This window comes from Pogona vitticeps, chromosome 6 (genome assembly GCF_051106095.1).
Source record: "Pogona vitticeps strain Pit_001003342236 chromosome 6, PviZW2.1, whole genome shotgun sequence".
Classification (NCBI taxonomy): domain Eukaryota; kingdom Metazoa; phylum Chordata; class Lepidosauria; order Squamata; family Agamidae; genus Pogona; species Pogona vitticeps.
In genome coordinates this window covers 105240443-105524343 of record NC_135788.1, presented here as the reverse complement: position 1 = coordinate 105524343, position 283901 = coordinate 105240443, and the positions used below count along the sequence as shown (strand labels likewise).

The window sequence follows — 283901 nt, the reverse complement described above, 5'->3', positions numbered from 1 at the left end:
ATACAGACACCTGAACCTATCAGGTTGGTACTGACTGACACACAGTAGTACCCTGTCTGACACACAGACTCCCACTCAAGCTTCTTCTCTCAGCTCTTCTCCAGCTTCTCCTAACTTCTCCACACACGCTCCACATATATATACAGTACAGCCCCTCCTCCTGATGTCCCGCCTTCTACTCCCCATAGGATGGAACTTTCCCTCCAAACCCATGACAGACAGGTAACATCAGTGCTGTATGTAACAGATGCAACCTAAAGTGGGTTCTGATTATGGAAATGTTGTCATTGGATCCCCGAAACATGTTATTCAAAAGGCCGGGCTGGTGCCTCAAATGGCAGCAGCTGCTGTCAACTGAGGAGAGGAAGCAGGGGCAGTATAGCTGAGGTAAATTATATACATACTCTCTGACTGCCATGCTTCGCTTTACTAGCACGCCACTGGCATGTACAATGGAAGAACATCACTGTTACTGTACCAAAGTTCAGTGCTTGAATTTTGTGCATGGGATAGAGATGGGCACCACAGGTCCTTCACCTAAAGCACTGGTTCTTAACCTTGGGTTACTCATGAGTTTTGGACTGCAATTCCCAGAAGCCTTCACCACCAACTGTGCTGGCTGGGTTTTCTGGGAGTTGCAGTTCAAAAACATCCGAGTAACAAAGGTTAAGAACCACTGACCTAAAGCACCAGAGCCATCTTGAGGCGAGGGCTGTGAGGAGAATGCTTTAACCTGCTGAGGCAACCTGCAGCTGCCTGCCTGGAAAGTATCTGCTCTATCATCGAATTCTGGCTCCTGGTGAAACAGTTGCACTGTTCAAAAAACAATATCACATTCTTATAATTTTGGTTTCAAATATAAAACAGGCAAGGAAACTGTGGGTGCATGGGGAATGTGAGTGGGCACCGAAGTTGAAGAGGCCATTGAATGGAGAAAAGCTGAATGTAAAAAAGAACACTAACGTTGAGCTTGCCATCTGGTGACAGATGTAATAATTGCAACACACAGTCTCTCTCGCTCTCATAGTGGTTTAATAAACAAACATTTCTATCCTTCTCTAATAGGAAAGAAAGAGGTCTTAGTGATTATAGAGGGGTAACAAGGATATTATAATCACCTATGATTCCCAGTGGTTGCCCAGTGTGGTGTAGTGGATAGAGTAACAGACTAGGATTATGGAGAACAGGGTTTGGATCCCCACTTGGGGAGTAGAATTAAACCAATTTAATGATGCACCCAAACAGTTTTAGAATTAATACATGATAATAAAGAGGGACTAGATATTTTCAAATATTTTCAGCCAGAATCAAAAATGTTGAAAACACGAATTGTTTATACTGTATATGTAGGCGAAGACTTCTAATCTACCATGTTACTATAAATGTTACCACAATCTATAATTCTGTGACTACCTGATCTCTTGATTCTGTCTTGTTGTTTTTTTTCATTAGCCTCAAGACTATTACCCTGGAACCTCTTGGTACTCACATTCCTGTCCCACATAGATGGAATGTTTTCCTGTTGGCCTGCCAACTACATCTCTATTGCTTTCACAAAATCCACTGAATATTCAACAGAAATGTGTGTGTGTGTGTGTGTGTGTGTGTGTGTGTGTGTGTGTGAGAGAGAGAGAGAGAGAGAGAGAGAGAGAGAGAGAGAGAGAGTGTTTTGGAAACTCAATTCCCTGTATTCTCACAGTAAGGTGATATTATTATTCATATCTGTGATGATACCAGTAAGACAAGATCCATGTTGACTGTTGAGTTATTGTATGCATTCTCAGTATTCAAGAGAGAAGGAAAGGAACAATATGTGAATCAATTAGCCACACTTACCATTGATGTCCCTTATATTGGTCACCCATTGAAGGCAGGATATGACCTCTGGTCCCATCAGATCCAACTCACAGCTGGAGATGGGGACAAAGTGCCAAAATGGCCCTTTGTCTTGGTTCATGAGTTGTCAAATAGGAAACAAAGGTATTAGTGGTTATAGAGGGGGGACAAGGATATTATAATCACTATGATACCCAGTGGATGCCCAATGTGGTATAGTGGACAGAGTAACAGACTAGAAGTATGGAAAACAGGGTCTGGATCCCCACTTGACCGTGGAAGCTCACTGGGGGAGTAGAACTGGTAGAACCACTTCTTAAAATATCTCACTTACCTTGAAAGTCCTATTAGGGTTGCTATAAGTTGGTTCCAACTTGAACACACACACAGAGTCAAAACAAAAAGAGTAAGGGAAACAAAGACTTCATGACTATTTGCTTCAGAAGGTGCTGTTGACATAAAATACAAACACATCTGAAGGAAGGAAGAACTAGTTAATGTTTATTGAACGGAATGGGGCTGGGGAACCCTCAGCAATATCCTAATAGAATCCAAGGGATGTGAGACAGGTATTGGAAGTGCAAGACAACAGTTTTATAAATCCAGTTGATATGGTGCTGCCACTTTTATAACCAAATTGAGTTGAGTTCAATTTATATACAAGTTTGATGAACCAAGAATTGCCCCCCAGTGGCCAGATGAACCACAAATCAATTTGTCACTTTGTTGGGTCATTTTTAAAGACAATCCATGGGGCTATCTAAGAGGGGGGGGAAGCTCTAGCCCCCACAGCCTGCCCCCACCCCCCTTCCTACAGCCACTTACCTTCCCAGCTGCCTTCTCCTGCTCCGTGGTACCTTCTGTGGAAACAGAAACTAGACTGATGGAACTGTGGTTTCAGTTCCAGCAGCCTAGTTTTTGCAAGGAGCACCAGGGAGGGCTTCCCTTTCAGCAAGTCTCACTGAGGTGATTCCCCCCCCCCACTGTCTTTGCATAGACAGCAGGGGAGGGGGATCACTTCAGTCTTCTGTGCCCCAGCGGACATAAAAAGACAAGGGAAGTGGGATCAAAGCATTTCCCCCCACCCCCACTATCTTTGTATAGACAGCAGGGGTAGGGGATCACTTACATCAGGTTTTCCCCATCTTCCTGTGCCCAGGTAGGCATAGAAAGAGAAGGGATTCGTGATGGTTCATGGTTCATCACTATTCGTGAATCACAAACGATAAACTTTCACAAACTTTCCAAACTCACAAAGAATCTTCAGCTGTCTCTTTTCCCCACCCTGCCCAATTTTGGTGAATATAAGTTTTGGGATGACCGAATTATAGATCCCAGAAAGCAGGTGGCCAAAGAAAGTGCTCTTTAGCAGCTTCCTAAAGCCAGTGTCCAGTCTCTGTCATACCAGGATGGTACTGTGCTTGATGGAGTCCTGCCTTTGCTTAGCTTGTCGAAACTTAGCCCAGTTTTCAGGCTGAAAGGCTGAATTCTCAATATATGTCCAGTCTGAACTCTTTCCATCTTGATATACATGTCTAGGTTGGAAGCCAGTTCCTGGTTTTGCTCAGAATGACTATTTCACAACACCCACGTGTGAAGTGCCCATAATTATTTTAAAAACATACTGAAGATAAATTTGACTTTTTCCAATACAAATGTTTATTTTTTATTTCGTTTTCAAGCTATCTTACTATAAGGTAATCCTTACAAAGAATCAACCCAGAGACTGAAGATTTTCAAAAAATCAGCCAAAGACTTTCAAAGACTCAAGCACATGAAACATAGCAATAAAACTTCTACACCTTTCAATAACCAATATGGTCAAGGTAGTCCACAAAAGAGTCAGATGGAAATATGGAACAAAATAATTCCACTGAAGAAAACTTGTGACAAGTACATCGTGTACTCTATAGCTGTAGCAAAATATCAAAGGAATCATATCACAAGCCTTCATGACATTACAAATATGTAAAGAAAGGAACAATATCAAAAAAGTTAATAATATCATAGCCTAGATGGCTTCTTTGACAATGAGGAAGAACGCAAGAGTAGCGGCAAAGGCCTTCCAGAACACAGCAGAGGGACGCTGTGGGAATTGCAGGCATTGTCAGGTGGAAATGAGACAGCTAGCACAGCCCCTCTCTCCATCTGGGGCAAGGAATCTCCTGGGCTAGGCTGGCTCTGGCTTTTCCCAGATGATCCCCCTACTCCCTTACTTAGATCTGAAAGTTTACATTTTTTAAAAAATCTAAAGTACATTTCTCCATATCCTGGTTAGTGTTTCTCAGACTGCAATCCGATGTCTTTTCACATCTGTGGCCTTTATTGTTATTTAGTCGTTGTGTCCAACTCTTCGTGACCCCATGGACCAGAGCACGGCAGGCCCTCCTGTCTTCCACTGCCTCCCAGAGTTGGGTCAAATTCATGTTGGTCACTTCGATGACCCTGTACAACCATCTCATTCTCTGTCATCCTCTTCTCCTCTTGCCTTCACAATTTCCCAACATCAGGGGCTTTTCCAAGGAGTCTTCTCTTCTCATGAGATGGCCAAAGTATTGGAGCCCCAGCTTCAGGATCTGTCCTTCCAGTGAGCACTCAGGGTTGATTTCCTTCAGAATGGACAGGTTTGTTCTCCTTGCAGTCCAGGGTACTCTCAAGAGTCTCCTCCAGTACCACAATTCAAAAGCATGAATTCTTTGTCGTTCAGCTTTCTTTAGGGTCCAACTCTCACTTCCGTACATCACTACAGGAAAAACCATAGCTTTGACTATTCAGACTTTAGTTGGGAAGGTGATGTCTCTGCTTTTTCAGATGCTGTCGAGATTTGTCATCATTCTCCTCCCAAGATGCAGGCGTCTTTTAATTTTGTGGCTGCTGTCCCCATCTTCAGTGATTATGGCGCCCAAGAAAGTAAAACACCAGCCTAACTTCAACACAGCATAGAGAGGATCTTGTATGTTCCCATCAGATTCCACCTCTTCCTCCACTGCTCCCACAGGCAGCTGGAGCTCAGTCTCCAGACCCAGTCTCTCATCCTGGCCACCCAAGTCTTCCTCAAGGCATGGATAACTGATGCCCCTGGGAGAATTTATGCCTCTGAGCCCTGGAATCCCCCAATTCAGGAACGTCAAGGGGACACCTCTTTGACTGGCACCCCACATTCCAGACGGCCCCCTCCCCCCGTGTGGCCCCTCCCTCCCTCTCACACCTGCTGAACTGTCTCCGGCTCTGGTTGTGGCAGGGAGGGGCAGGAAGGCCTCCCCCTCTACCTCCCTGCCCCTCATCCTCAGGCACATGCAAGGCTGCTATGGCAGCTACATTTCCCAGGGTCCCCAGAGCCACCTTGAGCTCCAAGATGGGGGAGACTGGGAAAGGTAGGGGATCAGGTGTTGCTGAGCTTCCTCATTGCCCTGTTCAGACTGTGTCGCACCCCAGGATGGGAAAGGAGAGGGAATCTCCCAACTGAAAGGGGACTCTCCCCAATTCTAGTGCTGAGGTGAGACTCGGACCACGGCAGGAAAAGCAAGGCAAGGGTCTTGTCCGAAGACTCTTTATCTTTTTGTGCTGTCCTGTGAGGGAATGTTCTTGTTGAAAGAACAAAACATTAGTAGAAACAGGTTTAAATAAGACCTGAGAAAGCATCCCGCCATCAATAGAATGTTGCTAAGGGAAGACAAGGCTTGTCTTGGTTCATTGTAGAATTTCTTCCTTAAGGTGGACACAGAGCGGTCCATGGTAGCTGTACTATGGGTTCCATGCCTACATCCACCAACGGTGAGCCAAAAAGCAGAAAAGAAGCATGAGGCATTTTGGAGAACCAAGGTGGGAGAAGGGTTGTGGACACTTTGTGCCGGTAGAGAATGCCAGGAGCGTTTGTTGATGCCTAACCCCCTCAGCCTTTACCACAGACAATCCCCCAGTAAGAACCCAAAGTGAAGCACAGATCTAAGAGGCAACAGACGTTAAAAACAGAATGGAAGAGAAGCAACTAAACTCAGAAAGAAGCCAAGGGTCTTGCCTGAAGACTCTTTATCTTTTTGTGCTGTCCTGTGAGAGAATGTTCTTGTTGAGAGTACAAAACAGTAATAGAAACAGATTTAAATAAGAACCGAGAAAGCATCTCACCGTCAAGAGAATGTCGCTGAGTGAAGACAAGGCTTGTTCATTGTGGACTTTCTTCCTTAAGGTGGACACCGAGTGGACACAGAGCGGTCCATGGTAGCCGCACTATGGATTCCACACCTCCATCCACCAATGGCATGCCAAAAAGCAGAAATGAAGCAAGAGACATTTTGGAGAATCAAGGAGGGGGAAGGGTTGTGGACACAGAATGCCAGGAGCATTTGTTGATGTCTAATCCCCTTAGCCTTTCCCACAGACAATCCCCCAGTAAGAACCCAAAGAGAAGCACAGATCCAAGAGGCAACAGAGTTTAAAAACAGAATGGAAGAAGAGCAACTAACTCAGAAGTAGTAATGAAAGGATCAGGCCCACTGTATCCTACGATCATAGGAATGAGAAGGATTAAAAGAAGTGCGAGAAAGGATTGAAAGATTTGACAGCTGTCCACCATGAGACACATCCTGCAAAGTGTAAGTCACATACCCATGGGAAAAAAAAAACAGATTGGTGGGCAGTTTTGCTCTACTCCCAAGTGGAGTCCTGGAAATACAGCACCCCCCTTCTTGAGATGATCAGAGGCAGAATTGTTGTAGGGTACAAAGATCTCAAAGGATCTGAGCAACTCTAAGTAAATGAGAGGAGTCCCTGACACGGGAAGCTCAGGGACCATTTAGAAGAGAAACACACAGAGCAAGCAAGCCAAAATGCCAGTCACTTCTCTCTCTCTCTCTCTCTCTCTCTCTCTCTCTCTCTCTCTCTCTCTCTCATTGCCACGTACAGAAGGCAAAGGAAGAAATCAGATGTGGGCTCCAGAGTTTTGAACATCCTGTTAGGTCATTAGGTTGTGTCAGGGCTTGAGTTATGTGGCATTAAACACCAAGTTCACAGAAGTTCACTGTTCTCCTGCAGGATCTGAGCAGGACAGGGTTCCCCGTGAGATTAAAGAGAAAGTAGATCCCAAACCTCTCTCTGCTACTGTTCTTTGACAAATCTTTGACTGTTGACCAAGTCGAGAAAAGAAAATGACTGTAATGGAAGATATGGAACCCTTCACACAGCCCATAAATCATCTGCCACAAATGAGCTTCAGAAGAAGGTATTTCAGGAGATCAGAATAACTTTGATCACAAGGATCAGACCCAGGTCAAATCTAACGAGTCAAAGAAATGACATTCATAGGCTTGGCACAGGAACAAAAAATGTCCAGGTTATTGCCAAGCCCACCCTCATTATTTTTTTTGTGTGAAGAAGATATTCAGCAACATGGATGCATTGCACCAGTTGGTAACACAAAGCTCTGGACATTGTGCAGGTAGGGAAACATATGCAACATTTTATCACTGGACCAGATCTAATCCATGAGAATGGATCATAACTGCTTGACCCCTGGGAAAAAAACCCTGGTCTCATGGACTGCAGGGCACCTTCAATTCTACCGAGGCCCTCAAACCAGGTCCTTCACCACAAAGCAGATGGAGACACTCAGCAAAGGAGAAAAGTCAAGAAGAGGAGGACACAATGACCACCACAACCCTGGTGCTCCATTCCATGAGAGAAAGCTTGGAAACAGGTTTTCTGGACTGGACGCTTCAATTTAGTGCAAAGGAGTCTGCATTTTGCCCTTTCTGGGCAGCTGCCCTGAAATATGATTCATCGGGCAAAAGCAGCCTTTCAGAGAAGCAAAATCTTTCCCTTCGGGAATAGAAGACAGGATGATCAGTTCTGAGCAGAACCCTCACGAGGCATGGAAAAATCCTCATAAAGATTGGAAGAGAATTTTTGGGGTGAAGAAATGTGAGCTAAGTTCCTTACTTGAAGAATCAAACATAAGGAGCTTCTGGAGGAAGAGGGAAAGTCCACGACTGTACAAGAGAAATGGAAGAGTGATTGCGCCTGCCCAGTGGTGAGATCCTGTGGTCAAGGAGGCCTTATGACCCTGCAGGGTCAGCCCAGAACAGGAGGAGACTGGCATCATCCCTTTCCTGCCCCCTGCACACCAGGGAGATCTTCACTTCAGCCTCACCCCAACACAGAAGGAAAACATGCCCATCCTTTTCCCATCCAAGATCTAATCAGAATATAAAGGGACTGTCATCATCATCAACGCTCCTATTCTGTCTTGGGTTCTTTCCCCCCACGATTCTCCACCACAGAATGCAATTTATTTTGGACAAGCTCTGGAGGGAAAACCTTACTCTCCTCCCCTCCTTCACCCCCCCCCCCCGGAGCTTCTGGCTGCAGCAACAGTGATGGCAAGGAGGAAGGGAGGATTAGATCCTGCTCTATCTTCTGCCACTCCAGCCTCATCACCCTCCTCCTTTCCTACATTAGGGAGCCTGCAAAAACACCTCCTCTTCTAGTTATAGATAGGATTTTGCACCTGCCATCAGACCCTGGTTTCTCCTCCCTCTCTGGCCTCCCAACCCTCTTCCGTGCCCTTCCTCCTTGGCCATAGCAGCGTTTCAAGTGAAAGGGACAGTAAAGACCTGCCGAACCTCCTGCTTCCCTGGCTTGGGAGCAGGCTTGTGGTGCGCTCGTACCTGGCGCCCGTCTCGTCCTCCGAGCCAGAGGGCAGTTAGGAGGGCAGTGGGCTGCTCCTCCCTCCCACTCACACCCACTTACCCGACTTAGGCTGTGCTATGCAGCTGACGGTGCCGAGGTGCCAAGCTTTCTCATGGCTTGGCTCAAATCACAACGATGGTGCATCGTAATCTTCGCCTCAAATATGAGGAAGCTTTACGACCCCCCCCAGAGTTCTTTCCTGGCTGGGATACCCATCCGAACCCTGGAAGAACTCAACTCCCCGGTCCCCTCTCTTGAGTCTCCAAGGCTCCCCCCTCCTCCCTCTGTTCCCCCCTTCACTTCTCCCAGACCCCCTCTGAGCCCCCCTCCCTTCCATCTGGCAGCCCTCTTCTGGTCCACCTTATTTGGGGCAAACACTTGGAGACTCAAGGAAGGGCTGCGGGAGGCCTCTCACAGTTTGGTGCTCCCACTAGGGGACAACGCAATCCAATCGGAGTCCAATTTGCTTGGAAAAGGCCAAGCCGTGGGCTTTGATTCAGCCCAAATGAGGATAAATTGGGGGGGGGGGAGAGGCACACATCACCAGATGGCAGAAAAGGAAGGAAGGACAATAGCTTCCCTCCCTCCCTTCCTCTCTCCCACTCCTCCTCCACTCCTTCCCCATCTCCCCTTCCTCTCTTTTCTCCTTCTTTTCCTCTTCTGCCCCTCTGACCTTGCCAAGGCTACCCAAAGAGCATTGGAAGAGCCAGAAGGAAATGGAGGAGGAGAAGGAAGAGAGACAGAGAGAAGGGGAGCCCAAAAAACTGGGGGGCGAGGAGGGGGAGTGGGAAAGAACCCTCCTTCCTGCTCTGCCATTGCCTCTGGCACTCTCACGGGAGCCCAGCAGCTACAGCCATCAGGTGAGGGTGTCTGGGGGTCCACAGGTGGGGGGACGGGATGGGGCTCACAGGGGTGGGATATGGGGGCTGGGGGAGGGCTCAGAGAGATCTGCCAATCTGGATCATTGCATCCCCAGGACATTTAACTCTTGGTTTTCCAATTAGAGGAAGGGGTTCGGTTCCAGGTATTGATAAGGATTGGGGCCCTGGGAGCCACAGCACGTCAGACTCCTGGGAAGGGAGGGATCTGCTGAGAGGGAACAGGGGCAGAGTGAGAGCAGAGATGGCTACAGAGAGGCAAATAATAGTTCATGCAAAATGGTTCCTGATGTTCATTTCCATCTTTCTGGCAAGTCCAATGTGGTTTGTGTTCAGGAGGGCTCACGACATTCTTCAGAGACCTATTTGGGGGTGAGGGGTACAGAAAAGCAAATTTGTGAAAGATATCTATACTTTCTTAGTACATATGTAGGTATAAGTACTGCAGTCACAGAGTTTTTTTTAAAAAAAGAAAAGAAAAGGGGTTAAGTTGCTTTGGGAATAAGACCTCTGTATTCAAATGGAAGGTAAAGTTTGGAATGCCTTATGCTGATTAGTTCTGCAGAAATCAGGGTCATGGAACATTAGGAAATGCAATGTGAAAATAGATAGCTCTTTCTGTTATGGATTACTAAATGGTATTTGTGGAATATATTTATCTTTTTTAAAAAAAATCTGTGCATTTTATGTGTTATCATGTCTTATGTAACCTATAGCGACCCAAATAGATTTTTCAAGGTACAGTATGTGAGATCTTGAAGGAGGGGCTTCACCAGTGCCACACCTTCAGGACGTTTCTGTGGTCACTCAGGGATTTGAACCTGGTCTCTCAAGTCCTAGTTTTGACTCTGGACATTATGCCTGCTTCTTACACGCTCATCACCTTTCAGAAACTAGCATGGCTGCACATTCGTTTTTTACAGCAGGCTCCTCACTTCAGTTCTTAGTGTGGGCTTCTTCACACTATCCATGGATTGTTCAAATTGCCACACAGCCATGGATTTTGTGGATTGTCCTCATGAAAGGTATGTGTGAGAGACAGAATCTCCTCTCCTACACAGCTCCTTGCAAAAACGACCAATTTTAAAAAAGAGCGAAGGCTCTGAACAAATTATTCAGCCACTTAGAAAAGGATGTGAGAATGAAATTAACATCCCAACTGCTTCTATACCCTGGAGTGAAGAGGTCCTCTCCCAAATAAAGCTGTGCTTGAACATTTTGCAGGAATGGCTTCACTCAATCTACAATCCACACCCTCCTCACCTTTCAGAAACTAACATGGCTGCACATTAATTGTAGAAAGTAGGTTCCTTGCGGAGGTTCTCTGGACAGTTTTCTTCACATTGTCCCTGGCTGGTTCAAATTGCCACACAACCTTTGATATTGTTGATTGTCCTTCTTTCTTGGCTGAGGAAACATATACTGTCTATCATCTTGTTCCTCCTATGTGGATAATAATATTTCTCAGTGTTTATGCATTGAAGAAGTCTTTCAAATCATCCCCTTTCCCACCTGTGTTAAATCAAGGTGCGTAGTATGCAGGACAGGCCACATGATGTGGACACTTGAGGCAGAACATCCTACACATCCCTCCCTCTTTCGATGCCAAGGTATCACATAAAACAATTTATTGTCCCTGCTTGACACCTGAATTAGCTTTCTTTCTCTGCTTCGTAGCATGACTGCCCCGGACTCGTGAATCAGGAACAAACTAAGAAAAAGTTTACTTCTACAGCAAAAGATGGAAAGAGAGCATAAACTAAAAGTCACCTGAATGACTGACTCCTCATTCAAGAACTTGAGCTCTCTTGTTGTCTGGCATTCCTCATGACCATCTATTTGCAATCAGATAAACATTAAAGATGTTTTTTTTCTTTCTTTCTTTCTTAGGCACAGTCATCTAGTTACTCAATCTCATTGGCTGAGCTTCCATTTCTCAGGATTCCCAGATGGGATGGCCACTGGCCATCCTGACCCAAGTTGGAGTTGTGGTCCAAAAAAGCTCTGAGGGAAATGTGTTCTCTGAAGCACACAAAATAGGCAGGAAAGTACTAGGAAAACCTTCTCTATAAATCCTTCTAATGGCTCCCCACTCTTAAAAGAGCAATTTTATTGTCCTTTTATGGCAAGGCATTTCCAGCTTCTGGTGACCCTGATAGGATTTGTGAAGTACCTAGAAGGTTTTGGAGGCTAAGGAGGGATTTGAACCCAGGTCTCCTGAGCCATAGTCCAATGCTTTATCTGCTATACCACATTGGCCCTGAAAAAATTAATTCAACTCCCCCCCCCCATCCAACCTTTTCCTTTCTCTGTCATGAAGATCCATGCCGACCATGTTAAGGCTCAGCCTGACTGTTAACTGTCATTTGGTTTGCAGAGAATCAGATCCTCTCCAGATCATTCCTCATTCTGACATCAGAGAATTCTGTTTCTGTTTGGCCTGGGTTGTATCCATGGCAACTGTAGGAACCCATCAATCCTTGTGATTACAGAACCATCAATAATGAACCTTCAGCAAAGCAAAGGGTTGGTCTTGTAATGGACCTGAAGAACAGTCTATACTGACCTATGCCTAGGGTGACAGGGGATTCTGGGAGCTGTAGTCCAAAATGGAAACAATTACCAAGCTCTGCTTGGAATGTTTTTATGAGCCATCACATTGCCTTTGACTTAGGACCACGTTATGGATGAGTGACTTCCAACATGGTACAAGCTGTCCAGAGCAAACTGTCCTCTAGCACCACCCTGGGGTGGTATATAGGTCAGAAATACACACAAGGTATCCTGTTGTTAACATACATCCTTTGGTGTTGCTGGTTGTCCTTATGAAATGTTGGTCTGCAGAAGCACATTGTTAATCATCAGATGTTTGGGGGAAGCTCTGTTGGATTAAAAAGACTTTTGAATACAAATAAATGATATGATTGTTGTTTGTGTCATGCAGAGAATATCCTCTCCAATACAACTCTTTCCAACAATGACCAATGTGGAAAAAGAACGAAAGGTTAAACAAGAATATTTAACTCTTAAAAGAAGAGGAGATGCAAACAAAATCCATACCCCAACAACCTCTGTACTCTGAAATGAAGAAGAATCATCCCAAATAAAACTGTTCTTGAATATTTGTAGGAATGTTTTCAGGACAGGGTGCTTGAATATTATATGGTTTCTCCCATGGATGTGGCTTGTTGCTTTTTCCTGACAGTTAAGAAGACATCACATTTCTTTACCTTTTGGTTCTGCCCCCTCTTCTTTCTTGGCCATGGTAACATGTGCCATATATAGCCTTGTTCCTTCATCAAATATCTGAGTAATAATATATGTTAGTGTTTATGTATTGAAGGAGTCTTTCAAACCATCCGCTTTCTGACTTGTATTAAGGTAAAGTGTGGAGAATGCAGGGCTGGCCATGTTATTTTGACATCTGAGGCAGAAAAAAACCACCCACCCACCTCTCTCTGGGATCCTAAATTTAACACAAAAATAATGGTTTTGTCTTTGCCTGACCCAGACCTGTGAACAGAGAAGAAAAGAAGGAAGACATTAGTCCTCTAGAAAAGGGTGGAAGGTCCTCTCAATGACTGCCCCCTACTTGTTCAAGAGGCTCTTACGGTCTCCTGATATCCCACATTCATCCTGACTCAAGAATTTTAGAGCTCTCTCCCAAAAGGAAACCTCTTTGCAAGCTCTGGGGAAAAAGCTATCTTTGAAGAACATCCCTGTTTTGAAATGTCAGCCATTTCCCTTACAAGACAGACAACCGCTACCAACACTTTTTCTACAAATCTTTCTAAAATCTTTTCCCATCCAGGAAAGGGTAATGTCATTGTCATGGGCTACCCTAAGGGACCCTCAAAGATTAATACAGACCCTCCTTCTTCTTTACCAGTCATTACAAAGAGTCATCCTGACCAAATGAAGGCTCAGCCTGACTATTAACTGTCACTTTGTTGGAAGAAAAACAGAAGCTCTCCAGGCAGTGACCTCATTCTGACAACAGAGAGTTCTCTTTCTGTTTGGCCTGGGCTGTTCCCATGGCAACTGTCGGAACCCATCAATCTCTGTCATCAGGAAACCATCGATCTAAATCTTCAACAAATCAGAGTGTTGGTCTCATAAAAGATGTAAAGAAGGATCTGTTGTGATACGTAGCTATGGTGACTGAGGGGATTCTGGGATTCCCAAAGAAGAGGGACATTTCCAAATGGTGGTATACCTGTGTTGCAAGACATGCCATCTTTCAGTAACAAATATAGTCAAAGGCAGAGGTCCCCAATCCCCAGTCCGCAGCCCGTGCCGGTCAATGGCCTGAGCCCGACCGGGCCATGGAGAGAGGCCTCCCCCCACCCCTGTGTGCACTCCCCTCCACAGCCTGTTTGTGCCTGCATGCAAGTGCACGCACCTGCATGAGCACTGCACCACCCTTAGTACATGCACACAAGTGCACCCGCACTAGTGCCGCACCACCCTTCATGCATGTGCACAAGTGTACACGTGCCCACACAAGCTCTGTGCCACCGTTCACCCATGCCCAGTAGCGTGCAAACATGCCTTCACACATGCGCACAAGCGCATGAGGCTGCCCCGCCTTCCCCAACCGGTCCGTGGGGCTAAAAGGTTTGGGGACCACTACCCTAAAGGATTCCCTTTAGGTAGGATTTAGCAAGCCACTCAAAGGGAAAAATTCTCTTTGCTTATGCCCCTGAATAACAGCTGATCCATGGGGGGCATAAGCAGATAGGGACAGACGAAGGGACAAGCATAAAAGGGTTATATTCATTGCTTCATATTCGTCATGGTCTCTGGACCTCAAGAATACGAAGCAATGGATCTCTGATGAATCATCAATATTAGTTAAATATTGTGATTCTTTTTATATCCGTTCCCATGTCTACTCACAGCCTTTCCTTCTTCACCTTGCTCCCTCACTCCCCGCTCTCACCTGCATGCAGCACATCAACTTGGAAAAGAACAAATCCTATGCTCATAAGGAAGAACTCCCCCCCTCCAGCCCATTTGCTATATGTGGACAAGATGAGTGAGAGATGGAAGAAGTGTGACTCACATGTGTACCCAGACAATTGGGTCCACACATATCAATTCCTTGTGTCTAGCTAACTCCAGACGTTTGAGATTCGAGTTACAGTCCATCTTAAAGAAGCATCTGTGTTATCAAAAAACAAACCTTGATTCTAATATTTTTTAAATCTTGTGCAGCCATTAGTTTGACTGGAATGACATGTTGCAAAAACAGGACTCACTTCATCAGACATGGCCAAATGTGAGTAAAGTTATCAAAAAATAAGTTGTATCAATGATTGGTATGGCGTATATTATCAGCTAAGAGAAAATGAATAACAACTATGTTTTCTTCTTCAATTCCCCATAGAATTTCAGGATTTCAGTCAGTGATTCACCTTCCCATTCATTATCTGAAGGACTGTCATTAATTTTGCTGCTTATTACAAACTAGGAGTGCTTCCAATATCCACTGACTCAACTACTGTGACAAGGAATGATGGCATAAAGAGACTTTTCAGTAATCACAACTGGAACTTGGAATTAGAAATTAACAGCAGTCAAAGGAAGCACCTCTAGGACTTTTAAGAAATTATTTTTTTTAGAGACTGGAGGAATATCAGTAGCTTGAGCACTATTATTGTGCACTGAAATACAGAAATGTCTGTGTTGAGAAACGTTTGTACACAAGATGATGATATTGCTTCTCTTTCTGCAGGCACTGCTCCCCCAGATGGTATGTGAGATGGAATGTGTTAAATGCAAAATCAGGAGTCCTCACCCTCCATGTCATCAGTATCACCAGAGAGGGGACCTCATCATTGGTGGAATAGTTTCTCACTTCTACATCGTCTCTCGTTCAGTGAATTTCACTGAAGAACCTCTGCCAATGAGGTCTGGCCATCTTGGGTAAGGAGTCATTCCTTCTAATCTTGCATTTTCATTTCTTCTTTAGAAGATAGACTAAATCTAGTGGTTTCAGCTTTAGAAGATGTTTTAAATAGGTCTGCATCTGTAAACTATTAATACAGGTAATGAGCAATGAGATTTCTGAGATCTGGAGTCAAAAGGTTAAGCAATTCTCTCTTCTTAAGTTAACATAACAGCAGCCACAGTAATCCATATGGTGGACTGGACTGATACTTCTGCCTAAAATGACTTTCAGGTACCTGATTGGATAGCTAACACACACTCTTGGACCTCCTACCCAAGAGTAGAAGATTGCTTGTGCATGTTCCATCATGCATGTTCCATCGTAAGGGCTGGAAAAGGATTGAATCCTTTGAAGTGAAATATATAACCAAATAGGGAAATTTCATCTAAGGAAGGCATGGAACTGAAATTCGGTTCCTCAGTGGGAATCTCCTTACCTTGAATGAGCAAAATTTCTGTTATGAATTCCTTTTCCAGTGCTGTGCCACATATTATCTGTCCCTAATTATTACATGCCATCTTATGTTTTCCTCTCTGTCCACCTTCTCTTTCTTCTAATTATGTGTGTGTTCTGATTAAGGTAGCATATGCTTAAACTGCATGTGAGTTGCACTGGTGTAGCACCCTTCACACCAGATTACTTTTGAAGAGTCCTTACATAGTCTACAAAATAGGGCTACTATCCCAGGGATCAGGCTCTACCTAGTTTCCAATTAATTTTGGAGCACTGTTTAAAAGGTTGATCATTATCTCTCAAGTCCTAAATGCATTGACATTAAATGCTAACTAATGGCCTGCTGGAGGACATTCTTTGTGCCCACCTATGGAAAAAAGTGGGCACCTGTGACATGTGTCGGTCACTTTATTCTACCTCTTCCCCAATATATGATGCTTGTGGTGTAGTTTTATGATAATACAGCTATTTAGATTGCATTTTAATAAATGGAGTACTCCATCCCATTTAACTTAATGAAACCTATTTCTGAATAGTCCTACATGACTCGGATTTTAGTAGCAAGGATGATAGACAAAGTATCTTAGATTAAGGCTAAATACATGAAGTTGGATATTGAAATTAATAATAAAGTTGATGGGAGAAAGCAGTATGGATCATTTCATAAGTGAAGGACCTTCTTCTGACAGAGAGTGGAATTCTCATTCTGGTGGGGTGACTAATAATCATCAACACATCCTGGCCTTGGCATTTGCTGTAAAGGAGGTCAATGAAAACCCTCATCTTTTACCTAATCTCACCTTGGGCTTCCACATCTACGACAGCTACTTTGATGCCAAGCAGACTTACTATTCCACATTGTTACTTACATCCACACTGGAGGCGTTTGTTCCAAATTATATATGTACCATGGAGGAAAACCTGATAGCAGTTGTTGGCGGACCGGACTCCGAAACCTCTCTGCATATAGCACCTATTTTGGACATCTACAAGATCCCACAGGTGGCTTATTTGTCTCTGTATGTGTGAAATATGGCCCTTTTTAATTTGATTCTTTTCCATCTAAGTGAAATGGGCTCATTAAGGAGATAGATTCTGCTCTTCAGAGGTCAGCAAAAGAAGAAAAAAACTCTAATTCCTGTGACCTCTTTGTTTGGTTTGATGGGAGTTATTCCCCACAACCTCTAGAGGGCACAATGTTGGGATAAGGATATTATAGGCTATGGTTAGAAGACCTGCAGTTAGAAAAATAGCAGATGTTACTTGAATGAGGAAAAATGGGTCAAATGGAGAAAGAGACAAAGTAGTTATATGATCCATATGTTCAAAGTTAGGACATTCTACATCAAGCAATACCTGTTGTTTTTTAATTGCCTGCTGAATTATGGGTGTTGGTGTTTCAGTAAGATATCACTCAACCAAGAATTTGGAGTGGAAAGCTGAAGAGCATGTATGTGTGGAGGTTTGAAAAAGGAGGGGTAAAGATAAGAAAGTGTGAGATTTTTGTTCACTTTATGTCCCCCCCCCCCCCCAACATTTACAAATGCCTTTATAAGTTCTATAGAAAGCCCTTGTGATTCATAAATTCTGAACCTGGGTGAAAGTGAAGTTGATATGTTGGTTCACTGGAGAAATTTCAGGAAAGCTTAGTTCAAGGGAGGGAAACTTCCGGCCTATGTGACTAAACCAGTAGTTACCACATGTTCTGGATCAAAACTCCCAGACGTTTTGACTACTAACTGTGCTGGCCAGGATTTCTGGGAGTTTTAGTTCAAGAACATTTGGTGAGCCATGTTTATGAACCAGTGGTCTAAACTCTAAACCATCAAATTTGTCCTTTGAATCTAGAACTGCTCTGTTAAGAGATTCTCCTACAGCTTTTTAGTGGTATTCTGTGTCACCTCTTTCTAGAAATCTACATTTATCGCCAGTCACCTTGGCAATAATGAGTGCATGGTTCCTGTACCATTCATGCATCGAACGGAGAAATTCAGAGAATGCGGCTGTGAAAAATTGGTTTGCTTCCACCTGTCACTCATTTCAGGGAATAGAGACATCGTTCTTTCTACTATCCATAAGTGACAAGTTTACATGAAGGAGCCCCCTCCATGCATGGTAAACTTGTGTGTCTCTCCACACAAAGATGGTTCATAAGGACTTGGGGCCAGAATTCCAGAAGCAATTAATGTGAGCCATACCATGAACTGCTAGATAGCTCAGTGATTTAGGTATCTGGCTGCAGAGCCAGTGATTGGGTGTTTGACTCCTTATTGTGTTTCCTTGACAGGCGCTGGGCTGGGTAATCTATAGTGTCCATTCCAGCTCTGTAGTAGATGATAATAATAATGATTATAAGTGGTAAATAAATGTTCATTTTTTTCTTCCTCTCCTTAACATACTTGCCTTAGCTCGTATATGCCTCTGCTCCTTTAATGGATGATAAAATTCCAGGCCTTCCCTTCTACAAAACATTTCCCAAGGAAGCCCTTCTGTATGGGGCGACTCTTTCTTTGCTTCTGCATTTTAGATGGACTTGGATTGGGGTTCTCATTATAGATTCTGACGGTGGAGAAAGATTTTCCCAAAATGTCCTTCCATCGTGGTCTGAACATGGGATCTGCATTGCTGTCGTACAGAGGGTCCCCACGTTTGGTTTTAAGCACAACTTTGATGTCTGGTTAAAACGTTATGTAATAATTTATGAAAAAATCATGAGCAGCAATGCCAATGTGTGGCTGGTCTATGGAGAATCTTATGCCATGACACACTGGAAACTGTTGTCGTGTATATCTGAATTAAAGGCTGTAACACAAGCATTGAAAGGTAAAGTGTGGATAATGACAGCTGAAATTGTGTTCGCTTCTTTCGAATGTCAAAGTACCCAGGAGAGAGAGTTAATCCATGGTGCACTGTCTTTCACAATCCATCCCAGCCACCTTCCAGGATTATATCAATATGTAACAAGCCAAACGCCTTCAAGCATAACTGAGAATGGCTTCATCAGGGACTTCCGGCAAGAGGCATTTCGCTGCGTGTTCCATAATAAAGATGTGGGAGGGAATATTTGCACAGGACAAGAAACGCTTGAGAGTCTTTCTGGAGCTTATCTTGAAAGCAGTATGTCTGGCTACAGCTACTACACCTACCGCGCTGTGTATGCTGTGGTGCATGCCTTAAATGCCATGGCACAGTCAAGACAGAAGCATAACCTGATGGTGGATAGAAAAAGGCTTCAATCTCCTTATCAACTAGCTTGGCAGGTAACGTACTTAATCCAACTTCTCCATCATAAATTCATTCACCTATATTATCCATTCAGGGCTACAAACTACCCAGTATTCTGGAGCCCTCCAGTTTTTTCAAATGTGGAAGTAAGGAGCCATGCAGAGAGAGATAGGTGAGGTGAAAGAGATAGAAATCATGGGGGGGGGCAACTGCAAAGTGTGGGTGTTGCATGAGAGAGAGAAAGACACACACAAAGAGAACAGAGGCATAGAAAGAGAAGGGGACACACATACGTTTTTTGCGGGGGAGAGCAGCTGAGAGTGGATGGAGCTGTAGAAAGATAGGCAGGGAGCAACAGAGAAAAAAATGAGTCTGGGTAAGAGTGAGGAGTAACTGATAGAGAAAAAGACCTTCTCTTGAATATTTTATGGCTACAAGAATGCAAAGCAATCCTTTACCTCAATTTCTTTTTTGCCTTTTCAGTTGAACTGGGTTTGTGTTCAAGAGGCAATTTAGCCTTCAGTTCTTCACCTTTGAACTCAACAGTAAGGATCGTTACAGTAAATAGGATTCACTTCTGGACAAGGTTATATTATGACTATAACCCTAGTACAAGAATACTTGAGACTGAACTCATTTAGACTTCCTTCAGAATATACTGGCAGGTTATCCAGAAGCATTATCTTCTTCGGTTGATAACACATGAGTGTCAAATACAGTTGCACTGCAATTTTGTGCTGGTCTATTCAGGAAGAAGTCCTATGGAATTCGGTAGGGTTCATTGGCAGGTGTATATGGTACTGTTGCTCTAACTTCTAATCAATTCATCCATTGCAAAACTGAGTGTATTGTGTGTTAAACTTCTGTTTTAAATGCCAGGAAAATCAATATTGAAAAAAATCCTCTAGTTTATGAAGCTGGGACATTGTTTGCATGCCCAAGAAATGGTGCAACATTACCTCTCAAAATGGTGTCTGCATAGCCAGCATGGAAAAGGGTGCCAAATATTTGGTAGCATAAATATTTGGAAAACTTGTTGACAAACAGTTATGACCATTGCTTTGTTTGAGTGAGATGTGGTTAAAGATGAGATGAAAAAAGGAATCAGGTTCTGAGATTTTCCTTGATTAGCATATGTCTGTGAATAGCAGTGAGTGCAGGGGGGCAGGTTCTTAGAGATCATCTTGACAGCTGCCACTGATGTCATCAACATTGCTATGTAATGCTTGGCAGCATTTTTCCTGCAGGCAAAATAGGCACAAGACTGCAATGCTGGACCTCTTCCTGGTGTTTTGAATCATGGATACAGAAGCAATCCCCACATTCATGAAGCAGAATTTTTTTGAAGGATGAAACACTGTTTTAAAGGTGATTTTGCTATGCATATCCCCCTCTCTCATGCTTGTGCTTCTCCTTCTTTGTACTTGGAAGAAAAACTTTAAATTTGTAGCTGCTGAAATATTTTGTCTTTGCCAATGCTTACCAGTTTTTAATCCAGGCAGCTTTCCTCCAATCTGGATTTAGCTGGACAAAACTAACATATTTTCCAACCTAGCTCAACTGCAATCACACAAATAATATCATACTACATGTAAACAGAAAACATTCACATGTTTATGCTGTAGGGGGGTGTTACATACAGCACTGATGTTACCTGTCTGTCATGGGTTTGGAGGGAAAGTTCCATCCTATGGGGAGTGGAAGGCGGGACATCAGGAGGAGGGGCTGTACTGTATAAATATGTGATGCCTGTGTGCTGAGAGGGAGATACTGAGAGACACTGGGTTGTGACGAAGCAGCAGCTGGGAAGAAGGAGCTGTTGTGGGAGTCTGTGTGTCAGACAGGGTACTACTGTGTGTCAGAGTACCAACCTGATAGGTTCAGGTGTCTGTTGGTTAGCCAGAACTGATAGGTTCAGGGTCTGTGCTTTAAGTTAAGGGTTCTGTGTGAACCAAACTGTATGCATGTATGAGTGAAAGTAAGCCACGTTACTTTATCTTATTTACCTGATTGTTTATTTTTCCCTGTGTGTATTTAAAATAAACCTTATTCTTTTTATTGTTTAAAAATCCATCCCTGGTCTGTGTGACTTCTTACAGGGAATGGTTGGTGGCAGCTTAGTGTAACTGTGTGACATATCCCAGTAGGTCTGGGTTTGTCACATTGATTGGTGTCCAGCGTGTGGGATACGACTGGTCCAGTTGTCCAGCGGTCCAGCAAAGCCTTGGCAAGTGTGCCCAGAGCAAGGGGGGTCTAGTCAGGGACAGTCTGAGGCGCGTAGGTAATCTTCTAGGTGTACCTCACGGGGAGGTGCGCTAGTAGAAGAACGTGCCAACTGGGGAGACTTAGATTAAGGTGCTCTGAGGTAGCCTGGTTTTGGCGGGAAAAAGCTGAGGCAAAACTGCGTAGTAACAGCGAGCTAGCTTGCCAGCTGAGAGGCCCAGCAGAGGGGGGTAGGCTCTGACTCGATACTGTTGCAAGTAGTGCTGAAGAACAGCAGCAATCTCTATAGGAAAGCTGGTTCTGAGGCAAGAAGGAAAAAAGTGGTCGTTTTATTCTGAGGCTTGACTTTTTAAAGTAGCCTGTTCTGAGGGGGGATTATGCCCTTGACTCGAAGCCAAGTGGCAGACATGAGTGAAGTGAAAGACCCCCAGATTGACCAAGGTTCTGAGGATGAATTTGGCTCAGTGCAAGGTGACAGCACAGGAGAGCAGGACCCAGAACTCAGAAAAATACTCCTAGCCCAACAGCATGAACTGAGGGTGAGGGAAATGGAGGAAAGAATAGAGAGAGAAAGAAGGGAGGAAAGGGAAAGACAAATTGAAATGGAGCAAAGGGAAAGGGAGAAACAGCGGCAATTTGAAATAGAGAGATTGGAAAGAGAAGAAAGATTAGAGAGAGAGAAAATTGCTCTGGAAAAAGAAAGGATGGCGTATGAGTTAAGAAAACTGGAAATGATGAACCAGAACAATAATAACAATAGGGATTCTGAGGGAGGCCAATTATCTAAAGCTGACCTGAAGAAATTCCCTGTGTACCACAAGGGAGATTGTCCTGAGGTGTTCTTTTCCCTAGTGGAAAGAGCGTTTGTGGACTTCTCAGTGAGGGAAACTGAGAAGATGACCATCATGCGATCTTTAATCAGTGGTAGCCTGGCTGAGGTCTATGCCGAGATGCCTGAGGAACTGATGAAAGATTTTGCAGAGTTTAAGAAACTGGTGTTTGCCAGACATGGGATAAATGCAGAGCAGCTGAGACAAAGATTCAGGTCCCTCACCAAGAAGCCAGAGCAGACTTTTACCCAAGTGGGGGCCCAATTGGTGAGGCTGCTTGAGAAATGGCTATCGCAGGAGGGGACAGAGACCTATGAGCAGCTTAAAGATTTGATAGCGCTGGAACAGTTCTATTCAGTCCTGCATGGGGAATTGAAATTCCAGGTGAGGGAAAGGAAACCGAAATCTGTGGCAGAAGCCGCGGAGGTCGCAGATTTTATTTCCCAAATAAGAAAGCCCTTGGGTGAGGGGAAATCTGTAGGTAAACCCAAAGAAACCTACAGCAAGTACTCTCAGGGACCAGGGAAAAGCCAGCAAGGGGGAGGGGCCCATGGTGAAGGGAAGCCCTCAGACATGAAATTAAGACCTCAGATTTTGGAGGGAAAACCAAAACAAGATGAGAGAGAATCAAAATACACCAGAAAATGCTATTTCTGTCAGGGAAAGGGTCATCTAATCTCAGAGTGTGAGAAATTAAAGCAGCTAAAAGGAATGGTGCCTCAGGAGTCTAGTGGGACCAAGCCAAAAGCTGTGTTCTGTGTCCAGAAAGAGCAAGGCTCAGGGTCACTGAGGGAGCCTGTTGCCATGGCTACTCAGTCTGGAACAGCTACCTCTGCTGATCAGGCTGAGGAAAATGGTCCTCTTGTGGAGGTAAAGCGCTGCTTGCTGGTAAAAACAGATTCTCAGTTGTTTGAGGCAGCAGGGGTGGACGTAGGAATACTTGACCGTCAGTATAGGGGGCTGCGGGACACTTGTTCCCAGGTAACCCTGTGCCATCCAGATATTATTCCTAGGGAGTTTATAATCCCAAATGAGAGCATGAAGGTGGCAGGGATTGAGGGGCAGGTAATCTCTCTGCCAGTAGCAGAGGTACCTGTCAACTTTCAAGGCTGGAGGGGAGATTGGCGGCTAGCGATTTCATCGACTCTGCCAGCAGCCGTGCTCGTGGGAAATGACCTGGCTGAACATGTGAAACGGGTGCTAGTGATTACACGCTCACAAGCCACCACAGGGACAGTTCAGGGGGGTAATGATGAGCCAGAGACGGAAGCAGAGGGGAGTTCAGAAGCTGTGGTGGAAACCTTAACCACAGACAGCAGATTTGGACAGGAGCAAAAGGCAGACGCCACTCTCCAAAAGTGTTTTGAACAGGTGACTGACGCCCAGCTAACACCTGAAACCCCAGTGAGATTTCTGGAGGAAAAGGGGATTTTATATAGAGAAACCCTGAGGAATATCTCAAAAGGGGGAGATGGGATCAGAAGTCAGCTGGTGGTACCTGAAAAGTATCGCCCCATGATCTTACAAAGGGGGCACTCTGACATGTTTGCTGCACACTTAGGAGTGAACAAAACACAGCAGAGAATCACACAGAATTTCTACTGGCCTGACATAGGGAAGCAGATCAGGGAGTTCTGTAAACAATGTGATGTGTGTCAAAGGCAGGGGAATAACCGCGACAGGACCAAAGCAAAGTTGTGCCCTTTGCCTGTGATTGACACTCCGTTCAAATGCATAGGGGTGGATATTGTGGGACCTTTGCCCAAGGCCACAAAGAGGGGGAACAGGTTCATTCTAACAATAGTGGACCATGCCACAAGGTATCCTGAAGCCATACCCTTGACTAACATTGAAACTAACACAGTGGCCGATGCTTTGGTGGGGTATATGTCCAGGATGGGATTTGCCTCAGAGATAATCACAGATTTGGGAGCATCGTTCACATCTAAGCTCATGAAACGCTTATGGCAAATCTGTGGAATTAAGCACAAGGAAACCACTGCCTATCATCCGGAAAGTAATGGGTTAACTGAGAAGTTCAATGGGACTCTGATGCGCATGATTAGGGCTTACTTGGCAGAGAATCCAAACAATTGGGACCAGAAGCTGCAATCCCTTTTGTTTGCTTATCGATCAGTGCCACAAGCCAGTACCGGGTTCAGTCCATTTGAACTTTTATTTGGGAGAAGGGTGAAAGGGCCCCTTGATTTGATCAAACAAAATTGGGAGCAGATCACCCAGGATGACCCACAAGACGTTGTGACTTACATAGACACCTTGATGAATGACCTAAGGAGAAATCTAGAGCTGGCAGCAGAAAACCTGCAAGCTCAGAAGGTCAGACAGAAAACATGGTATGACCACAAAGCTAGAGAGAGGCACTTTGACCCAGGGGAGGAAGTGCTTTGGCTTAGGCCCTGCAGAGAGAATAAACTGCAGCTCAAATGGGCAGGACCATATAGGGTCATTTCCAAGATGTCAGACCTGAACTACCTAATAGAGCAGGAGGAGAACCAAGCAAGGAGGGTGGTTCATGTGAATGCCCTAAAACCCTACTACAGAGGGGAACAGAGGGTTTTATTCGCGATAAAAGCAGCTGAGAGTGAGGAAGCTGAATCACCCTTCTGGGAGGGTAGAGGGGAAGTAAAATACAACCCAGAGGAGGTAAAGATCAGTCCTGCACTCACCCAAGACCAGCAGCAAGAACTAAAAATGCTGCTTAGTAAATATCAACAGGTGTTTTCCAACAAGCCGGGGATAGTGAAGGGAGTGATGCATCGGATCCACACAGGGGATGCACCCCCGCAGGCAGTATCCCCATACCGAGTAACGGGACCCTATAGGGACAAGGTGCGGAAGGAGCTGGACGAGATGCTGAGGGAGAACATAATCGTCCCCTCTTCTAGTCCTTGGTCCTCTCCGATAGTCCTCGTGGACAAGCCTGATGGGAGCATTAGGTTTTGTGTCGATTACAGGAAATTAAACCGTGTAACCACTCCTGATGCCTACCCAATGCCCAGGCTAGACAACCTGATTGAAACCATAGGGGGTTGTCGGTTCATCTCATCATTGGACCTGGTAAAGGGATATTGGCAATTAAGAATTGATCCCAGGGATCAAGAAAAGACTGCCTTTTGCAGCCCTTTTGGTCTCTATGAGTTTCGAGTCCTGAGCTTTGGTCTCAGAAATGCACCAGCCACATTCCAAAGGCTGATGGACCAGACCTTGGCAGGGCTCAGTGACTTTACAGTGGCCTACATTGACGACATAGGGATCTTCAGTAATACCTGGGAAGATCACCTGATACACCTGGAGTTAGTGCTGCAGAGGTTAAGTGCAGCAGGGCTAACAGTAAAGGCCAGCAAGTGTCAGCTGGGTAGCCCAGAAATAAAATACTTGGGTCACATGGTAGGGGGAGGAGTGATAAAACCCCTAGAGGCCAAAATAGAAGCAGTTCGTGATTGGCCTAGACCCAACACCAAGAAAAAAGTCAAATCATTTCTTGGGTTGGTGGGCTACTACAGAAAGTTCATCCCGAGGTTTAGCGAGATTGCGGCTCCGCTGACCGATCTGACGAGGAAGAAGGCTGATGACCGCATCCCGTGGACCAGCGACTGTGAGGCGGCGTTCCAGAGGTTGAAGGAGGCGTTAATCAACTATCCTGTCCTGTGTGCTCCAGACTTCGACCGGGAGTTCATCATCTACACCGATGCGTCTAACAGCGGGGTAGGAGCAGTTCTGTGCCAGGAGGATGAGAATGGTGACCAGCATCCAGTGTCCTACCTGAGTAGGAAACTTCAAAAAGGACTATGACTTTGAAGTGAAGGTGGTCAGAGGGTCAGTGAACTGTGTTGCTGACGCCTTATCAAGAAGACCTGAAGATTGAAGACGGCGAAAGAACATGGACTATGTGTATATAATGAGAACAAAAAGTTAAAATGTACCTGGTTTTTTGAACATGGTTTGTATGAATAAAGGTAAATTGATGTAATGTATATGGTAAATGTTTAAATGCCTAATTGCTATGGTTGACTTAGAATGTAAGTATGAGTAAGTATAGTATGGTATGTATAACTGTTGTTGTGTGTTTTATACAGGTTGTTTTTTGGTGAAAAGCACGTTAGCTTTCCCCCTACAAAACAACTTATAAAGAGGGGAGGTGTTACATACAGCACTGATGTTACCTGTCTGTCATGGGTTTGGAGGGAAAGTTCCATCCTATGGGGAGTGGAAGGCGGGACATCAGGAGGAGGGGCTGTACTGTATAAATATGTGATGCCTGTGTGCTGAGAGGGAGATACTGAGAGACACTGGGTTGTGACGAAGCAGCAGCTGGGAAGAAGGAGCTGTTGTGGGAGTCTGTGTGTCAGACAGGGTACTACTGTGTGTCAGAGTACCAACCTGATAGGTTCAGGTGTCTGTTGGTTAGCCAGAACTGATAGGTTCAGGGTCTGTGCTTTAAGTTAAGGGTTCTGTGTGAACCAAACTGTATGCATGTATGAGTGAAAGTAAGCCACGTTACTTTATCTTATTTACCTGATTGTTTATTTTTCCCTGTGTGTATTTAAAATAAACCTTATTCTTTTTATTGTTTAAAAATCCATCCCTGGTCTGTGTGACTTCTTACAGGGAATGGTTGGTGGCAGCTTAGTGTAACTGTGTGACATATCCCAGTAGGTCTGTCAATGTGACAAACCCAGACCTACTGGGATCTGCCACACTTTCACTAAGCTGCCACCAACCATTCCCTATAAGAAGTCACACAGACCAGGGATGGATTTTCAAACAATAAAAGAATAAGGTTTATTTACATACAACACACAGGGATAATAAAATGATTAGGTGAATAAAATAAAGTAACGTGGCTTAATCTCACTCATACAAGCATACAGTTTGGTTCACACAGAACCCTTAACTTGAAGCACAGACCCTGAACCTATCAGTTCTGGCTAACCAACAGACACCTGAACCTATCAGGTTGGTACTCTGACACACAGAAGTACCCTGTCTGACACACAGACTCCCACAACAGCTCCTTCTTCCCAGCTGCTGCTTCGTCACAACCCAGTGTCTCTCAGCATCTCTCAGTATCTCCTAAACTCTTCACACACACTCCACATATTTATACAGTACAGCCCCTCCTCCTGATGTCCCGCCTTCCACTCCCCATAGGATGGAACTTTCCCTCCAAACCCATGACAGACAGGTAACATCAGTGCTGTATGTAACACCTCCCCTCTTTATAAGTTGTTTTGTGGGGGGAGGTGTTTTGAATCATGGATACAGAAGCAATCCCCACATTCATGAAGCAGAATTTTTTTGAAGGATGAAACACTGTTTTAAAGGTGATTTTGCTATGCATATCCCCCTCTCTCATGCTTGTGCTTCTCCTTCTTTGTACTTGGAAGAAAAACTTTAAATTTGTAGCTGCTGAAATATTTTGTCTTTGCCAATGCTTACCAGTTTTTAATCCAGGCAGCTTTCCTCCAATCTGGATTTAGCTGGACAAAACTAACATATTTTCCAACCTAGCTCAACTGCAATCACACAAATAATATCATACTACATGTAAACAGAAAACATTCACATGTTTATGCTGTAGGGGGGAAATTCATAATTTAGTTGAATTGAAAATGTAGATCTAACCATAGCAAAAACCATAACATGGGTAGGTAAAGAAACTGGTATAAGCAAATCTGAAAGAGTCAACAGGCTGCTTTCCAAATGTCATGTTTCTTAATCTTGTCTTGACTGTTCCAATCTAGCTCCATCCATTTCTGAGAGGTGTATCATTTAATAACAGTGCTGGGGAGAAGATTTCCTTTGACAACAATGGGGAGTTAGTCGCCAGATTTGATGTCATCAATTGGATTGCCTCCTCAAACCAGTCCTTGTCTAGAGTGAAAGTTGGGTGGATAGATCCTCAGGCTCCCCCAGAACAAGCACTCACCATCAATGAAAAAGACATAACATGGCATAGATGGTTTAACCAGGTATGATCTCAGTGAGGCAAATTTCTGATGTCTCCCATCTCTGAAGCATGTTGATACTAGTGCCCTGTCAATGCTACATCCAGTTTTCCTGTCAGAAGAAGAAAAAAAATTCAGAGAGCTATGTGAAAACCTTGTTGTGATCTGGGTCAGTGCGCTTTAATATTGTACTAATAGTTCCAGTCAGTCTGGGTATTTTAAATTGATTTACCTGGATGCATTTTAATACATCTTGATCCTCCTGGGCTACTTAAAATTTGACACTTATTTGAATTATACTAGATTATGATAATCAGGCAGTTGTAAGCCTTGTTATGCAGTGCGACTTTACATGGCAATACATACAAAAGCAAATATGAATGGCTCTACATTTTATATGATAAAAATATTACAACTTTATATACATTTTTGCTACCTGTTTGTGTTTTCATATTCATGGTGTTATGTTTTGAAAGCTGACAAGGGTGATCAGCACCAGAATCCCTGCATCCTGGGGCTACTAAAGGCTTCTCTGTGGCAGAAAGGAGGTGTAAGAATTCTTAGACGCACAAATAGGGAAAAATGAAATTAATTTAAATCAATTATTTCTGATGCTCCAGTCCAGTACACGTTGGTGGACCTGCACCAAGAGGACCTTGCTCAATTTATAATGTTATAGCAGAGTACCATATTAATCAACTGAATATGGACTCTAAAATAGCTCTTTTTCTTCTTCCTGTGATGTGGAAAGTTACTACAGCTCTCAGAATCACCCTGATACTCTACCTCTGGGATTTTAGTAAAAGTAACAGTACAAAAGTAACTTTCCCCAAAATTAATAGTAATTACACGGTACCAAAGCAGAACCATAGTTTTTGACTGTTCTGAAAGATTCCACCTTGTGGGTTCACTCTAGGTGTTATGAAACCAACTCTGACCTTTTTACCTCATGCCTCTTCTTGTTATCTCTGGTGATCACCCACTGATAGTTATTGACAACAGCTGAGAAGTGCTACCTAAAGTTTTAAGCATCTCTGGAACTTTTTAAAAAAAGCATTGTGTAGCCATAGAATGAAGGCTTTCTCAGGTAAATTAAAACCAAATGAAATGTCATAGAACTGTAAAAAAAAACTTATTCTGCACTAGTATGATCATCTCCATCTATCTATGCATTAGACTCGGCCTGTTTCTGTATGTACGGAGAGCTGTCCCCCTGGTTCCAGCAAGAAAGTGAAGGAGGGGGAGCCATTTTGCTGCCATGACTGCATCCCATGTCCAAATGGGAAGATTTCAGACCAAAAGGGTGAGAAGAAATATACAGTGTCAATAGATCCTACATAACAATAATAGAATCCTAGAAGACCAGGACTGGAACAGACCACAGTGATCCTTGAGTATAGCCCCCCACCACCAGAGCAGGCAATCTCCACCTACAACATCCTTGGCAGGAGGTCATCCATCCTCTGTGTAAACACCACCCTCAGAGGTGGTAGAATTCACTGTTATAGCTCTTAATGTTAAAAACTTTTCCTTTAATTTAAATCCAGTACTTCAGATCCTACCCTCTGGAGTTTTAGAAAACAAGCTTGCTGCCTCCCAGTCTCCTGTTTTGTAGGCAAAACATACACAAAAATCCCCTGAACCCTTCCTTGTAGATCTTGGCTTCTAAAGTTTTAATTACCCCAGTTGCTCTCCTCTGGGCATGTGCCATCTTCTCAATATTGGTCATGAATATAAAATCTGACACGCATAAGCCTTATTTCTTCACTGTGTGAAACACAGACTAGAGAGATTTCTGATACTTAGGATGGTGAAGAAGTGAATAAAAAGAAAGATTCATGTTTCATTTGCATTCATAGCAGAGGTATATTTAAAAAGTCACAATATCTAAATGAAGAGAAGAGTAACAGAATGTGGCTGGTGCTCAATATGGTTTAGGCATCTGGCTGCGGATCCAGAGATTGGGTTGGAAGTTTGATTCCCCACTGTGACTCCTTGACAGGGGCTGGACTTGATGATCTATAGGGTCCCTTCCAGTTCTGCAGTTCTGAGGTTATTATTAGAAACTGCTGGATAGTTCAGTGGTCTGTAGCTTAGACATAAGTTATGCTACTCAAAAAGCATATAATAATCACCAGCTGAAATCCTGTTGCTTAGTGTAGTTAGTTACAACTAGAGTAGACCCACTGGATCAGTGTAATTCTTCTGTAAGTTTCAATGGGCCTATTCTAGTTGCAGCTTACTATGCTAAGAAATAGTATTTCAGCCAGATACTATTAGTCACAAGTCTGTATACTATGTTCAGTATCAGAAGAGATATGCCATATGCTTGCAATTCATGGACTCAGCGGGCAGGTGCATTATCCAAAAATGTTGGGGCAGGGGGATGACTCAAGTCAGGAATTTACTGACTAAGGTATCTTGGAATACTAGTTGTTAGGAACCATAACAATATTATGGGTCATGACACTCTCAGAAGACTCTAGTACAGATGTCTGCTTGGCCATTGTTAACAAATAATACTGGACTCTCTTCCTCACCCTTTTTTTGTGTATGTAACTGTCTCAACATCTTCCTCAGACATGAATGACTGTGTTACCTGTGTAGATGGAAAATATCCAAACAAAAACAAGGATTCATGCATTCCCAAGGATACCAATTTCCTGTTTTATGGAGAACCTTTGGGGATCAGTTTAGCTTCTATTGCTCTTTCCTTTTCTTTGATCACAGCTATGGTGCTGGGAACATACCTGAAGCACCACAACACACCCATTGTCAAAGCTAACAATCAGGACCTCACCTACATTCTCCTTGTTGCTCTCCTGCTGTGCTTTCTCTGTGTATTGCTCTTCATCGGCCAACCTCAGAAAGTGACATGTCTCCTCCGACAGACTATTTTTGGCATCGTCTTCTCTGTGTCTGTTTCCTGTGTGCTGGCAAAGACCATTACAGTGGTTGTGGCTTTCATGGCCACCAAACCAGGATCCAAGATGAGGACGTGGGTGGGGAAAAGACTGTCTACCGCCATTGTGATTTCTTGTTCCCTTATTCAAGCAGGCATCTGCACTGTGTGGTTGGCAACTTCTCCCCCATTTCCAGATGTTGACGTGCACTCAATGATACAAGAAATCATACTAGAATGTAATGAGGGTTCAGTGGCTCTGTTTTACTGTGTCTTGGGCTATATGGGTTTCTTGGCCATTGTCAGCTGTTCTGTGGCTTTCTTTGCTAGGAATCTGCCAGACAGTTTCAATGAAGCCAAGTACATTGCTATGAGCATGTTGCTCTTTTGCAGTGTTTGGCTGTTCTTTGTTCCAGCATACTTGAGCACCAAAGGGAAATACATGGTAGCTGTGGAAATCTTTGCTATCTTAGCCTCAAGTGCTGGGTTGCTGGGCTGCATCTTCTTTCCAAAAGTTTTCATTATTTTGTTTAGGCCTCACCTGAACAAGAGGGAACAGCTAAGAAGGAAAACACACTGAAGCATTTTCTTTTGTCCTTTGTGTTTCTTTCACTAACTTTAATTCCTCCTTTGTCTGAATCTAGTCTGGCTTTCCATATGATATGGTTTGTATACAAATTATACCCAAAAAAGGAGTTACAATTCATCCTTTTCTGACACCTTTGCTAATAAGAAACTATTGTGTCTCTTCAGAATGGTAGCTTCTTGTCCACAATACAAGTTGTGCATCTGGACAATTTAATGTACAGCACACCCATTTCTTTCAGAACAACCCATAATTTCTCATGATCTACAAAGGGTTTTGCCATAGTCTATAAAGCACAGATTGATCTTCTGAAATTCTTTGTTCCCCCCAGTCCCGGAATAAAGATGTGAGACAGTGATATGGATTAAATATGGGCCACACTTTATTAAATCAAATCACATCAATCTATATTTTCAAACATTATCAAAAGAGGGAGCCTGCTGTAGCGGAAACAGGAGAAGGCGGGGGTATCCCAATACCCCCTGATCCGCCATTGGGTGAGTCCCTGGCCCCAGGTTCCAGTGGTCTTAAAGACAGCAGGAACCCGACTGGCCACTAATAAACACCCCAGACCTCAAGACATCTTTAATTGATGACTGTTGGTCAGGAAGTGGCCCAGTGCATCTTCCCTGCACCGGCCCTGTAATCGCACGATCCACAGATCCGGGAGGTCGGATGTGCTGTTGGCTTACCTGAATTACAAACGGGACACACCGAGACTACCTGTTTTTCTGCACTACCTGCCAGTGTGACCAAATCAACCACCAAAAATGCCAACAACCCTTCTCTAGTGTGGGATAGGCGAAAAATCCCCACATCCAAAAGCCGATCAGGATGAAGGTCAAAAATTCCTATCTGGCCCCTAAAAGGTGACCATAAAAATCACACTAGAAATAGGGAGGGCGGGTGGGTGCCCGAACAGGAAAGAGGGTGATCAAGTGGGAGTGCTTGCTTAAATAACCACACTTCCTTACCCAAACTAGTCACGTGACCCGGGAGAGTCTCGCACCATCCAGGACGGTGGGGCAAACACCAGCTATGCTGTTCCAGGGCGGCAAACTGTCTGTCCAGCAGCTGAGACCTTGGTGTGGTCCACTAGCCAGCAGATGATCTTGAGTGCCTCTTACTTTTCATAATTCAGTTTGAACACCAGGCATTTCTTGCTCCACATAAGGTAAAAGCCTTTGTTGCAACATCTTGAACATCATTTTGCTTGTATGGGAACTTAAAATAAAGATCCTAAAGTCACTGCACTCCTTGGCATCTCCTTTCTTGTGGATTGGACTGCATATTGAATGTTTCCAGTTTGTTGGCTGTTGTTTTCCACATTTGTTGGCTTAGTGTTTGGATTTTGGCAGAAAACACACATGTTTACTACTTCAAATATAAATGAAAAGGCTATAGAAACCCAAAGGATCCAAAACATATTTCAGAGGAGCACTTCAGAGGAATGCTGTCCTCTGAAGATGCCGGTCACAGAGACTGGCGAAACATTAGGAAGAACAACCTTCAGAACAGAGCCAAAGAGCCTGAAAGACCCACAACAACCGCCAAAACATATTCTTTCTGACAATGGCACTATATTCTTTCATCTTTGGTCTAGCTTAAGCCACTTTCTATCTGCACTGAGAGATACCCTTCTGGTTTGAGCAAAAAAATTAAAGAAGGGGAACCATTTTGCTGATATGATTGCATCCCTTGTCCAGAAGGGAAGATTCTTGATCGGAAGGATAAGAAACAAAAGCCCTTTTCTGTGGAACTAGGTCAAAGGCTAGATTCAAGATGGGAACATGGACTATGGCATGAATGGCCTGACCACCTGGGCAAGTGTTAGATTTTAATACATTGAGCATGAAGAGGCTCTTGCGCATGCATTTGACTGAACACACTAATTGAGCTTCTGTGATCTAGATATTGCAGAAGAGACACTTCCAGTTGGAAACCTTTACCAAGGCCTCTCTAGATGTTCATGATGAATGTGTTCTTATGCCACTCTCAGGGAGGTAGATGTTGTTTATATATGTCCTCTCATCCCCATCACAAATGTAACCTTTTCCCTGTCCACTCAAATATCTGAATCATCTACTCATTAGGATATTTTTAAATGTCAGTAATAGGAAGTCTTCTCTATCTTCTGTACTTATCCTTGACTTTCAAAGGACCCAGGAAAATGTATTCATCAATTGTGAAAGGATTTGTGTGTGTGTGTATGTGTGTGAATTTTTACACATATACATGCACTAGTGTGAGTCTGTGTGCACCTGGATGTTTTCTTGACTCACCAAATGAGCAAATATGACTTCTTCATTGGCTATATTTCATCTGCTGTCAATATTAAAACTCTAATTGTTCCCCCTTCTTTTGTCTTCAAATGATTCATGGAGGTTAAAAGAGGAAAAGTGAAGTGTGGTCACGTATTATTTTGAGACATATGTAGCTCCTCTGACTCAGAAACTTTCTGTAATCTTTTCTTTTTCAGACATGAATGAGTGTTATATGTGTAGATGAAAAGTATCCAGACAAAAACAAGGAGTTCTGTATTTCCAAGAACACCACTTTTTTGTCATTTGGGGAATTTTGGGAACCTTTTTAACATATTCTGCAGTTTTCTTTTCTTTGATCACAGTTCTGGTTTTAGGAACATTCCTGAAACATCACAACACTCCGATCATCAAGGCGAACAACTGGAACCTCACCTTTACCCTTCTGATTTCTCTCTTGCTCTGCTTTCTTTGTGCACCGCTATTCATTGGCCAGCCTCGGACAATGACGTGAATCCTCCGACAAACTGCTTTTGCTGTTGTGTTCTCTGCGGCTCTTTCATGTGTGCTGGCAAAAACCATCACAGTGTCCGTGGCTTTCATGGCCACGAAGCCAAGATCCAAGATGAGGAAGTGGGTGGGAAAAAAGACTGGCCAACTCCATTGTGATTTCTTGTTCTCTTATCCAAGCAGGCAATTTGCAGTGGGTGGTGAGCAACCTCTCCTCCATTTCCACATGCTGACATGTACTCAATGTCTCATGAAATTGCACTGGAATGCAATGAGGAATCTTTGACTCTGTTTTATTGTACCATGGGCTATTTGAGTCTCCTGGCCCTTGTCAGTTTCTCCATGACTTTCTTTGCCAGAAAGCTACCAGATAGTTTTAATGAAGCCAAATTCATTACATTCAGCATCTTGGTCTTTTGCAGTATCTGGTTATCTTTCGTTCCTGCCTACTTGCGCACTAAAGGCAAATACACAGTAGCTGTGGAAATCTTTTCTATCCTAGCCTCAAGTGCTGGCTTGCTAGGATTCATCTTTTATCCAAAATGCTATATTCTTTAACTGAAGCCTGAGCTCAACAGTAGAAAACAACTCATCAAAAGAATTAAAGACTGAGTCTATGCCCTTTTTAATCTTCTGCAGTCTAGAGATGTTTTCGCATACCCTTAACACATGTTCCTATGAGGAGCTTCTCTTGAGTGGCTGCTCAATATCACCCTTAGCAGTTCACACTCGCATATAGATATGATATATGAATTGCTGATGACATGGTTTAGATCAGAAAAAAGACACTGTCCACAAGTGTTTCTACTTAAAACGATCCATCATTCCTCTTTAAAAGCTGTTGCTCACCTTTTTGAGCCAACATTCTTTTTGGCATGCTCATTGTTTAGACCCTCTAGCAGCCTCAGATTCAAACTGCCATTGTGGCTGCAGGTTCTGAGGGAGAGTGGAGAGAAAGGGAGAGTGCAAGAAGAGAAGCAGGAAGGAGGGAAGGGAGAAACTGGAATGGCGCTGTTAGAGGGAGAGAGAAGTGATGTAAGAAATTAATAATTTCACTTCCCCAGACTCTCCACAGATGAAGCGCTTAATTCACAGTTGATTGGGCTACAAGGGGTAATTTGTTGTTTGGATAGGAACAGTGTGCCAAATGGTATATCCCCCCACACACCTCTACAGACCCTTTGTCGCTCAATCCACCTCACACCCAAAATAGCAGTCTGGAAAGCCCTTATTCAGTGTACTCTATGTGGCTGCCAATTCCTAAAGTTAGGAGCACTTGATTTTGCCACCCGATTAAGCACATCAGATGTTAAGTTGCTTATAGAAAGCTTTTTCCTCTGAGGAAAGTCTTAAACTGCACAAGAAAAGAGGGGCAGTCTCATGGACTCTTCATATGATTCTGGTGTTCTACAATTTTGTAAACATAAATGATTGTTGGTACTAGAGCCCTTGATCTGAGATGCTCAAAGAGAATAGTACTTAAAATGAATAATTCTGCAATGATGGTGAATTGGCTAGAAGCACACAATTCTTAGCCAGAATGGGGATTAAATATAGAGTGAGTCACCATTTCTTAGTGCTTGCTTGATTACTGCAGCCAAGATCAACAACGTGTTAGCAATACACCATTTTTTAGATTTATTTTCCTTTGACCTCAGTATGGCAGTTTCTGTGCAAAAAATAAATAAATAAATCTAGGCTTGCTTGAAATAAGATGTTTGGTGTTTCTGAGATCTCTGGGAACTATTCCCATCTTATGTGATTGAGAGTCATGTATGAACCAGACGTGTCTTTGTTCTCTGCTGGCTATGATCCTTAAGGTTGCATATACCACACTTTTCCCCCATGGGACCATAAAAGTAGATAATAAAAATTTAATTGACCACATTTATGGTTATGGTATATATTCTTTTCTTCTTTAGTTAAAGGGAGGAATACCCAGTAGATGAACTTATCATTCAACTTGACTGTGCCAGTTCAAGAACCAGCAGGCGCTACAGTAGCTTTAGCATAACTCGCTTATCCAGTGATAGCAGATACCAGCAGCTCAATACAGCATCTGAAGTTGGTTACACAAACAAACCAACCCCAACGGGATCATGAGAAAAGTACACAATGGAAATAGAAAAGGCAGCTGCTAACACAGCCTTCCTCAATATGCATCCTCCAGAGGTGTTACTGAATGATTGACATTAGGTGCAGCCAGAATGGTCAATAGTTTCATCAAATAAGTGGAAATGAAAAAGTTCTACTCAGATGTCACAAGTTTTGTTGTTGCAACTCCATAGGGAATCTCCATGTTTCAACTGGTAGTTAAGTTTCCCCTTCATTATTAAAAGAACTGTAATTAATTTTGCTAGATGTGTTAAAAAAAAAGATGCGCAATAAGCCCTAGCAAAACAAATCCAAGAATTTGTGAAAGATAGCATAAACAGAAATAAAGCAAGAGCTAGGAATGGAAGCAACCGTATAGCCTCCCAAAGCTTCCATTTTCAGTTCCTGTGCTGAAGCATATCAGCAGAATAAAGGATATTTGTTGTAGATGTTAATAAAGAATTGATTTGTAGAGGAAATATTTGTACCCAGGATGAGGGCTTTGCTGCTATTTCTGTTGACTTTACTTCCTTGTACAGAAGGCAGCTCTCAAGCTGCCAGCTGTAGCATCAGGGCTCCTCACCTTCCACTTCACAAATATCACCAAAGAGGAGATGTCATGCTTGGTGGAATTGTTTCTCAAAGTTTCATCATTCCCTCTTCAATGACCTTCACCAAAGAACTACAGCCCATGATTCCCGAAGAGATTATGTAAGCTGCCAGTCAACCTAACCTTCCATGTTCATTTCTTCTTCAGATATTGGATAAATTAATCCTAATGGTTCCATCTTAAGATGAATTGCTTTAAGGATCTAAGTTTTTAAAACTGAAATCTGATAAAGTTAGGAAACAAAAAGACAGGTGTAAGATGTGAGTAAAGTAATTGTTTGTTTTCAGGTTAACTAAAGAGAGACCCAGGGGCATCAATTTTTGTACAAGCATCAAAGCAATGATAGTCTGTCGAGTCAATGGAGCACGTGTTTTTCTGCTGCCCGCATAATGCAGTAGCACAAAATCAGATTATTACCCCTTTGATTGAAAACATCCCTGACTGATCAAAGAACACTAGACTTAAGAATCTTCCCTCAGACAGGGATAGTAAGATATCATACAAGGCAGCTGGGTTCTGTCTGGCGAGTCTCATGTTTGAGAAATTTCCTCATACAGTACTTGACTCTGGTATTGGTATGGTGGGTTTTGAATGGCTTGTATACTTGTTTGTTTTATTTCCAAGTTTGATGTTTTTACATATTGCAGAGAGTGTGTGGATCTGGGTTGTTCACTTCTCTGTATGATGGGTCTGAGGACTGTAAAAGAAAGAATTGATTGATGGTCTGTGTTAAAACGAAGAGCTAAACCCTGCATAGATTTTTCTCTACCTCCTTTGAGGGGCATTTCAAAGCATAAAAGAAATCATACCTTTATTTTTAAACAGCAGAGAAAAAAGACTAAATTTGCTTCCCTGCAGTGCACTAAGAGAGAGGATATCTAAGATGTCTGCAAAGTTTATTCACTGACAGAAATATTCAAACAAATTAATTATTCAGTTCGTACTCTGAAGAATCAGCACATGTGAGTTGTCTAGACAGGATCAGACTACATGCTGTCTTAGGAAGTGTTGTGCAAATATTGTAATAAACAACACTAGCATGTTGGATGCAGACCATCCCATGAGAAAGGTATTTGCACATACTTTTTCACTCAAGAATTGTTCAAGGTGACCGTGCCTAACTAAAACTGAAAGTAAACTTTCCATGAGTACATGCCCTCCATTTGTCAAAGAGGAGGTTTGTTTATACACACAGAAGCTGGCATAAGAGCAAAATGAATTTCTTCACCAATTCTGTTTAAAAAACCCCACAAATAACCCTTGTCTGAAATCACCCTTAAAGAGAGTGAAATTATAAAGAGAGGGAAAAGCACATTCACTTGAGCGTTCTGGAGCCATTATTTGCCATTTTTTTGGGGGGGGTGATTTTTTCCTATTTAAGGAGAGACTTGTCTCCTTTGGATCTTGAGAAGCGGTGAAATGAAAAATGTAACTGATGAATGGGAAGAAAATAGTAATGATCATTCCCCCCAACTGTAAGACAATCTTCTGACACAACTCTCGTTCCAGGATGGTGACTAATAATTACCAGCACATCCTGGTTTTGGCATTTGCTGTAAAGGAGATCAATGGAAACCCTCTTCTTTTACCCAATCTCACGTTGGGCTTCCACATCTATGACAGCTATTTCAATGCTAGGTCAACCTATTGTGCTACAGTGCTCCTCACATCCACTTTGGAGAGATTTGCACCCAACTACCTATGTGATCACGAGAAGAATCTGATAGCAGTCATTGGGGGACTAGACGCTGCAACTTCCTTTCATGTGGCAACCATTTTGGATATCTACAAGATTGCACAGGTAGGGCTTGAGTGTGTTTCTGTTTGGTTTGAATATGGGACTTCGGCAAGTTTTTTATGATTCTAGGAGGATTTTGGGTCACGGGAATTAACCATGGCTTAGATTGCTAGGATTGATGAGAGTAGTTGTGTACAACATTTAGATGGCTCCAGGCAGTTGTAAAATCTGGTTGACAATAAGATGATGCAAAGAAATTAGGTGATGTATAAATGAGGAAGAATAAGATCTGTGGAAGATTTAAATCATGAGAGCATGTGTAGAGAGATGTTTCCAAATGAATGAATGAAGCAATTCTTTTTCCTCTCCTCCCCAACCTTCTTAGCTCATATATGGCCCTGCGCCAGTGATGAATGATAAAACCCCAGGGCTTTTCTTCTACCAGATGATGCCGAAGGAATCCCTTCAAAATGCAGCGATGCTTTCTTTGCTCCTGCATTTCAGATGGACATGGATTGGGGTCCTTGTTATGGATACTGACAATGGGGAAAGATTTCTGCAAATGGCGCTTTCCTTGTTTTTCCAGAGTGGTGTCTGTGTCAGCAACATTGAAAAAATCCCCATGCATGTTGGAAAAGATTTGGAAAACTGGATAATCAAGAATGCAAAACTATATGATGTAGTCATGGACAGCACAGCCAATGTATGGTTGGTGTATGGGGAATCTTACACCCTGGCGTTTCTGAGAGGGTTCTCATATGTATCAGAAATTAGGGATGCAATACGGAAACCTAAAGGCAAAGTGTGGATATTGACAGCCCAGATGGAGCTGGCTTCAGTACTCTACCAAAACACTTGGAATATGGAAATAATTCACGGAATTCTCTCTTTCACAATGCACTCCCATCACCTGCCAGGTTTTCATGCATTTATTGGGAGCCACACCCCTTCCAGTTCAAGAGAAGATGGCTTTATCAGAGATTTCTGGCAACATGCTTTCAGCTGTGTATTCCCTAATCTAGTTACAGGTGAGGTCGAAGGGAAGGTTTGCACTGGGGAAGAGAGACTTGACAACTTTCTTGGGCTATTTCTTGAAACGAGAGTGACTGGCCACAGCTACAGCATCTACAATGCTGTTTATGCTGTGGCCCATGCACTGCATGCTATGTCCCTGTCAAGACTCAAACATCATGTAACGGTAAATGATGAGAGCCTCAAGACTCCTGATGAAATGCTGTGGCAGGTAGTATAATTAATTCACTCCTCCAATTTTATTTTCTGTTTCTGTTTCAGATTGCTCCACATATTGGTCATAATAACCCAAGCCACCTTCCAGTTTGGCAAAGTATTTCAAGTACTGTACACACAGTTGTCTAGATGCAGCCTAAACATCATAGGGTAGAGTAGGAGTGTCCTATGTCATGACAATATACTTCTATAGAATGAAAGATACATTACCCTTGTAGAAGGTACATAACATAGATGTATTGACTATAATCAATTAAACTGCCTAGATTCTTTACAGATCTTCTGTTATCATGGACTCTTGAATCCTAAGCTTGACACTTTGATCTTGTCTATCTTCATTCTAGAACTTTTACATTTTTGCCTGCTGGTATCTTACAGATTTCGACCCAGTAATTTTGCTTGGCAAGGTGTCCTGAACTTTTGACTGTCTAGTTACACAGAACAGATATGATTCCTGGCTGTGCCCACTTTTGTCAAACTCACACCTTACAGTTAAATTGTAAGGCAGAATGAATGGATATTCACAATGGAGAAGAGAATGATTATTTTAGTATAAGAAAAGTTGGGGCATTAGGCACAGATAATTTGTAGGATTAAATCTGAAAGAGTCAACTTTTTCTGCATCTTTTGCCTTTTCCATGTCAATTAGCTTCACCCTTTCCTGAGAAGAGTGTCATTCAATAACAGTGCTGGGGAGCAGGTTTCCTTTGATGAGAATGGGGAATTAGTAGCTGGACTTGATGTGACCAACTGGATCTTTTACTCAAACCAGTCCTTTTCTAGAACTAAAGTTGGGTGGATTGACTCCCAGGCTCCACTGGATCAATTGCTCACCATTCATGAGGAAGCCATACAATGGCACAGATGGTTTAACCAGGTAAGATCTTCCAGTTCTGAATTATCACCATTTCTCCAATATGATGCATAAACTTAGTCATTAGAAGGAATGGTCAGTCTGCAGAAGACATTGATTTTGTAGTATTGCGCAGTTTTGTAACACATTCTGCATTAGATCTGAATTACACACACAGAAGGGATGTAGCTTCCTTGGCTTCATTTCCCCCTCCTTCCTTCCACCAATGTCACAGCCTAAACAACATTAGATTCAAAAGCCTACACTGTAATATTATCTTTCAACTTTGCTTTAGGTCCAACCACTGTCCGTATGCACTGAGAGTTGTCCTCCTGGTTCAAGCAAAAAAGTGAAAGAAGGGGAGCAATTTTGCTGTTATGATTGTATCCCTTGTTCAGAAGGGACGATTTCAGAGCAGAAGGGTAAGAGATAAAAGCCCTTTTCAGTGTGATGAAGTCTAAATTCATGATGAGAGCATGTTGCTTTGTTTCAGTAGGTTTGTATGTTTTTGCTTATGTTTTTATGTATAATTATTTAATTTAAAAGATATAGCCAACCTATGATCTTAGGAGATAGTCTTTACTGCAAAATTGCATTGGGACATACTCTCCTCAGTCATGAGCTACCTATGATGATATAGAGCAGTGGTTCCCAACCTTTGGTTCCTAGATGTTCTTGGATTAAAACTCCTAGAAGTCCTCACCACTAGTTGTGCTGGCCAGTATTTCTGTAGTCCAAAAACATCTGGGGACACAAGATTGGGAAGCACTGATAAACAATACCATTTGCTAGGAAGCATGAGCAGAACAGTGTTATTACAGTCTCCTGCTTTTCAGCTTCTTGGAACTTCTGATCTAATTAAGAATTGTAAACAAATAATACTGAACTAGCCCTTCTTTTCTGCTGATGCATTTCTTTTTCCTTCTTGTTCAGATATGATTGACTGTTATGCATGTGTGGATGGAAAATATCCAGGCAGAAACAAGGATTTATGCATTCCCAAGGATGTTCATTTCTTATTTTATGGAGTACCTTTGGGTATCACTTTATCCTGTTTTGCTCTTTCCTTTTCTTTGATCACAGCTATGGTTCTAGGAATGTTCCTGAAGCACCACAACACTCCCATTGTTAAAGCCAACAACAGAGGCCTTACCTACACTCTCCTTGTCTCTCTTATGCTCTCCTTTCTTTGTGTATTGCTCTTCATTGGCCAACCTCAGAAAGTGACATGTCTCCTCCAACAGACTACTTTTGGCATCATCTTCTCTGTGGCTGTTTCCTGTGTGTTGGCAAAGACCATCACAGTTATTGTGGTTTTCATGGCCACCAAACCAGGATCCAAGATGAGGAAGTGGGTGGGGAAAAGACTGTCTACCACCATTGTGACTTCTTGCTCCCTTATTCAAGCAGGCATCTGTACTGTGTGGTTGGCAACTTCTCCCCCATTTCCAGATGCTGACATGCACTCAATGATACAAGAAATCATACTAGAATGTAATGAGGGTTCTGTGTCTATGTTTTACTCTGTCTTGGGCTACATGGGTTTCTTAGCCATTGTCAGCTTCATTGCAGCTTTCTTTGCTAGGAATCTGCCAGACGCCTTCAATGAAGCCAAGTTCATCACTTTCAGCATGTTGGTCTTTTGCAGTGTTTGGCTCTCCTTCATTCCAGCGTACTTGAGCACCAAAGGGAAATACATGGTAGCTGTGGAAATCCTTGCTATTTTGGCCTCCAGTGCTGGGTTGCTGGGCTGCATCTTCTTCCCAAAATGTTACATCATTCTATTAAGGCCTCACTTGAACAAGAGGGAACAACTAACAAGAATAAAGTAACTGAAGAATATTCTTGTGACCTTGGTTTTAGGCTAGACACATGTATGAATTATTTTTTTACAAAGTAGCTGCCCATTTTCAGACTTTCTGAATTTTTTTTACATACTTCTTAGTTCTTTATCTCATTCTGAACTCTGAATATTTCTTAGCCATTTCACAGTCCTGATGTCTAATTTATTGACTTCAATGCTGACATTTTAATTCCATAATTTGTAGAATTATTTCTAAAGAAAAGACAATCCATTATGTTACAAGTAATAAATACAAAGCTTAACATTGTAAACTGTCATCTTGTTATATAATTTAACTGTTGACCAATTGCTATTCCCCACATTTCTCAAAATCACATTTACACCACTCCCCGTCTCATCTTAAAGAAATATCGACCAACAATCTAAATGCTCCAAATTGTTTTTCAAACTGCGTCTCTCGAGATTTATTTTATTGGCATATTTTAATAAAGGCTTCCAGTTTTCAGTGAATTGACTGTGCCTTATTTCTCCTCTATACAGTCTAACTGTATTAGTCATTTTTTTGATCGACATTGTATGCCATATTTTATTCATAAATGCTTGTAATGAGAGATCTTGAGCGTTTTTCCCATTTCTAGCAATCTCAGATCTTGCAGTGCCTATAAGATTTGCAACTAACTCTTTATTTTCAAGTTTCTCATTTCCCCCTGTAAATAATGAAAATAACAATAGTGTTTCATTCATATCTATTTTTTGATTGGTCAGCGTCTCTATCCATCTGATTACCTCATGCCAGAATGCTTCTATTTTGGGGCAAGAAATCCACATATGTTCAAAAGTTTAGTTTGTCCACAGTTCCTCCAGTATTTATGTGATGTATATTTATTAATTCTATGCAACCTTGTAGGATATAAATGCCACCAATGCACTACCTTCAGATGGGGCTTGCTCTGCTGTTATAGTTTTTTTTATTTTTTCCCCCTGCCCCAGCGCATTCCAATGGGGCTTGCTGTGTAGTTTTGTCTGTTTTCTTCAATTTCAGATCCCCTCTCCCAGTCCAGCAACTTACATCTAACTATATAGACTTAAGTGCAGATCAGATTGGACCACCTTCCATTGAGTGAGTCAATGCTGGCCACAAAAATCAAATCTGTTGGGCTTTGAACAAGCAATTATTTTATTTATGATGCTGCTGTATTTCACATATATCATTGCTGAAACAAACAAACAAACAAAAATTACAACCATTTTTGTTTTCCAGTCTATTTCAATGGGTAGCTGACAATCCAAATTTTCAAATTATTTTGGATCTAGGGCACAAAATCCAGTTTTATGGGACCTGAGTCATCTTATCCCAAACTGAGACCCATCTTAAAGCTCTGAATGGGTCCCCAAATTCATTTGCTGAAGTCTAAAATAAATCCCACAAAGATTCTTTCTCTTCAGGCTTGATGCTTCATGTTGTGAGCAAAGCAAAGACCTTGTCACACGTTAGGTGCATTCAGCTCCTGAAGGACAGAATAGGATTTAGGAGTCCAGGAAATGAGGAGGAGAGAAGCAGGAATAACATGAAGAAGAGCTGGAGAATCCTTCTTCTTCCAGTACATTTGGCTACAGTCCTGATCAGGTATGTCCACTCCTGGGTGTCTAGATTCACAACTATAACTGTGTGCGGAAGGTCAAGCCACTGCCTGCCAATGATCGGGCACAGATGTCATCCAGCCGCTCACTTTGAGCCATTGTGAAGTGCTCTTTCCAATTTCCTACCGTGCCTGCAGATGAGGGAAACATTCCAGGAATAAAAACCTAATAATCTTAAGGTCTAGCATTTAGATTATTCTTGTTCCAAACTGATAAATTAACAAGATTAACAAAAACGCGCCCTGATCAATTGAGCAACAATTACACATATCCTGGCAGAGAGCACGGCAGAAATCAGAAACGTTATGTGGATGCTGGAAGTTGTAGTACTGAAGTAAAGTCTCTGGAGCAAGCACTATATTAAAAGAGCAATTTTTTTACTTTTAAAGTGGCCCCGGATTTTCCTGGAAGATGGTTTGAAAACTGTAACTCCAACCCAAATGATTCAGGTAGGAATCCCTCCTCTGACTTAGGTTCACCACTGTGCCTTTGGCAACTATTACCCCAATCTGTTTCTGCTGCTCTCTGCTCTAGAACTGTAAAAAGGGATTTGGGGAACTTCTCAATGCTGGGTTTCTGGAAGTCCCAATTCAAAGGCTCATGGAAGTATTCAATTTTCTTTTCTTAACATTTGTTTCCAGCAAGAAATAAAAATGGCATAAGTGGTAGTGGGAGGATAAAAACTGGAGAGCTGTGAATGGGTTATTATATCTCGAGAGATACATTCCTTGTAAAAATATGTGAAGAAGCCAGGGGTGATGTATGATAAACATTCAATTCTTTAAACCTCTGGGTTATGAATGTGGGATATTGTGCTTCTGCACTCACAATTCAAAAATCCAGGAAACGACCCAATATTGCTACACAATGTCATGGCCATGTTGCCAGCAGGAAAAGGGATGTTAAGCTTTACATAGCAAAGAGCAGCCTGAATGTTGACAATATCAATGGCAGCAGTCAAGCTGATCTACAGGATACCTGTTGTGCTCACTAACATTCACAGGGTGACACCATGCAAAGGAAAATCCCAGAAGCTCACTCCTTTTTTAAAAACCAATTAACCATTTCTCACCCAAACACAAGCAATTGTCGGGACAGTTATTCAACAAGTACAAATGGTTCAAAATTTGTTGTTGATCCAAGGTCCAGTTTCATAGTTATTTTTTGTTTGAGGCATCCCTATTTTTTTGAGTTGACTTATGGAATGCTGAATCCTGTTGTCAGCACAATATATTGGTGCCCTCCCAGTCACCAATAACATTCTCCAGTTTTTGACAATTTTTAGACAACATTGGGCTACAGTACCCATATGTTAGTTGCAGGTTCACCATACCTTTTCTCATGAAAGATGACACAGATGTGTCCATGAGGGTATCAGGCAGGGTGCTGTAATTAGCCATTGGGTTTGCTTTCATGCTCTCAAACGATGTGTGCTGCACAATCCGGTTCAGAACTGATTCTGAGAGCTCTATGCCCAAGAACTTGGCTACTTTTCGGATTTCTCGGGCTAGGTCCTAAGGGTGAAGACAAGGCAATAGATCAGATCTTATCATTTATTATTTTCCCAGCCCCATCGCACATTTGGATGGGGCTGGCTGTGTGTGTGTGTGGGGGGGGTTGAATTATTTTTCTGCTTCATTGCCTTCTGATGGGGCTTGGAGTGTTGTGGGTTTTTTTGTGATTATTTTTTTCAGCGGAAACAGATTAATAGGATTTCAGTGGATTCCTATGGGAAATGGTGCTTCGACTTACAACCATTTCGAGTTACGCCCATCTTCTGGAATAGATTTATGGTCATAAGTCGAGGCACCACTGTATCATAGAAATCCTCTCCCTACAAGTTATGACAAATACAACACCTTAGTCTTTCAAGTTGCCACAAGACTCTCTCTTGTTCTTGCTGCAACATCGTAACACAGTGCCCCTGAAAACCTTTTAAGGTATTCCATCATTCTCTCTCTTTCTCTCCCTTTCATGGAAGGGAAGTCCCAACTCAATGAGACAGGACTGCTCTCTCATTCACGTAACCACATCTTCCCATAGTTTGCTTCTCCGTGTCCTCTATAAAAATTATTTTGAGGGAACCATACCCCCATTAACTTTTGTTTTCTTTCACTGCTGTGGTCTACACTGTAGTACTGAATACAGCTCCCAATCACATGAAAACATTACTCTAGTTTACAGCATCCAGAATCTTCCAGACAGCAAAGTCATACTTTGCTAGTTGAGGGATTCTGGAAGCTATAGTCTAAAAAGTAACTTTTCCAAAGTTTTTCTTTTCATAAATTCAGGTACATCAGCTTTCTGTGCAAAGTTATATTGTTATATGCCATCAAGTTATATGCCATTACACTAATAGGTCTTTCAAGGTAAGTAAGAGATTTAAAGAGTGGTTTTACCAGTTCCACAACGCAATCAGCTTCTATGGCTGAGCAGGGATTCAAACCAAGGCCTCCATCACTCTATCCATTACACCACACTTGGTATCCCTGACTTAGACAGAAAATCCTATAAATGTAGCAGGGTGTATATTTGTGTAAACAAGTGAAAAGTCCAATCCATATTCCCAAGACAGTAAAGGCAGAGGTAGTTCTTTGAAAAGGTTATCATTTCCTTATCAGTATCTGAAACCTCTTTCTAGAAATCTAAGATTCACAGTAAGAATAAGTTTAATAAGTTTCTATCTTTCTTGTTTTTTCTATTCCCTCCTTTCTTCATTGATAAGATTTCAGAAGCTCGTGGAAGGTAAAATTGAACTTAATTTAATGCATAATATCAGGTGCATTTATAAAACACAGAATATCTAGATCTTGGAAATTATACCTTTTGGGCTGCAGTTCCCAAAATCCTTCAGGCAGTAAATCCAATTCTTCAATAAAGCTCTGGTTAATGGAATATGGGATATTGTGCTTCTGTATCTACAGTTCTAAACACTAGCAAGTGGGGCCAACATTGCCAGCAGGAAGAAGGATGCCAAGCTTTACATACCAAAGGGCAGTCTGAAAGTTGGCAACACCAGTGGCAGCAGTCAAGATGGTCTACAGAATACTCTTTTCTGCTTACTACTACAGTGGTGCCTCACTTCGCGATGTTAATCCGTTCCAGGAAAAATGTTGCTAAGTGATTTAATCACTAAGCGATTTTAAAAAGCCCATAGAAACGCATTAAAACGTGTTTAATGCGTTCCTATGGGCTTAAAAACTGACCTTATGCGAAGATCCTCCATAGGGGCAGCCATTTTCGGTGCCTCTAAAGCGAGGCAAAACAGCGGGCAGCCGTTTTGTTTTTCCGGCGGCCATTTTTGAACCTCCGATCAGCTGTGCAAAAAGGGTTGCTTTGCCATGATCTCTTCCCCGTGATCATTGCAACGCGATTTTTCCCCATAGGGGCCATCGCTAAGCGATCGCTGTGGCGATGGCCAAAACCCCATCACTAAGCGATTTCATCACTCAACGGAGCAATCGCTAAGCGAGGCACCACTGTATTCACAAAGTGAAATCAAGCAGGGGGAAATCCCAGAAGTTAATTAACCACTACTCACTCAAATACAAAGCACTTGTCATGGCTGTTTTTCGATAAATATGAATGAAGCCTCTGCAGCCTGGATTCTTTTCAAATAAAAGAAAGCAGATGGGGCTTCAAGATAAGCAAGACTGGTCTTTTCAATTTTTCTGAGCTACTTTAAATTTGGGGATATTTAGGGTCACCAATGTCTGAACAAGAGGGTAAAACTGTTTTCCTTTAAAAAATGACTTGAAAACCCATTGCTAAAACTTTCCCAAAGTTGGCCCACAGCAAGAGCAGACTATCAGCCACACATATGCCAAACTCAGTGCTGATCGGAAGTCCAGTTTCAAAGTGATAATTTTTGTTTGTGCTGCCTCCATTTTTGGGACTGCCTCATAGAATGCTGATGTGCTCTGCTGCACAACAACATATTTAACAGTCACTTACCTCTTTCATGTCTTCATAGAAGAGATAGAGAACCGGGTGATGGTCTTTTGCCTCCCACCACCCACGAACATGTTCAAACCAAGAGCCCCAGGCAACTGCAAAGGCAGGTAAAGAGCAAGAGTGACTTCCCGTTTCATACTCCACCTTCTTCTATCCCCTGAAAGATGTCTGGAAGTTTCCAGAGTCATTAAGTGAAGCATTCATGACTTTCACTGTGTTAATGCCCAGTCCCAATCATAATCTCGTCAGAAGCATCCCCTCAAAAACCTGAGGATTGAACCCACTCTCTCTGACCCCACTCTCTTTGAGTAGAATAAAATAAATGAAATATATATATTTAAAATTAAATATGACCTATTGTCTCAATTCTTGCTTTTCTTCTCTAGTGTCTTCCACTCACCCTTCCCAGCAATGAAATTCTCTAGGAACTCTTCCCAGCTTCCACATTCTGGCATCATCTTGTCCATTTTATGGAAATAGAAATAGGAGACAACATTGTCCTTGGCATTCCTGGCCACATAAATGATCTACAGAAATAGAGATGAAGAAAACATGAAAAGGAATCCTCTCTAAGCCTTGTGCTTGTCACCACCCTGCTGTTCAAGGTTCTCCTCCACCATTTAGATTATTTCCTTATATCTTGTTTCTTCTTATTTGTTTTTTTGACCATTTCTGTTTGGGCGCTCTGTTCTGGTTTGGTTGGTTTCTTTGTTTTATAATTTCACACATGCCAGAGTATATAATGTAGCCATTGCAAACAGCTACCAGGACGGATCCTTGAATCAAATTAAGTTCACATTTGAAACAGGTTCAGGGGCACTCTTTCCTTTTGCCTTTCTACATTCCAGGCTTGAGCCAGCAATATCAGAAGAGGTCCTGCATCAAAACCTGGATTCAGAATGAGTCCTGTCCTCCCATCAAACATGTCCCTGTTTTTCTGACCTTGGATTTCTGTTCCCAAAAGGAAGGTGGCAGGAGATGGGCGGGAAGATGAGATTTGAGGGTTCGTGGAGAGGGCATTGCGTCTGCCTCTTCATAACCTGAAACGGAGGAGGCCAACACTGAGCTTCATGCTGAGGGCAGAATTGGATGAGATGCCAAGCTTTGCAACAAGAAAGTGATAACACTTTGTCACACCAGAGATGTAAGTTTTTTTCCCCCAAAACACTTTCACGTCTGCACCACCAACATGCAAATAAATCAATGTCCTTTGCCTCTAAAGGAAATTCTCCTTCTAATGGAAAGACTGGTATCTCATCTGTTTATGCCTCAAGAGAAGCATTCACACTCTGCCATGATCTTCCAGAAAGAGTGTCTCCACCTCACCTGAAGGCAGGGGTTTGGGAAGGCAGAGTTCAATGAAGGGCATGCGTTCATAGATGGGACCCCGTGCACATTTCTGTGCATCTCCTCCGTGCTGGATCATGTCCACAATTTCCTGCATCCAAGTGGTCCCTGTTGTGGGTGGGGGTGAGGAGGGTGTAGAGAGAAGAAACATGGAGATCCTGTAATTCAGCCAATGGGACTTACTCCATTCCCGCTCCTCTATTGCTATTAGCACGCATGCCACCCTCATTTCTCCTCTAAGTCCATTTACCTGCTTTGGGGTAAGTGCAAATAAGAAGGTCATCAGGACGAGCTTTAAAGTCCCACACCATATCCCACTGCTCTGCAGTATCCTCAAGCAAAGGAACTCCCTGAACATCTACTAGCTCTAAGTGCTTGATGTATTTTGGATCCAAAGTTTCCCATGGGTGTTGGGTATTCATTGTCTGGTGGGATAAAAAAAAACATTGGTAGAAGATTATGGCTTTACCTTCTAACCCAGAACCAGCTAATGATCCTGCTTTATCCCCTCTGGTACCAGAATAACAGGACACCCTTGCTCACCTACCTGTTCTTCAATCTCTGTGCAGAGTAATCTGATGGTCCTTTCCTTCCTCTAGTGAGATATCTGCCTCTCCCCCACCCCCACTTCATGGAGTTAGTTTATGAACTTTGGGCGTGCTTGTGAAACAGCAAGGGGCGTACCTGCTTGGTTGATCATTCTCTCCAGCTGCAAATGGGCCCTTAGCCAGAACGTTGCCCTGAATTGAACTCATGTTGTTTCCCATGCTTAACCCTGAGTTGAGATGAGTGTTTGTGTGTGTGTGTGTGTGTCACCCTTTGGCTCTGTGGGCAAGGAAGAAAAAAGTCAGAGGGGGGAAGGTGGCCACTGCACTCACTTAGCACAGGCCACCAGTGCTAACTCAGACAAATCAAATCTTGCTGCAAGTCTGTCTCTTAAGGCAGGGCTGATCTATCCTCCTTTCCACCTCCACCTCTGGACTCTTTCCTTTGTGGTAATAATGACTTGGTCATCCTTCATGTCCTCTTCTTTGGTGATCTTTGCCCTCCTTCTTGACCGTGCAGCCATAGCCACCCGAGCCACTACCAGCAGTCATTGGATGCTGGCAATCTTTGCCTCCCTGACTGGAGATCTGCCACTTTGTGGGGCATGGCAAGAAATTGCTCCACCTTCTGCCTCAAAGCTGCGACTACTCTGCCATATTTCCTGTGGTGCCCCCTGCTGGCACTAGAACAACAGGACATACCTGCCCACCTACCAGCTCTTTATGCCCCACTCATGTCCTTTCCTTCCTCGGGCTCCTCTTTCACTTGCTTCCTGGGGTTACTGCATGTCCCATGAGTCTGTTTGGAGAGATCAAGGGATATGCTTCTCCAACTAATCATTCTCTCCTGTTGCAGCTGGGCCCTTATCCACAACATTTCCCTGAGGTCATTTCATGTGGTCCCCTATGGGTCTGACTGGAATTAACCCAGGTGACTCTTGCCTGAGACAGGTTGCCCCTTTCCTACCATGCTGCGGGTTAAACCGCAGAAGCCTCTGTGCTGTAATGTCTGTAGATCTTCAGCTGTAAGATCGAATCCACGCGACGGAGTGAGCGCCCATCGCTTGTCCCAACTCCTGCCAACCTAGCCGTTCAAAAGCATGCAAATGAGAGTAGATAAACAGGGGCCACCTCGGTGGGAAGGCAACAGCGTTCCGTGTCTAAATCGCACTGGCCATGTGACCACGGAAGATTGTCTTCGGACAAACGCTGGCTCGATGCCTTGGAAACGGGGATGAGCACCGCCCCCTAGAGTCGAACACGACTGGACAAAAATGGTCAAGGGGAACCTTTACCTTTACCTTACTGTGCAAAAAAAAGTTTTTGTTGATTAAGAAAAAGGTTAAGACCTTTTTGTGATAATAAAGTTCAGCTGCAAAGCAGATTATAGCTGAGTCACAATGGTTCAAAGATTATAAACGTCCCCAGAATAAAAAAGAGTGACATATAAAAGTAGTAGTAAAACTCTTGTCGTACTCTTGCCTTGCCTCAAATTCCATTTTTTTTTAAAGCAATTGAGAAGATGGTGTCTTCCTTTTGTAACCAGTTCAGGTTTTTTTTTTGGTGGGTTTTTTCCCCTTTTTCTTTGCACCCTATTCCCAAAACCTTTACGGAGGAAGCTAGGAAACACATGGTAACAGGGTGCAAAGAGCTCCTATGAAACCTGGAAGCTCCACTTGTCAGCCAGTCCCTGATCGAAGTAGGTACTCACATAAGCTTCCATCTTCTGAGTAGGCTGACCTGGAGCTAACTACAGCTGACACTCTTCATGACAGTTCCATCTAGCTCATCATCCCCTTCGCTCCTGTAGCCATGAGGAATATTGAGGTAGGGCAAGAAGCTACAGTGAACCCATGTGGAAATGAGAGTCCATAGTCTCCTCAGGATCATCAGGGATGTGGGTATTTGGAGTCGCTGCTCACCCTGTCCATCTTCCAGAGAAACCCCAAGTTCCAGGAAAAAGGCTGAAACCCCCCCCCCCCATGTGCTAAGATCAAGTGCAAAAAAAACCCCTAAACCATTTGATGAGCTAAAACTCAGACCATTCCTAGCCAAACATTTTCCCCACATATATATGAAGTCTGGATGATGGGAATTGCCATCCAACACATGGAATGGGTACCAGATCACAGACACTACTCAGGCTTTTATGTCATAACTATTGCAGTGCTGAATAGCTGTGTGCCTCTGCCTGAGATTTTAGGAAGATTGTCACTCTAGTCCCAAGCTGTTTATGCTGCCATACACAAAATCCTCCCCTGGCTTTTTCTGACAGCCTTTACTTCTTTTACAACACAATCTGATGCATGCCAACCTGGTTCTGAGCCAATATTCTTACTGAGTGCCAGATAAGAGTGTACAATACTTTTACTGCTGTTGAGGGAAAAGGTTGCCAGGTTCAAAGAGCAAACTGTAGGTACAAACTCTGTCCGGTAAGAGAGGAAAGGCAGTTTCTTGATACTTGAAGGGAATTCTTCATTTGATATTGCAAGGCCCAAGACTAACCAGATGTGAAATGGTGTATTCATTCTGTCCAAGCTCAGAGGTACTCTCTAGTTTCATTACATTGTTGAATGTTTCAGGTAGTTTGAACTGAACATTAACACAGAATAAGCCTCACTGTTCCATCGGCCTGAGCTTCAGGAGTCATGGCTTCACGTTTTTAGTCCCTGAAAGAAGAAGAGCAGGAGCTAAGCTGAGAGATGGGCTTTCAGCAGTGACATTGCCACATGGAGAGCACATTGCTTCTAGTAGTTCCAAGCCTGAGATACCAGTGGAAGCGTGTAGGGCAGGGTCAAACTAAACTTTAAGGAGATCTACCTGGATCACTCGAGCGAGTCAGGAAGTGAGGCTGAGGGGCCTGACGCCGAGAGAGGCCCAGAAGGAAAAGACACGAAACCGGGCCTTCTCGGCGGTGGCCCCTCGTCTTTGGAACAACCGCCCTCTGGAGATTCATGCGGCCCCTACGCTGGGCGCCTTTAAAAGTCAATTAAAAACATGGCTGTATATTCAGGCCTTCCCTCCAGCTAATATCTGATCTTTTTTCATCTTTATTTTATTTATTTTATTTGGCCTTTGTATTGCATTTGTTATTTTATGATTTTTGTAATATTCTGTGTTATTTAATTGTTTTGTGTGAAGTTGGAAGCTGCCCACAGTGGTCTTGCAGATCAGATGGGCGGGGTATAAATCAAATGAATGAATGAATGAATGAATGAATGAATGAATGAATGAATGAATGAATAAATAAATAAATAAATAAATAAATAAATAAATAAATAAATAAATAAATAAATGGGTGCTGTAAGTTAAGACCATGAGTCAACCTGTCACCTGCTGCAAGTGCTGGGGCAGCTAACTGCATTTTGCCACCTGCCTGGCCTCTAAAATTCCCATCTCACCTCAGAATATGAGTAGACCAGAAGGGGTGGAGCGATGTCAGCGAGAGCAGAGAAATCCCCAGTGCTCTGGGAACCTCTGTGTAAACTCTGAGTCAGCAGACCCCCCCCCCACAGTGGAACGGGAAAAAAGTTCTATAGGAGAGTGGGCTTGCAACGAAGAAGAGCTGGAAAAACTCTGAATTCAGACAGAAACTCTGTCTTGGTGAGAGCTTCCTTTCTCAATGCATCTGGCTCGGGAGATGCCATGTATGGTGAATTAGCCGCCTAACTTTGCCAAGGTGGCTAGTGTGAAGAAGATTTTGGCCTATATCTAGGCTCTCCTTCTTTCAGGGATGTGGTGGCGCTGCGGGCTAAACCGCAGAAGCCCGTGCTGCAGGGTCAGAAGACCAAACAGTCGTAAGATCGAATCCACACGACGGAGTGAGCTCCCGTTGCTTTGTCCCAGCTCCCGCCAACCTAGCGGTTCGAAAGCATGCAAATGCAAGTAGATAAATAGGGACCACCTTGGTGGGAAGGTAACAGCATTCTGTGTCTAAGTCGCACTGGCCATGTGACCACGAAAGATTGTCTTCGGATGAAATGCTGGCTCTATGGCTTGGAAATGGGGATGAGCACCGCCCCCTAGAGCCGAACACGACTGGACAAAAATTGTCAAGGGGAACCTTTACCTTTACCTATGATTTAGAACATAGTTTCTAAGCTTGTAGTTCATACTTAATCTTTGTAAGCGTAGCCATAATTACACCTTAAGCCTTTTCTCCCTGCTTTATGTTAGGCAGCTATCTCTCAGAATACGCAATAGACATGGGTCTTTCTATTTCTTGCACTGCAATCCCAGGCCTCGGTTTGCCTATGAAGAAAGAGGAAATGGATGGGAGTGGCCAGGCTCCAGAGTTGCTGCATGGAATTATAGAACTATTAGTCTTTATATAATAAGATCTATAAAGAAGTCTTTTAAAATATTTTACTACTACAGTGAGCTTATATTTCTTGGCTACAACCCCCCCAAAAAATATGTCTGGGGAAATATAAAAACAGAAAAGCCCTATTCCTAGTATGTAATCAATACCATCTAAGTAATCTATGCAATACATGTGTCACTTATTCTGAGTTATTAGTACATATGTATGGATGTGTGTTTAAAAAATAATGGCCAAAATGGATCTATTTGTGGGCAGGTCCAAACCTTGTTCCCCTCCCCGCAAATCCTGCAGCCTCTACAATCCATCTCTTCAGGACAGGTTGAAAGGCAAATCCTCAATTTTTTATTTTTTTTTTAGTAATTGGAAAAATGTTTAGTGCAAGTTAGTGACTCAAAATATTCTTCCAGCACATACATAATGGCAAATACATAAACAAGCCCACAGTACACATTAACATCTGTGTTAAAAGTAACAGCATGTTACATGTTTTCATCATCTGATTCATCCTCTTCTTTCAGAGATTCTTTAGCATCTTTCTCGGCTCCTTCCTTAATGTCCTTTGGGACCATTTTGTGTTTTCCTTTTGTTATTTCTTCAACCCAGCTGAGTTCCGGTTCAAGAGCTTTATCTTTTACTTCATCATGGTCTATGTAGATTATGGTTGTTGTGGGTTTTTCGGGCTTCTTGGCTGTGTTCTGAAGGTGGTTTTTCCTAACGTTTCGCCAGTCTCTGTGGCCAGCATCTTCAGAGGACAGTTTGCTATCCTCTGAAGATGCCGGCCACAGAGACTGGCGAAACATTAGGAAAAACCACCTTCAGAACACGGCCAAGAAGCCCGAAAAACCCATAACAACCATTAGATCTCAGCCATGAAAGCCTTCGCGAATACATATGTAGATTATCTTTAAAGTCATGTCTTTCATCTGGAGCTTTTCAATCTCATTCTTTGCTGCCTGCCGTGCTTTACCAATAGCACATCCCCAGTAACCATAGGAAGCTCCTGATGGGTCAATTGTGTATAGCTGTGCACCATCATCATCATCATATGAGCCCAACATGAAGCTGCAGCCAAAAGATCTGCCAGCACTATATAGCGTATAGGCATGTACGTACATTGCCACTCCATCTGCAAGTTGTTTCAAGGGAATGTTATAACCATATTTGGATCTAAAATTTGAAGCTTCTTCCCTTGCTATGTCAGCTAAAGACTGGGCATCAGCCAGAAGTCCTGCTACTGGCATTCTAACATGTTCTATCAACATTAAAAAGACACTTATTCAATCCTTCTTCATAGAGTTTGGATAAAACAAGTTTCTCTACTCCAAAGACTACACCATCTTTACACCGTATTCCAATTGCTGTACTGCTATTCTCAACAGCTTTCATAGCATACTCTACTTGAAATACTCTGCCAGGAGAAGGCGACGGAGAATGGGAGGGCTGGTGAGTATACGGGAAGGTGCTTTGCTCTCAGGTCTCCTTCGCCATGAGTTCAAATACTCAAATATGAAGGACAAGGACTAGAAGCTTTTGCTTCAGTTTGTTTTTCTAACTAAGGCTAGTTACAGCTAATTGACAGGGTGCTGGGGCACATCTCAACTTTGCTGTCAGGAGCATGAGCAAGCCTGAAAGTGAGATCAGCTCCAATCAATTATCCACAATTTTGTGAATTTTATGCAAACACTAAAATGGTTGGGGCTAACGATTTCTTGCTGGAATCAAACATGTCTTACATTTCTGCCTTCCATTTCTTGATGTGTCACATTCCTTTCTGTTCCAGCTATTTGGGGGGGGGGGAGTTTTTGTAACAAGTAAACATGTTTTCTTCAACAGTTCCATGAGTTTGATTCCCCAATGTGCCTCCTGGACATGGGCTGGAATCAATGATCCATAGGGTCCCTTCCAGCTCTGCAGTTCTAAGATTATTATTATTATACTATAACCTCTGTGGAATCACAGTTGCCAGTTGCGTCACTTAAAGGATTCAGCGAAGAATAACATACGTATTCCCATTAACATTCAGAGATAAGACTAGGAAATTGGAGTACATATACCTACTGCAATGCTAATACTTGTCATCAGTGTCCTGAGTGCAAGACTTTAAGATTGTCAGGAGGCTTTCTGACCGTTTTTACCTCAGGTCAGTAATCAAAGTGAGATGAGAGACAGTGCCAGGTGAACCTATAAGCAAAGAAGCTTTGCACTTTTCATCAGGATGCTATATTCAGGGGTCTTGATTTTGGTTCTAATTCCTCCCATAAAAAGCAAGGCTCACGTTGTTAAATGCAAGGCCTGGTATCCACACCCTCCACTACATGAATATCATCAGTCCGGAGACATCCTCATTGGCGGCATTTCTTCTGTTGGTGAATTCCTCTCACTGGCACCAGAGTTTACTGAAGAACCTCCTCCACTGTTACGGGAAGGTTTTGTGTAAGGAATTTCATGTTCTTCTTCTTCCGTTCCATATACTTTGGAAATCAAACCAGGTTCAAAATAACAGCTTCTTGTAAACAATGTTTATCCACATCCTGATTTGATCATATTACGGACCTGAATATAATTACTTTGAAAAACATAATGTAATCTAATTCCTTCAAAAAGTAACTCCTCAAATAGCAGGAACTTAAGCAAGAATATAGGCTTTATGTTGGTGGGTTGATGGGCAGAATATCTGCGAGCTAAGATATATGTTCTTGTTCCTGATGAAACCTGTTATCACAATATATCTGTGAAGATTCTTAGTTATCGTAAGTTTTTTCTGGTCACCTTCCCTCAGGCGTTTCCTCCCTCTTGTATAACAAGTTCGTTATCCTTTTGAAACGTTGGCCATTCAATAAAACACAGATGTGTCTCATTGGCAGAGGTTTTCAACTTTTGAGACTTACCACCTCTATCTTTATTTGTTTCTCACTCAAGAGAGTTGATTCCTGTATCTCTTGATTACATGTTCTTCCTCACACTGGTTTAACCAAACATTTTTTCACCCCAAAGTTATGGATAAATTGTTTTTATGTTGAGTAGGAAGACTATAGGAATTACTTTATTACCTCATGTATATGCAAAGCAGAAGAGTTTCCCATGACCAGCTGGAGAATGTACACATCATGAGAAAAATGCTGGAACAGGAGAGGGTGGTGGTTAAATAAGTTGTTTTCATTTTCTGTTAAGGCAATAGATAGTGTTTCGAAATGTGGGTCTCCTTCAACTAAAAAGTAGTTTCAGAAAGACTCTGGTGTGTCTGTGCACAAATGTAGGTTAATAAATGGATAAGATAGGGTCTGCAGTATGTTTGCAACACCTTTCTACTTCTTTGATGTGACTGTACCTCTCTTTCTAGGGCACTTGTGATGAATTACCAGCACATTTTGGCCTTGCTCTTTGCAGTACGTGAGATTAATGAAGACCCTCAGCTCCTACCCAACACTACTTTAGGCTTCCACATCTATAGCAGTGATTACAGTGAAAAATTGATCTATCAGTCCACAATGTTTTTAATGTACACATTTGAGAGATTTTTCCCAAACTACAAGTGTGGCGTGCGAAACACATTGGCTGCTGTAATAGGAGGGCTGGATTCAATTATTTCCTTTGATATGGCAAACATCTTGGATCTCTATAAGGTAGCCCAGGTAGGAAATGCATATCCAGCATGCTTTCTTAACCCTTCTTCGATAATCCTGTTACCCTTCCAGTTTGGATAACTGGAAAGGAAAGTGAATGTCTTTGATGCAACCATAGGTATACTTATACACTTCCTTATATTTATTCCATTAATTTCTCCGCTATATTCAGTGATAAGATTCCTAGCAAATGTTGTTTTAATATAAACGCTTCTCACTAAAGTTTGTGTCTGCAGATTTGAAATGAGAATTACATCAGAAAATGTGGGGGGAAATGCTGCATCAGTGTTCCAATTCCAATGTAAAACAGGGACTTTGTTAGTGTAAGAAAGTAGAACTAAGAGTAAGTAAGTGTAAAAGCATAAGTATACCTATTTCAAATTAAAACCATATATTTAAAGAAGGGATGTTATGTATTGTATAAAAAGGATATTTGGGGGATTGATATATAATTATGCCATTTCCCTATTTAGCAATACTAGTCTACTGACCGGCTCAAGTAAGAGAGAGAGAGAGAGAGAGAGAGAGAGAGAGAGAGAGAGAGAGAGAGAGAGAGAGAGAGAGAGAGAGAGAGAGAGAGTGTGTGTGTGTGTGTGTGTGTGTGTGTGTGTGTGTGTGAAAGAATTGTTGTGCATTATTGCTTTGACTATGTTTTTGGTCTTGGTCTTATTTAGCATTTTTAGAGTGGCATTTGCTTGACCCTTTTTGTATTGGTATACATTGTTTTTAGCTTTAAATAATGTATTTTAATGTTGTAAGCTGCCTTGTGTCATTTTTTTGAAGGAGAAAGGCAGGGTAAAATAGGAAGGAAGGAAGGAAAGAAGGAAGAAATGAAATGAAATGCAGGCTAAATAATGTTCTCCACTATCCCAATAAATACTCTGCTGTTTCCCTCCCTCAATTCCTCCCTATGTCTTTTCAGCTGACATATAGTCCTGCTGAAACGATGAAGGATAAAACCCCAGGCCTTCCCTTCTACCAGATGGTCCCTTCTGAAGCCCTTCAGAATGAAGGTCTCCTCTCTTTACTTCTGCACTTTGGGTGGACCTGGATTGGGCTTGTTGTAATGGGCACTGAAAACGGAGAAAGATTTGTGCAAACTGTGGTTCCAATGTTTTATGAGAAAGGTGTCTGCTTTGACTTCATCAAAAGAATCCCTACACCAGATTTTGCTGGTAACTTCCCTGACCTCCTGGAAGAAGGGCAGAAAATCTATGATAAAATTATGGGAAGCACAGCCACAGTAATATTGGCCTATGGAGAATCTTACTCCTTCGCAACTTTCAGATATTTGTCCTATGTATCTGATACAGATGTGACAAAGAAATCAAAGGGGAAAGTGTGGATAATTACAGCCCAAGTGGAACTCAGTTCATACGTCTTCCAAAGAGATTGGGATGAAGAAATATTCCATGGCGCTCTCGCTTTCAGGTTTCACTCCAGTCATTTATCAGGATTCCAACAGTTTATTCAAGACAGAAACCCTTTCAGCGCTACGGGAGATGGTTTTATCAAGGATTTCTGGCAACAGGCCTTTGCTTGTTCCTTTCTAGACACTGATCTGGGTGAGGAGGAGAGTCATCTGTGCACAGGGGAAGAGAAACTGGAAGATCTTCCTATCCCGTACTTTGACATGAGCATGACTGGCCACAGTTATAGTATCTACAATGCTGTTCATGCTGTTGCACATGCTTTGCACGCCATGTCCTCCTCTAAATTGCAACAGAGAGCATTTTTTAATGGAGAGAAGCTGAAACATAGGACTCATCCCTTTCTGCAGGTATTGTTCTAAAGCTTGTATTAATCAAATACTAGGTCTTAAAATGATTTCTAAGGCACATATTCTAAATGATCACCACAGACTCTTCCTTTTAAGATAGGTAAGTTATTTTTCCCAACATTCTGAACCAAAGTCATCAGGAATGAATTAAGTCTCTTTGGGTTTTCTATTTATTTGCTTCTCCCCCTCCCCGAACCATAGAGAAGTGTTTGCCTTTGTGGTAAAATCTCCTCACATCTGTGAAATTTATCCTAGTAAACATGAGTCTTCACTCGCCTGAACTCTCTTTAACCTCAGTTCATTACTATTATTAAAGTTCAGTGTGAGAAATCCATCTTCAAGCCCTGTGCACTCATTTTCTTTCAGTAAAGAAGGAAAAAAATGAAGAGGCTGGCATCATGTTTTAGTTATTTTCTAATGGGGGAATTTGACTGGATACTGCTTTAACAGTGGGATTTGGACAGAAGAATCCCCAAATATCCACGATTATTGAAACCTATGGGTGAAACTAGAAGGCCAATTTATCCCAAGCTGAACACTCCCATTTTGAGGTCTTGTATGTAATTTGAGGTGATCCTTGCATGTGGATCCTTGCTTCAGTGCATTTTGGGAGAGAAAATCACACTGAGTCTCAAGTTTAGCTCTATTTGACCCTTTCTCCTTTTAAACAGAAAAAAAAGGAAAGGAAAAAAATTCTAATTGGCAGAATAATTAATTGACTTGCTGATCAGCCAATTCAGCCCTGACTTGCAAGAGCTTTAAAAAAAAGTCTTTGCAAATCTGGGTGGTTAGACCAAGCTACCTTTACAGGCTGAAAAAGGGTTGATTGAAAAATGAATACTTCCTTCTGTGTCTCTGATGAACCCTCCATCTTCCTTTATCACTATTTTTGCTTAAATGGTTTCCCTATAGAACTAGGACAGAAAGCCTTTTTAAAAGGAAGGAAGGAAACAAGGAGACTTGAACAACAAGAAAGGAGTCAAAGCTATTTTGTGAGTTGCTGAAGAGAATTAACTGAGGAAAACATGGCTACCCCGAAGTGACTTCACAGGGAATCCTTTGTTATTTTTCTTGCTGTATACCCACACCCACTGTGGGACACTTTGACAAAGAATTTCCATGCCCTGTGAAAATCCTTGCATTTAGGCAAGAAAAAAAAAGAGTTTCTTCTTTTTTTGCCACAGCATCCATAACAAATTATACAAATGTCTCTGAAAAACTAGTGTTCTTTCACTCCGAGGTGCAAAGCATGTACACACATAACATGCACAAAACTTGCTGTTGATAACCAAAAGAACATGTGGGATGCAAATAAGCTCTCTTGCATGTCTAATCCCTCAAGTTCATGCAAGATACAAAAAAGGATCATGCATAAATCTTAAAACCCTCATTTTCCACATCTTCCTCCATTCTTCATCATTTATTCTTTTTCCTAAGTTTTGTTGCCATACTAACTTCAATCCTTCTTTCTCACTCTCTTCGTCTTCTAATTCAAGCAGGAATCTATACATTTTACTCACTGCTCCCTTTACTGAATCAGTCATCTGAATATCTATATATGATAATAGAAATTGTTCATGCTTCGTATATTCTCTACTTTTATGATATTTCTTTACCCATTCATTAGTCCATCTTTCTAATTGCAAATAGTGCAACCGGGAAATATTCTTATTCTGAAGGATTTGTTTCATTTGATCTTTCGATCTCATTTTATACAACCAGTCTTTTAATCTAATCACTCTTTTCTTTCAACAATTCCACATAAGCTTTCATATTGACAGGAAAATTCTCTGTTTCAGCTACTAGTCCTAATGGAGAATTAAATGGACATAAATTCTTTCTGTATTTATACCAGATGTTTAACACTGTCTTTAAAATGGGTTATTAATTTCACTTATTTTATATTTCTTGACTGTACCAAATAAATATTTTTCATATCTACCTCTAACTCTGATGATTCCATTTCCCACCAAATTAACCTTTCTGGGTTATATATAATTTCCCCAATAAAACTAAACTGATTAGCCAGATAATTTTTTATGTTTTGTACAGCTATACCACCTTTTTGTTGTTGTTTTATACCAATATTTTTTATTTATTCTGGCTCTCTTCCCTTCATTACAGTATTTATTAATCATTCCTTGCTAAAATTTAAAATCATCCTCTGTCAGCTGTATTGGTAACATTCTAAATAAAAGAATAATTGTTGGCAAAATTTTCATTTTTATCAGTGCAATCCTTCCAAACCAAGAAAGTTTTAAATTAGTATATTCCTGTAATCTATTTTTAAGTTCTTCTTTTAGTTTATTATAATTATGTTCCTTTATCTTTTGAGTATCTTTTACCAAATCTATACCTAAATATTTAACTGTTTTACATATCTTAAAATCATATTTATCAGCAAACCTTTCTTGTTCTATTTTATTATGATTAAACAACATTATTTCAGATTTTTGCCAATTTACACGTAATCCAGTTATTTTTCCAAATTTTTCCAAATTAATTTTAATTCTATCTATACTTTCCAATGAGTTTTTCACTGTCAATAGGGAATCATCAGCAGATAAATTAATCTTTATTATTTTCACCCATACCTTCAATCAAATCCTCATTCCTTATTGCATTTGCAAACATTTCAATAATCAAACAAAACAGAACTGGAGAAAGAGGGCAGCCTTGTCTAGTGCCTCGGCCTAGAGATATCTGTTCTGTCATCCCATCATTAACAATTACTGCCGAACTATTCTCCACATATAATTGATCTATTACCCCTCTAAATTTCTTTCCAAACCCCCAACCCTTTAAAAGAATCTTTAATGTTGGCCATTCTACACAATCAAATGCCAGCATCCATTGCAGTACAGCCTCCAGGCAGCGCTGAAGGGATGGAACGGCATCCACTGTGGCTGGAGAAAAGGAGATGTAGAGCTGGGTGTCAAAATGCAGTATGTGGTCCTAAGTTGCATGATGCCCAATGTTCATGCCCTGTCTATGCATCCCCACTAATCATTATTGTTTTCACCCATTTCTCTTTAGCTCCATCCCTTTCTCAGAGGTGTATCATTTAACAACAGTGTTGGAGACAAGATTTCTTTTGACCAGCATGGGAAGTTAGTTTCTGGGTATGATATTATCAATATGGTGACCCTGAGGAAGCCCAATGTAAAAGTGGGAAGTGTGGATCCTCATGCACCTCTTGACCAAAGATTCACCATCAATGGAACTGCCCTCATATGGAATAGCTGGTTCAATGAGGTGAGCTTCAAACACTGCTACTTTGGGCAATCTTGGATCCCTCACAAAGCCCTGAGTCCCACTCAATACATATCAAACTAATTAAACCAGGAATGTTTATATCAGGTTGTTTCAGGGATGCCCTCTTTGCAATCTTTAGTTTGAACTCACCTAATCTGTACCTGATGGTCCAGACCAGTAGTTTCCAGCCTTGAGTAGCCTAGGTATTCTTGAACTGCAATTCCCAGAAGCCTTCACCATCAGCTGTGCTGACTGGAGTTGTGGGATTTGCAGTCCAGGAACACCTGTGTTACCCAAAGTTGGGAACTACAGGTCTAGACTATCAGAAATATCTCTAAGAAAGAATAAGGAATATGCTATTTTAAAAAGTGTGATGTTTATATACCACCCCGTAGCACTCTCTGGGTGGTTTACTAGTTAATTATGCAGGCTACACATTGCTCCCTTCCCTAGCAAGCTGGATACTCATTTTACCAACCTCGGAAGGATAGAAGGCTGAGTCAACCTTGATCTGGCTACTTCGGATTGAACCCAAGGTCGTGAGCACAGTTTTGGCTGCAGTACAGCAGTTTAACCACTGTGCCACAAGGTTCTATAAAAAGAAATAGTAGCACCAAGAAAATTTAGTTACATCCCAGCTAGATTAATCTAACATGTTGTATGGGAGGCTTCCTTTGGAAAGTGTTCAGAAACTGTGTCTGAAATTCTGCAGCTAGTTTGTTAACTGGGACTGGTTACAGGGAGCACATAACCCCCCTGTTATAGCAGCTCCACCAACTGCTGATCCATTTCTGGGCACAATCCAAAGGGCTGGTTTTAACCTATATGGCTTCGGTTCAAGCTAGTTTAAAGACCACATCTCCCTCTATGAGCTTGCCTGAGTATTAAGGTAATTGGGGAGACCCTTCTCTCACTCCAAACACCCTCACAGATGTATCTAGGCGGGACACAAGAGAGGGCCTTATCTGTTGCTGCTCTGGAACTCCCCCCAATGGGAGGCCAGGCTGGCTCTATTCTTCCTTCCTTCCACAAGTAGGTAAAGGCTTTTCTCTTCAGACAAGCTTTCCCACAGAGACTGGCTGTCTACAAGAGGTTTTAAAAGGGGGTGCTTATTTTTTTTTTGTTGCTCTAAAAATCTTTTTATACTGTTTTTATGCAGCATCTTAATCTAATGTATATTTAATTCTTTTTAAATACCTGTACATCTTACTGTGTAAGCCACTTTGGGACTTTTTAAAGAAGAAAGGTTGGCTAAATATATAAGAAAGAAAGAAAGAAAGAAAGAAAGAAAGAAAGAAAGAAAGAAAGAAAGAAAGAAAGAAAGAAAGAAAGAAAGAAAGAAAGAAAGAAAGAGACAAGCAAGCAATTATACCAGTCAAACCACTTAAACACCACTCTCAGTGTTGTAGATAAATTAGTTTGCGATATCACTGCCTCTTTGCCCATTCTGTTCCTGTTCTAACCCCATGTAATGGATGCAACGTACATTGTTAGGAGCCCCGTTCATCAGATTCTTCAGTAGTTCTAGTGGAGAAAAGGTTCTACCAGTCTCATAAATCAGATTCTGCTAGTGTAGAATGTAGGAAAGGGCATCAGCTGGAGGACCTTGGTTATGATCTTCTACTGCTTGGGAAGAGATCTTATAGTTTTAGGTCAGACTGGGAAGGGTCAACCATCATTTGGTTGATGTTAAAAATATATATGCTAGAATTGACATCCATATGCTGTATAAAACCTAGACTTAATATTGAAGGACAACGATAGGAATCCATACAGAAATGAATCATCCATCTAAGATGGTTGATTTGATACTCTTTTATTTATCAGACACAGCCCCTTTCTTTATGCACAGAGAGATGTCACCCAGGTTCTAGCAAGCAAGTAAAGGAGGGGAAGCCATTTTGCTGCTACAATTGCATCACTTGCCCAGATGGGAAGATTTCTGATCAGGCAGGTAAGACCTATACGGTAGCCATGTTTTAAACAAACTGAGTCAGAAGATCAAAAACAAAAGCATGACACATCAGGAAAACAGTTTCAGGGTTTAGAAAACAACATCACATTTTAGTGTGAATCAGTCATGTAGGAAATGCTAATGAAGAAAGCTTCTGGTACAAAACTAATCACACACACACACACACACACAAACACACACACACAGAGAGAGAGAGAGAGAGAGACCATTTTTCACTTTCACATTATGTCTTGACTTTTGAAATTTATTAAGATTCTTAAAATGTGATTGAAACCAAAATCCAATGAACACATGAGCCATCATCTATATTATTACTATTTATCTTGATTATTGTTTCCTGTATGAAATTTTATTTGGGCCATTCCTTCATGCTTCTTTGGATGGATTGAGGATGTAATTTCCATGTAGATTGTCTTTCATTTCTCCCATTGTAGGGACAAGTGCTCAACAGATGATGAAAAAAAAAAACAGATAAGAATAAAAACACAAGTCATAGTGTTAAAAAGCAATTAGATGTACAAAATGAGTGATCGAATGGATGGAATGTTGGACTAGGTTTGAGGAGGCTTGAGTTCAAATTCTCATTTTTCCCTTGGTGGTGGCTATAGTTAACTAGTAATTAAACTCCTCAGAGATCTTGAACTCTCTGTGAGGATCACCTTAAATTGGAAGGAACTTGATGGCACATAGGGCAACTCAGGATGCAATTAGATGGAGAAATAGTTTACATTTTAGACTGCTTGTGACATAGGTCAGTGCAGATACCCTGCAGTAGCACAACAAACGTACAACAGTACCCCAGCCCAACCCTGTGGTGTGTCCAAGCTGGACTTCTTTGGATAGACTAGAGTGATTCCTGGATGGACAGAAGTGTTATTTTAGGGAGATTGCTCCTGGCAGAGGGACCCTTGCCAGTTTGTTCAGATGCCATGCTTTATCTCGGTGTAATCAAACCCATAAACATATAAGCCAACATCCGGCTTTGCTTACAACATTGGTTAACAGTAGGTTTCTTGTACTGAAAAGATGCACTCTCGGGTCCTTAGCAACCAACAGGGGCACACTGCCCCACTCATTTCCTCCACAGGCATCCATCAAGACAACCATAGCCATTTCTGCTCCATCAACAGGTCTGAAAATACAAAAGAGAAGCAGATGATAGATTTCATCCAGGAAGGCCACTATAGACTCTAGAACCTTGCCCCCAAGAATGGCATTTGGCAGATGAGCTGATAACTGTGCCATACAGTGGCGTTTGGCAGTTCAGTAAAAGTCTGGCCACGGCCTCTTTTTAATCTACAACTTTGTTGTAGGGACTCCTCACTCCTTTTATCCACTTAATCACTCAAGTCCTGGTACCTTTGATGAACCAGGAAAGACAAATATTGAGTACACATTTTGTGGCTCTAACATCTCCAATGATCCTGAACAAATACTCGTATTATGCAGATTAAAACAGATCTCTTATCAGTGAAAATCAAAGAGGCATATGTTTTACCCAAGTGACATGAAGAAACTAGAGCACCTATACCATTACAGCAACTTTTTCTGCAATGCTGCATATAAACTCTTCACAGAGACTTGTTTAGTGGGTTGTATCCTGTTCTTGTGGGTGCATTATAATAGGCATTTCACTACAGGAAATGGTTTCACTGGATAAGTTATAGTAAGGTATATTCCATGAGTATGCGAGTGAAAATATACTCCTTTTTTTCCCTCCAGACCTGAATGACTGTAACAGCTGCCCAGATGAAAAGTACCCAAGCACGAAACGAGATTCCTGTATTCCAAAGGAGATACATTTTTTGTCTTATGAGGAACCTTTGAGTGTTGGTTTAGCCTGTTTCTCTCTTTCCTTTTCTTTGATCACAGTGCTGGTGTTGAGAACATTTATACAGCACCACAACACTCCCATTGTCAAAGCCAACAACCGGAGCCTCTCCTACACTCTTCTCTTCTCCCTCCTCCTCTGCTTCCTTTCTGCACTGCTATTCATTGGGCAGCCTCGGAAAACGGTCTGTCTCCTCCGACAAACTGCTTTTGGCATCGTCTTCTCCGTGGCTATCTCTTGTGTGTTGGCCAAAACCATCACCGTAGTTCTGGCCTTTGCAGCCACGAAACCAGGATCCCAAGTGAGGAAATGGATGGGGAAACATGTAGCCAATTCTATTGTTTCTTTCTCTTCCTTTATTCAAATAAGCATTTGCACGGTGTGGGTGACAACATCTCCTCCCTTCTCGGATGTTGATATGCACTCCCTACCAGGAGTAATTGTCCTGGAATGTAATGAGGGGTCTGTTCTAATGTTCTACACTGTGCTGGGTTATATGGGCTTCCTGGCCATTGTCAGTTTCACTGTCGCCTTCTTTGCCAGGAAGTTACCAGACAGTTTCAACGAAGCCAAATTCATCACTTTCAGCATGTTGGTGTTTTGTAGTGTTTGGCTATCCTTTGTGCCAGCTTACATAAGCACCAAAGGGAAATCCGTGGTGGTTGTGGAGATCTTCTCTATCTTAGCTTCCAGCGCCGGTCTACTGGTTTGCATTTTTTCTCCCAAATGTTACCTTATTCTTTTGAGGCCTGAGCTGAACAACAAGGAGCAGTTAATAAGAAGAAGGTTTGATGAAAAGACCTTTACAGTCTCCACCTCACTTGTACTTTTCTAAACCCAACAGCAAATCCCTCTGTGTTTGTGTATGTGTGGGGATAATGTCCCAAAGTTCAGTGTATGCCAGTGTTTTCAGAACTAGTTCGGAAGACCCTCTGTTGATACTGAGATCCAAATCCAGGGATATAGGCAGGGTCCTAACTATTTTCTTTTAGACTTGTGTGGCAAAGTCTCCAGTTTGAATTGTGAAGAGTGTTTCTTCATTTTATGACCTTCACAGCACCGATATTTTTGGTTGCTTCTCTGAAATTTCTTTTGGAATGTTGGGTTCCGCAAATGAAACTAATAAAACTATTATAGAAAACATCTCTGATTTCATTGGTCTCGTCACTCATTCAGTAAATTATATTATCAGCATTGTTTTAGCACTGTAGAGCTGGAAGGTACCGTGTGGAGCACCGAGCCGGCTGTGTCTTCTCATTAACAATTTAGCAGCTACATTGTGAAAAAACTGTTTGGATCAATGATATGATCCACTGGAGAAAAATGCATATAATGCATAGATGGTTTTATTAATGACATTAGAGGTAAATAAATCTCTAACACTTAGCACTAGTACGAGGCTGGAGAAGAGGCATGGTGCAGCAGAAGGAACAGCAGGCTTTAATATTTTGTGCTTTAGATTTAGAGATTCAGAATGAACTGTGCTTTGACACCCAGCCATTGCCACTGTGGAGATTCTCCTGATAGCACTGAAGGAAGGTCCCTATCTGTATTTGGGATGCTGGCATGAATACCTTTTTGGTACTTTGTGTTCCATCATGTGAAATGCAAGACTCACATAGTTAATTATAGGATCGAGCATCTGTACTATCTTCCACAGAAATCTTATCAAACAAAATACTTCAGTATTGGTGGCATTTCTCCTTATGATATCTTCATTTTAGGAGCTATTGAGCTCACTAAAGAACTTCTTCACCACCATCGGTAGAACTAAATAATTACACTATTAATTACGTATTATGTTTGCTCATAATAACATAATCTGTTGGTTTGATTGATTGATTGATTGATTGATTGATTGATTGATTGATTGATTGATTGATTGATTGATTGATTGATTGATTGATTGATTGATTTGATTTGATTTGATTTGATTTGTATCCCGCCCATCTGGTCTAGTCGACCACTCTGAGCAGTTTTGTTAAATATTTCAGTTCCACATACTGTGATAAGGAAATAGTCAGTCCTTAAACTCTGGGCTCTGAAGACAGACTTCTGGCTCATGCTACAAATGAAACGGTTCATAAAATGAACAGAATGATAGTGGTTGGTTACCCTTTGTGGCAGCTTACACAGCACCAAAGGGCAATTTGTGGTAGCTGTGGAATTCTTCTCTATCTTAGCTTCCAGTGGCGGTTTATTGTTTTGTATTTTTTTCTCCAAAATGTTACCTTATTCTTTTAAGGAATGAGCTGAAATCAGTGAATGTATCTGTGACAAACCCAGACCTACTGGGATATGCCACACGTTAACTAAGCTGCCACCAACCATTCCCTATAAGAAGTCACACAGACCAGGGATGGATTTTCAACAAATAAAAGAATAAGGTTTATTTAAATACAACACACAGGGAAAATAAAATGATCAGGTGAATAAGATATAGTAACGTGGCTTAGTCTCATTCATACATGCACACAGTTTGGTTCACACAGAACACTTAACTTGAAGCACAGACCCTGAACCTATCAGTTCTGGCTAACCAACAGACACCTGAACCTATCAGGTTGGTACTGACTGACACACAGACTCCCACACCAGCTTCTTCTTCCCAGCTGCTGCTTCTTCTCCTCCAGCGTCTAAACTTCTCCACACACGCTTCACATATATATACAGTACAGCCCCTCCTCTTGATGACCCGCCTTCCACTCCCCATAGGATGGAACTTTCCCTCCAAACCCATGACAGACAGGTAACATCAGTGCTGTATGTAACAGTATCAACTAACTTTAAGCACCTGTCTCTCAGTGTGACACTTCTCATAGGGAAAGACACAAGACAAAGAGCCAACTCAATGAAAGCAGGTTTTACTGCTGTCCTTTTCAGATTTCTCAGATTATTATACTGAATTCTGATCTGAATAATCTTAACTTCCCTAGTGGGTTTTTTTTTGGGGGGGGGGTCAGAGTTTTTCCTACAACCTCACATGCTGCCTATAGTTTGTTTGACTGGAAGGGTCTTTTCTCAGCTGAGATGATTGGCTATCTATTTAGCACTAATCAGTGTTCCTCCCAGGCTTTGAATTCAAAGAGAGCCCTTTCTCTCTGCTATGTGTTTCTTTTCCCTGTCTTTCCTTAGTTGGTTGCTAGAATGAATGTAGTAAATACAGTGGGGTCTTGACTTACGAATGGCCCGAGTTACGAACATTTTGACTTACGAACCGCTCTCATAGGAAAATATTGACTTGACTTACGTACTTAGATTTGAGTTACGAACTGAAAAAAACCCAGTGGGAGGCAAGGAAAGTGCAAAATTTGAACTTTCAGTTAACTGTTGGCCAGTGAAAAGGGTGCCTGTCTGCTTCCTCACTCCTCCCAGCATTTAGAGAGTGGATTGGGAGATAGTCTTCAGGCTGCCTGGTACTGTACTGCCTGGACTGTATTTTCCCTGCCTTCCCTGAACCTTTCTTGACCTAAGAAAAAAAAGAAACAAAATATCCCCCTCTAGTGGTCGAAGGCGGAATAGCAGCTTCCCATTAGTTTCTATGGACGGAAAAGAGCAGATACAGATCAAATGGTTTTCAATGCATTCCTATGGGAAATGCAGATTTGACCTGAGAACTTTTTGACTTGAGAACCACCTCCCAATATGGTTTAAGTTCTCAAGTCAAGACCCCACTGTATAGCAACATATTCAAATCTGTAACTTCAAGCAACTGGAAAAAAATAAAACATGTTTTTATTATTTCTCCTGTCTCAGAATGATTTATTGAGGAAACATTATTTAAAGAGAAAGGGGTGGACTCAGGGAAACTTATAGCTATTCTCTTCTGTGCATCTCTGTTCTGTTCAGCAAAAAATGAATTTTGCTCTACAAGGTGGGCATACAGCTCTTAAGTACCTAGCCTTGTGGAGTTCTGGCTCTCTGGAAGCCTTGCCATCTCTGGAGAGACTGGGTTGTTGGGAGATGCAAGTGCCAAGCTGGTTTCATAGTCTTCATCACAACCCACTCACCTTTGTTCACCTACCCCAGGGAAGATGAGATAGTAGGTATTCACAGGAGAAGGCAAGGAATGAAGTACTCAGTCATCACTAATATATCTTCCATCACAGTCTAATGTATGAGTGCTCGATTAGGGTTTCGGAAACCTTAGTTCAAATTTTCAGTTGGGTCATAGCTCAGTCACACAGTCTTCCATCTTGAAATACATTGCAAGGGTATTGTGAAGAAACAGCATGGAAGAGGAGAGTTGTGTGCAGCACTGTAAGCTCATGGAGGAAAAGTGAGATATAAATGTAGCGAACAAACAAATCACAAGTACCAATTTCAATCTAACTAAGAATTCAGTTTACAATGGTAAACTGAGTAACATACATTTTCTGGGCTATCTATACAGTAGGAGTGTGGTATCTTCAGGATCAGTACTTACGGTTTCACTTATCTGCTGTCTGGAAAAATTAAATTAAAAATCTCTGAAATATGTGCTTCCAAGTTGTATTACCAAAATTAGCAACTAGAGACTATACTATATGTAGTGATGTATATACTTACGAACTTAACCTGTTCTGGAAGATGGTTGTAACTCGAAAAGGCCATAAGTTGAAGCACCATTTCCCATTGAAATGCATTTAAATGCAATTAATCCGTTCTGGCCGAAGAAAATAATCACAAAAAACACAGTGCAAGACCGATTGGAAACACAATTAATCCAATCTGGCCAAAGGGGGGGGGGGAGAAAGAAAAACGAACCAAGCATGCAAGACCCATCTGAAATGGGGGGGAACCAAAAAACAAGCAACCCCTCAAGACCCATCAGAAATGAGGAAAAAAAACTCCAAAAAGCAAGCAAATGCCTCAAGACCCATCAGAAATGGGGAAAATGAACCTCCAAAAAGTAAGGGACCCCCCCAGGACCCATCAGAAAAGGGGGGGACTGCAAAAACAAAAAAACTCCCCAAGACCCATCAGAAATGGGAAAAAACAAACCAACCCCCAAAGACCCATCACAGCACAGAAACATAACCTCCCGGGCCCAAAACCATACTGCAAAACTCACTCAAAACAACTTTTTAAAAGCAGAAAGCAGCACCTTACCTTACTAGGCAGTCCGGAGCCTCCTCTGATCGCACTTACTCTAACCACTGGGGCAAAAGATCTACAAAGAAGCAGCCTCTTCACTTACCAATGGTTAGCAATTTGAATTCCCCACCTTTTTCTCCTGTCTTCTTCTGTTTGTGACTGGAAGCTCTGGCTGCAAGTTGAAGCAAAATTTTGCAGCCGGAGCTGGTCATAACTCAAAATGGTCATATGTAGGGACGTTCGTAAGTCGAGGCACCACTGTATAGGTTTTTTATGGTGCTTTAGTGTAATCAATTTTAGGAAAGAAAAAGGATAGTGTTATGGGTTCTCCTGCATTTTTTGTTTCTTTCTTTTAGATTCAAGATAATTTCAAAATTCATCTAAACATGCATATACACAGGAATCTGGTATACAAGTCCAATACACATTATTCATACTTTTCTGCACAGTTATAGTAAACATAAGTGAACATCAGAACAAATTTGTCCAGAGTATGGACACAATGGCTGAAACCCAATTGCTTAGCGTAATAAGTCACAATTAGTATTGGTCCATTGAATCAGTGGGGATTTTGTGAATTGGCTCATCCATAGTTTTGTTGATTTAATAGTCTGCTCTAGTTGCAACTGTCTATACTAGGCAATAGAACTTCAGCCAATAACTTTGGTGTTTAACCTTATAATTGGGGCGAGAGCAAAAGTAGATGTAGCCCCAAATAGGGATAGATTTTACCAGCTGAGACATTGATAACATTCTGTGTAATTGGAAGGTCAGGCCTAACAATAGTTAACCAAAGTTTTAATAAGATTAAAGGATTTAAAGGACATACATAGGCATCCTTCAGTATCGATAGACTATGGTAGTGTGCTCTGTATGGAGGAATGGTGTCTAGTGTTTTGACACTGTATGCGAAGCTGGAGTGTCCTCTCCAGAGCACGAAGCCTGGGTAAAATAATATGGAGGATAGGCTGTTACCCAAGCAGCAAATCCCCCCTCTCCACATCGCTGAAATAGTCCAATGGAAAGTCAACAGCCAATACAACTGGTTCCAGCGATGTCACAGGAGTTGACAGAACGGCACAAACTCCCTCTGGGACTCCGACTCCAGATTTTGTCTTGAAGTTAATTCCTGAAGCCTTTTCCATCACTGGATATAGCCACAAGGCAGTGGAGGTTTGAAATTGGAGTTTTCCTTCTCCTAGATGGGCTGCCTTCCAAGGCTGACGAGCCCCACCTACATAACATGGACACATTACCATCTAGCTGGTTCCCGTCTCACCATAGTTTTGTAGAAGGTTTTTTAAGAGTATGTGTTATGCACCTATAAAAGATGGGCACAAACCTCAGTTTGGATGTTTATGCCAGTTTGTATACGTGGCACCATAGGTGCAACACATTCCCCCTCATTTTTATGACTGGATCCCCCCAATTGACAGCTCCCCACATGCTCCTCTCCTCTTCTTTGGCTGTTCCACTCTCTGGCAGGAGCACAATCTTCCCTGCTGATTACCCACTCAGACAAGGAGGCAGGACAGGCAAACCTGTGCTCCTGCCAGGTACTGGTCAAACAGCTGAAGAGGAGAAGAAGAGGAGTGTGCTGTGACTGGTGGGTGGGTCATTGGCCAGAGAGGCAAGTAAAGGGAACACACAGCACAAACTTCCAGACCAAGGTTCATACCCATCTCTAACCCCTATGAATTGATGATCCCTACATAATTTTATCAGTAAAGGTCTTAGGAATGAATGTCTGTGAGTCAGGACAAAATGCTGAAGATTTCTTTTGCCCAAACTAGTCTCTTTCTGCCTATCTAGGTAACTAAAAAAGGAAATGTCACTGAAAAACATGTTATCTTCTGTAATTCCACAAAGAATTATCACACAATATTTGGAAGAATCACTTCTCTTTTAATTAGCAAAGGAGGTGGAATCACCAAATCCCATGTGGACGTGGATCACAATTAATGTCAAAGTTTGTGAAAGATGGCATATATATATATCCTCTAGTCATGCACGTGGGGCCTGGGGGAGTAGGTGCAAGTGGGATTCTATCAGCCAGATCAGTTTAGAGTCTGTGGCTCTTTACATATGGACAAACCAACTGAGCGTTCAGCTGAGGCCATTGTAATCCTGAAGACTCTCGTGCTTGTGTTGTAGACAGAAAAGAAGCAAAGAGTGAAGATTTGTACTCATAATAATGTTGTCTCTGCTTGTGCTCTTACTACTGTTCCCACCCATGGCATGTAAGGCTAATATTGCTCCATGCAGTATCCACAGTCCGCACCCTCCACTTCACAAGTATCATCAGTCTGGGAACCTCGTCCTGGGTGGCGTTGTTTCTCTGAATTTCATCAACTCCAATTCAACAGCCTTCACCAAAAAACCTCCACCAGCCCTGTTTGATGACATTAGGTAAGGAGTGTTTGCTTTTCCCTTTTGAGTTGATCAGCATTACAAGGCTGTAGCTGCATAAACATACTGTATCGTAGGGCTATGGAATATGTTACTATTCTTAAGAGAACAATTTAAATGAATGAAATAAATGCGATTTCACATGAATAAGGCAACATCAAGAGTGTTTTAGGAACGTTGTTGCTTACAGTCTTGATGTGGTGATGTTTTTGATGTTGGGTTCCTTACAATAGCTGAAGAGGGAGGCCACCCAGAAATGGTACATGGCTTTTAGTATTATGGTCTTGGTCTTTCATAGATTCTTAAGAGATTCTCTTCACAAAGACCTGGTCTTGCACCAGTAGAAATAGGTTGTTCACATGGATCAGCAGAACAGCTTGCATTTTGGGTCTATCCTTGGGTACATGGCTAGTGAGGCTAATACACTGAGTTACTGGACTTCAAAATGTGAGAATCTTGTGCAAAGAAAGAATGTTCCTGTTATTGGCAGGTGGAAGTGGAAGACCACAGGAGAATGGATTTTAACTTTTCTTTCATTTACCAACTCCAACTTCACATCCTAAATTTCTCTGTGCTTTATTACATTAGATATATCACATCACTCAATTGATGTTTGAATTATGACTTCTAGTATTTATCTAGTTGTCCCTTGGCTTGAAATAGAAAATGCTTTATTTCATCAGATTTAAACTTGCTGAATCCCAGCAACCTTCATGTATTTCCAATTTTTAATATGGAAATAGATTATTCTCTTCTTCCCACTTAATTTTACAGTCTAAAAAATTTCCACGGAACATATCTTCATAAGTTATTTGGTGGTTTCTGTACAATAAAAAATATTTTCAGTATGAATGTTCCTGCAAGTAGAAAATGTAATGTCAGAATACATGACCCCATGTCCTACTCTAAGTAAACACATTATAATTACATTATCTTGTATTTGATGAAAACCCATGCTCTGGTTGGTTGTCTAATCTTTTTCATATACTCTTTTATGTTAATGATTATCTGAATAATCAAATTTACCAAAATGTAGTATTTTGTTCAGCTAATGACGAGTATTCTCTGCTTCTCACTTAATTTTACTGTCAAATAAATTTCCATTGAACATATCTTCATAAATTATTTGGTGTTATATAGGTGTTCTGTAGAGTAAAAAAAATCAGTATGAATGTGTCTGGAATTAGAATATTACTGTAATGATAATAATCTTACTTAAAGCAAATATATTATTAATGAACTGTCTTATATTTGATTGTAATCCATGATCTAGCTGGCTATTTAATCTTTTCTTAAAAACTTTCTTAGGCTATGGAGTATCTCAACAAAAAAATTATTCCGTTGATGAAGATTTTTTTTAACATGATGGAAACAGAATGTTTTCAAGGCTGGAATATTGAAGGATTATGTCATGTGTATTTACATTGCATTAATATTTTAACCCCTTCTGACACTGCATATAACTCTTGTCCTAGTATGGTGCCTAAGAATTACCAGCACATCTTGGCCATGGCATTTGCAGTAAAGGAGATCAATGAAAACCCTCAGCTCTTACCCAATGTCACCTTGGGCTTCCATATTTATGACAACTATTTTGATGCCAAGAGGACTTATCATGCCACAATGCTTCTTCTATCTACCTTCAAAAGATTTGTTCCTAATTATATTTGTGACACACAGAATCACCTGATAGCAGTTATTGGAGGACTGGACTCTCAAATTTCCCTTTACTTGGCAACTGTCTTGGATATCTATAAGGTTCCACAAGTATGTATGTATGTGGGTGGGTGGCTACTTGACTGTTTCTTACCTCTTCCAGATTTTGATTTTGTGATTCGGGGAACAAAATGGATGAATGTGAAGTAATTAAATGCAAAGCATTTTCTTAGACCCAGAACAAACTGAAGTGTAGTACTAGAAGTGCCTACCCAGAGTTATTTTGATATGTGGGGCTTTCTTGGAAATAAATTGTAAAGAGTTCTACAGGCTAACTGTAGCTGAAGTGCAATCTCAGTGTTTGGTGTGTATGATCCATAGAGTAGCCAAAGTCCTGTCACCCAGCTGTGCTGGCATAATCACAAATAATGATTGGAAATGAATTGCCTCAAGCTACAAAATCACTGTAGATGTTTTCTGTTGCCTACTGAGCTGTGTGACTCAGGGTGCAACTGATAACGTGTATCATAATTTCTTAACATGTGACAATTCACCTCCAAACATTATGTCATTTGCATAGTTGCACAATAGGATTCGGGCTAGTATCACATGATTTCTGTTCATGTGTGTGTTTCAAGTTTGGACTGTGTTGGAGGAAGTTAAGAATTCATGTAAATGTGTATGGTGATTTCTTAATTTGTAGCAATTTACCTGCACCCGTGATGTGATGTGTCAACTTACCTGCAGCCACATGAAAGGATTTTCACTAGCATCACATACTTTTGTGGATTTTTCCCAATACTATCTTCGACTGTGTTGGGGAAAATTTCAGTTATGACTCCATGCCAAAAGTCATCTTCTCTTTTGCTTATAATTTCATTTGCACATGAAATAGTCAATTTATTAATTAATTCCATGCATTTGGTGAAAAGGAGAAATATTTATTTATTTGTTTATTTATTTATTTGTTTATTTATTTATTTATTTATTTATTTATTTATTTATTTATTTATTTATTTATTCATCCATCCATCCATCCATCCATCCATTCATTCATTCATTCATTCATTCATTCATTCAATTTATATGCCGCCCACACTACCCAGAGGTCTCTGGGCGGCTTACAATAATTAAAAGTCAATACAGTAAAAGATAAAATAATTAAAATACAATTAAAATACAATTAAAATTGCCATCAGACCCATCAGACCTACAGTCAGATTCCAAATTAGCAAGCCACCAACCTTCTTGAGCGTCTTCTCCCAGCGTTTTCTAGAGCCTTATGGAACTTGTTGACATAAATGTCATAGCAGGGAGAGGAGAAATGCCCTCCAGCATTGGCTTCTGAAAACTAGATGCTAGAACAAATTGGTTGTAGTATGGTCCGAACTAGAACAAATGGGCCATAGTAGCACCTAAATCTATTGACAACAGTTTGTCAGAGTGTGTGGCACAGTCTATCACACTGTATAGTGCTGAAAGATTTGGGACAATTTGCAGAACTTCACTTTTTTGCCATGTTTGGCAAAGTTTGAGAGGAAAGAAGTGCCATTCTTTAAATAAAATTTAAAGATAGATTGAAATAGATTGAGAAGATCTGTCATGAAAGAGCACCTTTTTTTACAGAGGATGAAAAATTGCTCTGACTTTTATGGCCCTGAATGATGCCACTTAGCTGGTGCTTTCTGACAAGGTCATGGGTAGGGCTGGTGATGTTGCATGTACTGCTACATGCAACATCACGAAAATCGTTGTCTTATGAAAAAATTGTTCCACGAAAATCGTTGTCGTATGAAAAAATTGTCTTGTGAGGTTCCCTATGGGAACCTCGCAATATAAATGAAATTTATTCATCTTGCGAAGGATGGGGCTAAAAAAAAGTCTTGCGAAGCATGGTCATAGAAAAAACCATCTTGCGAAGCACCATAGGGATCACGAAAACCAATCGTCTTGCGGTTTTTTTGCCCCATGAGGCAATCGTCTTGCAAGTCACCACTGTATTTCAGAATGCATGAAAGAGATATAAAAATACTCTTACTACTCTAGTTTTGCTTTTCTTGTTGTTGCTGCTGATGTCAGTAGGTTCTCCTTGTTTTCCTTTTCCTCATTTAGTTAATGTATAGTCCTGCTCCAGTGATGCCTGATAAGGCCCCAGGCCTTCCTTTTTACCAAATTGTTCCTAGACAAGAGCTGGAAAATGAGGGGATTCTTTCTTTGCTTCTGCACTTCAGGTGGACATGGATTGGAACTGTGGTTATGGATACAGAGACTGGAGAAAGAATTGTGCAGAGTGTGCTCCCAAAGTTTTCTCAGAGGGGTGTCTGCTTTGCCTTCATAGAAAGAATCCCCAAGATAACATTTACCACTGAAATCACGGGCTTATTAGAACAAGGACCAAAGATAATTGACAAAGTGATGGGCAGCACAGCTAATGTAATAGTGGCCTATGGAGAATTGTATTCCTTTGTCTATTTTAGATGCCTTTCATATTTACCTGCCACAAAGACACTTAAAGGAAAAGTGTGGATATCAACTGCTCAGGTGGAGCTTACGTCCATTATCAGTCAAATGACTTGGGACACAGAAATATTCCATGGCGCTATAAGTTTCACAATCCATACAGCCGATCTATCAGGATTTGAACAATTTCTTAACAGCAGGGACCCCGTGAGCCCCCAAGAGGACGGTTTTCTTAGGGACTTTTGGCACCAGACCTTCTGCTGCATCCCCCCCAAAAGTTTTGCTGGCACTGTGGATGGGGAAGTTTGCATAGGAAAAGAGAAGTTGACCAGTCTTCCCGCCTTTCTTTTTGAAATGAAAGTGAATGGGCACAGCTACAGCATCTACAACGCCGTCTATGCTGTGGCCCATGCTTTACAAGCCGTACACATCTCTAGGCTCAAACACAGGACAAAAGTGTTCAGGGAAGGACTGATGCCTCAGAATCAACCATTTTGGCAGGTAATGGACCAGACAGCCTTATGTGAAACTACCGCAGTTAATTTGTCTCATCCATGTTTCCCCAAAATTCTTTCAACAATCATGATTTCACTTTCATTCCTCTGCCTACCACCTAGAAATGATAGACTAATCTATCTGTCAAACAGCTTGCCTTTAATGCATTTGCTGTAAGCATGCTGGAGACTGTGTTATAACATTTTGGAGGAAATGCTGTATAGTTCAGTGATTTAGTTCTCTGGCTGCAGAGCCAGAGGGTTGTGAGTTCAGTTCTGCACTGTGCTTCTTGACTAGGGCTGGACTGGATGATTTGATCGGGGGGCCCTCACTACTCTAGTCCACGCGCTCGTAATCTCGAGACTGGACCATTGTAACGCACTCTACGTGGGGCTGCCTTTGAGGCTGACGCGGAAACTCCAGATGGTCCAGAATGCGGCAGCCAGGCTCCTTAGTGGGGTGAGAAAACACCAACATATCTCCCCCACTCTGGCTGCTTTGCACTGGTTGCCCGTCCGTTTCCGCATTGACTTCAAAGTATTAATGATTACATATAAAGCCCTAAACGGTTTGGGACCTCAATATTTGGCAGATCGCCTCTTCCCACCCAGATCTACCCGAGTCACCCGACATAGCCAGCAGGGACGGCTGAGGGGACTGACGCCGAGGGAGGCCCGGAAGGAGAAAACAAGAAACCGGGCCTTCTCGGCAGTTGCCCCTCAGCTGTGGAACACACTTCCCACTGAAATTCGGCTGGCACCCTCGCTGGGTGTGTTCAAAAACCAACTAAAAACATGGTTATTCAGACAGGCCTTCCCCCCAGTCACCTAAGTTCTTCCCCCCCTTTTTTTCTGATTCTTAATGTTGCCATCTTGGATAATATTAATTATCATAATTGCATCATGTTATTTATTTTTCTACATTGTTTTAATGTGTTTTAATTTTTGTAAGCCGCCCCGAGTAGACGTTGTCTAGAGGGGCGGGGTAGAAATTGAATAAAATAAATAAATAAATAAATAAATTTATAGGTTCCCTTCCAACTCTGCAGTTCCAAGATTATTATTGTAATATATGATGTCTCTACTTAGTAACTGTGGGCCATCAACCGTCCCCCATTCCAAAAGGACTTGCTATTCTTCAAACTGACATTATAACTTTGCTGCTGAAGGCTCTCAGCATAGCCCCTTCTAAGCGACTGTCTTTTCTTTATCAACCAAGCTTCATCATGCTCTGGGAAAGGTCTCATTTAACAATAGTGCTGGAGATGACGTTTCTTTTGATCAGAATGGGAAATCTACTGCTGGGCTTGACCTTATCAACTGGATAAGTTTCGCAAATGTGTCTAAAGTGAAAATTGGAAAGCTAGATCCAAGGCTCCCTTCAGGACAAAGATTCTCCCTCCGAGAGGATGCAATCACATGGCACAGCTGGTTTAATCAGGTAAAAAGCAATGCTCATCAATTTGGGAAATGTTTGGTTCCTTCCTGAGTATACACCAAGGTTGCTGTTGATACACAAATTTTTTTTCATGCATTTGCTGCACAAATACAAACCACGAAACATTGCAAGTTTAAGCAAAATTAATTAATTATATGCACGTATTAATCTTAGTCCTCCAGTGCTGGAAAGGACCCTATGGATCATCAAGTCCAGTCCTTGTCAAGCAGGCACAGACTTACAGTATTCTCATTGTTTTATTCATTTATTGATTAGACCCAACCTCGTTCTGTATGCACTGAAAGTTGCTATCCTGGTTCGAGCAAGAAAATGCAGGAGGGGAAGCCATTTTGCTGCTATGATTGTCTCCCTTGTCCAGAAGGGAAGATTTCTGACCAAGAGGGTAAGAAATATCTTGTTGCTCCTACTGTTGTTTTTGTGGGCTTTCAATTTATGGTTGATCTAATAAGCAATCATGATAGTTTTGTTTGTTTGTTTGCCCTGTGACATCTCTTCAGGTATACTAGATATTCAAGGAATGGTTTATTGTATTGCAGTGAATACAGTACTAATTCCAGTGCATTTCTAAACCCCAGCAAAGATTTGTACCCACATCTCCTGAGTCCATGTTTTCTGTTTATACTCTAAGGAATATACCGTATTTTTCCATGTATAAGATGATACTTCTATCTAAAATCTTTGGATAAAAAATTGAGGCTCATCTTATACACGGAGGTAAGGGGGAAGGGATCAAAGCACTGCATGATCACACCCCTTTGATCCTTCAGCTTTTTCATCACTGCATTACCCCTCCATCACTGCATTACCCCTCCATTCGGGGCTTAGGAAATGGAGGGGTAAAGCAGTGATGAAAGGGCTGCATGATCACAGCCCTTTGATCATGCAGCCCGTTCATGGTTGCTTTACCCCTCCATTTCCTAAGCCCTGAATGGAGGGGTAAAGCAGTGATAAAATTTTCTTATTTGGGGAGGGAAAAGTGGGGATCATCTTATACATTGGGTCATCTTATACATGGAAAAATATGGTACTTTATCATTTAATAACATCACATTGTCTATACTAGGGCATTCTGTTGGATTTAACCAAGCCCAGGACTGAAACCAGAATTTTGTTTGCAATTTGAGCCCTGGAGACATGCAAGCCTAAATCCTGCAGGTAGTTTCTGAATGTGTGGAATTTACATTTGTTGACTAATCATTTAGTGTGTTTACCCTAGTTGAGAATACCTTTTGAGTTCAGGTGACATGTGAATTCTTATTGAGAAAAACTCTAGAAAACAAATTTATGAGCCAATCATTTTTCAAAGGTATAGCCATAGAGAAAAAACAAGGAGAAATGTCCATAGTATTTTGAAGCCATAAAGACTACAAAACAATTGATAGTCATTTGTTTATCCATGCATATTCAGCTTGATGAGTAAGAAGTGTACTGAACGTCCTGATCTTAGCTGCATTTTTTTCAAATGAATTCCTGTTAGTTTTTATGATTTTGCTATCTTGATTCTCCAAAGACCTTAACTTCCCAATTTCTGTTACTCCAAATACATTTCACATAGTTTATGTTTATTTCTGCAGCTGATGGCTCCCTGATTTTTTTCCTTTTTCATTACATTACAGTAGTTACATTCTATAAACTAAATACCAGACAAGGTAAGTCACGTTTTAACTCAGATCTGGCTGTGTAAAGGTTATTTTCATTTTGCTTATTTTTACTGTTTTAATGGCCCAGGTTTCAAACTTGAATTTGAATTGTTTTATCACAACTTCAGCTGAAAGCTTAGTAGAAACACAAGTGAAAATTAGTAAACAGTTTGGCTGCTGTCCCATTGTTTAAACACAGAGTGGAACAGAAACTGTGTTAACCTCCCTCTCATCTCTAGCAAGCTCTCCGGCTGGAATGCTGGGTGGGAAGGTGATGCACACAATTTCTTTTCTCACCTGAAGTTAAGCAAAAAAAAAAAAAAAAAAAAAAGCTAGTCTTTGTCTCTGTGACAGGACAATTTACAAAAGATTGCTAGTATTAAGACATTGTTCTGACACAATAATAACATAAGGCATTGTTTTCCAGATATGCCTGACTGTTACAGCTGTACAGACAAAACCTATCCAAACAGAAAACATGACCTTTGCTTAGCCAAAGATGTGACCTTCATGTCTTATGAAGAGCCTTTGGGGATCAGCCTAGGTTTGGTTGCTCTTTCCTTTTCGTTAATCACAGTTCTGGCCCTTGGAACATTTATAAAGCATCACAACACTGCTATTGTCAAAGCCAACAACTGCAGCCTGTCCTACACCCTCCTTGTCTCCCTTCTGCTCTGCTTCCTTTCTGCGTTTCTGTTCATCGGACGACCACATCAAGTAACCTGTCTCCTCCAGCAAATTGCCTTTGGCATCACTTTCTCAGTGGCTGTTTCCTGTGTGTTGTCAAAACCATCACTGTGGTGCTGGCTTTCATGGCCACCAAGCCAGGATCAAGGCTGAGGAAGTGGATGGGGAAGAGAGTGGCTTACTCCACTGTACTTTTCTGCTCCCTTATTCAAGTGGGCATCTGCTCTGTGTGGCTGGCAAGTCATCCTCCATTTCCAGATGCTGATCTGCATACAGTGCCTGGAAAAATTGTCTTAGAATGTAATGAGGGATCTGTGGCAATGTTCTACTGTGCCTTGGGCTACCTGGGTCTCCTGGCCATTATAAGTTTCACTGTGGCTTTCCTTGCAAGGAAGTTACCAGATAATTTCAATGAAGCAAAATTTATCACTTTCAGCATGTTGGTCTTCTGTGTTGTTTGGTTATCTTTTATTCCTTCCTACCTGAGTACTAAAGGGAGATACATGGTAGCTGTGGAGGTCTTCTCCATCTTGGCCTCCAGCGCTGGCTTACTTTTCTGCATCTTTTTTCCTAAGTGTTACATTATTGTACTGAGGCCTCAGTTGAACAAAAGGGAACAATTGATTAGAACAATGAATTGAAAAATGTTTCTGTGCAGATTTCTGTAACTTTCAATCCAAAGATATACATGTATTTATCCATGTACAATGTGTACATGACTCCCTCTTACCAACTTTGTGATATACAGTGGTGCCCCGCTCGATAATTACCTCGTTAGACAAAGAAATCGCTTAATGATGAAGTTTTCAAAACAATGTTTGAATAGGGTTTTTTTGCTTTGCGATGATCGGTTCCCTGCTTCGGGAACCAGTTCTTCGCATTATGATGATCAAAAACAGCTTATCGTTGGGTTTCAAAATGGCCGTCGTGTGTACAAAATGGCTCCCCGCTGTGTTTAGGAAGGCTTTTTCGCAAGACAGCGAGTTGAAAATAGCTGCCCTTTGGAGGATCTTCGCTGGACTGTGAGTTATTCAGCACATTGGAACGCACTGAACGGGTTTTCAATGCATTTCAATGGGGTTTTTTATTTCGCTTGACGAGGATATCGCTTAACAGCGATTTTGCTGCAACGGATTATTGTTGTCAAGCAAGGCACCACTGTATAATCTCAATGTTCCCCATGTTTTCCCACTGAAAAGAACAACCACCACCCAATAAAGTGAGACATTTAAAGGACATTGTCAATTCCTTCCCTTATGACCATGCTATCACTTTTCAGGCATGTGTCCTGAGTGCACTCTTTTTTTTAGTGGGGGAGGGTGTCTCTGTATATGATGTCCCCTGGTGCAGTGGTTAGACCACAGTGCTGCAGTCAGTCCTCGGCTCATGGCCTGAGTTTGATCCCAACAGATTGACTCAGTCTTCCATTCTTCCAAGATCAGCAAAAGGAGTAGCTGAATTGCTGGGGGGCAAAGTTGTTGTTAGTATATTGCAGGAAATGTAGCTTTGCTGCCCATTGGGCTATATATACAGAGAATCCTCAATAAACTGCAATTCCAACAATGACCTAAGCATCCCAAGAAGCACTGGGGCAGGACATAGGCCCCAGGCAGTCTACTGTCCTACTCAGCTGGACAGCCCGGCAGTGGTGGTGGAGGAGGCCTGGAGCAAGTAATATAAGTGCTGTGGCCCATGAAGGGGGGGCATGGGGTGGGGAAACTCAGGAAGGGGGGGGCTTTCTGTGTAGATGAGCTCACCTTCATTTAGAGATGGGCCTGAACCAAACAAATTGTGGGACTGTTCATTTTTTTTAAATGTGGCAGTCTGTGCCCACCTCTAACTGAAGAACAAAAATGAGCAATTTATGATGCCAAGGCAATAAAGGGTGGGACTGGGAGCAAATAGTTCTGACTTCCAAAGAATGGGATTCATTATGGGACTATTGGGAAACTGTTATCTGGAACAGCCTTCAGTCATCAGAGGGCTGAGAATGGCGAGAGGCCTGCTGCTGCTGACTTTTCCACGTATCCAGAGTCCATGAGGCATCCAGTTCTCTCTGACTGATGAAGGGCCCATCAGTATCAACCAAAATCAACACAAATTTCACTGAAGGTAAAAAGGTTTTCTTTGAAGAATGTCACTGGACCATACTGTAGTAGAGCTGACCTATGGAATATAGTCATTTCATAAATAATGTATTAAGTTTCAAAGAGAATAAGAATATTGAAGAATGTTCCTCAAACCAATATCTTGTTTCAGTAGTACACATGTAGCTACTGTATCTGGAAGAGACAATGTGAATGACGAGTATGTTGCACTGTTGTGCTGAAGTTTGGCTTAAATAATAGGGATCTATTAAGAGAAAAATCAACTTGAAAGTAAGGATTTTGCTTTTTAAGTTTAACTAAAAAGTCATCTTTAGATTAATAAGGCAGTTTGGATGAGACTCCTCTGACAGACAACATGGCTTGTTGGGAATAAAAGAAGCTTCCTTATATTGAGCTAAATCTATTCAGCCCATTCCTGACTGCTATTTTGTATAGTAAGAGTCCCCCAAGATCTCCCAGGCCAATTTTTTTCCTAAAGGAGGTCACTCGCTTGAAACTTCAAGAGCTGAGGAGGGTGGCTGGGGACAGGACATTTTGGAGATTGCTCATTCATAGGGTCAGCATGAGTTGTAAGCGACTTGAATGCACATAACAAAAATTGCATATTGTTTCAGTCTAATGTGAAGAAGAAAATGTTTGTAAAACTGGGATAAAACATTGTATACAAATAAATACAATTTTCCTTAGACGAGGGATGGGAAATGTCTTGGAGTAGGGCTGTATTGCCTCCCCATATTGATCAAGTCACATTCTGTGCTAGTAAACTCTGCTGAATTTATTGTACTTTAGTATTGATTAAAGAAGTGGAACAATGTGGTTGCAAAGCCAGCTGGACTTTACCTCATTATACCTGAAGTTACCAATCTGACTGCCGTATCCTTGAAATCTGGTGACATGGTGAGAAATTCAGGGTGAGGGTGTAGCCCGAGGGCTTCATCTGAGGTGCAGAACATATACCCAATGCACTTTGATACATTTATGCCCTAAGGTTTACTCTTTGTTTTCTGGGGAGAAAAAAACAAACCTACAAAAAAGGGATTTTCATAACGTCTTCCTGGCTCAATATTTTGGCTTTCCGTCACTTCCAAGTCCTGCTAGGTAGCATTTCATGCCAACTTTCCAATTTTTAACTGCTGAATTAAACAAAAGTTAAAACTTTTATTCAGGAATTCCACAGGGAACCCAGATATTATAATCCATTACTTTCCATAACAAGCTTCACGAGAGCTGTAATTAATTCTAGTGCCTGTCAAAATTCCTTGTGGAGTTTCACTTGCAATTGAGAAAAAATAATAATAGCAAAGGCTGTTGGAGATGTTATAAACAATAGTATTTAGAGGCAAAGAAAAAGAAGGAATACAGGTGCTGTCACCAATCTGTCATCTACTCCTTTTCATTTTATGCTTCGGGATTCAGGCTTATCATCAGATGGAAAGGCTACATAGCTCAAGCAAATGAAATGAAAGAGATCCTACCAACAGTTATGTAGATTTGCACAGGGTCATCTGAATTGGTGGAGAAGATTTTTGGGTCTACTCATTATGATCGTATTAGTAGTGCTGCTGATGTTGTTATTTTTTCCTTACATAATAGACAGCAGTCCCTTTGGTAAATGCAAGATATTTTTTCCACCTATTCCATTTCACAAGTATCATCAGTCAGGAGACCTGCTTATCGGTGGCATTGTTTCTCAGGCTTTCATTCTCTACAGGTCATTAAACTTCAGCAAAAAACCCACAATAGAAGTTGAAGACATTGTGTAAGCATCATGTATTGAACGTGGTTTTCATCTATAAAGAGAGCTGCATCCTCAGAGCAAAAGGCTTAAAATACTTTTAAATCTAAAGGCATTTTTCTTACCTTTATAAATTTTTTGTCTCCATACTTTTCCCATTTTCTCTAGTCATTTCTATGTTGCACTGATTTTCTGTGATTAATTTGGCTTAGATTGTTTGCACTTCCCTCCATACTTTGCTATTTCTCCATGAAACTCTTTTAATTGTATAGTTTATAGGTTGGATCCAGGATCTGCCTTATGTAGATAGAAATGTGCCATTTTCAGGGAACTAGAGAGGCTGCCGTCCATGCAGAGAGGGTTATAAGAAATAGAGGTACACCAGCCCACTCATATTTTCCCAATTGTATTTAATGTTGATGATGAAGTTGTTGATATTGAAGCTATCATGCTGAGACCTGAGACAGCTAAAGTTCCAGAGCTTTTAGATTTTAGGTGCTGTAACCATCTTTCTGTCCCTCTGTTGTTTTTTTCTTTGTGTGCATCTCTCTAATTTTTATTGCTTTAAATGATTTACTGTTTCTCTTTTATCTCTGTTTCTAGTTATTAAATTCCTTTAAAGCTCACGCTGGTTACTTTTAGTGTTGTGCTACAGAGGAATGGGAGGTTTCTTGGAAATCACTCAATGCTACTGTCATGAGGGCATATGAGTTCTTTAAATGGCACTTCAAAAGGTTGCCACATCATTTAAGAAAGCGCAACCAGAAAGCGCATTGTTTTGACATTGAGCACAGTTGTTATCTTTGTATAGACTGCATCTAGGCTCAAGTGCTTCCGTAGAGATAGTACATAAATACTGTTTCAGCCACCATAATAATGGTTGTGACTTCTACTGCGATAACAAGACACAACAAAACTAATGTACCCATTATATCTCATTGTAGTTTTTTGTCTAAGAATTACCAGCACATTGTGGCCATGGCATTTGCTGTAAAAAAGATAAATGAAAACACTCAAATCCTGTCTAACATCACCTTCGGCTTCCGCATCTATGACAGTTATTTCTATGCACAGAGGACGTACAATGTCACAATGCTTCTTACTTCCACCATGGAGAATTTTGTCCCCAACTACAACTGTGACACTAAGAATAATCTCATGGCAGTGATTGGGGGGCTAGACTCTGAAACCTCCCTTCAGATGGCGACAATTTTGGCTGTTTACAAGATTCCACAGGTGCGTAGGAGTGCATGGAAATTATATACTTGATTCATGCTTATTTTGTGCTTTCAGCATGAATGCAGCTTTTTAAAAGTTCTTAGTGATATGAATGTTGCAGGGGAACTGCATTTCCTAACAGTGCTTCCCCTTAATTTTTCTAGCTGGCAAATACAGCTGGTCCTTTTTCAGAACTTTGGTTGGTACACTGTTCAATATTTTTTGTATGTACGCACAATGCTACTGTGGTGAATGGATGCTTGCACACAAACAGGCACACAAGCTGCACCTTGTCAGAGTCCCACAGCAGCTTCTGCAGTTGGACCCCTGCACATATCAACATTGAGCAAGATACTGGCCCCTGTATCACAACAATGTCATACAGACACAGAAACTGGTATTGCTGAGTAACAGGGATCTTCATTGGCCTATTTTTTTTGTTTGGTTGTTTCACAATTGTAACAAAACTATATTTTAAGGACACACTGATAGCCACAATGTGGCAGATGGGGGAAAGGAGTGCTTAGAAAACAGTGGCTCATAAAATGTTCTTGATGTCTAAGCCAGCAGATTGTGGCCCAGGCTGGTAACAAATAAACACACAAACACATAGGCACTGGAATTAAAACAAGGCACAACTTTATCATTAACAGCTGCCCATAGTACTGGCACTAGCGTGGAGGACAGGTCAACATCAGTCAGCCTTTCTGCTAACTGATGTGAAGCAAAGTAACCAGATATTATGGGGTTCTCTCTCTCTCTCTCTCTCTCTCTCTCTCTCTCTCTCTCTCTCTCTCTCTCTCACACACACACACACACACACACACACACACACACACACACACACACACACACACACACACAGAGAGAGAGGGTAGTGGGCCGCCAATATGAAATCAAATCTTATGCATATGCATAAAGACTTGGGGAAATAATATACAGTACTAGCAAGAAGTCATGCTCTTCTTTTAATAGAAAGTTAACAGGAGATTTGAACCTGTTGCCCTAAAATATGTTGGGTGAAAAATGTGGTAAGGGCAATGCTACAACATCAAAGGATTAAAGATAAACATTAATAGAATGAACTTTGGCTTGAACCCCCATTTAATATGAATCCAGTAACAGTGGTAGGGTGGCAAATCAGAATTAAACAGACCTGGATCCAAATTGTCCCTTGGCTGCGGAAAATCATTGGGCTGGCAATTTTAAACCAATCCTTGAAATATGACAAAGCTTCAGCACCCAATAAGGTTGCTATAAGTTGCAATGAAACAATGCATAAAACAATAACAGTTTCACCTACACAGTTAAGTATGCAGAAGAGTGAAAATTTACATACAGAAGCATGAAAACTTCTGAAAACGCTTATATATGTGGGATTTTTGTTTGCAAAGATGAATGGTATTTAGTGATATCTTCTTTCTCCACATGACATTTTCAGCTTATATATGGCTCTACTCCAATGATAACTGACAAATCCCCAGGATTTTCTCCCTATAAGATGTTTCCTCAGGAAAACCTTCAGTATAAAGGGATTCTCTCCTTGCTCCTGCATTACAGATGGACATGGATTGGCATCCTTATTATGGATACTGAGAGTGGAGAAAGATTTATACAAGCTACATTTCCAGCATTTTCCATGCACAGAGTCTGTGTGGCATTCATAGAGAGGATTCCTATGCTAAGAAATGATGCAGAAATGTCTGACAACTTAAAAGTTGTGGGAAGAATGCGTTATAAAATAATGGACAGCAAAGCCAATGTGTTGGTGGTATATGGAGAATCATATTCTTTTGAATGCGTGACATGGTTATCATATATATCAGAAGGAGAACGTATCTCAGATAAACCACTAGGAAAGGTGTTCATAATGGCAGCTCAAGTCGAATTCTCTTCATTTTCCTTTCAAAAGGCTAAGGATGCAGAAATGTTCCATGGGGCTCTATCCTTTACGATCCACTCCAAAGATCCGCCAGGGTTTTCGTCATTTATTGAAAGTAGAAAACCTCCCAACATAAAAGGAGATGGTTTTCTCAGGGACTTCTGGCAGCACGCCTTTGGATGTGTTTTCCCAGATATAGATGATGGAGAGATGAATGGGAATGTTTGTACAGGTGAGGAAGAGCTGGAAAACCTTCCCAAGTCTGTCTTTGAGATAAGCATGAGTGGTTATAGTTACAACATATACAATTCTGTCTATGCTGTGGCTCTTGCTTTAGATGCAATGTTGTCTTCTAGACTCAAGCATGGGGAGAAAGCCAGTGGAAGTGGATTGAACCTCCAGAATAAACAGCAATGGAAGGTAAATAGATTTGATGTTTTTAAGTGGCATCATATAAGTGATATTATCATTGCAGTAAGCTGTCTTCCATTGCCCACATCAAAGCTTCTTAGCTTCCTTCCTCTTCCCATTAAATAGGAATTGAACTTTTGTTGTTTTCCTCAATGTATTTTTCCTCCAATTTCTTTATATATCTATGCTCAACTGAATATTCTTTGTTGTTTTTGGTATACAGTATAGTAACATTATGCATTGGCCAGAATGCTCCTAATGTCCATGTAAAATTGTGAATACCTTGCGAGAGCTAAATGGAGTTAATTGATGATGTACAGAGGCACATCTAGGTTGCATAAATGGCTGTACACCCAAGACATGCCCCGGCATCTTGGTAGTAGTAGTTGTTATTTAGTCATTAAGTTGTGTCTGACTCTTCGTGACCCCATGGACCAGAGCACGCCAGGCCCTCCTGTCTTTCACTGCCTCCCGAAGTTGTGTCAAATTCATGTTGGTTGCTTTGATGACACTGTCCAACCATTTCATCCTCTGTTATCCCCATCTCCTCTTGTCTTCATTCTTTCCCAACATCAGGGTCTTTTCCAGGAGATTTCTCAGCTTCATGATCTGTCCTTTCAGTGAGCACTCAGGGTTAATTTTTTTTAGAATGGATGAGTTTGATCTCCTTGCAGTCCAGGGGACTCTCAAGAATCTCCTCCAGCACCACAATTCAAAAGTATCAATTATTTGATGGTCAGTCTTTATGGTCCAGCTCTCACTTCCATACATCACTACTGAAAAAACCATAGCTGTGACTATGCAGACCTTTGTCGGCAAGGTGATGTTTCTGCTTTTTAAGATGCTGTCGAGGTTTGTCATTGCTTTCCTCCCAAGAAGCAGGCGTCTTTTAATGTTGTGGCTGCTGTCATCATCATGGAGCCCAAGAAAGTCAAATCTGTCACTGCTTCCATGTCTTCCCCTTCTACTTGCCAGGAGGTGATGGGACCAGTGGCCATAATCTCAGTTTTTTTTATGTTGAGCTTCAAATCATTTTTGGCACTCTCCTCTTTCACCCTTATTAAGAGGTTCTTTAATTCCTCCTCACTTGCTGCCATGAAAGGTGATATGGCAAAAACAGGATATTAGCTTTATGAGCATCAACTGCGTTGTCGAAGGACTCCAGCTTGTTGTATTATGCCCCAAGGTGATATCTTATACACCTTGACTGACCTTACATTTTGATTTTACATTTAGCTACATAACTTCTTGAGAAGTATATCATTTAACAATAGTGTTGGGGACAAGATTTCCTTTGATGAGGAAGGGCAGCTAATAGCTGGATTTGATGTTCTCCACTGGATCATTTCCTCCAACCAATCACTTCATGGGGTAAAAGTTGGGAGAATGGATCCTGAAGCTCCTCCAGGTGAAGCATTCTCTATTGATGAAGATGCCGTAACAAGGCACAGCTGGTTTAAGCAGGTATGTGTCAATAGTAAGTCTTCTAATGTTGTATATTGACAGGCAAGGCTGATTTCTATTAGACCTTCATCACCCAATAAAAACTACTAGGGATGTTGGCACATGTTCGGGGCTGAGTCCCATGTCCAAGTCTTTGGTCCCAAGCGCTGAGTCCCAAGGCCCAAGTCTGAATCCCTATTAAAAACAAGTTCCCTCCCCCCCAGAAAAAAAGGGAGGAGTGGATGGGTTCCAGGTCACAAGTCAAGTCTGAATCATTGGGGGGGGGGGGAATAAAAAACAAAACCCACAAAAAAACACAACTGAGTCAAGTCTGAGTCAAATTGCCACTGAAATTTGCCTTGACAGTGAGTTGTGACTCGAGTTTCCATTCCTGAAAACTACTGTTGCATGTATTATTGAAAACTATTTTGTATGGAGTGTGGTGGTCAGAGTGTTGAACCAGGCCAGGAGACACTGGGCTTCATGACCCTGCTGAGCCGTCACTCTCACTGGATGAGTTTGTAGGACAGCATACGCATAATCCCTCTGCTTAGCCTTTTGCCCCCTAGAGATATGGAAGAGATGGAATGAGAGGAGGGAGTTGTGTTCTTTTGAGGAGAAGGTTATATGTGAATTGCCCAGAGAGTGCATGCATTATGAGGTGATACAGAAGCTGAGATAATAAATAAAATAAACCTAATTAAATGAAACTGACAGCGATCTGACACAGCATGTTTACAGGGCTTATATTTACAGTAGTAATGGGGGCACACAAGATGAATCTGGTAGTAATATTCTCTGCTATACTAAGGTGCCACTACAAGGTAGCTCTCTCTCATGTATTCACTAACCTAGCTTCTCTTAGTGGCGAGGTCTGCCATGGGATGAAAATTTCAGTTTCAGATCCATGATCTCTAGAGCATATGATAGACACAAATGTCTGACCATGACCCTTTTTTAAAAAAACTTGCTGCATAATTCGTCATCACCGTTTAGTCATTTAGTCGTGTCCGACTCTTTGTGACCCCATGGACCAGAGCACGCCAGGCCCTTCTATCTTCCACTGCCTCCCGGAGTTGTGTCAAATTCATGTTGGTGGCTTCGATGACACTGTCCAACCATCTCGTTCTCTGTCTGCATAATTACTTGGCCATAATTCAAAATTGACTTGATGGCACACTATTATTATTTTTGGGGCATAATTATTTGAAATAAATTGTTCCCAACATTAACACTTTCCTTTTCTTTTTTTGGATTAGACCCCACCATCTTCTGTATGTAGTGACAGTTGTTACCCTGGTTTTAGCAAGAAAATAAAGGAAGGGGAACCTTTTTGCTGCTATGATTGCATCCCATGTCCAGAAGGAACTATTTCAAATCAGACAGGTAAGAAATATAGCAAGCATATTAATCAAACAGATCAGCTGAAATCCGAAGGAAAGTGATTTGCCTGTTTGGGAATATCAGCGGTTCTGAGAGTACAATGAAAAATAGTGCTTTCTTCTGTCCTGTGCCTCAAGGTGTGTAAGTGTACTTTGACTTATCCATTGATGAGGCTCGGACAGTTGTAAGATTTTGCTCACATACATGGCATGAAAATATGGGTTTCATAATAGAAAGGTACTGTATACCTCTTGCATGGGCCATTTTTTGACTTGGTGGGTCTTAATACCTAGAACGCAGCTATAAAATCTGTAAATTGGTAATGTTCACATGGGCTCTACTAGCTTCAAAGTAACAATTTTGGCATTCAATGTAAGCTGTAATAGCCCATAGATAAGGCCTATGATAGGGAGTAGGAGATATTTAGTAAGATGTATGAATGTGGTTTTATATATATGTATATGGATGTTTTTAGTTCTTTGGTGTTTTAGTGTTTTTAATGTTTTTAGATTGTTTTTATGTCCCCAAATTTAAATAATGTATCTTAATTTTGCTGGTCAATGACCTTAATAAAACATTTCATTTCATTTCATGACTTGGTGGGTCACCTATTATACAAGTTTCAAAGGGGCTAAAATTGACAGACCACTGATTCTGGGAGCTAGTTACATGTACCCTGCTGGGCAAAGTTCAGAATGGACAGAATATTGAAACGGGATGTGTGATCTGGAAAGAACAGATCTTTCTTTTAACACAGCAGACATCTGCATTCATCAAAACCAAATGCACAGTTACAAGATGGGGGATCTTTGGCTCAATAATACTACACATGAGCAGGATCTTGGAATTGTTGTAGATCACAAGCCGAATATGAGTCAACAGTGCAATATATCTGCAAAAACGGCAAATGCTATTTTAGGGTGCGTTAACACAAGTATAGTCTCCAAATCCCACAAAGTAGTAGTCCCTCTCTATTCAGGACTGATTAGGCCTCATATTGTGTACTGTGTCCAGTTCTGGACACCACACTTTAAGAAGAATGTCAACATACTGGAACAAGTTCACAAGGATATTAAGGAAACTTGAAACCAAGCCCTGTGAAGAAATGCTGAAAGAACTAGGCATGTTTAGCCTTGAGAAAAGAAGAATGAGGGGAAAATATGATACCACTTTTCAAATACTTGAAAGATAGTCATACAGAGGAGGGGCAGGATCTGTTCTCAGTCATCCCAGAGTGCAGCACACATCATCATCATAATGGACTGGATTAGTCCTTCACAGGATTGTAAACCTTCCAAAATGAACGAGAAGGAAACACCTCTAAGGATCTTGTCTCTTACTCTGGGGCAATGTTTTAAGCTGTTTGAAATGCTTATAGTTCAAAGAAACTTCTATATATATACTACAAGGGATTTTTAACTAGCATTTCATGGAATCAACATTGAATAAATGATCCAATCTGAACAGTGAAAATTAATCTGAATATTATGGAACAAGTTAAAACAATTCAGTGAGCTTTATGACGTGTGTGCAGACACTAAGGCTACATCTTTTCTTTTTCAGACGTGAATGAATGCTATAAATGCACAGACGAAACTTATTCAAACCAAAAACAGGACTTATGTATTCCCAAATATGTAAACTTTTTGTCTTACGAAGATCCTTTTGGGCTCAGTTTAGCATGTTTTGCTCTATTCTTTACTTTGATTACAGGTATGGTGCTGGGAATATTCCTGAAGCACCACAATACTCCCATCGTCAAAGCCAACAACCGGAACCTCACCTACGCGCTCCTTTTTTCCCTTCTGCTCTGCTTCCTTTCTGCATTACTGGGCATTGGTCGCCCACAGATGGTGACATGTCTCCTCCGACAGATTGCCTTTGGCATCATCTTCACAGTGGCTCTTTCCTGTGTGTTGGCCAAAACCATTACCGTTGTGCTGGCTTTCATGGCCACCAAACCGGGATACAAGATGAAGAAGTGGATGGGGAAGAAACTGGCCAACACCATAGTTCTTTGCTCTTTCCTTATTCAGGCCATCATTCATATTGTGTGGCTTGCAAGCTCTCCTCCCTTTCCAGATGCCGACACCCATTCAGTGGCTGAAGAAATAATACTGGAATGTAATGAAGGGTCTGTGATTCTGTATTACTCTGTCCTGGGCTATATGGGCTTCCTGGCCACTGCCAGTTTAACAATAGCTTTTCTGGCTAGAAAGCTCCCTGACAGTTTCAATGAAGCCAAGTTCATCACTTTCAGCATGCTGGTCTTCTGTAGTGTGTGGTTGTCCTTTATTCCAACCGCTTTCAGCACCAAGGGGAGATACATGGTAGTTGTTGGGACCTTTTCTGTCTTAGCCTCGAGTGCTGGACTGCTGGGTTGTATCTTCTTTCCCAAATGCTACATTATTGTGTTGAGGCCGGAGCTGAACAGCAGGGAACAAATAATAAAGAAAAAATACTGATGGTTGGTCCTGGCTCTCATTTGTCATTTATACCTACTTGTCTGCACCAGATGAGAGCAGGCCATTACCTGGGGAAGGTGGTCTGCCATGATGAAGAGCATGACACATTATTTATTTATATATTTATTTATATATGGCCCAAATCTTTGACCCTGAGAAACTTTGGAACAAGTTTTCAATCACACGGCTACCTGAGAAAAGGCCACACTGTGCAAACGGACAGATGGCAACTGGAAGGAAGAGTGCCTCAGCTACCACCACCACCTCTTCCCACGAGTCTTGTCCTGTTTTGGCAGGGGGTAACCTTGGCGGAGAAGGTGTGGATAGTGCTTCTCACTTTTTCTGGTGGGAATCTTGCACAGGTGCTGTTATGCTCTAGACTTCTTCTGATATTTTCCATCCCAGGGGTCAAACTGTATATTTGTTTTATCTGAAGTTTGTCAATTACTCCTTCATTTAAATATCATTTTGGATATTTGAATAATACTTCCTGAAAAGGAAACTATGAAATAAACTCTTGATTTGTATGCACGAAGGCTTTCACGGCCGGGATCTAATGGTTGTTGTGGGTTTTTCGGGCTCTTTGGCCATGTTCTGAAAGTTGTTCTTCCTGACGTTTCGCCAGTCTCTGTGGCCGGCATCTTCAGAGGACAGCACTCTGTGCTCTGGATTTCTCTTCATTTCTCCTTCCATTTTCCTTTCATAACCTCTTGCTAGAACCTGTGAAATCCTTTGTATAACTACTCAACAATTAAGTTCCATTGATTCAACTCCAATGTATGGATCCTCTTTTCAGAGTTTTCTAGGTATGGAATACTCAGAAATAATTTGCCATCCCCTTCTTTCTGGAATTGTGCAGCTTGCCCATGACTACACAGTCTGGTTGTTCTCCTAGGAGGTATAGCTGAGAATTGAACCCCCAACCTCTGACTCTGCAGCCAGATAGCTAAACCCCTGAGCTATATAGCAAGCATCCTTTCTACTAAAGGTAAAGGTTCCCCTTGACAAATTTTGTCCAGTCGTGTTCGACTCTAGGGGGTGGTGCTCATCCCCGTTTCCAAGCCATAGAGCCAGCGTTTGTCCAAAGACAATCTTCCGTGGTCACATGGCTAGTGCAATTTAGACACGGAACACTGTTACCTTCCCACCGAGGTGGTCCCTATTTATCTACTCGCATTTACATGCTTTCGAACCGCTAGGTTGGCGGGAGCTGGGACAAAGCGACGGGAACTCACTCCGTTGCGTGGATTCGATCTTACGACTGCTGGTCTTCTGACCCTGCAGCACAGGCTTCTGCGGTTTAGCCCACAGTGCCACCACATCCCTATCCTTTCTACTAGAGAACCTTAATTATATAGGAGTAATTGCTAAGCATATTACCTATTTTTTTGTGTGATTGGCAAAACTGTTGAACCACTTCTCAAACTTATTCCAAAATGCAGTTTGGAGAGGAGTTTCCACCCCCACCCAACAAGCCACTTGCATCCTGCCTCTCAATGTACCTTAAGAAAACTTGCCTGGCACATCAATATGCATGCCATGAAACTTTGGGACTGTAACGTTTAGTTTTTCTGAACTGTACACAAGATCGTGGTGCACAGCCTGATGAAGATGAAATGTCATCAAAGGCTAGTTGTCTACTCAGTTTATTTTAATGGTCCAATAAAGGTATTGCACACTCCTGCAGGTGTATTGTGGGGTTTTTTTTAGGGAGGTTGCAAGATGGAACCACATATACTTTTTCTGATTTTTTTTTTTAAATGATGGTTTCTCAAATTGGGTGGAATGTACCGAGTAAATGGGTGGAATGTACTGAGATCTTACTGAATCCATAGACCACTGACCTATTCTGAATCCAAACCACATGACTTTTAGAAGACATGAATGAATTTTCGAGAACCTGCATTTTTTTATTAAGACTTTCCCTTGATTCGGAATTAATTCAGAGAAAGTACTGTCAGATTCTGGGAGAAAGAGAGGCTAACTTTCCTCTTATTTGATTAATGCATCAGAGCATTAGATTCTGAAGTTGTTATATCCACAGAGAGTTAATTTGCAATTTAAAGGCAGATTCTGCAATGTATCTGTGTATGTTTTGCCCTTGGATTCTTGTGCATTCACTAAGAAACATCAGTGTGCATCACATTCTAGTAGCGATCCATTTCCATGAAAGTCTTCATTTTCACTCAAGATTCAGGACAAAGGAAGGGTAAGTTAGGGATCATTATCAGAGCTTCTTTCCAAGTACACTAGAATGAGCTTTGTGTGTCAAATGATTATTGTAGACATACAGAAGAATGACTCAGAGTAAAGTACGTCTGATTCAGTTCAGTGGGGCTCATTCCCAAATACATGCTTATGGACTCTCAGGCTAGGTCCGAGACAATGAAGTCTTCAGATGTGAAAAACATGTTTTCTGCTGCAATTCCCAGAGGCTCTATGACTCTTGATTGTTACCATCACCTCAATTGCTAGGAAGAGTCAGAATTAATTATGCTTCATGAATCCCTGTAAAGCTGGAATTTAAGTCAGCATATTCACCCTTCAGACCTCTGAGTCTAAAGACTAGGAATGTAGAATGCAGCACATATTTGATTTCTAACACAGTTCATTTTATGCTCCAGCGTTAATGTCCATCAGAAAACTTGAACAAGAACTCAAGTCAAAGCTTTTGCAATCATACAGAATTCTAACAGAAACTTGCATTAGCACTCAGATTGGTGGTAGGAGTGATGATGCTAAAAGCATCCCAGGATAATCTTGTTCAATGCAAGGTCTATTATCCTCCCTCTTCACCTCACAAGTATCATCAACCTGGCAGGCTTTTTCTTGGGTTTCTTGTGTCGCAGACCATAATTGTTTCCAGTGAGACAGCCTTCACTAAAGAACCCAAATTATCATTGATTGAAGAGCTTGCGTAAGTAATATTTGTTTTCTTGATTCCACTATTTCTGTGACTAGCACTCCAAGAATCAGTTCCAGAAGATCCCATTTTTTCCATATGAACAAATTTCATGATTTTTTGATGCATGTGTCAAAAGGAGAAATGCAATGTCCTTCAAGAATGCCCACTTAGTTCATATTTGATGGCAAAATATTTTTAGTTTAAATTGATTTTCTGTGCACAATTTCTTTCTAGTGTACTGACAAAAAACTACCAGCACATTCTTGCCTTGGAATTTGCAATAAAAGAAGTGAATGAAGATCCTCAGATCTTGCCCAATGTTACCTTGGGCTTCCAGATCTATGACAGCTATTTCAGTGCAAAGTGGACCTTTTATTCCACAATGCAGTTCATCTCCTTGTCTGAGAGATTTGTCCCCAATTACAGATGTAACCTGCAGAATACTCTAAGTGGAGTAATAGGAGGGCTTGATCCCCAAATCTCCCTTTATATGGCAACTATTCTGGATCTCTACAAGATTCCACAGGTACGATACATGCATGAACTATGGAAATTTCACACATCTATCACCCAACTTTTTTGTTCTAGATCTGAGTTTTCCATGTACAGGTAGTTGGATGAAGAAGGAAAGATGGTGAATGACAAAAACATCCAAATAAGGCTTCCTCCATGACTAATTGTAGTTAGATATATACAGAAAAAATAGTGGCATAATTCAAAGTGCTGGTTTTAACCTATAAAGCCCTAAATGGCTTGTGTCTAAGCTATCTAAAAGATTGTACATCCCTTTATAAGCCTGCCTGCATATTAAGATCTTCAGGAGAGGCCTTTCTTTCAATCATGCCACCCTCACAGATGCATTTAGTAGGGACACAAGAGAGGACCTTCTCTGTTTGTTTGTTTGTTTGTTTGTTTGTTTATTCTATTTATATCCCGCCTATCTGATAACATGACCACTCTAGGTGGCTGCCTCTAAGACTCTGGAATTCCCTGTCATGGGAGGCCAGGCTGGACCCATCTTTGCTGTCCCCCTCCAGACAAAGACCTTTCACATCAGGCAGGCTGTCCTTTAAATGACTAGTTGACCAAGTTATTTTTTTAAAAGGGATCATTTTATTCTATGTTTTACTTGTGATTTTAATATTGATCTTATGAGTTTTAATGTGATATTTGTTTCCCGCTTTTAAAAGTATTGTGATATTTTTAATTGCCTTTTAATTTTGCTTCTTTTAATACTGTATGCTGCCTTGGAGAAATGTAGGATATAAATGTTTTAAATAATAAATAAAATAGTGTGAATCCTGGATCGGACCTCAGTGTTGATGTGAAAACATTGTGGTCCAATTTGAGACGAGTTGTCTCAAGTTACCCCATTACTCACCTCTGTTGTTAACATAGAGAATGTTAATGTGAAGGCACATTCTTCTCAGCCTCAACATCCTATATTAGAGATGGGCACGAACCAGGAAAATACTGATTTGTGATGGTTCATGGTTCATAGCTACTCATATTTTGCAAATTTTCTGATGAAATTAAGCATTTTGTGATTCATGTGATTAAGGACTTCCAGGAGAAATAGAACGGCCCCCACATGAATTAGAGATGCCAAACTCACAGTGAGTCTTCAGCTGACTCTCTTCCCCACCCACTCCAAGGTTGGAAAAACTGGATTTGGGATATCTGAGTTATAGTGCCTCAAAGCAGGTCCCCCTGTAAAGTGATATTTAGCAGCTGCTTCTAGGGGCTATAACTCAGATATCCCAAATCTAATCTTTACCAGACTTGGAGAGTCAGCTGAAGACTCTTTGTGAATTTGATATCTATAACTTGTACAAGGACCATTCTAAAAGTCTCAGAAGTGTCAAATCCCATGAACCATGAAGCATATGAATCACCAATACCAACAACAGCTTGGTGTTTTATTTCATTCTGGGCTGGTACATTTCCCTGAAGCACCACAAAAGGAACCATTAAATGGTCCAATCTGTGGGGTTTTTATTATTATTTTGTTTTCCTTCATGACTCATTTTGTACCCAACTCTATCCTATGTAAAGTAAAGAAACAAACTCATTATATCATCAGGTAGTTTAAGCCACTGTAGCGCTGTGGAAAGGCTTTGACACTCGAAGTTATTATAACAGTGTTATCATTTTCTTCTCCAATTTTCTTTTGTATCTCTCATAAGCTCATATATGGCTGTGCTCCAGTGATGAACAATAAAACCCCAGGGCTTTTCTTTTACCAGATGGCCCCAAAAGAAACCATTCAAAATACTGGGATCCTCTCTTTACTTCTGCATTTTGGATGGGTGTGGATTGGTGTCCTAACTGTAGATGATGACAATGGCGAAAGATTTGTGGATAACGTGCTGCCGATATTTTATGAGCGTGGCATCTGTTTTGCCTTCATAGAAACAGCTCCCAGGATAAATTTGGTCACTGACGTTAAATATGAGCTGGAAAGAGGGGCAAGAATATATAACAAAATCATGGGAAGCAACGCCAATGCACTGGTAGTGTATGGAGAATCTTATTTCATGGTATCTTTGAGATGGTTGCCATATGTCTCTGAATTAGAACAGGTAACAACTACACTTAAAGGTAAAGTGTGGATAATGACAGCCGAGATAGAGTTTGTTTCACTTGCTTTTCAAAGGACTTGGAAATCAGGCATGTTCCACGGTGCCATTGCTTTCACAACTCATTCTGATGACCTATCAGAATTTCCGCAATTTGTTGAAAATAAAAAGCCTTCCAACAATAAGCAAGATGGTTTCATGAGAGACTTCTGGCAGCACGCCTTTGACTGTCTGTTTCCAGAGACAGTTTTGCATGAATCGGATGATAAGATTTGCACAGAAGAAGAGAAGCTGGACAGCCTTCCTGAGGCTTTCTTTGAAATGAGGATGACTGGCCATAGCTACAGCATCTACAATGCTGTCTATACTGTAGCCTATGCTTTACATGCCATGTCCTTATCCAGACTTGGTCCCAGAGCAGTGGTGGATGGAAGAGGATTAAAGTTTCTTCAGCAAGATTTGTGGGTGGTAAGGTCGAGATAAGGGATTGAATATTTGCATGCCTTAAATACTATTAAAGGAGTAGGAATAAAGAACATTCTTTTGCAAATCTGTATAGTCAGCTTGACTTCTGCAACCTATGCCTGAACAAAATCCAGTTTATGCTGGTCAGCCTTCAGTTGTGTAGCTGCACCTGTGCAACTTGAAGTTGTGCAAGAGGTTGTGAAATTTCCAGCAAGCAGCTCTGCTGACTGAATGTAACTCTCTGCAAACATACACAAGTGTAAATCTGCACTTCCCCAAGTGCAACAGAATTTAAGCCATGGTATACTGGTGGCAACCATACCATGGCAAGATACTTTAAAATCAGTGTACATCATCATTAAACCTACTTATACTACACTGCTATTTCAGTTCTGGTTATTGCAGAGAGATGTGATTCCTCTAGTCCAGTAGTCCCCAACTTTTTTGACACCGCAGACCGTTTTAGTGTGCATGTGTGGTGTGTGTATCTGTGCATGCGTGGGGGAGAGCATCTGTGCGTGGGGGGCATGCGTGCATCTATGCGTGGGGAAGGTGGGAGATCTGTCTCCGCAGCCCAGTCCTGCCAAGGCCACAGACCAGGACTGGGCTGCAGACCGAGGGTTGGAGACCCCTGCTCTAGTCTGCTTTTAATAGGACTGTGCTCCCCTAAAGAATGAAAATTGCACCCATCCAAATCATATATGTTTATATTCCAGTTGGAAACAGCCAGCCAGCTACTGTTGAATTATTAAACTGAAAACTTGATTCTGTTTCTTCCTAGCTCCATCACTATTTAAGAAGTGTCTCATTTAACAATAGTGCTGGAGACGAGGTTTCCTTTGACCAGAATGGGGAGTTAGTGGCTGGCTTTGATGTTGTCAACTGGGTCATTTCTTCGAACCAATCCTTTGCTAGAGTGAAGGTTGGGACATTGGATCCCAAAGCTGTCGGAGATCAAGCCTTCACCATCAACGAGAATGCCATAGTGTGGAACACTTGGTTTAATGAGGTATGATCTAATTTAAATTTTAAATTGGGTAGGCTTTTCTTTTTAAATTAGTACTGGCTCTGAGTCCTGTTGCCAAAGATAATACATTCCACTGAAATCAGTCTTGATCATTCCTAGAGCAGGCCTGTTGGGCTTAATCCTATTAGAATTTTACAGTGGGTGAAGTTGTGGTGGTAAACAGCAACTAATGAACAAGGCAAAAGTAGTACCTGGCATTGCCCCCTACCCCAGAATAATGACACAAGACAAATAATATGGGATAAACATGGGCCACATTTTATTAAATAATCATTCTTGCCCACCGTAAAAGGGGGGTCCTGCCATAGTGTGGAATCTGGTTTAAGAACAGAGGTCTCAATGGACCCTTTACAAAGTAAGTGGATGAGTCCCTAGCCCCAAGTTCTCGCAGTCATGAAGACAGCGAGAACACGGTAGACCCAAATTTGACCACCCACAGACATCAGGCCACCTTCTGCTTGTTGACTGTTGGTCCGGATGTGGCCCCAGCATATCTTTCCCCCTCAAGCACTGTAATCATACTATCCGCAGCATTGGGAGGTGAGATGAGCTATACATTACCTGTGATTGTGATGGGACTCACCAAAACCTGTTCTGTCTGCACTACCCCCCCCCGTGTGACCGAATCTTTCCACCTCTCAAAATGCCTTCTCACCCTTAACAGTGTGGGATAGGCTAAAAATCCCCACATCCAAATACCAACCAGGATACGGGTCAAAAATTCCTATCCGGCCCTGACGGCGACCACATAAACTCACACTACTAAATAGGATGGGCGGGTGGATTGCCAGCAAGGAAGAGGATGGAGGGAGGGGGGGAACACCTCTTAAATGGCTCACTCCTTCCCCCTTCTCCCATCCTGGAATTCTCTCACGAGACTTCCATTGTCTCACGATATCCAGGAAGAAGGCAATGTTGACCCGCACTGCTGAAGCGTGGCTTGCCAGGGGATCAGGCATGAGGCACATAACTGGCACATTATTAATTACCTGCAATTTGGCACCACATTCCATAGTATTTTAACTTTCTCTGGAACAAATTGTCTGTAGGAATCTTGTTATTAAAAGAAAAAGGGCTTCATTTTAGCCCTTCTGCACCAGGATGGGATATTTTCATCACCTAAGTGTCCTAAAAAATGCCCCGTCTTGCCACATAGAGGGCTTCCTCCTCCACAACAAACCAACAAAGGTAAAAAGTATATTAACAAATCCATTGAGGGTTTTTTTTGGGTGGTGGTGGGAATGAGATACAAATTTGTTATAGCCAATGTAATGCACTGGCTCAAACAATATCCCATGGTTATTCTCAACAAATGATCATGAGGAAGGTTGACCCTAGGCAGACAACATTGCAATTCTCTCTGTGCTCAGAAAACACAAGGAGCGCACACTCAAGCCCAGCTCTAATTGTTACCCTGTTGCTTATCTGTCTGTTCAGCCTCAAGGCATCAGAATTCTCCTTGGGTCCCAGAAAATAACTCATGCATTTCTACCCCTAAGAACTGGAAAGCTGACACTGTAGCAAAAGCAAAATTCTGCACATTTCACATACTTGTTTGCAGCCAGACCACAGTAAATATATTTTCTCCAGGCTATTGCAAAGGTGTAGCTACAGCCATTGTCCCAGCAGTTCCAGTAACAAGGAAGTGATCTTTTTGTTTCTTTTATGTCTCCTGTAACATATGCAAATTTTCCAGCAGCTTAGGGATTCCAAGCTCATTGACTGAAATCCTGTTGTAAAAGTGTGATTTTTGGAGGTGAATTGCCTCAAGTTAAGGAATCTTGTGCAGCAACTAGTGTGATTTCAGCATCTCAGCCAGTGTTTCAGAGATGAATCTTTGGTTTTGTTTTTCATTTTGTTTTGTTTCATTTTTGGATTAGGTACAACCGATTTCACGATGTCAGGACATTTGCTTTCCTGGATTTAGGAAGAAAATGAAGGAAGGGGAGCCATTTTGTTGCTATGATTGCATCTCCTGTCCAGAAGGGAAGGTTTCTGACCAAGAGGGTAAGAAATATATTGTTGCTGCTATTGGTGTTGTTGTGGGCTATCAAGTTGTAAATGACCTTGAGTGACTTTATTCGGAGACAGGAAGGTAAGAGATAAAATGAATGGATGAAGACAAACTCAGTAAAGAATTAACTCCCTATGACATCAATAAGATACCTTTGCTGTCATTTGTTTCCATAAAGTTTTCTAAGGATTTGTGATATGGGTTTAGAAGTTTATTTTATTTTTTAAAAATGTTTTATTCAATTTGAGATGTCTGTTTATGAAACAAACAATTGAAGTACATTGGAGAGATTTATGGCATAACTGGGAGACATTAAGACCCTATCTTTTCTTTTTCAGACATGAATGATTGTTATCAGTGCAGAGATGAATACTATCCAAATATAAAACAAGATCTGTGTATTCCAAGGAGTATAAGCTACCTGTCTTATCAAGAACCTCTGGGGATCAGTTTATCATTTTCTGCTGTTTCTCTGTGCTTGATCACAGCCTTGGTGCTGGGAATATTTATAAAACACCACACCACTCCCATTGTCAAAGCCAACAACCAGGACCTCAGTTATACTCTCCTCATCTCTCTCCTCTTTTGCTTCCTTTGTACTTTCTTGTTCATAGGCCAGCCTCAGAAAATGATGTGTCTTCTCCGACAACCTGCTTTTGGGATTGTCTTCTCAGTGGCTGTTTCTTGTGTGTTGGCAAAAACCATCACTGTGGTTCTGGCTTTTATGGCCACTGAACCAGGATCCCGGATCAGGAAATGGGTGGGGAAAAGACTGGCCAACTCCATTGTTTTTTTCTGCTCCCTTATTCAGGCTGGTATTTGCACGGTATGGCTGGTCTTCTTCCCTCCATTCCCTAATGCTGACATGCATTTCATACCAGAGGCAATTGTACTGGAATGTAACGAGAGATCCCCTGTCATGTTTTACTGTGTCTTGGGCTATATGGGTTTCCTGGCTCTTGCCAGCTTCACTGTGGCTTTTCTTGCCCGAAATTTACCAGATAGTTTCAATGAAGCCAAGTTCATCAGTTTCAGCATGTTGGTCTTTTGCAGTGTTTGGATATCCTTCATTCCAACTTACCTGAGCACCAAGGGCAAAAACATGGCAGCAACAGAGATCTTTGCTATTCTAGCGTCTAGTACTGGGTTGCTGAGTTTCAACTTTTTCCCTAAATGCTTTATAATATTATTTAGACCTGAACTAAACAGGAAGGAACATGTATTAAGGGGAAATCTTTAAAATATTAATGGGAAGCCATTACAGCAAGTAACATATATTCTTTCCAGAAATGTGATACTCTGATTCTGAAAGAGGATTCAGATTGCACCGTTTTCACCTCCATTTCTTTCCCTAATGTCTATACACCAATTTATCGATGCTCAAGTCACAAGAGAGAGTTAAACACATTTGTACTGAGTAGGATTTTATGTTCTATTTCTAGATTATGTTCTATTTGCAGTGGTAATAGAGAATGGTAACTTTGAAGTATTTCACAGCTTTTATCTTCAGGTCATGATAGCCTAATTTCTCAGTTTTACCAAATACTGCACTTCCTTCCTTCCTTCCTTCCTTCCTTCCTTCCTTCCTTCCTTCCTTCCTTCCTTCCTTCCTTCCTTCCTTCCTTCCTTCCTCTTTTTAGTAAAAAAACTGTGTATGAAAAAATGAACAAAGAATTGGAAAATAATAATTCTTTTTTTTTATTTATTTATTTATTTATTTATTTATTTGTTTATTTATTTATTCATTCATTCATTCATTCATTCATTTATTCATTCATTTATTCATTCATTTATTTATTCATTTATTCATTTATTCATTCATTCATTTATTTATTTATTTATTTATTTATTTATGCCCTGCCTATCTGGTCACTGCGACCACTCTCGGCGGCTTACAACACAAAATATAAAACAGAAATATATATAAAAATTAGTTTACACAATTAGAAATTTTTTCTGCAAGATGGAAAGAAAGATAAAATAAATCATAACAGAAAAAGAGGGGAAGAAAATTAGGAATTAACTGGGGGGGGCTGCCTAAACATCCATGTTTTCAGTTGATTTTTAAAAATACCCAGTGAGGGAGCTACGCAAATCTCAGGAGGCAAGTTGTTCCAGAAGCGAGGAGCCAGTTTCTTGTTTTTTTCCTTCCGGGCCTCCCTCGGTGTCAGGCTCCTCAGCCTCACCTCCTGACTTGCGCGAGTGACACGGGTAGAACTGGGTGGGAGTAAGTGTTCTCTTCTTTTGTTGAGAACATAATAACAACATATCTCAACCATAATGATGTGAAGAGAATATATTTTGAGGTTCCTCATTCTGGTTTGTCAGGACATGACAAAGAAGTACTTCTATTTTTATAATAATGTGATGCATACTAGCACCTATCTCAAAGGCTCTAGAAAATAATAATGGTGGGAAAAGTGTCTTGAACTTTACTAGTGCTCCACATGGTTCAAAAACAGTTAAAATGGGGAACAGAAGATGTGTTAATGAGGGAATGCTTCTAGATGCACTTCCCTCCAATACTTTTGGAAATAGATTGGAATAAACCTCAGTTGTTGCCCAGAGAACATGGCAACATTTTAATGGAACATAGCCTCCTGTTCATACTGACATTCTATTCAGGTACCTTTCCTTTGTCTACTCAATCAACACAGGGAAAATAATACAACCAGAAGGAGACTCCATTTCAGAGATGCTCAGCTTTGGTTTGCATTTACAGGAATTATCCAAGGTGCTGAAATCATAGTCATGTGTTGTGAAGTTAATTCTGACATGATGTCCCGTTCCAGGATTTTATAGGTAGTATATTGTACTCAGAAATAGTTAACCATTTCCTTTTTCTGGAGGCATCTGGGATGGTATATTACCTGCCATAGTTCTTGATCCTGAAGCTCCATTATCCCTTCAAAGTTCAAAATGTTGTGTTTGGAAATGGATGATTGCATGGCATGTAAAGCATGTGCCATGGTATAGGCAGCATTATAGATATGGCCAGTCACACGGATTTCAAAGACAGCACCAGGCAAGCTTTCCAGGTCCTCCTCCCCTGTACAAAGTTCATCTGCTTTTCTGTCTGCTTGTGAATTTTGGAACACACAGGCAAATGCTTGCTCCCAGAAGTCTACAATAAACCCATCATTGGTGGTTCCAGAAAGAGTTTTGGCTAGAAGGAAGTTCTGAAAACCCTGTAGCTCATTTGAATGAGACACCAATGACAAAACACCATGGATGGGTTGTACATCCCAGCTCCTTTGATAGGCCAGTGCTGCAAGATCCTTCTGAGCTGTCAAAATCTACACTATGCCTCTGGCCTGCTTTGTTGTGAATTCCATTTCTGGCAGATACAGCAACCATCTCCAATTTATCATGGATTGGGTTTCTCCATAGAAGATAAATACATTGGCCTTGTTCCCCATCACTTCATCATACACCTTTGCACCCCATATCAGCATGTCAAAAACCTCTTTGATATGAGCTGCCTTGACTCTTTTTATTAAAGCAAAACAAATGCCACCCTTTGGAAACTTTTAAATCATTGCCTGCAAGAACCTTTCTCCATTGTCATCATCTGCAATCAGGAGCCCCACCCACCTCCAGTTGAAATGCAGAAGCAGTCGGAGAATCCCCTCATACTGAATGGCTTCATTTGCTACCATCTGGTAGAAGGGAAGGGCTTTGGTATCGCCAGTAACAGCTGGTGCAGAGCCATATGTAAACTATAGAAATGAATAAAGAGAAAGAAAATGAAATATTCTCAACATGACCTAGGAGTAAATGTGCATCAAAGAAATAAACTTAAAAAAAGGTTGCCAGTTGTGAGCCTCCAGATGATTTGCAGTCACTACAAAATCAGAGTCATACGTTTTCATTGACTCCTCTAAATATGGTCTGAGTGTGAATGTGAGTGTGAGGCCTAGCAGTTCTCTGTTACTTCATATACAGAGTAACACAGAGACTAAAAAGATCCTCCTCTTCATAAGATGGATATTTAACTGGAAGTATGGTCTGGGTGTATATTTCAGGCATACAATTACTTACTCCACACCACACTGTGTCAGAAGACTCCTTCATATATTACTCCTTCATATATTACACACTGTATTATCTCACTCACATACTTGGAAAATCTCACCTGTGGAATCTCATAGATGTTCAAAACAGCTGCTATCACCAGAGATATTTCAGAGTAAAGTCCCCCAATGACTGCTTTCAAACTACCATGGTTGTCACATCTGTAACTTGGAATAAATCTGTTGAGTGTGGAGAGAAGTTCCAGAGTGGTACGATAGGTCCACATTTCACTGAAGTAGCTATCATAGATGCAGAAGCCCAAGGTGATATTGGGTAGGAGCGTCAGGTTTTTGTTGATTTCTTCTACAGCAAATGCCAAAGCCATGTTATGCTGGTAGTTCTTGATCAATACACTACAAGGAGTAAAAGAGCTGGCACTGTCTTATATTTGACTAACAGCTTACACCACAATGGCCAAAATCCTGTTAGTCACTCTCATGAGCGTAATACAAGCAGAACAACTTTTGGAACATGTTGCTATAGGTAATGAACTAACCATAGACATTATTTCAACCACATGGAGTTGCACGTTTCAACACACAGCAGATACTGTCTATGCTGACTTGTTGCAATTCATCACCAGAAGGCAGATGATTCTGTTACATTAATATAAAATAGCAATAGGATTTTAGCCAATGCACTTGTTACTACTTTTGGTGCTGCATCTGCTGAGGTGAATACTTTTACCAGGAAAGCTTGTACCATAAACAGTATTTTAGCCTTTAAGATGTTACAAGATATATTTTTTTTCTGCAACAGAAAGCTACATTGACCCAAATAAATCAATATTTATGACAGTAAATAGGTTGTTATGAAACACAACTGGAGCAAGTAGTCATTTCATTAACATAGATAATAAACTAAGGCAGCATTAGGGACGTCCTTCCTAACACTATACTGTTTATCAATCTTTTGCAGTCCTTCTGTATCCCTCTTACTTTTTGTTAACTTCAGATTTCAAATTATTTTCTGAGCCGACTCGGCCTTGCTGTCACTTCCTCTGATTCTCACAAGATTCCATGGAACTCTTCTGATATTAATCTCCCATTCACTCTTTTTGTCAGCTAGACAAAGGGTTAGTTATGTGATTACATGAATGGAACTCACTATAAATTTCCTTAAACTGAGGAATAGTCCCACTAGTTAAAAACAAACAAGAAAATAATTGCTTCTGGTGGGGGGAAATAGTGCAAAGCTTTCCTAGGATGGTGTGGCTGGTAGAGTAGCTGGAATGCTTGACAAGGAGTTGGAACTAGGCCGGGTTCAAATCCTCATTTAACCAGGAAAATCACTTTGTGACTTGCTAACCTACTTCACAGGTTTGTGTTGAAGATTAAATAAAGAGAAGGCCCACCCTTGGCCCTATGGTAGGAAAGGAGGATATGATCCCATCCCCATCCTATTAAAATAAGACCTTTTCACAATATGGAGCTAGAACACAATAGAAAACATAATGTGCCCAAAATAACCCAAGGGACAATGTACAGACGCTTCATAATGGACAAAATTGTGCTTGAATTTGTGTACAGTTCACACAACATCCTGCAGCCAATTATGGCTAGTTGTCAAGGTGCTGGGGCACATCTCAACCACACAATCATATGTGTGATCCAGCAATGCAACTGAGAGGGGAATAATAATTTATGGGGTTGGATATTTCTTAACTCTTTAATTTTTTAAAAAAATTCCATGTTGTTTTTCACCATGAAAAGATCAGAGCATGAAGATATCCAGGCCATGACAGAAAATCAAACAGGGATGGCCAGATTCCACTGCAAGACAATGTGAAGTGAATTTCCAAACTGACCTCTCTCCGGACCAAAATAAAATGGGGCCACAGATCATTTCAGCCTTTTTCCTTCCTTCCTTCCTTCCTTCCTTCCTTCCTTCCTTCCTTCCTTCCTTCCTTCCTTCCTTCCTTCCTTCCTTCCTTCCTTCCTTCCTTCCTGTACAAATTGCTCTGAATCAAATGATGAAATGGCATAAAACCTGGAATGGGCCTCCAGCTTGGATCGGGAGACCATCCCTAATACAGTCTCTTGCCAATAGATTACATTTGGAAAGGTGGCAGTAGGTAGCAGAAGAAAATGAAAGACTGCAGTCTTTAATCAGCTCTGGGTGTATCCAGAAAGACCACATTCTAAAAGATCCACAACAGCAAGAAAAACATTGTTGTGGTGAACTTAAGGCTAGACAACAGGAGGCCTAAAGGAAACTAATGAACCATTTAAAAAATTTGTTTGGTCTGAAGAAAAATGTTTTCTAGGCTTCATGTTGTATACAGTAAAGGGGGAACATGTAGATGAATATATGTATGTTGTTCTGGACAATGCCAAAGCACTATATGAATATTTGTCATTGGGACCATTTCTTGTGCTTTCTACTTACTCCTCCCCTCCCCTTTATGAATAGTTCTTGCATGGATACTTCTTGAAGCTCAACTTTATTTCATCCCTAAGTACTCCTAGGACCTTCATCACCTATTTGTGCCATTCAGTGTTATTCAGTGCTTTGAAGAAGCATTGCAGTTCGAAGTTGATGCTCATAAGTATATCTTAACCAGGATGCAAGACATGTCTCTTGAAAGTGCAAAAGTAGTTTGATAACATCTGTATGCTCATCACCTTGATTTGTTAAAAGGAATAAATGTAATTTTTTTTTCCAGAGTGCAACAGAGCTATATGTGAAACATGAACAGGGAGGGTAGATGGGCTGGTGTGAGTGAAGAAACAGAGTAAGTCTTAAAATAAAAATATTTCATTTTTGCTATTTCTAAACTTTGGTAGCCACTCTTCCATATTAGAGGTAATTAAATAACAATGGGTTTTGCTATTCCTTTTTGATTTGCATTAGTAATGGCAGATTACAAGGAAGGAAGGAAGGAAGGAAGGAAGGAAGGAAGGAAGGAAGGAAGGAAGGAAGGAAGGAAGGAAGGAAGGAAGGAAGGTGTGCTTATACAATGCAGTCCCCAGAGCTGATATAGTACTGAATAATAGTAAAATATTTCTAATGTTGGCCAAGTTATCCAAAGAGGCATATAAAGATAGAAGAATAGTCAAAGGATAGTTGCTGAATTTAGGATCCCAGATGATCTTGGACTCAAACTCCCAGAAGCCATAGCAAACACAGACAATGATCAGTGATTCTAGGAGTTGTAGTTCATGAAGACTGGGATATAAATATATGTAAATCTCCATTAAGTAATAAAGATCTTTGGAAATTTAATGAGTTTTATGTAGTTGTACTTGAGGTAATTAGGATTACCCTCTCTTACCTAGCCTTCTGCCAACAGGCAAAAGGATCTTTTTATTTAGTCCTGTTTAAGAGAACTAGGAAGGATTTCTGTACAAAATGTATTTTTAACCCAGAGAGAAACTGTCACTCTCACTTTACCTTGATGCATTAAAGTTGCTTTTTAATTAAGCTTATGTTTCCATTAATCCTTGTCATGCTTTCACCTACTTAGTTTTATTTTCTTTCAATTCTTAGCTGCCATGCACATGATGGAAATGGGAACAAGCCAGGGTACATATTGTATAAAGGAAGAAAGGTATGTTTAGAAGATTCTGTATGCAAAAAAGAAAGAAAGAGAGAGAAAGGACATACGAGGGGAAAGACTGTGACAAATAAGGAAGAACAGAAATGAAAATAACTGAAAAATCTTGTGGATATATATCTACAAAGCTGGCTGGATAGTATAGTAAGGTAGACGGTTAGGATTTTGAGTTACCATTATGCCATCAGGCAGAAAAGCCAGGTTGTGTAACCTTGGGCAAGTGGAACAGAAGGGGATGGTAACCCACTACTGAGTAGTCTCTATGTAGAAAGAATCAGGATAAGTTAGAAACTTGATGACACATAATGATGATGACTGCCTTCTAAACAACATCCACATCTTCAACGTTTTCTTTTTATGAAGTGTTCCCTGTTGTTCAGCTCAGGCTTCAGCACAATGATGTAGCATTTGGGAGAAAAGATGAAACCCAGCAATCCAGCACCAGAGACTAAGATGGAAAAGATCTCCACAGCTACCAAATATTTGCCATTGAAGCTCAGATAGGTTGGAACAAAGCATAACCAAACACTGCAAAAAACCAGCATGCTGAAAGTGATGAACTTGGCTTCATTAAATCTGTCAGGTAACTTCCTGGCCAAAAAAGCCACTGTGAAGCTGACAATAGCCAGGAAGCCCATGTAGCCCAGTACACAATAAAACATAGCCACAGAGCCCTCATTGCATCTGAGTACAATTTCTTCAGGCAATGAGCCCATGTCTGCCTCTGGAAATGGAGGAGAGGTTGATAGCCAGGCACTACAGATCCCTGCTTGAATAAGAGAACAGCCAAGGATGATGGAGTTGGCCAACCTCTTTCCCATCCATTTCCTTGCCCTGCTTCCTGGCTTGGTGGCCATGAAAGCCATCACCACAGTGATAGTTTTTGCCAAAATGCATGACACAGCAACTGTGAAGACAATGGCAAAAGTAATTTGTCGAAGCAGACATGTCGTCTTCTTGGGTTGGCCGAGGAAAAGCAAAACACAGAGGAAGCAGATCAGAAGGGAGATGAGGAGTGTATAGGTGAGGTTCCTGTTATTTGCTTTGACAATGGGAGTCTCATGGTGCTTCAAAAATGTACCTAGTACCAAAAGTGTAACCAAAGAAAGGGAAAGGCCTGAACTACTTAAGCTGATTCCCAAAGGCTCTTCATAGGACAAGAATCTTATTATCTTGGGAATGCATGAATCTTGGTTTTTGCTTGGATATTGATCTTCAGGGCATTTGAAACAGCTATCCATATCTGAAAATGAACATATTTTGCTCAGTGAAAAACATCCTACCAAATGCAAAACATCTGATTAAGATACTCTATGGCAGTGGTCCCCAACCTTGGGCCTCCAGATCTTCTTGAACTACAACTCCCAGAAGCCTTCACCACCACCTCTGCTGGACAGGATTTCTGGGAGTTGAAGTCCAAGAACATCTGGAGGCCCAAGGTTGGGGACCAATGCTCTATGGAATGTTAATTATAACATGACTTATTTTCTTCTGCTTTACTGTAGGGAGCCTAAGGTTAGGGGGTTTAACTAGGATTTGGCAATACACAGGATCCCGATCAGCCACAAAATACACTGGATCAGTTTGGGAAAATCATTTGTCTGACAATGAAACTATTTAATTATCTCATGCACATTGGTCTATATTGAAGGCAAGAGAAGTTGCTTCTAACAGATGATAAAATATGTGATATATTCATTCGCAGCTGAAATTGTTCGGTAATGCTGTTTGGTTCTACAGGGTCTGATGACTGCTACTGCTTAATAATGTTGTTCTTGATTATGATAATAGGATGAAGAGGAGTGATAATAATTAACAATAATAAAAATACCACTTAGTCTATTTTTAAATATTAATTTTAAAGATCCCTTATATACATTATATTAGTGTAACCCTTACAGGCACTCTGGAAATTGGCCAGTACACATGGGAAGGATGTCCCATTTTGAAGAGAAATGGGGGAGTGGTGTACTTTATCTCCACAATGTGTGTAAAGCCAAACATGCAGGGCTGTGGATTGAGAACTATGCAAAATTTGCAGATTCCCTGTTTTACTGACACTTGACTCCTGTCATGATTACATTAGTCATCTTAACGGCACCAATGTAAATAAGAAATATAAATATAAATACAGCAGAGAATGAAAGAATTTTTACATTTTCTCTTGTTTCCCTTTAGTTATTGTTTTATGTTCTTATCTGGTAGTTTTACTACTAGTTAACTATTTATTTCCCATGCCCTTTTGTAGGATTACCTTCATCCAATTATTTCTTTAAGTCATCGTTCAAGGACCAATGAATTTCTGCCACTTTTTTTACTTTGTCTCTATTACTCAAGAGGTGGGTTTTTTGTTTGTTTGTTTGTTTGTTTGTTTGTTTGTTTGGTTGGTTGGTTGGTTGGTTGGCTGGCTGGCTGGTTGGTTGGTTGGTTGGTTGGTTGGTTGGTTGGTTGGTTGGTTGGTTGGTTGGTTGGTTGGTTGGTTGGTTGGTTGGTTGGTTGGTTGGTTGGTGTTTTGCCTTCCCCCAGTTTGGATGTGAGGCACACATCAAACCAGATGGGGTACAAATCATTCTTGGTCAAATTGGGATTCAGTCTAAAGTTGCAAACTGCTCTTCAGATTCAATCAGAGGATCTGCACACAGCCCCATATTGTATGCTGCAACTACCCAACTCTGGCAACTATCAAGAGCACATAAAATGATCACATTTGTAAAACAGCAAATGTTGCACCTCAATAAATTTCTTTCAACATGGTTGAATAAAATCAATTTTCTTGACACAAAAAACCCTGCGTATCCTCACCATTTTGATTTGCGATCTCTCCTTGTGGACATGGGATACAATCATAACAACAAGATGCATTCCCCTCTTGGTTCCTCTTGAAATAACCAGGGTAGCAGCTCTCTGTACACACAGAGATGGGCAATGCCTGGTTCAAAGTAGAATAGTACCATTCAGAAACGTGTTTGATTATTTTTCTTCAGTAGTGAATTTATAGCTAAGCAAATGAATTGTCAACGCAAAATAGTATTTTCAGATTTCTAGGGAGCTTCCCAAAGGCTGCTGGAGTACAGTGGTGCCTCACTATATGACGGTTTTTTCGCTTGATGCTGGTTTTTTTGTGATCGCTATAGTGATCGCAAAACGATGTTTAGATGGGTTTTTTCGCTGTACGATGATCGGTTCCCTGCTTTGGGAACTGATATTTCGCTACATGATGATTTAGAAACAGCTGATCAGTGGCTCTCAAAATGGCCGGCCACTGTTTCCCGGACCTCATTTCGCAAGACGGGCACTGGAAAATGGCCACCCTATGGAGGATCTTTGCATTACGAGCAGGTATTTCCACCATTGGAACGCATTGACCAGTTTTCAATGCATTTGTGTGTTTTGTTTTGTTTTTTGCTTCATGACGATTTCGCTCTACAGCAATTTCGCTGGAACGGATTGTCGTCGTGAAGCAAGGCACCACTGTACATTTATATATAAGAAGAGCAATTTCTAAATAGTAACAACTTGTGTCTGCCTCTTTATTCTGGGCTGGGGGTACAGTGAAATCACTGTCACCCAACCAGACTTGAATACATTTACTTGAAGGCCAAAATCCTGTTGATGGCTTGCATCTGCTTTATTCACCATGGCTTGATTACCACTAATCAGCAGTCCACCAATGACATTGCTAAGCATGCAACAGTTACATAATCAAGCATACAGCTGTAATGTTAGTGATGCCTACTACGCGGTTCTCAACAAAAATGTTTGCATTTGCCAAAGCTATTTTTATGTCAGTAATGAGAATAACACAATTAATGAGAGCTGCTATCCGGGCTGTTTTGTTTCACCGACTTTTAAAAATCGGAAGCATCAGGTGGGCTGTGACTGCCTTTTTAATCAATTGGCCAACCCATCTGTACTCTGTGTCTTTGCTTCTCAAAGGGGATAGACAGTAGTTTTGCAAGGTCATCATTATTAAAATCCCACTGATATCTATTGATCTCTAACTCAATCTAAATTCAACTCAATAGTCAGAAAAGCTTTGTAGTCTCTACAATGCAGGGGTGGGCACACATAACATCCCTAGATCTTGGAGTCTGTTTGACCCTCTAATGTTCCTTCTCTAGCAGCTCTCCAAAATATTTAACTAAAAAAGAGTGTACGGAGTATCAAGAGTGTTGGGAGGCCCTCAAAATATCGTGAAATTGCCTTCAATGCCCCTAAAGGTAAAGGTAAAGGTTCCCCTTGACAATTTTTGTCCAGTCGTGTTCGACTCTAGGGGGCAGTGCTCATCCCCGTTTCCAAGCCATAGAGCCAGCGTTTTTGTCCGAAGACAATCTTCCGTGGTCACATGGCCAGTGCGACTTAGACACGGAACGCTGTAACCTTCCCACCGAGGTGGTCCCTATTCATCTACTTGTATTTGCTCGCTTTCAAACCGCTAGGTTGGCGGGAGCTGGGACAAGCAACGGGCGCTCACTCCGTCGCGTGGATTCGATCTTACGACTGCTTGGTCTTCTGACCCTGCAGCACAGGCTTCTGCAGTTTAGCCCGCTGCGCCACCACGTCAATGCCCCTAAAGAGCTCAAATATGAGAATTTTCTTCCATTTATTTTCAGTTTGGTAACATGGGGGAAAAGCTATGTTGGTAGGGCATGAGGGCCTAACCAGGGTCCCTCGTGTTGTCCATACCTGTTTTTATGCAATGTATTTTCCCGGTAGAAAACAAATACTTTAAAATAAAAATACCTCTCAAGTCACCTGCAGTTAAATCCTACCTGATTAAAACTGCTGTGCCATGAAATGGCATTATCGTGGATTTTGAGTGTTTTCTCAGCAAGATCGTGGGTATCCAGCCTTCCAACTTTCTTTCTGTGAAAGGACTGGTTTGGGAAGGTAATCCAGTTAACAATATCAAAGCCAGTTACCAATTCACCATTCCAGTTGAAGTGAATCTTGTCTCCCACAGTGTTATTAAATGAGAAGCGTTTCAGAAAGTAGTGGAGCTGGATATGCAAAGAAAAGCTTGTGAGAAGATTTGCATAGATCATCAACATCTTAGAATTGCAGAGCTGGAATATAACATGACCCTTTCCAATTTTCTTAGGGATGGAAAAGAATTTCATCACTACTGGCAGTCTTGACAGAGGTGGCATTTCTGTCAAGAACAGTTATGAAAAGAAAAATACCTTTCCTGGAAAATGTATATGTTTGCAATACCTACAGGACATGTCAGAGAAATACACAAAGTTATGTACATGCATTAAAATGTCAGAGATGAAAATACTCACAGAGTAGGCGATATGATTTAGTTAGAGAAAATGACTAAATCAATGTGCAGATTAGAGAAAATGGGTAAACAAACACACACTTCTCTCTCCAACACAAAAAAGTGGGAAAAGCGTACAAATCAAATGCAGGAATGTTGGATTTGCCTGGTTTAAAATCATAGAGTATTAGAGTTAGAAGGGACCTATAAATTCATTGAGTCAAACCCATTGCTCAGTGGAGGAAATCCAAGTCAAAGTAGACCATGCAGCAGATGGTTGTCCAATTTTCTCTTGAATGCCTCCAGCCTCCAGGAAGAAAATACAGGTGAGATTTCCAGAAATGCAACAAAACTACTATTGACAACTGGCCACTTCCACATTCTGTATTCATCTGCTACTTGCCTTTCTTATAATGGACAGGTGTTCTCAGAGGCTTCCTGTAAATATCTTTGTTTAAAATGCTACCTTATATTGATACTAGGTGTGATAGGTTTATAATGCATGCATGTTCTATGGCACAAAGGTGGGCAATATGTGACCTATACACCATGTGTGACCCTTGCACTCCATTTATATATGTCTGTGTGCGATTTTAATTAATGAACCATCAGGACCTGTGCTACTGAGTCCTGATCATTCCTCTTGATCACTGACAACATTGGCGTGCAATAATGGGAACCTGACAAAAGGTATATTTTAAAGCACATAAGAGGGATCATTCCAACAAACTGATGGCCTCTTTCAGTCCGTGTTCCAGACTGCATACTGTACCTCTGTGATCCATTAATGAGAAGTGGAGGAAGTACAAAATACTTACTGAAAGTATTGTATATCCGTTGTATATAGGCATTTCTAGAGTTTTTTTCTCTCATATATCTGCCTCTCATGCCATTACCTGCCATGACTGTTGATTCTTGGAAAATGCTCTAGCTCCATTCATTGGTCGTCTCTTGTTAGGTTGGTGCAATTGCATGTTCTGCAAAGCATGGGCCACAGCATAGACAGCATTGTAGATGCTGTAGCTGTGCCCAGTCATATTCATTTCAAAAAAAGTTCCAGGAAGGCTTTCTAGTTTTTCTGCTCCAGTACATGAATTACCAGCTTCCCTGCTATCACCTGGGTTCAGAAATCCACATTCAAATGCCTCTTTCCAAAAGTCCCTGAGAAAACCATCTTCCTCAATCAAGAAGTGATTCCTGGTTTGAAGAAAATGTTGGAACTCCAATACTTCACTTGAGTGAATGGTGAAGGAAAGAGCACCATGGAGAGTTTGTATATCCCAGTTCCTTTGGAAAGACAAAGCCATCAGATCCATCTGGGCTGTCATAATCCAGACTTTACCTTTAGGTCCTTCTAGCCCTGCTATCTGTGGTAGATACAGCAATGCTCTCAAATAAAATACATGATCTTCATAGATGACCAGTGCGTTGGCATTGTTATTTAAACATGAATATATTTTCAGCAATGGTATCAGTATGTCAAAAAGGCCAGCAAAATAAATTGTCCTTATTGTTTTTATGAAGGCAACACAGATGCTATGGAGGGAAAAGTGTGCAAGTAACATTCGCACAAACCTTTCTCCATTCTCATTGTCTTTAGCGATGACACCAACCCAAATCCAACAGAAGTGCAAAAGTAACTGTGTGATTCCTTTAGCCTGATAGTATTCATTTGGGACCATTTGGTAGAAAGGAAGGTTCTCTGTATTATGAGTGACCAATGGAGCAGAGCCATACATGAACTACAAGAAGAGAAGTAGGGTGAGGGTTGGTGCAGCCTATGTCCCAGATCGTATTGATTGTCCCACCAATGAATGTTGACATGAAGTTTGATGGGAAACAAACTGAAGTGTGCCTCATAAAAGTATACAATTTCAACTCATTGAATATTTGTTTAAAAGTCAGTATATAATGGCCACCATCCTACTGAGCATAGTGAAGTGGAATTACAGTGTTTTAGCAAGTGCTGCCCTATGTAAATAAAGTTTACATTTTCTTAACGGAGTTTACTGCTTCTGCGGTGACACTATTTGTGAAGGCACTGCAGTCTTGGACTGTTATGTTAGTGAAACTTTTCACACTGTGGAGACTCAATAAGATAATTATTCTGACTCCACTAGGAAATGAAGCTCTAGACCAACAACTTTAGTGAACAGCTCTTACTTAATCTCTGCAAATAATTGAAACTCTGCTTTTAGGAGTACGATTAATCCCAGCAAAAAGAGGCTAAATCCTGTTACACATCTGTGTGCACTGCTGATTAAAGGCATACCACTAATGATTCAGGAGCACATGGAACTCATACACAATTGATGAACCTACAAGGGTCCCAAAAGCACCAAAGGAAACCTCTAATCAGAGGAGCTCCAAAACAGGGTTACAGCCAATATACATCTACACAGAATTAATGTCTACTGTGTTTAATGTTTCCTACTCTCAAGTAGGTAGTTACAGGTTTGCAATCTAAGTCCTATGAACAGGAATGGGCAGCATGCAGACTGTGCAACCACACAACCATGTTTAGTGGCGCTCATGGTCAACTACTCTCACAACCCACACTGTCAAATCTCAACGGAACTACTCTCACAACCCACACTGTCAAATCTCAACAGTTTGCTCCTTTTAAAATTGCCATAACAATGATTACTACTTGGAAACAGAGATGGGCATGAACTGCCAGTTTGGAGATGGAGTAATTCCCACCCGCTAAGTTCTTCTATGCATGCAAAGGATATTTTGGATTCAAACCAAAGAGAGTATTAATAATGTCTCAATTGAGTTATTAAAATTACTTTTTCACACACCCTACCTGTGGGATTTTGTAGATTCCCAATATATTAGCCATATGGAGGGATGTTTCAGGGTAAAGAGCCCCAATAACTGAGATAAGGTTGTTGTGGATGACCCTCTTGTAATTGGGGATAAAACTCTGCTCTGAGGAGAACAGCTTCATAGTGGCATAATATGTCCAACCTGCACCATATCTGTCATAGATGTTGAAGCCCAGTGTAAGATTAGGTAAGATGTGAGGGTTTTCATTTATCTCCTTCACGGCATATACTAAAGCCAACACATGCTGATAATTCTTGGCCATTACACTACAAAGAAAATTGCATGTTGAATTTTACAGAGAAATGCATGGATCCATAGTTTTCTGCCAGAAACATTTGTTTTTTTCCCCATAGGCTTCTTTGGAATTAATGCCTTGATTTCAAAGAGACACATTTTATTATAAATCAACATATCAAATCAGGGTTCTGATAGTGGAATATATAAGTACCATTGTAGTATTAAGGCCTGCTTGGAACCATTTGCCTAACATAATACATGCCCATTCAATAGGTATTGACTTCATTGTGGAACAACACACACACACACACACACACACACACACACACAGAGAGAGAGAGAGAGAGAGAGAGAGATTCTTTTTTTACTCAGTCAATAGGACTGAAAGAATCCTAGAGATATTGTCTGTTGTACCATAGATCTAGCTGAGAAGATAAGTGTAGATTGGACAATTTGGAGATCATTCATTCATTCATGGGATCACCATTATTCAGAGGTGACTTGATGGCACATAACAACAACAACAACAACAATCTCTCTATTATGCAACAAGGAGAAGGATACTGTCAGAATGGAAAACACTTCCTTACAGTTTCTCACCAGTCACAAGACGGGGGTAATGAGTGAAGTTGCTTTCAACATCCGGCAAGAAGACAACAGAAGTAATGCCACCGATGATGAAATCTCCTGGTTGAAAATACATGTGAGAAATGGGGAAAGGCTTGCTGATCTTACATTTTGCTGCATACGCTTTGCAGACCATGTGTGGCAGTAGCATCAACACCAGAAATACTAATGCCACCATTCTAAACGAGGATGTTTTTCAGAAGACACTTCTTTTCTTGATGTCACATTGTCCTTATCGTCTCCCTGAGTATACCACCTGTCCTGTAATGTGGGAGACAAATCCTGAAGTCTCAGAGATGAGACATACAGAACCCAACTTGCATTTGGCTAAATGGCACAGTGGATATTTAAGTTATTTACTATTTAGATATTATATAAGTCAGTTGGGTTCCAGAAGGTTATTAGCTAGGAGCAGAGCTAATTACAGTATAGCTATTTTTATATTGGGGGGAGGGAATTTTTTTCCTGCTCACATTATGAATCCTCTGTGGCATTGCTAAGGAAAACATGTTTGCTACAAGTGAATGCTCTTTTTACTCTGCTTTATTAGGGGAAGGACAGGAGTTAAAGGTTATCTAATTAACCACAGTAAAAAAAAAGTCCTTCAAAAATGAAGAGGTAGCAGAGTGGGAAGGTGATTGAAGAATTAAGAATTGTGTAATAATAGTATGAATCTGGCTTGTATACCTATGTTTAATCATTGTTCATGCTGTGAACAATGAAGGGACATGGCGGTGCTGTGGGTTGCACCACAGAAGCCTCTGTTCTGCAGGGTCAGAAGACCAACAGTCGTAAGATTGAATCCACACGACGGAGTGAGCTCCTGTTGCTTGCCCCAGCTCCTGCCAACCTAGCGGTTTGAAAGCATGCAAATGCAAGTAGATAAATAGGTGCCACCACGGTGGGAAGGTAACGGCGTTCCGTGTCTAAGTCGCACTGGCCACGGAAACTGTCTTTGGACAAACGCTGGCTCTATGGCTTGGAAACGGAAACGAGCACTGTGTCCTAGAGTCGGACATGACTGGATTAAATGTCAATGGGAACCTTTACCTTTACCTATGCTGTGAAAAATGAATTTGAAAGAATAAAAAGGAAACTGAGAAACAGCCAATTGCAACTGAAAATAGAAAACCCATCATTATCATAAATTAAATAGGTGTGGTGGGCTGAAAGATCTATTAAAATGATCTGCCTTCAAAGCAAAGGAATCAAATAATTGACATTTCTGTGGTCAATTCTGAAATTTTAAAATAATCTTTCAAAAATCAGGTCAGCATCTACAATAATAGTAATAGTAATCTTAGAACTGCAGAGCTGGAAGGGACCCTACGAGTCATCAGGTCCAGTCCCTGTCAAAGAGGCACAGTGGGGCACCAGACTCCCAATCTCTACACCATTGAGCTATCTAGAAGGTTGGAGAAATTAACTACTATGTCCCCTGATAATCCTAGCTAACAGATCCAGATTGGCTTGGTAATGGTCAGAGGAGCTGTGGGCCATAAGCAATAAGTACAGGGAAAAATAATAGATGTGGCCAGGATTCATGGAGAAGTGTGAAACATTCCCTCTGTATGTGTGTTAGAGCCCTGTACTCTCTCCTCTCTTTGGAGCTATTCAGATTCAGAGACTTTGTTGTTTAGTCATTAAGTCATGTCCGGCTCTTCGTGACCCCATGGACCAGAGCACGCCAGGCCCTCCTGTCTTCCACTGCCTCCCGGAGTTGGGTCAAATTCATGTTGGTTGCTTCGATGACACTGTCCATCCATCTCGTCTTCTGTCACCCCCTTCTCCTCTTGCGTTCACACTTTCCCAACATCAAGGTCTTTTCCAGGGAGTCTTCTCTTCTCATGAGATGGCCAAAGTATTGGAGCCTCAGCTTCAGGATCTGTTCTTCCAGTGAGCACTCAGACTTGATTTCCTTCAAAATGGATAGGTTTGTTGTCTTTGCAGTCCAAGGGACTCTCAAGATTCTCCTCCAGCACCACAATTCAAAAGCATCAATTCTTGGGCAGTTCAGAGACTAGCTAAATGCATACAGTTAATGGTGAAAGTTTCTCTGCAGGAAAACAGTGTTTACCCAAAAGAGCTAGTCGCAGGTCCTTTACTAAAAAATAATATTCCTGTAGATCAACTATATTGGACAATTAATGGTCATTCTCCAATATTACTTTTGTGGCTAAGTTGTTGGAGCATGTTGTGCTATATCAGTTTCAAAGATTCCTGAATGAGATGGATTATGTTGATCCAATTTCGTCTGATTTTAGACCTGGCTTTGGCATGGAAATGTCTTTGGTTGTTGTGATAGATGGTCAGCACTAGGATACGTGTCCCTGCTGAATCTCTGGCTGACTTGTGATACCATTGCCAATGACATCCAGGCTCCTTCTCTGGAACTGGCCTTAATGGCACTGTTCTGTAGTGGAACTGGCCTCTCCTTATAGGATGAATTCAGAAAGTCTTTCTGAAGGTTTCCTTCAGGCAACTGAACTGTGACATTTTCCAGGGTTCTGTCTTGGGTTCCACATTATTGAAGACATATGTGAAACACCTTGGATAATATATATTTATAATTAAAACTGATTACTCCATCACCCTTGCTATATTATGTAATCTAAATGAAGAACTCTTATGAATTCAAAAATACTACACAAACATCTCTTAATAATTGAACTCAGAGGCAGATCTACTATGAAACTAATGAAGTTTAAATTTCAGTGCCCCTAATAGTCTTAATGACAAAAAATGTGGTGAGTTGTCGTGGAATTACATCATTGAAGAAGATAACAGTAGCTACCCTGACCTCATTGCCGGTTGCCACTGCTCCCATAACAGTCCGGACATCGTGACATCAAAATGTAGGTCCGCCACTGATTGATCTGTTGTGATTTTTCCTTTGTTTAGCAAGGCAAACATGCAGCTGCACAAGTAAGCTACATTAAGGCAAGACTGGTGGGTTCCATACAGTGAATCAATAATGCAGGCTGCTCCTGTGACCTAAATCTATGGCAAGTGTCCAGGTGCTGGGCTAGACCCTTAGAATTCTCTTCCTGAGATCCTCTTTCAGAATGCCCTTAAAGGGAGCAGAGTGCCAACCTCTGCACTTAAAATTGTCAGGAGATTGGGTGATCGTGGTGATTGGCGTGTTTTTGTTGTTGGTGTATTGTTGTGGTAAGGGGAGAAATGATCTGTCACTGTGAGTGATGGGTGTTGTTAGCTGGTCTTTTGTGTGCAGTGATCACCAGTCCTTGTGGCTGGGTAGAGTTTGTAAACCATTTGCAGGCTGTATTTTTCAGTACTGGGAGCCAGGCTTTGTTGAGTTTTAGACTTTCTTCTTTTTTGCTGAAGCTCTGCTGGTGTTTGTGGATTTCAGTGGCTTCCCTGTGCAGTCTCACTTAATGACTGCTGGTGTTGTCCAGTACTTCTGTGTTTTGAAATAAAATTTCATGTCCAGCTTGTTTCAGGGCATGTTCAGCTGTTTGTTTGTTTGCCCATTTTTTTCCTGCCTCTCTCCCACCAGCCTGCTCCTGACAATCAATTTTACTATGGCAACGTATACGCACTGGAATGTTATTATTTCAAGGTGCAACAATATCTGAAGGAAAATACTGGTGATCAACCACCACATGAAGCTCTTTTTAGATGGGTGTGTATGTACATTTAAAGCAGCCATTCTCAACAGAGGCCATATAGGACCCCCCAGGAGCTCTGGCAAATTTGAAGGGGGGCACACACTGGAAACCATTCTTCACACACCTCCTTATAAAGTTCAGTAAACAACTTATACAATAGTGATTCAGTCTATCTAGTCTGGCTACTGTGAGATACAGGAAACCGGACTAGATGGGCCTTTGGCCTGATCCAGCAGGGGTCTTCTTATGTTCTACATTTTTAATAATAATAAATATTTATTACGGTCATTGACCAGCAAAAGTAAGAGTAAGATACATTTTTTTAAATTAGGAGACATAAAAACAATATAAAAGCATTATGTTCTACATTTCTTGCATATTGTGTTTATGGTCGAGGCAAAAAAAAAACGATTGAAAATGGCTGATTTAAAGTATACCCCCCCCCCAAAAAAAGAACTATATGTATGTAAAATATTTTATTACATCACCAGTTACAGAAACTTCTCTCACTTTTTCAGTTTGGGCTCTTCCAGTATTCAAAAACATTGCTTTCAAGAACAATTCTATAGCCTCAAAGCCTGTTTTGTGTATTTCATTAAACAATCAATGCAGCCCAAACATGACTCCACCACAGTGGTATCAGCCAGTCCAGTTGGGACATGTTTATCTGGACTTCAAAGACCTAATCTTACAGGGTTTAATTTACATGGTTTGACAATCCATGATCGTTTTGCAGAACCATGAATTATCTCAAACTGTAACTCAAAATGTTGCAACTGCCTAAAGCAAAACTTGAAGTAAATTTGGAAATGGGCTGCTCAGACAAAATAAGTGAGATAGTTCAAAGGATGGTTAATTGCAAGGTGAATTTTCAAAGGGAATTTGTGCATGTGGAATGATTATTTCCTATCTTACTTGACGCAGTCTTGCTATATCTGTTATTCCTGTTGTTTTTCATACTCCCATGCCAATACTATGAACATCTCTGTGTACAATAACTATTTTGAAGTGAAATGGACACAACTAAGTCATGTGTGTTCTATGTTTATTCCTGAAGGTTTTAATTTTTTGTGTTTTTTGGGTTTTTTTGTTTAGAAGGTTACAATATGTTTCACAAAATTATTACAGATAACACATTAAAAAACTAGTTTAGGAAACATGCCTTTCTTTCCTTAGTAATTATGCTAGAATGGTTCCACTGTGTAATTTTCAATTATATATGCAATCTTCTTTCATCTAAACCTCTAGAGACTTACAGATACTGACATGAGGCAATGCAACAGGCAAAACCAAGGGATCTAGAAATTTACTGCTCTACTCTGAAGTTTTCAGATTATTTTCTATATGTCCTATTTAGATTTTGGATTATGCAAAAATAGTAATGAAAGCAATTTACAAGAAAGCGAAGCAACAACCATGAAACAATGCATCATGCAAAAAGGACAACGTTCTCATTATAATTTCTTCTTCAGTTCAGGGGTGTTATGATAGCACAGAATGAAATTATTGCATCGGTAAAATCCCCAGCCATTAGGCAGGAGCATGTTGCTGATTAGGGGTGTGCCTCTGATATTGTGTGGCAGAGTGAATCAACATTCCATAAGGCAATTCTTAAAATGGGGGCAGCCCTAACAAAAATTTATAACTTTTAATCTGGGCTTCGGAACAACACCAAATTTGGCAGAGCTGTAGCAGACAGTCTGTGTTTGCTCTGTGCTACATTTGGGGATGTTTGTGCAAAGGAGTTATAAGTAATGATTTTTAAAAAAATGTATAACTGTTCCTCACAATTCATAAGTAAATGACCTCAAGCTGTCCCAGATTTAAAATAACCCACACAAATGGAGATAACCAATCTTGCATATCTTGAAAGACATTTGTTTGCCCCTCCCCCTGCTTTTCTTTTTTTGGAAAGAATCCAGTTTGTAGGGGTTGAAACTTTATGCTGAACCTCCTGATGTATATCCGCTCAGTTGTCTCCCTTTGGAATCTATCGTCAAATTTCCTTTGTTCTGGAACTGCAACTCTGAATCAAGAAAAGAGTGTCCAGGAAGGGTGAAGGGTTTAACCACTGCTTTCTGGGCCTGTTTGTCTCTGATATCTATATTTCTATTTCTGATATCAGAAACAGTTATTTAAATTGTTTGTGTGGTGTAGTGGATAGAGTGATGGATCAGCCAGGAAAATGCACTGGAGGTGTGGTGCTGGTAAAACCATTCTTTCAATATCTCAGTTGCCTTGAAATCCCTATTAGGGCTGCTATAGGGTGCAAGAAATTACACTGGTACATGAATGAGTTAATAACTGAAGTCTTGCTAATGTACCTTAATGCCACATAGGACTGATGATGTTGCCAAGAAGAGTGATTTTTTTTCATAAATGAAAGGGTACCAGCTTCAAAATATTTGAGACTCCCTTGTAATCCAATTCATTGCTGTGAAGCCATGAGGACTGCAGGATGGTAGGAGGATGTCTTTTGTTACTAAATCTCCACCACCAGAATGATTTCACAGGCTAGACAAATGCCTCCTCTCCATTTTCTGAATCGTTCCAGAATCTGAAGCATACACATAATTTGAATGACTTCTAATGTCTACAGTTTATAAAAGCCACACTGGAATAAGCTCTGAAAATTTAACGTAACTTTATTTCCCATACCACATGTCAAGAAGATCACTACTTAAATTAAAATAAAATAACAAATGTGTTCCTATGGTGGTCATCTTCCTGTCTTATGTGGAACCTTTGGGGACCAGTTTAGCTATTTCTGCTCTACTATTTTCTTTGCTCTCTGATTTCATCTTTGGAATATTTATGAATCAATATGAAACTCTTACTGTGATAGCCACCATTGGGTATCTGTCCTATATTGTCCTTATCTTGCTTCTGCTGTTTCCTTAGTATCTTACTATTCATCAGCCAGCCTAAGAAAGTAACATATCTCTTCCCATAACTTTTGGCATGATCTTCTCAGTGGCTGTTTCTTGTGTGCTGACAAAAACTATTATAATAGTTCTGGCTTCTTTGACTACCAGGCCAGGAGTGCATGAAGGAAAAAGCAGACAACTCCATTGTTATTTTTGTTCCCTTATTCAAGTGAGCATTTGTATTGTATGTTTGGCTTCCTCTCCCCCTTTCCCAGATACTGACAAGAACTCAATTACTAGAGAAATTGTACTTCAATGCAATGTAGGTTCTGTGATTATGTTTCATTTAGCTCTGAGTTAAATGGGCTTCCTAGCCTTTGTGAGTTTCATGGATACTTTCCAGGCTAGAAAGATACAGAACAGTTTCATTGAAGCGAAGTTCATCATTTCCAGCATATTGAACCTCCTCAGTGTTTGATTATCCTTTGTTTCAATATACTTGAGCATCATAGGGAAATATATGGTAGCTGTGGAGATCTTTTCTATCTTTGCATCCATTGCTGGGCTGCTAGGTTATATCTTCTTATCAAAATGCTACAGTCATGTTCTGAGACCAGAATGGACCAGAAGAGGCAATCTAACCAAGAGAAGAAAATAAAACATAGAATTATTGCCATTTAGCCCTCCTTAAGCACAGACATTTTGCCCTAGACCCAAATTATACAGTAGCCTCAAAGAATAAAGTTCTGCCAAATATATTTTTAAACATAACAAATGATTAACTGAAAGAATTGGACAGATTTGAGTTTAGAAGGGCTCTTAAATTAGCACCAAGTATCATTAACCAATGTATTCTCGAAGGCTTTCATGGCCAGGATCTGATGGTTGTCGTGGTTTTTCGGGCTCTTTGGTCGTGTACATCCATAACAAAAACACACTAATCACCATCATCACCCTATCTCCTGAAAAGAACAAAAGCTGTTCCCACACCTATAAATACTCAACCACCCAACAAACAGCAACAGAGCGCGGACAGAGTTCCTACTCTTGTTCCTCTGAAGATGCCGGTCACAGAGACTGGTGAAACGTAAGGAAGAACAAACTTCAGAACACGGCCAAAGAGATCGAAAAACCTACAACTATCATTAGCCAACTTTGTCTGCTTCAAGGAAGATGTTCACCAGTTACAAAATTCTTCAAAGTGTAGACAATTCCTACAGATCATCTATTCCTCCATTAACTGGAAGTTCTATGCTGTCGGCATTCTGATTTTGTGATGGAACTGTTGTAGATCTGCCCTTATGAGTTTCTTTATTTAGAGCTACAAATACCTGTAATTTACTCTACAGACTCAGCTCTGTTGGTATAAAACCTCCTGTGCAGCTTGCTCAAGACCACACAGGCTGCCTCTGCTCACAGAAGGCATAGTGGAGGCTTGAACTCCCAACCTGTGGCTCCACAGCTAGATGCCTAAGCCACTGAGCTATCCACTTGAACCCATCTTGAAACAGACATTGATACTGTCTGATTGGCACTTGTTTCCCTTTCCCAGACATGGACATTAGTAACGTCACTGAAAATAATATAATGCTTTATTGTGTCCTGGATTACATTTGTTTCCCACTTGTGGCTTTCCAGGACAGAAAGTCATTTGGCAATTTTAAGGAAGCCATATTCCAGAATGAGGTTCTTTTGCGATATTTGATTGTGATGTCTTAAACTAAACAAAAAGCAATGACTTAACAAAAGAGAAGAGACCCTTCTATTGTTTTCTAATGATCTACCATATGCGGATACTCTGTAACCATAAGGCAAGGCCTGAATTGTAGAGCAGTTTCTAACTCACCAGTGCTTTTAGAATGGTTCAAATGGGTTGCTGGAGCAATAAAGTGCTTCAATTTTAAAATAATGTGGCATAGACCTAATGCACATTATTCTTAACACATCACAAAGCAGCCTTAGCCATGTGAGAAAGCCCTTCATCTGCTACAAGATCGATCAAAGTGCTTCAAATGCTGCTTCTCATGTATCCCCACTGTTATCATTTATGCCTTCATTACTATGAAAGTACAGCAAATCTAGATATGGCCATTTTTAAGTGTGTTTGGGATACCAAACATCTTCCTCAATCTGAAAGATTCACAATATAGACTGTGTTTTAATCATTATCCAGCTGAATGAATGTGATGGTTATACACATAAAAGATAGCCCCAGGACTAGATTTACCGGATTTTCATAAATGAGACTCATCTCATTTTCAAATACTTTTAGCTATAAAATGCAAAAAGAGCTTTCCTGAATATGCACATTTCTCTGATTAAGGAAACGTGTAGGGTGATCAATAGCGGTAGAATATATTCTATTCTGTTCTGTTCTATTCAATACTATCCCCTATAGCGATCAATTTAGCAATCCAGTTGACAGAATAAAAGTAGCATGGCTTTATTTATTTATTTATTTATTTATTTATTTATTTATTTATTTAGTTAGTTAGTTAGTTAGTTAGTTAGTTAGTTAGTTAGTTAGTTAGTTATTTTCCAACCCCATAGTGAATACGAACTCTCTGAACAGTGAACGGCCTTCCAGGATATTATATTATAAGCAATAGCAGCAAAAACTGCAATAAAACATATTAATAATTAACGAATAGTAAGGTGTACTAATAAAGAAACTAACATCCTCTGCTGAAATGAAGATAATTGAACTTGAATACAGTACTTGTACACTCTTGCTCTTCTGCTCATTCCTTCTTCAACTTTTTGAGTGTTCATTTTAACTTTGGAAGTGAGCACTGTGTTGTGAAGGTATGTTATTGGTCAGTGTGGTTATCACTCATTGTTTGTTAATTTTCAAGTGCTGTCTCTCAACTAAACATGGAGAAGATTTTCCAAATGGCAAGAGGTATTCAACAATGGACCAAATTAGATAACAAGTGGGTGGACTCTCCTTCATTGCAAGTTCTTAACTGAGGGTGGGTGAAATTGGGGATGTTGTAGTGGGTATTTCCTGCATCAGTAGGAAGTTGGCCTGGATAAGCTCCCTTCTGGCTCTGTAATTTTATGCTTCTGTGGTTTTTCTTCTCCTTTCTGCTTCCTGTATCTCTTTAACATTTTTTTCCCACATGAGTTCTGGCATTTCTGTTGACTTCATCAACAGAAGGAAAATAATTCAAATATGTTCAAACCTAGGTTTCTCAAAAAAAATTCTGGGCAGATGGAGAGATGCACTTTGATTTAAGAGCACCACAGTAGCCTTTAAATCCTTGGATGCTGCTCTGCACACATAGTGTATTCCATTTATATCTCATATAGGAAAAACATTATTCTTGTTCTTTGGGAAAATGCACAGGCCGGGAAGATAAACATAAATACAGAGATATTCATTAACAATATCATCCATTAGGAAAAATGTGAAATCAGATCAACATGCTGCAACATAATGGACTTAAATTTCTAGTCCAGAATCACAGTGGCATTTTATACTTGCTTAAGAGAAATCATGTCAGTTACCATGGCAACAAAGTATTATATGTGTGCCTAGATGCAGGGTCAGATGGCCTAGCTTTTATTTCATTTTTAAAATTCTTTTTTCTAGTGCTGCTGGTGTAAAAACCCCTAGTATTTTCAATCTAGTGCTGTAGATGATTGATTGATTGATTGATTGATTGATTGATTGATTGATTGATTGATTGATTGATTGATTTTGCTCACACTATGGCAAAGCTTCATACTATGAAGTGCAATGAACAAAAATTAAAAGAGTTGGCAACCCTAGACAACATGTTTTTTCTTACCATGAAATGTTCAGGCAAAGTGCTGCTAACAGCCCGGTTTCTTAAGAGACTATTGATAACAACTTGGCATTGTCAACTATACAGCATATAATTCTCTGACTAATAATCCTTATTATATGGCTTTTGATACGCCCCTCTTAGAGATTGTAAGCATCACAACCAGGCAATAATCAAGCGCGCATAGGCTTAAAAACCCCTGTCCTCTGAAGATGCCAGCCATAGAGACTGGCGAAACATTAGGAAGAAAAACCTTCAGAACGCGGCCAAACAGCCTGAAAAACCTACAACCACCATCTTAAAAGCTTTCTTTGATCTTCAGAACCATGAACCATGAAGGGAGGTCTCCATTACTCTCATTCTTAATGACCTTTGCTCAGTTCATCTGTGGGGAGGATGCTAATAACTTTGTGTATTGATGCAAGAGCATCAACTGGCTTTTGGAACATGTTGTTTCAAGGACAGCACTTTTACTGATATGGTGTGAAAGGAAAATTTAAGATGTGCTTCTGCAGGACACCTGACAAAAGCAGGATGGTGCTATTGCAAATTCTTCTACTTTTGCTGCAGATACCTCAACCTGAAGCCCAGAAGGACACCACCAAATGTCGCATTCTAGATATTGTCCATACTCCTCATAGGTATTATAAGGCTGGTGACCTCTTGATTGGTGGAACTGCCTCTGTGATGACTGTATTTTTGGATCAGTTTTCCTTCCTCAACTATCCTGCTCATTATACAGACTTCCCCATGTAAGAAAGCTTTTCTGTGCACTTTTATTTAAGAAAGCTACTTTATACATCAATCAGATGCATGCATGTTTGGAAGTAAATCTGACTGAACTCAGTGGCATTTACTTGTAAATAAACCTGCATACTAATTATCCAGTGTGGAGTTGTGGATAGAGTGATGGACTAAGACTGCAGAGCCCTGGATTCAAATCCCTAACCAACCATGAAAGCTCACTGCAGTGTATCGACCTGGTAAAATCAACCCTTAAATATTTCACTTACCTTGAAGACCCTGTTAGGGTCTCTGTAATATTCTGACTTGACAGCACATAACAACAAATATGCTTACCACTGAAATGTAATTTCCACCATTCTTCATACTATCTTATGCTTTGATTTTTCCTCTCCTTTTTAGTCATATATTTTCCTTTTAATTTTTGCATTTTACTATTTCTCCGACACATTCAATGTCTCCATGACTGTAATTATTTCCTTCCGTATCTCCTATTATGCCTTCGTCTGTTATGAACTTCTCTGTTGTTGTTGCTGCTGCTGTTACTTACTTTTAAGATTTCTAAATTACTGTGTTACCATCTGTGTCATTCTAAGTCGCACTCTTATCATTTTGCAAGCATCCATTATCACATAAACACCTATGGCTTTTGCAAACACAAGATAACTACACTTATGCTAGTACTAGGGTTACCCTTCAAACACCAGTAAGATTATTTTAGTGGTGGCTGCAATATCACTATTATTTTACTGGTGGCTCCAATATCACTATTCAGCACTGTATTTTTAAAATCACTCACTGCTCTCCCTCTATCTCAATGCATGTTCTTTCTTATGAACATTATCTCCAGTGATGCATATTAGAAGAAATCAAAGAAAGATCAGGCTGAATCTGTTTGGTATTTCCTCTTTCTTTTGAAACTTTTTTCTTGGAGAAGGTGAGTAGCTAAGCACTACTGTACAAAAGGATGTGATGTTATTCAAACAGCACTTGGATTCATTGTGGGAATGGTGCTGCAGCAATTCAGAAGAGTAGAACTTAATAAAAAGGATGGAGATAAGCAAAACAATATACAGAAATGAACTATCCATTTATTTTCCTTGTGTGTTTTTATGAGTCTGCTGTCGTGATGTATTTCAAAACAAAAACTGATTTAGAAGATGTGAAGAGAACTGAACAGCTAACCATGGTATATCATCTAATCTTTCTTGTAGGGCAGTGACAAAAAATTACCAGCCTGTTCTGGCCTTGGCATTCGCTGTGGGTGAGATTAATGAAAACTCCCAGATCTTACCCAATTTGACATTGGGATTCCATATCTTTGACAACTACTTCAGTCGCAGGAGGATATATCACATTGCAATGGAATTATTCTTCACACAACGTAAATTTTTCCCCAACTACAAGTGTGGCACCCAGAATCATCTGATAGCAGTGATTGGTGGACTGGGCTCTGAAACATCCCGCTCTTTATCTGACATCTTGAACATCTACAAGCTACCTCAGGTAGAAGATGCTGCTGTAACCTGGTGTTTTCTGAGCCGCAACATAGTATTCTCCTTTTCCTTCCATTTCTAGTTATAGTGTTTTAGTTTCTAATGGTATTTAGTGGGAAATTTTGAAGTACAGCTTCTCATCATCATGACGTTCCCCATAGTCACCAACACCCTCCAATAAGGGGAGTCCAAACAGGTAGCTATATTAACAGACAATGAACAGAGCTTTCGCAAAACTAATAGCCCGTTCAAGACCAAAAACCTCTCAAATAAATTATAACAAGGGTAGCTTTCAACTTCTCTCCCAGATCCTATGAGAACTGTAACTAAACTCAGAGGGAAGAAGAGTGTGGCAGATGACATCTCAGTCCTTCGTATTCGGAAGGCGCTGAGTCTTTGATAATGAATAAGAATTCAGAGAAGTTTATTTCTGAGAGGGGGGAAATATGGATATGTATCAGATTTGATTAAAATACAAATCAAATCAGGCAGCTTTTATCTGGTCCTAGTTCTTTCGACATGAGGCAAGTTTCCTCCAGAAGAACTGGGAAGAAAAGTGGGCCTGTGTGGAACTTCATAAAGCCTTTAGATTTTGGAAACACAGATTCTTTGTTTGCAGAAATAAGTGTCTCTTTAGGTTTCATTTCTGTGAAAACATTGAGTGTGGGAGGAGGAAGGAATACGGCTGAATGACTGACAGATTGATGTGATTATCATGAGGAATGTTTTAGCTGGGGTGATATGAGGTAAAGATAATGTTTAATTTCTTTTTTTAAAAAGTATCTTATCTACTTCCTTGTGCTTTCTGATCATCGGGTATCACACAACTTTAGAGTCCATCTGGTGCTTGTGATTTAATGTGAGCTAAATTTTAATCTTTTTCTCCTTTATTGATTCTGATTTCTTTCAAATCCCTTCTTTATTTCTCTCCCCCCCCCCCCAGGAAAACACTTCATCCCAGTATTTTTTTTTCCCCCATGAAGTCTGGAAATCTCAAAACTTTCTAATTCTTTGGTGAGTAGTATAGCTTTCTCATTTGACCAAATTCTGTGAGGCAGTGGAAGACAGGAGGGCCAGGCGTGCTCTAGTCCTTGGGGTCACTAAGAGTTGGAAATGACTTAACAACTAAAAAAAAACAAATTGCTTTCTCACCCTTCTAAGAAGCAGTAGCATATCTAAAGGGGAAAAACATGTGAGCTAGGATGATACATGTAGGTTTTGAGGGTGATGCTTAAACATGTCTCAATATTTTCTCTTACAGTATAGTAAGGAGGTAAAGGGAAGGAGAGAAAGCCAGGCTAATTTACCACCCCAAATCTGTGCAAGCACTGGAAGAGATAGTGTCAGAGATTCTGCCTAAAAGCAAGTGGCACAGTCAGCATTTAGAGTTGATTGTCCCTGTCAGCCCCACTTTCAGAAACCCAGGCTTCTCAGAGCTGCTGTGGGGAACATGAGATGGAGCTAATTTGGGGTAACAGGATAGCTAGGTCCAGTAACATCACAAAGAGCCAATTAAACTGGGGAAATGTTGGAACTGGCTGACCAGCCATGCAACATGGTGGAATCCACCTTCTTGCTCCTAATGGAGCTTATAGTGCTACAGTATATTACAACCTGTTCAGAACCACATCACATAGCATAGTCTTAATATGTCCTTGATTTATTTGCTCATTTGTTGTTGTTGTTGTTTAGTCGTTAAGTTGTGTCTGACTCTTCGTGACCCCATGGAACATAGCACGCCAGGACCTCCTGTCTTCCACTGCCTCCCAGAGTTGGGTCAAATTCATGTTGGTAGGTTTGGTGACACTGTCCAACCATCTCGTCCTCTGTCTTTCCTTTCTCCTCTTGCCTTCACACTTTCCTAACATCAGGGTCTTTTCCAGGGAGATTTCTCTTCTCATGAGATGGCCAAAGTATTGAAACCTCAGCTTCAGGAACTGTCCTTCCAGTGAGCACTCAGGGTTGATTTCCTTCAGAACGGATAGGTTTGTTCTCCTTGCAGTCCAGGAGACTCTCAGGAGTCTCCTCCAGCACCAAAATTCAAAATTTGTGGTGCTCCTTAGATTGTCTATTTGTGCAACTCATACCTTAAATTTAAGAGAAAATCATTAGCCTTTATAAAATATGAAATAGAGATAGCTCAGTAGTTTATGTATCTGGCTGCAGAGCCAGAGGTTGGGAGTTCTATTCCCCGCTGTGCCTCCTTAACAAGAGCTGGACTTGATGATCCATAGGGTCCCTTCAAGCTCTGCGGTTCTAAGATGATGATGATGAATAATGGGCCACATTTGTTAAAACATCAGCCTTAGCTTCTGATTTGCTGCCGTTATGGTCTGTAGTTAAAAACTTTGGGGCCAGAGACAGAGAATGCTTCTCTGTGATTTTGATAAGAAGGTCTGTTCTTGCTCTGCAATTCTAAGATGATGATGATGATCTGTAGATTCCTTCTTGGTTTGTAAAAGAGCTGTCTTTCCACACCCACTTTTTAGTTCAGCTACGGTGATTTTGCCCCTGAGATGAGGGATAAGTCCAACCTCCTTTCTCTGTATCAGATGCTTCCGTATGATATCTATCAGTACGAGGGGATTGCCCAGCTGCTTCTACATTTCAAATGGATGTGGGTTGGTCTAATGACCATGGATAGTGAAAGTGGAGAATCTTTCCTGAGGAACATAGAGGCAATATTTCATCATTACAGCATATGTCCTGCCTTTATGGAAAAAATATTCCCATTAACTTTTTTTGATGATGTATTAAATGTGGGAGCCAGGTGGAACAAAATATTTAGAGATGTTATGGAAAGCAATGCACATGTTATTGTCATCTATGGAGATACTGAGATGATGCTAACTTTCAAAGTGTTACTGCATGAAGGAGAACCTGAGAACGAGAAGGGCTTTGGTAAAGTGTGGATTTTGACCGCCCAGTTGGATTTAATTGCAGTGTCCATGCATAGAGATTGGGACATAGAACCCTTCCATGGTGGCTTAGCCTTCACAGCTCACTCAGAAAAAGTGCCAGGATTCCAGGAATTTTTCCAGAATGCAAGGCCCTATTCGGCCAAGGGTGATGGCTTCATCCGCACATTCTGGGAACAAGCATTTAGCTGTTCATTTCTAAATTCTAATGATAATTGGGACATTGAGAAAGCCTGCACTGGGGACGAGAGACTGGGGAGTCTTCCAGCACCATACTTTGAAATGAGCATGACTGGCCACAGCTACAGTATCTACAATGCTGTGTATGCTTTGGCTAATGCTGCACATTGCAAGTATACATCCAGATCCAAATCCAGAATGATGATATTGGAGAATATGCATCCATGGCAGGTAATAATCATACAAAGATTTTGCTCAACTGCCATGACCCAATACCTCAAATCATCTAAAACATGACAGTGTGTCTCTAATTCTACCCTCCTGTTGATATTTAATTTATATGTACACTCTCGCCACCACATTTTGCAACATGAATTTTATGTGGAGATACTGTAAATGGGATAGTCTCCTCTCAGTTCAATTTTAAGAATTGACACTTATGAATAGAATTTAATAGGCAGCAGGATACAGTACTGCTTTGCATTTTTTTTGCTTCCAGCTTCCATATGAAAACCTCAAAAGGGATGCTACTATTTTTCATAAATATTCTCTGATTGCATATTTTATGATTCAGATTTGTCCAGAACAAATATTTAACTTTTTTCAGATTCATTAAAAAGTGTTACAAAGGATTTCCCACTTAACTTCTATTGTCTCTTCACTTTAGCTGCATCCTGTTCTGAGGAACCTCAAATTTAATAACAGTGCTGGAGAAACAGTGGTCTTGAATGAGAATGGAGAATTTACAATGGGGTTTGATATTACAAACCTGATTACGTTCCCTAATAACTCCTTTGTCAGAATGAACATTGGAAAGGTGAATCCTTGGGGATCTCCAGGCAATGACTTCATGATTGATGAGGATGCCATTGTATGGCCCAGGAGCTTCAACCAGGTAAGATGGAAATTCATATCCAGCACCTGTTACATAATTTGGGGGCAAATATGTAGCTACTGCTGTTTCTTTCGTTCACCTTGAAAATAGACCAGTGTCCTACATGGAGAGGGAAGGGCAACTGCATAAGTATTCTTTTTGCTCCAGAAAGCATCTTGTCATGTGTTGGTCACATTATTGGTCATGTAACCCAGTGGTCCCCAACCTTGGCCTCCAGATGTTCTTGGACTTCAACTACCAGAAATCCTGCCCAGCAGAGGTGGTGGTGAAGGCTTCTGGGAGTTATAGTCCAAAAACATCTGGAAGCCCAAGGTTGGGGAACACTGATGTAACCAATCAAACAACCAGTGTGAGATCAGACACATAAAGCAAACATGGTGGAAGTTATGCTTACATACATGCCCTTAACTTTCATTGTAAACCTCTCAAGATAATAAATATATGAATATAATAGTGAGCAAAACAATGCTTCTGAAACCAAATATGAGAATAGTGAAGCTTTTCTATTGGCACAGTAGAATATTTTATTTCATTGAAACCAGGACTTATTAACAGACTTATTGCCAATGTTGATTCTTTGTGTATCTTGAAAAGGTGGTGCCACTTTCCCTCTGTAATGACAACTGTCATCCTGGTTATCAGAAGAAAAAGAAGGAAGGGAAGCCATTTTGTTGCTATGATTGTGCACCCTGTCCAAGTGGGAAGATTTCTCAGAAACCCGGTAAAAGATAGTGTTCCTGTAGTAATTAACTGTGTTGCACATTAGAGAATTACTGGTCAAGGTTTAATTAAGATAATTCCTTGTTTGCTATTTTTATTAGTATTCACTGATTGTACAGATGCAGATCCCAACCCTGGATCAAGTTTGACCATGATTTCCAGTTGCATTCTTCTATCATGTGGCAACAGGAAAAGAAAGGACAAGATGGCTCTAAATAAGGAAACAAAAATTTCACCATTACCATAGGGACTTGCACAAGAAAGTATTCAGAAATTCTGTGAACAAGCAGAGGTCAAAATTTGTCAAAAAAAAAAAGAAGAAGCCAAAATAAGCCAGCCTTGACAATCAGTTTGTGTTAGGGTGAGAAGTTGGCAACTTGATCTCTTTTTGTGAATGGTAATGAGCACAAGAGGGGATCCTATAGACTCTCTTGACTGCTAACATGACTGTTGTCAGCATTCAGGCTGCCCACTTTTATGTTGACCTTGCCATCCTTTTTCCTGTTGGTAATATATGCACAGTGTTAAATTCCATGTTGGGTCATTTCCTGGTGTTTTTGTACCATGGATATAGAAGCAAGGTCTCATATTCTTAAACTAGATGTTTTGGAAGGATTTGTACTAACTGTGCTTTAAACATTCACAGCCATACATATTAGGAACTTATGATATGTTTGTTTCCTTAGATTCATGATAGGCCTGAAATATATCACACCTTGTTCCACAATTATTTTCTGATAATAACTGGTACAAATTACTTGATTTTTTTATTGCTCATATGAATATCTTGGTTTCAGTCAGATGATAGCCTAATTTAAGCCACATGTTCAGTTGTTGCCCATCAAAATCATTGTCCAGGAGGAAGCTGGGATGTCATCCATGTAGGATGCCCGTAATATAAGCCCTACCCCCAAAATAAGCTGTAGTTAAGCAAAACCCCATCCTCCACCATTGTGCAGCAACCAGAAGATCACATGACTATTTCAATAAATGTAGATTGTTGTACATGAAAAAAATAAAACATACTCTGAAACATGGTAGGTAGAATTCAGATTTAACATTGGGCTGTGACTTCAGTTCTATAATAATCTATGAAGTGAGGCAATGTTATTTTGTGTAGATTTGTCCTGTACGTTTGTTTAAAGTAGAAGGTCCCCCTTATCCTCACCTTGGCCTCCTTCAGTTTTGCTTCATAACATTCTACTGTATATTAAATGCAACTCAATAGAAATTAAAGAAGTGAGTTAGATAGGACTGTCACTGATGCCAGTGTGTTGGATTTTCATCTGTTAATTAGATTCTCATCCATCAGTTATCCCCTTCTCAGAATATGACAAGATTGCACATGAATTTATTCTTTCCTCAAGAGGGGTCCTCAAAGTAACCTGAGAATCTAACACAATAGCTGAAATCCTGTTGCTTACACTGTATAAGGCCAATGACATCAACATCAGGGGCAATTTTTCATAAATCATACATTTCTGACAGTTTATCCAGGTAATCTCTTTCATCATTGGGGAGCTGTTGGGGGCTCCAGGGAGTGGGAAGTTTTAAATTGTCAGAAATCTCCACCACCAGGTTGGTTTTACTGGTGGCAACAATTTTTTGCAATTAAAGACTTCTACTTTCTATCCCATGGCTCCTAAGGCTTCCCAATGATGAAAGGGATTACATGGGAACCTAGGGTCCTTTGGGAGAAAAGTCAGAAATGCTTAATTTCCAAAAAAATCACATTTGTTGCTGATGTCATCATCCTTATGCACTAAAAGCAGCAGTGGCAGCAGCACTTCAGCTGACCATATGCAACAGAGGTTCTTCAGCTAGATCTTCCAGATGTTCTTGAATGTCAGCTTCCAGAAGCCCTATCATTGGCTGTGTTAGTTGACTTTTCTATGAGCTGTATTTCACTTACACCTTGATAGCCATTAATTTATAGAATTAGCTTTAATGGCTGACATTGCAAGTAAGTAAATAAAATCATAAACAACTCTGACTGTGTAAATCTTATTTCAACAGATATGGATTCTTGTACCATGTGTCCAGAAGATCACTATCCAAACGAGGAACAGAATAAATGCATTCCAAAGACTGTTACTTTCTTAACTTATGAAGAACCTTTAGGAAGTAGTTTAGCCTTTGGTGCAGTTTCCTTTTCTTTAATCGCAGGCCTGGTGCTAGGAATACTTGTGAAATACCACAGCACTCCCATAGTCATAGCTAACAACCGACATCTTACCTACATTCTCCTCACTTCTCTCCTGTTCTGTTTTCTTTGTGCTTTGCTTTTCATTGGCCGCCCTGTTAAGGTGACATGTCTCCTCAGACAAGCTGCTTTTGTCATGGTCTTCTCAGTGGCGTTGTCATGTGTGTTGGCAAAAACCATTACAGTGGTTCTGGCTTTCGTGGCCACTAGACCAGGAAACAGCATGAGAAAATGGTTGGGGAAAAGAGTTACCAACTCTGTTATATTTCTTGGCTCCCTTATTCAAGGAGGGATTTGTATCATCTGGCTAGTGACCTTTCCACCCTTCCTGGACCGTGACATGAATTCAGTGGCTGAAGAAATTATACTGGAATGTAATGATGGGTCTAGAATAATGTTTTATTGTGCCCTGGGTTATATGAGCATCCTTGCTATTATCAGCTTCTCTGTGGCTTTCCAAGCAAGAAAATTGCCTGATACTTTCAATGAAGCCAAGATGATCACTTTCAGTATGCTGGTGTTTTCGTGTGTTTGGTTATCCTTTGTTCCAACCTATCTAAGCACTACAGGAAAATATATGGTAGCTGTGGAGATCTTTTCTATCTTAGTTTCCAGTGCTGGTCTGCTGGTTTGCATCTTTTTCCCCAAATGCTACATTATTTTGCTGAGACCACAACTGAACATAAAAGATCAGCTGATAAAGAGAAAGAAATAGAACATTTTGTGTTTTCTACTTTTCACTTATGTATATTGTTACTTCAGAACTCGAACCCTACAGTCAAGTTGCAAAACAGCTTGCTAAAAAGACTTCTACCCAAGCAGTTTTATACTGTGACACAAGGGGCAGTGCCTTTAACCTGCAAAACAAATTCACTGCCTCTCCTAAAAACCTGATGTCATTAACTGGCCCCTGCTGTGGAGAATCTATCTATCTATCTATCTATCTATCTATCTATCTATCTATCTATCTATCTATCTATCTATCTATCTATCTATCTATCTATCTATCTATCTATCTATCTATCTATCTATCTATCTATCTATCTATCTATCTATCTATCTATCTATCCATCCATCCATCCATCCATCCATCCATCCATCCATCCATCCATCCATCCATCCATCCATCCATCCATCCATCTATCCCCTATATCAGCCCACATGAACTGGAGCCTCCATTCTACATTTTCCCTTCAGCCACAGACTAAGCATCATACAGATTCCCTACACACTATATATATGTACTATCATTCACATTTCTTGCACCTTTTTCCCTCAGGTTGTCTGGAACTATTAATTGCTCATTCCCAAAAATTCCTACTTCCTTGCATGTAGAAACACTGATGACTGAAGTATAACCAATGCACATCCCAAAGTCAATAGGAATATCTAATTAATGGAAGCCCATGATCCAAAAGAGCAAGGATAACAAATGAGCAAACAAACATAATAAAGTTATATGAAACATTTGTACAACTCTTGGCCTGAATTCTGTCATTATATTTTAAGGTGATAACACTGGGCAGGGCATCCTAAGACTGCTGTGTGAGGGATTGTATGGCCTCATGAAGCCTCACCACAGGCAAGATGACAGATGACATGAACAAAACATGCAGGTTTGCCAACATTCCCAGGAATTTTCAACATGATCTCCTTTTGGCAGGCTGATATGCAGCTGGGGGATGAATTCCAGGTCCACACAGTCTCTGAGGCTCCCTAAATTTCTGAATTTATTTTAGAGGGAACCGGTATGCTGGTCAATGGCCAGAAGAGTGGCACAAACTTGACATAAGCAGAGACCTTCCTTTTTGGGAGGTTTCCCCCCCACCCAAATAGTTGGGACGTTACAGCTATGGGCTAATTGGTGGCCCATCCAGTCATTTCCTTTTAGTGCATCAATCTGGCTGGAGTACACACAGTTAATACATTGACTTCCAGATCCCTGTGGGGATTATGACATTATTTAGAGCATTCACATTGTGTTGTCTTCATTATAATATATTGTTTCCTGCTTGTCACATCTCAGGAGTTGACTATAACATATCTGATGCCCTGTCTGGTCAATGGATCTCAAGGTTAAGGGCCTTGGCTTCAGAAGCCCGAGCCCACCTCAAAGGTCTTCCCCCCCAATACGTCCTCCTTTGTCCTCCTTTTTGGCTTTCTATGTCCTCTTTTTTGTACACATGTATCTGGCAACCCTAACTCTACAGGAAGCGTTAAGCAAGAGTTAAGAAGCTTGTGGCTCTAGATCAGGCTATAACTTTTGTCTCCTCTCCTTAGGTTTTGGATAGGACAGTCAATGCTATTATCCAAAACTGAACAACACTCAGTGAAAATGACTTTCAAATCTTAACTATCTGACAAGATGACTTTAGATTCTGAACCCTGTAGTTATACCTGATTACTAGCACTTATCCCATGTCAGTCTCATGTGGGTTTTTTTTAAAGACAACTTACAATTAACAACACAACATAATTTTAAAGCTTCCATAAAATGTCCCTGACACTATTGAAAGGAGAAATAATTGACTGAAGGCTGCCTGTACTTAATCAGTCTGATCTTTCATATTCAGAAGATTCTACAGCTCTTGAAGGAAGGCTGGTAACTAGGTTTTCATTTGTTCTCCACTTTTAAGTGATGCAATCTTATATGCAGACCCTAGACTAATAAACAGACTGGAATGCATATTATCATTTGGATTGTGTATTTCTCAGATTCTGTGAGCCATTTTTTTGTTAAACAATGCATAGAAACTGTATATAACCTATATGGAAAAAAATATATCTCCATGTATGAACATTATCTGTTGACATACAAACATTTTTATATTTATATGTTTAGTTTTGACACATTTTAGGTGGGAAAGTACAAGAAAATATGGCCCTCATAGGTTTATATTGGCTAGAAAACTATGCATTTTAAGAAAAATGGATAGAAAACAAAAAAAGGAGAAAATTATTGCAAAATGCACATTGCAGGATATTTTCAATGGATGTATAATTTTTATGACATATGTATGCTTTTTAAAATGCAGATTGCTGTGGAAACAGGACATGGCAGTTTTGTGGTGGACAAATGCAAAGCTGACAGATCAGATTCAGAATAATTTTCCAGTGTCTGCTGGTAACTGGCAATGAGTCACACAGAAACCCAACCTACTGAGATACATAAATGTGTGCCCCACAACGATTACGTCTGCTTCAATTATTTGTTTGCTGGCTGTTGCAACTGCCTCCAACTACTGGCAAGACACACTTTGCAATGTGTACCATGAGTGATCTCTTCCAGATCCCATACCAGTACTGTACACAAGGTGACCTAGTCATTGGAGAGATTACAACTAATGTAAGGAAATAATTTGTGTTCCCTGAAATGCACCAGATTAATTCTTAAGCAATATAAATATACCTGACCAATGTATGATGTAACTGTTGTTTTTTTTTAGGGCAATGACAAAAAACTACCAGCATGTCCTTTCGTTGGCATTTGCTGTGAAGCAGATCAACGAGAACCCCAAGATCTTAGCAAATGTCAGCCTGGGGTTCCACATCTATGACAATTTCCTAAGCACACGGATGACTCACCAAAACACCTTGAAGCTTCTGTCAAATCGAAATAGGATTGTGCCTAATTACAACTGTGATGGGCAAAATAATCTGATTGCTGTTATTGGGGGACACTACTCTGAAATCTCTCTCCACATGGCTTTGATCTTAGGCATCTACAAGATTCCACAGGTATGGTAAGTTTGTTGACTGCAACTTCTTCAAGAAGAGATGAAAGAAAGGAAATAAATACATAAATAAGTAAAGAGAATTGGTAGCACCCTTTTTCAGTTTTCAACATATGAAAGATCTAGGTTAAGTACAGTATTTAGAGTGTTCTAGAGACATGATCCCGATAGACCTATGTCCTTAATCTAATGAAGGCTAACTACGGAAGCTCATGTTATGACAATCCAAATGCTACCTTTTTTTAAAGCAACTCCCTTTAAAAATGTTTGTATGACATAGTTTATATAGCTTGTATAGTTCAAGCCACAGATTTTTGAAGTTGATATTGCAGTATTTAAAAACCAAGATAACTTTTAATGAGGTCCTATTTATATAAGATACAAATCTTAGTCTATTCAGCACCTGGCTTCAGGATGGGTAACTGTAGAAAAAGAAAGCAGATTCTTTACAATGAATATATTAGATGTCTAGACTTTTATGCTGAACATGCTAATATTCCTAAAAGAAGATGTGTCAGAGTTAGTAAATGTTTTCAAAGTTATACACTGCAACAATTTACATAGTGTATAATCACAGCTTTTTTCCCTTTAAGATTGCCTACTCTGTATTAGCACCCATGATAAATGTTAAAACAAGTCTCTCTTCCTTCTATCGGATGGTTCCCAGTGAAACAATTCAGTACACAGGGATTGTCCTGCTTCTTTTGCATTTCCAGTGGTTGTGGATTGCCATCATTGCATCAGATGATGATAAAGGGGAAAGGTTTTTGCAAACATTGTTGCCTATGCTTTCTGAACATGAAATCTGTACAGCTGTCATTGAAAGAACAGCGACTTTATCTGACATTTTAGAGAACTTCCGATCATATGAACAAATCTTTGACATCGTCACATCACTGACGGACTCAAGCACCAAAGTGTATATTGTAAACGCAGACCTCCAAACCATGTCGTGCTTGAAATGGCTCATATATGTTTATGCCAGTTTAAGAGACATAGAAGAGATATCTTTAGGGAAGGTATGGATTCTGACAGCCCACTGGGATTTCTCAACAGAGGCATTTCACAGAGATTTTGATGTACATGTCTTCCATGGGGCCCTGTCTTTGGCACTTCATTCGAATGAGATGCTGGGCTTTAGAGAATTTCTGCAGGAAGTATCTCCCAACTCATCAAAAGATGGTTTTCTCAGACTCTTTTGGGAACAGGCGTTCAGCTGCCTATTTTCTACTTTTCATGAAAGTGAAGAAGATAAGAAGTGTAATGGTGAAGAGAAACTAGAAAGCCTACCTGGAACTCTTTTTGAAATGACCATGACAGGCCAGAGCTACAGCATTTATAATGCCGTCTATGCTATAGCACATGCTTTACACAAGATGTCCCTCTTATCTACATCCAAACACAAGACTGGAGTTATTCAAAGTAGACTGAATCCTCTGAATGTACAACCCTGGGAGGTAATATATCAAAAACAAGAATCCTCCTCTTTTGGCTTGTCTAGCCAGGACAAGGGTGTACAGGTTTCCTACATCCAGTGGACCTTGAAGGGGCCACTCCTACTATCTCACCTCCATTTTTCTTGCTATTTAAATATTTTTTTGTACAGTAATTAACACAAAAACGTAACTGTTAGTGGAATGGAGGGCCCCAGAGAGATCCGAATTTTCACATAGTTTTCTTAATGTCTGAAGCAGCATTGTGAGGTTTAGTCTTAGGTTTATATACAGATCATCTTATTTGATTAGCAGGATGATCTGCAGGAGAAGAAAAAGAGCAGTAAAAAAAGAATTGTCTTTTCATAAGCTAGTTTATGAGATCCATATTTCCTGACCTTTGAAGAATATTTGTTTGTTTGTTTCTACCCCAACTTTCTGTTCAAAAGGACACAAGATGGCTATGAAGATTTTAAAGTCTCACAACAATTAAAAGTACAATAATGCGATAAATACCATACAAAATTATATATTAAAGAACAGTTAAACTCTGATCAAGATTTTAAAATCAAAATTTGAAAATACACATATTATTTAAAAATCAGAAATATCTAAATATCATACCTACGTGACTTCTTTTCTTTTTCTACCTAGCTTCATATGTTCTTGAAGAGTACTTCTTTCAACAATACTGCTGGGGACTTGGTGAGTTTTGATGAGTGTGGTGAATTAGCAGCTGGATTTGACATCATCAACTGGATTACTTTCCCAAACAAATCCTTCCTAAGAGTAAAAGTGGGAAAGATGGACTCGCAAGCTTTACAAAGCCAAACAATCACCATTAATGAAGAGATGATCAAATGGCACAGCTCATTTAATCAGGTAGGATATAAATATGGATTCCAAAGATATGATGTGCAACATTTAGTTAAAATGCATTCAAATTTCCTTATTCATAAGAACTACATTCTACTCAGTAGGACTCAGATGAAGTCAGATCTCACCATCCTCCATCTTTTAATGAGGGGTAGATGATACTTTATTCAGCATCTTGACATGTCTTAATATCATTTTACTAATATGCATGAGGAAACACTTTGGTAATGATGAATTCTTGGATTATGATAACCATATAAATTAGCAGTTTACAGAAGGGCAGATGTAAAATGCCAGTCCTTGGCGTCTTAAATAAACCCCAATTATGTTCTGCAGAATTTTGCTAAGTAAACCTACTCAAGGCCAGGTTGTAGACATAAGTGAAACAATGTCTTCTTCATGGTTAATAAATTTTATGTTTAAAGGCCTTTCCGTTCTAAGACTGCTTTCTGATCAGTATTTCATCTCAGGAGACAGAAATAGCACCAGCATCAACCATTTGTTACTAAAACATTTGAGCATTTGTCTTTTTTCCTACATGCCTCTCACTTCAGATGAATTTTAGAAGGATGAAGAAGACATCACCTTGCAATGCAAGGTTTTTAGGAATGCTATTAAAGCCAGCGGAGCTTTTGAATAGAAATGCTGTCATTGCAAGTGACTGTTGGGTTTAAGCCTTATTTTTCAAAGCTAGTAACTGCAGTGACACAATTTCAGATTCTGCTTACATGGTTGAGTCAAATCGGGCTCATCACTGTTGTTCTCAGCTTCTTGCTTTCTTATTGTACAAATTCTGCACAATGTGATGCCCTGTGCAAAACAGATGCAATTGTGTCCATCCAGTTCAACTGTGTTTCTTTTGCCCTTGCCAGGTGATTCCTTTCTGGCCATGACACTGTTATATGTAGGAATTGTAACAGTTCTGTACCACTTGGCAGTGTAGGGAAAAAAGGGACCGCCACATTCAGAAAAATCTCAAAAGGAACAGTTTCTTTCCAGGATATGTAGAGAAAGTCCTCATAGTCAGATGTCACCATGACTTTAAATCCTTATGATAAGAGTACAACTGTCCTAAATGCCATTTTTTATCCTGGACTTTGAAGAATCCTTTGCCTGTATGGTCCTTCATTATACAGATGTCTAAGTGTACTACACTTAAGCTCCTTCCATACAATGCCGTGGATGACTTCTTTTGCTGACAATGAAGTTGAATTATGGAGTCATATACTTGGGGCTGGGGAAGCTGAAAATAAAAGGTGTAATCCATGGAGTGAATGAAAGAATACCCATCCCCTTACCTACTGAGCCCAATGTGTTGATTACGGTGAGTGAGAGGGTTGTGACTCCGAAGATGATCTACCATTTGTTGTTGTTGATGTTGTTTTTAAATGAGTGGTCAGCTTCCCCAGCTTGGGAAGTATATGTCTGTCTCTGTCTTTCTCTCACACACACTGTGAAGTGTAATCTTGATCCTCTCCATTTAAGAACTGGAGGGGGTTCAGATCACTTTCCAACCCCCTGATAAGGAACAATTTTGCTGTTATCTATGCATTCTATTCCATCTGCAAGCTTAAAGCCACTTGTTTTCTTGTCTTTTTTGATAGTACAGGTGCTGCCCATTTCGCAGTGCAATGACAACTGCCACCCAGGTTACAGAAGAGAAAAGATTGAAGGGAAGCCATTTTGTTGCTACAGTTGTGTTCCATGTCCACCTGGGAAGATTACAGTTGAGAAGGGTAGGAGACCTTGGACCAAATCCTGTTGCTTAGTGTAACAAATCTCACTAGAGTAGGCTTGTTGAATCAATGAGAACTTGGTGAGTCAGCTCCTCCATCTGTTCCATTGATTCAAATGTGCCTACAGGATCTGCAACTGACTTTAGCATAATGAGTGACAATCAGAGTAGGGTCAGTTGAATCAATGGAATTTATGGAGGAGCTGATTCACTAAATTCCCTACTCCAGTGCACTTTACTACACAAAGCAACAGGAGTTTAGCCATTATGTGCAGTTTTGTGGGAAAGGGACAGTTATCCATAAATGTACAAACATACTCACATACCCTGGAAATACTGTAGTCCTCTGGAGTTCATCAAAGTTATTTTGATTTTTGGTTTTCATCTATTTTGTCTGTAAAAAGTGATCTAGTGCTAAACTATTGTAGCAATGCAGTGATAATGTAATCTCAAACTAGACTCAATAGTTTATTTTAAGAAGATTTTGACAAGGGAAAAGGTTAATGGGAGTGGATGTTCCTGCTGTCCAAAACATCATGCCCCATCTCACTATGTCATCAGCCAAGCAAAGTAAAGTCTGCTGCTTATATACCAAGAAACAATCACACAAGCAAAACACTGTTTAAATCATTGTGGTTGGAAGAAAGTAGAAACCCCAATGGAGGGGGCCGTAGTCCAGATTGGAAGCAAAAAAAGAGGGGTTGATGCACATTGACTTTTACATTGTGAGATCTTTAAAAAATAATTTGAATTCACCTGTGCCAATTCCAGAGCAAATTGTGAATTATTTCCCAATGTAGTTGCCACCTTAGTCACCCATTAGTTCAAAAAATGTCAGTAGGTTTAAAACATAGCTTAATATGTTAAGCTTTGTCTTTTAATATTTAACTTATTGTGGTTTTAATTGTGTGAATTTTAATGTTGTGAGCCGCTTTGGATCTCTTGTTGGGAGAAAAGTGGCATCATACTACTACTACTACTACTACTACTACTACTACTACTACTACTAATACTAATACTAATACTAATACTAATAATACTAATAATACTAATAATACTAATACTAATAATAATAATAATAATAATAATAATAATAATAATAATAATAATAATAATAATAATAATAATAATAATAATAATAATAATTAATAGTATCATTACTACTACTACTACTACTACTACTACTAATATGAAGAAGAAGAAGAAGAAGAAGAAGAAGAAGAAGAAGAAGAAGAAGAAGAAGAAGGGCCTTCCCTCCTGTCAATATTTAATTCTTTCTTTATTTTTTCTTTCATTTATTATTTATTTTATTATTGTATATGTTATGGACTGTTTGTAAAATTCTTATGTTTTCGTATACACCTTATTGGAAGCCGCCCAGAGTGGTCGATCAGACCAGATGGGCGGGATATAAATCAAATAAATCAAATAAATAAATAAATAAATAAGTAGGAGGAGGAGGAGATATAACTATTATATGTGAAGTACAGCAACATTTCTCAAAAATTGGCTAGCACACAACAACAAGACATTGAAATGGCTTTGTTGACTCTCCTAACTGTATGAGAAAAGTTAATAAAAAATGAGGGAAATTATGTAATGAATACACATGGGGACAAGCCACCAAAATGGCTGTTCATCCTGGTTCATGGTCCTCTGCAGCTACCATCCACCGCTGCTCACTGCAATGGTCTCCACCACTGTGCCCTGCATCAAGGGAATCCAGGTTGTCCTTTGCAAAGATGGGAGCTACGGCTTCCCTGCCCTAAAAGAATCTGCAGCTGCTATCTTTTCAAAGGGTGGCCAGTGTCCCCTACAGCAGGCCATGGTTCCAGAGGCCACTGTAGCAGGCAGCAATGAATGGTGGTTGCAGTGGGTGGCAATAGATGGTGGCAGCACCATGCAGCGGTGGATAGTGGCAGTGGCTAAGGTAGGGAAAGGAATGGGGCCAGGGAAAGGCTGTGGGGGTGGGTGTCTGTGGGGCTGGCTGGCCACCTATGGGCCCACCGATGAGCTGATCGGAGGGCCCATAGGCAGAGTGGAAAGGCCATAGGCAGAGAGGGAAAGCTAGCCTTCCCTCTCTTCATATGGGGATGAATGAAAATGGACAAACATTCAGCCCTTCATATTTGTCAGAGTCTCTGGAACTCACGAATATGAAAGGACAAATATTTAATGAATCAGAAATTTTTAACAAATATTGCGGTTCTTTTTAAAAATTCGTTCCCATGTCTAGTCATGAACATTAACATGAAAGCAATTTATTAGTCTTTATGTCATATCTTATTTTTTTTTTTAGCATATCAAATGGCTCAGATTTCTGAATTAACAGAACCGTTTTGAAACTTTTTTATGTATAAGCAGAACAGCAAACCTTAAAGACAGATCCATTAAGAAAGATAATAAAATTAAAGCACCAACACTTCTTTTTTCATGTTTTAGATATGGATGATTGCCGCCCATGCCCAGGAGATCAGTTTCCAAACAAGAAAAGAGATCAATGCCTTCCCAAGACCCTGCAATTCATATATTTCACCGAGCCTTTAGGGATGACGTCAACTATTTTGGCACTCTTCTTTGCTCTAGCCACTATTTCAGTGCTAGGAATTTTTATCAAACACCAAAATACTCCAATCGTGAAAGCCAACAACCGGAACCTCACCTACTCTCTCCTCATCTCCCTATTGCTCTCTTTCCTCTGCCCGTTGCTATTTATTGGACAGCCTCAGGCACTGACCTGCTATTTACGACAAACTGCTTTTGGTGTGGTCTTCACAGTGGCTGTATCGTGTGTCTTAGCAAAAACCATCACTGTAATTCTGGCTTTCATGGCCATCAAGCCAGGATCTAGAATGAGAAACTGGGTAGGAAAAAGACTGACTAATTATGTTGTCCTTGTTTGCTTCTTTATTCAAGCCATTATTTGTGTGGTATGGCTCTGTACTACTCCACCATTCCCAGATTACAACATGAGCTCTCTGGCTGAAGAAATCATAGCGGAATGCAATGAAGGATCAGTCACTATGTTTTACTGTCTTCTAGGATATTTGGGATTTCTGGCTATTGTCAGTTTCACGGTGGCTTTTTTAGCTAGAAGATTGCCAGATAGTTTCAATGAAGCCAAATTCATCACTTTCAGTATGTTACTGTTTTGCAGTGTTTGGTTTTCATTCATTCTGTCCTACTTGAGCATTAAAGGAAAATATATGGTGGCTGTGGAGATCTTTTCCATCTTGGCCTCCAGCACTGGATTACTAGGTTGTATCTTTTTCCCTAAATGCTACATAATAATCGTAAGACCTTGGATGAACAAGAAAGATCAGCTAACAAGGAAAAGTATTTAAGTGGAGTTTTACTTTTATGCTATTCTTTAATTGTGATGTTCAGTTGTAACTGAATTTTTAAGAATAATTGGAGTCCTCTGCCTTTACCAGTCTGTCAAAAGAAGTGTAAAAAAAATACCATAAAAGAAAATAAAAAGAAAAAATGAGACATTGAGAAGCAAAACAGGACTCTGAATAAGCATTCTTCATTCTTAGAACAAGAGATAACCTATTCATAGCCAGAATTAGTAAATGCACAATGTTTTAACCATAGCAGAGTTGCTATAAATCAAGCAGGTTTGATGGAGCCATGTTTTTTGATGTAGGTACCATACAAACAGTACTCAGGTAAGCAAAGTTTGTGCAGTAAAAAGCAATGATAAACAAAGATAACAGAACATTCTCTTAAGAAGGAACAACCAGTTTATTTGGCTTCTAGATGCTTTATACGGCTCTGCATACAAACAATGAATATTTAAATTGCAAATTGACAAACAATGTTTTGTATCTCAATCATTGACTGAAGTGGGATGTGGTGGTGCTGTGGGTTAAACCTCAGAAACCTCTGAACTGCAAGGTCGGAAGACCAGCAGTCATAAGGTTGAATCCACGTGACGGAGTGAGCTCCCGTCACTTTCCCCAGTTCCTGCCAGCCTAGCGGTTCGAAAGCATGTAAAAATGCGAGTAGATAAATATGTACCACCACGATGGGAAGCTAATGGCATTCCATGTCTAGTCATGCTGACCACGTGACCATGGAAACTGCCTTCAGACAAACGCTGGCTCTACAGCTTGGAAACGGGGAAGAGCACTGCCACCTAGAGTGGGACATGACTGGACATTTGTCAAGGGGAACCTTTATCTTTATCATTGACTGAAAAAAATAAGTTTAAGTAGAAGTAATTAAGTACAATTATAGTTGATTCAGTCAAGGATATGAAGAAGAAGAAATAAATATTTGCAAGCCTTAGATGCTTCGCTGGCTGGCATCTATATCCCAACTTAAGAGATAATAATATTTTAATCAATTGTCATGGTGTCTCCATACTCTCAGCTTTGACTGTAATACATTACATTTTTTCTGGCTAGAAGTGGGATGAACTTCATATAAAACATCCGGAAGATTTTATTAATGTGTAAAGGAATTATCTGGGCTTTGCACAAACAAAAACTCTTCAGAGAAGAGGAATGTTTTGCTGTACAACTTATCCAGAAATTTATGAAATTATTTTGAGTCTACTCATAGCTAGATGTTCAGGAAGAGGTGGAAATGTTAGCGCTTCAACCTTAAGTGTCCTCAGTTGAAGACCCAGTTCTACCTTTTCCCTTACTTCTGGGGTGTCAGTCTGTGGCATTTCAAATGTTTGATATCTTTCTGTTGCCCCTTACCATCTGTTATGCTGATCAAGAAAAACAGAAATTGCAGTCCAACATCTTGAAAATCGTAAATTGCCTACATCTGCTGTAAGTAATAGCAAACTACCAAGTTCAGAACTGAACTGAACTGCATTTGCCTTAAGAATTAGATTAGATGTCGATGGGAACTGAGCTCCCAACCTCTGGCTCCACAACCAATTACAGCCAGATATGTAAACCAGTGAGCTACCCAGCCAACTTAAAGATTAAAATAGGGATGTGCCTTCAGATTCAGAAATATTCAGAATTCACTGAATTTGTCGATTTCCTCCTCTCTCCTTGCATGGCCAAGTTAAAGCAAATTTACTAAGAAACATGACTTATTAAGGTGTAAAGTCACCTTAGTTAAACTTTAGAATCTTAAAATCTCTGATTATTATTATTTTATAGTAAATCAAAGGTTACCAAGCACAGTAGACCCTCGACCTATGGAATTAATCCATATTGGAATGGTGGCCGCAGGTCGAAAAGTCCGTAGGTTGAGTGTCCACTTCCCATAGGAATGCATTGAAAACCCGTAACCAGCCCAAGAACCCCCCCCCACAAAAAGTTAAAATAAAGACACCTTTCATATCCGAAGCCTTCCATCGGTCCCCCGCCGCTGTCATCGCCACTGCCCGAGGCCTCCGAAGGCTTTGCCGCCACTGCCAGAGGCCTCTCGGAGGCTTTCCCAGGGTGGACTGGGCCTACCAGGGGAGGGCTTCCCCCAGCAGGCCTGGTCTACTGCCTGGGAAAGCCTGGTAGACTGGGCCTACCAAGGGATAGCTTCCCCCAGTAGGCCCAGTCCACCCTGGGAAAGCCTGCATCGGCGGGGGGGACCTCTGGAGGCCTTCCCCACCGCCATGGGAGGCCTCTATGAGGTCCCCACGCCACTGCCGATCGTGCCTCCGAAGCACGATTGGCAGCAGGGGGGAGACCTCCAAAATGCCTCCCATGGTGGCGGAGAAGCCCTGGAAAGCATCTGGAGGCACAATCGGCAACCTACGGGCTGGAAGGGGGAGGCGGGGAAGGCACCCAATTTGAATTTGGTGCTTTTCCCGCCTCCCCCTTCTGGTCCGTAGGTCGATTCTCTGGCTGCAAGTCGATTGGAAATCTTGCAGCCAGAGAAGTCCGTATCTTGAAAAGTATGCATGTCGAGCCGTGCATATGTTGAGTGTCCACTGTACATATGAGGAAATAAATCAGAGAGCAAATTCCAGTAAGTACCACACAATGATAACTGTGTTTCTTAGGGAGGGACAGTTATGTCAGTACTACACTCATCACCATTATACTCTTAATATAAACTTCTTGAGGTCCCATTTATGAAGAAACTTGAGCGTATTGGCAAAAATCCATACCTATATTCAGTTCTATTATTCCAAATTATTCCATTCCTTTGGTTTCAAATACTAAAGTTCAAATGAAACATTAACTTTCATACAAAACACTCATGTGTGTCTGTTCTTGTATTTATTCAAGTGCAAGCACAGAGGCTCCACAATCTAGGCTTGAACCATCCCATGATGAGTGGGGAAAGTCTTTCATTTTCTGGCACACCAGATTCTCAAATCAGATAGGAGATAAATATGATTGCAGTTTTATAGGGAGAGAGTAAGCCTTCATTCACTTCTATGAGGATTCTCCCCATGTAAATATTAACTCTGAAACACCCAATCTTGATTGAGGAAATATTGGGGGCAAGTGAAAGCTCTTTCTTGATTTTAGAGACCAAGTATGGTCTTTACAGGTGTTCCTGAGTATGCTGGAGGGGGAATGATGTAACTTCTTGCTGTATGTTAATCAGATCTAAGTACAGTATTCTTTGTTAGACTAATTCATGCTGATCTCAGGTGTCCTTCCTAACCAACTAAACAACAAGGAACAATTGACAGGTCAGACCTAACAAGCATGTGCTCTTCAATTCTTCTGCGTATTGTCTCATGCTCCGTGGACCTGACTTTGAAACCTATAATTATCACAGATTAGTAGGATTTATCCTGCATCTTGCTATTAAGGGCGTACATAACCAACTACAGAATTTAAAAGCTTGTATAAACTGTTCAGGAAAACTATGGGAATAATGGAGGGCAGTCTTAAGATTAACTTCAAATAATTCTCCATCATTGAAGAAAATATTTCAAAAGCAATCTTACAGGGGGTTAATGATAAGTCATGACACTCAGCAGCTGCTTTCCCAACTGGCGTGTGACATGGAAGGCTTATTTTTAATCGTCTTATGGTTGCTACAGCTGTTTCCAGCCAAATGCAAGAGGGATAAGGTGATGTGCACCATGACTGATCTCTTCCAAATCCCGTACAAATATTGCAAACCAGGCGATGTAACCATTGGAGAAATTACTACACAGTTTGAGTGTTTATTTGATAAAATATCCTTCAGTGAACACCCTGAATCAAAATTTGTAAATGAACTCATGTAAGATGTGGAGGTGTGGGTCTCTCTCTCTCTCTCTCTCTCTCTTTGTAATCTTTATGATATAGATCAGGCCATATTAACAGGTTATCCTGTTAATTTCAACTGGTTTACTTTAAATTTGGATGCAGCTCCTTTATTTTCTTAAGTCTTTCAAATTGCTAATTCTGTTCCATTTTTATTCTTTTTTTATGTATTCTTGTATCACCTCGGGGGAATTATATTTGATTTCACAAAACACAAGAGCTCCTATTTTCTGTGTTTGTTAGGATACAGTTGTATATCCGCTTACCTGGGAATTGGCTCAAGAATATTTTCTCATGAATAGACATACATAGAATTGAGAGACATTGACTGAAGTCCAGTTGCATAACACAGTAAGTTGCATCCAGAATAGGACCATCACTTGAGCAGAACTTACAGAGATGTTGACTCACCAGATCCTATTCTGACTGTGAATCTGTTATAGTTGTGGCTTTGGGCATCATCCAGAATCCAAGTTTAGTTTAAATTTATTGCACTGATTATGTTATGTCATGTTTCTTTTTTGTCGCTTATTGTTGTGAGCCACCCAGAGTGACCATTGATCAGATGGTGTTATAGAAATTTAATAAGAATAAGAATAATAGAATACTTAAATGGGTAAACTTTTTGCTTTTTCAGCATTAGCATTTCCTACTACCTTCCCTGTATGTTATACTACAGAATCTGGGCTGATATCTATATTGGTAAATCCACAGTCTTCTCTTTTTTTGATAACTTTCTGTATCTGCTTTTAAATTAATGCACTCTTGTTTTTTTAATTGTTGGTGAAGGTTCAATCCAAAGTAGGAGTTGTGGATGCTTTCACTCCTCTATGTCTTCTATTTTATATGCTTTTCCAGTGATAACTAATGATAAGAAATAGTTGTTAAGGAAAAGAATTTTCAAAATATGTGAGTTATGAAATTGTAACACCTATTGATTAGAACCAGACAGGAAGAGAAACTAAGATTTACTGTCTGGTTGAAATCATCAAGGTTTTAAGTATGCTTGACTATGGCCAGTGCATCCTCATTCTGTACAGTATTTCAAACCAGGTAAAAGATTCAAGAGAGCCATAGCTTTTTATTTCATATTTCTTTAGAATCTACTGGGGGAAAGTAGAATAATAATAATTATGTGCTGTCACACAATTCTGATTTAAGATGACCCTTTTCAGGGTTTTCTAGGTAAAGAATACTCAGAGGTTCTTTGCCCATCCCTTCTTCTGGGGACACCCTGGGACTGTGTAGCTTGCCCATGACTACACAGGCTGTCTCTGCTCCCAGGATACACAGTGGGAATTGAACTCCCAACTTCTGGCTCCACAGCTGGGTACCTGAACCACTGAGCTATGCAGACAGTTTAAAGACTAGAAGACAAGACAATTAAGTTTTATAGGAAATGTATTTTCGTAAGTATATTTACCCTTTCTTGCTAACATAGGTATGCAATTAGACTACATGTTGAACATTATACTACTCTTTCTTTAGTGCTACACCAAAAAACTATCAACATGTCCTTGCATTGGTATTTGCTGTGAATGAGATTAATGAGAACCCAAAGATCTTACAAAATATCAGCATTGGATTCCAAATCTTTGATAGTTATTTAAGTGCAAGAATGACTCATCAAAATACTCTAAAGCTTCTGTCTGCCAACGAAAAAATAGTTCCCAACTTCAACTGTGACAAGCAAACAAATCTGAGAGCTGTCATCGGGGCTCTCGACTCAGACATTTCTCTGCAAATCGCTACTCTATTACACAGCTACAAGATCCCACAGGTAGAGTGAGTGAATGGGTCATGAAACACATTCACCTTTGATTCGGAAAGTTGGGGGCTCATGAAGAATTGGAGTGAAGAGGAGATAAATAACTGGGAACCAACATGGGAGATTGTTGAATTTTTAAGATAGATCAGCAGCTTGGCACACTTAGATATGGATCTCAGCAGCTTTGTGCTACTGTACAAACGACCCTTTGCATTAACTCAAATAGCATCATGTTAAATGAATCTATCTGGGTTAATCCAGCAGTTCAGACAAAATTTCAGTGTTCATCTAACTGTCATTCACGTCTCACGGTATCACTTGGAAAAAGTTCATCCTGCTGTGTGACAGGACCAGAACTGGCAACAAATTTCCACCACTACATCTCCAAAAGAGATTAATCTTCAGATTGGAGATGGGCAGGAATCAGAAAAATTGTGATTCGTTTTGATTTATGATTCATCAAGATCAACAAATCACGAATAACAAATTTACAGTTTTTTCTGACAAATCAATGAATCAATTTGTTGATTCATTTTTGCATTTGAAATTCTTTAAAAATGGACCCCACAAGCACATAGAGAGATCAAGATTGCAGAAAAGTTTCCCCCGAATCCCCTCTACAAACCATCCCAGTTTGGTGAAGTTTGGGTTTTGGATGTCCAAGTTATACACCCACAAAGAAGCCCCCATAGAAAATTCCCCCCCAGGCACTAGAGATACTAAAATACAGAGAAGCTTCTATTTTCTCATCTTTATAATCCCTCTAAGTTTGGTGAATATTGGGTTTCAGACATCCAACTTGCATGCCCACAAGGGTCCCCCTCAGGAATGTGTCCTTTAGCAGCTAGCTTGGGGAAACCCAATCTTCACCAAATTTTAAGGGATTGTAGAGGAGAGTCACAGGAAGCTTTTCTGAAATGTTGGTATCCCAAGGTTTCAGGGGGGTATTTTACTGGGGTGCCCTCTTTGTGGGTATATATCTCTGACATCTGAAAGCTAATCTTCGCCAAAATTGTAGAGAAGAGACAGAGGATGTTTCCTGGGTGTTCCTATGTACCTGGAGAGCTGTTTTATAGCCCAGGAAATTGATGAATTAAAAAATCACTAAAAATTCAATGATTCATATTCATCAGGACATTGATTTGTATGAATACAAATTGACGAATAAGCAATTTTTGAATGAATTTGATGATTTATTTTTTTTAATTGGTGCCTATCTATTTCAGATGGTGCAATCTGTAGAGAAAGTGCATGAACATATCAGCCCAGCCTTTTTTTTTCTGTATATGAAGTTGTGCTTTAAAAAGAGAGAAGAAGAATAAAATGACCTATCTGATTAGGAATTAATTGCAGAAAATATACCCATGATATACGCACACCAAGAAAGAAAAAGGGAAGGATCAAGGGGGATGAAGAGGGAAAGATGGGCGAAAGAGAGGAAAAGAGGTATAAAATAAAGACACAGATTGAAAAAACTTACATTTAAATTTATTTTAAGATAAAGGGCCTATTGCTCCTGCTGTAAGCTGAAGAGAGAGTTCATTAAAAGTAGCAGTGTGACAGTAAAGCTGAGAATGAGGTGAATATAAATAAAGTGCAGCCAATTTTCTTTAGTAGAGGAACAGAAAATGTCTTAAGCAACAGCAGAGTTGACAGTAGATTATTTCTATCTCTTCTAAGTATCTAAAGATTGTTTTTATTCCTGCCTAGCAATTTCATCTAATGTCAGTGGATAACAGGGATAAATAATGACACTTTAACATAAAATACATTTCCCTTGTTGCAAAAACAGATGGATTTATGTTTATTTTAGATTGCCCACAGCATTTTTGCACCAGAGGCGAATATTAAAAGACAACTTCCTTCCTTCTATCGGATGATTCCCAGTGAAGACATTCAATACAAAGGGCTTGTCCAGCTCCTTTTGCATTTCCAGTGGACATGGGTTGGGATAATCACAGCTGATGATGATAAAGGAGAAAAGTTTCTGCAGAGATTGCTGCCAGCGCTTTACCAAGATAAAATATGTACAGCCACAATTAGGAAAACACCATTGTTATCTGATATCTTAGAGAGACTTGACTCTCACGTGTCCATATGGGCCATGACCATTTCATTAGTTGACCTCAGTATCAAAGTATTTATTGTAAATGCTGATCCTCAGACCACGTCTTGCTTGAAATGGTTGATAGCCTATGCAATATTCGAAGGAATTGCAGAGGCATCTTTCGGTAAGGTGTGGATTATGTTGGCCTACTGGGATTTCTCCTCACAGAGCATGCAGAAGGATTTGGATACACATGTCTTCCATGGCATGCTGTCATTTGCAATTCATTCCCATGAACTGTTGGGTTTTTCAAAATTTCTTCAGAATCTAGATCTCAATTCCCCAGAAGATGGGTTTATCGGGACCTTCTGGAAAAAGGTTTTCAGCTGCTTGCTTGATTCAAATGATCATGAGGAGAGCAGTAATATTTGCACCGGCCAGGAGAAACTGGAGAACCTCCCTGGGACTCTTTTTGAAATGAGCATGACTAGCCAAAGCTACACTATATATAATGCAGTCTATGCCATAGCACATGCCTTACATAGGATGTTATCATTGACATCAGTACCAAAACCAATCATGGATAGAGGTAGACTGGATCTCTCCAAACTGCAACCCTGGCAGGTAATGTTTCAGAGCTAATCAGCTCTATTACCATGGCTGTTCTAGTATATGACTGATTGGTCGTCGTTTAGTCGTTTAGTCATGTCCGACTCTTCGTGACCCCATGGACCAGAGCACGTCAGGCCCTCCTATCTTCCACTGCCTCCCGTAGTTGTGTCAAATTCATGTTGGTTGCTTTGATGACACTGTCCAACCATCTCATTGGTAGGAGCGAGCAAATCTCTTACTTTCAATTTTGTGGCATTTCTCCCAATCCAACCTCTTTTGTCCTTATTTCACAGGGAGGGCGGTTACATTTGTGGAGGCATGCATAAAATTCTCTACATTTTTTTTCAGGCATTGCCTTAATGCACACATTGATTTATCCTTTTTGCACTTCTTTTCCATTAAATTAAGCTTAACTTTGTGTTTCTTTCGGTTGTGTACATCTGAGATATTCATATTTAAACTGTGCTCTTTTTTGGGTGCACATTTTATTTCTGCAAAATCCCCAGGGGTTCTTTCAAATTTGTAAATTACTGAAATAAGTTGCATTTTTTTCCTCACAAGGAATTTCTAGTGGTATAAAAGTGCTACTTTTGTTAAGATTGTTAAATCCAATGAATTTATTTTCCAAGTTATTCTAAATCTTGGTTTAGGGAAGTCTCAGAAACATTCCGGTTTCCTCAAAATACAGTTTGTTTTCTTAAATGTTTATCTTAAATATTTAGATAAATGAAAGTATATCTTAATCATATAGTCAGATGTATTTTAATGGCCAGCTGAATCCAAAAAAACAAACTGCAGCTACAATGGACATCCAAGCTTCTTTGTTGCAATTATTGAGTGTAAATAGCTATTTCCACATCTTGTTTTACTCTCCCTGAAAAGGATAGTTGTGTGGCAAAGGAAACAGAACCATGTTTTGCCTTCCTGAAAGATACTGCAGAGGAAAATAGTGTTTACTCTGAAATTCCACTTTTCTTTCATATATTGCAAAGGGCTCTAATCCTTTCCCTTATAGCAATAAAGAGGAAATGTTCGAGCAATCTTCAATCAAATTATCTTTGAAAAGAGGCATATGAAGAAGCCACCGTTTGTTTAAACAAGCCACCTCTTTTCCTGAATATTTGTCCCAATTGACAGGGCAGCCCTTTAAATGCCTACTCAGAAGTAAATTTCATTGTGTACAACATAATTTCCATAGCCTTTTTTAAGAATCTTACTCTTTTCAGTCTTGTTAATGTTACCTGCTTTCTAAATGTTGAAAGCATTGGAAAGAAAATGATAAGTGAACAAAACTTTTAATAGTAACAACGAATAGTTCTCAAAAAGTGCAAGAAGTAAATGCATGTTTACTTGGAGTCAAGATTTTGTTGGTTTGTTTAAACAATCCTTTGATTCTTCTCTGTCTCGTTCTCTTTTTTAAAAAATCATATACTGTAGTTTTGTCTGCTATCATTACAGCTTCACTCTTTCCTGAGCAGCATCTCATTTAACAACAGTGCTGGAGACTTGGTATCTTTTGATGAAAATGGCGAATTAGCCGCTGGATTGGATATCATCAACTGGATAATTTTCCCAAACCTGTCCTTCTTCCGCGTGAAAGTGGGTGAGATAGACTCCAGGACTTCATTGGGTGAAGAATTCACTATTAATATGGAGGCCATCACATGGCATGGGATGTTTAATCAGGTAGAATCCAGATTGAAGTATGACTGAAAATTTAAATTGGGGTTCTTCCAGTGATGAATCTCAAAATTACTCAAGGTAGTTTGTCAACGTAACTGAGGTACAATGCAAGTATATAGTTCATTTACCTTCTACCATGTTGGTGCATTCTGAACAGTATAATCACACTATCATTCAGTGAAAGCAGAATTTTAAAAAACATCCAGTTTATGAATGGGGGTGATTGTATTTCTATAACCATAATTCAAAATGTCAGGAAATGACTCAGTATTCCTGCACAATATCATTCCCATGCTCCCAAGGGAAGTCTGAATGTTGGCAACACCCGTGTCAGCAGTCAAGAAGGTCTACAGGATCCCCTCTTGTGCTCACTAACATTCACAAAGAGACACCAAGCAAGGGAAAATCCCAGAAGCTGATTTCTTTCTTCATCAGGTAAAGCACTTCTCACTCAAACACAAAACAGTTGTCAAGGATGTTTTTCAAAAAGTTCTCTAGATATCTACTTCCATGAGATTTCTTGAGGAGAGGGCTTTGCATAACCAATTTTCTCTGTAAGAAGAAAAGACTGCCGAAAAACTAACCATCATATAAATATTTGGGCAGCATACACCTGTTCCTTTCATTTGTATTGTCTCAATGAACATACGGCCTTTTCATGATTTTATCAGATTACTCTGGTACTTATCTAGGATTGCTGGGAAGAATGTGAACAGATGTGATAATAGCTCACTGGTGTTTAGATTCACAGAGTTATATTGTGGAGAGGAGCAGGGCCAGAGACTATACAGGATTTCTGCACCATGGTCTCATCTGTGTATTTTCTAGAGTGAACATACACACTCATACACACACATTGTATTTTGTACAGGCTTCTCTGGTCACTTCAAGGCCAAGTAGATTTTTTGTGTGTTTGTTTTTTGGCCTATTTCCACATTATGTTGAGGCTCTTTCTGTATATTCGACACTAAAGTAGCTGGGATTCAGAGATTTTGTTGTTCTATGCTGGCGTAACGCAATGTCTAATCAGTCATTTGTAAAGTTTCAGTATCAGTTTTAGGATAAAGCAGTTCAATTTTGTTCTGAGGTGAATTTGGCCATATTTGACAGGTTTGAAGGGAGGAACGATGGCAAGGGATACATTTAGTAAGAAGCTACAGACCTCTTTCTGATGATTGGTCATTTCTGAGTCGTACAGCTCATAGCTCTGGGATGGTTTGGCAGGATAGAGACATCTTTGGGCCTTTTCATTCACTAGCTCAGAGTGATTGGCAAAGCTCTCCTACACCAAAAATGGTGGTGGGTGGTATATGGTTATGACATACCAGGCTAAGGAGGTCTTGCCCAGGAGTTTTCCAGAAGAATTATAACACAGTGTAAGTAGCAGATCTCCTCACAGTTGCCTTTCACTGCTCTAGTTAAAGAAAGTTATCCTTAGTTAAATCCATTATACATGCCACATTTCTTTGCCTCCTCTGTCTGCAAAAGCTAACTGTAAGATCCCGTAAACTGTACAAGTATAAGCTCTAGGCAGACAAAGTTGGATAATGCATGGCATTTGAAAGCAAAGATGCTGGGAATGGTGGTGATTCCCTTTCTGTATGTTGATTGCACCCATTTATTTCCAGCTTCTATTTTACCATTTGTTCAATTGTTATAATTCCATGGTGGATTATTATTCTCCTTCGTCTTGAATACTGTAGGTGCTCCCTCTAGCTCTGTGTAATGATCGATGCCACCCAGGTTACCACAAAAGGAAGAAGGAAGGGAAGCCATTTTGTTGCTATGATTGTGTTCCATGCCCAGATGGGGAGATTTCAAACCAGAGAGGTAGGATATGTGAACTATTTAAGCCAGTGCCAAGTGTAGGGCAGCTAATGTTTCAGGATTCAGATACATGGGCTAGTGCATGTAGAGCAGAAGTGTGTGATCACATGGTAATGGCAGAGCAGAGATCAGTAGCTTATGGCCCTTCAGCTTACAACTCCCCTTAAATCCACCCAGCATAGCTAATGTGCAATATAACAGGAGTCAACATTCAACAAGATCTGGAGGGCCACTTGTTGCCAGCCAGTGTGATAGAGGTATGTCATGTTTCAGAGTTTTGAATTTCTGGTAAAAATTCTGTTTTTGATATACAGCAGAAATATAGAGATTTACAGAGAAGAATAACTTCACATTCCTCAGATAGTCCACCCCTTTCTCATTAACTGGCACTTAAGATCTCAGTAATTCACTTTAAGACATTAGTAATAGAAAGAATAAAAATGTTTCATTACTTACAACTGGGAATAGATAACAACAAACTAAAGAACCAGCTGACAACCTAATGTTTCAACAGGCAAAAGAGAGGCAAAGGCACAGTCAGCAGAGAGGCGGGGCTCTCTTTGAATTCTGAAGCAGGAAGAAATGATTGGTTAGTGCTGGATAGATTGACAGATTGAGTGAAGATGAATCAAGATGAATGAAGTCAGGATTCACTTCACTAGGCAGGGCCTAGTAGAAGATAGGCTGACGGCAGAACAACACAGACCAAAAAATAGATCCGTTCGCCTCTTTGATTTCAGGGTATTTATGTCAGAAGAAAAAGAGGACTCCAGCAATGAGTTGTAATCTCATTTGTTTTATGTTTCAGACATGGACCATTGCTTCAGGTGTCCTGAAGATCACTATTCAAGCCAGAATCATGAACAATGTCTCCTCAAAGTTTTAAATTTCCTGTCCTTCACAGGATATTTAGGGATTACCTTGGTTTCCCTGGCTTTGGCTTTTGCTTTGATCACAGTTTTGGTTTTAGTCATATTTTTCAAAAACCAGAACACTCCCATTGTCAAAGCCAATAATCGGGACCTCACCTACTTTCTCCTTATCTGTCTTCTGTTCTGCTTCCTTTCTGCATTGCTGTTTATTGGTCAGCCACAAGAGGTGACATGTCTCCTCCGACAAACTACCTTTGGCATAATTTTCTCATTGGCTGTGTCATGCATATTAGCAAAAACCATCACTGTTGTTCTGGCTTTCATAGCCACTGAGCCAGGATCCAGAATAAGGAAATGGCTGGGGAAAAGACTAGCAAGCTATATTGTTTTTTCCTGCTTCCTCATTCAAGCTGCTATTTGTATCAAGTGGCTCAGTACTGCTCCTCCATTTCTACATTTTGACATGCACTCTCTAGCTGGAGAAATTATAGTAGAGTGCAATGAAGGGTCAGTCACAATGTTTTACTGTGTTATTGGGTATGTGGGATTTCTAGCCACTGTGTCCTTCACGGCTGCTTTCTTAGCCAGGAAACTGCCAGAGAGTTTTAATGAAGCTAAGTTTATCACTTTCAGCATGCTAGTGTTCTGCTCTGTTTGGGTGATGTTTGTTCCAACCTACCTGAGCTCTAAAGGAAAATATATGGTTGCTGTCGAGGTATTTTCTATCTTGACTTCCAGTGCAGGACTGTTGGGTTGCATTTTTATCCCCAAGTGCTATATTATTATCCTGAGGCCTGAGCTAAACAGGAAGGAACTTCTAAAAACCAAATTGTAGTAATACAATAGTTTAAAGCAGTGGTCTCCAACCTTGGGCCTCCAGATGTTCTTGAACTACAACTCCCAGAAGCCTTCACCATCACCTCTGCTGGCCAGGATTTCTGGGAGTTGAAGTCCAAGAACATCTGGAGGCCCAAGGTTGGGGACCACTGGTTTAAAGGATGCTTGTTGTAATTGTTGTTGTTTAGTCATTTAGTCGTGTCCGACTCTTTGTGACCCCCATGGACCAGAGCACGCCAGGTCCTCCTGTCTTCCACTGCCTCCCAGAGTTTGGGCAAATTCATGTTGGTCGCTTCAATGACACTGTCCAACCATCTCGTCCTCGGTCGTCCCCTTCTCCTCTTGCCTTCACACTTTCCCAACATCAGCGTCTTTTCCAGGGAGTCTTCTCTTCTCATGAATGAAGGTGTGTACCTTGAGCTAAGCTGGAAAATGCATTTAACTAATCTAGTAAAAGAAGGTTTGCCTTTACCCAATGTCATCCCTTATGATGTTAAAAATAACTCTGTCGATTCAAAGTGCTGGTTTTAACCCATAAAACCCTAAATGGCCTGAGTCAAACCTTTCTTAAAGACCATGTCTCGCATTATGAGCTGGCTCAGGTGTTAAGGTATCAGAAGAGGCTTTTTTTTCTTGGTCCCAGCACCTTCACATGTGTGTCTGATAAGGATAAAGGAGAGAGCCTTCTCTGTTGCTGCTCTCAGACTTTGGAACTCTCTCCCACAGGAGGCCAGGCTGGCTCTATCTTTGCTGTCCTTCTGAAAGCAGGCCATGACCCTTCTTTTCCCTCAGTAATTAGCTACCTGTGTCTGATTTCTTTCTTTCTTTTTTTAAAGATGGGTTGTTATGCGTTACTGCTTTGACTGCTTTTTAGTACTAGCTGTGTTTTCCATTTTTGCATTTTCCATTTCGCAGAGTGGCATTTTTAAAAATACATTTGTATACTTACTTTTCTTAGCTTTAATATTGCCTTTTATTGATGTAAGATGCCTCTTTACTAGAGATGGGGATGAATAAAAAAAATGGAAATTTGTTGTGATTTATGATTCATCAAGGTTAATGAATCAACAAATACGAATTTATGAATATTCTCCGAAGAATTGACAAATGGCTTCATCAATTCATATTCACTTTAAAATGCTATAAAACTGCCCCCTAGCACAAAGATGCACTGAATTTGCAGGGAAGCTTTCTCAGATGGTTTTCTACAAGTCCAGGAAGTTTGGTGAATATTGGATAATGTACCCCTGAGTTGTATAGTCACAAGTAGGACACTCCCAGGAAAGTTCCCCCAGGTACTTAGAGAATTCTAAATTACACAGATGCTTCCTATGTCTTTCCCCAACATGCCTGCCAAGTTTGGTGAAGATTCGGTGTTGGACATCTGAGTTATACACCCACAAATTGGGAGACACACACACCAGCACAGAAGCAGATGGCATTAAGGGTGTTTGATTTGACCCCAGCAGAATGAAAGATCTTTGGCACTGAGGTAGCTTGGTTTGTGTCTGGCAGGCACACAAAGGCATGAGGCATTGAGGTAGAGTTTGTCTTCAGCGGTATCACTTTTGGCAGTGAAATAGAGTTTGCCCCATCGGGCACTGAGGCATTTCAAAGTTTCCCTCCCCTGATTACATCATAAAAGAAATTGAGCTATACATGGGTGGAATGCTAGACACTTGAATTGGTTTCAGATTGGGAAGGGAAAGCCAGCGGAGCCAGAAGATCACTTTGGTCCCTTTCCCCCTCTCTCTATGCTGCTGCCAGGCATAGAAAGAGGGGGAAAGCCCGATCCAAGCCATCAACCACCCCCACTCCCTTTGCAAAGGCAGTGGAGCCGGGCTGGGAGACACTACGCCTTTGTTGTAAATGTGTGATGGGGAAGTTACAGCTACCTGTATTTCCACAATCATACTGGCTAAGCAAACAAGAGAAGCCTTATCCTAAATACTAATCTAAATTAAAACATGAAATAGAGAACAGACATTTGGAAAGAAATGTGCCACAAATCTGAAGCTGATTGACACACAAATTCCAATTGCCTTCCCCATGTTTTTAAGGGGGGGGGTTACAATCTAATGTATGACGCATGAAACCACTGACTTGTAATTCCACTGCCTTTCTTGAATCATGTCTGTGCCAGTTATTTCCATTTTTATATTAACAAAAAGCTAACCAACACTCTCATTATCTGGAAGCTGGTGATGATAACTGCTTAAACCACAGACACCCAAAACCCTTCTTTTCCTCACCCCCTCCCCATTTGTAGCTTAAAGGTAGAGGTTGGCTGTGGGAAACATAGGCTTTCATTCTTAAAAATTGTGTATGGCTATGTAGAGGAGAGATTGAATTGAGTACAAGACATCAGTGCTGCTTAGCTTACAAATATCCTTACTGTGCTACTGAGACAGGCTTCCTATATTAATCCAAGCAGGAGCTACATTACACCATTCAAGCTATAAGCTACTGACCTTTTATGTAATTTAAGCCATTTATTCACTATGCACACTTAGTTGATTCTTGATGCAGAGTTGTTATGGCAAGTGTTTAAAAAATTATAGTCATTTTAAAAAAAAAGAAAATAGGGAGCTTCTGTCATATGTGGTGGACGTGCAATAGGAGCAAGGACTTTTGGAAAATGATCCATGAAATGATAGAGAAAAATTTAGGGGTTAAAATTGCTTTCACAGCAGAAATCTTCTTATTGACTATATTACCAACTACACTCGAAAAAAAAACAAGACCTACTTGACCTTACACCTGATAATGGCAGCTGGAATTATATATGCCAGTAAGTGGAAGACTACAAAGGTACTGACAAAGAAGGAATTTATTGAGAAGATTTTGGAATTACAGTGGACCCTTGACTTACAGACGGCTTGACTTACAGACTTTTTGAGTTACAGACTTCTCTGGCCGCAAAATTTAGGTTTGACTTGCAGACTGAGATTTGACTTACAGACCAGAAAAAAACCAAAATGGAACAAAAACGGCCTGTTACGGGATTAATCGGTTTTCAATGCACTGTAGGTCAATGGAGACTTGACTTACAGACTTTTTGACTTGAGAACCGCCTTCCAATACGGATTAAGTTCTCAAGTCAAGACCCCACTGTAGCAGAAATGGATATTTTGGCAGATACACTAAATGACAGGCTGGATAATAATAAATGGGAACCTCTTCATATCTGGATGAAATCTACATCAATTTAAGTAGAATAGATTAGATTAATACTATATTAGAGAGTGTGACAAGATGGAGATCTGCGCATGCGTCGACGAAGCTAGACGCCTTTACATCGCCCTCCAGGAAACTTACAGATAAAACTATAATACAACCAAACAATTGAAAGATAAGCCTGAAGGAACTTTTGAGGAGGTTCCGGAAACTCAGCTACAAACTTTCCCTTGACTTGGTGAGTTTTTCCTTGCTAATTACAAGCAATAATACTCTCCGTGAAAACAACAAAACAACATAACAAGCATAATGGCGACAAAACGTGAAGTTAAAGAACTGTCGGAGTTGATAACTAATATGGAGAAAAATATTAGACAAGACCTAAAAGCGCTTCAATCTAAGTTTGGGCAATTAGTGGAAGAGGTTAAAACAGCAAGGTCAGCTGCAGATAATGCTGTGAAAAAAAGCGAAAACAACGAGAAAGAAATACAGCAATTAAAAAAAAGGCTGGCTATATTATCAGACCGCCAAAGGCGAAGGAATTTAAGACTTTCAGGAGTAACAGAAGACATTGCTGCAGGAGACCTTGGGAAGACTGTAATTGCTTTTTTTCAGGAACATGGCATAAATATAACAGATGAGGACCTTGAACGCACTCACCGATCTCTGAAACCGAAACCAAAGCCTGGAGCCAGGCCTAGAGACATTATAATAGCTTTTTCAAGAGAGAAAACGCAGAATTATGTTTGGAACAAACTCAGGAAAATTAAAGACTTACAACTTCAGGGACAGAAGATATTTCCTCGCCCTGACTTATCACCAGAAACCATGAATGAAAGAAGACTTATGAAACCCTTTGCACAGAAGTTGCATGAGAATGGTGTTTTATTTTCCTGGGGTTATCCAGCCAATATTTTAATTTTTAAAGATGGAAAACTCTTGAAAGCTAGCAACCCAGCAGAGGCGGAGAAGTTACTATACAGACTTAACATACAACGTACTACTCAGGAGGCCGAAGAAGAGAAGGAGGGAGGAGAAGAAGAAGAAGAAGAAGATTGAGGGAATTTATATGTGACTGTAAATATGAATAAGCTTCCTTCAGGAATGTAAAATCTATACCACGTGAAAATAGTTTTTTTTTGTTTTGGTTAGTGTTGGTTGAAAAGAATGAAATTTTTTGGGGGGGGAGTATGTGGGTAGACAGATCTCCACGTATAGAGACGAAAATGGGGGGATATAGAATCCTTACCCAACTCCTTGGGAAGGGGTTATTTTTGGGCTATGGGGAAGGGAAAGACCATCAAAAAATAGTAAATAATAGGGGCACACCAGGGGGAGTTGAGATAGACAAAAAATGGGGAGGATAATTAAAGTACTCTCCTTAAATGTGAATGGTTTGGCCTCAGATCTGAAACGTTATAGATTAAATAAGATGATAAAGGATCAAGGGGTTGATATTCTGTGTCTGCAGGAAACGCATAAGAGTAAGAGAGACGTAAGACCTTTGATGAAGTCTACTGACTGGAGTTTGCAGATAGAGTCAAGGGGAACAAACAAAGCAAGGGGTGTGGCCATTCTCTTGCACTCTAGAATGAATATAGATGTTTTGGAACAATGTAAAGATAGAGATGGAAGATTTATTTTTGTGAAATTCAGGATGAATGGAAAGAAGTATACTTTGGCATGTATTTATGCACCTAACAAAGGACAAACCCTATTTTTGAACCGAACCTTTCAAAGATTGCAGTCATTTTATGAAGGAGACTTGTTAATTGCAGGGGATTTGAATAATGATATTAGGGAAAATAAGAAAGTAAACTTAAAAAAATGGAAACTTAAAGAGGTATTTAGTCTCCTGCAGGATGAAAAGCATCCTACCTTTTTCTCAAAAAGGTATAAAAAGTTTTCCTGTATTGATCATATCTTAGTGAAAGAAACTAACGATATGGAAGTTAATAGAGTGGAAACAGGAGCTATATGGATTTCAGATCACGCACCATTACTTGTTGAGATTGGTTTGGAGGAGGAACAGAAAGTTAGAAGGTGGAGGTTTAACTCTAGGATATTTTTGCAACAAAAGGATAGAGAGGATTTAATAAGAGGGATACAAAAATATTTTAAAGAAAATAAAGGATCTGCGGAGGAAGATATAATTTGGGATGCTGCAAAGGCAGTAATCAGGGGAATATGTATTTCTAAAGAAATTCATTTTAGAAGAAAGGTGAATTTTAAAAGGGAACAAAAACTAAAGGAGATAGTTGAATTACAAAGAAGATTACAGGTGAAGTTTGAAAGACAAATACAGGAACAGTTGAATAGGGTGAAAGATGAGTTGCAAGAGTTAGATAATTTGTTTTTGTGGAAAAAAGATTTATTGGTGAGGAATGAGTATCAGAGAATAAATATAAACTCGATGAAAAGATTGGCAAACTATTTGAAGAAAAGAAAGGAAAAACAAAAGATAGGGTGCATGAAAAATGAAACGGGAAGTAAGGTGTTTAAAGACAAACAAATAAGGGAGATCTTTGAAGATTTTTATAGTAAGTTATTTAAAGTAAATGAAGAGAAACAATTTGAAGAAGCTATTGTGAACAAAATTAAGAAACAAGATTTAGCAATTTTAAATGAAGAAATCACACAACAAGAAATCTTGACAGTTATTAAAAATTTAAAAAGTAGGAAATCACCAGGCTTAGATGGTTTTACATCAGAATTTTATAAAATGGTGGGGCCTTTAATAGTTCCAGAAATGCAGAGTTTGTTTAACAAGATAATGAAGGGAGGGAGAGCCCCTGAATCATGGAGGAAAACAGAAATCATGATAATCTTGAAACAATCGAGAGACCCGACGGACCCCAACTCTTATAGGCCTATTAGTTTAACAAACCAGGATTATAAAATTTTTGCAAAAATTTTAGCAAATAGATTAGAGAAAACACTCCCAAGATTAATAGGAGAGGATCAATATGGTTTTGTTAAAGGGAGATATATTGGACACCCTATAAGGAATGTGATTAATACTCTACATCACGGAAACAGTGAAGGAAGATTTGCCCTTTTAAAATTAGATGTATATAAGGCATTTGACACTCTAAGTCATGGGTATTTATTTCAAGTACTAAGTAAATTTGGATTTGACGGTCCCTTTTTGATAGCATTAAAAGAAATTTATAGAGAAGGGAAGGCAATGATTAAAGTTAATGATAATTATACAAAAGAAATTTTGCTCCAGAGAGGAGTGAAGCAGGGATGTCCCTTATCCCCAATGCTGTTTGTGTTATCTATGGAACCCTTAGCCGAAAAAATTAGAAGTAGTAGTAAAATAAGAGGATATACAGTAGGGAAAGAGGTAATTAAATTAAATCTGTATGCGGATGATATAATATTGGTGTTACAAAATCCTCTTGATGCAATAAGAGAACTACTGATAATTTTAGAAGAGTTTAAAGAATATTCAGGTTTAGGAGTAAATATTTCGAAATCAGAAATAATGTTTAAAAGGATAGATTTAAAGGAACAAAAAGAAATAGCAAAGCTGACAGGTATGAAATTAGGAATTAGGAGATTAAAGTATTTAGGTATAACAATAACAAAAAGTATTAAAAATTTGATGGGAACTAATTATAAAATAACTTGGAGAAGGATACAGGAAAAACTAAACGAATGGGATAATAGATATATAAGTATTTTAGGGAAAATAAGGGCAATAAAAATGTTTATAATACCAAAGATGTTATATCTATTTCAGGTACTCCCGGAGTACATCCCTAAAAAACAATTAGCTGTATGGGACCAAGAATTAAAAAATTGGGTTTTTGGGAAGAAGAAAGCTAGAATAGTAAAGAGGGTAATATATTCACCACAGGAAGATTTAGGGTGGGGTCTCCCACATTTGGAAAGCTATTACGAAGCTTTTCAAATTAAAATGCTATTGGAATTAGATGGGAAAAGTGTGGAGAAATGGGTAAGATGGGAGGATACAATAAATAAAGAAGTAGGTAAATTTGGAATATTTACACAGAAGGTTAAAAAAGACATTAAAAATACAATAGGTCCAAGACAGACAGCATTAATAATATGGGGGGAAAGGCAACTTAATTGGATGCCAAGTCTTTCCAAATGGACCCCACTAGAATCTCTAGGTGAGGATTTGAAAATTGAGAAAACTTTTTGGAAGAAACTAAAAGAAACTGGCTATTATAGAGTGAAGGATTTATACAACCCTCAGGGGATACAGATTCCGGCACAAAATGTAGTAGGACAAGTTGGAAGACAATACTGGTTACAGATTATGGCTTTATACAATATTTTGAAACAGAGAAGGTATTCTGGAATACTAAATAAAGAGGATACCCCGCTAGAAAAACTATATAATAATAAAGAGGATAATAAGAAGGGTATTGCAAGGAAGTTGTATAACTTGATAAATACAGATAAAGATTATATGATTGGGACAATACAAACGAAGTGGGAAAGAGAAATGACATTGTCAGCATACGAAATAGATGGGTTAATGGAAGGCATATTGGAAATCAAAATGGATAAATTTAGAGAATTGGAGATGAAATTAATATTGAAATGGTATAGGACACCCCCTCAGTTGTCTTATATGATAAAAGGTTTGAATTCAAGTTGCTGGCATTGTAAGAGGAGTAAGGGATATTATGCACATCTTTGGTGCGAATGCCCTAAGGTTATTGAATTTTGGCAGCTGATTTTAGAAAAGGTGAACGCCGTATGTAATATTAACTTGCAGCTGACTGGGAAAATCTTGTTTATGGGAGTTCTGGGGAATAATAAAGTAAAAAAACCTAAACAGAATTTATTTAAAGCTATGATTATAGCAGCACATGCAGTAATAGCTTATGGGTGGAAGGATGCATCAAAATGGACTTTGGAAAGATGGAATTGGTATTTATATGAATGGATTCAATCAGACATACTGTCGATTTTGACACAGGATAAGGTATGGGAAGAAAAAACATTAGAGATAAGAAAGAAATGGTCGGGATATGTAAGATGGGTAAGAGAAGGGGGGGCCAATAATGTTATATTGGTTAAACTCCAAAAGGTGTGCTCATGGTTGCAGATTTAAAATTAAATGGTCTTTTTCTGTTGTTTTTTTTTTTTTTTTTTCCTTTGGGGGGGTGGGATAAGGGGGTAGAAATAAATAGGAAAAATGATGACTATGTAAAGATAAGAGAAATGGTTATGTATGGATATGTTAATTAAAAAATTAAAAAAAAAATAAAAAAAAAAAAGAGAGTGTGACAAGATCAAATGAATGGAACATATTGTAATAAATTACTCTGGTTGCAGTGGATAGAAAAGTAGAAAAAATACAATAAAAATATTTTTAAAAAATTTTAAAAAATTATAATCAGCATTACTGTTTGAATTTTGCTAAAATTTTATTCAAAATAAGTTTATAATTTCTATGCCCGGTAGTGGCATAGAAAGGGGGAAAGCCTGCTCCAAGCCATCCCCCAGTCCTGGGGGTGGGTTTCCCTTCTGGCAAGCTTTAGCAAGCCACTGGAAGGGAAAATCCCCCTCTACTTTTGCCCCCAAGGAACAGCTGATCTGCAGGGGCATGAACAGTTAAGGAATGAAGGGACAAATATAAAAGGTTTATATTCATTGCTTCATATTCATTGGGGTCTCTGGACTCCAAGAATAAAAAGCAACAAATATCTGACGAATCAGGGATATTCGTTGAATATCCTGATTCGTTTTTATATTTGTCCCCATGTCTATTCTTTACTCATTTTTCTTAGCTTTAAATATTATATTTTAATGATGTTAACCACCACTGTATACTCATTGTTTCCAGCTTCAAATATTGTCTTTCAAATGTTGTAAGCCACCTTGGGTCCTTTTCAAGGAGAAAGACAGGATAAAAATTTTTTTAAAGAAATAAACAAAATATTATTTCCCTGATAGCTCCACGATTTACTGCAGAAGGTTTTGTTTCATGGACATAGTAGCAAAAGCATCCCAAAGGGCAGAAATGGCGGCCTTTGTTTTATTTTCATTGCACGAAGGGAAACTCAGAGGACACCACTTGCTTGAGTCCCTATGTGTTCCCCATGTGCCCAGAGAGAATATTAAGAAGCTTTCCTGTTCTTGTGGCACATGGATCCTGCTTCTGGAATGATTACAGCACTGACTGGGAGCTTTTCATGCCATGTATGTTGCTTCAGTGGCTAGTTGAGCTTGTGTGGAGTAGCCACAGCTTGGGAATTCAGTTTTCCTTCTTGTTTGGTGTGGAGGTGTGTAGGTGGGTCCACATTTTCCCCACCCCAGCTTTCCATGGCGTTGTGTCATTGCTCTGAATGTATGACAGCTGCTCTACTTAAGAGAAGCTAAGCAAGATTTTCATCACAACTGGTCTCGCCCATATAGTTTTTGGCTCCACAAAAATCAGTGGTCTTCCTTTTGGCCTTTTTTTTAGTGAATACAACAACATGGGTTTCGGTTTAACAGCATAGATCGAGGTGTTGTGAACATGTGATGGGATCCATTTAGGTGATGGACACTGGCTTCTGAATGAGGAGACCCCATAAGATCTGAAGAAGTATACAGTCTTTGACCTGCCCAAAATAGTATGATGTTGATCTTGCCCTCTAGTTCCAGGAGGAATCCTGGGTGGACTTGCATCCTGCTACTCCATTTCACCCCCCTGAGAAGTTTGGATAGGCAAGAGAGTATATAAGCATGCAGGTAAGTTACTTGATGGCTGGGTTGTTGCCCCCGATGCACCAATACATTTGCAATATGTAACCCATAAAGCTGCAGTCCTCAATTTCCCTTACTTCATTAACAACATTTTGGAAATCACTCATTTGCCGAGTCAATTAGTTTCAATTGACTGCGGAATGTTACATAAAACTGATGTGAATACTGTACCAATATGATTCTGGCCATTAAGTGTCTTCTCTTTGACCTCTGCTATGCCTTTGGATCTCAAAGACATGAAAGATTCCAAAAACTAAAGCAAAAGTCTCTTCTGTGGGTTTTGCCTCCCATTTTCAGGTTAACCTGGAAGTTTTGTCACTAAAGTAGGAAATACACAATGAATTTGCAAGTCTTTTCCTTTGTTCTTCCAGATAAATGCAACTATTTGAGAACAATTTCAATACTAAGGTTATGAGACTCTTAACAATGCAGTCCTATACATGGTCACTAGTTTTCTAGGTCTTTTTAAAGATTTGATCTTGTCATCCCCATCCAGGAAGTTCTCAAAATCCAAACTGGCAGCTGACCACCTTTCTTATGAGACTTGTAATATAACTATTTGCTGGAATATCAGATGATATGCCGCCCACTCTACCTCTGGGTAGAGTGGGCGGCATATAAATTTAAATAAATAACTAAATAAATAAATAAATAAATAAATAAATAAATAAATAAATACATGCATGCATGCATGCATGCATACAACAACAACAACAACAACAACAACAACAACAACAACAACAACAACAACAACAACAATAATAATAATAATAATAATAATAATAATAATAATAATAATAATAATAATAATAATAATAATAATAATAATAATAATAATAATAATAATAATAATAATAATAATAATAATAATAATAATAATAATGTGATTTTCCATATAAGGGTCAGATATGGGTACTCATTAATCCCTCTTTTGGAATTCTTCATCTTAACTCAAAAGCCTCATCTCTAGACTATGGGGCGAAAAAACAATGAATTTCCAAATCTGCCTCTTTGTTGTTCTGGATAAATGCAAGTGCTTAAGAAAAAAAAATCCATACTAACATTATGAGAATTTTTCCAATGCAATCCTACACATGACTGTTCATCCAAATGAGTTTAATTGGACATACACATAAATGCATATTGAACTACAGCTTGCAGGGAATGTGTCACTATTTTCTTCTAATTAGTTGGTCCTTAGAGTTCAATTCAGGTTTCACAATAATGATATAGCATTTGGGGAAAAAGATACAGCCAAGTAGCCCAGCACCAGAAGCTAAAATATAGACCACCTCCACAGCTACCAAGTATTTCCCCTTCGTACTCAAATAAACTGGAATAAAAGACAAACAAACACTGCAAAACACCAACATGCTGAAAGTGATAAGCTTGGCTTCATTGAAAGTATCCGGCAGTTTCCTGGCTAGGAATGCCACAACAAAGCAGACAATGCCCAGAAATAACAGGTATCCCAGAGAACAAGAAAACATTGTGACCGAACCTTCATTGCACTCAATTATGATTTCTTCGGCCAAGGAATCTAGGTCAAAATCTGGAAATGGTGGGTTACTACTTAGCCATACTGCGTAAATGATTATTTGAATAAGGGAACAGCATAAAAGTATAGAGTTGGACAGTCTTTTCCCTAAACAGTTTCTCATCCTGGAACCTGGCTTGTTGGCCATGAAAGCAACAATAACATTGATGGTTTTTGCTAATACACAGGAAACAGCCAGCAAGAAAATAATCCCAAAAGCAGTTTGCTGTAAATAACAGGTCAATGTTTGAGGCAGTCCTATGAATAACAAGGTACAGAGGAAGCAGAGCAAAAGACAGATGAGCAAGGAATAAGTGAGATCCCGATTGTTGGCTTTGACGATGGGAGTGTCCTTGTGTTTGATGAAAATTCCTAGTACAGAAGCTGTGATCAGAGAAAAAGACAGAGACAGAAAAGCTAACATAATCCCCAGAGGTTCTGAGAAAGAGAGGAAGTTTAGAACCTTAGGAAGGCATTGATCCTTGTTCTGATTCGGATACTGACCTTCTTGGCATTTGAAACAATCATCCATGTCTGAAAAATAAAAGAGATTGTGTGTCAATCCTTCAGTTTTGACATTCATTTTCTTCCAGTAGTTATCAACCATGAACAAAACAGATTTCTCTCATTAGATTGTGTTTAACCTGCCCCCGCCCCACGGAACTGTTTTTATTTTAAATGTTTCTCTAACTATACAATGTCTGAAATCCTCTTCCACAGCTATGCTTGCATAAGTCAAGGCTGAACAGGTGGTAGAAAAAATTGTGGTCGGGCAGAATACACACAGGGCAACTGATTGCACAACCATGATGTGGATGCCACAGTCAGGAACCATGATTAGGAACTGCACAACAATTATGCAATTGCTGTTAGGAATGATAGGATGTAAATTGTGCAACTATGATTGGCAACCACACAATTGTGTTGGAGGCTGAAAACTGTGAATAGTAGTGAATGCAAAAGAAATAAAAACAGAAAAAAGTATTTTCATCATGTATTACCAGAAATGGCCACTAGAAGGAGGGAGAGATCATTCCAATTATTTTTCAACAGCAAGAATACATAGCCTAGTCTCTGCCACCCTCTAATGGCCAGTTCTGGTAAATACATTATGAAAAGATATATTTCGAGTTTTGCTCCTTTGCTCTTTTCAGACCGTGGATAAGTGAAACCATAGATACTGATCCCAAGGATATGGGGGTCCTACTGTATAAGTTACATGTCTGGGATGCTGAATTGGTAGCTGCCACTTCCATGATTCAGACATGAATGGCACAATCTATTTTTATGGTTACTGTGGTGGAAAGCTATGTGCAAATAGCTGGATAATTACACATACATATATTTTGAAAATTTTTGAGCAAGTCAGTTCTGGGCTGCTTCTATGCATTCACTAGAGGATGTGTATGCTAAGCAAAAGCAATTTTTGCCCATCAAATACCAAAGAATACAACTAGAAAATATTGTCCTTTAAAAACACAGAAAAATCTGCAGAATATTGAGTCACCGGGGAGAGCAGTACCTTTCATTTACTCATAAGTATCACAAGTTGTATTGTTAACTTGATAACTTATTGTAATGATGGCACAGAGAAGGACATGATGCAAGCCCTCTAAATTCCTTATTCTCATCACTCTAGACGAGTGGCTCTCATATTTCGGTAATTCAGGTGTTCTTGGACTGCAATTCACAGAAACCTTCACCACGAGCTATGTTGGCAGTGGTTTCTGGGAGCTGAAGTTCAAGTTACCAAAGGTGAGAACCACTGCTCTAGGCTGTGTTGTTATGCCAAGACAACTCCATAAGGATTTTTCAATCTCTATGAGATTTCTTGCCTCCAATATTAGGAGGAAAGAAGTGTTTTCTATTCAGATAGACCTTATATGGTTGTTATGCAAAACACAGCAGACACAGAAAATCGTTTTAGATATTAAGAAGGATGCGAGAAACCCATCGCATGTCACTGAATGTGAAGAGTCCATGTAACAAAACAGCAGCAGCTGTCATTGCCTCATTAAATCTGTACAAATGCAAAGCTCTTACAGGGACATAAAATGTCTTATATCTGGGAAGAGAAATAAGTGGTTGTTTGTTCACAGACACAAGGAAGAGACAAGCAAAGATTTACGGTATATCTCCATAATGAAGATAGAACTTGGTTGTTTGTAGAAGGTGCCAATGTAAGCATATGTATCTTATGTTAGGGAACGGAGTTATTACTAGGCAGATATCTGTAATATTTTCAGATACTGAGCAGATATAAGGAATAAGGGGGGAAAAAACAAAAATATTAATGAAAGAAAAAATATAAAATACTAATATGCAGTTAACAGCACGGAAAATTCAGCCAGAGTCTTGTTGTGTTACACAATTGCAGAAGAGTGATCTAGTGAGCCTCTTCATGTTGTCAGGCTCATTTTTGCATGCACAGGCGCCTACTGCTTGCTAGACTGATTGTGTAAGAATTTGCATGAGCAATTGCACAATATATGGCCCGCTAAAGCAGAGGCACACTTACACAATTGTTTTTACACTCCAGATGTGATATACAGTGACCCCCTGTGACCTACCCTTCTGGTTCGAGATCTTTCCATCTGCACATGGAACACAATCATAGCAACAAAAAGGCTTCCCCTCCTTCTTTTTCCTTCTGTAACCTGGGTGGCAGTTGTCATTACACTGTGCAATGGGCAGCGCCTGTACATGGAAAGAAATTGTATATGGATTCTAAATCGGCAACCATCTGCAATAAGTTGATGCAATGCAGTGCTGGTAACCATTCATGCCACTTCTCATCCCGCCAATGAAAGTAGTCCATGGATTTAGAGGAGATTTGATGAGTCAGTTCCTCCATAAACCCCATTGATTCAAATGGGCCTACTCTAGGGTGACTTACTGTGCAGAGCAACAGGACTTCAGCCTGAATGAGAGATAGGAAGGGCAGTCTACACTCTCAATGGGACTGGATTCTGGGGAAAAATATTAGATGTCTCTAACTTTGGGGCACAAGGGAGCGAGCATACTGTGTCCTCACATTCCACTTAAGTACCACTAATTCTGAAAAACCACACATTCTTTCACTCTTCCACTATGCACCATCTGTGTGTATTACATGCTGTGAAGTCGGGATTAATTTATAGTGACCCCAATAGAGTTTTCAATGTTAGTGAGATATTTAAGGGAGGATCAGTACACCCCACAGAATCATGTGTGTGTTCTGTGCTGTCAATTCAGAACTGACTTATAGCAACCCTAATAGGGATTTCAAGGTGAGATATTTGAGGAGTGGTTTTACCAGTTCTATTCCCTCATTAAGTTTCCATAGCCAAGTAGGGATTTGAACCCTGTTCTTCACAGTCCTGGTCCATCACTGGGACATACTGAGATTCAATATGCAAAAATACATAACTGTCTTAGATTATGACACCTCCATCCCATTAAATGCTCAGAGTATTCAAATACAATGAATAGCACCGAGAATTTGACAAAACAGCCCTTTCCCAGATAGCTTCACAAATTATATCTACCACAGAATCCCACCTGATTAAATGTTCTATGCCATGAGATGGCATCTTTGTTAAGGGTGAACTCTTGACTCGGTAAAATAGTTCCCACTTTCACTTTTACAATGGATTGGTTTGGGAAAGTAATCCAGTTGATAATATCAAAGCCGGCCACTAATTCACCATTCTCATCAAACGACACCAATTCCCCGGCACTGTTGTTGAATGAGATACTTTTCAGGAAAGAGTGAAACTAAAGTGTTCAAAAAGGCAAACAGCAACATGTGACCATTTTTGTGATTCATGTTACAGAATTTTAAAAACCTCAAAAATTGCTCTGCAATTCTTGGTAAAAAGCAGGAGAATGTTCAATAGAGCTTCCATCGCAGAAGAAGCAAGAGCAACAAAAATTCAAACACACCAGCTGCCAGCAAGAAGGCTAATAGCTTGAGAACAAGAATCCAACAATATACATAAAGTATTATATTATAGTTCAAACTGGGTCTTAAAAAGTCCAGCCTAGTCCAGAGCCCTGGGTAAACAACTCAGCTGCTATCTCTTCCTGTTATCAAGTTAGAAAAGCCAATGATTAAAAACTGGAGTCTTCGGAGTTCTAGCAATTCCCTAGTAATAGCGGAGGATGTAAAAATGAGCTTTGGTTGAAAGAACTTTGCATTAAAAAAACCATGTAAAATGAGTTATATTAAAAAACTATTAAAAGCGAAAGCATGTAAAGCGTGCTGCTTGTCTACTGCCCCATAGCACTTCAAGCACTCTCTGGGTGGTTTACAAGTTAATTATGCAGGCTACACATTGCTCTCTCCCCCAGCAAGCTGGGTACTCATTTTACCTACCTCAGAAGGATAGAAGGCTGAGTCAACCTTGAGCCGGCTACCTGGGATTGAACCCCAGGTCGTGAGCACAGTTATGGCTGCAGTACAGCGGTTTAACCACTGCGCCACGACGCTCTTTATTTAACTCCACAAGGACTTAAATAAAGAGCAAGGAACCCTCAAAAATCATGGATAGAGATGGCAACAAACCACTGGTCCTCTTTCATTTACCACTGCAACAGGTGTTTGGTGATTTGATGCCCTGCCCCCTTCTGGCAGGCACCTACTCAGTGTCAGCACCTGGAAGAGGTGGGGAAGGGAAGCTTGGATGCTACTCAGTGTCAGCACCTGGAAGAGGTGGGGAAGGGAAGCTTGGATGCTGCCTCAGAGTGGGCACCCACCAGAGGGTGTGGGGCACCAAATTCCCTGAACACCTGTTGTGATGGTAAATGAACTGGGATGATTGTCCGTCTCTAATCATGGAACAAATACACAAAATTATCTACTAACAGAACCTACTTTATCATCAGGAATGTTCTGGGTTTGGAAAAAACACTGTTGCACCCCATGGGGTTTCCATAGTTACTGGGGGGGGGTCCCTGGAATGTTACACAGACATAGTACTTAGTCTAACTTTTTGGAACTATCTAGTGTCTGAGGTCACATGGAAAACATTTTAATATTTGCATTTCTATATCTGGATTTCTATACAGCGCTGATCTCAAGAAAGGGAGCAGGAAAGCATGTGAGAAGAGAAAGTAAGTTTAAAATGAAATAAACATAGACTATTTTGTGCGCTCTATTAGAGAATGGCACCACAAATAAACATTACCTGCCAGGGTTGCACATTTGGAGGACATAGTCTACTGTTGCCCATCACCCCATTGACCTTGGACTTAAACATGTTGTCTAAAGCATGAGCTATTGCGTGGACTGCATTATAGATGCTGTAGCTTTTGTCAGTCATGCTCATTTCAAAGAGAGTCGCAGGGAGGCTTTCTAGTTTTTCTTCTCCTGTGCAGTTATTTTTGCCTTTATGAGAACTGGCCCACAAGCAGTTAAATGCCTGTTCCCAGAATATTCTGAAAAAAGCATTCCCTCTCTCTGTGCCAGGATGTAGCCTTTGTAAGAATTCTGGAAACTCCACCACTTCATTGGCGTGAATAGCAAAAGACAAGGTACCGCAAAATGGCTCTATGTCAAAAGCCCTGTGCATGGTTTCTGCTGAGAAGTCCCATTGGGCTGTCATAATCCACACTTTCCCCAAAAGATTCTCTGAAATATTTTCAAGCATCGAATAGAAATATAGGAACCATTTTAACCATGTTGTAGTCTGAGGCTCAGCATTTACAACAATTACTTTGATTTTGGGATTGGTCAAGGAATTGATCTTGGCTTGGAGGGTCTCAAAGGATCCCACTATCTCCATAACTTGAGATAACGATGGCGTTCTCTCATGGAAACCAACACAGACTCCATGGTGAGAAAGCATTGGTATCACAGTTTGTCCAAACATTTCTCCAATCTCATTGTCAGAGACAATGACTCCAATCCACGTCCACTGGAAATACTTCAGTAGTTGGACAAGTCCAACATATTGATAATTTTCATTTGGAACCATCCGATAGAAAGCAGGCAGCTGGGTTCTAACATCCCCTATGGGAGCTAATACACTATAGGAAATCTGAAAATACAAAGAAAAAGATTGTGTGATTCTATGTTTCAAAAGAAAGATAGCAGAATATATGTATAACACCTATTCCTTACCTAGTTATTCTTGTCAGGTCAAGGATTCTGAACTCTGAACATTTCCCTAAAAGTCCTACAGAGCATTATAGACCTCTAGGGAAAAATCAGAAACCTGTGTTCATCACAGCTAGATTTTATCCAAAAACAAGTGTTAATTCCAGAGAAAGCAGACAATTATTGACAATCATATCAATAGGCATCTGAGTATTAAGGTATAAGTCTTGCAATGATCCCACACAATACTTTTACAACTACAGTGGTGCCTCGCATAGCGAGGTTAATCCGTTCCGGATTAACCTTCGCTATGCTGAAGCATCGTTAAACGGTACAGAAAAGCCCATTCCAAATGGGCCAAATACTCACCGTTCAACGAAGCTTCGTAATGGCTGGCAGCCATTTTCGCGCCCTCGCCTCGCTTAACGAGGGCGCGAAAACGCTGCGCGCGGCCATTTTAGGCCATTTCCCGGCTTCCGGCGGCCATTTTGGCCGCCGAACAGCTGATCGGCGGGGGTCATTTTGCGAAGATCAGTAAGCGAAACACTTACCGGTCTTCGCAAAGCGAATTTTTCCCTATGGGAACAACGTTGTGCGATCGCATTAGCGATCCGAAAAAACGGATCGCTATGCGATTTAATCGTTATACGGTGCGCTCATTAAGCGAGGCACCACTGTACTGTATAAAGAAAACTGTAGGCACAAACAATTAAAAAAAATTAATACTAAAATTAAGTTGCTGACTTAAGTATTTAAGTCAGAAACAAAAGTCAGTTGTAAACTTTTAACAATAAAAGTCACAGACAAGAACTTAAATCATATTTGGATCCAAAACTCATGGGGTTTATGGCCTTAAAAGGCAAATGTAAAAACAAAAGAAAGAGAATGCATCTTTAAAACAAAGTTCTTAAGAATAAAATATATTAAAGAAAATAACTTTATTAGCTCTAAGTGTACACACAAAATAATTCTAAGTGCTCACTCAGCCAAACCAGTTTAATTCTCTGGAGGAAAATCCATGTTGGCCATGTTGCTGGCTTTTGGAAATGAAGTTGTTGTGCTGCTAACATGGTTGTTGTTCTTTGAGGTCTGTTGCCCAAAATGGTGTGAAGTTTCAATGATGTGATGAATTCCTGAATGCTTGTGTGTCATCTCCCTATATTTATAATCCTTTTGGTTGTCCACACCTCCCCTCAGTCTGTAAACAATCTCTTTTCCAGTGGCTGGGCGATCCATGAGTTTTGAGCTCCACAAAAATGTTTTTAATGGGAATATTAACTGTTGTTGCATCTGCTGGAACTCCAGAGTTTAATAACATAACGTATATCTGTCACACTGACGGATACACTGTCAGTGATTGTCTGGTTTCATAGATGAAGAATTTTAAAACCCTGAGAAAAAAGACTTTCTATAATTGGCAGTAAATGTTCCTAGTACACAGAAGGACTGGCTGAGCACTAAGCCATATGAAAACCACCCATTCAGCGCTCAAAATTTTTACAGGAAGCAACAGTCCTGGTTTCCAAAAATTGGGTAAATCACATGATTTTGTACAAAAAATGGCCATTATTGCACACAATCTTGTTCTTTTTCTTGCCAATGTAAGAGTTCAGTCAAGAATGTCAGAAAATTCTCCATCATCCTTGCCAGGAGAAAGAAATGCTTCAACTCTTCATCCTCACATGTAACGACAAAGCAAAAGGTGATTTACATCTCTAAGTCCCATTGACCTAAAGGGATTTGCATGAATATTGAGTTACCACTCAGCAATTGATTCAATAGGTTTATTCTTGATTGTGACTACCAATGGGATACTAGGTATAATTTTAAAAAGTAGTTTAGTATGGAGATCTGCAGCATTGCTTTTGCCTTCTACCTCCTAATTAGTTAGTTATGTATTGTCAAGTTCAAATTGACTTATAATGACCCTAATAGGGCTTTCAAGGTAAGTGATATTTAAGAATGATTTTACCAGTGGGCTTCCATGTCCAAGTGGGGATTCAAACCCTAGTCTTCAGAGTCTTATTCTATCACTCTATCCACTACACCATACTAAGTACTTACTTACAAATGCTTCATCAGAATTAGTTATTTAAGCTGAACATGACCAATAGAATTCTCAAGTTTCTGTTAGGGGCCATAGACACACACACACACAAATCCTTAAGCATTGAGCCAATATAAGACAAATCCGTCTCTTCACCCTTCTGAACCTATCTTGCCAGTTATTGCTATAAGCAAGAAATAGACATGGACTGATTCACAGGATCATTCCTATAGCAATGCAACAAAGTTGGGGTGGATCATGAAGCAATACAAGAGCATGTCAGAACAGATTTTTACAGGTCCTGGGTACAAGATTTGGCTCTTAAAGTTCTAGGCAAAGTGTGATGGCATGTAAGATATGTAGTAAGGGTAGTTTGTGGCATCACGGCTGATCATGGCAATGGCATGGTTGTGAGGGCATCATGCTTCATTTAGAATAATAGAATAATAGAATTGGAAAGGAGCTATAAGGCCATTGAGACCAAACCTTGCTCAGTGCAGGAATCCAAATCAAAGTAGATCTGACAGATGGTTGTCTAGTTTTGTCTTGAATGCCTCCAGCATTAGAGTGCCCACAACCTCCTGGCTTTTTGAAGATTAAGATAACATGAGAGAGCCTTAGCATTGTTCTTGAATTGTAAATGCATCATTAAATGCTGTACAATTTGGAAAAGCTCAGTCCTGTAGGTCCATTTACCTGCGGAATCTTGTAGATGCTTAAGATTGTTGCCATGTGAAAGGAAATTTCAGAGTCCAGGCCTCCAATTACAGCTATCATATTCATTTTCTTGTCACATTTAAAGTTGGGGACAATCTTTTCTGAGACAGACAGAAGTTTCAGGGTGTTTTGATGGGTTATCTTTGCATTTGTGTAACTGTCATAGATGTGGAAGCCAAGGCTGACATTTGGCAGAAAAATTGGGTTCTCATTGATCTCCTTCACAGCAAATGCCAAGGACAATACATGTTGGTAGTTCTTGGGCGTTGAACTAAAAGAAGAATTATGTCATCCATTCATGTAGTTTTAGAAGAGGTAATCACGTTAGTCTGTGCAAGCATATCAGGCAAAATCCAAAGAAACAATACAAAACACAAAAGCTTACATTAAAATATAATAGCTAGTCTTTAAAGTTGTTGTCTTTGTTTTGTTTCTTTGGGTTTTGCCTGATATCATTCATTCATTCATATTACTTGTACACAAATATATAGCTAAAATAGCTTGCAGAGAGTCATACGTAAAAATAAAAACATGACAATCATTGTGCATAGATGATACGCACAACTCTCAGTACTGAAATATCCCTTTTCTCAAGGATATACAAACTAGGGAAGCAAGAACAGATAAATAATAGTAGGTACAGTCTTAGGTACTTCACTGTACTTCCCCCTAATGCTGTGTTTTTCCTGTGTTTATTCAATAGACTTTTCTAAGCAGTCTGCTTCCACTTTGGGAATAAAAGGCAATAACAATATATAAGGATATGCAAGTCCTACTTAATCCTTCATGTGCATTAAAACTGGATGTTCATCTCCATCATTGAAACCAATAGGTCTTTAAAATGGTTATGTTTGGCTGGAATATACTCAACTTGCAATATATAGGGCAGTCAACAGACTATACTAAAGTGGTAGTAGAGACTCAGATGTAATAGGAAAAAAACATAGTTTTCTGCTGTTTAAAATTAATCTACTTTTTAAAACATTACATCACCATCACAATATCTGAGCATCTGAAACAGAGACACTGAAGGAAAGAAAAGAACATAGATGAGAACTGTATAGGAAAAAAAATGTATTCTGAAGGGATCTGCCACCCAAGTAAACACCAGTGTTTTTGAAGAAGGCTGCAACTGAAAGAGAAAGCGAGTGGTTAAAGATACAAAGTTCTCTTATGTGTCAAGGAAACACATAAAATCTAAAAGGCAGAGAAGAACAGAAGAAACAAATGAAAATCAGTGAAGCATCAAGAATATGTGTTTATTTAATATCATCATGCGCCATCAAGTCAATTCTGACCCATGGCAACCGTTTTCACATCTTTCCAGGTAGAGAATACTCAGAAATGTTTTACCATTGCCTTCTGCGAGTGTCCTAGAACAGTGCACCTTGCCGAACGCCACACAGGTTGGCTTTACTTACAGGAGGCACCATGGAGAATGAACTCCCAGCTTCTGGCTCTCCATTCAGATACCTAAAACTACTGAGCTATCTAGTCAGCTGAGTTTTTTTTTTAAAATAAATATGCTCTAAAGCTTAAGTATATCTTCAGAGCTAATCTTATGGAAATGAAATACACAACTTTTCATCAGACAGCTTTGTGTTGAGTATGATCTGCCAGTTGCATGTCATGGACAAAGAATGGTTTCCTTATGTAATTTCACACATATTCTGTGCTGCGGGGGATTCACACAAAGATACCTCTCCACATACGTAACCAAACTGAGTCACAATGGCTCCGATTACGAGGTGTCCTGACTGGTGATGCTTGCTAGATGCTAGATTTTCAAAGAGATCGCTTGAAATGGTACACAGAAGTGTAGATTCATTACATGCAATGGAAGGCATCTGCGGCCATAGAAAAAGTAGCATCAAAAGAAATAGCTTTCCCATCTGTGAAAAATATTGTTTAGTAATACTCATTCTCTACCCACAATGAGACAAATATATTATTTTCTGCTGACGACCTGTCTTCTTGGTTTTCAGTGAAATGCATATATTAACTTTGACTATGTTATTGATTGTGGCCTTAATTAATTTTAGGTAATTACAAGATTCAAAGTCATATCTCTGGGGTATTGTGTTTTTGCAAACCCCCAGCCACAGCAGAATATCCAAAGAAAACATGTTTGTCATCATTCAATGTTGGCTAGCAGGACAAATTTGTATTCATATCTACTTGGAAAGATGTCTTATTATATCCAATGGAGCTTACATATGTGTAAGATTACAGTCATAGGCTGTAATTCTAAACATACGTTTTTGTGAATAAGTCCCAGTGAACACAGTAGTTTTATTTCTGAATAAACATGCTAAGAACTCTGCTGAATGAGGACAGGATATGTTGAGTAAAGGGGGAAATGTTCAAAAGATATACATCTCTTTTTTAAAAAAGCTTGTTTAGAGACTCAGAACTCTTTGTACTCCATAGGCATCAGGAAGGCATTCTTAGCAAACAGTTACATTTAATGTTTGCAAGCTATACACCTTACTGTGTTCATAAGTCACTTACTTGCAATATCTTGTGATTGGCAGCATGCACTACGGAGTCTTACCAACACAACATAACACTTTGGGCTCATAGTAGAAGTCACTGTAAATAATATAGGTGCATAAGAATTTGGCTTTTACCAGGCCTTTTATCAGGTCACACCACTGGTTCATGAGGTTCATTATTGTCGTTGACCAGCTATGCTGCTCAAGGGTTTCAGAAAGGCATATTTTCTGGAAAGGTTGAAAATGGAACTTCATGAAAAGTATGTGCTCTACCCCAGTGGTTCTTAACCTTTGTTACTCAGGTGTTTTTGAACTGCAACTCCCAGAAACCCCAGCCAATACAGCTGATGGTGGAGGCTTCTGGGAGTTGCAGTCCAAAAACACCTGAGTAACAAAGGTTAAGAACCAGTGCTCTACCCTAAGCAATGGCTTTAAGTCATGGTAATTAATTTGCAAGGATACCCAGTGTGATGTGGTGGATACAGTGATGGAATAAAATTCTGGAGACCAAGGTTTGAATCCCCACTTGGCCATGGAATCTCACTGGGGGAGTGGAACTGGTAAAACCACTCCTTAAATATCACACTTACTTTGAAAGCTCTAATAGGGTTTCTGTAAGTCATTTCCAACTTGACAGCACACAACAACAACAACTCATTTACGAAGTTTGTTTTTGGTTCTTTCTTTGATATACTAGATTTGACCAATTGGATTTGATCTGCGTATTTGTGGCAGGAAGCTTAACTGTGTACAGTGGGGTCTCTACTTAAGAACGTCTCTACTTAAGAACAATCCAACTTAAGAACAGCTCCATTTGCTAAATTTTGCTTCTACTTGAGAACAGAAATCCAAGATAAGAACAGGGGAAAAAAACCTTTCCTGCTCTTTTTTTAAGGTCATCTTAGGTTAAAAAAATATCTCCCCCTAGTGGTAGAGTATGTATTAACCAGCTTTGCATTAGTTCCTATGGGAACTAATGCTTCAATGTACGAACACACCTCTACATAGCAAAAAAACAGCCAGAACGGATTAATTGGTTTTCAGTGCATTCCTATGGGAAATTTTGCTTCAACTTAAGAACGTTTCAACTTAAGAACACCATTCCAAAACGGATTAAATTCTTAAGTAGAGGTTCCACTGTAGTTTCTATGGACGGAAAAGAGCAGATACGGATTAAATGGTTTTCAATGCATTCCTATGGGAAATGCAGATTCAACATAAGAACTTTTCAACTTGAGAACCACCTTCCAATACGGATTAAGTTCTTAAGTAGAGACCCCACTGTACTTCATCTCAGTATCAAGTTTTGTCTTTACTGCTGCTTCTAGTAGACATTCTAGAATCACCTGGAAGTTGAGTCATGGCAACTGGACTTCCTTCTTATTATAGGCTGAAACATTTAAATAATAATAAGAAAGCAGTCCAGTTGCCATGACTCAACTTCCAGATAACTTCACCTGGATGACTGAGAATCTTCACAGATTCTGGAATCATGTTGGATTTTATGTAGCTCTTTGTTAACACCCGCAACAATAATCTACTGAAGACATTAAATTTGGGGTCTCCACCTCCTTGTGGGTTATGGCACATTTGTATTTTTTTAATATAATACTCCCAGGTATAAACACCAAATGATCACTGTGGAACAGTGCAGCTAACAATAACAGAGTTGCTTTTGAGATCGGACCACTCACACAACATAATGAAACCCTCTTCTCTTGTTCTATGTCTGTATTTATCCTGTGTGTGTTCTTACTATCTTTTGCTAATTTTTTCTTTTCTTTTCTCTGTTTTTAAAGAGGGTTTCTTATAAGAGTTCCTTTTTTACCTCCTCCCTGTGGAGGCATACAAGATTTACCCATATTACATAAATATAATTTATGAAACACTTTGCATGCTTCTTTAACATGCATGATGCTGTCATGTGTAAAACATTTGTTTTATTTATTCCTATCCTGAATTTCTCCCATTTTCAGGACTTAATGCATTTTAAAACAGAATAAAATAAAATAATTTAAAATGAAATCCAGAAATAATTAAAACACACTACTAAAATACAAATATATTTTAAAACACATTTTAAAATCCTAAAACAGATATTTAAAAGTGTACTAAACCTCCCCATCTTATTTGCCTGATGACTCCCCAAAAGCCTCTCTAAAGAGGAATATTTTCAATTTTTGCTGTAAGGAAAAGAGAGAAGGGGGCTGTGAAGATTCTACCCATCCTGGGTCTGTAGGTATAAATGTATCTATAATTAATCATATAAAGTTTGTATGAGAATAGCATTGTATGCCTCTGTAGTAGCTATGTACGGATAGAGTCCTAGTGTGATTGACAGATGAAAGAGACGCTGTTGATCGGCTACCATGACTGAAATATTGTGGAAATAGTGTCCCTATGTCAGTTAAAAGGTGGCTAGGATCACAGAAAGAGATCATTATGAAATCAGAACATTAGAGGAGATTTGAGAGTTGGATTAAAAGGAAGTTTGTTTTAGGGTTAGTCAAGAAAAGTTGTTTGTGCTAGAGTTTATTAAAATACATCTATCCATAGACCTTAAAGTATGTATCAGAAAGTTTGAAAGCCTTATAGACTTACATTTTACTGTTGTTTCAACCTTCATCATTCATACCTTAGAACAATGGTTCCCAACCTTGGGTCCCCAGATGTTCTTGGACTACAACTCCCAGAAATCCTACCCAGCACAGCTGGAAGTGATGAAGGCTTCTGAGAGTTTTTGTCCAAAAACATCTGGGGACCCAAGGTTGGGAACCACTGCATTAAAACCTATCTTTCACTGAATCCCTTTTACCTGTGGCCCTCAATAAAAATCCTGTTTCTTTCTTTAAACCAAGCACTCCTCATTAATTTTTTTGTGTGTGTACGTAAGAATCAGTAATTCAAATTAATAGCAGACAAAAAATACACATAGCTATGTTTTACAAATAGGATCACAGAAATTAGAACCAAGAAACCTTTTCACAAAACACCAGCCTGGGGCAAAGTAGGATTTGGCCAGGAGAGTATAGAAGGAACAACCCCAAAATACTTGGATGTGACTTTGGAGTGTGGTTGTTTCTTCCAGTTAATGCCTGAAAGAACACACTGAAAGAGACACTAAGGAGTGTTGGCTAGGATTTTCTTCATTAAAAGGTGCCTGTGTGGTGTCTGTGATCACCTGAGAAATGTGTGGCCCAGCAGAAAGGCCAATACCTCCTCAGGGGGCACATCACAAAGACAGGCAAACTTCTCCAAGAAGGGAATTCCACAACTTGGAAGCAGTCACAGGAAAAAAAAAAAACCTCTCTCAAATATACTTGTGAAAGTGATGGGAGTAAGGCAAGGCACATTCTGTTAATTTTGATTATCTCAGGGGCTCACACAAGGAGACACAGTTTTTCAGACAGGATGGAAATAAGCACTGAAGGGCTTTAAAGATTTATTTCAACGGTGAATTCACTAAGCCATCATATTAGATTGCTTGGCCTCACAAATACAGTGGTATCAAAAGAAATTGTTTCACATGTAGAAAATGCGCTTTGTCAGGTCTTTAATGAAAAAATACAACTTCTAATTTCAATCACAGAAATTTTCTTACTCACACATGCACTCTAAGAAAAGAACAAGAAACCCTGCATCCTTCAGAATTCTCCCTTTCTACCCCTTTAACCTTGTTAAGCTGGATGTGGTCAAAGAGATGATGGCAAGAATAAACATTGACATCCTGGGCATCAGTGAACTAAAATGGGTGGGAATGGGTGAATTCAATCCAGACGATTATCATATCTACTATTGTGGGCAAGAATCCCATAGAAGAAATGGAGTAGCCCTCATAGTCAACAAAAGAGTGGGAAAAGCTGTACTGGGATACAATCTCAAAAATGATAGAATGATTTCAATATGAATCCAAAAGGCCGCCTAGAGTGGTCTTAATTGATTAGATAGGCGGGATATAAATAAAATAAATAAATAAATAAAAATTAAAAAATAAATAAGGCAGACCTTTCAACATCACAGTAATCCAAGTTTATGCACCAACCACCCATGTGGAAGAGACTGAAATTGACCAATTCTATGAAGACCTACAACACCTTCTAGAACTGATACCAAAGAAAGATGTTCTTGTCATTTTAGGGGACTGGAATGCTAAAGTCGGGAGTCAAGAGATAAAAGGAACAACAGGTAAGTTTGGCTCAAAACGAAGTAGGGCAAAGGCTAATAGAGTTTTGTCAAGAGAGTAAGCTGGTCATCACAAACACTCTTTTCCAACAACACAAGAAGCGACTCTACTCTTCTACAGTATATAGAAGCTCATACAGTCAGGAAAAACAAGACCTGGAGCCGATCGTGGCTCTGATCATCAGCTTCTCATAGCAAAACTCAAGCTTAAACTGAAGAAAGTAGGAAAAACCACTGGGCTAGTCAGGTATAAACTAAACCAAATACCTTATGAATACACAGTGGAAGTGAAGAACAGATTTAAGGAACTAGATTTGGTGGACAGAGTGCCTGAAAAACTATGGATGGTGGCTCATAACATTGTACAGGAGGCAGCAACAAAAACCACCCCAAAGAAAAGGAAATGCAAGAAAGCAAAGTGGCTGTCCAACAAGGCCTTACAAATAGCAGAGAAGAGAAGGAAAACAAAATGCAAGGGAGATAGCGAAAGTTACAGAAAATTGAATGCAGACTTTCAAAGAATAGCAAGGAGAGACAAGAGGGCCTTCTTAAATGAACAGTGCTAAGATATAGAGGAAAATAATAGAAAGGGAAAAACCAGAGATCTGTTCAAGAAAATTGGAGATATGAAAGGATCATTTTGTGCAAAGATGGACATGATAAAGGACAAAGATGAGAGGGACCTAACAGAAGCAGAAGACATCAAGAAGAGGTGGCAAGAATACACAGAGGAATTATACCAGAAAGATCTGGATGACCCGGACAACCCAGACAGTGTGGTTGCTCACCTTGAGCCAGACATCCTGGACAGTGAAGTCAAGTGGGCCTTAGAAAGCATGGCTAATAACAAGGCCAGTGGAGGTGATGACATTCCAGTGGAACTATTTAAAATCTTAAAAGATGACACTGTTAAGTTGCTACACTCAATATGCCAGCAAGTTTGGAAAACTCAGTAGTGGCTAGAGGATTGGAAAATAGAAGGGGAAGTTATGAAGGCAGTGATAGATTTTATCTTCTTGGGCTCCATGATCACTGCAGATGGTGACAGCTACGAAATTGAAAGATGCCTGCTTCTTGGGAGGAAAGCGATGACAAACCTAGACAGCATCTTAAAAAGCAGAGACATCACCTTGCGGACAAAGGTCCGCATAGTCAAAGCTACGGTTTTTCCAGTAATGATGTATGGAAGTGAGAGCTGGACCATGAAGAAGGCTGACCACCAAAGAATTGATGCTTTTGAATTGTGGTGCTGGAGGAGACCCTTGAGAGTCCCCTGGACTGCAAGGAGAACAAACCTATCCATTCTGAAGGAAATCGAGCCTGAGTGCTCACCGGAAGGGCAGATCCTGAAGCTGAGGCTCCAATACTTTGGCCATCTCATAAGAAGAGAAGACTCCCTGGAAAAGACCCTGATGTTGCGAAAGTGTGAGGGCAAGAGGAGAAGGGGACGACAGAGGATGAGATGGCTGGACAGTATCATCGAAGCTACCAACATGAATTTGAACCAACTCTGGGAGGCAGTGGAGGACAGGAGGGCCTGGTGTGCTCTGGTCCATGGGGTCACGAAGAGTCGGACATGACTTAACAACTAAACAACAACAGACCCCCCCCCCTTTAATGAGAAAGATCTGACAAGTACACTTCTCTCATGTATGCTAATTCTCTTTCTGGCAAAAAGAGAGAAAGGAAAGGAAATCAGAAAGATTTTTCCAAAAAAAAATCTCATTTCACTTGTAGTTGCTCATGACAGAAGTCATGTGAAAGGCAATGTTGAAATTCCCCACGGATAACTATCAGAATCTATCAGAATCTTATGGTTGTTATCTGTGAAAGATTGAGACCATTCTTTCTGAGGCAGAAATACGTTTCATGATGTTCCTCTGACATACATCTTTGTCTACAAATAATTACCATAGGTTTTTTTTTAATCTGAGGGCTATAGTTGGTAAGATCTTAGGATTCTAATTCATCTCCTTGGTTGGAAATGACATTAGGAGGACAAATAAAGATTGATTTGAAGTTGCACTAGCAAAAGTACTGCTATATATCTAAGATGATGATTTGATCCTTCTGGAAACCCTGTTTGGGAAATATGGTCTCTATGGATATCATTCTGGTTGCCAATATCATTAGTATATTGAAACTGATTTGCAGAATATGACAGGGGGCTAAATCATTCAAACAATGCAAACTTTCTCTGAGTTCTATTCAAATTCAAGTGTCTAGATTATTTTCTTCCAATTTACACTGAGATGTTTGAGTATAAAACACATATATGCTGGTGTATTCTGTTATATTTTATCATTTTTCCAGCACTTTTGGGGCAGAGGGAGACAAAAAATGTAAAGAGGTTTGACTCCTGTTGGTGAGGATAGATCCTACTAATATTTGTGTGATTGGGAGAAATGCCACTAAATTGAGACAGCAGAAGACAGCCTTCCTCCCCTCTCTTAATTTTACAAAGCAGTATTTTATAGTGCTTTAAATTACACAGGAGCTGCAGTTTGTACCCTGTCCCATTCTTTAGTCCTACAAAGGCTCCAGTGGGAATCTCCTCACTGGAAGTGGCACCTACATCAAAAAGTCTTTGAGATGCTCTAATGGCAGTAATGCAAAATATACTGGAATTTAGTTGACCCTGCTCATCTCTCTCTCTCTCTCTCTCTCTCTCTCTCTTATCTGGAAGTACAACATCTAGGTATGCAGTTTCCATGGGTTGCTAAAGTGATGGGTTAACTGATAGTTAAACAAAACAGCAAACTAATCTGAGAGCTTTTGTGCTCATCTGCTCGGAACATGTTCCTGAGATTTGGGCAGTTTGCAGGTCACATGAACCTGAAAAGCCATGAAGTTCATGTAGTGACATTTGGAAGAAAGGTGAAGATGACAGGTGAAAAAGGAAGTGGTGAAAAACATGGGAAAAGGTGAGAAGTCAGATCATCAAGTACAATATGGAATAGACAGAAGGAGATGGGAGGGATTATGAAAACAAGCAAATGGAGAACCTCTTGCACCATATCAAGCAAAACCGAAAGGAAAAAAAAGACAATAGAGAAAAACATTGTGGCAACTTGAAAACTGTTATATTTTAATGTGAGCTTTCATGGACAAGTCTACTTCTTCAGACAACCACTACTTTTATTGCTGATACAAAAAAAAATCAATCTACTCCACATTACAGAGAAAACAGAAGATCCCCTTACACAATTTCAGCAACAAATGTTGTTCCAGGCCGTTCTTTGAAGGATATTTTATCAACTATACAAACGAACTGGGAAGATATTGCTCCAATGTTGAAGTTCCCTCTTTGATGGTACTGTTGTGGGGTTGAAGGGAGGTCAGTCATTGTACACATGGCACAATGTGTCATATAGTCACTTTGCGACAGCTGGGGCCAGAGTGAAAGCAACACCGACAGAAAAATCCACGCCATCTTTGAGCTATTCTTGACAGAAATGTCCCTGTCTTTATCTGTAATTCATCTCAGCTGAGTTAAAATAGCTTACCTTGGAAGGTTCTGAACTTATTTTGATAGTTTAGAACTTCAGACAGACTCACCCTTCCTAATCAGAGGTCCAGATTGCGGTTTTCAATAACACAGGGGCATTTTATCTCAGACTGTGCCCTTGTTTTGTCTGAGCCTTAGGAAAATCAACATGGGAACTGGCATAATGAACCCCAGCAATTTGAGATGATCATAGATTTCAAAATAATATGTCTACAGCAGAGTTCAGTTCAAAATAACAAATCTCCTTCTAACTTACAAACACTTGTGACATCCTGGCTCAAAGAGGCCTGGAGAGAGAAATAAGCAGTAACATTTTGGGATGTGGAATTTACACAGAGAATGGGATTAATGCATGTCCTTCATTGTGAGTGAAGGTTGTGAATCCATGAAGTGCCTCCCCCTACTCATTCCACTTGTGTGGTAAAAGGTTGGCATATTTAAGGTTTGGTAGGTTTATCATGCATATTTCCTTTGAAAAACACATAATTTATTTATTTATTTTTTATTTATTTAATTTATATGCCGCCCACACTACCCAAAGGTCTCTGGGCGGCTTACATAAGTGAGTCTCCCAAAATGTAATGCACAATGATGTCAGTGAAGGATTTATACTGTGTTTGATATAATGGGGATAATAATACAGTAGCAGACTAAATGATGTTTCTAGCTAATTCTGTGCCTTTAGTGTTTTGATGAACTACAAGTACAGTGGTGCCCCGCATAGCGACGTTAATCCGTTCCAGGATTAACGTCGCTATCCGAAAACATCGCTAAACGGAACAAAAAACCCCATAGAAACGCATTAAATCCTGTTTAATGCGTTCCTATAGGGCAAAAACTCACCGTTCAGCGAAAATCCTCCATAGGGACGGCCATTTTCGCCGCCTCGGTAAGCAAGGAATCCATCCAGAAAACAGCGGCGGCCATTTTGGAACCGCCTATCAGCTGTTGAAAAAGCATTGCTTTACAGTGATCAGTTCCCCAAGCAGGGAACCGATCATAGTAAAGCACTGCCAACCAGCCAGCTAGCCAGCCCGGGAGACAAGTGAGGGCTCGGGAGGAGAGCCACCAGAACACCCGGGCCTTGCCCTGCCTCCCCGCGGTCCCTGAAGCACCCCTCACCCCAGTCGCCGCCGCCGCCGCCGCCGCCGCCGCTGGGAGGAGGGCCGTCGGAACACCCATGCCTTGCCCTGCCTCCCCGCGGTCCCTGAAGCACCCCTCACCCCAGTCGCCGCCGTCGCCGCCACCGGGAGGAGGGCCGCTGGAACACCCGGGCCTTGCCCTGCCTCCCCGCGGTCCCCGAAGCACCCCCTCATCCCCTCCACTGCCGCCGCCGGTCAGCTGGGGGAAGGTAGGGGGAAGGGATGGCTCCCTTCCCCCTCCCCTCCTGAAGCTGACGCTGAAGCCGGCATCTCAGCACAGCTCCGGAGGTGGGGGAATCCCTTCCCCCTCCCCTCCTGAAGCTGACGCTGAAGCCGCATCTCAGCACAGCTCCGGAGGTGGGGGAATCCCTTCCCCCTCCCCTTCTGAAGCCCATGCTGAAGCCGGCATTTCAGCTCAGCTCCGCAGGATGGGGAGGGGAATCCCTTTCCCCCATCCGCCGGAAGCCCCGCCCATCACCTGCGCGAAAATGGGGCGTAGGGGAAAATCGCAAAGCGATTTTCCCCCATTGAAAACATTGTTTTGCGATCGCTTTTGAGATCGCAAAATCACCTTCGGTATGCGGATCATTCGTTAAACGGGGCACCCGGTAAGCGAGGCACCACTGTATAGGATTTTCAGTCATGTGCATATAATCAAGAATCTCATGTTCCAAAGCAGCTCCAGATTTCTAACTTGCCTGCTGGTTGAAATTAAAAAAGCAAAGCAAAACAAAAACCACAATCCTTTCACACTTGTTGAAAAACCACCCTGACAATAACTTTGTGTTTAGATAAGAAAGAATAAACTGATGAAAAAAATGAGTCAGTTTCTGAGCTTTTCCCCCACTTGCTGTCTCTGTGAATAGTTGTGAACACAAGAAGGCATCTTGTAGACCATCTTAGATCATAGAATCATAGAAAAGTGAAGTTGGAAGGGGCCTGCAAGGTCATCAAGTCCAGCCCCCTGCTCAATGCAGGAATACAATCACAGCATATCTGCCAAGTGATTATCAAAGTTTTTCTTGAATGCCTCCAGCACTGGAGCACTCACCAACTCCTGAGGTAACTGGTTCCACTGTCGTACTGCTCTAACAGTTAGGAAGTTTTTCCTGATATTCAACCAAAATCTGGCTTCCTTTAACTTGAGCCCATTGTTGTGTGCCCTGCACTCTGAGATGATCTAGAACAGATGTTGCCCCCTCCTCTGTATGACAGCCTTTCAACTATTTGAAAAGTGCTATCATATCACCCTTCAGGTTTTTTTTAATCAAGGTTAAACATGAACAGTTCTTTCAGCCTTTCTTCATAAGGCTTGGTTTCCAGCTCCCTGATCATCCTTGTCGCCCTCCTCTGAACTTGTTCCAATTTGTTAGCATCCTTCTTGGAGTGTGGTGTCCAGAACTGCTGCCATTGGTGTTGTCAATAATCAGGCTGCCCTTTGCTATGTAAAGCTTGGCATCCCTTTTCCTGCTGGCAACACAGGCATGATATTGTGCAGCAATATTGGGCTATTTCCTGGCTTTTTGAATTGTAGGTACAGAAGCACAATATCCCACATTCATAAATGAGAGAGGTTTTTTTAAAAAAATAGAATTGAATATAGTTAAAGTTTGCTGATATGGGTGCTGCTTTCTACGTTGCTTTTTGCACTGTGATCATACCAGTAGTACGTACTTAGTTTTGTATTAACACTACATATGTGACTTTTGGATATGTAACAGAGTCCAACAGTTCAGCTACACCCATCAGGTGCTTCTTACTGACAATATCTTTGAAGTAGCCACAAAGAAACAGAAAAGCACATTGCTCTCACTATCTATGTGGACAAAATGGTTTCTTCTTTGGCCTTTCCTGCTGGTGCGGTCACTTCTGGGAATCTGTCTGCTTTCGCTCCGGGAAGCTAATTTCAATGAAATAACAGCGAAAGTTCTTTCTCTCTCTTTCTCTTTCTCTCTCCTTCTCTCCCCCCCCCATGTTCATGCACACATGTACACTTAGCTTTAGAAAGGGAAGGTTGCAATGTAAAGGGTTTTTTGTATCTTGATCTCATGTTGAAAGTGGAATCTGTTGCAGACACTCAGTCTTCAACAGGCTTGCCATGTCAAGTCATCCATTACCATTTTCTTCATACTCCACTCTTAAAGGATGCAGAATAAAAGGGAGGAGCAAACAGCTCAAAGACTTTTATCAGTTTCACACCCTGCAGCATTTTTTTACCTGAGAAAGATGCCTATTTGCTGCCAGCCTAAACCATATCAGAGCCAAAGCACAAATACGAGTAGGAATTATCATGGTGGGGGGGACCAGTTATTTTCTGCAAGCCAAAGACACTAAAAGGTTCCTATTGATTATAAAAACATGGAAAATCACCTTGCTGCCAAGGTGAATAAGAACCTTAGAAGCCTCCCAGAAGCAAAATTCATTCCACAGACTGGGGGCTGAGAAACTGAGAGAAGGACCTCATGGGAGATATTAAGAACCAGATGGATATCATCAGCACACTGGTGGTACCAGACCACAAAATTCTGGGCAGTCTTTTTCAAGTTTTCATGCATATGTGAAATAGTATGAACATCATGGAACCCTGAGACACTCCAAAGACACTCCAAAGGTCAAGGTGTTGAACAGGAGTCCCGCAGCACCACTACTCCATGCAAGGTGACTCCTTTTTTCATCACTTCACCACTTCTCACCCAAACACAAAGCAGCCGTCAGGACTGCTTTTTGACAAGTGTGAATGGCAGTGAGCGGAAGAGGGTATCTTATAGACCATCTGGACTGCTGCCATTGGTATTGTCAACATTCTGGCTGACATTTGCTATGTAAAGCTTGGCATCATTTTTTTCCTGCTAGCAACACATGATATTGTGCAGCAATACTGAGCCATTTCCTGGCTTTTTGAAGCATGGGTACAGAAGCACAATATTCCATATTCATAAATCAGAAGTTTTTTTTTGAAGAATTGAATATCTCTGATGGTAAAAAGAATGTTTGGAAATAGATTGATTTATTTTATTTTATTTTTTCGTCGCATTAATTGTTCTCTATTATTCAGCTCAGGTGTCAGTACAATGATATAGCATTTAGGGAAAAAGATACAAACTAGCAGCCCAGCGCCAGAGGACAAGATGGAGAAGATCTCCACAGCCACCATATATTTGCCTTTTGTGCTCAGGTATGTTGGAACAAAGGACCCCCAAACAAAGCAAAACACTAGCATGCTGAAAGTGATAAATTTGGCCTCATTGAATTTACTGGGCAACTTCCTGGCTTTGAAAGCCACAAGGAAGCTGACAATTGCCAGGAAGCTCAAATATCCCAAGACACAATAAAACATAAAAGATGAACCCTCGTTACATTCCAGAATGATCTGCCCATGCAATGAATGCATGTCCACGTCAGGGAATGGAGGACAAATGCTTAGCCAAACTATACAAATGCCTGCTTGAATACAGGAACCAGAAACAACAATCAAATGTGCAAGCCCTTTCTTTACACATCTCCCCATCCTTGATCCTGGTTTCGTAGCCATGAATGCCAGAATCACTGTGATGGTTTTTGCCAAAATGCTGGAAAGTGCTACAGAGAAGACCACACCAAAAAATATTTGTCGGAGAAGGCAGGTCACCTTTCCTGGCTGTCCAATGAAAGACAAGGCACAGAGAAAACAAAGAAGGAGGGAAGTTAGTAGAATATAAGAGATACTTCTATTGTTAGCTTTGATGATTGGAGTGTCTTTATGCTTCAAAAATATTCCAAGCATTAAAGTTGTGGTGAAGGCTAGGAAAGTAGCCAAAATAGCCAAGACAATCCCTAATGTGTCTTTGAAAGAAAGAAAGCTTACAGTCTTGGAAATGCATTGAAATTTGTCCTCATTGGGATATTTATCTTCTGGACATCTGATACAAGCATCCATGTCTGAGTGGGAAAAGAAAGGAATATAAAGAATCTGTCAAATATTTTTGCTTATCAACTGAGTTACAGGATTGTATAAAAGATTTCAAATGTGCTGAACTTATGTATTGTAGTGATTGCACATATGTCCCACAAATAAACAAAAGCAAACAAAGTTATTCTGTTATCTGCAGAAGACACCTCCTACCCTTCTGGTGAGAGATCATCCCTTCTGGACATGGTGCACAATCATAGCAGCAAAATTCTTGTCCCTCCTTCTTTTGCTTGCTGAAGCCAGGATAGCAGTTGTAGTTGCACACAGATACAGGCAACACCTGTCCAGAAACAATCAGAATGACTATCAGAAAGAGAACATGTCTTGAGAACAGCTGACTCACAAATACAGTGCTGTTAAGCATGATGATGTTAGAGAAAGCAGCTGATTTCTCCCTAGCTTAGTTCAGAAAGGAACTTCAGCAACTCTTTTAAATATAAAGTGAGCTTTACAAATCCCCCCCAAAAATCCTGTGACAACTTTAAAACCAGTGAGATGTGTGCACGCTTGTTTGTTTTGGCACAAGTTTTCATGGACTACAGCACACATCTTCAGATCAGTATAGTCTCAGCATAGTCTCAGTTTATCCCTGAGAAGGATACAAGAGGAGCTGTAATAGAAATGCTTTACATCTGTTCTGTGGATAGACGTCCTGTAATTGTTAGAATGCTTGAAAAACCTTAAGGATAACAAATTGATATCTAAATGGTGATTGTTAAGAGTCATTCCTATGTCAGTGATGGGTGACAGGTACTTTCAAGCATACTCAGTCAGATTAACACACCTGAAAAGGGGGGGGGGGGTCTTGGTTCAAATCTAGTATAATGAAAAAGCGTGGTCTACAATGTGATGAATATTAATACATACAAGTCTGCATGAATGAGATGATAATTAATATGGAGAGAGAGAGAGAGAAGAAGAAGAAGAAGACATTGATTTTTTATTAAATCCAGATGTAAGTGTCTTTATGGCTTCTTGTTTCCATTTGTAATCTGTCTCTGAAGCTGTTTTAGCCCAAGATTGGTAGCCCTGAGATCAGAGACAGAACATCTGGGGAGGGCTGAGGTGTTTTCTCATTGGATTCTCATTAGCTGCTGTTAGTCAATGCTATTTAACAAGATTCATTTCCTAAAGACCAGCCCACCCGCCCACCCACCCCTCAAAAATGCAACCAGCTAAAATAAAGAAGCACACTAAAGCATTTGCCATTATGTCTCACCTGGTTAAAACTGTTATGCCATACAAGTTGGTTGTCATTTATGGTTAACGTATTTCCTGAAGGATCCTGGGGATCCAGTCTGCCAACTTTTATTCTAACTATCGAACCATTAGGGAACATCAACCAATTTGTCACATCAAACTCTGTCACAAATTCCCTGTTTTTGTCAAAGCTCACGGTGTCTCCAGCACTGTTGTTGAATAACACGTTGCCCAAAAAACGGTGAACCTAGACAGAAAAAAAAATGTGGATAAAGTCCAGGTCTTAAAATGACTGCTGCAAAATTCACAAAAGCCTGTCTCAAGCAACATCTAGATTATTCCCTTCCCACCCACCCACTCAGTTTCTGTTGTGATTTTGTAGTTTTGAGTTGTCATTTCCCTTTGGAAATGCTGTTCCTCAGCTACAAACTGATGTGTAGGTGTCCTCTGACAGAGATGAACCCTACCAGTGTGTCTCCATTGATCCCATGCCAGAATAGGAACCAAGAAGGACATCCATATGCTTTATTTCAATTGGTGCTCCAGTCATTACAGCATCATAGTTACAATATGGGACATATTTGCAATATTCCAGCATGAGCTGGCATCTTCAGGTTCTCTGCCTGGGTGCCATTGTCCTCTAGTTCTTCTCTTTTTTTAAGGAAGAGACTCAGGGAAACAATAGAGAAACCCTAGGTATCCAGAGTGCCTTGGCCTAGGGAACTGCTTCCATCTCCAAGGAAATTTATTTAGTAGTTAGTAGGTACCTTGTGCTTCCCCTAATCTCTTGAAAAGGCCTTTACAGTAGCCAAGTCAGTGAAAACAGCAATGTCCTACAACGTGGCCTGACTCTGGAGGCTCTTCCAAGGATGAACAGCCAATTCTGGGAATTATTAGTTAGATTGTCCAACAGCATTGATGGCTTACTTTCCTCCCTTCACTGCCACTATTCTGAACCTCTGTTTCTATATGAAACTGGCTTTCTGCTCCTTGGTTCTGGGAAGACTCTCCAGTTTCAGCATTCTCTGCTTAGGCGTTCAAGCTCCCACCTGCATCTGCTATGATCTGTGACCCCTGCCTTTCCCTTGTTCTCTGCAAGTTCCTTGTACTGTAGGAGTGCTGAGAGATTTTTTTCCCCCTTTTAATAGGCTGTAACTACTTCCTACTCCATTCAGCTGTCCTCTTCTGTTGCCTCCCTCCCTAGATACTAGATATCAAGCATATCAAGCATTATCAATGCAATTATAAACCAACCAACCAATCAACCCGTCATTTTATACTTACTTGGACTCAAATGTAGTTGTGCTAAGGGTAGATACATTGGACAGAATGTATTATTATTAATCTAGATCCTATTGATTTAATTGGACTTACTTGAAGCCTGATCACATTGGGCTCATCACTGAAACTGCAAATCCGATTCATTCATTCATTCATTCATTCATTCATTCATTCATTCATTCATTCATTCAGAGTTCTGAAGGAAGAATAAGTGTTCTTATCTTTGGCTCTAGTGCTGACTTGCTTTCTCAAACAGTATGGAGGTATACGTACATACCATCCACGGTTGCACTTTCCAAAATTCCAGTCTCCCTCTTTTTGCAGGTGTCCTGTGTTTGGAATTAAATTCGTACATGGCACGCAAAGCATGTGCCACAGCATAGACAGCGTTGTATACATTGTAACTGTGACCAATCATGTTCCTTTCAAATAAAGTCCCAGGAAGAGTCTCTAGCCTCTCTTCACCACTGCAGGTCTTGTTCCATTCCTGCCTCTTAGATCTATTTAGTTTACAACTAAATGCTTGTTCCCAGAAATCCTGGATAAAACCATCTCCTTTAGTCCAGGAAGGTCTTATCATCTGGAGGAACGCTTGGAATCCTAATGGCTCCTTTGAGTGAACAGTGAAGCTTATGGAACCATGAAACATCTGTATATCCCAAATCTTTTGAAGAGAAAGTGATGCAAAATCCCAATGGGATGTGACAATCCACACTTTACCCAGTGGTGGCAGATTCAGGAAGGATAAAAGAAATAGTAAGATTCTCAAATTCTCAAAGGATGGAGATTCTCCATATACGAAAAATGCATTGGCTTTACTCTTGGAGACAATTCCATAGCTTGCCCAGTGCTCTAGAAGCTCGTTTATCAGCTCTTCCATGTATGTTTGCTTTGGTATTCTTATTATGAAGGCATCACAGATGCCATTCTCATAAAGCATTGGCACTATCGATTGTAAAAAGCTGTCTCCTTTGTCGTCACCTGCAGCTACAAGCCCAATCCATGTCCATTTGAAATGCTGAAATAACTGCACAGCTCCCCTGAACTGATGCCCTTCGTTTGGAACCATCCGGTACAAAAACGGGAAATGGATTATAGCATCCCTTTCTTGCAGGAAAGAGGTGTAGGTCAGCTATAATAAAATCAATGATATTTCAGATCTGTTATTCTCATCCTTCTCTAAGTCTGTTGCCATTTCTTTGCAGCTTTAAGGTAAAGTTGGGGGGAAATGGACAAAATAGACCATTGTTTTCCATTCTTTTGAGCCGAGTTGGGAATCTAAATGCTTCTTGGTCCCAGAGCTTTCTATGGCATTTTTCTGACTTGCCCCCAACCCTAATTCCCTGAGATTTCATGGGAAGAAAATGTCCCCAGTTTCTTCCTATGAAATCCTGTGCATAATTTATTGGATCTGCAGGTCCTAATCAACATTTATTTATTTATTTATTTATTTATTTATTTATTTGTTTGTTTGTTTGTTTGTTTGTTTGTTTGTTTGTTTGTTTGTTCGTTCGTTCGTTCGTTCGTTCGTTCGTTTATTTATTTATTTATTTATTTATTTATTTATTTATTTATATCCCGCCCGTTTAGACAACTACTCTGGGAAGCTAACAATAAAAAGACTAAAACAATCTACTATATCAAACAACAATTTAACAACAAATACAATATCATTCAAGATGGAAAAATAGAAATCAAGTGGTGACAGGAGGGAAGGCCTGCCTAAATTATGCTTTTACTGTAAGCTGTAGATGTAGTCTAGATGGGTGGGATACAAATCAAATCAAATCAAATCAAAGCAATCAATCAATCAATAGCCAGGTCTTGAGTTGGCTCTTAAAAACACCCAGCGAGGGGGCCAGGTGGCTCTTGGGGGGAGAAGACTATTCCAAAGGCAAGGGGCCAATGCCGAGAAGGCCCGATTTCTTGTTCTTTCTTTCCGGGCCTCCCACAACATCTTCGTAAAGCTTACCTCTTGTTTCTTTCTATGAGTTAAGCCTGGCAATCCATCCATGTGTGTACCTTAGATATTATATTTGGCAGGATGTCTATATCAATTTGCTGCTCCTGTCAGTTTCAGGGTCTCAAATTGGTCAGTTTCAAACAGAGAATGTCATGCACTGACTAAAATGGCAAGGGATGTACTTTAGAGTTGGAGAATACTCAGGATGTAGAGAGAAACAGGGATGATTGCGCATTTCCAAACTGACCCAAAATGAAGCAAAGGAGTCTGAAGCAGTGCTTGAATTGAATTACCGCTCTCTGAAACAGCATATAGTGCTTCAGGATTTAAAAAACAAAAGCTTGCTTTGCTCCTTCAGGGGTTCAAAAAGCTCATTTTTCCTTTTGAAGAAATATTCACTACAAGAATTAAAATAATGTTGGAATAGAAGAACTGGTGGGAGGGCAAAGTAGAAGGAGGTTGATCCCTCCAGCACCAATAAAGTGCAGACACTCTCCTGAAAGCCCCCAGTCACAGAGACCCTAAGGAAGTAATTTCTCATGTTTCTGCTTGGAAGCCATTGTGAAAGAAACATGGACAGAGAATGGGCAGAGATTCCTGTCTGCATTGCTTTAATTTGAGAGTTTATTATTATTATTCTCTGCTTTTAGGCAGGTACAGATCAAAGTACAATTAACCGGGTGCCTCTGTGAGTGGAATGTGGTATTAGGAACACGATGAAAGTGATCTCTCCTCTATTTTGTACTTTTTAAAAAATGTCTACCGCTGACATTAATTTTGCAGAATTTTCCTTTCATTTTTCTTCATCATGTATGTTGGCTTTCCAGATGGGGTGGGTGGTAAAGGTGAAAGAAAGGGAAACACACCCACCCTGGCATGCACACAGAAGGCTCAGCATTTCTCCCTGCCGTTGGTTCAAGAAATCTCCTAGTCTCTGTGGGCATTCTGGAAAGATTTCCTGCCAGGATGATGAAAAAAATCAAGAATAAGAATACAATCCTGAATACTAATTATGACCCTGCTATCAATTGGCACCACTGAAATGTATTTCTTCCTTCTCTGCTGGTTGTATTTCTTGCATTTCTACTCCTTGCAGGCCAACTTGCTTGCTCCTTGGTCATCTTGATCTTCCTGCCAAAGGCCCCACACAACTAACAAGTCCTTGCCTTCTTCAAAGGAAGAGATTCTGAACCTTCCATATTTTTAGGAAAACTGGATGACCCCAGTTGCATCTCTGTCCATTCTTGATCAAAATTGATGTGTTGGGTTTCATCATTTTTCTCCACTGGATTGATTCATTGCTTAAATCCTGGTAGATCTATATGGAGATTGACCTGTAAACTAGTAGTTCCAGTTTTGCTCTGGTGACCTTAAGGAATTGCTCTTTTTTGACATAATTAAATGTTTTTAACACGTATAAAAACAGCTTACCTGTGGTATCTTGTGCCTTGCAGAAATGATGGCTATATTGCTAGACATTTCAGAAGTACTTCCTCCAATGACAGCAATTAGATGGTACTGGCGGTGACACTGGAAGTTGGGGAGAAACCTATTTTGTGTAGAAAGCAGGTTCAGGGTGGCTTTATGGGTCATCTTTCCAGTGTAGTAGCTATTAAGAACATGCAGTCCCAGGGACAGGTTTGGTAAAAAGTTGAGATTCTCATTTATCTCTTTCACAGCAAACGCCAAGGCCAGAATGTGCTGGTAATTCTTAGGTATGGAACTGCAATAAGAGTTACAGCTGTTTAATCAAGCAAGAAAAACAAAAGCAATATCATCAACCAAAAATGTATTTGTACTGTTTATCATCAGCCATCCTCATAGTTTCAAGACTGTGTTGTAGCATAAAAAAATAAAGAAATAAAGTGAAAGACTACAGAAAAGGAAGCCATCCAAAATAGATGTTATTATAAGTCAGAATTTGTCTGGATCTTTCAAGTGTTCAATTAGTCATACTCTGTAGTTATTGGAGTCAATCCTTTTGCAGAAAGACAATAATGAGAATATAATAATATTAAATGCATAAAAATCATAATCCATGCATAAGTATGCTGTCTTTATTTAGCAGTTTTTTTCCAAGTGAATTCTGTGAAAGCAGGACATCATGAGTCAGTCATTAAATTATCTTGCAATAATGTTCATTTAATATTGAGAAATTATTATTATTACTCAATATTTAGTATTGCTGAGAAAATATGTACCAACCATTATAGTGATGGAGCATAGAATCACATGAAGTCAGTGAAAGCAAATGAAAAAAACTATTATTTATACCAGTTGTTCCCAACCATGGGTAACCCAGGTGTTTTTGTACTACAGCTCCCCAAAGCCTTTACCACTCACTGTGCTGGCCAGGATCTCTGGGAGCTGCAGTTCAAAAAGACCTGGATTACTCAAGGCTGGGAAGCACTGTTTTATATTATCTGATGTCAAAGACACTGATGCTAAACAGTAAATATGATGAATTAACCTCTTTCCATAAGGAAGCCAATGGAGAAAACATATTGCTAGTGGGAAGTCAAAAGTGAAATCTTCCAAGCTGCCATAAACACGTATTTGAAGCAATACTCCAGATACTTGAGAGACACACACCACACACACACACACACAGAGAGAGAGAGAGAGAGAGAGAGAGAGAGAGAAATTATCCCACCAATGACAAGGTTTCCTGGCTGATAAAATTCATGAAGAATAGGAAGAGGATCATCAGATGGGATGCATCTAGTTGAATATGTTTTGCACATAGAATGGCACAGAAGTACAAACAGCAATGTCACTGCCAGGATGATCCTGTTGACAAAACGGCCCTGTGGAACTTTGATGCCAATGTTTCTTGTGTTCAACACTGTACATGGCTGTAGACCTATGATGAATGAAAGTGTGGAGAATCCCATGGCTATACCGATGCACAGCTTGGTTTGTTAGGGAATCTGTCTGTTTAATTATAGCATCTTCTTATTTTCTTGTCTTGTCCAGAACCAACAGTGTGATTTTTCTGTCCCCTCACTCTACCTTCTAAATATAATGGAAGGGAACACTTACTTTCTCTTCTTTAAAAGTCTTCATGTAGAGATGTTCAGCTACAGGTAACAAAATCTTTTTGCCTTGATGTGTAAAGTTAAATAATAATGATAATAAAGTAAAACAACAACAACATTAGAATTCAGAGAGAGAGAGAAAAACCCTTGGGTCTTTTAAAAACACTGATAAAGAGAAAAGAAGCAAGTTAATGCCCAGTATGAAAAGATGTACAAGAGAACATAGTATGGTAAATTTTGGTCAGGCAGTGTGCATGTGAGCATTAAGGTCAATAAAACTTTTATGAGGTCCAGTTTGACAGAATAAGAAATCAGGAGATAGACAGAAAGAAGCGATGGAGTGTAGATATATTCACAGTTTCCTTCCCCCAAATAAATAAATAAATAAATAGATAGATAGATAGATAGATAGATAGATAGATAGATAGATAGATAGATAGATAGATAGATAGATAGATAGATAGATAGATAGATAGATAGATAGATAGATAGATAGATAGATAGATAGATAGATAGATAGAAGAAGGAATGATCACACCTAAGAGCCCTAGCTAAATCCGATTCTGGACAACATGTGGAGTTTTATAGCTTTTTACGGGCATTTGTGGACCAGTGGGCTCTGGAAATCCATCGTGTAACAGAACAGATACTAGCAATTGTGACAATGATAGAGAAGAAGATGAGTTCCCTAGGGCGTTGTTAGCTTTCGTGGTTGCATCACACCTGACAAAACAACATGTGTAATGCAACTCTCAATATTCAGTTTTCTGCGTTCCTGTCTTATAGTTTATTTCCCTGAATGTTGCAAATGCTGTGTTCTACTTTGAGGAAGAACAAGGTGGAGGAGGAAAAATGACAGCAAAGAGCTGATAGGGAGATGGTTCTCTGCAAACCATCACACTCCAATAGTGAATTAAAATAGATTTGAATCAAGCCTTCATTACAACATTTGCCTTCATTATTCTTTGTAGAGTGACACATCAGCACCCTCTCTGTGTCTTTTTCTCCCTCTGTTTCTCAATAAAATACAAATGGCATTGTACACTTGTGTTAATTTCAGTATGTGGAATATTCCTAAATAGGGCCAAGCATTCCTGCTTTTTTCCAAGAACAGCTAATAATGGTACTTCAACATCAAAAAAAAAAAAAAAAACACCTAAGATCATGGCCACTGGTCCCATCACCTCCTGGCAAATAGAAGGGGAAGATGACAGAGGCAGTGACAGATTTCACTTTCTTGGGCTCCATGTAGATGGAGACAGCAGCCCCGAAATTAAAAGACACCTGCTTCTTGGGAGGAAAGCAATGACATACCTAGGCAGCATCTTAAAAAGCAGAGACATCACCTTGCGGACAAAGGTCCACATAGTCAAAGCTATGATTTTTCCAGTAGTAATATATGGTAGTGAGAGCTGGATCATAAAGAAGGCTGACCTTCTTTATGCTTTTGAACTGTGGTGCTGGAGGAGACTCTTGAGAGTCCCCTGGACTGCAAAGAGAAGCAACAGGAAGGTGTTTCTTTTTTCTCATAGTTATCTGCATTTTGTGATTGATTGTTCAATTCAATTGCTACCATTATTATTTCCATAACAGCAGGCTTTCTTAACTGCAGCCTCCCCTTTCAGGCTTGATAATATAGTCTATGACCAGCAAAAAAAAAAAAAAACACCCACATATACACACACACACAAACACACACACACGCACGCACGCACGCACGCACGAGATAAAAGAGAAGGGGGAAAGAGCTGAAGGAAAATTATAGCTTAAAATCATTATCCATTAAATCTTTACGTTATCTTGCATGCATCTGTGAGAAATTTTGCTCTGGTAAGTGTAATTTGGGGATAAAGGCCAAAAAGTACCGGTAGTTTATGTAAGGCCTCTGTTTCAAAACAGCCCAAAACCCAGTTAAGCAAAAGAAGGATAAACTAAAAATGTGGTTCATGATAGAGCTGGCAGTGTAATATTAGGTGTGTAGCTGACTATATATATATATATTGCTGAAGAAAGATTAATGGGAAAAAATGCAAAAAGAAGTCGGGAACTTTCTTTTTTCAAAGATATTAAAGGTTCAAATCAATAAGTATATGTATTACAGAGGCAAGATGGCTACAGTTAGGGTTATCCTTACAGTACGGATTTTTGTTTAAGCAGACAAGAATGAACAAAGAAGGAAGGCTGCTTGAATTCCTTTCACTTTGCAGCTAAATGGTTTAATCGGAAATTCATCCATGAAGAGGCCTGGGCACCTAGCACAGAACCAGAAAGAATGAATTATTGTCAACAGCCTGGGCACCTGCAGAACCTCCTCTTTCCCCCTCCTTCTCCACTCCCCATACTCGGTATCAGTGGCATCCTCTTCTCCGTATGTTCTGACAGACGGAGATGCATCTTTTGCTTGTTTTCAGCTGAAAATAAATGAATATATATCAGATCTCCTTGTCCTTGGTTAAATGAATATATATCAGAGGCAGGTTAATGGGCAGAAATTAGTTCTAACACCCTTCAATATCATCATTTATATTAGCAAAGATCCTAAATTAATCAGCTGCAACATATCTGAGCCTTTTTCTGCTCTAACTCAATTGGTCCTACAGGAAAATTATTGTTTTTATAATGCAGTTGCCCTATCCTTCATTTCGAGCACTACTTGCTCCTCGGAAAGTTGTTAGGGCAAGTAACTTTCTCCCCTTTTAAATTGTGCTTATCAGCTCCAGTGTCATAGATCTAAAATTAGCCTCTTGCTTTCTTTTTACCAGTTTTAAAACACCATCTATAAAATCTCTTTAAACTATTTTCTCTCCGGTTTACTAATTTCATCCCAATATAATTAATGTCTTGCTGAACATAACAATAGAAAGCATTGGTTTCAGAGACACATATATACATACAAATCAAGATGGTTAATATACTTATAAGCAATTCTGGTCATAAAGGTAAAGGTAAAGGTAAAGGTAAAGGTTCCCCTTGACAATTTTTGTCCAGTCGTGTTAGACTCTAGGGGGCGGTGCTCATCCCCGTTTCCAAGCCGTACAGAGCCAGCGTTTTGTCCGAAGACAATCTTCCGTGGTCACATGGCCAGGGCGACTTAGACACGGAACGCTGTTACCTTCCCACCAAGGTGGTCCCTATTAATCTACTCGCATTTGCATGCTTTCGAACGGCTAGGTTGGCGGGAGCTGGGACAAGCAACGGGCGCTCACTCCGTCACGTGGATTCGATCTTACGACTGCTTGGTCTTCTGACCCTGCAGCACAGGCTTCTGCGGTTTAGCCCACAGTGCTACCACGTCCCTCTGGTCATGTTTGAACTTTAATGGTAGACAAGCACATTTAACTATGAACTTAGAAATGTTTATGATGAATGTAACATGAGATGTTATTGTTTCTAAGCAACTCTATTAAACAGGTGTGAATTATAATATTGGTTTATACAGATAATATTCGACATATAATATCTTCTTATCTTTAGAAATGTTGATGTCTGATGATAGTACTGACCATGTCTGGATTTTATTGGTAGATAAGTATACTTAGCTATGTAATAACAAATGGTTATGAAGAACATAATACTTTATTTAGAAAAAGTGTAGAGTATGATACTCTGAAATATAATTGGATAGATGAAAATGCAGGAGAAAGAATCTTTAAAAATCACTATAAATTTAGGATATTAGACATGGAACTAAATATTTGAAATAGGGATATGAAATATAATATGCATGGATACATATGGACATCGCATGGTTTAGCATGAGAGTAGGGCATTAGGTCTGTTGTAGTCAGAATTATATAATGGATAAGTTTCAATGCGAAATACCTCCCCGCCTAAATGTTTTGTTTGTTTTATATGTCTTTTGATTGTTTTATAAGTTTTTGTTCATTTTATTCATTTCTGTTATAGAAATTTAAAAAATTGGGGGGGGGGAGAAAGCTGTTAGGGAAACTACCCAAAGAAATGCCTTTATTACATGGAGGGTTGAGTTGTGAGAGTTGATGAAAAGAATGAGGTAAATGGCCATAGCACTGCAATCTATCTACTGAAGAAGGGTCAAGAGGTTCAGGGCCTCATACCACACCTAAGTCCTTATAACAGGAAAAGCAAATATGCCTAAGACATAGCAATGGAGAGGTAGATTCTACATTTAATCTATGCACATCCTTCTTAAAATATGTGTAATCATTGCATGTTCAGGATGGATGGCTTTCTGTACCTGAAAAGAAACCTGTTGAATTAATTTGGGGGGGGGGGGTTGAGGTTAAGTTGATCATACTCCAACTCTAAGCAAAGAGATGTTGACCACACCAGGTTGTTGAACACCTGATGATTCCTTCACATGCTTTGTAGTTTTGTTTTGTTTTCCGATTTTGGTCCCAAAGCATGGTCACCGAAATAAGTGCTAGTTCTCTGCCCTATAATTAGCACTTATAATTGTTGTGTTAACCAAATGCCCAAGTAGAGCTAGAGGTCAAGTGAAAAATTCACAGTGACATAAATGCCTTATAAGAACCTTCTCTTGTGCTCACAACTGGACTGGGACAAGCAGGACTCTGTCCGTTTGAGATTTGAGAGTCTGATGGGATGCTGGTAAACCTCAGCTGTCTTGTGAATACGAGAACAGGTGATATTGTGAATCTAGCATCTCCCATGCCACCCCATCTATTTCTTCACTTCCAGCTCTTCTTTATAAAGAAAATAATTCCACCTTGGTACATCGATATAAGAAAACTCCTATGGGAACACTGGGTTACATGAAGTAATCCTCTCTCTTTTTTAAAAAAAGAAAAACATCATGGATTGTTTAGCCAAATGTAAAAAGTTATTGGCTTTCTCAGAAGAACTGATAGATGAATCTATGGGATGAACTCTAAATTTTAAGGACATTGTAAGCGAAGGCGAAGTAAATGCAGTGAAAGGAAACAGCAGAATGTGCATAGGGAACAGTGATTTTGTTCTCAAAATGGTAGCAGTATTCATGTTTCTTCTGAGTTTTCTGCCTCACATTGTAACTGAAATACATCCCATTCCTCCCACATCAAAGACACATTCTGTTATTTGTAGAGTGAGCGAATCTCTCCCTATTTCACATGAGTTTTCTAAGCCTGGAGATTTTGTCATTGGAGAGATTTCTTCCATATTTTTTCTCTTGGACTTCAGCACTGATTTCAGCAAGAAACCATCTTCACAATGGACCAAGGACCAATTAATGTAAGGTGTTATCTCATTCTCCTCTTAGACTTTAATTTAACCCAAAAATCTGGATATAGGACTCAACAAAATACTTGTGATAATTTTTCCTGCCTTATAGTAGTTAGAGCAGCATCAAGGCTGCAGTTATATGCTTCATTTATTTCATTTGTTCTAATTTCTTCAGGACATCTTTCAGTTAAAGTGTATATTTTTAGCACTTCATTCTAGTATTATCTAAATGTGGCTCTTCTGCTGCCCCGCTATTTGTTCCTCTTATATAGCATGTTTATAACTTCTTGAAGCTAATTTTTCACATACCAATGTCTTTCATGGTTGACATGGTCTAGAAAACAAAAAAAAGTAGTAGTACTGGTGGCGGCAGCAGCAATTTTAAAAAAACAAAAGAAGCATGCTTGAAGCACCCAGAAATATATTTTTAATTCTTAATAACCAGTTTTGGTTTTTTTTTAATTATTATTATATTTGGGAGTTTTACATGGTGTTCTGACATATGTGCCATTTAATAAATAAGAGTAGCAATTCACCTATATTTGGATGGGCGATCCAGAGAAGAAGCTGACCTTGGTGAGGGCTGTATACCACCCGAGGACGACACTTTGTTGAGCTTGCTATACATGCTGGGCTTTTTATGTCGGTATATTTCACCATCAAATCTCCTTTCTTGGTTTCTAGGCATTGCAGAACTCTCACTGCTTTCAATTTTATCCTCTTGTTTTCTTTCCATCCCAGAAATTCTACTGCTTTCAGCTTTTTATTTTAAAACTATTATCTTTAATATTTTTTGAAACATCATGTTATTCTGTATACTGAGCCTGCTTTTACTACCATTCTACTTCAGTGTTTCATCATCCTACTATTCTTTTTTCTCCCATAGTATTAGCATTAAAATTATTGGTTCTTATCTCTTCTGCTAAACTTGATATACATTCTTAGAATTTGTTGCTCTAGATTTATCTTCCTGTACCATCATATATTCTTGAATCTAATTATAAGATAGTATAAGACATATTTGATTCAGTTTCTAATGAAATATCTGAAATATTAGTTTCCTCCTTTAGTTGTTCCGTCACTGCCTAGAAAAATAACTCTCTTGCCCACCACTCAATCTCCATTATTGTCCAAGACAAAAATCATAACATGCTGTATATCTATATAATATACTTTAAAGAAACCTGCTAGAGCATATTGTAGTCATGTTGAATTCTATACAGCCCTTTTTACAAGGATAGTGTTATCTGTATAGATTTAAAGAAACCAAACAGGTCCTTTTTAGGCAGATCATTAATAATGCTTAATAAATTCAGAGTGGCTAATTGAAGCAATTTGTGAAGAGATTAATGAAAAACTTTCCATGAAGTTGATTGAACATCCTCTCAATCCAATGCAAGGTAGGCAGATGTTAGATTTTTGTTTGGAAAAAAAACATTCAGACACAGTAGAATGGGTAAATGATGGCAGCTCCTATTCCTAAGAACTGGATGCCTGGTTTGCGTGAACGTTTGTGTGCCTCCATAACATTCTAATTTTATATTATGAATGAGGTGGATGTTACCAAAACACACTTGAAGTTGGCTATCACATCCCCTCTCAACCCTCTCCGCTCTAGTGAAATTTTTGCATTGGGTACAATACTGCTAGCGTATGCAGTTCAGAAGGGAGACCATTGTCTCAGAACACTGGCTGAAAATCTGTTAGCCTGCTCAATCAATGGTGTTTTCAAGACTGAACTCCTCTGTAAGTTCCAGTGATACAGTGGACCTAATCGAGTTGCAACTTCAGGCATTCATCAAAACCATGAAGTTACGCTGAGGTAAATATGAGAGGTGTTAGATAGCAACAAGGAACCAAGCAATTCAATTGCACAATCGGTCATGCATCTCTGACCAATGGAATGTGCCAGTGGAAGTGCACTTCTGCCTTGGTCTTATCTTAACTACCAGAAGTGCAACACTGAGTTGCATTCATTTAGTTTCATAACTGAATTTTTGCCAGTGAGGCTATAAGAATGCTAAGAGGTCTAAGATGAGTTCTAAGGTGACTACATGGTTGTAAGAATTTTAAGATGTTTAAGCAATTTCTGCTGCTCTTTCACTCAGTGTTTTTTATTGCAGTATGGTGCCTAGGAATTATCAGCATATCCTAGCCTTGGCATTTGCTATACATGAAATCAATCAAAATCCTAACATCATAACTAATGTCACCTTGGGATTCCACACCGATGACAGCTACCACAATATAAACATGATTTATAGGTCTTTACTGGATCTTCATTCCACGTGGCATAGATTTATTCCCAACTACCAGTGTGATGTCTACAATAATATGATAGCCATTATTAGGACAATATATCTTGATAACATCTTCAACCTGGCCACCATTCTCAACATCTACAGGATTCCAGAGGTAAATATTTTGGATGGAAATATTAAGGAGCTCTTGAGACAAAAATGAAATTAGTATCTGGTGCATTACCATAGTATGGTTTGTGGTGTAAACGGAATGGAAGAGTTGTTAGTGTGTGCACAAAACCCAGGTTAAATGATGAAATAATGATAAATCTAAAATTCTGATTACACCTCCACCTCTTGACTGTACAAAGTAGAACCAATTTATACTAATATTTGCATTTTACAGTGCAAAACCTAAATTTTCTGTACTTCCTAGTCCACAAGCATAAACCATAAAAAATTATTACATTGTTTCTGATCTTCCTGTGCTTAGATCTGATTAGAGAAGCAAAACATGTTGTTTACATAATACAAAAAATTGACTTATTATACCTGTACTTTACTTGAATGATCTGGAAAATCATGAAGCACAAAAACATCCATGTTATACAGATATATTTCTCATTTGTTGTGTATTTGTTACAATTCATTCTCAGCTACAAGTGTAATGTGCAGAACAATATGACAGATATCACTCCTGAGACAAATGTCAACCATTTCAAACATCTATAAGGTTCCAGGGGCAAATCTTTCGGAAGGAAACACAGACATGTCCTAGGCTCAAAAAATATTTTTTTTCTGAGTGTTTTCCTTGGTAATGGAATGGATTGTACTAGAAAAAGAAATAAAGAATTACAGTATATGTATTCTTGAAGGCTTTCACGGCTGGGATCTGATGGTTGTTGTGGGTTTTCGGGCTCTTTGGCCGTGTTCTGAAGGTTGTTCTTCCAAATGTTTTGCCAGTCTCCGTGGCCGGCATCTTCAGAGGACTGTTGTGAGTCCCATAGAAATACAGATGATTGCAGGGCCGGCCAGCCTGAATCCAACCAATTATATTTTTTATGACATATTAATCTTGACCAGGAATGGACAGTATCTGGAGATCCAGAGGCTACACATTACCATTCTTACACCTCAGAAAACTACAACAAATTAGGGCTCCCAAAACAGTTTTGTACAAAAGCAGATTTTAGAATCTAAAAAAGAGATGTCTCGCAACTTATAGTGACAGGATTTCAAAAGAAATTAAAATATTTTGGGGGTGGTGGAACTTGGGTCTCAGAAGGACCGTTAAACACTCCAATACTTCCTCTCCACAGTGCCTAAAGAGAACAGGGTGTTTCTTTTTTCCGGTCTACCCATCAGATTACAAAACAGATTTGCTGGAGAATACCAGGAGAAGGTGCAGGAAGGCTATGAGACCAAATGTTTCCCACCTTGACATAATGATATTTCACAATCTATGCACTTTTTTTTCTGAAAATGTTTTTTTTTTCTTATGCAAAGGAAGGCTCCATTTTAATTGAGCAAGGATCTAGGGAAAAGGATGCCATGTTATGAGGTCCAAGCCATTTAAAGCATACACACAGCATACGAATATTCTGTGCCGCTTACAGAGCTCTGTCTTCTCTTTAGTTCGTATTTGGCTCCCTTGACTCACAGTTGCCTAAGAAAAAAATACTGCCTTCCTTGTATCGCATGGCCCCAGATGATGTCCATGAGTACATGGGACTTGTCCAGTTATTCCTGCATTTCAGGTGGACGTGGGTTGGAATTTTTACCTTGGACATTCCCATTGGAGAGAGATTTTTGCAAGGATTTGTGCCACTGCTTTCTCAGAGCAGCATCTGCATTGCTTTCATAGCTAAATTAAGAACATTGGCTTACATTGATACATTGACTGAATCTTTATATAGAAATCTGGGTATAATTTCAGCTGTTGTTCAAATAAAAACCAAGGTCCTCATTGTCTATGGTGGTCCTCTAGCATTGAATCTTCTGAACTGCTATTTTAATATGATTTTGAAATTGCCCATGGGGAAAGTATGGATTGTCACAACACACTGGGAATTCAATATACCATCCAGTCAAATTTATGAAGACATACAAACTTTTCATGGTATGTTATCCTTCACAGTCCATTCAAAGGAACCTCTTGGATTCCAGACTTTTCTTCAGACTATTAATCCCTTCTGGGCAAAAGAAGATGGCTTTATCCAAGACTTTTGGGAGCAGGCCTTCAAATGTTCCTTGAAAAGTCTCAGTCTTCAAGAAGGTGGGGAAACCCAGAAACTCTGCAGTGGAGATGAGAAACTGGAGACCCTTCCTGGACCTCTCTTTGAAATGAGCATGTCTGGCCACAGCTATAATATTTACAATGCTGTCCAGGCTGTTGCACGGGCCCTGTACATGATGTATGAAGAATCAATCTCCAAGTACAGATCACGGGTGGCTGGTGGGAGGTCGGTACTCTGGAGTCTACACCCATGGGAGGTAATATTTCCATGCAGTACAGAAAATAACTATGTAGCTATTTGACTTTGATTTTGATGAATGACTGTCAGTTTCAGAAGTCCTATCCTTCTTCAGAGCTTTTACTGTGGTAAAATTCACCAGCCTTTTTTCTCTTTGCACTGTACCAATGGAGTCCATGTTGTGTTAAGTCAAAGGAACAGATATTGGTTGTTGTGGGTTTTTTGGGCTTCTTGGCCGTGTTCTGAAGGTGGTTTTTCCTAACGTTTCGCCAGTCTCTGTGGCCGGCATCTTCAGAGGACAGCAAACTGTTTGCTGTCCGAAAAACCCACAACAACCATTAGATCCTGGCCGTGAAAGCCTTCGCGAATACATTGAACAGATATTACTCATATTATCCTATGAGAATAGGACTTTATTATAATGTTTCTGCCTATTTTAATTACTGTCTTAGAGCAGTGTTTCCAAATCTGGGGTACATGTATCACCAGGGGTACGAACCAGGACCATCGGAGGTACATGAAAAAATGCATAGTGGTGGGGAAAGGCCTAGGCGAGTGGAAGAAGGTGAAACAGAGGTATACATTAGGGATTGTCCTTTGTACCAAACATTTGTGAGAGCTTCTTGAGAAACATCCAGAACCCTCCACAGTCTTCAACAGGCAGGTCCATTCCATCTTGTCTTGACTTTACTATTGTCATTTATTGGTTCCTATTTGATAGTTATGAGGCAGTTTGGTTGACACCTTGAGATGTCTGCCATTCCATTCTGTGGCTGTGTGTCAGAACTGTAGCTGTCCTGTCAGCCTTTAGCTTAAGGCAGTGGTTCCCAGCCTTGGGTACCCCTGGTGTTCTTGGACAACAATTCCCAGAAGCCTTCACCACCAGCTGTGCTGGCAAGGTTTCTGGAAGTTACAGTCCAAGAATACTTGGGTCACCCTGGGTTGGGAATCACTGACTTAGAGGGAAGCTGGTGAGTCTTGTGTCGGGATTCTTCAAGGAGCTGCAGAAAGTGGAGTACGAGGTGGGTTTGGTGTAGGGTTGCCAGATGTCAGGCAAAAGGAGGACATGTCCTCCTTTTTAGCCTAATGTCCACCGTTCAGCAGGCAAAGATAAAAACCTTTAAAAATCAGGCTTTTTTATATTTTATGTTATAATTTTGGATGGGAGGGGGAGAGGTGGAAGGACCTCCCTCCCCCGTCGTTCCCCACCCCCATCCGCCCGCCCACCTGTTACCTGCTGCCGGCACCAGAACTCAGCCCTCACCCCCTCCTGCCGCGGCAGCAGCTGATCAGCGATCCACCATGCTCTCCCAGCCCACGTGGAGCCCAGAAAGGCAGCATGAGCGGAGCACCGCCCACTGAGCCAGGCAGGAGCAAGCAGTGCCCGAGCGCATCGATGGGAAGGCCAGCTCCCAGACTGTGTGTGTTCAAAGTCCCTTTCAAAGTCCCTTGAACTTACCCTTGGGGGAGGGGAGGCTGCCTCATTTGGTTTTGCCTGATGCCGCTTTCCCCCTGCCTGCACCAGAACCTTGTCTGGGTGTCCAGATTAGCAAGGTTGCCTCTGAGCCTGTGCAGAGTGCCAGCGGCCAGGGGATCCCGCAGCCGGGCCAGGGTGGGTTTGGGTACAATTGGCTGTTTAAATAATGTTTTTTGGTATTTTGGGGGGGAAAGCCTCCATTGAATTTATTTTTATTTTTTAACATGACTGTTTCTTGGTCAGTTCACTAAGAGACAGTTATTGGCAGCTATTGTAATAAAATTGTATTGATTGCAGGTTTAATCCGGAATGATTCAAATGAAACATTCAAGATGTCCTCTTCTGTCCTCATTTTTGTCTTTCTATGTCCTCCTTTTGGTACCCATGTATCTGGCAACCAAAGTTTGGTGGTGCTTTGGGATTGAAGGTGGGGAAACATGGTGGCAGTAGGCTGAGGTGGCTGTTGTGGTGTCAAGAACTTCATTGGTCCCAGGTCCTCCTCATTCTCTTCAGTTCTAACGGCCTTTGGGGGGGCAGCGGAAGCAGGCTGCACCACACAATCTGTACCTGCCTTTGGTTTCCACAATCCAGCTGTGAGGACAGAACTTTATGGGACTGAGACCCTCCTCACAAAGGGGGTGGGAGTTGCTTGGTGCTGTGTTTTGGGTCTTCTAATTGCTGAGAGTAGCAAAGAATTACAGGTATGGTGTTAGGAAAGCAAAATTTGAGAATGAACTGAGGTTAGCAAGATATGCTAAAAGCAACAAAAAGCATTATTTAGGTGTGTACATAGTAAAAGACATAGAAAAAACAGTGGCTTATCTCAATGACTATGGGAAAATTATAACACATGAAAAGGGAAAGGCAGAAATACTCAATTCCTACTTTAGCTTGGCCTTTTCTCAAAAAACCATATATGACCCTTCAGGCAAATGTGAAGTATAAAAGGAGGGGATAGGATTGCAGCTTGTGATTGAGAAACACTCAAGGAATACCTTCCTATTTTGAATGAGTGCAAAACCCTAGGACCGAATGAGCTAAATTTAGAGACATTGAAGGAATTGGCTGAAGATATTTCAGAACTACTGTCCATTATTTTCTTGAAACCATGGAGGATGAGTGGTGGAGAGCTAACATCTTTAAAAGGGGCAAAAAGGAGGAACCAAGGAACTATAGACCAGCTAGTCTGGAATCAATCCCAGGGAAAATTCTGGACCCGATTATAAAGCAGTCACTCTGCAAGCATCTTGAAAACAATGTAGTAATAACTAGAAGCAAACATGGATTTGCCAAGAACAAATCCTGCCAGACTAAACTCATCTCATATTTTGATCGGGTAACCCTCCTGGTAGATGGTGGGAGTAGTGTAGATGCAACATGTCTTGACATTAGCAAAGCCTTTGACAATATGCCCCATAATATTCTGATAAGCAGGCTAACTAGATGTGGTCTGGGTAGAACAAGTATCAGGTGGATACATTGTTGGTTATAGAATCATACTCAGAGAGTGCTTATCAAAATGGCTGTTTGTTTTTTCAAACTGAGAGGAGGAAACAAGTGGTGTACCACAAGACTCAGTCCTGGGCCTGGTTCTCTTCATTTTAAAATCATTTTAATAAAATCATTTTTATCAATGATTTAGATAAGGGGATGTAGGGAATGCTTAAATTTGTGGATGACATAAAATTGGATGGAATAGCTAATACCTTGGAAGAACAAAATTCAGAAAAGATCTTGATAAGCTTGGGCACTGTGCTGAAAAGTAATGAATAAGGAATTATTTGCTCTTTATCTCCCCGCCACCCCCAAGGATTACTCCTTTTCTGTCCATGTGGGGGCCTTCCATTTTACCAGATAAGTCTCTGGCGAAAACGATACCACACCTTTGGTCTGTTCTTGATTAGAAAAAATCTGGATGTATCTACAATCCCTGCCCGAAATAAATGCTTGCATCTCTCATTCTAAGCATTGTAAAAAAAAAATGGTTTTTGTCTTTCTCTGTTTTCCTCCTGTCTTACAATTAGCTGGACCACTTTTTAAAGAGTGTCTCCTTCAACAACAGTGCTGGAGAGACCATTCAATTTGGTGAAAATCAAGAACTAACTGCAGGATTTGATGTTACCAACTGGGTAATATTCCCCAATCAGTCTTATGTTAGAGTAAAAGTTGGAAGGTGGAAAACAGAAGGTCCTATAGAAGAAAGGCTGACTCTTCAGGATGAAAACATTGTGTGGAACCAAAACTTTAACCAGGTGAGATGACATGGACTGCAAACTAGTGCACCATGTGATTTGAAAGTGGGTTCTTAAGGTTTATATGTCTTTTAAAGGCTTTACCTTTTGTTTTATTAGTTGTTTTATCTATCTATCTATCTATCTATCTATCTATCTATCTATCTATCTATCTATCTATCTATCTATCTATCTATCTATCTATCTATCTATCTATCTATCTATCTATCTATCTATCTATCTATCTATCTATCTATCTATCTATCTATCTATCTATCTATCTATCTATCTATCTATCTATCTATCTATCGTATTTGTACCCTGCCCATCTAGGGGCGGCTTCCAACATATATAACAAACAATTTAAAAACATAGCAACATTATTAGTGATCAGATTATTCAAGATGGAAAGAGGGGAAAAGAAGATAGTCAAATAATAGCTGGAGGGAAGGCCTGCTTAAACAGCCAGGTTTTTAATTGGCTTTTGAAGATGCCCAGTGAAGGGGCCACATGGATCACAGTTGATCTAACATTGTTCATAAGCTTTGATTTTGCAGTTAGAGTCTTCCGATAGTATATTTATACATGCAGGATTTTTTAAAATTCTTGAATTATTCTGCATTTCTTGAAATCCCAATGCAAGCAATGTTACTGAAGGGCATAATGCAGGGTTTGTGCATTTCTGATCCCAGGGTTTGTACTTTGGAGGAAGCAAAATTTTCATCAGTAGACACATTTCCTGACTCTTTACCACATTTTATCCCTGGTCCTAAAGTAACAATCGAAGTAATAATTAGATGTTGGGAAATATTCCATTTTGTACTCCATATTTTAAGGATAGAGCCAGAAACTAAAAGAGATCAAAACATAGGCTGACAGAGGGGCACATTTATTTACCATGTGAAATAAATCACCAACCAAGAGGGGAGTGTGCAAAAATGTCCACCCTCATGTTAACAGATAACCAGCATGACAGCTCAGATGAATGTCTTCTTTTCCAGATGACACATGATTTTCTTCCCTTTTTGCTCCTTGGGCCACACCCATGAGCAGGGTATGTTTTCACTGTTATTCACCCAGCCACCCAATCCCCACAACTTTAGACAGACGGTCTTTATTCGCCACAACATCCATCCATAATTTTTACTGATTGACATATTGACAGGCACATATCATTAATGAGATATCAGTGATATCTCCGTGACACATTCCCGGAACAACCATTCCCTAATTGTGACTTTAGATTATTTCCTAAAACTGACTCTACATGAGCAACCCATCCACACTAACTGGGACCACATTATTCTACTTAATAGCGGCATTGTCAAAAGCACCTATGCTAAATGCATACCAGTGCAAAGCTGGCAAGAAAATTATTATGCTAAAGGCGCAAATAATCCACAATTCCTAGTTGGATTCCCAGAAATATATTGACCAAATATTATGCAGATCCTATGGCATATGGGAGTCAATCATGGGAAGATAAAATTTTAAATTGCTCAAGATTGCACGTTGAGAAGGATATGACGAAGATGTTTTCAAAAGCCTCTCCCCAAGTCATAGCACTATGTGCTTACACAAAAATCAGTTTCTTGTGACCAATCGTGAATAAATGGTTACAACATCCATCACCCACAAGGTTTATCACCAAACACTTAATCTGCACAGGAGGGTGTCATTCTGGATTCTGGCATAAAGAGGGAAAATTCATGGAAAAAGCAGAAAGTGTCATTTAAATTTTCAGCAACATGTTTTGTAAATGATTGGGGTTTCGTTCTTTATAGGTTGTGCCTGTTTCTGTGTGTAATGACGATTGTTCTCCTGGTTACAACAAGAGAAAGAGAGACGGGGAGCCATTTTGCTGCTACGATTGCATTCCCTGTCCAGAGGGGAAGATTTCGGAGCAGAAAAGTAAGGACATAATTCCTGCTAGTATGAAGTAGGTGGCAATTCCAATTCATTTTAGTGATGTCTGTTGATTAATCATAGGATGTTCATATAACTGTACTGTGAATGGTTTCTATATTAATACATTTCATTCTTGGGTCTGATATTGTATTCTTCCAATGCCCACCAGCAGCCTTTCTAAATTGCAGTTGTTAATGGGATAAGCATGCAACTAATTTTCTACCATAGTGAATATAGCGATATCTCGACATCAGAAGTTCTGGAACAGCCTCAAAATAAACACAAAATGCCGCAAAACTATTGGGAACACAGGCAAAGGCAATTCAGTTTCTTCCTATGAAATGGTCTTGTGAGATACTGCACACCAGTCTGGTTTTAGTGAAAATCTGGCTGAACGTTATTGATTCAATTAGTGATCAAACACCAAGATTAAAAGCTGCTTAAGTATATTGGTTCTTCCTCTTTCCCTGATAATCAGCCATGTCAAATATTCTACAGTATTTACTTACCAGAACTGCTGGATAGATTTATATCTGTTCAGATCCATAAAGGGAATATACATTCATCATAATTAACATGTTTCCTTTGATAAGAGGATTTCCTTAGAAATATATTTCCAAGCTATCAGACTTTCAAATCAAATCAGACTTTCAAATCAATTCTTCGGCGGTCAGCTTTCTTTATGGTCCAGCTCTCACTTCCATACAACACTACAGGGAAAACCATAGCTTTGACTATGCAGACTTTTGTTGGCAAGGTGATGTCTCTGCTTTTTAAGATGCTGTCAAGGTTTGTCATCACTTTCCTCCCAGGAAGCAGACGTCTTTTAATTTCATGGCTGCTGTCTCCATCTGCAGTAACCTTGTTACATCTGTAACCTTGTTACATACATCTTCAGTATTTCATAACAGAACAATAATTCTATTGTTGTCCTCTCCAGGGAAAAGGAAGCACAATGTTTTCCCTAAAATGTGAGATTAGGGTGCATTTTCAGATGGTGTGAAGGAAAGTTCCTGAATTTGTCAGAATGATTTCCACGTGAATTACACAAATAAACTGAAATAGCCGCCATCTTCTTGCATTTTAAAATCAGAGGCATCTGATGGGTTCATTTCATCATTTTAAATAATCATCCTGTCCTACTGTGCTTGCTTTGTATGTGCTTGTGTTTTTAACCATTTGCATAAGATTCATTCAATCATTACTTTTGAACATGTATTTACACATTTTCATTACTGTGACTTTAAGATGGTTGACAAAAAAAGAGGAAGAATTATTGAAAACCATAGGCACTAACAGGAGACACCAAAAACAGAAACACGTAAAAATGTAGCCATGATTTCTTACACATTTCAGCTATTCTTGGATATCTGGCTGCAGAGCCAGAGGTTTGGAATTTAACTGTGCCTCCAGTGAGAAGAGCCACCCTGTGTATCCTTGAACAAACCACGCTGTCCCAGGATTCCCTCAGGAGAAAGGAGTAGTAAACCACTTCTGAGTATTTTCTACTTGGAACACTCAAAGTGTTGCCATAAGTCAGAATTGACTTGATGGAACATGACTATTATTAAAATGTCCAGAATGACTTGGACAAATCTAAAATGCTTAATAAAAATGAAAATTTTCAAAAAGTGTTGATTGGTCCCTTCAAGAAACTAAGGATGCTGGTGGATAGAAGGGTGTTTGAACAGCCACCGCTGAAAAAGTTATCTTATTCTGATAGAGATTGCATTTTTTTAAATTGATATAGGTTGCTGACTTTATTTTGTGGACAGTATTAAGACAAGGATAAATATGTCACTTTAAGACATGTCTGTGATGTCTGTGGATTAATTACCTATATTTGGCAGACCGTCTTCTCCCACCCAGATCTACCCGAATCACCCGTCATTGCCAGCAGGGACGGCTGAGGGGTCTGACTCCGAGAGAGGCTTGGAAGCAAAAAACTAGAAACCGGGCCTTCTCGGCGGTGGCCCCTCGGCTGTGGAATGCCCTTCCAGCAGAAATTCGGCTGGCACCCTCGCTGGGTGTTTTTAAAAAACAGTTTAAAACTTGGCTATTTAAGCAGGCCTTCCCTCCAGTCAGCTAAGTTTTTTATTTTTTCTTTCTTCCTTCTTATTCCATTTTGCTAACTTTTAATCTAATTGTATTAATATTTTAATTGTATTTTATGATTATCTATATTTTATATTGTCCATTTTATGTTGTAAGCCGCCCCGAGTAGACATGGTCTAAAGGGGCGGGGTATAAATTTAATAAATAAATAAAATAATAAATAATAATAGAGAAAACTACTGTACGTTGGCCTAAATAAGTTATGGTGAGATTTTACACAGGAGCTTTCAGAGTCTCATCTCATGAACTGATCACAAAGTGCTTTCCTTTATTTTTCTAGATATGGACACGTGCTCTGAATGTTCAGAAGATTACTATTCCAATGAGAACCAGGACCAATGCATTCCCAAGCTGACAACCTACCTGTCATATCATGAGCCTTTAGGGATCACTTTAGCCTTGTCTTCTGTGGCTTTTGCTCTCATCACAGCTTTCGTGATAAGAACATTTACCAAAAACTGGGAGACGCCCATCGTGAAAGCCAATAACCGAAGTCTCACCTACACTCTCCTCGTCTCTCTCCTCCTCTGCTTCCTCTGCTCCTTGCTTTTTATCGGTCAGCCCCAAAAGTTAACTTGTCTTCTCCGACAAACAGCTTTTGGCATCGTTTTTGCTGTTGCCGTTTCCAGTGTATTGGCAAAAACCCTCAATGTAGTTCTGGCGTTCATGGCTACCAGGCCAGACTCCAGGATGAGAAAATGGGTGGGGATAAAACTGACGAGTCTGGTTGTTACTTCCTGTTCTTCAGTTCAAGCAGGCATCTGTGCACTTTGGCTGAGTACCTCTCCACCGCACCCTGATACAGACAAGCATTCACTGAAAGGGAAGATCATCCTAGAATGTAATGAGGGCTCAACTTTCATGTTCTATTGTGTCCTGGGCTACATGGGCTTCCTTGCTGTTGTCAGCTTCCTTGTGGCTTACCTGGTCAGAAAGCTACCCGACAGTTTCAATGAAGGCAAATTTATCACTTTCAGTATGTTGGTCTTCTGCAGTGTTTGGTTGTCTTTTATTCCAACCTACTTGAGCACCAAAGGGAAATACACAGCAGCCGTGGAGATCTTCTCCATCTTGTCATCCAGTGCTGGCCTTCTGCTTTGCATCTTTTGTCCCAAATGCTACATCATTGTGTTCAGGCCAGGCATGAACAAAAAGCAAGTCATAAGGAGAACAGAATAAAGAAGGATGGATATGACTGGAAGTTTCTCAGTATGATAGTCCATATTCAGTAGTGGAGTAAGACTTGAAAAAAATGGGAGGGTAGCAATAATCTTGTATCACAAACACGATAGCTGCAGCCACCACTTCTTTCTTTTCATAATAGCACTTATATAAAGCTTGAAGTCTACATTTATATTTATGAACTATGGAAGTTCAAAAACAGTCTGAGATTGCCTTACTATACATGTACATATAAAACCATCAGTGGACTCTATGTGTTCCTTCTTTTGCTTACAAACTTGTTTTAAACTAAACTTGTTTTCATTCTCCCTTCTCTGGCTAATGATAAGTCTACATATTGCTGAACAAATATTAATAAGGAAAAAAATTCAAACTATTAACTCCATTTTTAAAGATATTGCATTTTTCATCCTAACTTAATCAATAAATCAATCAACGGCAATACAACTGTGCCAATTTCTGCTCAAAATCCATTGCTGCCATAGGCAAATTATTGATTTTATAAGTATGGTTACAGTACTCTTTACTTCCAGCAGAACCTGTCTGACAGAAAGGTATTGAAGGAGGCAACCAGAAAAGGAATAGTGGAAATTCTAATTAAGCACTAAAAAAGGAATGCATGCCCCATCTGTTTGATATCATTATTATAGGGACAGCTGAGCTTTGGGATTGTACAGAGTTCCACTATGATAGCCATTCAAAATAATAATATGAGGGTAAGTGGTTAAGGCACTGTATGTCATTCATTCCACACCTCCATCCCCTTTATAATATGTTGACCAAATATGCCTGCCATGTGGTATCACAGAGGTAGCTCTGCCTACAATAAATGTACTCTCTTCATTGAGTATTTCTAGAGTTTCTGCATGATCAGGATGGAGAGCTCTATGTACCTGAAAGGAAAACTCTTGAATTAATTTCAGTAGGTTGGTATTATTCAAACTCTGGTGGGTGAGGGGAACTGGCAGCACCAGTCCAATTAACACCTGCTGCTTCTTCACATGCTTTCCTTTTTTGTTGTTGTTGCAAAGCAATGTCATCAGAAGAGAACTAATTCTCTGCCCTGTAATTAGCCCATGTAATTGTTCTGTTTTCCAAATGCAACAGAATAGCTAAAGTAAAAATTTGCTGTGGTCTAAATTCATTATAAGAACCTTCTCTAATGCTCATATCTGGTCTTGGATGAGCAGAACTTGGTTACTTTGACAAGTGGGAGTTTCATGGGATGCCTGTAAATCTGAGCTGTCTTGTGAATATGAATGACTACAGATGAAACTGTGACTTTGTGAGCTGCTCAAATACTTCTCACACCATTTCATCTATTTCTTTTCTTCCAGCTCTTCATTATACAGAAAATAATTCCACATTGGTGCATAGTTGTAGTAAATCTACAGAAACATTGTGTTGCATTAATAATGTGTATATATATATGAAACAACACAGAATGCATAAGCAAAAGGACAAAGATTCAGATGATGAATGAACCTGTGGGAAGAGTTCAATTTATCAGCAGATTGTCAGCTATTCTGAAACAATTAAATGTAGTGAACGGAAATAGCAGAATGTACATATGGAACAGTAATTTTGCTCTCAAAATGGTGGCACTATTAGTGGTTCTTATTAGTTTTCTGCCTGGTATCATGACTGACGCATATCCTGCCTCTCCCACATTAAAGAGCCATTTTGTTACATGTAGAGTGAGTGAAGCTTTCCCTATTTCACATGATTTTTTTAAGCCAGGAGATGTTGTGATTGGACAGATCCCTGGCATGTTCTTTCTCCTGCAGTTAAGTACTAATTTCAGCAAGAAACCATCTCCACAGTTGACCAAGGATCAATTCATGTAAGGAGTTCTTTTCATCTCATTATAGGTATTTGTTTGCACAATAAAAACTGGGTACATTAAGCAACAAAATACTTGTGATAATTATTTCCTGCCTTATATTGCATATTTTATATAAAGTGGCATCTATGGTACAATGCCATGCCTCATTATTTCATCTGTTATGATTTATTTTGCGAGGCACTCCAATTAATGAGGATATACTGCAGTTCTATTAGAACTTAATGCTAATATCACTTAGGTATGACATGTATGCATCCCAGGAACTTCAAACCTGGTGTCTTTTTATATATACTAAGGTCCACAATGACTGCAAAAGAATTTTTGAAAGGGTGTGTGTGTGCTAAAGTCCATTTCAATTCTGAAACTTTGGGGTCTTAAGTGATATGAAGTCATTATGACATATTTAATACTGGAGATTTTGAGGAGCAGCAGTTCACCTATTTTCGGTAGACCCCAGGGGAAAGAGGGGAGAAGATAGCCTTCAGAAGGTCTATGCAGTTTCAGGACTACACTTTATAGAGCTTGCTCTGTATGCTATGCTTCTTTATTTTCATCTGTTTGCTGTGTCGGTACATTTTCATGATTTAATGCCCTCTCTCACTTTTCTTCCCATCTTTCTGTCTTCTCCAAAATATTATTGTCTTAAATATTTTCGAAACCTGGTATCTTATTCTGCATACTTACTTTCCTGCTATTTTGGCTCAGTTTTAGATAGTCTTTCATTTTTTCCCCCACAGTGTTGGCAAGAAACATCTTGTTGCTTGTCTTATAACTAAACGTGATGTGCATTCTTAATATTTGATGACATGCATTCTCTGGATTTCTTCTCCATACAGGAATCATGTATTGATGATTCCATACAGGAATACAATCATATATTCCTGATTCTAATTATAAGATTTTATAAGCTATATTTGATACAATTTTTCATTGGAAATCTGAGATACTAGTTTCTTCCTTCAGTTTAGCAGTCACTGACTGGAAAAATAACTTTTCTGCCTCTAAGCCTATTATTATCAAATAAGATAAAGATAATTATGTTTATATATAAATATGTTTTTTTTAAAAAAACTGTGATAATATATATGAATCACACTGAATTCTGTACAGCACTATTTACAAAGAAAATGTTTTTTGTATAAGTTTATAGCTAGAGAAGAACGTGTCTTTAGGCAGGTCATTGCTTAATAGTTCAGAGTGGCTAGTTGAAGCTATTTGTGAATAGACCATTGAGAAACTTTCCATGATGTTGATTGAACATAACATTCTCTCTAACTAATGCAAAGTAGGCAGATATTTGATTTGTTGTGTTAAAAAACATACAGATGTAGTAAATCGGGTGAAGGATGGTAGCTTCTCCTCTTTCAAATGAACACTTATATGCCTCTATAACATTCCAATTCCATATTTGTAAGTAAGGCAAATTTACCAAAACAGACTTGAAGATGGTAATCATATCACCTCTCAGCCTTTTCTTCTTCTTCAAGTTTAACAGGACGGACACTTTTGTACCACATAGAAGATTGCTGTTGTACACAATTCAAAAGGAAGCCAGAATTTCAAGCCCCAATGGCTGAAATCTTGTTATTTAAGGTAGTAAGTTGCAAGTAGAACACACTCATTGCATCCGTGGGTGTTTGGCGAGTCAAAAACCTTTGTAAATTCCATTGAATCAATAGGCCAGTTTTAGTATTAACAGGTATAAATGTTTGTTTATACCGGTGTAACATAAACTTATACTGTACTGGTATAAATGTGTGGAGAATCACTCCTGACAACAAGGGACTACAAAATTCAAACTTTGCAACTGGTTGCATATCTGCATAACCAAGTTCCCAGTGCACCAGAAAAGTGCTTCATGAATAACACTTCCACTTTTGCACTATCATAACTACCATTGGTGCAACGTGTTGCTGCATGTTGACATTTTGTGATTAACTTTCCTCCTCTGTGCAGCAAAAGTGCAGGGACTCACAGGGAATAATTGTTTCTAGTTCTAGATAATCCACCCTGTCTCTCTTTAACTGGCACTTGCAGTCTCAGTCATTGACTCTGAGAGATTAGTATAAAGGATAAAAATGTTCCATTTATTTACAAATGTTTATTGTTTATTAACAATAAACTAACTAACAAAATGACCACTTCGAACTCTGCTTCAATGGAGATTTTCTAACAACCACCATCAATGGACATCAACAGACTTTCTCTGAGGTAAAGAACTCGGAGCTCTCTTAGAATTCTGACACCCCAGAGAGAACTTGGTTAAAACTGGCCAATTGTCAGCTCCTCCCAATCAAACAAGCTAGGAGGCAGCATGTGAGGTTGTAACATAGAGTTGTGCTGTGTAGTTATACAACTAGATTTTGCTCATTGACGCTATAAGAATTCCAAGATGACTAAGATGAATTGTAAGGTGACTATATGATTATAAGAATTATAAGATGTTTTAACAATGTCTGCTGCTGTTTTATGCAGTATACAATATTTATTACAGTGTGCAAACTAGGAAATATCAGTATATCCTAGCCTTGGCATTTGCTGTACAGGAAATCAACGAAAACCCTAATGTCATACCTAATGTCACCTTGGGATTCCACAGCTATGATATTTACCATGATGAAAGAATAATTTATAAGACTACATTGGATCTGATTTCAATGCGGCATAGATTCATTCCCAACTACAGGTGTGACATTCAGAATAATATGATAGTGCTCATTGGAGTGATATATCCTCAGAACACCTTGGACCTGGCTTCTATTCTAAATATCTACAAGATTCCAGAGGTAAATATTTTTGAGGGGAACACTGAGATGGCCTCGGCCCCAAAAGCTAAATTATTCTTATGGGTGGAATGATGGAATTATCAGGAAAGTAATGAGTACAGAAACATTCGTGTTGTGCAAAAGTATTTCTCATCTGAAAACTGTGAAACATTGAACTCATGATGACTTAATTTTGCATAGGCATATAAGGACTGCAGTGCAAGTGTGGATACAACCAATTATTTCTTGTGATGAAAGACTGATCTTGACCAGGGATGGACAATATCTGAAGGTCCAGAAGCTACAAAAGACTACCCTTGCACTTCAGACTACTACCATTTCAGCTCCCCCCACATTTTTGTACAAAAATGGGGCTTTAAAGCTGAAAAATAACTGTCTTGTAACTTACAGTAAGGGAATTTTTTGTAAAGTTAAAATTTTGAGGGGGAATCAGGGGACCGAGGGTTTGTGGGGGACAGCAAAACATTTCCAAAACGCCTCCTCACAGTTTGTAAAAGAAATAGGGAGAAATTTTTAGCCTCATCTCACCCAAACATTACAACGCATATTTGCAGTGGCATATGATGAGAAGCCCCAGGAAAGATGAAGGGTCGAATGTTGCCAACTACAATCTAAACATGCCCTAATATCTCTGCATATCTTCTCTAAAAATAGTTTTTTAATCATGTAAAAGAAAGCTAATATCTAGAAAACGCATGTCACATTACAAAGTCCAAGCCATTTAAATGATACACACAACACACAAATATTCTGAGCCACTTACATCTATGTTGTCTTTCAGTTCACATTTGGCTCCCTTGACTCAAGCCTGGATCGGAAAAAACTACAGCCTTCCTTGTATCGTATGGCCCCAGATGATGTCCATGAGTACATGGGACTTGTCCAGTTATTTCTGCATTTCAGGTGGACATGGGTTGGACTTTTTACAGTGGATTATCCCATTGGAGAGAGATTTTTGCAACAATTCGTGCCACTGCTTTCTCAGAGCAACATCTGCATTGCTTTCATAGCTAAAATGAGAACACGAACAATTGTTGATAGAATGCCAGAATTCTTGTATACTGAACAGGGTAAAATTTCAGCTGTGGCTATAGTTGAAAGCAAAACCAAGGTGTTTCTTGTCTATGGTGGTCCTCTAGCAATGGACTTTTTGAACTACTATTTTCATGTGGCCCTTCTGAATTCACCCACAGGAATAGTATGGATTGTGACAACACACTTGGAATTCACTGTACCACCCAGTCATAAGTACCGTGATATACAAACTTTTCATGGTATGCTATCCTTCGCAATCCACTCAGAGGAACCACTTGGATTCCAGACTTTTCTTCAGAATATAAATCCTTCTTGGGCAAAAGAGGATGGCTTTATCCAAGACTTTTGGGAGCAGGCCTTCAAATGTTCCTTGAAAAGTCTCAGTTTGCAGGATGGTAAGGGGAGCAAGAAAATCTGCAGTGGAGATGAGAAGCTTGAGACCCTTCCTGGACCTCTCTTTGAAATGAGCATGTCGGGACACAGCTATAATATTTACAACGCTGCCCAGGCTGTTGCACGGGCCCTGCACATGATGTATGAAGAATCAATCTCCAAGTACAGATCACGGGTGGCTGGTGGGAGGTCAGCTGCCTGGAATCTACACCCATGGGAGGTAATAGCACAAAAGAACACAGATTTCCATTCCTGCTTAAATTTAAATATCAGAACTCACACATTTATAATAATGTACAGTCTATATATTGGTCTGCATTTAAAAAGCCATTTTATAGGGTCCTTATCATGGTCTTATTTTATGTCCAAGTAAGATGATGTGCAGACCCATAAATGCAGAAAGAGAAGGTGGGAACTAAAATTCTTCTGTCTTGATGAACATCTTCTCCCAGACCCTGCTGGACATCTTACCATGCAGTGCACATGGCTGGCATCATCTTCTGTGCCCCAGTCAAGGCAGCAGCTTGGCTACTGCAGCCCCGTCTCCTTACTCGCCCAGCCACTCTGGCAAGGGGGTGGGAGGATATCTCCCTGCTCAGCCGTGGAGTGGCTGGTTGAGCATGGAGGCAAGACTGTAGCAGCTGAGCTACTGTCACAATTGCAGCGCAGAAGAAGCCATCCATATGAACTACGTACAGTGGTGCCTTGCTTAACAAGCGCCCCATTTAACTATGAATCCGTATAGCGATGGCTTTTTTGCGATCGCAAAAGCAATCACATTGCAATGTTTTATATGGCCAAACATTGCTTTCCGATGATCGGTAAGCGTTTCGCTTACCGATTTTTGCTTAACAATGTTTAAAAAACAGCTGATCAGCGGTTCCAAAATGGCCACCGGAAAAAAATGGCCACCCGCAGCGTTTTCATGCCCTTTCCTCGCTTACCGGGCAGCAAAAATGGCAGCCGGATGGAGGATTTTCGCATAGTGGTGAGTTTTTCCCCCATAGGAACGTATTAAACCCGTTTTCATGCGTTCCTATAGGGTTTTTTGCCCCGCATCGTGATGAATCCGGATAGCGACGATTTTTTCAGCACGGATTATCATTGCTATGCGGGGCACCACTGTAATTCTCTTTCTTTATCTTTATCTATTCTACGCGCCATGCAATAAATGGTCCAGTGGGGGCATGGGGGCTGTGATCATCAAGACGGCCACCTGTGCCAGCGGGCTTTGTACTTGTATATGAATACAAAGCCCTCATTTCTGTTCAGGAGTAGAAATGGTCATGAAACAAACCACAAAGCAAAACAAAAAAAACCCTCACAAATCGAGTTGTTTTGTGATTCATTTTGGGACGCCTTGTAGAAACACATTGCCCAGAATGAAACAAAATGCTGAACTATTACTGGTGTTAGTGATTGGTACACTTCTTTTTGGGGTGCATTGTCCCTGGCCAGATAGCCTGATGCCACTCAATCATTTCCCGAGGCTATCCTGAGGTGGACCTAGGATTGATTACCAATTCAGGCAGCTAACCTCGTAGCTCCACGTCTGCTCTTTGGGAGTAGCTGATTATGGAACCCACACCTTGGGTAGCTCAGCTAGTGAGTTCACTTTTGCAGCAGCCGGCATGGAAAGATTACACTTAGCTAGCTAGTTTATTGATCCTGCCCCCTTTTTGTTCCCTCTCCAGTCCACCTTATGATGAGCAACACTCTGTCTCAAGTTCCGTTATGTGAACTATTCATTGAATTTTCCCTATGTCAGCTGTTAAAGAACACCTCCCTTGGAAGACCTGCTTTGGGGCGCTGTAACTCAGACATTTCATATCCAATCTTTGCCGTACTTGGAAGGTGTGGGGAGGAGAGTCAGCTGAAGAAGTTCTGGGAGATTGGCATCTCTAAGTTGTGCAGGGGCCATTCTACCACTCTTGGAAATTCCAAATCACATAAACAACAAAACACTTTATTTTATCGGAAAGTTTGTGAAAGTCTGTACTTCATGAATAGCATTGAACCATGAAACATCAATTTTTTGCTCCAAAAAACGCATTAGGGCTTATTTTCAGGGGATTTTTTTTTCATGTACAACAATCTACATTTATTCAAATACAATCATGTCATCTTCTTCTGGTTGCTGCACAATGGTGGAGGGCGGGGTTTCACTTAACTAGGGCTTATTTTGGGGGTAGGGCTTATATTGTATTACATGCATCCTGAAAAATCATACTAGGGCTTATTTTCAGGTTAGGTCTTATTTTTGGGGAAACAGGGTGTATATAATGAGACAATGTATTTCTAGGGTCCATTGTTAGATGTGTGGAAGATATAGTTGAATACTGCTGATTTTAACACCTCTGATATTTTTTAAGCATCAGCAAGCCTTTTTAAAAAAGATAAAAGAGGGATGAAGTAATTGCTTCATGCTGTTACCTTAATCCCACTCCAATTAATTAATCAATCTTTGTCCAACATGCAAGAATAATTCATTTTCTTTCCCTGCATAGACCAGAAAAGGCTCTGGATAAAACTTCAGCTCAGTTTTAATCTGTACATGAGGAGACAAAATCTGGCTGTACCTAAAATCCCTCTCAGAAATAAATGCTTGCATCTCATTTAAAGTATTGCAACAACCTGTGGTTTCTCTCTTTCCCTGTTTTCTTTCTGTCTTACACTTAGCTCAACCACTTTTTAAAGAGTATCTCCTTCAACAACAGTGCTGGAGAGACAATACAATTTGGTGAAAATCAAGAAATAACTGCAGGATTTGATGTTACAAACTGGGTAACATTTCCCAATCAGTCTTTTGTTAGAGTAAAAGTTGGAAGTTGGAAAACTCAGGGTCCTATAGAAGAAAGGTTGACTCTTCAGGATGAAAGCATTGTGTGGAACAAAAACTTTAACCAGGTGAGACTGTATGGACTGCAAATTCCTAGCTCAATGTAACTTGAAGGTGGCTTCTTAAAGTTTACATGTACTTTGAAGGTCTTACCTTTTCTTTTATTAGTTGATGCGGCATTGTCCATAAGCTTTGGTTTTGCAATTAGATTCACCTAACAGAATATTTATACTTGTAGCGTTTTAAAATAAAATTCTGCATTTGTTGAAATATCAAGGCAAGTGATTTAAAATTTCTGATCTCAGGATTACCACTTGGGAGGAAACAAAGTATTTAGCAGTAGACACATTTTCTGACTCCTTTCCACACTTTATCATTGGTTCTAAAGTAACAATTAAATATGGGGAAATACTTACAGCATTTTAGTGATGCAACCAGAAGTGAAGAGGTGACACAGTTAGATGTAGAAATAAATTACCAACTGAGGGGAGAATGTGCAGAAATATCTACCCCCAGCCTTAGAGACAACTAGCAGGACAATTCAGGTGGATGCGTTCCTTTCCAGAAGAAGACATATGATTTTCTTCCCTCTCTCCTCCTTGGGCCACCCCTATGAACAAGGTATCTTTCCATTGTTATTCCTCCATGAGCCCCACTACATTAGACAGATAATCTTCATAAGCCTCAACAGCCTTTCATAGCTTACACTGAGTGACATACCCTTGGAATGCACTGAGGGCTATATGTGATTGAGGTATCAGTGATATCTCATTGAGTGACATATTCCAGGAACAACCATTCCCTAGTTGCGACTTTAGATAATTTCTCAAAGCTGACTCCTCATGAGCAAGCCACCCACCCCTACTAACTGTGGCTGCTTCTGGATAACAGTAGCAATGCCACCAGGAGCTCTGCTAAATACCTACCTGTGCAAAGCTCATAAAATGTCCATCATGCTAAAGGTGCAAATTAGGCAAAATTCATAATTGAATCCCAGATAGATGATGTGCAAATCTTACATAGATCCTATGGTATAAGGGAGTCAGTTATATGACAGGAAAATGCCTGAATTCCCCCAAGCCATAGTGCTTTACTCTTACAAAAAAGAGTTTCTTCCTATTAATAGTGAACAAAAGGTAAGAACTTCCCTCACACAAAACATTTAACCTGAACAAGAGGTTGTTATTCTGGGCTGAGGAGAAATTCATGGGAAAACCAGGCAGCCTCCTTAAAATCTGCTGCACTTAAAGCATAACTCTTTACATGGGTCTTCAAAAGCAGTAATGACAATTTGTGACAATCCTTGATTTATTTTCTTTATAGGTGGTGCCTATATCTGTATGTAATGAGAATTGCTTTCCTGGTTACAGCAAGAGAAAGAAAGAAGGGGAGCTATTTTGCTGCTACGATTGCATTCCCTGTCCAGAGGGGAAGATTTCAGAGCAGGAAGGTAAGAGCGTATTTCCTGCTGGTATGAAGCACATGGCAATTCCAGTTCATTTCTGTGATGTCTGCCCACGGATCCTGGCAAACTAACAGAACTCAAATGATTGTGGTTTTCATAGAAATGGAGGGTCGTTCTTAGAATTGTGATAACCAAATTTTCATCACACAGACTTCAGAATAGTTCACAGAAAGTCAGTATGTAATTAAAAACTGTACACACTCATAGCAGACAACAAAAATAGGAGCAAGTAAAAATATGCATACTACAGTGGGGTCTCTACTTAAGAACGTCCCTACTTAAGAATAATCCAACTTAAGAACAGCTCCATTTGCTAAATTTTGCTTCTACTTGAGAACAGAAATCCAAGATAAGAACAGGAAAAAAAAACCTTTCCTGCTCTTTTTTTAACCTTAGGTCATCTTAGGTTAAAAAAAATTCTCCCCTAGTGGTAGAGTACGTATTAACCAGCTTTGCATTAGTTCCTATGGGAACTAATGCTTCAATGTACGAACGCACCTCTACATAACAAAAAAACAGCCAGAACGGATTAATTGGTTTTCAGTCCATTCCTATGGGAAATTTTGCTTCAACTTAAGAACGTTTCAACTTAAGAACACCATTCCAAAATGGATTAAGTTCTTAAATAGAGGTTCCACTGTAGTTTCTATGGACGGAAAAGAGCAGATACGGATTAAATGGTTTTCAATGCATTCTTATGGGAAATGCAGATTCAACATAAGAACTTTTCAACTTGAGAACCACCTTCCAATACGGATTAAGTTCTTAAGTAGAGACCCCACTGTAACAGCAGACAACAAAACAGAAGCATAAAAATATGGTATTTCAGACATTTAAAATTTCCCAGAATGCCTTAGTTAAATCTAAAATGCTTAATAAAAATGAAATGAAAATAAAAAAAGATAGATTGGTCACTTCAAAACATCAAGAGTATTGACTGAGAAAATGCTGTTTGCATAGCCACAGCGAAAAAGAGAGAAGTCTTATTCTGATGGAAATAGTATTTCTTCAGCGGTATGACATCATTTTGTGGTGAGTATTAAGAAAGGCATGAGAACTGTGGGGACACTTTACACAGCCCATAAACTGATCACAAAGTGCTTTCCTTTATTATTCTAGATATGGACACGTGCTCTGAATGTTTAGAAGATTACTATTCAAATGAGAACCAGGACCAATGCATTCCCAAGCTGACTACCTACCTGTCATATCATGAACCTTTAGGGATCACTTTAGCCTTGTCTTCTGTGGCTTTTGCTCTCATCACAGCTTTCGTGATAGGAACGTTTACCAAAAACTGGGAGACGCCCATCGTGAAAGCCAATAACCGAAGCCTCACCTACACTCTCCTCGTCTCTCTCCTCCTCTGCTTCCTCTGCTCCTTGCTTTTTATCGGTCAGCCCCGAAAGTTAACTTGTCTTCTCCGACAAACGGCTTTTGGCATCATTTTTGCTGTTGCCGTTTCCAGTGTATTGGCAAAAACCCTCAACGTAGTTCTAGCATTCATGGCTACCAGACCAGGCTCCAGGATGAGAAAATGGGTGGGGATAAAACTAACGAGTCTGGTTGTTACTTCCTGTTCTTCAGTTCAAGCAGGTATCTGTGCAGTTTGGCTGAGCACCTCTCCACCATACCCAGATATAGACAAGCATTCACTGAAAGGGAAGATCATCCTAGAATGTAATGAGGGCTCAACTTTCATGTTCTATTGTGTCCTGGGCTACATGGGCTTCCTTGCTGTTGTCAGCTTCCTTGTGGCTTACCTGGTCAGAAAGCTACCCGATAGTTTCAATGAAGCCAGATTTATCACTTTCAGCATGTTAGTCTTCTGCAGTGTTTGGTTGTCTTTTATCCCAACCTACCTGAGCACCAAAGGGAAATACACAGCAGCCGTGGAGATCTTCTCCATCTTGTCATCCAGTGCTGGCCTTCTGCTTTGCATCTTTTGTCCCAAATGCTACATCATTGTTTTCAGGCCAGATTTGAACAGAAAGCAAGTCATAAGGAGAACAGAATAAAAAAAGTGTGGATTTGATTACTGTTGCAATTGTGGAAAAGAAGGTTTGCTTGTGACATCAAACACAGGACTACACTGTTCAACAAACCAAAACAGTCATAGTTTTGACATGGAAATAAGTCCAACCAAGGCCAATGGGATTATTTTCCAGATAATTAAGACTAGTTCTAATGTATTTCAGGTCAAGATGCATATTATGTAAGATAAGAATATACATATTTAATATGTTTATATTAATAATCTAAACACAATTTCATTGCTGACATCCCTGAAAATAAAACCAAATTTAAAGTTTGGGATAATCCTTACCTATGTCTTTATTTTCAAATTTTGTTTCAGTAAAATATTTCAGTTGCAATAAATATAAATTGTTGGATAGTGATTGTATAGCAAGTTTAAAATATTATGGCAAGTAATTCCATTTTCATTCTGAGATATAGCAAGCATCATGATGTAACAAGCATTTTTAAATGTAACAAACAAGATAAAACATTTAAAGGGCATGTCAATGCATTTTAGAGAAAACCTAAGGGTTTTAAGCAGTTCCCAAATCTATCCTAAGTGGTAAGGAAAGTCTTTTTTGCAAAGCAAAAGTGTGCTGCTTGTATTCTACCCACAAGTACTTAAAGCATTCTCTGGGTGGTTTACAACATAATTATGCGGGCTACATATTGCCCTCCTAGAGACCTCAGTACTCAGTCTACTGACTTTGGAAGAATGGAAGGTTGAGTCAACTTCTTGCCAGTTATCTGAGCTCAAGATCAAACCCAAGTCATGAACAGAATCTTCACTGCAGTACAGTGGGCCCTCTACTTACGAACGGCCCTAGTAACAAACGTTTCAAGTTATGAACCCAACCTCATAGAAAATAACAGGCCCTACTTACGAACATTGCCCAAGTTACGAACCTGATCCATAAAAACAGTGGTCCCTACTTACGAACCTGTGGTTCGAGTTACGAACAAAAAAAATGGTGAGAGAGGCGGGGAAAGAGCAAAATTTGAACTTTCAGTTAACCGTTGGCCAGTGAAGAGGGTGGTTATCTGCTTCCTCACTCTTCCCAGCATTTACAGAGTGGATAGAGATACAGTCTTCAGACTGCCTGGTACTGCCTGATATTTATTTATTTATTTATTTATTTATTTATTTATTTATTTATTTATTTATTTATTTGATTTATTTGATTTATTTGATTTATTTGATTTATTTGATTTATTTATTTGATTTATATCCCACCTATCTGGACTATAAGACCACTCTAGGGTACCGTGATACTGGTACCGTGCTGTATGGACAGTACAGTACAGTATTCTAAATTTTTTTTGACGTTTTTTAAATTTTTGGATTTTTTATTTTTTATTTTTGACATTCTTTTTTTAAGCAGAGAGACTGCCTGTTCTGGGTAAGTACACTACAGTATGTTTTTACTTTACTGTACAGGGTTTTTTGCAGCTCATTGGTGGGGGGGTAGGGCTAGGTGGGGGGTTTTCTGAGCTCTGATGGGTCTTGCTGGGTAGATTTTGCAGTTTTAAAATGGCTGCATGCTTGCTGGAATCTTTCCTTGCTGTCTCTCTCTCTCTCTCTCTCTCTCTCTCTCTCTCTCTCTCTCTCTCTCTCTCTCTCTCTCTCTGTGTGTGTGTGTGTGTGTTCTGAATCTGTCTGGTTAAAATGTGGACCCAGAGGGCATTTTTTCAATGGAGGCATGGGTCTTGCTGGGTAGATTTTACAGTTTTAAAATGGCTGCATGCTTGCTAGAATCTTTCCTTGCTGTGTGTGTCTCTGGATGTGTGTGTGTGTGTGTGTGTGTGTGTGTGTGTGTGTGTGTGTGTGTGTGTGTGTGTGTGTGTGTGTGTGTGTGTGTGTGTGTGTGTGTGTTCTGAATCTGTCTGGTTAAAATGTGAACCCATGTCTCTCTTTGTGCTGAGGAATTCTGTTGGGAAGAAAGCTTGCTTGCAAGCAGGGTAAAAATGGAATTCAGAGCCAGGTCTCTCTTTGTGCTGAGGAATTCTGCTGGGAAGAAAGCTTGCTTGTAAGCAGGGTAAAAATGATAATATCTTTCCACCCAATCCCTTTAAAACAATTAAGAAATCTGATGCTTGGGTCAGAGTCAGGGCTTCCTTGAACTGGGCTGCGGACATGGATCTCTGCCCTCCTCTGCACGCAAGCATGGTGGGCATGTTACGCTTGCGGGTAGGCGTCAAGCTTGCATACAAACGTGACACGCCCCTCCGCAAGCGCAACATGCCCATCTACGAGCATGACACGCCCACCTGTGAGTGTGGCACACCCACCTAAGTGTGACATGCCCCTCTACAAGTGTGACATGGCCACCCACGTGCATGACACACCCACCCATGAGCATGACATGCCCCTCCACAAGCGCAACATGCCCACCCACGAGTGTAACACGCCCACCCACAAGCTGGGAAGAAAACTTGCTTGTAAGCAGGATAAAAATGGAGTTCAGAGCCATGTCTCTCTTTGTGCTGAGGAATTCTGTTGGGAAGAAAGCCTGCTTGCAAGCAGGGCAAAAATGGAGTTCAGAGCCATGTCTCTCTTTGCAACCTCTATAATTCACCAGAAGTTCCTCCAGCCCACATTCTGGGAGCTATGAGAATCAAAGTCCTCAGAGGCATTTTCACTTGCTCATATGTGGTGGCCTCAAAAGGTCACCCCGTGTGGTTGTAAAGAAGAAGGGAAATGCTGGGAAAGGCTAAATATCTGGGCAACCACAAAGGGTTATAGGTTCAGTACTCTCTCTTCTAGGTAGTATCTATACAGGGTCTCTAAAAATACTATTTTGATTAGAAATGATCCATTGAAGTCAATCTATACCAACAAGAACAAGCAGAAACTCATATTCCCATGAATGTGACTCCAAACAGGACATTCAAGTTGTGCTAATTGGACATAACTAGCTCTAGGCAATCATCTTAGATCTGTTGTGCTACATGTTCAGTGGCTTCTCTTTCTTCCTCAGAGAAGCAGTGGGGGAGGGGGGAACCAACTGTAGGGTTGAGGATTGAGGAGAGAACAAATATCTTTGTAGCTGTACCAGTCATTATACAAAGATGATCACACATTGTGGAAGCAATCATCCCCCCAGGCATTTTCTAAATTACTAACTTCCATTCCGTTACACAGCGGACTTCCAACTGCTACAAGATCAACAATCACATCTGAAAAAGCTATAAAAGTCTACATATTGTTTAGAAGGCTGTCTAGGCATAGGCTGTTCATTTTCATTCAGCTGTGGGATCAAATTCCCAGTTACACATTAGGTATGTTTCTGTTATGCGATTCTTCAATTATTTTTAATCAATAACTTATACAGTGATTATCACTGTTTCTCATCAGCCCTCCTCCAATTAATCTTCTTCCTGATTTTTCACCTGATACATTGGACTTTAGTAACAAATTATGAATTCCCATGAACTGATTCTCACACAGCCTTTGTGTAACTGAACACATACTGTATGGACTCTCATGGAACAGGTTAAAAAATTGTGGCAGTCACAGAAAAAGTTGTTTTCTTGCCTCATTCATTATCACTACTTATTTTTAGAAGTCTGTTTTAGACAACTGAAAACAAATGGACTGAATTATCAAAGGTATACTGGTTTTTCCGCACACAGAGGCTAAGCTGCCTGCAACAGAGCAGTGATAAGCAAAGAAGTTTTACAGTTCCTGCTCAGCCTTTGGGAATGGAATGAAGAAAGAATTAAGGATAATATGCTTTTTGAGAACAGTGATGGATGCAGAGCCACTGTAAATGATACCATCATGGAATTGGCATACAGGAGCATCCTGTAAAAGCAGGATGCTCCACAATTCAAGGAATGCTGTACCAAAACAAACAAGATATAGTCATATATGGGGTGATATTGGAACCATGGAAAGTGATCTTTGGAGAAGATGTTCAATCAGCAAGATAATACTGGTGGCAGTGTTGCTGCTTGTTCTTCTGTGCCGTGTTATATGCAAAGCATCTCCTATTAACTGCACCATCAGCAATGACCCCCTCCCTATTCTTCATGAATTTTACAAGCCAGGTGACCTTGTTATTGGTGGGGTTGTTTCTCAGGTCTTGTTCATCTATAATCAATTCATATTCAACAAAGAGCCCACACAGACATTGGCTAGTGAACCTATGTAAGGCATAATTTCTTTTCCTTTCTTTCTCTCTTTTGTTTACTTCAGTATGCTCAGAAGATGAAATTTGGAGTCAGGCCAGATATGACGTTTAAGTGACAAGAGATTTACTTTCTGGTGTGAGCAAAGTGACAATCCTGGATCATTTGGGTGTCGTGATCACTGTGTTGTGTTGCATTTTGTTTCTTGGGTGAGAAGGTGTTTCTCCCACCTTCAATTTTATAGAATTCAGTAGAATGTTTTCTTCCCTAAGCATTAACAGAACGAATGGGTTTTGACCATTTTTCTAGACTTTTTACAAAACAAACAACCAAATATGCTGAATCATTCCTTTAGTTTTTGCAAACTACCTCTTCTTTCCTCTATTCCTTTGCCTTGATCTCCATCCCTGCACAAGCATTTTCAAATGCTGGGTTGGTTGGTTGGTTGGTTGGTTGGTTGATTGGTTGGTTGGTTGGTTGCTTGCTTGCTTGCTTGCTTGCTTGCTTGCTTGCTTGCTTGCTTGCTTGCTTGCTTGCTTGCTTGCTTGCTTGCTTGCTTGCTTGCTTGCTTGCTTGCTTGCTTGCTTGCTTGCTTGCTTGCTTTTAAAAATGTTTTGCTTTATTGTATTTTTAGAAATACTACCCAGTTTCATTATTGTATTTCTGATTTTAAGTAATAAAAATGATCCATCTCTTACAACCCTCAAGTTGCTTGATCCAATTTCATGTTGTAACTTTTAGCTACACTGCATTCACATTCAGTTAAAAGTGTAAAGTACTGTTAGAAAGTGATTAATTCCTATAGTGATCCCAGAATTTTTTTCTGCATTTAGCTCACATAAAGTATATCTATTTCAAATGTATTAACACTTGTAGCCACATACTTTCAAGAATGAGTTATGGCTTAAATCCATCAAAAATAATATAGTAAAGAAAGATAATTAATCTGCTGTTTACTGTTGTTGTTTTTTCTTGGTTTACAAATCTTGCAATTACCATTACAGTTCAATACTCAAGAACTATCAACACATCCTAGCCTTGGCATTTGCTGTCAAAGAAATAAATGAAAATCCAGAATTCTTATCTAATTTCTCTCTGGGGTTCCACATCCTCAATAGTTATTTCACACCAAGAATAGCTTACAAGGCCACCCTGCACCTACATTCCATACAACACAGGTTTGTCCCGAACTTCAATTGTGACAACCGGAACAAGTTGACTGCTCTTATTGGAGGAAGTTTCTCTGAAATCTCTGTCAGTGTAGCCACTATTTCCTCCAGATTCAAGGATCCACAGGTAAGCTGTATGCACTGGGGTTTCCCATATGTGATGCATCATCTTTATTTCAGTACAGCATTTTGTTCTTAGTGATCCACTTGAAAATAAAGTGGTTAAATACAGGCAAAGAGAAAATCCATCAAGTATATTTACATCTTTTTTGTAAATCCTTGGTGGTCACTCTTCAACTGTGGAACCAACTTCATTTTGATATCCACTTGACCCTTTCATTGGTGACTTTTAAGAAGCTCTTAAAAACCTAGCTATTCCAACGGGACTTTTACCCCACATTTAAATATTTAAATGTTCAAATGTGTTTTTTTATTTTATTATGTTTTATTGTTTTTTCTTATACTAATGCTGATGTTTGGTTTATTGTGCAGGGTTTGATGTTTAAAGATAAAGGTAAAAGTTCCTCTTGACAAAGGTCCAGTCGTGTCCGACTCTAGGGAGCAGTGCTCATCCCCATTTCCAAGCCGTAGAGCCAGCATTTGTCCATAGACAGTTTCCATGGTCATGTGGCCAGTGCGACTAGACACAGAATGCCGTTACCTTCCCACCGTGGTGGTACCTATTTATCTACTTGTATTTTTACATGCTTTCGAACTGATAGGTTGGCAGGAGTTGAGGCAAGCAACGGGAGCTCACTCTGTTGCATGGATGGGAACTTTCGACCTTGCAGCCCAGAGGCTTAGCAGTTTAACCCTGCAAGGAGGTTTTGAGTGGGGGGTATGCAAAGTTCTTTTCTCGCCCTGTTTACTAGTAACTCGAATGATAAGATTGATGGAATTAGTCCCAAGTCAATAGGCAGACCAAGACTGGAATAAAATTTCAGAATACAGGGATTAAATTCAAAATTAGCACGAGAGAATGAAAAAACTAGCCTAAAATTAATAAAATGAAACATCCCAGATGTAACTGAGAAATTGGGCATATGTATTTAAAAAACACAATACATTATTATTTTTAATTACAAATAAAATAAAGTGGAATCTTTGACTTGGCATAGTTCTTGTGAAATGCATCTCGAGATGCCAACAGACTAAAAGCTAAATACGACATGACAGTCAGAAGAAAAGCCAAGCTCAGCTTCAGATGCCATTGACAGAGCTATGGGGCTGGATCCAAACTCAGTCAGATTTAGTCATCATGGCTTGCCCATGTCCTATTTATTTCAGTGGATCTCCACTAAATATAAGTAGATCTAAATGCAATCCCTAACTTCAAAGCCACGACAGACAGAAGTTTTATGTATTTCACCTAGACAGAACCAATGTATTTAGACGACCATACATTTGTTGGTGTAACCAAGACAAGAGTGGAGAAAAAGGGAATGTTGCACCATTTTTAAAAGATGTGGAAACTTGTTACACAGATGACACCAAGGTTCCCTCTTAGGTGTGCAGCCACATGCCCATGTCTCCACCCCCCTCTGTGCAACGTTCCTCCTTTGATCACCTTGCAAAACAGGACTTGAATTTGATTGACTATTCTTAAAGAAGACCCGGTTCAATAATATAGCAAATGAGTGTGTAGGTATAGGTTTAAGTGTGAGCGTAGGCTCTGTGTCCTCACTGGAAGACTTCAAACAGAGGTTGGGCAACTGCATGAAAATCTCTGTCATACCCCTCTGCTACTGGTGGGGACTGGGAGTGGCCTCAGCATAAGTGATGATTGTTCCTGAGTGTCTGTCACACGCTTTCTCTCTGATACTGATGCCAAGCCTCCCTTCATCTTGTCACCTGACTGTTTAGGTAATCATCTCTTTAAACAATCACAGGAATAAATGTGTTTTCTTTAATAATCTTCATTTACTTCCTCTCTTCCTGCCACAAACCTCTAGCTACCCCATGTATGTATATTTCCCCTTTTACTCAGGCCCTTATAACACCCTCAGGTATTTAACTCTGCACATTCAACTTGAAGGGAACTAATAAGATTTTGTTAAAATTGTTTCTGCTGTCAGGTCACCTCCAACTTATGATGGCCCTATGAATGAATGATTTCCATAATGCCTTGTTATCCACAACCCTGCTCAGCTCCTGTAAACTCAAGCTTTCAGACTCCTTTAAGGAATCAGCCCATCTCATATTTGGTCTTCTTCTTTTCCTGCTGCCTTTCACCTTTCCAAGGATTATTGTCTTTTTCCAGAGAATGCTGTCTTCCCATATGCACCCAAAATAGGACAGCCTGAGCTTCAACATTTTTTGCCTCCAGAGATAGTTCAGACTTCATTTGATTGAGGGCCCACTTGTGTGCCATTCTGGCAGTCCATGTTATCCACAAAGTTCTCCTCCAAGCATCACATTTCAAACAAACAATTTTTTTCCTTGTCAGCTTTCTTTACTGTCCAGATTTCACACCCATACATGGTGTTTGGAAATACAAGAGTGTGGATGATCTTGGCCTGTTCAAATATCAGGGTCAAAGTAAGGTTGTTATGGCTAGGTTTTAAATTCATTCAGCACAATTTTTTGCTCTCTCTGTCCACTCTCAATCTTTCAATTATTCTTCCAGATTATTCTCTCAGAGTGCTCTCTCCAACTGCTTGTTTACACTGCTCTTTAAAAAGACTGATGTAATACCAAACCGAGATTGTTCTCTTCCCAGACACCATTCTCTCACCCACAATTTTCCTTTCTTCATCTTGTTTCTCTCCCAGAAAATTTTAAACATTCTTACCATGCTCCTCACCCACCCCACCCATCACATATTTACCACATCAAAACAATTCAAAGAATACATTTAAATATAACCCACCTGGAGGAGACTCCGCATAGTCAAAGCTATGGTTTTTCCTGTCGTGATGTATGGATGTGAGAGCTGGACCGTAAAGAAAGCAGACCGCCGAAGAATTAATGCCTTTGAATTGTGATGCTGGAGGAGGCTCTTGAGAGTCCCCTGGACTGCAAGGAGAACAAAACTATCCATTCTAAAGGAAATCAACCATGAGTGCTCACTGGAAGGATCGATCCTGAAGCTGAGGCTCCAATACTTTGGCCATCTCATGAGAAGAGAAAACTCCCTGGAAAAGACCCTGATGTTAGGAAAGTGTGAAGGCAGGAGGAGATGAGATGGTTGGACAGTGTCATTGAAGCTACCAACATGAATTTGACCCAACTCCGGGAGGCAGTGGAAGACAGGAGGGCATGACATGCTCTGGTCCATGGGGTCACAAAGAGTCGGACATGACTAAATGACTGAACAACAATAGCATCACAACCTGTCCTTCTAAATTTTGTGTATTACAAAATTTATTTATTCGGTGAAGTGGCCTTGAAGTTCGTTTCACATTGAATGATTTTACTACTTGCCCTCCAATTATAATCCATTTAATATCTCCATAAATTCATTTTCAGCTCACATATGGATCCTTTGTGGCAACACATGCTGCCGAAGCTGGTTTCCCATTTCTGTACCAGATGGTCCCAAATGAAAACCAACAATACAAGGGAATTGTGTGGTTACTCAAACATTTCAGATGGACATGGATTGGACTGTTTGCTGTGGGTGATGACAGAGGAGACAGGTTTTTACAGATCATGCTGCCGATGCTTTCCCAGAATGGCATTTGCTATGCTTTCATAACGAGATTACCAAAAGACGCTTATCTGAATGAGCTGATAGACTTGATCTTACTGCAGTGGAAAGCCTATGAATTTGCCACCAAGGAAAAAGCCAATGTATTCTTGGTATATGGAGAACCCCCATCCTTTCTGGCTTTGAGAATGCTGCAGTTTCTAGCTCCCTTCATAGAAATGCCACCACAGGGTAAAGTATGGATTGTTACATCCCACTGGGATTTTGCATCAATATCTATCCAAAAGATTTGGGATATACAAATCTTCCACGGCTCCATATCCTTCGCCACTCACTCAAATCAGCCATTGGGATTCCAGAGTTACATTCAGATGGTAAGGCCTGGCTGGGACAATGCAGACAATTTTATCCATGACTTCTGGGAACAGGCCTTCAGTTGTTCTTTAAAAATGCTTGAGGAGCAGGAAGAGTCCCAAGAATCCTGCACTGGGGAAGAAAAGCTGGAAACCCTTCCTGGAACTCTGTTTGAAATGGACATGACTGGCCACAGCTACAATGTTTACAATGCTGTCTATGCTGTGGCACATGCTTTGCATGCCATATTTAAATCCATCTCTAAGCATAAGCGGGTGGTTCAAGAAAGGAGACTGGCATTTCAGAATGTGCAACCATGGCAGGTAAATGCAACTCAACATTTTAAATGAAGGCCAACCAATGCATAAGAATGTTAAAAGCAAAACATCTGGTTCAGCATAAAACAAATCCAAGGAAATTGTTTAATTTTGAAAATCCATTTGGATTAGCAGTGCCAGGCACAAGAGGTTGTATCTGGACTTTTCAGCAATTCCGAGTGAAAATTATCGAAGATTTCTAGACTATTAATTTCTGATGTTTATCTAGGAACTCCTGATGTCTAGAAAAGTTGATGTGTCATCTCCCAGCCTTCCTCAACACTGGTTGTGCTAACTAGAGCTGAACATTTGGAGGTCTGAATAGTCTAGAAACAGAAAATTAGTTTACAAAATGTTTTTATAATTATTACTTAAGACTGACAACTTGTAAGGAGGAAGATGGAGAGAAATGGCAGATGGAATTCTGAGAAATCTTTCAAAGTTTCGCTGATGCAACCCAGTTGTTTCCATACCTTCCTTTCATCGTATCTCCTTTCCATCCAGCTCCACCAGTTTTTGAGAAGTGTCCTATTCAATAACAACGCTGGAGACACTGTACAGTTCAATGAAAATGGAGAATTACTTGTTGGTTTTGACATTACAAACTGGCTGATGTTCCCCAATGGCTCAATGGAGAGAGTTAAAGTTGGAAGTCTGGATCCTCAAGCTCCTGCAGGCAAAGAGTTAACTATTAACAACAACCAAATTGTATGGCACAGAAGTTTCAATCAGGTGAGATGAAGCTACCGTTGCCTGAGCACTCCATCTTTGCTGTCCTTCTCCAAGCAGGCTAAGACCTTTTTCTTCAAGCCGATTTTTCCTTAGCAACTTACTGTCTAGGAGAGGTTTTAAAAAGGGATGGTTTGTATTTTGTTGCTTCTAAATCTGTTTTAGTAATATTTTTAACCTAACATTTTTAATATAATGTTATTGATTCTTTTAAAATATTTGAATAATTTTCTATTTTTTAAATTTTTAATATTGTGTTTTTAATGCTGTAAGCCACCTTGAGCCCTTTTTTAGGAGAATGATGAGGTACAAAAATTGTTTAAATAAATAAAATACATCAATGGACAAGGGTCATTTTTTTTTCAAGTTTTGGCAGTTCCCCTTGCTCATCAGACATTCATTTAGGCTGAGTAGCATTTTTTTTAAAAAAGCACAGTTAATGTTAAAAAGGTAAAAAAAAAAAAATTACATCAAGCCTTTCTAATTCAACCACACCATTCAAATGATCTGAGGTAGCGCATGATGGATTTCTGGGCTTGTCAATCTGTCTACAGCAGTGTTTCCCAACCTGGGGGTCATGACACCAAGGGGCTCTCAAAATATTTTCCAGGGTTTGGGGGTCACTTTATATGTGTTGTAGCCCTTGTTTTTTTAAAAAAATCCTTGACCTTTCAAAGCCAGATATTAAGGTTAGTGTGTATGTGTATGTATGAAAAACAGGCCCTTTGAGGGAGAAAAAGCCTCTAAGTTCTGAGAAGGGATAACTTTACCCCACTCAAAACACCTTTTTATGAATGCAATGGTGGTGGTTATAGGTACTTGGCTATTATAAAACAGGGTTGTGACTCAAAAAAAGTTGGAAACCACTGGTCTACAGGAAAAAAAGGGGAGGAACCAATGCCTTCTTCACTATTTCACTTGCTGTTTTTTTGACCGTGTTTAGTCACCTAAGGAGATGAGTACAGTTAGGTACCGTATTTTTCGCACCGTAAGACGCACTTTCCCCCCACAAAACAGGGGGGTGGATAGTCTGTGCGTCTTATGGAGCGAAGAAAACAGATTATATTTTCCTGTTTTCTTCTCCTAAAAAATTGGTGCATCTTATGGAAAGGTGCGTCTTATGGAGCGAAAAATACGGTAATCACAATTCAATTGTCCTGCTAATAATTGACATATACATTAGCTGGTGCATGAATTGGTTTTTCTAGACATGTTAAATCAGCTCTTCTCCATTTGAGAGAGACCTCCTGTTAATTCTGCTGAATGACACCTAGGTCTTCTGTTAAAAGTTCCTGCCTTATGTCTAAGCCTATTTCAGCATTTCTCAAACAGTGTTATTGTGGTCCTGTGTTGTTGCTTTTTTCTGTTTCATGCTTACAAATGACTTTTATATTTTATTACTTCATTCATCACTTCATTTACAGTACAGACACATTTTCTGTCATGAACTTAGCAAAGCATTTTTGAAAGTAACCCCAGGTTCAAAACTTATTCTGTTTCTCTGGTTAGCCAGTTTGAGAAGTACATCGAATTCATAACACTTAAAAAGATCCCTGATAAGCATCCTCTTACTCACTTTCCCACAAATCTCTGAATACTTGAGATCACCTCTCTTTTTTTGCCTTTTCATAGCAAGGTCCAGCAGAGACCGAGAGAGAAACTGAGAGCTAACTGAGTCTCATCTTTCCCCTATTTGTTTTGGTGCACTGTGGAGAGAATATCTCCACATAGCTTTGGAGCTTATGCATTTAGTTAATTTTGCATCCTACATACACCAGAAAACTATACAGTGGTGCCTCACTTAACGACGATAATCTGTTCCAGGAAAATCGCTGTTAAGTGAAAACATCGTAAAACAAAATTAAAAACCCCATGGAAACACATTGAAACCAGTTCAATGCATTCCAATGGGGTAAAAACTCACAGTCCAGCGAAGATCCTCCAAACGGTGGCCATTTTTGCTGCCTGTATAATGAGGAATCCGTCCCTAAACACAGCGGGGAGCCATTTTAAGTACCCGGTGGCCATTTTGAAACTGCCGATCAGCTGTTTTAAAAAACCATCATTTTGTGAAGAATCAGTTCCCGAAGCAGGGAACCAATCATCGCAAAGCAAAAAAATCCTATTTAGACCATCGTTTTGAGATCACAATTGCAATCGCAAAAAGATCGTCATACAGCAATTTTGTCGTAATGCGGGGCAATCATTAAGCGAAGCACCACTATAATGATCATAATCTCCAGTTTTCTTCTCAATGCTATCAAGAGTGATAGTTTAGCATATGGTGACTGCATGCTCACCTGTATTGGCCCAGATACCTTTAAAAGGGGATTGGACAGATTTCTGGAGGAAAAATCCATCACAAGTTATGAGCTATGATGGGGATGTATAATCTCCAGGCTTAAAAGGAATGTACTTCAGAATGCCAGATGCAGGAGAGGGGTATCAGGAGAAAGACATTTAGTTGCCTCGTGTGCTCCCAGAGGCATCTGGTGGGGCCCCTGTGAGATACAGGAAGCTGGACTGGATGGACCCTTGGCCTGATCCAGCACGGCTCTTCTTCAGTTCTTATGTTCTGTTTGTGAGTTCTTTCACTATCAAAAAATAACTTTATTGGGACCCCAGACAGACAAACAATTTTCTTTTGCAAGAATTTGTGTTCCTGCAAAATTTGTGAGATAAAGCCTTTCCTTGTCTCAGTCTGAACTGGGAATGAATTGGGAGGGGGGAGTTTCCTAAAACTCACTTTACCTTTGAGAAACCTTTAAGTGTCCAAGACATTTGTCTTCAGGACACAAATTGGGAGGGGGGGAGAATCCAGCTTCTTTCTTCATGTCAACAGCTTGCCACTTGCACACCAGGTGTTCTCAGGACATGCTCCTTTTCTCAGACTTATCCTCCATGTTTCTGAACAGGTGCCACCCCTTTCTGTGTGCAATGACAACTGCTATCCTGGCTACAGAAAGGCAAAGAAAGAAAGAGAAGAGTTTTGCTGCTATGATTGTGTTCCATGCCCGGAAGGAATGACCTCTCACCAAAAGGGTAGGACATGAAATGCACAGGAAACACCAAGAAAATCTGGCATATTCCTGGCATTATACATTGTCTATTTACTTATCTGGGAACCACACACATCCTGAAAATTCCTGAAAGCATTTTTAAGGTGTCAAACAATAAAATATTTTATTTTTATTTTTCAGATATGGATGCCTGTGTCAAATGTCCAGAAGACGAGTTTCCCAACAAGCATCGAAATCAATGTATTCCCAAGGTTCTAACATACCTGTCTTATGAAGAACCTTTAGGAATTATCTTATCCATCTTGTCTATTTGTTTCACCATGAGTACAGGTTTGGTTCTTAAAATATATATGAGTTACAAGGACACCCCCATAGTCAAAGCCAACAACCGGACCTTGTCTTATATCATACTCGTTTCAATTCTTCTTTCTTTCCTCTGCTCACTGCTGTTCATTGGACAGCCTGGGAAAGTGACTTGCATCCTCCGACAGATTATTTTTGGCCTTGTCTTCTCTGTGGCTCTTTCCAGTATACTGGCAAAAACTATCACAGTAATTCTGGCATTTATGGCTACTAAACCAGGATCCAGAATGAGACAATGGGTGGGAAAAAGTCTTGCAAATTCCATTCTCCTTTCAGGCTCTGCTATTCAAGCAGGCATTTGTTTAGTTTGGCTAAGTACCTATCCTCCCTTCCCAGATGTGGACATGCATTCACTGCACGAGGAAATCATATTAGAATGTAACGAGGGTTCCGTTACCATGTTTTACTGTGTTTTTGGATATTTGGACTTCTTGGCCATTGTCAGCTTTCTTGTGGCTTTCCTAGCTAGAAAGCTGCCGGACAATTTCAATGAAACTAAATTCATCGCTTTCAGCTTGCTGGTGTTTTGCAGTGTTTGGGTGCTCTTTGTTCCAGTCTACCTGAGCACCAAGGGTAAATATATGGTGGCTGTGGAGGTCTTCTCCATCTTGTCCTCCAGTGTTGGTTTACTGGGCTGCATCTTTCTCCCCAAATGTTATTGTATTCTTTTCAGACCTGAGCTGAACAACAAGGAGCTGCTAATGAGGAGGAAAATGAAAGCAGAAATAAGTGTTTCTGTTAGGGGAGCTCATGGATTGTAAGTGGGTCTTCATTCACAACTCTGGTGAGTGCAGTGCTCTTCCACACTCACAAGAAATAAAGAAAATTAGGGGAAACGAGTATGAATTAGTTTGTTTTTTGGATAGACTGTGATCTCAATTCATTCCTGGTACTCAAAATAAATTCCACCATTCAGAATCCCTTAATTTAGGACATAAGAACCTAAAGAGATCCATACTAGAAAAGATCAAAGCTTATCTTGTCCAGCGATATATCCACACAATAGCAACCAGTTGTTCATTGAAAGCCCACAAGTAAGACATGAATATAATATTTGTTTTCTTCCCTAAAAATTGATAAATAGAGGTATTTTGCTTCTGGCACCAGAGATAACATAGATCAACAATGATTAGTGACCAGTTAAACCCATTTTCTTTGGATTTGTTCAGTTTCCTTTGAGGCTGACAAAGTTCGTAGCAATCATTACATCCTACAATAATGACAGCCTGTTTTTTCTAGACCCCATACATGGTTCTATACATCCTTAGCATATTTCCTCTTATATGCCTTTTCGCTATGTGAAACAACCCGAAACCTTGTAACTAGAGATGGGGGTATTTGTACTCATATACAAATACAAATATTCCCGCACAGCTGGACTTAATGAGGGGCCAGCCCCTGTGGCCGGCATATCCACGCATGTGTCCAGCAGTGGCAGCAGCCTCATTCATCCTTCCAATTGATCCCGGACCTCCGCTCTCTTTCCAGTCACCTGGCCACTTGGCAGCCATTCAGAGACACTCGTCCTCCCTCCCCCTCCCTGGATTGGCCAGATGAGTGGAATTCCGGGAGCAATTGGAAGGATGAGCAAGGCCTCCACCAGACACATGAGTGGATGGAGGGGCCAGCCCCTTGTTAAGTCCAGCTGCACTGGGATATTTGTATACAAATCTGAATACCCCCCATCTTTACTTGTAACTTTTCTTAACAAGGGATTCATTTCAGCTTAATTATTTTGTTTAAACCTCTTGCACTTCAGTTTCATGTATATCTTCTGCAACAGGCTTCATGTGCTGAATTTGTATTTCCATAAAACTTACATGTAACAGTTAATGCATGTATAAATTCTACCTTTCCTACTTGGACCTTCTTCTTTTGCTTCGTTCTCTCACTCAGCTTGGTTCAGTGGACTCAACTGAAATTTTATTACAGTATTAGAATTTGCCATTTGCATGAGTTTATCAGTGAATACATTTGCCCCCAAGTCATAGCCATTAGTATTTCCTACCATGTGCAGCAATTTTTAAATGTTTATGTGGAAACACACATACAATGTCAGGCAGCCACAAACAGTGTGTCTCAAAATGTCTGCTAAAGGGTATAGGCCAGACCTGGGCAAAATGTGGCCTGAGGGCCACATATGGCCTGCAAGCCGCTCCTGTCCAGCCCACCGGACATCAAAACCATTTAGAAAATGTTGTTTCTTTGGGAGCTTTCACATAAAGACACAGTGATCTCCCTCTCTCCTGCTACCCAAAATCCAGCTTGTCTGGATACCTCTCTGTGTGTTCAATAAGTCCTGTCGGTGACTCTGTTCCCGCTTACCCACCACACACATACAGAGTCAAAGGTTCAGCTATAAGGTTTATGTGACTGGGGCCTTCCTTTTTTCTTTTCTTTTCTTTTCTTTGCTTTACTTTGCTTGTATCCCACTTAAATTGGAATATTTCACAAATAAATATTTTAAAAATACTATTAATTATCATAAATTGGGCAAATATTAATTAAAGTGGTCTTTTGAAGGATGTACATCAAGATGAGCATCCAAGTCCTAATGTTGTCACTGTGCATTTAAACCCATTACATGTGGCCAATGTGTTGATTTGTTAAACTGAACAGAAACAGCGTTCATCAGCTGGCCATGTACCACTTATTATTTTATCTCTCTTAGACTAAAAAATTTTTTTAGAAAGAAGTACATCTCTTACAATTCTATCACGCATGAGGCAACTTCAAAAGATAAAAACACCCTGGGGAAGCAAGAATCTAAGTTATCACTGTATAAATTACAAGTTTTCGTTCCAATACACAGTAGATTTCCAGCACCAACTGGGTACACCAACAATAACATCTGAAAGAAATATATGTCCCATGTGTTGTTTAGAATAAGACCTAGCCATAGGCTGGGTACTGTTATTATGATCTATCAGAAATTTCCTCGTTCAGATTTCAACCACAGCTTGGTTTTACCTTGATTTTCCATCTAGAAAAGTATACCGTGAGTACCCTTGTTCGTCATCTCTTCCCTTGTCTAAGTAAAGGTTGGGCAGCGGCCCATGATTAAATAAAGACTCTGTCAGATGAAGCACTCAGCCAGCCAAAGAATGCATCACTGTAGCATAAAACTGATCCACAAGTGAGCCGCGTGCTTAGTAAACCTCATTATACCACAGAACATGTACTGGTGACAATGGAAACATGGAAATCATTTTCTGGAGAAGACATTTCCTCAACAGGATCATATTGGTGGTGGTGCTCCTGTTTGTACTGCTGTGTCACATTGTTTGTGAGACACATTCTATTAACTGTACGATATTTGATGATCCCCTGCCTATTCCTCATGCATTTTACCAGCCAGGAAACCTTGTCATTGGTGGGATTGTTACCCAGGTTTTCTTCCTGCATACTCCTCTGACTTTCCTTGAACCACCAGCCCAGATGCAGATTGAGGAATCTGTGTAAGGAAATATTTCTTTCTGTAAAATGTTACAATCACAAACAAGAGTTGGTTATCTATTATTAGACCTAAGTATTAGCTAACTGTCTTTTCAGTAGCATTCCAAGAGTCATTAGCATATCTCGGTCATTTCATCTGCAACGCCATTGATCTTGTGTAACTGGGCACAATCAGCTTTTCCAGAGCTTTTTCCAGCACCTCTCAACTTCTGTCAGCATTTCTGTTTTCTCTCACACACTTTTATTTCTCATTATCACAATGAAGACATTCTACCCAGGTTTTTTTCCCCCCATAGATTTTACCATTAGTTTCACTAATTTGGTTCAGGCCTTTTCATAAATTTAAAAAAAAACAAAGAAACTCAAAGTTGAATGATAACTTAATGGCTATGAGAGATATAGTTCAACATCTCAAACTGAAATTTGCCTTTTCAAGTTCAGTTTTATTCTTAAGATAACATATAACTGTAAGCATTTTTTAAAAATGGGAAATGACACATTATAGTTTTTTTGAAGATTTATAGCTTTATACATTATCTTACAGAAAGCTATAAATCTTCAAAAAAAAACTATCATGTGTCAGTTGGTACTAGGCAAGCTCTGACATTTTTAGGATTTCTTTTCCAGGAACAATACATATATTAAATCAGATGAAAATGTGTTATGTGTTGTATTCTTATATGCTCATTAGATGTATTGGGTGTTGGAGTTGCAGTAAATTCCCAGTGAAATCATTGTGAAAAATTAGTAATAGCACGAAAGAATTCCCACTGATTTCAAGGAAGGTAATTTAATCTGGAGTCAACTTAGCTGTATGTATTTCCTTGAATACCTATTTGGTCTCCTTTGAACCTATTTGTTTAGATATTTATACACTGAAGGAAAGAAAGTCCATCAGAGATAGCATGACAGTTTTCTAGTAAATTTCTTTTTGTTGTTGTTATTTGCTATCATATAACTTCTGTTTTACAGCAACCCCATCAATCAGTGACCTCCAAAAAGACCTGCTCAAGTCCTGCGAATTAAAGCTATGATTTCCTTTACTGAGTCAATCTAGCTCATACCTTGTCATCATCTTTTCCTGTTTTCTACAACTTTTTCTAGTATTACTGTCATCTAGTCACTCTTCTCTTTTGATGATGTACACAGTGTTTGACAGCTTAAATTTCATCAGTTTTGCTTCTAGAGAATTCACATTTGATCTGATCTAGCACACACTTGTTCATCCTTCTGGAGATCCATGGTATCCACAAAACCCTCCTCCAGCACCGTATTTCAAATTCATTATTTTACCACCAGCTTTCTTTATTGGCAAGCATTCCCATCCTTAAAAGTAATTGAGAATATAATACTGTGGATGAGCTTAGTCTTGTTTTCCATGAGGCACCCTTACATTGTAAAATCTTTTATAGTCCCTTCGTAGTTATCCTTCCAAGTCTCAAAGTATACAAAACGTGTAACAATGTCAATGTCTTTGTTGGCAACATTAATAATAATAATAATAATAATAATAATAATAATAATAATAATAATAATAATAATAATAATAATAATAATAATAATTTATTGTCATTGTAAGTATATACACATACAACGAAATTCACAGACACCCAGAGAGCAGACACATGCACACACATAAAATTCCCCAAACACTCCCCACCCACTAAAAGTCCCCCACTAAAAATACAAACATCTACATCGCAGGCCAAGTAACACTGTCCAACTAATTATTCACTACTGGTGGTCTTTAAGCTCATTATTAATTGCAATTATAGCTCTGGGATAAAAACTATTGAGAAAACGTGTGGTCCGAGTCTTAATTGTTCTATATCTTCTGCCAGATGGTAACAGTTCAAAAAAGTTATAAGCAGGATGGGAAGAGTCTCTCAGGATGCTATGTGATTTCCTCATACAGCGGGATGTGAAGATGATGCAAGATGATACAGTGATGCAAGTCTTTATACGCGAGACCAAAAATATGGATTAAACACAGGCCACACTTTATTGCATATAATCATTGTTGCCAATCCTTTGGCAAAGGGGGGTCCTGCCATAGTGCGGATTCAGGTTTCAAAAACGTAGGTCAAAACGGACCCTTCTAACCAACGCATGTGCGAGTCTCTAGCCCAATTTTTCCCAGCTATATTGAGAAACTCTGCCGTCCCAAATTTGACCACCGCAGTCCTTGAGCCACTCTCAGCCTTGTAGACTGTTGGTCTGGGTGTGTCCCCAGCGCATTTCCTCCCCAGCACTGTAATCGCATGATCTGCAGTGCTAGGTGTTCAGATGAGCTATACTGTAATTACCTGCTATTGTTCTGGGGCTCACCAAACTAACTGTTTAATCCACACTAACCGCCAATGTGACTGAATTTCCACCTCAAAATTTGCCAGCGCACCTTCTCCAGTGTGGGATTAGCAAAAAAAAAAAAAAAATCACCACCACCAAAAGCCAATCAGGAGCCAGGTCAAAAATTCCTTTACAGCCCCAAAGGCGACCAGATAAACTCACACTAGAATGTAGGGCGGACGGGTGGGATGCCAGCAAGAAAGGGGAAGCAAAGAGGGAGGGAACAGCCTTTAAATAGCCTAAGGTCCCCCCCTCTTCTAAAACTACTCACACGAAACTTAAAGGGGATCTCGTGTCCTCCGGTGAAGCCGGCAAAGGAAAGCCACCATGCCGAAGCCATGGCTTGGCAGCGGCTTACTCATCTGGTGATCTCCATGTGTACAATCATCTCTTTAGTTGTTTGAAGCATGCATTTGCAGTAAAAATGGTTTTGACTTCACACAATTCTATAATTATAGTTTTCAAATAAGTAGTCATAGTTTGTGCAAGCATATCTAGAAGAATGTCTGAAGAGGATGTATCCACAAAAGCTTGCCTTGAAATATAGCATTCTTTAAGGTGCCACAACTCTTTATTTTTATTTTTTGGGATAAGAACTGTATAGGTAACTCTTTCACTTTTTTCCTACGTCAAATTCTCCAACAATGTTGGGTGCCACTTTATCTCCTATTATTGGGTTCATTATGACTGTATTCTGTTTTACAGTATGATCAATTCCTCCTGGACACTTGCATCAAAACATTTAATTTCTTCTTGCTTAGCGTCTGTAGCTGAAACATGTCTTGCTCAACGCTTTGTAGACAAGTACTCTATTTCTCCCCTGTCCCTCAATCTTTCTGTATACAGAGAGAACTGCATTATGTAGAAGAAGGAGAAGATATACTATAACCAAAGAAAGATCACACAGACATCTATTAACGAAGGGAATATGCACATCATTTGTACTCACCTTCTTGATGGCTGCTGACAAAACAATAAACACATTGTTTTCTGTGAAGAACAATGCTGGTGAACAAATACTAGTCTTGGGTTAAATAACCTGTTCCTCTCATTACAGATCAGTACCAAAGAACTACCAGCACATCCTGGCCTTAGCATTTGCTGTCAAAGAGATCAATGAGGATCCTCAAATCTTACCCAATATTTCTGTGGGGTTCCACATCCTCAACAGCTACTACATTGCATGGATGACCTACAAGGCCACTCTCAATCTGCTTTCCCCAAAGCATAGGTTTATCCCCAACTTCAAGAGTGACACAAAGAACAAGCTGATAGCTATTATTGGGAGCCTTTTTTCCAGGATCTCCACCAATGTAGCTGCCTCCTCTTCCATCTACAAGATTCCACAGGTGAGGAATATTCATGGAAGTGTGCACAATTACAATTGTGAGAAAGATCTGGGCAGGTTCTGACATGACCGATGTGCTTTTTTACAGCTCACCTACGGATCATTTTCACCACTTCAGGAAGACAAAACACAATTTTCTTTTCTCTACCAGATGGTCCCAGAAGAAGACCACCAATATAGTGGGCTTATAAAATTACTTCAGCATTTCAAATGGGTATGGATTGGCCTTTTTGCTGTAGATGATGACCATGGGGATAAATTTTTGCAGGCAATAGTGCCTATGCTTTCCCGGAAGGGTATCTGTTATGCCTTCATAGAAAGATTGATCAAACAGGTTCATGTGCATGATGTGATGGAGGAGATTGTGGAAAGGCTGGAGAACTCTCCAATTTTCATGGAAAGAAAAGCCAATGTATACTTCGTATATGCAGAACCTCCATCTTTTCAGGCTCTGAGACTGTTGCTGCTTTCAGCATCTTACTTCTCATTTCCACCTCTCAGTAAAGTGTGGATTGCTACCTCTCATTGGGATTTCGATTCAATCTCACTTCAAAAGACATGGGACATACGAACTTTCCATGGTTCTTTAGTCTTCAATGTTCCCACAAAGGAACCATTAGGATTCCGGGAGTTCATTCAGAATATAAGACCTTCCTGGAGCACAGGAGATGGATTTATCCAGGACTTCTGGGAACAGGCATTCAGCTGTTCATTAAAAATACCTAAGGAAGAGGATCAAATGGATCTCTGCAGTGGAAAGGAGAACCTGGAGACCATTCCTGGAACTTTATTTGAAATGAACATGACTGGCCATAGCTACAATGTGTACAATGCTGTCTATGCCGTGGCCCATGCTTTGCATGCTATCTATAAATCAATCTCTGAACACAGGAGACTGATAAAACATGGGAAACTGTCATTCCAGAATGTGGAGCCATGGCAGGTAATTAAACCAGGATCCTTTTGGGATTTTTAACCAGGATCCTGTTGGGAGTTCACTTTGGACTATACGAAATTGCTTAAATCATGACAGTGAATTGCAGCTAATTGACAAGGTGCTGGAAGTGCGCTTGGATGTGTACCAGGTCTCATGACAGGAATGCAATTGGCAGGCAACTGGTGTCTTGCTAATTAGCTGCAATTTGCCACCATGACTTACCCAGTTTCACTTACTCTGAAGTAAAATCCCAATAAGATTCTGGCTAGTGTGAATGCATAATTTGGCGATTTAGGAAATTCTGCCCTTTAAGTCTGTAGCAGGATAGAGGTCCTTGAAGCCTGTGTTCAAAAATATGACTGAGTAATTATTCCCTATAGTAATGTATACGAAATAGCAACAGTGCTTTCTTCATATATTGCAATCTGTGGAGACCCAAAGGAAAGTAAATGTGGTAATAAATGCAAAATCACCTCTCTCTCTCTCTCTCTCTCTCTCTCTCTTATCTGTCATACACGGCAAGGATCACATCATATTGAAACTTATTCTATGAATGATGCTGTTGCTTAATTTTTAGATACTGTCTTTCTCATCTTCTGTCTTCATCCGTGATCCATCTCATGTCCCTCCAGTTTTTTTGTGCATTTTTAATCATATTATCAGATTTCAGCAATATAAGCATGTTTCAGTTTTTAAAAGGTCTGCCTAAATGATTCCCAATTTACACAGAAGCAAATCCATGTTTATTGCTTAAGGTTAAAGTAGAAATATATATGCGTGTGATATTAGAATTTGAAAAAGTCACATAGTTTGACTAGAACTCCAAATATACTGTATCTGAGAGATACAGTCCAAAACAACATCTCTCTCTCTCCCTCTCTCTCCCTCTCTCTCTCTCTCTCTCTCTCTCTCTCTCTCTCTCAAAAAGAAAATTGATGTCAGAATACCATCTCAGTAGACTGCCTTATAAAGATATTGTTTTCCCTCTATTGTTGCATTTTCCTAGCTTCACTCCTTCCTGAAAGGCATGGTGTTCAACAACAGTGCAAGAGATACTATTCACCTTAATGAAAACAGAACACTGGTGGCTGCTTTTGATGTTACCAATTGGCGGATGTTCCCCAATGGCTCGGCACTGAGAGTAATAGTTGGAAAGATGGACCCTCAGGCTCCCCCAGGCAAAGAGTTTACTATCAATGATGACCAAATAGTGTGGCACACTAACTTTAATCAGGTAAACCATAGTTGCAGAGCAGATGGTGATGTTTTAAGAATTATTTGGAACCACATTCCACTGCCATCATCCTGCTTGTCCCTCAGCTGCTTCCTTGGGATGCAAAGTACTGAGTTTTGTTGAAGCATTGTCCTTTGTCTATAAGAAATCAAGTAAATAAATGGCGAACTCAAACATCTCCACTACAGCTTCATCTACCAACAATCAACACCTTAATGTATTCGCAAAGGCTTTTACGGCCGGGATCTAATGGTTGTTGTGGGTTTTCGGCTCTTTCAGCTCTGAAGGTTGTTCTTCCTGACGTTTTGCCAGTCCCTGTGACCAGCATCTTCAGAGGACCGGCATAGGAACTCTGTCCATGCCTGGTGAAACGTCAGGAAGAACAACCTTCAGAACATGGCCAAAGAGCCCGAAAAACCTACAACAACCAATCAATACTTTATTCCTTGATTGTAACCTACACACATGCATTAGAGAGGAGCATCTTTATATGGTTCATGTAAACCAATATTATAAGGCTCTTGAAGCTAATTTAGGGTGCAACTACACTGGATTTGATCTGCAGCCTTTATTCCATTTCAGATTGCAGTCAGAGCTCACACAGGCCCTGCGGATTGATTTGGGAGTTCACCGTTCACATATTGGATGTGAGGCAATTTGTGTTTCAGCCACAGCCCCGCCCCTTCTTTTCTTCTTTCCTCTGGTCTCACCTTTGCTGATCCTTTTATGGAGTGTAAATGCAAGAAATAGTAATGAGGACCCAGCAATTAAGATGATAGGGTGATCTAGTGCTAACCTCTTATATGTAAAACATTTTTTCATTAAAACATTCAGGGAACAATGGGGGAGATGAAAGAATGCAGAGGTACGTTCCTCCAGTCCTCCTATCACACCCCAACTGTATATGTCACCAAAGCACCACCTATAGGCATGCCCCTCCCCATGTTAACAAGAACATATCACAATAAACCACATAGGGAAAAGTCCATTTTAATCATTCTGGCTTGAAAAAATAGAAGCCCCACAGTGGCAGAGAAAAGAAAAAGGCACTTTGACAGCAAAAAGGCCTGGACCTTTCCATTGTGTAGTCAGTAAAAAGGATACTTTGAATTTTATAAGCAGAGCAAATCCTTTGGTATTTGTCCACGTTATCGCAGCCCTTGTGTGCCTATAGATGATAATAGCATTCAGCCATTACTTTGCCTCATAGATGTCATTTCACAGAGATTGTGACAACGTTGTGTGGTAATTGTCATATGCTTTCCCATCACTTCCCCCATCTTTTTCCATATGAAGAACATTCATGTAGGAAGAAAATAATACATTTTGATCATTAGCATCAGGAGCCTGTGGCACTCAGACTCTGTGGAGGCTGAAAAAAATGTGGATTATAGCAAACACTATTACAATAGTGAATGCTATACATAGAATGGTCTTTGAATCCCTTTGGTAGCCAATTCTGATAATGGCATTGTGGAAATATCGTTCTCTACTGAACACTATAGAGTCTCTGGTTACCTCTAGTGGTCAGTTCATTGTTAGAAATGCATATTTATGGGATTATTAAAAAATATTTTTAATGATTTCAGACCATGGATAAGTGAATCAGCAGATATTGATCTCACAAATAAGGGGGTCCTATTGTATTGACATGAATTTAACCAAATTCCGGGAGACAGTGGAAGACAGGAGGGCCTAGCATGCTCTTGTCCATGCGATCACAAAGAGTCAGACACGACCTAATGACTAAACAACAACAGCTGTATTGAGTCAGTCTCCTGTCGGCTTGGAAGTTAATTTCACATGAAAGACACAAATATGCTTAAAGCACTGTTTTTAAATATGCAATATTGTCAAGTTCAGTAGAAACTGCTCAAGCTCCACCTTACTGCTTGGTGACATTCTCCACTCTTCTGTAAAAGTGGTGTTAATCTCCAGCATAACAGGAGTATATTGAGAGTTTTATTAACAGCTGGCTATTTCTTGAATTCCACAGCTTCCTAATACATTCTTTACTGGCACTAATCAGCCTTCATATTCATTGACAGGTACTGCCCCTTTCTGTCTGTAATGACAACTGCTATCCAGGATCCCACAGAAAAAAGAAACAAGGAGAGAAATTCTGCTGTTATGATTGTACTCTGTGTTCAGAAGGGATGATCTCTAACCAGAAAGGTAGGAAGCATTTTGTACAACTATTTCAAATACACCTTGCACCAGGAGGGAGCAGAAACTGTGTCTGGCGATCTCTAGGTAATTTGTAATAGATGAGGATGGATGTCTCAGTGCCCATTTGTTTAAGGACACCAGCTACCAAATGCCCTCCTCTCCACTTGGCATATTGAAAGGAAGAATGTTGCGGGTGATCAGAGGTGATTTATTGTGTGTTAGAACAGTGAGCGCCATTCAGCTCCAGAGGTCAAAACAAATTCAGAATTCTTTCCTTCTTGCTGTATGCCTTTTTCACCAGGTGTTACTTGGTGGATCTTGGGCCAGAATTTTAGGGAGAAAAAAGGAAGCCTGAAGTCTATCCACCAAATGGACAAGAGAGGTGTTTTAAAAATTCACGCTTTTCTTTTGTTCCCCCTTTTTGCATAACAAACTTCTCAAGCTCTTGAATTCAGTCCTAATCTGAGGAGATCAATTTATGGCAACCTATGTCTCTCTTTGCTCTCTGAAAACACATAACAAACACTTGTGTAATAATGCTAACTTGTACATCCAGATCCTACATCCCATAGTCAGAATCCACTCCCAGTAAAGTTGTCAATTGGAGGAGATTACTAGTAATTAAAGACTTCTGGTTCCATTCTGGGGTTTCCACAGCTCACACACAATAAGGCTGATTATATACACAAAGTGTGGGGTAGAAAGAGGAAGTCTTTAATTGCAAATCTCCCTCTGCTGCTAAAAACACTTGCCATACATAGATGCAATATGCAGAAAATAATTTTGTCACTGAGTGGCAAAATACTTTTGGCCCTTCCAAATGTATTTGACTTCAACTCCCAAAAAGCAGCCACCATGATCTATGGCAGGCTTGTCCAACCTGCGGCCCGAGGGCCGCATGCGGCCCAGGTTGGCTCATAATGCGGCCCAGTGCAATTTTTTATTTTTAAAGAAATTCCAAAGTTTCAAGTTACACTGCTGGCGCTTGCGGCCAGAATGCGGCTGGGGCACGTCACAACGGTAGGGGGGAAGAGGGAAGGAAGGAAGGAGTGGGAGGGGAGGGGAGAGGGGACTGTGTGACTGCATTGTGCCATCCCCGTCAATAGGTGGACCCCCTCCCAGCCCCATAAAGCCACCGGAGTTGAAGCTGGCAGTCTCTGCTGTCTGAGATCGCAGCTGCCAGTAAGCGCACTTGGAGCGGAGCTGCGGAGGATGGCTAGGGCTGCCCCCCCATGCGGCCCAAACCAAATGTATGTGCGGCCCAAACCAAATTTTCATCTTCTAATGTGGCCCAGGGAAGGTGAAAGGTTGGACACCCCTGATCTATGGTCAGGAATTCTGGAGTTTGATATCCAAAGCACCTGGAGGACACAAATCTAGAACAACTCTAGGAAATAATAGGTAGATGCCTAAACATCCCTTTGTGTTTTCAGACATGGATGCCTGTGCCAAATGTTCAGAAGATCAACATCCCAACTTGAGCCAGGATCAGTGCATTCCCAAGGATATAAGCTATCTCTCATATGAAGAACCTTTGGGGATTATGTTAGCTTTGTCTGCTGCTATTTTTGCTTTCATAACAGCTTTGGTAATTGGAACCTTCTGGAAATACCAGAACACTCCTTTAGTCAAAGCCAACAACCGGAGCCTCACCTACATCCTCCTCACCTCCCTCCTTCTTTGCTTTCTCTGCTCCTTGTTGTTCATTGGGGAGCCAACGGAAATAACCTGTTTGCTTCGGCAAACTCTTTTCGGCATCATCTTCTCTGCTGCCCTTTCTGCTCTTTTGGCCAAGACCATCACTGTGGTACTGGCATTCATGGCTACGAAACCAAATTCTAGAATGAGGAAATGGATGGGGAAAAGAACATCAGCTGTTATTGCCCTTTGCTGTCCCTTCATTCAAACAGGACTCTGCATTTTTTGGCTAAGTACTTCTCCTCCATTTCCACATATGGACATGCAATCACTAAATGGGGAGATCATACTGGAATGTAATGAAGGCTCTGTTGTCTTCTTTTACTGTGCCCTGAGCTACATGGTCTTCTTGGCCTTGATCAGTTTCACAGTGGCTTTTTTAGCCAGGAAGTTGCCTGACAGCTTCAATGAGGCCAAATTCATCACTTTCAGCATGTTGGTGTTTTGCAGCGTTTGGGTGTCCTTTGTTCCAGCTTACCTGAGCACCAAAGGAAAACACATGGTAGCTGTGGAGATCTTCTCCATCTTAATTTCTACTGCTGGCTTACTGGGCTGCATCTTTTTCCCAAAATGCTACATCATTGTGCTGAGGCCTGAGCTGAATAACAGGGAGCAACTAGTAAACAGAAGGAGCAAAAAACTATAAAACGTTATATATTATTTTAAAATTTTGTTTCATTTGTGTGTCACGTTTCTCCTCTTAGACAACCCAAGAAGGCTCACCAAAACTAAAACTATACAGTAATTAACTAGCAAAGATGACTGAGGGCTGGCTAAGCTGCCTCTGAGAGCTCAAGTTATGCTGAATCCAAAACACTCCCAGACTACAGATGTTGAGAGTTACTTAAGAATAACCTGATCCCCGCCTGCCATAGTGCACTGTCATAGTGGCTATGTGTCTGAGTAGTGATGGGTTTGGAGCTGGCATTCTCACTTCCTCCCCATGCCTTCCCTTTTCTGCCATGTTTTTGGTTACTTTGTAAGCTGATCTAATCCAGCACAGCAAGGTGAGGCAGGATAGCATTCTATTTTATAAGCAAAATGTGGTTTGTGGAAAGAAATACAACAATGTAAATAAAATATATGTTGCTTAAGAACAAGGAATGTATCTGAGGAGACTGTCACGCCATACTCTTTTAAAACACTATGGAGAAACTTTTCTATGTTATCCCATGTCATGCATACTGTATCCTATCTGGCCCACCGGACCACTTTAGGCGGCTTCCAAATATAAAATCAAATAATAAAACATAGACAAATACATAATAATCAAACAAGAACAGCAGTAAAAATAAAGGAAAAGTAAGAAAAAATCAAGAGTTGGCTGGAGGGAAGGCCTGAATAAACAGCCATGTTTTTAATTGGGTTTTAAAGGTGCCCAGCGTGGGGGCCGCGCGAATCTCTGGAGGGAGATTGTTCCAGAGGCGAGGAGCCACCGCTGAAAAGGCCCAGTTTCGTGTCTTCTCCTTCCGGGCCTCTCTCGGCGTCAGGCTCCTCAGCCTCACCTCCTGACTCGCGCGGGTGATCCGGGTAGACCTTGGTGGGAGGAGGCGTTCCGCCAAATATCGAGGTCCTAAACCGTTTAGGGCCTTATAAGTAAGCATTAAAACTTTGAAGTTGACAAGGAAACAGATGGGCAGCCAATGCTATATATATATTGTTGCTGTTTTTTGTATAGTTGTTTATCCAAGGTTCCAGATACCATGAGACCCATACATCAGTGGTTCTTAACCTTGGGTTACTCAGGTGTTTTTGAACTGCAACTCCCAGAAACCCCAGCCAACACAGCTGGTGGTGAAGGCTTCTGGGAGTTGCAGTCCAAAAACACTTGAGTGTTGAACTACTGCCATACATAACAGAGCAAAGCACAAAAAACAGGATGGGCGGACCTTTGTACATCTGAAGAGAGCAGTTTGAAGAGAAAAAGGATGTATTAATCATGGAGAGGGCAAGATGTGTATTCCTAGGTTCTGAGCAATCCTGCCAATTGTGAAGAGAACCTATATTACATGCTAAGGAGCTAGAGTTGGGGCTATCATCCAGAACAATCGACAAAACTCTAGTTTAAAAGGGATGAGAAAAAATACATGAACATTTTATCCATTTCCCAAAAGTCTGTCACAGAAGCATTAGCCCTAAAGACTTTGCACTTCCATCCCAAGTAAAAGAGAATGATAAAAACATGTTCTAAATCGAGGACTACACAATGTGTGGTGGAAAAATGGATGAAGATATTTGAAAAGAGCAATCTTATGGGTCTTAAAAATCCCGAGAACTGCTACTTGCAAATAAATATAAGAAAAGCAAATGTGATCTGAAGAAAATGTGAAATCTTAAACAAGACCAGATGTTCAATCCCATGATGTTTTATGTAAAGTCCAACTGATCTGTGTTGAAGTAAATAAATAAAAGACGGTCCTGTGCTCTGATCACTTGATTCTGACCTATCAAGTTGAAACTATATATGAGGAAATAGTAAGCCACATGAATCAAGTTCAAAATACTAGGGAATGTCACCTGTCGGACAGAAAGATGGAAGGACAGAGCATTCACAAATTTTCAGAGCACCAAACAATGGTAAAGTAATGGTTACACTAATAGAAATAGTCTATGTCAAGAAAAATGAACAAAGTGAACTCATACCAAAGGATGAGCCTTGTGGTGGACTGGCTAAACTGCAGTACGGCAGTCAAGACTCTGCTCACAACCTGAGTTCGATCCTGACAGGCTCAGGTAGCTGGCCCAAGGTTAACTCAGTCTTCCTTCTTTTAGGGTCAGTAAATTGGGTACCCAGCTGACTGGAAGGAGGGAGCCATGTATAGCTTGTATAATTAAATTGTAAGCTGCCCAGAAACTGCTCTCATGAGGCACATATGCCTCTGTAATGAGATTCTTGGCTTAAGCCCATATTATCCTTCCATTGATAAATCACAGAAGAAACACATTAAATACAAGATGCCTGGAATTCCAGGAAGGACTTTAAAAACGGGGAGGGAAACAAGCCAGCAATGAACACAACAAGTGAGAGTTCCTGGGAGCATCTGTCTTAAACAACTAACCCATCATGAAAACATACCACAGTTATTATGGCATATGAGTGCATCTCAAGTTAAAATTTAAATTTAGCTTAGTTTTTGTTTTTGCTTCTCTTTAGTTACATTTATGTTACGTTGTAAGCCGCCCAGAGTGGTACAATATACCAGATGGGCAGGATATAAATCGAATACATAAATAAATAGTCACGTCTCTTAAATCATTAAAAAAACTTTACACTTAAAAAAAGAAATAGTGTGAGACATAGAGGAGATGAACATTATTTTGAAGTGATCTGGTGCCAAGCATGATGGGCTTGTGATTCAGTATAATTCTGACAAGCAACCTCCAGTTCCTGTGACTTACTTCTTGTTCTTCCAAGTAGAAAATGACACTTGCAGTTCACCAGAGGGGGGCAAAAATTTAAAAGAAAACAGAAGTTTACTATAATCCCGTTACAACATGATGCAATTTGAAAGACAAACACATTTGGGAAATGTAACTTTCTGCCCTATCATTAAGGGGAAAAAAATAGGTTTCCATTCTGTTACACAATGGGTTTCCAGGACTGGTTAGCAAGATCAACAAGTACTTCTGAAAAAGCTTTAAAAGACAACATGCCCTTTAGAACATGACTGAAGTGTATTGTCCAGAGGTCTGGCCATCCTTTTGTATACATCATTTCCATTATTTTAGTTAAATTTCAATCCATCGGTCCTACCATTATTTTTAAATCAAAGGAAATATACTGTGATTACCACTGACTCTCCATTCTTCTCCTTGTCTGACTCATCTTTATATTTTTTTTTCCAGCTTGGGAAAACCGAACTTTAATGATGAAGCTATGAACTAGCATACATCAACTTACTATAATACCTATGTGGGAACATACCTTCCATTCTTCTTTTCATTTTCTTCCTTCATCTACTGCCAATACCTTTTAAATAATTCTAATGTACATGAATGGGGGCGGGGGGGAGAAGGGTCAAGAATTCACAATATTACTTGTTTTCCTTTACATGCCACTGCAAAGTTTATGTTGCTTGTAACTAAACAGATTTTATGAAGAAAAAAAAGCATTTTACAGTTCGCAGTCCCACCCAGAGCGCAAATCAAGGAGGTAAGAAGCTTATGAGATGTTTAGCTCAGCAATGCCTAGCCTCATGAAGTCTCTTCTAGGACTTGAAAGTTTGACTGTTTCTGAGATTTTACTGACCAAATAAAATTGTCTGCCACCCTTGTTTTTGGAATCTTTGGTCGGGGCATTCATGGACAAGGAACCAATATGAATTACAAGATTCATATTCCTCAACAAAACAAGAAGAGACAGCACCATTTGCAATTCAGAGGAGGCTGCAGTTAAACTAATAATAGAATTGAATATAACGTTGAAAACAGAAACATGGCAATTGATTTCAGAAGCAGATGTTTTTTGAACAGGATTGTGCTGGTGATGATGTTATTCCTTGTTCTCTCGTGTCGTATTGTGGGCAAAACACATTTTATTAATTGCACCGTCTATGACGATCCCCTCCCTATTCCGCACCAGTTTTTCCAGCCAGGCAACCTTGTGATTGGTGGGATTATTTCCCAGGTCATTCTTCTCTCTAACAACTTCTCTTTCACGGAGCAGCCTGCGCAGATGTTGATCGATGAACCTATGTAAGACACTTTTCTTTCCTTCTATTCCCTATTCTTTTCTTCTATTCTATTGGCAGTAGATGAAGGAAGTGTTGAAAGTATGCCAGGTAATGATGATGAATATAGTATTGCTTTTGTTCTTGCGTTAAATGGCCTCTATCTCTTGTTAACAGTTCAGTGCCTAAAAATTACCAACATGCCCTGGCCTTGGCATTTGCTGTCAAAGAGATCAATGAGAATCCTAAAATTTTGCCAAATATTTCTCTGGGATTCTACATCCTCAATAGCTACTACACAGCAAGGATGACCTATAAGGCCACTCTCAGTCTTCTTTCTACACAGGACAGGTTTGTCCCCAACTTTAAGTGTCACAACCACAACAGTTTGATTGCTGTCGTTGGAGGGTGTCTGTCTGAAATTTCTGCCAATGTAGAAATCCTATCAGCCAACCACAAGATGCCCCAGGTAGGCTCTATTTAAGATGTGTGATACAGTACCTTCCATTTCAGTCGAAGATTTCATGATGTTTTCTCCAGTATTTTGGGCCACAAATTTGTGAAATGCTATCTAGATGATAAACCCTTTGAAATTTCCACTTTGAAAATTATCGTTCTGATATGAAGCAGGGGCTTAAAACCATTTCAGGAAACTACACAAGGGATTTTAAATCATTTCATTAATCAGCGTGTTTACAGGCATGATTTCAATGTAATCCATTTAGAATCCTTGCATTTTCATCCACCCTCATGCTACATCCCAGAACCTCTTACTACCTCTGTTGTTGGCCAGTGCTTAATTTTTTTTTTTCAAAATGGGAAAGCGCTAGTCTGACAGGACAGCAAAAAATTTTCTAGTCAGTTTCACTTCGAAAAGGAGGTGGAAGTGCTTTTCTCCTTTCTCTCACTGCTGACTTGTAAATTTCCACTGTCATGTCAGAATATCTGGTATGGAAGAATAGACTTTGATCTCTCAGAGTTCATATGTTGACAGACTGTCTCAGCAGACTGTGTAAAAGACGTGAGGAAAGGGTCAAGCAAGTATTGGGACCATTATTTGAGAAACATATCTAGCAGTATTGAAAAGAAGTTACATAAAAGGAATGTGGCACATGCTGTATTTTATGTGAGAATGAAATCATGCTGAAGAGTATAAAATCTGCAGCCTAGGTGTTATGATTTCATTTTCTTCGAACGCTGTGAGAAATATCTAAATGGTGAAACAAAGTTTTAAAAAGAGAGCTTATTTATCTGGAGGCTACGCAAATATTAGGCAGCTGTCTAGTGGAGATCTTTAAACCTGTGTTAAAAATGTAACATTTTAAAATCACTCATGTGTGTTCTCTTTTAATCCATCCTAAAAATAGCTTTACTGATGTTATTCTAGCTCACCTATGGATCCTTTCTGCCAGCAGAAAATAGCAGAAGCCATTTCCCATTTTTGTACCAGATGGTCCCGAATGAAGCCAAACAATACAAGGGAATTGTGCGGTTACTTCAGCATTTCAGATGGACATGGATTGGGCTCGGTGCTGTGGATGATGACAAAGGAGACAGGTTCTTACAAACAATAGTGCCACTGCTTTCCCAGAATGGCATCTGTGATGCCTTCATAGTGAGATTACCCAAATGGGATTATGTGGAGGACCTGATAGACTCATATTTAAAGCACTGGAAAAGTTATAGAAAGGTCACTGAAAGGAAAGCCAGTGTCCTCTTTGTGTATGGAGAATCTCCATCTTTTCAGAGTCTGAGAATGTTGTTGTTTCTTACTCCCTTCTTGTCGCTGCCCCCTCTGGAGAAAGTGTGGGTTGTCACCTCCCACTGGGACTTTGAATCAGTATCTGTTCAAAAGATATGGGATATGGAAACCTTCCATGGTTCTTTATCCTTTACTGTTCACTCAAACCAGCCATTAGGCTTCCAAGAGTTCCTTCAGACTGTAAAACCTTCCTGGGCCAAAGGAGATGGCTTTATCCAGGACTTCTGGCAGCAGTCCTTCGATTGTTATTTCAAGATGTCTAAAGGGGAAGAAGGAAACAATAACCTCTGTACTGGAGAAGAGAAGCTCGAAACTCTTCCTGGATCTTTGTTTGAAATGAGAATGTTTGGCCACAGCTACAACGTCTACAGTGCTGTCTATGCTGTAGCACATGCTTTGCATGCTTTGTATGGATCCACTTCCAAATATAGGAGGTCTCTTGAGAGAGGGAACATGCCACTTATGAATATTCAGCCATGGCAGGTAGTTAAAACACGTTTTTAGAAAACCATGTTAGTTTATGCATATGAACAAGAGGCAAGGGGAAACACTAATATTCTAATTAATTAAAAAATGCAACAAAATTCTTCATTTTGTCAGACAATTTCAACGAGAGAAGATTAACCATGTTGCATTAAATGTAGATGGAAATATGAGTAGAGTGAACTCAATATTAATGGAACTAAATTGCAAATATAACCCGTTCTTAAACATTCTGAAAATTATTGCTCCTTATCTCTGCTCTTTACATCAAGTCAGCTCCTTGGAAACAAAAACTAAAAAATAAAATCTCTACATCTAATGTCTTCAGAAATCTATCATACTATGTTCAGGACCCAGTTTTTCATTTTTTTTTCACATTCTCTTTCATTCCAGGTCCACCACTTTTTAAGGAATATCTTATTCAACAACACTGCTGGAGACACTCTGTATTTTGATGGGAATAGGGAATTAGTTGCAGGGTTTGACATTACAAACTGGTTGATGTTTCCCAATGGCTCAATAGGGAGAGTAAAAGTTGGAAGGCTGGACCCTAAGGCTCCTCCAGGCAAAGAGTTAACCATAGACGTTGGTCAAATCTCATGGCACCCAAGCTTTAAGCAGGTGAGGCATACTTGTAAAAGCTTGAACGATTAAAAATCAAAAGATTATTTAATTAATTCGATAAAAAATCTTAGTCGATCTCATTAACTATTTTGAGTTGTGCTATGAGAATGTGGACATTTTATGACAGTATTCGTAAACAGATCTTCAGATCTTCAAGCATCCTCCTGTTTTCCACCCTAGCAGCAAAGCAGAGATTGATGAGTTGGTGGATCAAGACCATGTCATGGCCAAATGTTGGCCACTCAAACAATGGAAGCAGAGCACAATATGATTATAACACCCCTTGGAAGTTCGTGTCAGGCACATTTACTGCATCTTACAGAAGTTCATTTTACATGGTTGAAAAACTTAGTAACCAATGCTTAAGACTATATGAAGACTGAATTCAAGTTTTATTCAAATTCTTCAGTCATAAAAATATGTTTCAATTATAAGCTTATAGCTATAAAAGTTAGAGGCAGGAACTTAATTTATACATTAATCCAAAAAAAGCAGAGGTGTACAGAGCCCATTGGAAAAGAAGAGAGTAGGTAAAATATCAACATTTATTGAAGTAAAAATATATGAAAGTCAAAACAATTCATCCCTTTGCCTTTTAGCATATCCAGACGCACAATAAAATTGTTATAAAATGGTCTCACCTAGGCAAGCCAGCCAGTTTGAACCTTTGGAGGGAAATCCATGATCTCCTTGTCTGTATGAGTTGCTGGCTTCTGGTACGAATCCTCCTGCTCCATTGCCATTTGCCTGCCTCTTGCTTTGTGGACATGTTCCTGGCATTATCTTGGCATGGGTAAGGATTTCAATACTTAAAACTCAAACATTCAAAAATCCAGCAGCTCCAAAGGAGTTGAACGCAACTGACTCCTTTAGAAAAATCTTGCAGATGAGAAAGAAATCTTTCCACTTGTTCTGGAAATTTCACTTGACTGTGAAGTGTTGATTGAAGCTCTTTAAGGCATGTATCTGTATCCATCCATTAGTCAACTTGGAAAAGTTTGCTGGGACTTCAAATTAGTCCCAGATTCATAAAAAAAAAATCATATTTAAAATTTGAGATTTATCGACCTTGACAAATCATGAATCAAAATGAATCACCATTTCTCTGATTACTGCCCATTTCTACATAAGGAGGCAAGTTCACAGCATAATTATTGTTCCAGAATTTTCTTTACCTTGTTCACACGTTGTCTAACAACATGAGAAAATTTTGAATGGACAGCTGTACCAAATTTTGTCATCTCTGTTGAAGCTCCTTTCCCCAGCTTTGATCGTTCCTTAAAAGCAGAGTTATCTTAATGATTTCTCAAGTATTTCTCAGTATTTAAATAATTTTCAGGAAGGTCTTGAAACACGAAGCAGAAAGAGACGTGGTGGGTATAGGCTTCCAGAGTAAGTAACAGGATGGGAGTGAATGGGGCAATATAGAGATTTAGAAAGTGATCAAGTGTGGATCAGGTTAGAATTTTGAGAGACACTGGGGAAAGGACAAAAAATTTTGACAAGTAGGGTAGCCTCACACACTTTGTAAGTGAATGAGTGTGTGTATGTGAATAAGTCAACTAACTTTGAATCCAGACCTAGAGGAAAACACCAGCAAGTAGGAATATTTTTAATTTTGTAGAATGAAAGAATGGGATGTGGATAAGACAGTACCTGAGTTAATCTCTGCCTGCCTGCTCTTATGTGTGTGAACTTGTGTGAGGGAAAACACCTACCTGTGTGTATGTAAGAATCCCTATTTTTGGCTTGTCTCTCCATCCACCTTGGGCTACTCCACTTTCCATACCATGAAACGTAATGGCATCCACTGAATTTGTACCAGTGGAATTTTGAAGATTATCTTTTCCTTAAACTATTTCTTTATTACTTTCTGTTCACAAGGAATCCCAAGATGATTGATTCATTGTTGAGAAAGTGGAAAACAACTTGTCCAAAAAAGAAAGAAAAGAAGGATTCCATGTTGAAAATGGAAAGTAGCTAATTTAATCAGGAGATACCATTCTCTTGTTCATGAAAAAAACATTTCTCATTCAGGGAAAACTGCAACTCTTCTCTCTTTTGAACCCATGTGAAAAGAGAACTGTGGAGTCTGTACTCACTGTTAAGGAAGACTGCAAATTTTCTTTTCCAAAACTCAGTCCTCAGAAAGTTACAAGCTATTCTGAGTATTACCAATCCATCAGTCAATCATTACATTCCAAAGAAGAACAGGTCTGTTCGAGGTGAACCCTGCTAATCATCTTGTGTAATTTTGGACAGGTGGTGCCTGTGTCTGTGTGTAATGACAACTGCTATCCTGGCTTCCGCAAGAAAAAGAAAGAAGGAGAGAAATTCTGTTGCTATGCTTGTACTCCCTGTCCAGGAGGGATGATCTCTTTCCAAAAGGGTAGGAGGCATAATGGAAACTTTCTATAGCAAAACATAACTCTTACTGTTTTTCATTTTACTGTACTACCTTCTGTTCCTAACAAAGAGAGAAAGACTTCTTCTAACTGAAACCATACAGAATCTAGGGCTACAACAACTATTTACTCAAACAGAAATTTCTTTCACTTTCTCCGCTTCTATTATTTACATTGAATGTGTATGAAGGCAGTTATGACTGTAGTTCTTTTATGTGAATTAAATGAGTCTCTATATCCCTTTTTTTAGACATGGATTCCTGTGCCCAATGTCCAGAACACGAATACTCCAGTAGTGATCAAACTCATTGCATTTCCAAGACCATAAACTACCTCTCTCAACAAGAAACTTTAGGGATCATCTTATCCATCTTGGCTGGTTTCTTTTCCTTGATCACAGCTTTAATGTTTGGAATATTTGTCAAATATAAGAACACACCCATAGTCAAAGCCAACAACAGAAGCTTTACCTACATCCTCCTCATTTCTCTTCTTCTTTGCTTCCTTTGTTCTTTGCTGTTTATTGGACATCCTACAAAACTGACTTGCCTCCTCCGACAAGTGGTTTTCGGCATGGTTTTCTCTGTGGCCCTTTCCAGCATTTTGGCAAAAACCATCACAGTGGTGCTGGCATTTATAGCCACCAAACCAGGATCCACAATGAGAAAATGGATGGGAAAAAGACTGGCCAATTCCATTCTCCTTTCTGGCTCTTTTATTCAAATAGCTATATGTACCATTTGGCTCTGGATATCTCCTCCATTTCCAGATGTGAACATGCACCAACTGGATAAAAAGATCATATTGGAATGTAATGAGGGTTCTACATCCATGTTTTATGGTGTCTTGAGTTATTTGGGCTTCCTGGCCAGTGTCAGTTTCCTGGTGGCCTTCTTTGCCCGGAAATTGCCTGATAGCTTCAATGAGGCCAAATTCATCACTTTCAGCATGCTGGTGTTTTGCAGTGTTTGGGTGTCCTTTGTTCCAACCTACCTGAGCACCAAAGGCAAATACATGGTGGCTGTGGAGATCTTCTCCATCTTGTCCTCCACTGCCGGCTTATTGGGTTGCATCTTTTTCCCTAAATGTTACATCATTTTATTAAGGCCAGAGTTAAACACTAGGGAACAACTCACACGAAGAAAGTAGTGACACAATAATGCTTGTCTCTTCTTAGTACTGCAAAATATAAAATTTAAGAATGAATTCAGAAGAATTTATTTTAAGAGATAACACCCAAACTACCAGGCAGCTTGGAAGAAAACTAGATAGAAGTTCCTTTGATTATTTTTTTCAGTAACAAATTATTTTCTCAGTAGCAGATGGTGTAATCTTAAATAAATAAGATGACTGAAAATTGACTAAGCTAACACTAAGCGAGCTGAGGCTATGTTGATGCCAAATTTTTTCCATCTACCGATGCTGGCAATTACTTATGTCTACCATGATCCCAGCCTAGTTACAGTATGGGCTTTCACAGTGGTTGTATATCTGGGCTAAGATGGTTCTGGCACACTCACTCACACCCCTGCTCCTTCCCTTCTCTGACCCCTTTTTGGTTACGCTGCTAATCTCAGCAGTGTGCTCACAAGTGCAATATGCAAGTAGATCTGAGATTGCAAAAATATCTTCTGTACCTATGATAGCCAGTGATCAATTTTGATTTAGATTACACCACCTGTTAAATTAATATTATGGCATAGAATTGATAATTCATCTCCTTTAATGGTGGACTTTTTAAAGCAACGAAGTCGCACTGATTTCAGCAGGACTTTATATCCAGTTACTTATATTAGATTCAAATCTTAATGGCTGGATGTAGTCAGAACATGTGAAGAGAAAAATCCACTTTATTTTCTCCTTTGTTTCTGTACTCAAAGGAATAAATAAATCTCTCCTCAAGCCTACAGTGCATAATTTTTAAAAAGAAACAGAGAAAGTGTGATCAGCATTATATACCTTCTTCTATGTAAAAGAAAATGCAATTCTTCCCCAAAAAAGTCTTCCATTTTGTGAATGTGGGATATCGTGGTGGTATATTCATGGATCAAAACTCTAGGAAAACAGTTGTACTAGACCATAACATAAGACCTGTTGTAATAGGCACCGTTGTGAGGCCATATATATTTATTTTGTTGTGTTTTTTAAAAAAGAAGTTTATCAAGAAAACGTTATTGGACTGCATCAAAGTGAGAGCATGAAGAGCAGAGCACAACTAAATTAAAGGCTACACACTGATGACTTGTAAAGATGCAGGTTGAGTTGGGAACAACTTAGATCTATAATGGGACATAATGCTTTTCTGCGGAAGACTTAGCTACACAAGAAAGAAACAAGCAGCTCTTTGAGTCTCATTCACTGAAGGGCAATCAATGTCAGGTTCCTCAGCATGTCATTAAGAAGGAAAGAAAAGATGACTGGGTTTTGCAGACAATGCTTTCTCTGAATGGCATGCTTTTATAGTAAGAGGGCCAACATGGGCTCTTATCAATAAAAGGATAGATATGCACTCATTACAGGGGGAAAGATACACAATTGTCAGTGAGACACAGAAGGGGTTGGAAGGAAGGAGACAAAGGCAAGAACCTCAACTTAAAGGAGAATTGGTCCTTGTTCTAGGTTTTAGAACCCTCCTTAAAGGTTTGATGTGATGTGAGTGTAACTTTCTACAAAATAAAGAGAAAAAGAAGGAGCCACAGTACTAGTAGGAGATAGCTTTCCCATTATATGTGATGGGTGCAAAACATGTGGGTTATATAGAGGGGTTTAGAGTACACCGTTGGTGGAGGCATTTAACATTAGTCCCCACTAAGTCACATTGCTGTGCTTACTATTACCAGCAACAATACATCAGCCAGAAAAGTCTTGTGGCATCTTTAAGACTTATAACACCTTCAGCAGGAAGCATCCATAACCAGATCTCCCAAAACTCAATGGGCTCCCCAATGATTTTTCATCAGGCGACAGAATTCTACCAACATAGCACATGCTTTGTTCTAGCACTACACATAACTACCTTCCTACAACAGCTTCACTAGTTACTAGGCTGTCTCTAGGCACAGTTCAAAGCACCATGACTCAGGCCAAAGCTATCTGGAAGACTTTTACTTTTAGTAATATACTGTCTAAAGTCCTGTTGTGCACTTCTATGTGTGCACTGGAGGTGGTGTCGTTATCAGCAGCAAATCACGGTAGATTTTAAGCAAGTCACTGCTGATTCAAAGCAATTTTGAGGTGCACATGACTCATACATGATTAAATGATAGCGCGCTGAAGGGGCGCAGGAACGCCCTCGGAAAAGCGCGGCGGGCTTGCTTCCCCCGGCGCCGGAAGCAAGGACAACAAAGGGGCCACGTGATCTGGATGACGCAACCGGCGCTATTTAAGGTAGCGCCGGTGCGTCCTAAGGGGCTCTTTTGCTTTCGGCAGCCAGGGAGAGAGGCGAGGAGCTGGGAGCTGTGGCGGAGCGATTCACCCTCCCCCACCATCGATTCATTTAGAGGCTGCAAGTAGCGGGGGAAATATAAAAAAAAAAAAAAAGAATAAAAGGAAGACGTGGGGCTTTGTTGGGGGGAAGCTTTAGGGGAGGAGGGTGAGCGGGTGGCGGCGCGGCGGGCGGGCCGCACCCGCGGCCCCGACGGTCAGCTGGGAGCGTCCTCCGACTCTGAGCCCCCCCCCCACCGCGTTTTATAGTGGCATCCTGGATTTCGCGGGTGGCTTGGGAGGCGGTCTGGGCACTTGGCTGGGGCCGTTTTGGGGCCATTAGGAGAGGGCTAGGGAGCAGGCAGGCGGCAGGGGGGTTTTTTTCGTTGGGGACTAAGCCTGTCGCCATAAGCTCACTGTGGAGGAGACCCCCCCCCCCGTTTTTCTGGCTGGGATCGCCCCCCCCCCATCTGGGTTAGTCATCGGCTGGCTCCACTGGGGCCATTGTTGGTTTTGGAGGGACAGGGGCCTAATTGGGGGAGCGGTACTGGTTTGGGGGGGCGGTTCTTGAGAGTGGGAGAGTGTCCACCCGGCAGCAGCACGTGGAGGGACGCTGCAGCAGGTTTTTTGGGACCGCCATTTTGTAGGTTTAACCAGCCGCATGGCCGAACTGGTGGCGGCCATTTTGTGAGTTGGTTTCGCTTTTACAAAGCATAGAACATATAGATAGAATTCTGTCTGGGTCTGGCTTTGCAGTTGGTAAGGCATTTGGTTTACAACAGGGTGCGTTTGCAGGCGGATTCGTGGTGTAGGACCCTGGCTGTATAATATACACACACACACACACACACACACACACACACACACACACACATATATATATATATATATGTATTAATTAAAAAAAAATACACAAGTTTAAAAAAAAAATTGAATTGAGAGAAAGGAAAGGTATATAGTTACATACATATTAGAGTCTAAGTGAGTCCTTTCCAAGATGCCACCCAAAAAGGGGGGGGGGTAGGAAGAAGGGGAAGGACCCCGTGCGTGGGAGAGCGGCTATTCAGCATCCAACCCCACAATCCTCCTCTGATGAGGAGTCATGGGCTATGCTACGGGAACTGCATTCGAAGGTTGTAAGCATGGAAGCTAAGCAACTGGAGACACAGGCCCATGGGGGCATAGGGGTTACACCAAGACGGTCGGCTAGGGAGTCCAAGGGAAAACGCAGGGCTGAAATGAAGGCGATGACTCGTGAATTGACAAGACGTTTTGATGTTCTTGAGTCCGGGCAGGGGCATGAGTATGAAGAACAAGATGGAGGTGAAGACGTATCATCGGAGCCGCTTGGGATCCGGGGAAGCAAACGTGGACGGACAGGGGCAACAAGCAATACAGATGCTGGTGAAGGAACTTCATGTGGGTATGACCCCTATGATGATGCATATCCATACCCGCAAGGGGCGGCCCAGGACACAAGGAGTGAGAAGAGGGGTGAGTATGATAGCACATGCACCACAGCAGCACAAGGGGTATGTTGGCCGTGGTTTGAGGGTCAACCACAGGCGATGGGCACTCCCAACATGGGCGTGGCATCGCCTGTGGCATGGCCCGGAGGGTTTTGGCCGCCAGTTGCTCCGCAATGGTTGGGTTGGGGCATGCCTTTTTCAAGCCCTAACAAGAACACTTCGGCAAAAGATGGCAGTGAGTTAGGGATAGCACGGCACCCTTCCGTGCCGAATACTGGTTATAATTCAGCCCCATTCACAGCTATGCCTTACACAGACTATAATTCGCCGCTAGGCGATCATCTGACGCCAGCAATTAAGGAACGAATTTGGAAAGGCGATTATATTGACTTTTATGATCTCCTGAATAGGGAATATGAGGTAAAGGAGCTGGATAAAGATGACGAAAAGGTTAAAGAAAAACACAGGCGAAAGAGGCCCGATAGAAATTGGAATAATTGGGTCACTGGTTTTACCATATATGCGGGAGTTTTGGTAAAAATGCAGCCATGGAAGGCTTCCGCCCTGTTTCAATATTATGATATATTGCGCAGAGCAAAAGCAGAATTTGAGGGGCAAGCATGGCTTAGGTATGATGAGGCGTTCCGAATGAGGAGCGCCATTAGGCCAGAACTTCGATGGGACGAGGTTCACCCGGGTCTTTGGTTGCAGCATATGTCGCCAGCTAAAACGAATTTAGGTGACAGATTTGATTGTGGGCACCTTAACATTAAGTTCACAGGGACTTCAGGAACCCGCCAGGGGGCGGGGCAGACGGTTCAACCCCGTCTGCCTTGCTACGAATACAATAATAGAGGGTCGTGCAACAAGTCCCCTTGCAGGTTTAAGCATGAATGCATTACTTGTGGGGGAAAACACCCCAGATCTAATTGTTTCAGGGCCGGGGGACAGCGGCAGGGCAAGCAAGGAGGTTTTAGTAGAAAGTCTGAAGGGGGTGGCGGTCCTCCAGGAAAGGGGACCAACACCAATCAAAATTGATATTCTGAGAATGGGATTGCTGCATTATCCCAGGCAGGAAGATGCAGCATATCTGTGTTCTGGCTTTCAATATGGATTTAGAATTCCAGCATTGGGTAAGCGTAGGGCATTTTTTGCCAGAAATTTGAAGTCAATACAGGGAATGGAGGAAGTAGTTCAAAAGAAGATTGACAAGGAGGTTAGTGAGGGTAGGGTCGTGGGGCCATTTTCTAGGCCTCCGCTGGATGACCTGAGGGTATCGCCTTTGGGAATTGTTCCAAAGAAAACCCCAGGGGAATTCAGGCTAATACATCATTTGTCTTTTCCGGAGGGCGAGTCTGTCAATGATGCCATACCAGACGAACTGTGTTCTGTGCGGTATACATCATTTGATGAGGCGGTAAAAATGATTAGATCTTGCGGTGTCAATGCAGAGATGGCCAAGGCCGATGTGAAAGCGGCCTTCCGGATTTTGCCTGTCCACCCAACAGATTTTAATTTGCTGGGTTTTCAATTTCAGGGGTATTATTACGTGGATAGGGCCCTACCTATGGGTTGTTCCATCTCGTGTTCGGCCTTCGAAAGGTTCAGCACATTTGTGGAATGGCTGCTTCGGCAGAGGATTGGCTGTAGATTGACAGCACATTATTTGGATGATTTTTTGTTCTGTGGACAGGCAAACACTGGGAGGTGTCAGGAATTCTTAGACACATTTAGGAAATTGGCAGGGGAGTTAGGTTTGCCGCTGGCGGAAGAAAAGACGGAAGGGCCGTCAACGACCCTTACGTTTTTAGGCATAGAATTAGACACAACACAGCAGACTTCAAGATTGCCGCAAGACAAATTGGTAAATATGCGGAGATTGGTTGGTAGTTTTAGGGATAAAAAGAAGATAACATTGAAGGAGCTACAACACGTGGTAGGGCATTTGAATTTTGCGTGTAAGGTTGTAGCGCCGGGAAGGGCTTTTGTGCGGCGTCTTTCCAGCGCCATGTCAGGGTTGAAGAAACCATTTCATAAGACGAGAATAACAAAAGGTATCAGGGAGGATCTGAAGTTATGGGAGCAGTTTTTGGAACAGTTTAACGGGATTTCTTTTTGGAGATCTGACATGAACCTTAGGGCTGATGTACAAGTGAATTCAGATGCTGCTGGGGCGTTGGGTTTCGGAATTTATTTTCAGGGCAGATGGTGTGCAGGAGTGTGGCCGGACGAATGGCATAGGCAAGGTATTACTAGGGATTTAACATTTTTAGAGTTTTTTCCAATAGTTGGGGCACTTTGGCTATGGGCTGAGGAGTGGTCCAATACCGTGGTGCGTTTTTGGTGCGACAACCTGGCGGTTGTTTACATCATCAATAATTTAACCTCACGATCAGAAAGGGTTATGGATTTGGTGCGCGCATTTACATTGAAGGCACTACAGAATAATGTTGTGGTGCACGCGCGACACGTGCCGGGCATGGATAATCAGATCGCTGACGCTCTTTCACGCCAACAGATCCAGCGTTTCAGGGAGCTGGCGCCGGAAGCCAGGGATCTGCCGGAGGTGCTTCCGGCGGAGGTCTGGCAGATTGGCGTGAGGAAGCGTCGCGGGCGATAGGTATGGCTTTGGCCCCGAGAACAGGTATAAAATATAGGATGGCTGTGACTGAGTTTTTGGAATTTAGGAATAGGGCGCGATTGGAACAAAAGTGGCCAGCACCAGTAGGACACCTGCAGCAATTTATTGTGGATTTGTATAGACGGGGGTTAGCGCCAGGTACTATTCAGGGTAAGTT

At 40.3% G+C, this 283901-nt stretch overlaps 16 protein-coding genes and 2 pseudogenes across 18 annotated transcripts; 13 read left to right on the top strand and 5 right to left on the bottom strand.

Annotated features, from left to right (window-relative positions):
- The first annotated feature begins 27402 nt into the window (after positions 1-27402).
- LOC110070060 (vomeronasal type-2 receptor 26-like) lies at positions 27403-31627 on the top strand. Its single transcript, XM_078378141.1, has one exon. The coding sequence runs from the start codon at positions 30634-30636 to the stop codon at positions 31531-31533; it is 900 nt and encodes a 299-aa protein (XP_078234267.1). The 5' UTR covers positions 27403-30633; the 3' UTR covers positions 31534-31627.
- A 1320-nt stretch (positions 31628-32947) lies between these two features.
- Positions 32948-43167, top strand: LOC140708266 (vomeronasal type-2 receptor 26-like). Its single transcript, XM_078378758.1, has 6 exons — positions 32948-38872; positions 39138-39995; positions 40650-40877; positions 41149-41275; positions 41646-41662; positions 41744-43167. Exons 1-6 carry the CDS (start codon positions 38525-38527, stop codon positions 42683-42685), a joined length of 2520 nt encoding a protein of 839 aa, XP_078234884.1. The 5' UTR covers positions 32948-38524; the 3' UTR covers positions 42686-43167.
- Positions 43168-43810: 643 nt separating this feature from the next.
- LOC110070062 (sulfotransferase 1C1) lies at positions 43811-50223 on the bottom strand. 2 transcript variants are annotated; one of them, XM_020777667.3, is made up of 8 exons: positions 50147-50223; positions 49850-50024; positions 49579-49707; positions 49195-49292; positions 48653-48779; positions 48253-48347; positions 45632-45812; positions 43811-44429 (listed from the first exon to the last, which is right to left on the bottom strand). In XM_020777667.3, the coding sequence occupies exons 2-8, from the start codon at positions 50019-50021 to the stop codon at positions 44317-44319; spliced, it is 915 nt and encodes a 304-aa protein (XP_020633326.3). In that variant the 5' UTR covers positions 50022-50024; positions 50147-50223; the 3' UTR covers positions 43811-44316. The 2 variants fall into 2 exon arrangements, with proteins under 2 accessions (XP_020633326.3, XP_020633327.3); XM_020777668.3 differs by having other exon boundaries at positions 50143-50221.
- Positions 50224-55331: 5108 nt separating this feature from the next.
- LOC140708265 (proteasome subunit alpha type-3 pseudogene) lies at positions 55332-57523 on the bottom strand (annotated as a pseudogene).
- LOC110070059 (vomeronasal type-2 receptor 26-like) lies at positions 55518-68897 on the top strand. The gene is made up of 4 exons (XM_078378147.1): positions 55518-59871; positions 62908-63126; positions 64954-65080; positions 66824-68897. The coding sequence occupies exons 1-4, from the start codon at positions 58927-58929 to the stop codon at positions 67765-67767; spliced, it is 2235 nt and encodes a 744-aa protein (XP_078234273.1). The 5' UTR covers positions 55518-58926; the 3' UTR covers positions 67768-68897.
- Positions 68898-69878: 981 nt separating this feature from the next.
- LOC110070058 (vomeronasal type-2 receptor 26-like) lies at positions 69879-85655 on the top strand (annotated as a pseudogene). The gene is made up of 5 exons (XR_013537621.1): positions 69879-76184; positions 78186-79034; positions 80247-80468; positions 80742-80868; positions 82554-85655. The product of XR_013537621.1 is annotated as a vomeronasal type-2 receptor 26-like (transcript).
- A 5898-nt stretch (positions 85656-91553) lies between these two features.
- On the top strand, positions 91554-95458 carry LOC110070057 (vomeronasal type-2 receptor 26-like). The gene is made up of 2 exons (XM_078378757.1): positions 91554-91644; positions 94557-95458. The coding sequence occupies exons 1-2, from the start codon at positions 91554-91556 to the stop codon at positions 95456-95458; spliced, it is 993 nt and encodes a 330-aa protein (XP_078234883.1).
- Positions 95459-98190: 2732 nt separating this feature from the next.
- LOC110070056 (vomeronasal type-2 receptor 26-like) lies at positions 98191-105812 on the top strand. The gene is made up of 6 exons (XM_020777658.3): positions 98191-98375; positions 98598-98889; positions 100550-101410; positions 102189-102416; positions 104315-104441; positions 104787-105812. The coding sequence occupies exons 1-6, from the start codon at positions 98191-98193 to the stop codon at positions 105686-105688; spliced, it is 2595 nt and encodes an 864-aa protein (XP_020633317.3). The 3' UTR covers positions 105689-105812.
- Positions 105813-106628: 816 nt separating this feature from the next.
- LOC110070055 (vomeronasal type-2 receptor 26-like) lies at positions 106629-120435 on the bottom strand. The gene is made up of 5 exons (XM_078378756.1): positions 120151-120435; positions 118238-119083; positions 116851-117078; positions 114881-115007; positions 106629-113321 (listed from the first exon to the last, which is right to left on the bottom strand). The coding sequence occupies exons 1-5, from the start codon at positions 120433-120435 to the stop codon at positions 112420-112422; spliced, it is 2388 nt and encodes a 795-aa protein (XP_078234882.1). The 3' UTR covers positions 106629-112419.
- A 12768-nt stretch (positions 120436-133203) lies between these two features.
- LOC110071086 (vomeronasal type-2 receptor 26) lies at positions 133204-141775 on the top strand. Its single transcript, XM_078378142.1, has one exon. The coding sequence runs from the start codon at positions 140296-140298 to the stop codon at positions 141193-141195; it is 900 nt and encodes a 299-aa protein (XP_078234268.1). The 5' UTR covers positions 133204-140295; the 3' UTR covers positions 141196-141775.
- Positions 141776-143930: 2155 nt separating this feature from the next.
- On the top strand, positions 143931-153557 carry LOC140708264 (vomeronasal type-2 receptor 26-like). Its single transcript, XM_078378755.1, has 5 exons — positions 143931-144223; positions 144792-145671; positions 146302-146529; positions 148133-148259; positions 150701-153557. Exons 1-5 carry the CDS (start codon positions 143931-143933, stop codon positions 151600-151602), a joined length of 2430 nt encoding a protein of 809 aa, XP_078234881.1. The 3' UTR covers positions 151603-153557.
- A 1713-nt stretch (positions 153558-155270) lies between these two features.
- On the top strand, positions 155271-168223 carry LOC140708263 (vomeronasal type-2 receptor 26-like). The gene is made up of 6 exons (XM_073003644.2): positions 155271-155413; positions 156925-157216; positions 159018-159875; positions 161322-161549; positions 163250-163376; positions 164182-168223. Exons 1-6 carry the CDS (start codon positions 155271-155273, stop codon positions 165078-165080), a joined length of 2547 nt encoding a protein of 848 aa, XP_072859745.2. The 3' UTR covers positions 165081-168223.
- A 7680-nt stretch (positions 168224-175903) lies between these two features.
- Positions 175904-195484, bottom strand: LOC110086498 (vomeronasal type-2 receptor 26-like). Its single transcript, XM_078378754.1, has 6 exons — positions 195255-195484; positions 185354-185645; positions 181700-182551; positions 180072-180287; positions 179102-179228; positions 175904-177065 (listed from the first exon to the last, which is right to left on the bottom strand). The coding sequence occupies exons 1-6, from the start codon at positions 195482-195484 to the stop codon at positions 176167-176169; spliced, it is 2616 nt and encodes an 871-aa protein (XP_078234880.1). The 3' UTR covers positions 175904-176166.
- A 1925-nt stretch (positions 195485-197409) lies between these two features.
- Positions 197410-214070, bottom strand: LOC110086497 (vomeronasal type-2 receptor 26). Its single transcript, XM_078378753.1, has 6 exons — positions 213907-214070; positions 206526-206817; positions 203409-204263; positions 201870-202097; positions 200804-200930; positions 197410-200619 (listed from the first exon to the last, which is right to left on the bottom strand). Exons 1-6 carry the CDS (start codon positions 214068-214070, stop codon positions 199709-199711), a joined length of 2577 nt encoding a protein of 858 aa, XP_078234879.1. The 3' UTR covers positions 197410-199708.
- A 20245-nt stretch (positions 214071-234315) lies between these two features.
- Positions 234316-240234, top strand: LOC110086495 (vomeronasal type-2 receptor 26). Its single transcript, XM_078378144.1, has one exon. It carries the CDS (start codon positions 238447-238449, stop codon positions 239341-239343), a length of 897 nt encoding a protein of 298 aa, XP_078234270.1. The 5' UTR covers positions 234316-238446; the 3' UTR covers positions 239344-240234.
- A 1274-nt stretch (positions 240235-241508) lies between these two features.
- On the top strand, positions 241509-254410 carry LOC110086494 (vomeronasal type-2 receptor 26-like). Its single transcript, XM_020807431.3, has 7 exons — positions 241509-241614; positions 243329-243494; positions 244594-244771; positions 248113-248970; positions 249469-249696; positions 252609-252735; positions 252894-254410. Exons 1-7 carry the CDS (start codon positions 241509-241511, stop codon positions 253835-253837), a joined length of 2607 nt encoding a protein of 868 aa, XP_020663090.3. The 3' UTR covers positions 253838-254410.
- Positions 254411-259457: 5047 nt separating this feature from the next.
- LOC110086493 (vomeronasal type-2 receptor 26-like) lies at positions 259458-267395 on the top strand. The gene is made up of 4 exons (XM_078378134.1): positions 259458-261172; positions 262173-262400; positions 264449-264575; positions 266003-267395. Exons 1-4 carry the CDS (start codon positions 260381-260383, stop codon positions 266911-266913), a joined length of 2058 nt encoding a protein of 685 aa, XP_078234260.1. The 5' UTR covers positions 259458-260380; the 3' UTR covers positions 266914-267395.
- A 1457-nt stretch (positions 267396-268852) lies between these two features.
- LOC110086492 (vomeronasal type-2 receptor 26-like) lies at positions 268853-278111 on the top strand. Its single transcript, XM_020807429.3, has 6 exons — positions 268853-268947; positions 271115-271406; positions 272325-273182; positions 273576-273803; positions 276069-276195; positions 276462-278111. Exons 1-6 carry the CDS (start codon positions 268853-268855, stop codon positions 277358-277360), a joined length of 2499 nt encoding a protein of 832 aa, XP_020663088.3. The 3' UTR covers positions 277361-278111.
- The last annotated feature ends 5790 nt before the right edge of the window (positions 278112-283901 follow it).

Bases quoted from the DNA above. Each gene is read 5' to 3' on its own strand.
- LOC110070060 (XM_078378141.1), top strand. From the start codon at position 30,634: ATGAATGACTGTGTTACCTGTGTAGATGGAAAATATCCAAACAAAAAC.
- LOC140708266 (XM_078378758.1), top strand. From the start codon at position 38,525: ATGGTGACTAATAATTACCAGCACATCCTGGTTTTGGCATTTGCTGTA. The intron at 39,996-40,649 runs GTAGTATAATTA...CATGTCAATTAG, and splicing joins CTGATGAAATGCTGTGGCAG to CTTCACCCTTTCCTGAGAAG. The intron at 40,878-41,148 runs GTAAGATCTTCC...ACTTTGCTTTAG, and splicing joins GGCACAGATGGTTTAACCAG to GTCCAACCACTGTCCGTATG.
- LOC110070062 (XM_020777667.3), bottom strand. From the start codon at position 50,021: ATGAATACCCAACACCCATGGGAAACTTTGGATCCAAAATACATCAAG. The intron at 48,780-49,194 runs GTCAGAAAAACA...CTATTTCTGTAG, and splicing joins TTTGGGAACAGAAATCCAAG to ATCATTTATGTGGCCAGGAA. The intron at 45,813-48,252 runs GTAAGTGACTGT...CTTCACCCTTAG, and splicing joins TCTATGAAGACATGAAAGAG to GACCTAGCCCGAGAAATCCG.
- LOC110070059 (XM_078378147.1), top strand. From the start codon at position 58,927: ATGAAATGCAGGCTAAATAATGTTCTCCACTATCCCAATAAATACTCT. The intron at 63,127-64,953 runs GTGAGCTTCAAA...TTTATTTATCAG, and splicing joins GGAATAGCTGGTTCAATGAG to ACACAGCCCCTTTCTTTATG. The intron at 65,081-66,823 runs GTAAGACCTATA...TTTTCCCTCCAG, and splicing joins GAAGATTTCTGATCAGGCAG to ACCTGAATGACTGTAACAGC.
- LOC110070057 (XM_078378757.1), top strand. From the start codon at position 91,554: ATGGATCCTGAAGCTCCTCCAGGTGAAGCATTCTCTATTGATGAAGAT. The intron at 91,645-94,556 runs GTAAGTCTTCTA...TTTCTTTTTCAG, and splicing joins TAAGCAGGTATGTGTCAATA to ACGTGAATGAATGCTATAAA.
- LOC110070056 (XM_020777658.3), top strand. From the start codon at position 98,191: ATGATGCTAAAAGCATCCCAGGATAATCTTGTTCAATGCAAGGTCTAT. The intron at 101,411-102,188 runs GTAAGGTCGAGA...GTTTCTTCCTAG, and splicing joins TTCAGCAAGATTTGTGGGTG to CTCCATCACTATTTAAGAAG. The intron at 102,417-104,314 runs GTATGATCTAAT...TTTTTGGATTAG, and splicing joins GGAACACTTGGTTTAATGAG to GTACAACCGATTTCACGATG.
- LOC110070055 (XM_078378756.1), bottom strand. From the start codon at position 120,435: ATGGCCAAGAATTATCAGCATGTGTTGGCTTTAGTATATGCCGTGAAG. The intron at 119,084-120,150 runs GTAGGGTGTGTG...CTCTTCTTGTAG, and splicing joins GAATCTACAAAATCCCACAG to TTCATGTATGGCTCTGCTCC. The intron at 115,008-116,850 runs GTAGGATTTAAC...ACTTTGAACCAG, and splicing joins GGCACAGCAGTTTTAATCAG to GCATTGCCCATCTCTGTGTG.
- LOC110071086 (XM_078378142.1), top strand. From the start codon at position 140,296: ATGGATTCTTGTACCATGTGTCCAGAAGATCACTATCCAAACGAGGAA.
- LOC140708264 (XM_078378755.1), top strand. From the start codon at position 143,931: ATGACAAAAAACTACCAGCATGTCCTTTCGTTGGCATTTGCTGTGAAG. The intron at 145,672-146,301 runs GTAATATATCAA...TTTTCTACCTAG, and splicing joins TGAATGTACAACCCTGGGAG to CTTCATATGTTCTTGAAGAG. The intron at 148,260-150,700 runs GTAGGAGACCTT...TTCATGTTTTAG, and splicing joins GAAGATTACAGTTGAGAAGG to ATATGGATGATTGCCGCCCA.
- LOC140708263 (XM_073003644.2), top strand. From the start codon at position 155,271: ATGACTGATCTCTTCCAAATCCCGTACAAATATTGCAAACCAGGCGAT. The intron at 157,217-159,017 runs GTAGAGTGAGTG...TGTTTATTTTAG, and splicing joins ACAGCTACAAGATCCCACAG to ATTGCCCACAGCATTTTTGC. The intron at 163,377-164,181 runs GTAGGATATGTG...TTTATGTTTCAG, and splicing joins GGAGATTTCAAACCAGAGAG to ACATGGACCATTGCTTCAGG.
- LOC110086498 (XM_078378754.1), bottom strand. From the start codon at position 195,484: ATGGCGTGGATTTTTCTGTCGGTGTTGCTTTCACTCTGGCCCCAGCTG. The intron at 182,552-185,353 runs GTAAATGGACCT...TTGTATTTTCAG, and splicing joins GCATCTACAAGATTCCGCAG to ATTTCCTATAGTGTATTAGC. The intron at 179,229-180,071 runs GTGGGATTCTGT...TTCCATGTACAG, and splicing joins GGCATAGAACATTTAATCAG to GCGCTGCCCATTGCACAGTG.
- LOC110086497 (XM_078378753.1), bottom strand. From the start codon at position 214,070: ATGGAAAGAAAACAAGAGGATAAAATTGAAAGCAGTGAGAGTTCTGCA. The intron at 204,264-206,525 runs GTAAGCTGTTTT...ATTTTATTATAG, and splicing joins CAAGGCACAAGATACCACAG to CTGACCTACACCTCTTTCCT. The intron at 200,931-201,869 runs GTGAGACATAAT...GTTTCTGGACAG, and splicing joins GGCATAACAGTTTTAACCAG to GTGTTGCCTGTATCTGTGTG.
- LOC110086495 (XM_078378144.1), top strand. From the start codon at position 238,447: ATGGACACGTGCTCTGAATGTTTAGAAGATTACTATTCAAATGAGAAC.
- LOC110086494 (XM_020807431.3), top strand. From the start codon at position 241,509: ATGGTGGGCATGTTACGCTTGCGGGTAGGCGTCAAGCTTGCATACAAA. The intron at 241,615-243,328 runs GTGAGTGTGGCA...TTATATGCAAAG, and splicing joins CGAGCATGACACGCCCACCT to CATCTCCTATTAACTGCACC. The intron at 248,971-249,468 runs GTAAATGCAACT...CTTTCCATCCAG, and splicing joins AGAATGTGCAACCATGGCAG to CTCCACCAGTTTTTGAGAAG.
- LOC110086493 (XM_078378134.1), top strand. From the start codon at position 260,381: ATGGTCCCAGAAGAAGACCACCAATATAGTGGGCTTATAAAATTACTT. The intron at 261,173-262,172 runs GTAATTAAACCA...GCATTTTCCTAG, and splicing joins AGAATGTGGAGCCATGGCAG to CTTCACTCCTTCCTGAAAGG. The intron at 264,576-266,002 runs GTAGGAAGCATT...TTGTGTTTTCAG, and splicing joins GATGATCTCTAACCAGAAAG to ACATGGATGCCTGTGCCAAA.
- LOC110086492 (XM_020807429.3), top strand. From the start codon at position 268,853: ATGGTTACACTAATAGAAATAGTCTATGTCAAGAAAAATGAACAAAGT. The intron at 268,948-271,114 runs GTACGGCAGTCA...TCTTGTTAACAG, and splicing joins GGTGGACTGGCTAAACTGCA to TTCAGTGCCTAAAAATTACC. The intron at 276,196-276,461 runs GTAGGAGGCATA...CCCTTTTTTTAG, and splicing joins GATGATCTCTTTCCAAAAGG to ACATGGATTCCTGTGCCCAA.